Here is a 288358-nt window from a genome sequence, read left to right as displayed (position 1 = left end):
AAAATGAACTGTCTAAAGAAAATAAATTAGTCAGTATGCTGCTGGCTCTAAAGCATACAGACTTAATTTGAAAAGGAGTTTTTCATATCCGGGAATCTCTACATTAAAAAATGGCTAGAGTTACTAAACCGTACTGAAAATTGTAGTACCGAAGAAAATATTTAATTAACATAAATTTATTATAAGAGCTATATCCAGATGTGGTACACTTGGTGTTTTAACTGATGACAATTGAATGGAGTGTGCAGATTTTTTTTTTTAAATTGGTGCGTCAATCTTATTATATTATTTTATATTTTTAATAAACTTGTATTTGTAGGTAAATGACTGGTTTAATGTATTTAATGTCAGCACTCCAGTGTGTGACTTCCGGGCTAGCCAGTGACCAACAAAACAGAATTCTAAATGAAATGTCCCAAGTTATGAATAAATTAAAGGTCATTGTAGTACAGTATCCACAAAAACAAACATTAAGTTATCGATACAGAAAAAGTGGCGATGAAAAAAATTAAAATTCTGTTGAAAAAGTAATAAATAAATATTTGGAAAAGTGAGTTGAACATATTTTTAGTGTTACATCCCTCAAATACAAAAAATAATAAAATAAGTTTTATTATTTTATGTTTTAGAGACAATTGTACCAAGTGAAAGAATTTGTTTATTTTGTGACTAACGATAAGAGTAAGCAATATATCTATTATAAGTAATATTAAACACAATTGAGAAACAAATTAACCAGATGTGATAATTTTTGTTTAGTGAGTGAGAAAATATACCATATGTAGAAATTTACTACACTACTTAATTGTAGTGCTGGTTCCGCAAGTGTTCCGAAGAGAAGCGTTATTTAAGGAATGTCAGGGTAAATGTGAAGAAGTGTAAGTATAATGAAACTAAAGAAGCAATGAATAATTTAAATATACTCACTCTTACAACTGATTTTAGGACATCTTTTACCACAATTTTTTGGGAATTACTGCACATTTTCTAAACAACAATTTAGAAATTAAACATGCAGTATTAGGATGCGATCCTACTGATGAAGGACATACGGGTAAAGTGCACCAGTGCCCCAGTGCCAGGTGTACCATGGAAACCACGGATGTGCCACTCGCCATCCCCTACGAAATGGAGATAACAAATCTTGTGATCATCATAGAACTTCCGTACAAGCAAGTAAAGGAGTTCAGAACAAGAATACTGACCTTACAAAAAAAACTCACACATAAAGTAGCAGCTCACCTCAAACGAGGAAGAAAATATAAAAACTGATGGAACAACACCAGGGGCAAACCCAGAACCAAGAGATAATAATCCACAAACAGAAAGACAAAACCTTGAAGAAAAAGAAGAATAAATCCATAAAAGTCACAAGAGTAAGTAGTAGTAGTATAGTAACCATAAGAAATTTAAAAAAAAAAACAAAAATAACAGACAACAGAGCCACAATTAAATACGGGCAAAAAGAAACAATAATTGACACATAGAACCAGCAAGACAAGTTGAAAGTTCAAAAACAGGTAAAGAATCGGGACCTAGGATTCTACACATATGCAGGAAATGATGAAAAAACAAAAAAACTAAACTATGAAATCGCTTAGGAGTATTATTCTACAACAAAATTCACGAATTATGTAATGTAACTACGTATTAATATCTATACTATCAGTCGAATATAAAATCAACCATATTATCATCAATGTTAAAAGTCCAAGAAATTTGTCTTAAAATTCGTTAAAATTAAAGAAAAATTCAACTACTACTCTAATAAACCTACAGTCAAGTTAATTGAGTAATGACTGATTATTTATACATTATTGAAGTAAATATATAAATATAATCGAGACAATTTTAATAGTTTGGAAACAATAGCAGGTCTCAACATAACAATTATAGAGTAATAGTTATAATATTAATAGGCGGGATTGTTTTAGAAATGACAAAAATAATTTTAGGAGAAATTTAAATAATGAAAATAGAGACATATGCCTCTCTTTTAGTTAAGACAATGAACAAGAATATTTTCCAAATAAACAGGCTCCTCGACCTAAGTGACTGGAAATAGTTACATGTTTCAATCTAGTGTTTAAAAATACAGCACCGAGGATGTCGCAGTTCTGAAAATGATTTGGTCTTGAAATGATGGTCTTGAGAATGTACAACTAAGTTTATTATAATAAGATGATTTATGTTACAATACAAAAAGTTAATAAACAATCAATTTATACATATTTACAGAAATTTTTACATATATGATAAATTTAAGATATAAAAGGACGTGTTAATTTAAATAAAACATATTTAACTGAATGATAATAACATAAACGTAACAACATTTTATTCGTTAAACAGAAAGGAATAAAGTTGCGCATATCCTTGTTAAAATTATTTGGGACACATGGTAGCAGATAGATACACCATTATAATCTATTACTATTATTAAAATTTGACCAGTAAAATTAATTCATAAACCAATTATTAAATATTATATCTGCTACAATACACCCCAATGTATAAAAGAATACATAATCTAATTATCATTAGCATAACATAACACAAATCAATAAACAATAATCATACAATCAGATATTAAAAGTTTATAGTAGTAGTAGTAGTAGTAGTTGTATCATACTAGTTTGGATACTATTTTCGTTTTCTGATTTTGCCTTTTATTTATTTGTAGAACGAGAAGTGCTTCATAAAGATATGAAAGTTTTAATCCGATGATTGTGTCTCCTTCCTTCCGTCATTTGAAGAAAAACTGTATACCTAGGAACAAAATTTCGAGGTCCCTTCAAGCGAATCATTGGCTTCGATTTCAGTCATATTAAAGATCCTTAAAGGTTCTACTCAACGTCGTCAAATCTTTAGGCAACTAGGTATTTCTTCAACAACAGAAAAAGGAACTGGTACGGCGTGAATGTCTGTAGATGGCTAATTCTCCCTGCCAGTCGACTGATTTCACGGATGCCTTTTTTTAAGTGTGAAGTGGTGAACCAAGGTTTCATCTATAGCTGTGACTGGATGCAAAAATTTGGCTTTATTGTTGTGAAATTTAGGCAAACTTAGTCATTGATGGTCGCCAGAAGCGTAGTGTCCTCAAAATTGGAGCGTCGTATGCATCTTGGAGTACTCTTGTAGCAGCCTTGTACATTAAGGATTTTCATATTTTTAATAATGGATTCGATCTGCCTTAAGATAGTACACTAAAGTAATTGGATATTGGTTATGCCTTTCTGTGCATTCAGTTTTCACTTTTTTATTCCCAGAAGTCTTCTGATATATCCAACTATATTTCGCAATAGTAAACATGCCACTATTTCTTGTTTTAGTCTCAGTCGAAGTCCTTTAGCTTGATTAGATTTCCAATCACTTCCGTTTGTAGTCTAATCACTCTGGTGATTACATTTTCATGTTAGTTACTACTACTACTTTTACAGATGTACAATTTGTCAAGAATAATATAATGTTATAGGATATAAAATGGGAAACAGCAGAAAGTTTAACAAAATTTGTACTATTGTATTAGATTACATACATTAACGAGTTAAAACAAAAAAATTTAATATAAAATACAATAATACAATAAATATTAGATTCATTGTTACAAAACTTTGTATCCTATACATAAATGGAATAGGAAAATCTTCTTTAAGGGGGTTGATTTTGGATGGTACGTTTGGTTCGATAGTAAAAGGAAGTAGAAGAGATACATCGTCGACATCCAAAATCAACTTAGGTTTAAGATATTTTCTACAGTGTCCACAAAGACAAACATTGTGTTATCGATACAGAAAAAGTAGCGATGAAAAAAATTAAAATTCTGTTGAAAAAGTAATAAATGAATATTTGGAAAAGTGAGTTTAACATTAAAAAACGTATTTTTAGTGTTAAATCTCTCAAATTCAGAAAATAATAGAAAAGAGTTCCCCTTTTTGTTTATTTTGTGACTAATGATAAGAGTAAGCAATAAATATATTATAAGTAATATTAATTATAATTGAGAAACAAATATGCATCTTCTAATTAATTGATTCTTTATTATCTAATAAAGAGTCAATTAAAGTCTTTATAAATAAATCAGGGAATGCTTTAACAATGTAGTACCTAATCTTAATTAAGGCTTAACTAGCGAAGAGAAGCGTTTAACAGTGTCCATCTCTAGAACAATTGCAGAAATAGTGTATCCTCTGCGGCTGTCAGGAAAATTTTTTGGAACAAGTACGCAGTCAAATAAATCTGCGACAGAATATATTGAGAAGTTACTTAGAAACATAAAGAATCTAAAGGCGAGATTTCACGACATAAATAAAAAAAACTATTGTATTTAAGGAGTGTCAGATATCCATCAGTTCATATATTTTTAAAAATTGGAGAAACTGTAAAAAAAAAAAATAATTAACATTTTCGGTAGTAGAAGATCATGGATATCGAATGTTTACAGGTACTTAATGCATCATACCAACCTACTAGAAAAACAGGCTAAATGTGAAGAAGTGTATAATAAAGCTAAAGAAGCAATGAACAATTTAAACAAAAAAATGTTTTTTGAGAGTTACTGCACATTTTCTAACTAACTTACAAATTAAACACGCAGTGTTAGGATGCGAGTCTACTGATGAAAGACATGAGTGTCGGAGGATCACAAAAGCACCAGTGCCAGAAATAGACTAATGAACTGAGTTAGGTTTAAGGAGAGGACCCTCTTTGTCATCACAAACTCCAAACATCATGAGTAGAGCAGTATTAAAACAATGAAAAATCCAACAACACAGAACACAATAGCAGAAGGGAAACTTGAATAACAACAGTGGATGGACTCACAATATTCACAGAGTAGACAAACAACACCTCAACGATAAACAGAGAGTAGACATAACTATCGAGAAGACACGGTGACCGACATGGGATATCCTGAGATGCTAACGGAGTATATTGGGATCATTGGAGTCACCGAAAATGCAAAATTCTCTCACACATCAAACATTTGAAATTCTACAAAACTCGGCTACATCAATGCCTTCTACTTCGACTACAACATCTACAGGCAACGGAATAAGAAGACCCACTAAACATGGGATGAAATCCAATAAAGAGCTTGTTGAATCAGATATTAAGGACTTAAATCTTAGTTACAGTTATAAAAATGATTGTTTGGGATTATCAACCTCTTACAATCGTTGAAGATAGAGGATTTAGGGAGTTGGTAACAAAGCTCAATCCATTGTACTTTACTTACGAAAAAGTTTAACTTCTAAACTTATTCCAGATTTATATGAAAGTGAGGAGCATAAATTACAACTCAAATTATCGTGTGTAAATTATGTTGGTAGCATGCACTACATCACTGTAACAACTCATTTTATTGTGAATGCTGAGTTACACAGTCCTGAATAGCAAACGTCTGAAGTACACGATAATCAAACAGGTCCAAAAATAGCTTCTGAGCTAAGGCAGATTTTCTCAAAGTGGAACATTGACAGAAAGATCGTCACAGTAGTATTGGACAATGGTACGAACGTAAAATCAGCAATAAATGAATTTGAATTTGTACTAAAAAAGTACAGACGCATTGTAGGGCATTTTAAGCATAGTGCACAAGCAATGAAGGAACTAACACAGATATAACAACAAATAGGACCAGTATTAAAAATAAAGCAAGACGTCACAACTCGTTAAAGCTTCACCTACATTATGATTAATAGATTACTAGAAATTAAGGCTCCACTAACAGCAGTATTATCAAGTTTACCGAGGGCTCCTCAAATGCTTAGTGCGGAGGAGTGGTTAGCAATTGAAGATTGCGTTCCTTTATTGAAAACATTTGATTTGAGGTCAACAATGTCTGAGGAAAAATATAATCATCAATATTCTCTAAATAAAATTAATTGTGTTACAGAAATAGGTAACAAATTAAAAAATGACTTTTTCACAATTATTTGAAGACGACTGGGCAGTTATGAACGGGATAAACTGTCCGCTAAGACCACCTTCCTGGATTCCAGCTACAAAAAGCAGGCATTTGGGTCTCAAGACAATACAGAAAATGCTGAGAATTGGATAACAGAAGAACTGGGGAGTATGTTGGTTGAAGGTTCAACTAAAGATCTCATTCCTATTATCAAAGTTGAGGAGCTTAAAACTGCTGACACTGACGTGTTGTGGGAGTACTTCGATAATAAATTTCAAACTTCTCCAACAGAGTTAACTCATCACCCACAGTAAAGGCCATTTCCATGGTTAAAATATACCTTTCATTGCCAAATGTTCCGTGGTCCTCAAATCGTTTCCATTTTTGGGTGATTGATTGTGAGTGATTCAATAAAATAAAATTATATAGCCAAATAGTATCTAATTTTTTAAAATTATGCATTTTTATGATTAAGTTTCTATATATTCAGAAATTATTTCCCAATGAAAGCAAGTGGTGGGAGTTAAGTGAAGAGACGATTCAAACTCCCAACAATTATATTTAAGACTTTTGAAGATAATGTAAAGAATTGGATGACATTTTGGGCTCAGTTTGAGAAAATACACCGCGATGTCAGTATTGATTCCAATTGTAGGGCCCATGCCCCACGGAAATTCCTCGAATTATGTTTTGCTGGGTTCGTTAGCGTTTGTTAGATTTTATGATGTTTTGAACTTTGTATTCCGGGAAGCCTTGCCAGATGTGGAAAGTGCTGTCCTTTGAGGCACACATGTGTGACTTTAGAAAGTGCGTGTTCCACGAAGGCCACCAGATGTGGAAGTGCCTGGACACCCTTTAAATAGCCTTAGCGCCCTGACTCGCTCTCTCAGTCAATTCGCATGAGCGAACATCTCAAAGAACCAACGACAATCTGGTCATAATAAAATCATCCATTTTATACAATTAACCAGTACAAAACATCCATGAAAAAGTGAAGTGCAGTGAAATTAGTGCAACGTGGGCACACAGGCCGGACAAAATCCGAGCCCTAAAATGCCTAAAATAAAAAGCAAAGACATGAAGAAAGCAAAAGAAGAATTCCTAGCTAAAAACCAGGCCGAAAAAATGGACATCTTTATGGAAAACCCAGAAGTAACCTTAGAAACACTCCTCAACCAAATCGCCGAACTAAAAGAAGACCTAATCAACATGAGAAAAGCCAACGAAAAACAACAGAAAAAGGTTAGTGATTATGAAAATGAGAAAAGACTAACAACAGTAAATCTAGAAAAAGTCAAAAGGAAAGCCGAAAACGAAATTGAATTAAAAAACAAACAACAAAAAACAGTAACCACATTTAACCTCAACAATCGTTTCGAACCACTAAACACTTTAAATGACCAAAATCAACGGATCACAAACAATCAAGAAGAAATCGAAAACACCACAAAACAACATCAAAGCAAAAAACATACCAAACCCATAAAAGTAACAACAAAAATCACCAACCATAAAGACTTCCACAATAAAATAACAAACATCACAAATAATAGAGCCACGATAAAATACGGAGAGAAAGAAACCGTGATAAGCACTCCTAATTTAAAAGACAAAGAATCAGTTAAAAAACAACTCAAAAATCTAGAAATAGGTTTTTACACATACTCGGAAACAGAAGAAAAAATTAAAAAACTGGTCCTCAAGACAGCCCCATTCATGGATAGAGCAGATTTGGAAAAACTGGAAAATCCGAACATTACACAGGTAACTCTAATGCCATCTAAAAATAAGGATAAAATTTCCAAATCCTACCTGGTAATCGTAAAATCGACGGAAAATATAAATAACATAAAAACCATAAAACATATAAACAACGCACAAGTTAACTGGCAGAGGTACATAAAACCCCGAAAACACCCCATGTGCCACAGATGTCAGAACTTTGGTCACGGATCGAGCAATTGTAACAATCCACCACGATCCTGAGTCCGACACTTTACATATTTCGGCAAACAAAGCGAAAAGGAAAACCACACCGTAACGCCAAGATTGCATGGAGAACACATCCAGGAAAAAACGCAGGTCAAGTATCTCGGCGTCACACTAGAAAACCATCTGAAATTTGTAAGCCACATATCAGAAAAAATCCAATCCTTAAATACAGCAGCAAAGAACCTCTATCCACTCATTAACCGCAAAGCCAAATTAAACAAAAACAGTAAATTAGCAATTTACAAAGCTGCACTAAACCCTATCGCAATGTATGCAAGCGAGATCTGGGCAACTGCTTCGGAAACCCAAATCAAACGTATACAGAACATACAAAACAAACTGCTGAGACAAATACTAAACAAACCAAAACGTACCTACCTGGGAAGCGTTCACAAAGAGGCAAAAATAGACACAATCCAAAACCAAATAAAATTAAAAAACAAAAAATTCAGAGACAAAATACAAAACCACCCATTACTGAAAAACATCTTAAGAAACCACCCATTAGAGTGCTATTTTAGAGACTCTTACAAACTCCTAAAGGAGGCTTATAAGTAACAAATGTACTATTAGGTTAAGATAGGTTAAGATAGTTATAAGATAGTTTAAGTTAGATTAAGTGCATGAAAAACTGCAGAAAGTAAATAGTTTTATTATAATAAAATAGTATAAGTAAAACAACTGCAAAAAATCAATCAATTAAAAAACAACATCATGAAATTGTAAACAGACAAAAACATACTGAGTAGCATAAGTCCAAAAGGACAGGGGGCACTCTAAACCATCAGCAATGATTGTTATTACAATTATTCAGACATAGGCCTAACTAAAAAGACCTTGGTGATTGTAAATTGTATAACACATGTAAATTAAACCAATAAACAATTAATAATAAAAAAATAGTTTTATTATAATCCCCCCGTCGCTCTCTCAGTCTGTCATCCGCATTTCTGTAGTGTACCTTTCATTGCCAAATGTTCGGTGGTCCTCAAACCCTTTTCATTTTTGGGTGATTGCATAAAAATTTATTACCAGAATTATTCGAGTTATACATAATGGATATTTTCCAAAACAGGAAGGCTAACAAATTGCAGAAGGAACCGGCTTAGCCCCAAAAATTTAGACCAAATAATTTTTTTAAATAATAATTTGTAGAACAGGATAATTAATTTGTCTTATCAATAAATTTTGAACACGTAACAATTGGTGTCAGGTATGGGGTGTGAATAAATAAACTTGTAAATAAACAAAAGTGACAATGACAACGAAGAAAGTTCTCTTGAGTGATCTTAAAGTGTCCGACCTTAAAAAAGAACTATAAGAACGTGATCTGGAAGCTTCTGGAAAGAAAAGTGTGCTTCAACAAAGATTAAGCGACGACTTAATGGATAAAAGAGAGGATCCAAAAATGTTTCAGTTTGAAATTGCTGCTGATCTGGGAGCTGTTATTGAAAAAAGAAACTTCTTGAAATTCCCAAAAAGAAGCTTGAGGAAAATTTTAGAAACTTCTAGAACTACGAGAAAATTTTAGCAACTTGGAACAGAAAATCGAGGATTTAGTAAGGAAAACAGAACTAATTGAGATCAAAGTATTAGATAATGTTCTTAACAACAACAACAGGAAGCTTGGCATTAATGAAAAGAAAGATCAATCAATTGAGGCAAGAATGACCAACAAATAGTGAAATCGACAACAAAAATAATAAGTACTGAGGGCTGCCAATTGGTTGAAGAAACGATAACATGAGTCTTTGTTTAATGGATGCTAAGTTAGACATGGCTTTAAGAATGCCTAAAAGCGACCTTGAGGATCTCCACCGCATGGATGAACGACCTTGAGACTTGTAAACATCGTAAACTGCTAATTTTCTAAGTGATTGTAATCTCCAACAATAGATCTTAGTAGTATTGCCGACGGAAATTACCGCGAATTGGTACAGTGAACGCGAACCACCATAGGACATGTCGTCGTCGCAATCTAACCAGTCGGTGAATGCTGCAAGTACCACGCAAAGAAGCATTCATGCCAGAGAATCCACCGATCTGGTTCAACACGTTGGAACTGAGTTTTGACATTGGCGGTGTAGAAGCTGGTCACAAGTTTGCACACACAGTCACTCGAGGGCCCAGAAATTCATCAAGGATTAGAAATTCCCCAGAGTTCTGTTACATCAGTGCCTTCTACTTTGACGACAACGTCTACAGACAGCGGAATAAGAAGACCCACTAAACAATTACGTCTAATGGGATCTTTCAAATCCAGTAAAGAGCTTAGTGAATCAGATATTAAGGACCTAAATCTTGCAGTCATAAAAATGATTGTTTGGGATTATCAACCTCTTACAATCGTTGAAGATCCATTGTACACTTTCCCCTCACGCAAGAATTTAACTACTAAACTTATTCCAGACTTATATGAAAGTGAGGTGGAAAAATTACAACTTAAATTATCATGTGTAAATTATGTTGGTGTTACAACAGACCTCTGGACATCGGATAGTAACAAGCACTACATTACTGTAACAACACATATTATTGTGAATGCAGAGTTACACAGTATTGCATTGCAAACTTCTGAAGTACATGATAACCAAACAGGACCAAAAATAGCCTCTGAACTAAGGGAGATTTTCGCAAAGTGGAACATTGACAGGAAGATCATCACAGTAGTATCGGACAATGGTGCGAACGTAAAATCAGCAATAAATGATAATTTACGTAAGCATCATCATCCGTGCGTGGCCCACACTTTGAATTTATCAGTAAAGGATGGGCTGACTCAAAATGAAGAATTGTGCACTATATTAGACAAGTGTAGACGCATTGTGGGCCATTTTAAGCATCGTGCACAGGCAGTGGAGAAATTAACAAGGATGCAACTACAAATGGGTCTTCATGTTTTAAAAATAAAGCAAGACGTTGCAACTCGTTGGAGCTCCACCTATATTATGATTAAAAGATTAGTGGAAATTAAGGCTCCACTAACAGCAGTGTTATCAAGTTTACCGAAGGCTTCTCAAATGCTTAGTGCAGAGGAATGGCTAGCAATTGAAGATTGCGTTCCTTTGCTGAAGCCATTTGATTTGATGACAACAACATTATCTGGGGAAAAATATGTTACGTTGTCATCAATCATACCACTTTTGCGGGGACTCCAATATTCCCTTAATAAAATTAATTGTGTTACTGAAATAGGTAACAAATTAAAAAATGACTTTCACACCAATTATTTGGAGACGATTGGGCAGTTATGAACGGGATAAACTGTCCGCGAAGGCCACCTTCCTGGATCCCCGCTACAAAAAACATGCATTCGGGTCACAAGATAACGCAGAGAATGCTGAGAAATGGGTAACGGAAGAACTGGGAACTCTGTTCGCTGAAAGTTCAACGGAAGATCCGATTCCTATAGTCAAAGTTGAGGAGCCTAAAACTGCTGATACTGACATGTTGTCACCATTTCCATGGTGAAGCAATACCTTTCGTTGCCCAATGTTCCACGGTCCTCGAATCCTATTTTCTAAAAAGGGATGTTAACAAATTATAGAAGAAACCTGCTTAATCCCAAAAATTTAGATCGTATAATTTTTTTAAATAATAATTTGTAGATTTGTAGGATATTTACCATATCGACGATCGTTGGATGGAAAACAGTGGCCACAGACATATGGACATCGTTCAAATGTGCTCATTAACCAGAATTTTTACCTCTAATATAGTTTTTATTTTATTATTAATTATATTATGTTTCAGGAAATACTTATCACAAAAGGTCGTGTCTGGACAACTTCAAAAGGAAAACGAAGGACGGAGGCGTATCGATGGTTGAGACGGCTTAAACATCGAGCCCCATTCGAGAGGTGGTCGAGTTGTATTTCCTCCAGGATTACAACCCTCCCTATTAGTAAGTAGGCCATTGGTTTCCTTCAGAAACAAATGGACTGGGTGGAGGTAGGCAAATATTTTTGTAATTAAATATTTTGTATACTACCTTTTATTATTTCCCTTGAATAAACAATATATTTTTTATTACTGTCTTTCATTATATTGAATTTAATATCATCATATGTTCTCAGGTCGCCATATTTGTTTCTATATTCGGTCGTGTGTATGCAACAACGTCAACTTGGCAGGGTTGCTTTCGTGTTCAACAAAAATGCGCAGAAGCGTGATACAAATCATTCGTTCATCCGAAACATTTCATCACTCTGTATTTCGAAATATTTCGATTATCCTTTAAAATCATGCGCAGATTCTATAGACACCGCGAACATTAATAATCAATTAATAGCACAATTAAGAATTCGTTTGGAAAAACATTCGTGTATATTAGATGAATTTTCTGCCATTTGTACAGAAATAGACTACCTCGAAGATAATGAGGATAGTTCTGAATTGGCGGAGTTTGAAGATTCATTCTATGACGTTACAACAGAAATTACTAGATTAATCAACGATTATAGCATAAATAATCAGACACAATCGAATACGTCATCATCAGATACAGTCGCGAGCAATCCAATTACAGGAATAAAATTGCCTTCAATAAGTCTACCTTGTTTTAAGGTATGACGGTTGGCTAGAGTTTCGCGATGCATTTAAATCACTAATACATGCAAATCAATCTTTGACCGAGATTCAAAAACATTATTATTTGCGTTCATGTCTTCAAGGGGATGCTGCTCGTATAATTGACTCCATTGAGATTACCTCAAATAATTATGATATTACTTGGCAATTGTTGGAAGATAGGTTTGAAAACAAACCCCTAATAATTCACATTCATATTAAAGCCATTTTCGATCATCCAAATGTTACAAAAGAATCTCATATTCAATTGCGATATCTTTACGATTCTGTCACAAAAAACTTGCGTGCTTTAAAATCTTTGGGCGAATCTACAGATACGTGGGATACGCTTATAATCTATATAATCGCAACCAAAATGGACGATATTACCCGACGCGAATGGGAGATCGTCAACAAGGCACAAGTTCCAAACATGGCGGATATGTATACATTTCTAAAAGGGTGTTGTGAGCTTTTAGAAAAACTTGATCACGAAAGGTCTACAAAGCCAAAGAACAAACCATTCAAATCACACGCTTATACAACCACTATGTCTGCCAAGGTCAGTTGTTATTATTGTAAAAAGGATCATGCAATTTACAAATGTAACTATTTTAAGGGGCTTTCAATAAATGACCGTATTGCACAAACTAAAAGGCTCAAGCTGTGTCTAAACTGCTTAAGACAGGGACACAAAACAAAAACATGCCATTCACGTAGTTGTCGAAAATGTGGCAAAAGGCACAATACCTTGTTACATATTGAGACACATGTTGCCAATGAAACAGTCACTAGTACTGAAGTGTCAGTTACCATTTCTAATCATTCGGTGGCAAATGAACACAAGCAAGTCTACTTATGAACGGTTTTAATTCATGTAACTGATGTACAAGGCAATAATCAAGTTCTACGTGCAAAGTTCATTTGTCACTGAAAGGGCTGTTAAAATGTTAAACTTAGATAAACATAAAACCAATATTAAAATTTCTGGTGTTGGTCAAACTGTACCGGAGATTCAATATCAAACGATAGTCAACATTTCTTCTACTCACGGTTCATTCAAAACAGGCGTTTCATGTTTCATTATGAATCAAATCACAGAACACATACCTTCTACTACAATGGAAAGGTATAACTTCACAATTCCAAATCATATTACGTTGGCAGATCCTACATTCAATATATGCAATGATATCACATCCTATTGGGTGCCGACATATTTTGGAAAGTTCTACGGCCTGAGCGTATTTCACTGGGAAAACATAATCCTATGCTGCAAAACACGTCCTTTGGGTGGATCGTTATAGGAGGTTGTAGTAATGAGAACTAAAGGCATTCAGTTAATTGTTTAGTCGTAAACAAAACTGATAAAATCGTGAAGCGTTTCGGGGAAATAGATGAAGTAGGAGATTCGTATCAAAAATTTAATAAAAAGGAACAGTTCTGCAAAAATCATTTTAAAAATCATTATGAGCGCGATTCTTCTGACAGATTCATTGTAAGAATTCCGTTTAATGTCAAAAAAGATCAGCTAGACGATTCATAGCAAAGGGCGTTAAATAGATTTGAGTCGCTAGAAAGAAAGTTGGCGAAAGATATCAATTTACACCAATCTGCACGATCGCCTAAATTTGGAGGTATATGGGAAGCTGGTGTTAAAAGCTTTAAACATCACTTAAGGCGGATATTAGACAATGTTAAGTTTACATTTGAAGAGTTTTACACGATAATGTCATAGATTGAAGCATTTTTAAACTCGCATCCAATAAGTCCATTGTCAACAAATCCAGATGATTTGTCTCCGTTAACGCCGGGTCACTTTCTAATTGGCAAATGTTTAGCTTAAATTCCTGAACCTGTCCTTTCCCACATTCCTCTCAACCGACTCAATAATTACGAGCGATTGGATCAACTGAAACACCACCTTTGGCAACGCTGGCAAAAAGAGTACGTGTCCGAACTCCAAGCCAGGTTGAAACAAGCGGGTCAACACATCCTCAAACCAGGACATCTACTCATCATTAAGGACGATCAACTGTCCCCTCTACAGTGGCGTATGGGACGCATTCTTGAGTTGCATCCTGGTGAAGATGGAGAAGTGCGGGTAGTGAGTGTGAAAAGCACAACCGGTGTGCTAAAAAGGGCAATTTCGAAAGTGTGTGCGCTACCTTGTGATTGACTTTTCTATTATGATACCTATTATGATCAAACGTATTTCCAATGTATTAATTACACTTTGTTTGTCTATTGAAAATTGTATTTTCAAGGCGGGCGGCATGATAGAGCATTTCTCATCATTGGCAACGTCTAATGCGCAACCCCCTCCCTTTAGTTAGGGTGAATTAGCTTTTAAGACACTTACTTTTAAGTCAGCTCGAGAGCAACACACAACGCTCAGATGCTCCGAGCAAAATGATCAGAAAAATCACAAACTTGGCAGTTTTACTAGTCCAGCACATACAAAACATTGGTCCTTCGAGCAGAAACTATTATACACACAAAACAATCGGTATCCCGACGTGACACGTCCTGGTGGAGCCACTAAGATACGAAATTACGCGACGAGACATCACATCGTGACAACGCTAGGACCATCCGTCGCACAGAAACCAAGGCGACTCGCTCCAGACATGTTACGTGCAGCCATAAAGGAATTCGAGATGATGGTGGAACTAAGTGAAGTGGGAGCCACCTTCGAATGAGGTTAGTGTAGAATTGTCAGAGTTTGATTCGGATACAGAACGCTGATGCACAAGCTTGGATCACGACGGCAGATATGTGCATTTCGGACAAATCAATGAGTGGTGCTCCCATGATAATTTTGCCTACTAAAGCTTTAAGGGGTCAAGCATCATCTTGGCTATCAAAAATTACATATTCGGAGATGACATGGTTTGTGTTCAAAGACGTTTTTGTGTCAAAATACCATTGTCTCGAAACAACAACGGCTGTTCTTCTAAATTTCCAAAATAGTAAACCAAAGGATGATGAATGTCTTGACCGAAATGGCCTGAACGCACTGCGACATATATACGGTGATATACACTTGGAACACTTGCACAGAACTTCCAGAGGTTTATCGACAAGGTACTCCAAGCCTTAGTCTTTTGCTACGCCTATATCGATGATATATTAATTGCCTGAAGTACACGATAATCAAACAGGACCAAAAATAGCCTCTGAGCTAAGGGAGATTTTCTCCCTGGAACATTGACAGAAAGATCGTCACAGTGGTATTGGACAATGGTGCGAACGTAAAATCACACTTCGAATTTATCCGTAAAGGATGGGCTAACTTAAAATGAAGAATTATGCACTATACTAGAAAAATGCAGATGCATTGTAGGGCATTTTAAACATAGTACACAGGCAGTGGAGAAACTAACACGGATTTAACAATAAATGGGTCTTCCAGTATTAAAAATAAGGCAAGACGTCACAACTCGTTGAAGCTAGATCAAGCTTTTTAGTCTTAGAATAACCACTAAACAATTACGTTTTATGGGATCTTTGAAATCCAATAAAGAGCTTGGTGAGTCATATATTAAAGACTTAAATCTTGCAGTTATAAAAATAATTGTTTGGGATTATCAACCTCTTACAATCGTTGAAGATAGAGGATTTAGGGAGTTGGTAACAAAGTTCAATTCATTGCACTCTAAACCCTAACGAAAAAGTTTAACTTCTAAACTAATTCCAGATATATATGAAAGTGAGGTGGATAAATTACAACAGAGCTAGCAAGTACTGCGTTACTGTAATAACTCATTTTATTGTGAATGTTGAGTTACACAGTACTGCATTGCTAACGTTTGAAGTACACGATAATCAAATAGGACCAAAAATAGCCTCTGAGCTAAGGGCGATTTTCTCAAACTGGAACATTGATAGAAAGATCGTAACAGGTCTTCCAGTATTAAAAATAAAGTAAGACGTCACAACTCGATGGAGCTTCACCTACGTTATGATTAATAGATTAGTAGATATTAAGAATCCACTAACAGCAGTCTTATCAAGTTTACCGAGGACTCAAATGCTTAGTGTGGAGGAATGGCTAGCAATTGAAGATTGCGTTACTTTGCTGAAGACATTTGATTTGATGACAACAACATTATCTGGGGAAAAATATGTTACGTTGTCATCAATCATACCACTTGTTGTCATATACTTCAATATTCACTAAATAAAATTAATTGTATTACAGAAATAGGTAACAAATTAAAAAATGAATTTCTCATAATTATTTGATGACGACTGGGCAATTATGAACGGGATAAACTGTCCGCTAAGACCACCTTCCTGGATCCCAGCTACAAAAAGCTGGCATTTGGGTCTCAAGACAATGCAGAAAATGCTGAGAAATGGATAATAGAAGAACTGGGGAGTCTGTTGGCTGAAGGTTCGACTAAAGATCTAATTCCTATTATCAAAGTTGAGGAGCTTAAAACTACTGTCACTGACATGTTGTGGGGGTACTTCGATAATAAATTATCAAACTCCTCCAACAGAGTTAACTCATCACCCACAGTAAAGGCCATTTCCATGGTTAAAAAATACCTTTCATTGCCAAATGTTCCGTGGTACTCAAACCTTTTTCATTTTTGGGTGATTGCATCAAAATTTATTACCAGAATTATTCGAGTTACACCTAAAGGATATTTTCTCTTTTTTCAGTAATGCTAACAAATTACAGAAAGAACCGGCTTAGCCCCAAAAATTTAGACCAAATAATTTTTTTAAATAATAATTTGTAGAATAGGATAATTTGTCATATCAATAAATTTTGATATCCGTAACAATTGGTGTCAGGTGTGGGGGTGTGAATAAATAAACTTGTAAATAAATAATAATGTAAATAAATAATAATGTAAATAAATAATAATGTAAATAAATAATAATGTAAATAAATAATAATGTAAATAAATAATAATGTAAATAAATAATAATGTAAATAAATAATAATGTAAATAAATAATAATGTAAATAAATAATAATGTAACAGTTACAATGGCAACGAAGAAGTTTTCTTTGAGTGATGTATCCGAACTGTGCGAAATGTAACTAGAAGAACGTGATTTTATGACAAATGGATCGCACGATTATAATTCCAGCGAGAACGTCAGTAACGAGTGAGTTGTCCAAAATAAAATGACAACGAGGAAGCAGACCAAAGGGACGCGTGGGCGTACCGCCTGGAACACTTCGTCTGATCCAATTTTAGTAGCACACTAACCTCAGTATTCCTAATAATAATGTTAAAACTTTTGGTCATACAACTTAACTTTATATCCAGGGAAGTGAAAATACACGATAGTACCGGGAACAGATCCATGACGGACACAAAACACAAGCACTTGGTGGGCCATGAACCCGCCTAGAACAGACTGTCGACTGTCCCCGTTGATCGCCCTGCACCAAACTAAATAAATTCTATGTTTGAAAATACTGATATAATGTTTGTTTCCAATAATATTAGGTAGTACAAATTTATGCCTAGAAATTGTATAAGCCAAATTATTGACTACCTGGAATCACAAAATCCGAATTTGGGACTATCAAATATTTAGAATATGTTTTTGAATAATAATAAAACAATAAATCATATGAATTTTATGCTTTTATTTTTAATTGAGACCAACTTTGAACATCTTTGGAAGCATATTTGGTATCATTATCATGCATAAAAATCGATGTAACTATTAAATTGTCGTTGGTAAATAATTAACATATTTTGTGTAAACTTTTAGTGTTGTTAGAATGGGCTTTTTACTGAAATATATACTTATAGGTTTCATTTGACATCTACATCTTACAAAATGTTTAATTTTAAATTTTGTGCAATTTCTCTGGCCAACACTGTATATAGATATTATAAATAAGATATATTTTTTTTTTAAATTTTATCACTCCCCAAATTTAAGACGCTCGTAAAAGTTATTTGGGAATACCTATAATAACTGCTCCAGGTGTCCTAATAAACGATGTAAATCTGGAAATTCCGTCTTTTATTTTGTAAAGAAATGTAAAAAAGTATTTCGTCGATTCAATGCAAATTGCATCAACACAATGTTTATGTTATATACAGTAGGTTTCAAAAAACCTAACCTAAAAGTAAGAAATTTTATTTTATAAACATTTCTAGGGAAATGAGTCGTTAAGACACTATTCCAAAATTAAAAATTTAGTTTAGTTTTATTTTCTTGTTTTGTTGTCTGTCTATATTTGAATAAATAAAATAAATATGAACTGTGTGAATTGAATATTTAACTGAATAGTTCCAACTTGCAGCTTTTTTAAAAACAGAAAATTAAGAAATTATTAAGAAATTTTTATTTTTGATTCAATGTATTGACAAAATTATTTAATTAACCAGCAACACCACCTAGTGTGGGGTATACACATTCTAGTTGTAATGCATACAGTTCTCTTTTCGTGCTTTCTTCCATATGAAATCTGGCCTTTCCGGTTCTGTATTGAAAATCGGAATAAAATCAATAAAAATAATTAGGTGTAATAGGGATAAAATACATAATTTATTTCTAAAAAATATAGTCATCAATAATGAATTAATTACATTATTTATATTAGCATTTATTTTCATGAATATATAAATATACTATACCATATACCATAGAAAACCTATACATATACAGAGTGACAGAACAAACTACAATGCATAGAACCACCACAACCATAAATAAAAATAAAATAAATTTGATAGGTTGAATATTCTTTTGTCTAAAGTTAATAAAGAACCTGGTATATTAACTATTAAATTTTACTGTCCATGGGGCACTTAATTAACAACTGTTCCATTTTTAGAACAAATATATGTTGTACTAGATATTGTTATACACGAGTGGCAGGTTTCAAATAATGCATAAAAAACCTTAAAGACCCTATTTATTTGAAATATTTGGATCCTTTCTGCCATTTGAAAGCATAACATTTCTTCATCAATTTCATTATGGTTTAAAAATTATATATAAAAATTAATATTATTTATATATAAGTACTGTGATATCTTCATTTAACCTTCAAAATTTTGATTTTTTTAAAAATGTCTGACTTTTATATGTTTTCCAAAGATTTTTAATGATATTGAATAACAAAAATGAACAACAAAAAATATTTATTTTACAACGTTTATTTCATCAAAAACTTACCAAATAAAGTCGTTTCATTGTAGTTTTACATAAACAGAAAGTTTTAAATTCCGATTCACAAATCATAATCTCTGTTGTAAAAATATTACTCATTGGTATTTCAATTAAATATAATTATAGAATATCCTATTTCCTTATTTTAATTCTAAACGAATTGATGGATGCTAATCAACTGCACAATTGACTTATGTTTAATTACTTCTTATTCATTAAGATTCCAAGGAGTGTACTTTTTAATTAATAACTTTTATTATTTCTTAATATGTATTTACATATGTATGTATATTAGACTGTTTAAAAAAAATCTACATATTTTTTTTTCTTATTTATATCGAAAATCTTGTTGAAAATGGTAAAAAAATACAGTGAAAGTTACAGCTCTTAATATTACTATTAAGAGGTGCCGCATCGTAAATTTTAATTTACCGTTTAAATAATACGGGAACGGTGTTCTCTTGGATTTTGAAATTTTTTAACTCTCGTTAGAAATAATATTTCAAAATGATCAAAAGAGATTTTTATAGAATATTTAACGCTCTACAAAAAATGTCTCTTACGGTTTTTTGATATATTCATTTTTTCAAAAGTTATTTTACATTAAAGTCGAATTGACTTAAAATTTTGATATTTTTCTCATTTTCTGACGCAACCATTAACTTTATGGGAAAATTTTATATGGTATTTTTTGTAGAGAATTCAATTTCCTATAATTTATCTCCGTAAAAGTTTTTGATATTTTTTACAGATCATAAGTTACCTGCTGAAAAATTTTATTAAATAAATGTTATTTTACTGCTTAAAATTAAGCATTTTATTTAAATAAATAGATTTTTACTAAAAAAATTGATTGTTTATTATAATCAAAGTAGTATATATCGTTACACTGACATACTTTTATTATAGTTTGCTATTTTTTTTTGTATACACTTATAACTAACAATAAGTATTGTAATTGCTCATTTTTTGTGAAACAAAAAATACAAAAAAAAAATTGGCAAATCGTAGTAAAAGTCTGTTAGTGTAACGATATATACTACTTTGATTATAATAAACAATCATTTTTTTGGTAAAAATCTATTTATTTAAATAAAATGCTTAATTTTAAGCAGTAAAATATCATTTATTTAATAAAATTTTTAGTTTTCAACAGGTAACTTATGATCTGTAAAAAATATCAAAAACTTTTTCGGAGTTAAATTATAGGAAATTGAATTCTCTACAAAAAATGTTATACAAAATTTTCCCATAAAGTTGATGGTTGCGTCAGAAAATGAGAAAAATATCAAAATTTTAAATCAATCCAACTTTAATGTTAAATAACTTTAGAAAAAATGAATATATCAAAAAACTGTAAGAGACATTTTTTGTAGAGCGTTAAATATTCTATAAAAATCTCTTTTGATTATTTTGAAATATTATCTTTAACGAGAGTTAAAAAATTTCAAAATCCAAGAGAACACCGTTCCCGTGTTATTTGAACGGGAAATTAAAATTTACGATGCGGCACCTCTTAATATTAATATTAAGAGCTGTAACTTTCACAGTATTTTTTTAACCATTTCCAACAAGGTTTTCGATATAAATAAGAAAACAAAATTTGTTTTGAAACAGTCTAATGTATATAATAAAAATATCTATTAGTTGTCCTGAATTAATTATTATTTATTATTAAAATATTGTGACATTTTAATTAAGGTTTGAAATTGATATAAAAATGTCTTTACCTGTAACACTAATTTTTGAAATATGACTAAGGGGTGATCATTAAAATTCAGGTTTATAAATTAATGAGTATATTAATAATACTAATTATAAAATACCCAATTTTATCATAAAAGTACTTCAAAATCATTTGTGATATCTTTTATAATGTAATCCATTGCTGCTGGGTTATCAACGGGAACCTAAGGCATTCAGAAATTTAGAAAAAATCAAAATTTATAGCACATTATAGATGCTTACCATGTGCCCCGCTCTATTTATCCAGTAAAACGCCAAATTACCTTCCTTCTTGACATAACCTTCATATATACCATCCACAGAAAAGCTTCTACGTTCTGCAGTTTTCCATTTTTTAGAACCTGTCCAGTGCAAAGCATCAACCCATTTTATCGTTCCTAAGGGAAACAAAATTAATAGGTTGAATATTCTTTAGTCTAAAATTAATTATGAACCTGGTGTATTAACTATTAGATCTAACTGCCCATTAAAAACAGCCACTTTAATATCTGTCTTATTTAATAACTCTTCCACTAAAATTTAAAAATATATAAATATGTATATTATATTAGATATTGTCATACAATATTACCAACAGAGGTAGCGGGTTTCATAAAGTCTTCAAATAATTCAGAAAAAACATCGTTGCTCTGAAGACCCCATTCATTTGTTATATTTAGATCCTTGCTAACATTAGAAAGCATAAGTTGTTGTATTTTATCATCAATTTCAGATATTAATTTCGACTGGGGTTTAAAAATTATGCCTAAAAATCAATTTATTTTATTAAGTTAAGTTTTGTGATATCTTTACTAGAACCTTCAAAACTGTGATCTTTTAAAAAATGTGTGACTTTGGTGAGCACGTTATAAAAATCAATTCCTGAGGTGACTTCTGCAATAATCCTTTCTGTTTCACCCCATTTATGGGTGGCTTCAATGAAATTTTTAGTCTCAGCGGCAGTTTTTGTCTTATTTGCCATTATTTGAATGCGGTTGAAGCCAATTTGATCTATAGCTCCCTAGAAATACATATTGAAACAAATTACTTTGTTGTTTTCTTTTAGATTAACCAATACTTACAATTTGTAGCAAGTACGGAGCCCAGCTAGTAACAGAATCAGTGGGTGATATCCAAGGACTTCCCAATCCAATCCCTTTAAAGTTGCATTGAATATCGTTCTGAGTTATTGTCTGTATAAAAAAACGTTTCATCATTGGTTTAATGAAATAAATAATAAATACCTTGTGTAGGAGAAGTGCTATCTCTACAGTCATTTTACCTCCGTAGGATTCGCTAAAAATGTACAACGGTGTGGTGCTAAACTCGGGATTCTCTCCATAAAATGCTTTCAAAAACACAACGAAGTCTTCAGCAATTTGTCTGTTAGTCTTTGCAAAAGCATTTTTATTTTCAACGTAACTAAAACCTGTTCCAACTGGGTTATCAACGAAAAGCACATTCACATCCTTAACCCATGTTGTGTTTCTAGGGTTTAAATCAAAATCCAGAGGACCTAATAAAAAAACCGAAGTAAAATTAATTTGCAATTAATTTGTTTTATTGTACCTATTTCAGCAAAATTTCCAAAGCCTGAAGAAGAGGCCCCTGGACCACCTTGGAGCCAGATTATTAATGGTTTTTCACTGACTCTATTTACTTCTGCAGTTGTGTAATACAACCAATAAAATAGGTTGGCATGCTCTCTAACCTTTATGTGGCCCCATTTATGATTTTCATTTCCAAAGATTTTTAATCCTATATAAACAATAAAAATTATTATTACAAGGTTTATTTTAATTATTATCAAAAACTTACCGAATATAGTTGAAAATGTGACACAAACTATTAGAAGTCTCTTCATGGTTTTACATGAACAGAAGGTTTTAAACTCCAATTCACAAATTGAGAATCGCAGTCTTTTATAACTGTTGCAAAAATGTTTGCTCATTGGCGTATCAATTAAGTGTAATTATAGAATTTCATATTCTTTTATATTGATTCTTAACGAATTTATGGATCCCACACAACAGCACAATTGGCTGTTGTTTAATCACCCCTTTTTCATTAAGATCTCAAGAAATGTACTTTTTAATTAGTATTTTAATTAAGTAACATTTACCTATATACGTATGTAATAAAAATTACATACAAATATACTTTAGGTGACCTGAATTAATTATTTATTTTAAACTAAATTCACCTCTTTTTGTAAATTCCCTATTCAAGATTAAAGTAATTGGTTACGCACATGGACATGTAAATTTTTCTGTGATTCAACAAATTCCGTCGAGATAACAGTATTTTTTTGTAACAGGTACAATTTTTTAAATGTAATATATTCTTTGTATATAGGTACAGTAGTTTAATATTCGTTGCACGCCCAATTTTACATACATGATATATTTACAGTTACTTGTAATTTTGTGTATTGTTTACATTTATAACTTTGTTTTATATTATGTTATTTAATTTTAAATATTCTCTTTAACAGCTTTAATTTTTTAAAAGTAATTCTAATACTTGAATAAATTGTCAAACAAAATAAAATTTGTTGTAGTTGTTAAGCCAAAATAATTGTCTTAAATTTAAATGTTAATTGAACATGATAAGTGTATCTTCAGGAGTGTTTTAGTTAAACAAAAGTGGCAAATTTATCAAATATGAATATTTATTTTTGTTCTTAAAAAGTACTCTAGTTAAGATGTACGTTGAATAAGATGTTCTAAAATGTATTCCATGGCTGCAGGATTATCAGAGGGTACCATGTGGCCAGCTCTATTAACCCACCAGAATGTCAAGTTGTCAGCTTCCTTTACGAACCCTTCTATAATCCCATTCACAACAAACGGTTGACGAGTGACAGTTTTCCAATTTTCAGAACCGTTCCAACGTAGTTCATCAACCCACTTTACTGTTCCTAAATTTAAAAACAATCCTGTAATCTTTTTAAAGAACTATTGTTATCTAGTTATAGTTACCAGGGGTGTCTACAATAAGATCTAGTTGCCCATTATAAATAGCTACATTAATAGTCGTCTCATTTAAAAGTTTTTCAACTATAAATAAATAATTTTAATAATATGTATAGTTTTTTAATATTGATTACGAATTACCAACATCTGTGACTGGTTTCATAAAATCTTCTCGCAAAGCACTGAAGACCCAACTGCTCTGAGTTCCCCAAGCTCTGGAAATATTTAAAGCTTTTCTGACGTCCCCATTCATAATTTTGTTTACTTTGGCATCATCTTCATCACGCAGTATAGCAGTGGGAAGAAATAGTTCTGTGAACAAAGTTCGTATTTTTAAAAAAGGTAAAAATTTATATAAAGTACTTACTATTTCTCTTAGAAGAATTTTCAATTTTCTTTAAAACGTTATAAAAGTCAACACCAGAAGTCACTTCACTAACTCTCATTTCAGTAATGGTCCAGTACATGGTTGCTTCTGAATATTTTCCTTCATTTAATGAATTTTGAGTAGTAAGTGCCGCCTCCACTATTTTGTCATAGCCATTTTGATCAACAATCCCCTTAAATATTATTAATTAATTAACGTTTAATCTTAGAAAATTAGGGTATTACCAGTTGTAACAAATATGGTGCCCAACTAAGTACAGAGTCAATTGGGGAAATCCACGAGTCTCCAAGACCAACACCTTTAAATTTAATATTAATTTCCTGTGCTTTAATGGCCTAAATATTGAAACATTAGAAATGTAATTAGTTGTGTTTACTTAGTTGTATACCTGGTCAAGAATCAAAGCAATTTCAGCTGTCATTTTTCCTCCGTATGATTCACAGAAGATATACAGAGGAGTGTCAACAAATATTGGATTTTGTTTATAAAATCCTTTTAAAAATTCAACAAAATCAATCGCAATTTGTCTGTTGGTTGTGGCATAAGCATCATTTTCAACATAACTGAAACCTGTACCAACTGGGTTATCCACAAATAAGACATTATAATTTTTAACCCATGTGAAATTTCGCTCCTTCAAATCCACATCCAAAGGGCCTTAAAATGTATACTCCGGCAATTGAAACTCACTTTATTTATATGAATAATTACCAAGTTCAGCAAAATTTCCGTATCCTGTACTTGAAGCTCCAGGACCACCCTGAAGCCATATCACCAGTGGTTTCTCGGTAACATTGTTTACAGCTGCGGTTGTCAAATAAAGCCAATAAAAAATGTGTGCGTTGTCTCTTACTTCAACAAAACCCCATTCTTGTTCGCCAGGCCCAAATCCTGTACGAGCTGTAAATATAATATTATTAACACTATGTTTTTCAATTAAAGTAACTCACTTACCATACGTTAGACCCAATATAAGGATAAAAATAAACTTGGTTTTTATTATCATTATCACTGTGATAATTAATAACGTTAGATCAGGGATGAAAACAATGTAAATACTTACGAGATTGTTAGTAAACTGAATTGAAACAACCAAAAAGGAATATATTGTTATCTCCTGTTTTCGGATAATGGTACTTAAAATGTTCGTAGATAATGCATTTATCATTGTTTAGCGATATTACACACCGTAATTTGTCAAGCATATTTTAGATAAATCAACATGCCTATATAAAAATATTGAATACACTGCCTGACGTAAGTTTAAGTTTAATATTTTATCTTTTATTATTTAGAAAAAAAGAAGTTAGTCTATTAAATTTCATAAGGCTCAAAATTTATAAATCTCATTAATTTTTTCCCAAAACTACATTTATTCAATCAGTTTTGAACGAGAGTTTTCCTTGTTAAAATTTAGAATCAGTACCTATAACAAATCTTTTAATCTTAACATAAAATTTTTCTTACATCATGACAACAACCACGAAGAAAGTGCTTCAAATGGAAGTAAGCTGTTAAGCTCACAACAGAAAACTGACCATTTATATAAGAGTTGAATTAAAGGTACAATAATGATATTTGATAATACATTAAATAAACTAATTGTTTAATATGTAATTAGAGGAGCTTGAGACCATGAAAGCGGAGATCAATGGTGACAATGTATCTTTTATAGACTGTCGCACGACTAAAAATACCATTAAATGTATTATTTTTAAGATAAAAATTTTATAAAAATTGGAAAATGTTAATAAATTCTTTAAAGTTAATTATAGAATAAAGGTACAAGTGCATTTTAAACTCTTGTACTACAAAATCCGGAAAATACGATGACTAAGGTAAAACTTTCCATTTAAACTCGAAAAGTTTTTGTACTACTTCAGAATTAACTATGTGGTTTTTCTTGACTTCAAAATGAATAAATACATTTATCAGATTATTTGTCCTTATAACTATACCTTTTTTCATGGAAGTTGAATTTCATAATTGCAGATGTTGATATTTTTAGAGACAAATTTTGATTAAATTAAATTAAAAATCAGGTAGGGCAAAATCCGGAGAATACGATGATCAAGATAGAACTTTCCATTCAAACTCCAAAAGCTTTTGTTGCTTTTGTTTTTAATATGTTTCGCATGGTATTCTTCCACTTTTTAAAAGTTTAAATATCAGTGTGTAACACAAATTAGCTTGTTCATTAAGAATTTGGATTTTGTCAGTTTATGATTTCATATTTGGATTTTATATTTGGATATGTAGAATTTTAATTTTACTCTTTGAATGTGTATTTTGTTTCTTTGAATAATGTAATATACTTTATATATTTCGAATATTATTGTTGTTGTCATTACAATCATTGTACCATACTTTATTTACTATAATATATACGCTTTTTTGTTAATTTCTGCCTTTTCTTTCGAATTTTATTTTTTTTTCCATATTTATGAGATTTAGTATATTTTTCTATGTATTTTTTTAATTTGTTTATCTAGTGGTTGTGGTGTTGGTTCAAGTGGATTGGTCAATAAGAACAACTAGGTGGCTACGAAATTGGGCCCTCAAGACTTGGGTGGACCTTCAGTGACAAGTAGGAGACCAAGACCAGTGTTTGGACCATCATTATTTAGCATCATTCTTCTAACTATACGCCAAAAACGTTCCTTTTAGTGGTTCTATTGGCCAGCAGAAACAACTAGGAGACTACGAAATTGGGCCCTCAACCCATAGACTTGGGTGCACCTTCAGTGACAAGTAGAAGACCAAGACTAGTGTCTGGACCATCATTATTTAGCATCATTCTCCTAAATGTATGTCAAATACGTTTCTTTTGATGGTTTATTTGGCCAGCAGGAACAACTAGGAGGCACCGAAATTGGACCCTCAACTCATAGAATTGGGTGTACCTTCTGTGACAAATAGAAGACCAAGACTAGTGTCTAGACCATTATTACTTAGCATCATTCTTCTAACTGTACGCCAAAAACGTTTCTTTTGATGGTTTAATTGTTCAATCAGGAACAACTAGGAGGCTACAAAATTGGGCCTTCAACCCATAGACTTGGGTACACCTTCAGTGACAAGCAGAAGGCCAAGACTAGTATCTGGACCCATTATTTAGCATCATTCTTCTAACTGTACGCAAAAAACGTTCCTTTTGGTGGTTTGATTGGCCAGCAGGAACAACTAAGAGGTTGCGAAATTGGGCCCTCAACCCATAACACAGTCTCTATTTTCTTGTATGATTTGGATTATAATTTTTATTTATTTATTTACTTCTTTGTATTTGAATGGAGTGTTGTTAATTCTATGAACCATGCCATAGAAAGCATTTGAGTCCAGTATAATGAAAGGGGTTTTGTTAAATTATTATACTGTTGCTGATGTCTTATTTATGTCTGTATTCTGACTTGTTTCTGGATAGGTTTATATCCAATAAGTACTTTAACATTTTACCTATATCTAATAGTTTTAAAATTTGTTATATGTTCTTTGTTGTATATATAAAGTTGTTCTTTTGGTTCAGAGTTTAACTGTGTGTTTTAGTTAAAAATTTGTTGCTGTTAATGAGAAAGGTTCTATTTCTCGTATTGGATATACTTTTTTATGTAATTTCGTTGTCCATCTAATTGTAAAATTTGTGGATTATTCGCACTACTTTTTCGGTGTAGTTTTTAAATTCACTCATCGTTGTTTTTCAGCCCTAAAATTACTTTTGCGTTAATTGTTATAGTTTTCAATAGTATATTTTCTATTATTTTTCAAAACTATGTTCTTTTTATATTCTTCTTTATCCATTACAACCACCCCCGCATTCTTGTCTAATTTTGTTGTTATAATATCATATTTTTTCAATCATTTCTCATTACTTATGTTTCCGTATTATGCATGTTCATTATGTAATTCCTTTTGGTTTGATTTGATTATAAGATTGTAAGGGTTTAATCACACCTTCTTCAGTATTACGTATAGGCAGTTTCGAAAAAATTAAAATTCAGGGCAACTAACATCTAAAATCTTGGAGAAACTTTTATTAGACTGAAATTTATATGAAAAGAAGGAAACATTCTTTTTCCTGCTTAATTACCGTCATACCGAGGCTACTTCAAACTGTTTTCTTAATGCTCTTAATCTTGATTATTGGGAAAATAAATTCAATAACAAAGAACCCATCTTGTCAAATCTAAATAACAATTGGGTTGAAAAGTTCGTAGGGTAGCCTAGAAAAAATCTTTTTTTTATATTATTTGATTTTATTATTCAATATAGTTGCGTTCGTGGGCCATACAACTCTGATAGCGGTCATATAATTTTTCCATGCCATTTTTATAGTACGATTTGTTTTTAGTCTCAAAATAGGGTTCAGTCCACTCGGCTGACTGTCGGTTAAACTTCGGTATGAAATGATGGAGCCATGTTTCATCCATTATCACATATTGACGCAAAAATTTGGGTTTATTACGATTGAACTCCAAACACTGCTCAGAATCATCAATTCGTTGTTGTTTTTGGTCGATTTTGAGCTCGAGCGGCACCCACTTTGAACAGAGCTTTCGCATACCCAAATATTCATTCGCGATATGTCCAACAAGTTCCTTTGATATCTTTAGGGTTTCAGCTATCTCAATCAACTTCACTTTACGGTTATCCGAAATTATTTTGTGGACGTTTTTGATGTTCTCGTCGGTAACAGCCTCTTTGGGTTGTCCAATGCGTAATCGTCCTCGGTGCTCACTTCGCCTCGTTTAAACTTAGCAAACCACTTCTCAACGGTTGATTTTCCTGGTGTAAAATCTGAATAATGTTTATCAAGCCAAGTCTTTGCTTCAATAGTATTTAATTTTTCGTCGAAAAGCAATGCTTTATTAACTCAAGGAATTCCTTCAAACTTCACAAACGTACGACAGCTCTCAAATTTATACACGTGACTTTTGAAGGTTAGGGCTAACTGAAAATCATATAGATTAAATACTAGCAGCGCCATTTATGTGTCAGCCTACGAACTTTTCAGCCCACCAATTACAGTGATAACCAGACACCAGACATTATTTATTGATTTATTTATTATTTGACATGCATACCTCTAATTAAATGCAATAAAAATATTTTATACATTATTTAAAATAATTACTCTATAGTCTTTCCAGTTCATTTGTATCCAACTCCAACTAATTTTTACTTAAATTAACTTTTAAACAATATAAATACTATATTATACATAACTTAACATGATAAAAAATTGTATACTATACCATGCCAAGAAGACCATAACGTCCTCATCTGTGCTTCAAAGTATCTGTAGTGTATCTACGATCCAAACTTTTATTTGGAGGACATATTGTTTATCATCCAATCCAAAATACTCTTCGTCAAAATTCTGAAGTATAATAGTTCAAATATTCTTTTTTGATATAAATGATTTCTTTGCTGAAACAGAAGTCCACTAGTTTTTTAGATATTGTATGATTCAATTAATTCATTTTTTAATAGCCTAAAAGACAAGATTTTGTTTACTGATTTTTCCAAATTGTCTGTCTATAAAAGGAGTTGATTTTTATGAGCACGTTGGCTAATTAGACTATTTTATGAATTTAAAATAATATCTCCGCCATTTTAAAATTGTGTGTTAAAAAAAGCAAAAAAAAAGAATATTCAAACTGGCTGGACAAAATTTAAATTATATCTTTTTAAGAATGATTATTTAAAATGTTTAATTTTAAATATTATTCTATTTCTCTTACTCCCATTGTATATTTGTTATCAATAATAAAAAATGGACTAAAACACCATAAAAATATCGCTTTTACATTCTAATATTTACCTCCATATATTCCAATTTTCATATATATGACTTACCCATATTTCAAAATTGCCTCGCTTAGAAAAACCATTAACATTTTTTAATTCTAGATAAAATATTGCTAAAGTTTTAATTTAATCATAAAATTTTATTTATTTAAAGTTTTTAAAATATTTATACTTGAATCTATCTAACGTGTACGTTAGATAGATTCAAGTATAATTAATGAATTTTACAGTATCTACTTAATTTAGCAATGTTTACAGTTTCTACAATGAACTGAAAATCTAACTTGAAACAAAAATATAACGTGTACCATTTATATTTTTATTTAGATCTTCAATAAAATAATATTTCATTCAATTCATCAACTTTAGTTTTTATGCTTAATTGGGCTATATATTCCAATATTTAAATTACAATTAATATTTCTTTTGTAAAATATAGAAGAATTTAATATTAAATTTATTGACTTGGACCTAATTGAAGTTATCCATTCAAGTTTCTTATTTTTCACGTAATTTTTATTACTGATAGTGCCATTCTGATAATGAATCCATTTTTAAATAAAAAAATATTATTGATTATAAATAAATTTGTTTTAAAAAACAGAATATTTTACAAATAAATGTTAACAATGTGTAAGGTAATTTTCAGCTTCTGTCCATGGTAAGAAAACTAGAATTTCTATTTTTTAAGCAAATAAAAAATATTTTTCTTCAGTTGAACCAAATTGATGTTATAGATTCAATTTTTAACCTTAATTTAACTATTAAATTTCATAAAAGCTTATTTTTCACGTAATTTTTGTTACTAATATTTTTTCCATACTTGTGGATTCTGAAATATTCCTGATTGCCATTTTGGCAATACGATGACTCAATTTTTAAGTAAAAAATATTGATTATACACAAATTTTATTTAAAAACATCATTACAAATAAATGTAAATAGTATAATTATGTATGACCATTTTCAACTTCTCTCCATGATAAGAAACGATTAATATTGTCAACATACAAAAGATTTTGTTGAAAAGTTTTCATTTTTTAAATGAATAAAAAATATTTTACTTCTGATGATTCAAGTTCAAGGAATCGATTCAATTTTGAACATTGATTTACCTGATAATAAATAAATAAATGATAATTTTTCACATAAATTTTAGTAGTAATATTTTTTCTATAATTAATATGTTAATTGTTACCATTCTAACACACAAACACAGCGACTCCATTTTTATATAAAAACAATGTTACTGATTATGCACTAGTTTTATTCAAAAGCAGAATTTTTTACAAATAAATTTAGTTAAAAAAATTAATACAGAATGTTGCTGATTTGGTGTTGGTAGATGAAATGGCTTTTAATTAACATCTAAAAACTTCAAAAAAAAAAACCTAAAATGTTCAAACAAATATCAATATTAGCTGAGCATGAGAAACATTATGTTATGTTACATAATCTACAACTAAATTAAAATTAAATTAATCTTTATCAACTCATAATATTCAAGACAATTTAGACAAAACGTAGTTTGTTTATAATTTTTAAATTAAAATTTCAAAATGACGTTCTTAATCTTCTATTATATGGGATCTTATAAGATATATTAATTAAGATTTTAGTATTCCATATAAGTATGTATAATAAATGTAATTTAATTTGTAATATAAAAACTGTCAGAAATTCTCATTTAACAATGCATCAGCTTACGCCGCCATTAAAAATTATCAATACCTATAAAATCCATTACTACCTATACATTCTTCGCATCTGTCCCATGCAATTTCAACCCTCTTGCGAGTTATCTATAACTTTAATCAAAAAATTCTTCTAGTAACAGCCCCCTTTACCAATAAATTCAGCGCAGATAAAACTCCCCAAGAGTGACTCCGGTCGTAAAATTAATGAAAGTTATATCGAATGGAACTTGGCGAACCCAATATTCTCCCTCGGTATAAAACTTTTATGTTCATGTGCACACTGGTTGTAAAGTTTATGGGCGTAGAAGGGCAGCGATTGGTCGATTTCGACATGCCGGCATAAAAGATTAAATTGAGAAACGGAATGGCCGTAAGTCACCCCTATTAACTTTGCGCATTACATGCACCCTTACCATAATAAGTTTGCGGTGCCGTAGTAATGGCGGATGGTGGCATTTGTTAAAACTTTTTCTCATTCGTCGCAGGTAAAATGAGGTATAGAATAATAAGCGTGAGAACTTTTTGTTGTACCTTAAATTTAAATCATTTATATTTTTAATATTTATGAGCAACGGCATAAAACTAAAATAAATCATATACAGTGTGGACCATGATTAGTATAATATTCCAATATTGATAATTTGTGCTATTTTCGACAGTTTAGGTCATAGAATTAATGAAAAAAAAAATTTATAAAATTTTTAATTTTTTCACAAAATTATAAATGTCAAAGGGTGCTTAATTAGATTTACTGTAATTAGTTAGTATAATTTATTAAATTTTCGTGCCTAAAAATGTATCCAGTGGGTTTTGATTTTTGATAAAAAAAACATGATATTTGCTATATATTGAGCCTTTGAATAAATATAAATTCATAAAATTATTTAAATTTAAATTATTTATTAAGTAATACGATTACACAACAATACAGAAAAATAATTCAAATGTTATTCAGCCTATAAATTGGATAATAATTAAGATAATACATAATGAAAACGACGATAATGAAATTAATTAATTATGTTCCATTCATGTTATAATATATTGAAAAAATGAATTGTTTAAATTTATATTTAGAATAATTATTGACGTTTATAGAGAAATATTTAAAATTTTGTATATACCTGTTATATTATTATAAAATGAAAAATCTTATTTATTCTTCCAAATATATTTAATCCCTTCAAACTACTCCCCCATCCTTTGCAAGAGACTTACTCCAACGTTCTTTGAGTTCTCAAAGCACTCCAATCCAATGTTTTCTTGTACCAATCGAGATTTGACACGTCTGAGGCCCAAAACAACCTTAAAACTAGTATAGACTAATCCTTTTATTAAGCCAGCAATTCTTTGATTTGACTGACGTGTTGCTCTTAACTTAAGTATATATTTAAATTTTTCTTTTAATATTTTTAATAGGGAGTTACAATGAAACATGAGTTGAATGTTTACCAAAATATATTAGTTAAATTAAATAATAAAAAATAGTATTTACATAAGAAAAAACAAAATTTACAAATTTTATTGACCATCTAGTATATAAGACATTTTTTGTTTAGAGAAATTATTCCAGACACCTTTTGATACAGCAATAAAATAAAAAGCCTTCGAAAATAAAATTAATTTTGGTATCACAAATTCTCAATCAAATAGAAAAAATATAATTATATGAAAAATGATGATTAAAATTATTTTTTCTATTACATAGAAAGTGTTTCTTTGTAAAAATTCTTAACTTTTATTATGTTGGGAAATAAAATAACTAAATATTATTTTTAACAAGAGCAACAATAAATTACTTGTAAAATTTGTTGACTAAAAATATATTATTATATGGGATGGAAATAAAATTATGCAAGAGTAAGATTACTGTTTTATTTATAATTTATTTGTAGATCACTTCTGCTTTCTTCCTTTGTTTTTCTTCTTCATATTTTAGTAGTATGATCAAAATTTTTATTAGCATATTGAAGACCATGGTACAATTTTTATACCAGATATATATTTTAAAAGAGATAAAAGAATATGACCAAAGGGTTTTTATATTTTAAATTATAAATATCATAGAATAAACCAACTTGTAAATATAATAAGTTCTTTTAAAAATGTTAATAATTAAATACTAGTAGAAGTTGAATTGTATTTTATATATATAAAAGATGTTTCTAAAATGGATGATAAAATTTGACACCAGTTAGAACACGTCAACTAGTGAGGAAAATCTAAACATTTTTTTCTGAACACAATTTGACCAAAGATTACGCAAATATGAGGAAAAAAAAATTTGAAATATAAATTTAAGGGGCTTATTAAGATTTTCTTAATTACTGAATGTGTTCCAACTGCTCCAAAATTTTGTCCACCTATTTTAGAAACACACAAATATATAAAATTATATATATGTAAATTAATTTATATCTATTAATATCAATAATAATAATAAAAATGACACTTAAAGGGAAAAGTTTAATCAAAATAATAATTTTTTCGAAAAAATAAAATTTTCTATATTTCTCATTCTTAAAGTATCTGATTTTTTTTAGTTTGACTTTTTATTCAATAATTTTAATCCATAATCAAAAAATATGAACTTTTTTCAAATTGTAAAATATGATGTAATATATAAATTGTAGGTGTAATTTAATTAATTAACTAACTAATTAAAAGGTGCCTCATATTTATCATGAATAATTGTATATGTATATAATATTATTTATCTACTATTATTTTTTATTAGTTTTAATTTTATCTAAGACAAGAAAATATAATATTTATTTATTTTAATCTGTACAAAAAAATCTTTGCTGCTTTAATCAAGACATAATGTTTAATATATTTAATTTATAATATTAAACTATGAAGATAAGGTAATTAAAAGTGAATCTCATATTACCTTTAAGTGTTCGAAAATATAATTAATTTTGGTATTACAAATTCTTAATAAAATAGAAAAAATATAATTGTATGAAAAATTATGGTTAAAATAATATTTTCTATTAAATAGAAAGTAATTCTTTGTAAAAAATCTTAACTTTTAATTATGCTCTGAAATTAAAATAAATAAATATTATTTAACAACAACAACAATAAATTATGTAAAGTAAAATTATGCAAGAGTAAGATTACTCTTTTATTAATAATTTATTTGTAGATCACTTCTACTTTCTCTCTTTGTTTTCCTTCTTCATATTTTAGTAGTATGATCAAAATTTTTATTAGCATATCATAGTAAACTTTTCATATCAGATATAAATTTTAAAAGGAATATGGCAAAAGGGATTTTATATTTTAAATTATAAATATCATTAATATAAACTAAGTTGTAAATAGATTAAGTTTTTTTATAATTTATAAAAATGTATAACTATATACTAGTAGCTGTATCTGAATTTGTATTTTATATATACAAGATGTTTCTAAAATGGATTAAAAAATTTGAGAGCAGTTAGATTAATAGAGAAAATCCAACTAATTTTTTTCTAAACACGATTGGACCAAAGATTACGGAAATATGAGTAAAAACAATTTTTTGGAAACTTAAATTTAAGGTTCCAACTGCTTCCAAATTTTGACCACCTATTTTAGAATCACATTTGTAAATATGTAAAATAATAAAATTATATGTAAATTAATAAAATTATATAATGTTTAAGTCATACATAAGTTTCATCAAGATAATAATAGCAGATTATTACTGGAAAATTCATACGAAAAAGAGAAATTTTTTATATTCCTGAAATTACAATTTGCAATTCAATGAAATATATTGAAAGTTTATATCATTATAAAAGTGCCTCATTTTTTTAATTTGACTTTTTATTCAATCTAAGCCGATGAGATGACTAAAAAATATGATCTTTTTTCAAATTATAAAATATGATGTAATATATAAACTGTAACTATAATTTAATTAACTAACTACCTAATATGTACATATATAATAATATTTTTTACTATTATTTTTTATTACTTTTATTTTTATCTGAGGCAGTTAAGTATAATATTTATTTATTTTAAACTGTACAAATGAAAACTTTGCTGAAAAAGGTTAATTAAGACTCAATATTTAATATATGTAATTTTTAATATGTAACTATGAAGATAAGGTAATTAAAAATGAACCTTATATTTAGACAACATTATTTTATTATTCAATATATATGCATTCAGTTCATTTGGGATTAAACTTGAAAGCTTTCATACTCTTTCTAATTGTGTTATTTATTATGTTATATTTTTTAAATTGAATTTAAGACTTTTTTATTTAAAAATGGTTTAAAATTAGTGTTTTGAAATTTACAAAAGAAGAAATTAAGCACTATTTCATGCAAAATCATTCTAAAACATATTTGGAAATTATACTGAATTAACCATTAGAATGAAGGTTTACGAATTTCTTCAAAAAGCTGAACGAATGAATTGTAAGTAATAAATTAACTAAGGATAGCCATAATTATGTCATGGCATGCCACGCAAGTATAAAATATTAACCCGAGAAGATTTTTGATAACTGATGCAACTAATTCTCTACTTCTTATAAACTGATCAAGCTCATAAAAAACCTACTCAAATACGAATTTATTTAGTAAATGGAAAATCCAATTTATTCCTTCTTGACGGCATAAGGCCACTTCGCATTAGAAATTCAAAGAATGATTTGAAATTATTATTTTTCCATGTAATTGTGATTTAAACTGTTTAAGTCTGAAGAGGACGTCATAACAGATGTTGATATTTCCTTCAGTTTCAAAGAATCAAAAGTTTTTTTTACATGAATTTGCTTATAGAGATTTGGCAAAATTTGTTGATTGTAGTTATTTTAAAAATAAAAGTTAAAAACATAAATAAAATTTTCCTTATATACTATTATAAGATGACAAATAAAAATAAATCATGAATTGTTAAATTTAATACCTCCATTTTATATTTATATAAAGTAGGAAAAAACTGACAAAGCTCATACAAAGTCGTTTTGAAATACCCTTCCTTGTCTAACTGAATTTGGCAAAAGGGCGGAAAACCAGCATCTGCAGCCATAGCAAGTAGAGCCATTTTTTATGTGCCGTCTTTTTAACGACGCTTTTTTACGATTGTGGGCCTCCGCGATGCGACTTCCACAACCATAAATTATGGGAAGCTCTAACGTCACTCGTGTTATTCGACAGGCCCACTATCCTCGTTTTAAGCCTTTCACACCACTATATAAATCAGTTCTTTGAAAACAAACCAGAGGAAACTAATAAAAATCTCGATGCATCCACCAGACGATAAAACATGTTACCTAGAATTTTTCGAAGCATTGTGTGTGTTCGATGTTTTTTATGTTGTACGATTTTTGTCGTAAATTGTTGTGAGGCGGTAAGGTCACCTATGAATTGTTAGTCAATGGAACTTTGACATTAGCTTGAGTAATAATATCATACTAATTACAAAATTATAAAATAATTATAACAAAAAGATACTAGGAATGTTACATTTCTATATAATTTTTGGGTAATGACTAGCCCATACCATTTTTAGACCGGATACATTTTGAATTCCGGTTCCCAGTCACTATTTCTTTTTATGTATTACATTTTAAATAAAACAAATATTAATATTTAATATAGAAAAATATTTAATATTTTGGGATACTATCAATAATTATTGATAGTACCATATATTTTTGTTAAAGGATATACCAAAAATGAATTTTTTAAAATAACAAAGGATGATAATACAGAAATCTTGAAAAATTGAAATGTTGAAGACAAAAAGGGAGGATAAATCGAATCAAAAAATCAAAATGCAATGCGACGAATCGGAAATAGCAGAGTAAATAATACAATGTTATAAAATGAGTAGCAATCAAAACCTTCGGTTGTCAGCCCTTTTAGTTCACTATAAACCTCTAACGATTCACATAAATTTATACAACAAATATTTATGGTTTTTGTTGAAACAATTGTTATCATTTTTTAAATACATCGTGTTACCGATGATCTCAATTATGATTATGATTTTACTTGTAACTTAAAGTCAGTTTTCTGTTTACGAATGGATTAATAAATTAATAATTATTAAAATTAAATATATTTTATAAATTTTGAATAAAATATTATTCAAATTATTTTTTTTTTAAATAAATAATTAAACTTACATATTGATATATTTTAATTTTTAAAATATCAGCTCTCAGAGCCAAAATAAATTGATAACCTCCAAAATCTAATATACTTTAACATTATGGAAAAAGTTAAGTTAGTTAATTAATTTGTATACAAGTAGTATTTAAACACCAATGGACCAATTAATTAATACTTTCTTAGTAACCTTATTTTATTGAAAGCAACATTCTTGGTTATACATATCATTTTAAATTATTATTGATATATAATGTGAAATAGAAATTTAGTAACAACAAAAAAATGTTTTTGAGATTATTATTTTTTATAAAATATATTTATTTATACTTAAATTGGAATTAATTTAATTTTAATTAATTTTATTAATTTCTTAGCAATCTGATTTTATTGAAAGCAACATTTATTTTAAATTATTTTAGTTATATAATATGAAATAGAAATTTAGTAACAAAAAAAATGTTTTTGAGATTATTAATATTTATAAAATATATTTATTTATATTTAAATTGGAATTAATACTTTTCTTAGCAATCTGATTTTATTGAAAGCAACTTTTATTTTTTGTTATATTATATCATTTTAAATTATTTTAGTTATATAATATGAAATAGAAATTTAGTAACAACAAAGAAATATTTTTGAGATTATTATTTTTTATAAAGTATATTTATTTATACTTAAATTGGAATTAATACTTTTCTTAGCAATCTGATTTTATTGAAAGCAACATTTATTTTAAATTATTTTAGTTATATAATATGAAATAGAAATTTAGTAACAAAAAAAAATGTTTTTGAGATTATTAATATTTATAAAATATATTTATTTATACTCAAATTGGAATTAATACTTTTCTTAGCAATCTGATTTTATTGAAAGCAACATTTATTTTTTGTTATATTATATAATTTTAAATTATTTTAGTTATATAATATGAAATAGAAATTTAGTAACAACCAAAAAATGTTTTTTAGATTATTATTATTTATAAAATATATTCATTTATACTTAAATTGGAAATAATACTTTTCTTAGCAATCTGATTTTATTGAAAGCAACATTTATTTTTTGTTATATTTTATCATTTTAAATTATTTTAGTTATATAATATGAAATAGAAATTTAGTAACAACAAAGAAATATTTTTGAGATTATTATTTTTTATAAAATATATTTATTTATACTTAAATTAGAATTAATACTTTTCTTAGCAATATGATTTTATTGAAGGCAACATTTATTTTTTGTTATATACATATCATTTTAAATTATTTTAGTTATATAATATAAAATAGAAATTTAGTAATAACCAAAAAAAGTTTTTTAGATTATTATTATTTATAAAATATATTTATTTATACTTAAATTGAAATTAATACTTTTCTTAGCAATCTGATTTTATTGAAAGCAACATTTATTTTTTGTTATATATATATATATATATATATATATATATATATATATATATATATCATTTTAAATTATTTTAGTTATATAATATGAAATAGAAATTTAGTAACAACCAAAAAATGTTTTTCAAATTATTATTATTTATAAAATATATTTATTTATACTTAAATTGGAATTAATACTTTTCTTAGCAATCTGATTTTATTGAAAGCAACATTTATTTTTTGTTATATTATATCATTTTAAATTATTTTAGTTATATAATATGAAATAGAAATTTAGTAACAACAAAAAAAAGTTTTTGAGATTATTAATATTTATAAAATATATTTATTTATACTTAAATTGGAATTAATACTTTTCTTAGCAATCTGATTTTATTGAAAACAACATTTATTTTTTGTTATATATATATCATTTTAAATTATTTTAGTTATATAATATTAAATAGAAATTTAGTAACAACAAAAAAATGTTTTGAGATTATTAATATTTATAAAATATATTTATTTATACTTAAATTGGAATTAATACTTTTCTTAGCAGTCTGATTTTATTGAAAGCAACATTTATTTTTTGTTATATTCATATCATTTTAAATTATTTTAGTTATATAATATGAAATAGAAATTTAGTAACAACAAAGAAATATTTTTGAGATTATTATTTTTTATAAAATATATTTATTTATACTTAAATTGGAATTAATTTAATTTTAATTAATTTTATTAATTTCTTAGCAATCTGATTTTATTGAAAGCAACATTAATTTTTTGTTATATTATATCATTTTAAATTATTTTAGTTATATAATATGAAATAGAAATTTAGTAACAACAAAAAAAAGTTTTTGAGATTATTATTATTTATAAAATATATTTATTTATACTTAAATTAGAATTAATACTTTTCTTAGCAATCTGATTTTATTGAAAGCAACATTTATTTTTTGTTATATACATATCATTTTAAAATATTTTAGTTATATAATATGAAATAGAAATTTAGTAACAACAAAAAAAAAAGTTTTTGAGATTATTAATATTTATAAAATATATTTATTTATACTTAAATTGGAATTAATACTTTTCTTAGCAATATGATTTTATTGAAGGCAACATTTATTTTTTTTATATACATATCATTTTAAATTATTTTAGTTATATAATATAAAATAGAAATTTAGTAACAACAAAAAAATGTTTTTCAGATTATTATTATTTATAGAATATATATATGTATATTTATACTTAAATTGGAATTAATACTTTTCTTAGCAATCTGATTTTATTGAAAGCAACATTTATATTTTGTTATATATATATCATTTTAAATTATTTTAGAAATATAATATGAAATAGAAATTTAGTAAAAACAAAACATATTTTTGAGATTATTATTATTCATAAAATATATTTATTTATACTTTAAATGGAAATAATACTTTTATTAATAACTAAGTACTTGGTTGATTAAGATATATTTTATTTTAAATTAAAATTTAATTATATTAATTCAGTCTAGTTCGTTGGATTCTGTACAACTAAAAATTATTGTCGATTTTGTAGGGATATTCTAAAATAATTATAACAATAAAATGCTAATAATATTACCTATATAATTTCTGAACTCCGGGTACCCAGTCAGTGTTTTCTTGTATGTAATTCAAATAAGAAAATTATTTAAACATTTAAAATGGAAAAAAGATTAATATCAAAATCTCTTAATAACCTATTATTTTGTTAAAGGGTATCCACAGTATAACACAGAAATTTTAGTTCATTATCCATGTGTCCATTTATTGAAAACTTAAAATCTTACAACACAAAATGCAGTACTGATAAATCAGAATTGACAGAGTAAATAAAATGATCTTAAATTACAATAAAAATGTCTGGTTGATAGCATTTTTGGTTTTATATAACCTTCTACAAATCACATAAATTATAACTCAAATAATTTTCATGGTTATGTTCAAATAATTATCATTTTTTTAATGATTCTATTTTACTAGTAATCAGTCATGTTTTATTGAATCATTAACATCACTCAAATTTATATTTGTATTTTTATATAAAATCTATTTTATAAATTTAAAATAAAATATTATTTAATTTACTTTTTCCATTAACAAATATTTGAACTTAACCACCTTATATAATGTGTGATTTAAAAAAAAAAAACTTTATTAGAAACTCTAATTGAATTTTCCTCTTGAATTAAATGTACATATACAAAAAAATATATATATTCTGTTAAATAAATTAAATTAGAAATAAATGTATAAATAAATGTTGTAAATTTAGTATAAATTTGTTGTTCAAGCAAAACATAAACATGATGGTAGCTCATATCCGGGCTAACCCAACTCTGTCTAATGTAACCCTCAATTTTACCCCTATGTAGTTCCAACCATTGGTTCTTAAGAGGGCAGCCATTCTAAAGGGGGCGTGTTCAGCCATTTATCAGATCAATATTGCAATTCGCAAAATCTTAGGGAGGCACAGAAGGAATTACATTTTTGTCACCATTTTATAAATTGAATTTTTAAATAATAATTTTAATATACTATTTATATATTAAATTGTAATGTCAAGTTTAAGAACTATTAATATGTGTCTGGGAATCAGGAAATTTTTCAAAGATAATACAAATATCCTCTTTGTACAATCACGAAAAAATCAATATTTCTTTTTAATTTCGAAAAATATGTAGAGAAAAAAGAAAGAAATTTGTAACTAAATATTTATTTAAAATTTTTGTGGTAAATTTGTTAGAATGTTACGCACAAAACCACCGATTATTGTTGCATACTAAAATATCGGTGTAATTGTTGGATCTGTTTCTAAACTGAAATCTTTCGCACTATTCATTTCGGTAGAGAAACTTAAACTTTTATTAATGTTTATAAAATAGTTTCAGGAGAAGTACATCTTCAAATTTTGTAATAACTTTCATAGAGTCAAGTAAAGATAACTGTTTTTCCAAAAATTTACTGTTAATTACAAATTTAAAATGACTTTGAATTAAAGCCTAATAGAGTGTAAATTACATATTTTCTAAACTTTTTGTCCTTTTGTATATCTTGTAATTCAAATATTGAGTTGCTAAATTCTCCAAAAATTTCAGAATAGTACATGCTAATATGTAGCTCAAGTTTCCCATCTTGTGATAAAGATATATTATAATATTTTTTATTAATTTACACCATTTACAACAGTGAGTATGTGGTTAAAATTGTCATGACATAATTATTTATATAGAGTGTTTCACAACTTTTCCGAAAAACTTTAACCACATACTCACTATTACATAAGAAGTTCATTTAAAAAAATATGATAAATCAACTATTTATGCAACAGTGAGTATGTGGTTAAAATTGTCATGACATTATTATTTTCCGAAAAATTTTAACCACCTACTCACTGTTACATAAGAAGTTCATTTAAAAAATAATATGATAAATTAACTACTTATGCAACAGTGAGTATGTGGTTAAAATTGTTATGACATAATTATTTATATAGAGTGTTTCACAACTTTTCCGAAAAATTTTAACCACATACTCACTGTTACATAAGAAGTTCATTAAAAAAAATATGATAAATCAACTACTTATGCAACAGTGAGTATGTGGTTAAAATTGTCATGACATTATTATTTTCCGAAAAATTTTAACCACCTACTCACTGTTACATAAGAAGTTCATTTAAAAAATAATATGATAAATCAACTACTTATGCACCAGTGAGTATGTGGTTAAAATTGTCATGACATAATTATTTATATAGTGTTTCACAACTTTTCCGAAAAATTTTAACCACATACTCACTGTTACATAAGAAGTTCATTAAAAAAAATATGATAAATCAACTACTTATGCAACAGTGAGTATGTGGTTAAAATTGTCATGACATTATTATTTTCCGAAAAATTTTAACCACCTACTCACTGTTACATAAGAAGTTCATTTAAAAAAATAATATGATAAATTAACTACTTATGCAACAGTGAGTATGTGGTTAAAATTGTTATGACATAATTATTTATATAGAGTGTTTCACAACTTTTCCGAAAAATTTTAACCACATACTCACTGTTACATAAGAAGTTCATTAAAAAAAATATGATAAATCAACTACTTATGCAACAGTGAGTAAGTGGTTAAAATTGTCATGACATTATTATTTTCCGAAAAATTTTAACCACCTACTCACTGTTACATAAGAAGTTCATTTAAAAAATAATATGATAAATTAACTACTTATGCACCAGTGAGTATGTGGTTAAAATTGTCATGACATAATTATTTATATAGTGTTTCACAACTTTTTCGAAAAATTTTAACCACATACTCACTATTACATAAGAAGTTCATTTAAAAAAAATATGATAAATTAACTACTTATGCAACAGTGAGTATGTGGTTAAAATTGTCATGATATAATTAGTTGCGAAACACCCTGTAAAGAAGGTTAAAAGGAACTGTATGCTAAAATTAAATTCGGCGGCCCAAAGCTTGCATTCAAATCAATAAGAACACTTTCGAACAGCTTTTTTTTATAGATGGATAGAATTATATTTATCTCGTTTCCTGTTATTCTATTACAATTTTTTAATGGACTTCTTATGTGACAGTAAGTATTAAAATTTTTCGGATAATTGTGTCACACATCTTGTATAATTATTTATTTCTTACATATATGTTTCCTATTATTAATAATTACTTTAAATTATGACTAATTTTTTGCGGTAAAATTATTTTGTGTGTTTGTTAGAATATTTTTTATAACATGTACAAAACTACACCAGTTATTGGTGCATATTAAAGTATCGTTATGATTGCTGGACCTATTTTCAAACTAAAATCTCGATCACTATTGAAAACAAAAATGCAATGCTTACAAAATAAATCCTGAAATAATATTTGCCATAACCTCAATTTTTTTAATAACCTTTTTAATAACGGTATCTAATAAAGGTAGCTGGTGCTTTCCAAAAATTTAATATTAATTACAAATTTAAAATGACTTTTAATAAAAGCCAAATAATCTATTTTGTTCAAGATAATAATAGGAAAAGTTAGTACGATCCTTGACTAGTACGCGATCTCTTCATTTAAATGTCGAATTTTCTCTTTAATTTTGAATGTTTCATATCTTTGTTAATATAATGTGGCAAATTTGCACAATATGATTTCGTAAAACAGTGTTTCTCATCTGCTATTTTTACAAATTGATTTGTGATATTCTTAACATTTATTCTCTAATTTTATATTATTATGTGAGAATTGTAGTTCAGAATTATGTTGTTACTTATGTTGTTTTTTTTTGTATAATTATTGATGTATTTATTTACATACTTATTTATATTGTTCATGAGAAGTTGTGGAACTTCGAGAGGTTTGTTTATATATATATATATATATATATATATATATATATATATATATATATATTTATTTAACCGCCTATACAGACCCATTTCGACATATTGTATTAACGTTGTCAGACCAAATTTGACGTTAACAGACCCGGCTCCGGGTCTGACAACGTATCATTGTTTTTCTCAATGGTTTTCGTATGTACACCCTCTAAGGGGTGTCAGGGTGAATTTTCGATTGGGTCTGGAAAAGCGGTTGTATAACTACACATATACGAATTTAGTTCAACGACGAATAGGGCAGAGGGCGTAAAATTAGTATAAAATTTTATACGAGTACGCTATTAGACCCAGACTTTGGAATCAACGTTAACAGACCCTAAATTTGACAACTATGTATAGGTATGCCAAGCTACTAATTTTACAACATTCTGTTTAGACATCTCCTTTATTTAAAATACTATATTATATATTAATATTTTACAATATTTCTAACTTATAATTTTTTTTCGTTCTGATGATGATGATGATGATGACGACATGATATTATTATTATTATTGTTATTATATTCTTTATTATAAATTTAAATATTAAAATATGTAGTACACAATATGAAAAAGTATTATAAATTTAAAATGCTATATATCCCAAGTCATTTGAACAAAAATAATGTTTTAAATACTACGAGTTCTCTTTTAGTGAAGTGAATCTAACCATTCGAAACATGAAATCCGATTGTTTTTCTATCTACATGTTATTAGAGTATTTTTTAAATATTTTCAGATATGTTTAGTTTTAAGTTATCTGTTTAATAAAATAATTTGATTTTGACAAATGCGTGCTGGTCTCCAAGAAATTTGAAACAACTTTCTCTAGATGATTGTCAAATGTTAATTGGCACTATATAGAGACATATCCAGGCAGTAATAAGTCGCAAAGCAACTTGCTATAAATTGTATCAGCAACTTTTATGTTTGCCCCATGTATTTTATTTAATTTATATCAAATTAATTAATTAATAATATTAAGATTATTTTTTTTGAGTTAAATTCTTTGATATTTTCAAAATAAATAATGGAAGATTTGTGGAAATTAGGTAATTTCATATTTAGTAAATATTGCATAGAACACAAATTAATGGTAGTAGTACTTGATTTCAAGTCAAAATAAAACAGTATTTTTTAAATTGAAAAACCCTAGAATAAACGAGTAAGTGCAATGGTAAAAATTATAATATCTTTGAATCTCATTGAATCAGACATTTTATTTGTATTTTAAGTGCAACACAGTAAGTACAATATTTTTTCTACAAAAAATTTTATGTTTTTAAAATATATATTTTTTAGGTACAGTTAGTTCAGAACAAGGCCTAAAAATTAAATTAAAATATAATAGGTTAGATCAAAAAGCTCGTGAAAAAAATTTATTGAAAAACATCTCTTAAAATAAAACATACAAGTGTCATAAATATAATAGTCACTACTGTTGTAAAAAACAAAAATAAAATATTTAATTAAGTATAGCAATAAATTTTTTTCTTACTCTAAAATAATTCTCTTTTCTCGATATGTATAAATAAATATTTTAACTCTAACCCAGTCAACTACTTCAAATAAACTTTTATTCTGTGAAATTCTTATTAGAAAACGCTAGAGCCTTAGTCTTTTGATCGCATGTCCACCCCATACGACCTGATGACTGGGGAACTTTGTTTGCTAAAATTTCTTTATCAATACGTATTCTATATCTTTACCATTCATTATTTCAATTTCACTCTTCTTATTGTTTTGTTATTCATGTTCTTTGGAATGCTTTTCGATTCACCTTCAGCCAATTAACGATAAATAATTTAATCAAAGAAAAATAAAGATAATAAGTCTTCTTTGTATGTCATATAAATATTGGTATTTGCTCCATTTGCTGTAATTTCATGCCAATTGCAATATTGTTGCTATTTACTTTCTAAATCTGGTACTAGTCAAAAGTTCTGGATTTTTAGCTACAGATTTATGTGCCAACTTCCCAATAATTGCAGATCCGTTCATCCCTTTCTAATTTCAAGTAATAGATCAATATAGGATTGCATTGGTTTTGAGAATAAAATCGGCATGGATTTACTGCCATTTCCAAAGGCAACTGTTTAACATGTATGCTCATAGTTTTTTCAAATTCTTAAAGTGTACTTAAACGTTCTCTCTGGTTAATAATGATATTTTGTCTTTCATAAGTTAAAATATATAAAATTTTGGTTTTCCGTGTTTATTTGCAATATCATATCACCAATGATTAGCACTTGACAAATGTCAGTTATCAATTTTTCGTGATTTAAATATTGAAATAATATATTTTTGGTTAAAAGACAACTTACAACAGGCTTTGCTGCACTGTTAAATTCTTCGAAAGTGTCATAAGCATCATTTTTGATTGAAGTTTTTTATAAAAAATATAAATATAACAACTTTTACACAGGATGAAAATATATATTAATAATTAAAATTAAACCAAGAAATTAGGCAATTAAAATATTTAAAACATTCTTTATTGTTTAAATGCAAAATGTAGCGTTACTTTTTCCTGTTTTTTCGTGAGAGCGACGACGATGCCCTCGACGTTGATGTTTAAATTCACTATAATACATTTAAAAGTAAAAATTTTTATATGCAACCAATCCTGAAAAGAGGCAACGTTCTCGGGTTTGGTAGCGTCGGTAAAGTACCTAGGTTTTATACAACGGGCTTGAAAAGTATGTTTACTAGACTGGGTCTCCTAGCGATTATTTAATATAAAAAATTAGTATAAGAGTTTTTTTCTTTCCCCTCTTTTTGCCCCATAAAAGTTATTTTTATTTTATTAATTGTTTAAGTCTTTATACACAAAAATTTCCATTGGAAATGCTGGGTCTGAGGTTGTCTGTTAGATATGTCGGGTTCAACAACGCCTGTTGGATAAATATATATATATATATATATATATATATATATATATATATATATATATAATTGGAAAAATAAAAATCGACAATTTTTTTTTTCCTATTTATATCGAAAATTTTGTTGGAAATGGTAAAAAAAAATGTGAAAGTTACAGCTCTTAATATTAATATATTAATAAGAGGTGCCGCATCGTAAATTTTAATTTTCGTTTAAATAACACGGGAACGGTGTTCTCTTGGATTTTGAAATTTTTTAACTCTCGTTAGAGATAATATTTCAAAATGATCAAAACAGATTTTTATAGAAAATTTAACGCTCTACAAAAAAATGTCTCTTTTTTTGATATATTCATTTTTTCAACAGTTATTTAACATTAAAGTTGCATTGATTCAAAATTTTAGCATTTTTCTCATTTTCTGACGCAACCATCAACTTGGGAAAACTTTATATGACATTTTTTGTAGAGAATTCAATTTCCTATAATTTATCTCCGAAAAAGTTTTTGATATTTTTTACAGATCATAAGTTACCTGCTGAAAACTAAAAATTTTATTAAATAAATGTTATTTTACTACTTAAAATTAAGCATTTTATTTAAATAAATAGATTTTTACTAAAAAAATTGATTGTTTATTATAATCAAAGTAATATAATCGTTACACTAACAGACTTTAACTACAATTTGGCAATTTTTTTCTGTATTCACTTATAACTAGCAATAAGTATTGTAATTGCTTTTCATTTTTCGTGAAACACACATATATTTTATTTTAAAACAGATTTTTATAAACTTATTTTAACATATTTATGAAAGTCACCATTTCTTTTGTGAATTTGAATTTGAATCAAAATAAACTTATAATTTATGTTACTGTTATTCACTGTATTTGTAAAGAGTATGATATTAAGACTGGTTATTTGTCTTAATTTTTCTATCTATTACAGATCATTTTTGTTGGTCTCTCATGTGGGTACATTGAATTTACCTCGATAATTGAATGTAGCTACTACAAACGTGCAGTTTACATAAATGGATATCTTACTTTTGGAAGGAATACCCACACTTAAATACGAGATTCGACGCTCCATTGATGCAAGTCAAAATGATCACCAACACTCTCCATTACAATAAAAATATCACAATATTTCAAATAATCACTACATATTTTTTATTTTAAAATAAATTATTTTAATGGGACCTAACTTAGACTTAGTGTAATTCACACAAATTTTGGTTAAAATTAGTAAACCATTTATTTAAATTTATAAATAACTCTTAAAAGGAATCCTACCTCTTGTAAATAAAATAAATAGTTCAATCAATTACCTTTAATCTAAATAATAATATAAATAAATTCATAATTAAAAAAAGAAATTCTATTTTCAATTTTTGTAAATATTCAAATATATATATTATTTTTTCATTTTTCCGATTTTTTGGGTCGTTTTCTTCTTAAATTATTTTTATATATCTTTGAAAATGTCAATCACACGTGTTGGCGAAACGTCAGAAAATAAATTGATTCCAAACAGAATATTTCACATTTAAAAATTCTTTTTTTCATAAATCTCACAAAAATATTTTAAAACTGTAATGTAACATTTTAAAGTTTACTTACAGATACAAAAATCAAGACACAACAGCACAAAGTTGTTCCGGACGCTCTTCCAAAATCAAACTAACAATTTCACACATTTTAACCCTTTAGTTAAAAAAGAACAGATGGAGCGGGAACTCGGAAATATATAAAAAGTCACGTTAAAAGTTTACAAATGTCGTTTAAATGACATAAAACGAGGAACAGTAAAAAAGATCCTGTAGAAAAAAGAATGAAGGTCGCATTAGTCGTAAACTTATATAGTTGCCAGGGTCACTGCTAATATCAATGTTGGATTTAGGTAAAAACAACACTAAGCTTAAATATCTTACTATTTTCAATAAAGAAATTGTAAAAATCTATTTCAGATCTATTTATTACATAGTTCATTCTCAAATAACCATGGAAAGCTAAGAGTTAGATGGTGGTTACCAGTCCCAACCATAAAAACAGTATTTATTAAGACGATTTGGTCTGCTTTTATTAGTTATAGAAGTTGGATGAATATTTTAAAGCGTCAAACAACTTTGGTTATGAATACTTGTATTTATTTATCTTCTACATAATAGCAGTGTCATTTGTTTGAATAAAGAAACGTTGACTTTACTTACAAGAAATATAATTATTCACTAACAAATGTATATAAACACTGTAATTATTATAGGAAGACATTTTAATAAATGTTTTACTAATTTTTTCACCGTTATTTTGGAATTGGGTAGATCATTATGTGTTGGTTTTTCGGTCATATTGCCTTTTAATGCCCATCCAGAGATTTTCTATCGGGTTATGGTCGGATGATTGAGCGGGCCACTCTAATAAATTAATTTTCTAGTCATGAATATACTGTTTTGCTTTACAACTGGTAAGGTATTGCTATATCCTCCAAAATTTTTACTTTAACATGTTGATCCATCATGTCCTTGATCCAATGTATTGGGCCTCTGCCATAATATTTCCTAAATCATAATGTTGAGTCCACCACTGTTTTTAACTAATATATTTGTATGGTTAAAATCTGTTTATTGCTATAATTATATAAAATGGAGATATATTTATTTCTAAAATGACATGAGAAGTTAGACTTTTCTATTTTGATGAATTTGATGTAACTATTGTTTTTTCCGGTTATCCCTTTATACTGCAGTCATAGAGATAATCAATGATCTATTTTGCTAACTATGCTAACTACCTCCATCAGAGGTGAGCATCATTGTGTTTACTTATACAGGGTGTTTCATAACTTAACCTAAATTTTTTAACCAGATATGCATTTCTAAATAATAAGTCAATTTCTTAATAAAATTTGTATTAAAAGTCCAACAGAAAACGAGATAAAAATGTTAAAGTTTGCAACAAACCTTACTTTTGTACTTCTTTATGCAGTGTTTATTTCTTAATATTTTTAATTATTGTAACTCAAACATTTTTATCTCGTTTTTTTGTTGAATTTTTATTAGAATTTTTTTAGAAATCAACTTATTATTTATATTTATAAAATATATATTATTATTTTAATGCCCATCCAGAGATTTTCTATCGGGTTATGGTCGGATGATTGAGCGGGCCACTCTAATAAATTAATTTTCTAGTCATGAATATACTGTTTTGCTTTACAACTGGTAAGGTATTGCTATATCCTCCAAAATTTTTACTTTAACATGTTGATCCATCATGTCCTTGATCCAATGTATTGGGCCTCTGCCATAATATTTCCTAAATCATAATGTTGAGTCCACCACTGTTTTTAACTAATATATTTGTATGGTTAAAATCTGTTTATTGCTATAATTATATAAAATGGAGATATATTTATTTCTAAAATGACATGAGAAGTTAGACTTTTCTATTTTGATGAATTTGATGTAACTATTGTTTTTTCCGGTTATCCCTTTATACTGCAGTCATAGAGATAATCAATGATCTATTTTGCTAACTATGCTAACTACCTCCATCAGAGGTGAGCATCATTGTGTTTACTTATACAGGGTGTTTCATAACTTAACCTAAATTTTTTAACCAGATATGCATTTCTAAATAATAAGTCAATTTCTTAATAAAATTTGTATTAAAAGTCCAACAGAAAACGAGATAAAAATGTTAAAGTTTGCAACAAACCTTACTTTTGTACTTCTTTATGCAGTGTTTATTTCTTAATATTTTTAATTATTGTAACTCAAACATTTTTATCTCGTTTTTTTGTTGAATTTTTATTAGAATTTTTTTAGAAATCAACTTATTATTTATATTTATAAAATATATATTATTATTTTTAAATTAGAAAAAAAAATAAAATAAATGTTTACTAACATTAAGAAAATGTTTTTGAGATTATTATTCATAGAATATATTTTATTATACTTAATCTAGAAAAAATACTTTTTCTTATTAAATACATATTTCCAGATGTTAAAAAAATAAATTAATATTTAAAATGTAGTTTGTCCTACATTGGTTGAATTTGGCTGTTGGAGTATCAGACAGTAAAAAACTAACTGACTAGTACCTAATTTTATTGAAAGCAACAGTTATTCTAAGTTTTAAAATTTTAATTATTTTATTTAAATAATATGAAATAGAAGTTTACTAATAACAAAAAAAATTAAGCTATTATTACTTAAAAAATATATTTTATTATACTTAAATTGGAAAAAATTAAATATAAAATAAAAGTTTACCAATAACCAAAAATATTATTGAGATTACTAACATTTATAAAATATATTATTTTATTATAGTTGTATTGGAAAAAGTTCAATATAAAATAAAAGTTTACTAATAAAAAATTTTTTGGAGATTATTATTATTATTATTTATAAAATATGTATTTATATTTAAGTATAAAAAAATGAAAAAAAAAAGAAATAAAAAATAACTAATATCAAAAAAATGTTATTGAGTTAATTATTATTTATAAAATATATTATTATTTATACAATAATTTTATTATACTTAAACTGGAACAAATTAATATCAAAAAGTAGTTTTGATATTATTATTTATAAAATATATTAATATTTATAGAATATATATTATTATTTTTAAATTAAAAAAAAATAAAATAAAATAAATGTTTACTAATATCAAAAAAATATTTTTGAGATTATTATTTATAGAATATATTTTATTATACTGAATCTAGAAAAAATACTAAATTTTATTGAAAACAACAGTTATTCTTAGTTTTAAAATTTTAAATTATTTTATTTAAATAATATGAAATAGAAGTTTACTAATAACCAAAAAAAAATTAAGCTATTATTAATTAAAAAATATATTTTATTATACTTAAGTTGGAAAAAATTAAATATAAAATAAATGTATAAATAAATAACAAAAAATATTATTGAGATTACTAATATTTATAGAATATATTATTTTATTATACTTATATTGGAAAAAGTTCAATATAAAATAAATGGTCACTAATAACAAAAAAATTTTTGGAGATTATTATTATTATTTATAAAATATATATTTAGATTTAAGTATAAAAAATAGGAATAAAAAATAAAATAAAAATTTACTAATATTAAATAAATGTTATTGAGTTAATTATTATTTATAAAATATATTATTTCTTATAGAATATATTATTATTTATAGAATAATTTTATTATAATTAAATTGGAAAAAATACTTTTCTTAAAAAATATATAACTTCCAGATGTTAAAAAAGTGAATTAATGTTTAAAATTTAAAAAACTGACTGGTATTCTTAGCTATATCATTTTAAATTATTTCATTTATACAGGATGTTTCATAATTTATTCGTTTACTTCTTAATATGTTCAATTATTGTAACCCAAACAATTTTTATCTGGTTTTTTGTTGTTTCAACCGAAGTATACCGTACGTAAGTACAAAATATGGATGAATTACGTGAACGAATCACAACGGTTGCCTATAATATGTGTCTCTTGGAACACAAGCAAGGAGGAACGTTGGAACTAGCGCGACAAATATTTTTTTTTGTTTAACATTTTTATCTCGTTTTCTGTGGGGACTTTTATTAAAACATTTTTGAGAAATCGACTTATTATTTATAAGTGCATATCTGGTTAAACAATTTCGAATAAGTGATGAAACACCCTGTATGTAATAAGTAGATTAACTAGATTGCTGTTTATTACCATTATCACGTAATACAAAAATTGGCCCATTTATTGTTTAACTGTTACTTGATTGCAATTACAACATGTTGAGTCTACTTACAATAAATTGGTGAAAAAAAGCAATAACAAATTGTTATTAATTTGGGCAATAAATGACCTAGATATATATATATATATATATATATATATATATATATAAAGAGAGTCTAGGGAGCACCTAGATATTTTTAAATTATTGTAGTAAAACGAAAATAATGATGTGAAAATATAATGAATTATTAAAAACAATTAAAAAAAAATATATTGTAAAATGAGGTTACAACCCTTTTAAAAATGAAAAGAATAACACCCACCAAATACTCAAATATTTATTATTATGTTATATATAATAATTATGTCATATTTATTTTTTATTAAAAACTATATACGATAACTAATATTTGGCATATTCAATATTAGCTTATCGAGTACGTTTTTGTCCAGACTTCACCACACCTCCTGTACCACCAAAATCAGTTGGTGGTGGTCTCCATAATGGTTTGGACGATTCAAGTATCTTCTTTTCGTAGCATCCCATACTTTTTATATTGGATTAAAGTCTAAAGAGTTTGCTGGCCAAGTTTAAACACTTCGAACGTTCATCGCAGTATGTGGCCTGGAGCTATCCTGCTGAAAAATGGTTAAATATTGGTTGAATAGAGTGACTATGTTGTCGTGATATCGAGCTGGTTTCCATTAAAAAGAACTCAGTTCTTCCGCCAATATTAATTTCTCTCCAAAACTGACTTGAACCTCCTCCAAAATTGACTTGAATTCCAGGTTTTCCCCAGGTACGTATCTTTCCATAATCTAGTTGGTAGCAAAATCTTGACTCATCAGAAGAAGGAATATGACTCCAATCATCAAAATCTCAATTAAGATATTCTTGTGCCCAAGCTAAACGAGAAGCTCGATTACCAGTTTGAACTGACACATCGAGGGTGCTAAAAAGCTCTTACCTTAGCTCATGAGCTAAGCTGGTACCAAGGTAGTTATCCTTGAGTTGTCATTATACTCATTGCAACGTCTCTACAATCTGTTTATAACACGATGATTCATCCTCTATTATCCCAATTACGCTTAATTTTTGTTTATCACTCCATAATAATAATATTTGAGTTTTCATATATGTCTGCTATGATCTTCGGATCGGTACCCGGAGAGGGGTTTTTAGTCGTTGTGAATCCGTCACTGCCTCCTAATTCCATCAGGGGTGCGTCTTTTTAAAATTTACCCCCGTTTGTTCCAAAAAATTTGCAGTAAAAAATGTATTATAGAGTTAGAGTATTTTTTAATTTATTTTAATTCGATTTTTCTGAGTGTTCCCTAAACATTTTGACTTTGTATATTGTACACAGACAAATGAAAGTATTTTCTTTTCCAAATTCATAAGATGTGTTTCCGATTAAGAATATAATTTTATCTCCAATCATTTTCAAGTTAATAATAATTAGGAGTTTCCCTTTCCGGATCTTCAGCAATCTCAGTACTTAAATTATTGTACCCAGGTGAATTTAACCCATGTACAGTGTCTTTAAGAATTTTCTCTTGTACATTTAACAAAATGTTTAATTGATAATTGCCAAATTTCCACATTCAGATGATACCCAATATATGAATGCTTTAAGTTTCAAAGAGTGAATACCATTTTTAAGTTGTACGTTCCAACAATTCGTCTTATACCATAGTTTTAATCTTTAATATAAGGGATTATTATTATTAAGATTTTCGAAAAAGTTGTTCTTTTGTATGTCTTCTTACGATTACCATAATAAGATAGTAAGGTTAAGTTCATATTTGAAGATGAAATATGATTTCAATGACATATTTAACTGATATTTCCTTTTGTCTCAATGGAACATTGCTTTTATGCAAAGTTCTGCATATTCACTGTGTTCTTCAAAGTTACAATTTAAATTCATAAAGAAGAATATATTAGGAGAACCAGAAAGTAATGTTACTTTTTTACATTAAATTCAAATTAATAAATTTTAGTTTTAATAATTAATAATATAATATAATAATTTTTTGCCCCTAAAAATATTTAAGGAATGGAATAAATGGAAATATTGGGTGAATCTGATGGGTACCTCTTACCTGGATTCTTTAATATATTCCAATGTTGGTCTTGTATTGTCGTGTTGCAGAATGACACCTTTTCTGGATACTTTTCGACTAAACGTTGGTTCATTCGATCCAATTGTTCACAAAAAAGGTCTGCATTACCAATTTACTGCGAATACTCCACCAAATACACAGAAACGCCTACTTGTGATATCAACCCGGCTTCGCAGTACTTCGTTGTAATCCATTTGGAGAGTGCCACTCCTTTTACGTTTTGGATTGTCATATAGGACCTATTTTTCGTCTCCAATAATCTAAAAACGATTCTGAAGTACGCCGATGACGCAATACGTTGTAGCTGATGGATCAGTTAGCTTTGTTGTCTTCAGACAGATTATAAAGGTCCCAAACACCTGTTTTACTTATTTTTTCCAATCTAATGTAAATCTTTTTGAGATATTGATCAAGGTTGGTTAAGGGTGTTTGGCAGTTCGAAATTACTCCAAATTACAAAAAAAAGTTTAATGTTGAATTATTTAAAAGTGAACCAGTCATAATAAATTTAATAGGTCTTTAGCACCAAAGGTGAAATAATAGACTGAAAGCTGCAACAAAAAAGCACCCACTCATCACGTTAATTAATAAAAATAACCTGACTATACCATATTTGTTCTATTTATTGTCACATTTATTAAAGTAAAGATCAACAACAGGAAAGTGAAACATGAAAGGGGCGGTACGCAGTATACTAACCAAAACAAATTAACATTTGGTATACATAATGTTTTACAAAGATGTTTTGTGGTCGAATAGGTTATTATGTAATGTGTGTATAATGTAATTATATTTAAAGAAATAAAGAGATGGCGACGACACAACCCGATCCTGGTTAATTATGCATGTTCTGCATACTTTGAACGTATGGAAATCTTAATGTTCAGTTTCGTGAAAAATGTTGAATTTGTTTTCAAAAGGACAACTAGTGCAGTGAATCTCCACTAGATTAGTGGATACAGTCTTCCTAGTCCAGTAGTTAGCTACATGAACGGGATATTATGTTAAATAAAATACTTAAATAAGAAGCAGCAAGATATCAATTGAACTCAGGTGTTACATTATAGATAAGAGTCGAAATTTACTCTTTCCCCAAAGATTTTCACGGACCTTCAACGTAAACCAAAGGTATCATGGAATAAAATACCTCAAGAATAAATTGTCTTCCCTTTAGATTAATACCAAGGTTTGTCAGTGAATATCTGGATCATCATGTAGTACTCCAGAAGTACTACTCCCTATTACTCCAGACCATATATATTAAATCAACATACACTATTCCAAATATAACAAAAAAAAAGGATAGTTTAACACCTCCTTATACCATTGCAACAAATTACTTTTTATATAGTATTTTGGTAGCTAAGTTTGAACATTCAACACGATTTTTTCACCTTTTTATATAAGAGTTTCTCTATACTTGCTTCAACAAAGGAATTCATATTAGGAAGCTTTAAGAAGGAAGATTTAGAAACAGCTTGAATTTGTTGTTGTGTGACCTCATAAGATAATAAATTGCTTTGTTTACTAAATCCTTTCGGATGTAAATTTGATGTCGTGATCAACAAGTTATCAATTGAACACAGGTGTTACATCATAGACAAGAGGCGAAGTTTACTCTTCCCCCAAATATTTTGACGGACCTTCAACGTAAACCAAAGGTATCATGTAATAAAATACCTCAGGACTAAATTGTCTTCTCTTTAGATTAATACTAAGGTGTGTCAGTGAATATCTGGATCATCATGTAGTACTTCAGAAGTACTACTCTCTATTACTCCAGACCATGTATATTAAATCAACATACACTATTCAAAATATAACAAAAAGAGGATAGTGTAATGCCTCCTTCTACATGGCAACAAATTACTTTTTATATAGTATTTTGGTAGTTAAGTTTGAACATTCAACACGATTTTTTCTCCTTTTTATATAAGAATTTCTCTATACTTGCTTCAACAAAGGAATTCATATTAGGAAGCTTTAAGAAGGAAGATTTAGAAGCAGCTTGAATTTGTTGTTGTGTGACCTCATAAGATAATAAATTGCTTTGTTTACTAAATCCTTTCGGATGTAAATTTGATGTCGTGATCAACAAGTTATCAATTGAACACAGGTGTTACATCATAGACAAGAGGCGAAGTTTACTCTTCCCCCAAATATTTTGACGGACCTTCAACGTAAACCAAAGGTATCATGTAATAAAATACCTCAGGACTAAATTGTCTTCTCTTTAGATTAATACTAAGGTGTGTCAGTGAATATCTGGATCATCATGTAGTACTTCAGAAGTACTACTCTCTATTACTCCAGACCATGTATATTAAATCAACATACACTATTCAAAATATAGCAAAGAGAGGATAGTTTAATGCCCCCTTCTACATGGCAACAAATTACTTTTTATATAGTATTTTGGTAGTTAAGTTTGAACATTCAACACGATTTTTTCTCCTTTTTATATAAGAATTTCTCTATACTTGCTTCAACAAAGGAATTCATATTAGGAAGCTTTAAGAAGGAAGATTTAGAAGCAGCTTGAATTTGTTGTTGTGTGACCTCATAAGATAATAAATTGCTTTGTTTACTAAATCCTTTCGGATGTAAATTTGATGTCGTGATCAACAAGTTATCAATTGAACACAGGTGTTACATCATAGACAAGAGGCGAAGTTTACTCTTCCCCCAAATATTTTGACGGACCTTTAACGTAAACCAAAGGTATCATGTAATAAAATACCTCAGGACTAAATTGTCTTCTCTTTAGATTAATACTAAGGTGTGTCAGTGAATATCTGGATCATCATGTAGTACCCCAGAAGTACTACTCTCTATTACTCCAGACCATGTATATTAAATCAACATACACTATTCAAAATATAGCAAAAAGAGCATAGTTTAACGCCTCCTTCTACCATTGCAACAAATTACTTTTTATATAGTATTTTGGTAGCTAAGTTTGAACATTCAACACGATTTTTTCACCTTTTTATATAAGAGTTTCTCTATACTTGCTTCAACAAAGGAATTCATATTAGGAAGCTTTAAGAAGGAAGATTTAGAAACAGCTTGAATTTGTTGTTGTGTGACCTCATAAGATAATAAATTGCTTTGTTTACTAAATCCTTTCGGATGTAAATTTGATGTCGTGATCAACAAGTTATCAATTGAACACAGGTGTTACATCATAGACAAGAGGCGAAGTTTACTCTTCCCCCAAATATTTTGACGGACCTTCAACGTAAACCAAAGGTATCATGTAATAAAATACCTCAGGACTAAATTGTCTTTTCTTTAGATTAATACTAAGGTGTGTCAGTGAATATCTGGATCATCATGTAGTACTTCAGAAGTACTACTTTCTATTACTCCAGACCATGTATATTAAATCAACATACACTATTCAAAATATAGCAAAAAGAGGATAGTTTAATGCCTCCTTCTACATGGCAACAAATTACTTTTTATATAGTATTTTGGTAGTTAAGTTTGAACATTCAACACGATTTTTTCTCCTTTTTATATAAGAATTTCTCTATACTTGCTTCAACAAAGGAATTCATATTAGGAAGCTTTAAGAAGGAAGATTTAGAAGCAGCTTGAATTTGTTGTTGTGTGACCTCATAAGATAATAAATTGCTTTGTTTACTAAATCCTTTCGGATGTAAATTTGATGTCGTGATCAACAAGTTATCAATTGAACACAGGTGTTACATCATAGACAAGAGGCGAAGTTTACTCTTCCCCCAAATATTTTGACGGACCTTTAACGTAAACCAAAGGTATCATGTAATAAAATACCTCAGGACTAAATTGTCTTCTCTTTAGATTAATACTAAGGTGTGTCAGTGAATATCTGGATCATCATGTAGTACTTCAGAAGTACTACTCTCAATTACTCCAGACCATGTATATTAAATCAACATACACTATTCAAAATATAGCAAAAAGAGGATAGTTTAATGCCTCCTTCTACATGACAACAAATTACTTTTTATATAGTATTTTGGTAGTTAAGTTTGAACATTCAACACGATTTTTTCTCTTTTTTATATAAGAATTTCTCTATACTTGCTTCAACAAAGGAATTCATATTAGGAAGCTTTAAGAAGGAAGATTTAGAAGCAGCTTGAATTTGTTGTTGTGTGACCTCATAAGATAATAAATTGCTTTGTTTACTAAATCCTTTCAGATGTAAATTTGATGTCGTGATCAACAAGTTATCAATTGAACACAGGTATTACATCATAAACAAGAGTCGAAATTTACTCTTCCCCCAAATATTTTGACGGACCTTCAACGTAAACCAAAGTTATCATGGAATAAAATACCTCAGGACTAAATTGTCTTCCCTTTAGATTAATACCAAGGTGTGTCAGTGAATATCTGTATCATCATGTAGATTCGACTTATTAGTATAATCATAAATATATTCATATATCATTAGTATTCCGGGAGTACTACCCCCTATTACTCCAGACCATGTATATTAAATCAACATACACTATTCAAAATATAGCAAAAAGAGGATAGTTTAATGCCTCCTTCTACATGGCAACAAATTACTTTTTATATAGTATTTTGGTAGTTAAGTTTGAACATTCAACACGATTTTTTCTCCTTTTTATATAAGAATTTCTCTATACTTGCTTTAACAAAGGAATTCATATTAGGAAGCTTTAAGAAGGAAGATTTAGAAGCAGCTTGAATTTGTTGTTGTGTGACCTCATAAGATAATAAATTGCTTTGTTTACTAAATCCTTTCGGATGTAAATTTGATGTCGTGATCAACAAGTTATCAATTGAACACAGGTATTACATCATAAACAAGAGTCGAAATTTACTCTTCCCCCAAATATTTTGACGGACCTTCAACGTAAACCAAAGTTATCATGGAATAAAATACCTCAGGACTAAATTGTCTTCCCTTTAGATTAATACCAAGGTGTGTCAGTGAATATCTGTATCATCATGTAGATTCGACTTATTAGTATAATCATAAATATATTCATATATCATTAGTATTCCGGGAGTACTACCCCCTATTACTCCAGACCATGTATATTAAATCAACATACACTATTCAAAATATAGCAAAAAGAGGATAGTTTAATGCCTCCTTCTACATGGCAACAAATTACTTTTTATATAGTATTTTGGTAGTTAAGTTTGAACATTCAACACGATTTTTTCTCCTTTTTATATAAGAATTTCTCTATACTTGCTTTAACAAAGGAATTCATATTAGGAAGCTTTAAGAAGGAAGATTTAGAAGCAGCTTGAATTTGTTGTTGTGTGACCTCATAAGATAATAAATTGCTTTGTTTACTAAATCCTTTCGGATGTAAATTTGATGTCGTGATCAACAAGTTATCAATTGAACACAGGTGTTACATCATAAACAAGAGTCGAAATTTACTCTTCCCCCAAATATTTTGACGGACCTTCAACGTAAACCAAAGTTATCATGGAATAAAATACCTCAGGACTAAATTGTCTTCCCTTTAGATTAATACCAAGGTGTGTCAGTGAATATCTGTATCATCATGTAGATTCGACTTATTAGTATAATCATAAATATATTTATATATCATTAGTATTCCGGGAGTACTACCCCCTATTACTCCAGACCATGTATATTAAATCAACATACACTATTCAAAATACAACATAATAGGATAGTTTAACACCTCCTTATACCATTGCAACAAATTACTTTTTATATAGTATTTTGGTAACTAAGTCTGAACATTCAACACGATCTATCTAATGTATCTCAATATGTTTTTAATACGTATAGAAATATTATAACATTTTTTTTCTCTATTTTATATAAGAGATTGCTTATACTTGCTTCAACAAAGGAATTCATGTTAGGAAGCTTTAAGAAGGAAGATTTACAACAGTTGAGGATGATAAAAACGATATTTATATTTTTAATGGTAATAATATTTATCATTTATTTGAATGACAATGTTCATAGACAAAACTGTTGATCTAGTCAACATCTTGTGCATGTTGTTGTACTATCGCGTCATAAGTGGTCTGTCACTTCAATGACGTCAGGCCGTAAACGATCACATTCTGTATCTGCCGTCTCGGCAGTGCCGACTCCCCACCACATCGAGTCGGCAGTGCACGGTAATACTGAATGTGACCGTTTACGGCCTGACGTCATTGAAGTGGCAGACCACTTATGAACGCGACAGTACATTACAAATGAATATACGAAACATATTATCATATTATTATTAGAATAACACAAATCTTTGAGTAATAATCTGGATTTCACTAAATGTGACTGCAAATAAAGTTACTGTCACCTTCATCTGAAAATAGTCTCTCTTCCACCTTCTATATGGTAGCTGAAAGAACAAAATACAAATACAAATATAAATTATATAATATAAATTTGAAACGTTAAGAATTCTTCACACATTGGTATCCAGAACATCTGACAATTCAGATCTAGTGAATTTGCAATTTCCCACCCACAGCTAGATGCATTTGTGTACAGGTTATTGGATATTCCCAGTTTTCTTCAATGACCTCTTTGGTTATTGGCCTCAGCCATTTTCCAGTGCCTTCATCATCAACAACACACCTCTATTTCCACAAAAACTTCTGGAATGCTTCTTTTCTGGAACAACTTTTCTTCTTTAACTTGTGCTTTTTTATCTATTTATATATATATATATATATATTTATATATATATATATATATATATGTATATATATATATATATATATATATATATATATATATATATATATATATATATATATATTTGTGTCCTGATTAATGGATATTCCCTGTTTCTTTAATGACCTCTTTGGTTACTGGTTTCATGCGTTTTCTTGAGAGCATCATTATCAACATACCTCTGTTTCCACAAAAACTTCTGTTATGCTTTCCGCGACAATTTTTCCTCTTTAAATAGAGCACCACTTCGTGCCCTTTTTGTCTGTTAATTCCATGTCCATTATGACTTCTGATATTCTTCCGCCCTTGATACCCTATTTCTTTTTCAATTACAGGTCTTCTTTGAGCTCTTTTCATTTACTTCTTCTTTTCACTATTACTTTTGGCATCGCCCTCTTTCGGTGCCATACTATCGTCCATTTTGGTTTAAACGAACATAAAAAAATTGTAAAATAAATGTTCCTTCTTAATTCGTCTAACAATCTCCTCATTGTTGAACTTAAAAAAGGTTAGTTCTTATTAATGTGCCAAAAATATATAGAGACACTATACACTACAGGACAAACTGGGGACCTTTACTGTCTCTGTCTCGTACATAATGTCTCTCCAGAAATTCAGGCGGATCAAACGCTTTTCGTACTGTATAGTTGTTACTTACCAGTACTTTAAACTTACTTCATTTAGATTAAATATAAAAAATGAAAACTTCTTTTCATTTATATGCTTTCTAAACATATGAAAAATGTATTTATTGCTTTTACATAATTTATCTGAATAATGAAAATATAGAGTAAAAAAAGTTTAGTCATTTATTTATTATATCAAACCTAAATGTGAATAAAATACATATTTATTATGTAATACTCGATTTTTGTATTTTTCGACCAACCTATAAATCACCAAATAAATGGGACTTAAGAGCCCGTTTTAATAAAGTGTCATTGGACAAATTTGGAGAATTTACTGAATTCTATAAAGTAAATTAAGTAGTTCCTCACTCGTTTAATAGATGTCTCTATCGTCATATTTAAATTTGACATGATGTATATATTAATATATTAATATTTCTAAAAATACATCGTATAATAATAAATTATTATATAAATCATTAAATATATAATTATAAATAAATGTAACTCAAAATTTTTAATCTAAACATAAAATTATTACAGTGAATCTGTAGAGAAGGAAACTGTAACATCTGACAGTTTTATGTAGTAGTTTAATTCTACTGGTATAGATGTCAGGCAAACCGACATCGATTGTGGGTTTTTTTATATTTGTTTAATATTTCAATAACTTTACTATTAAGAATTTTTAGTGCAGTTTTTATTTGAATAATTGATAACACAATTTTTTTATCTCTACTGTCAATTTTGTGAACAATTTTCGAAAACTAAAGGATATAAAGTATTCAATAAATTGATTGTTTTATATGCAAATATTATTTTCAAAGGGTCATCATTTAAGTAAAAATGTAAACTGTTGATATATATCAAAATCAATTGTACTTTTTACTCATATTGGACGGAAATTAAATGTCTCTATACATTACAATGAAATTAATAATAAATTTGATTTTGGTTACAAAATAATTCAATTTTTGATAGTAACTTCCATTAAAAAATAAAATGTTGTTGAAGTTTGATGCAGTAGAGACCACCTAGTTAATCAACCTATTTAATAAAGACATTGGATTAAATCGTAAAGAACTAGATACGCATTTAGCATTAAAGAGCTAATAGTAAAGGAAATTGTACTTCGTCTAGTGGGTAATAAAAGATTTAGAAATGACTATCGACCATCAACATTTTTATGGCAATCGGACAACCCTCTGCGAAGTTTATTACATGTTTTCGAGACAGCAGATTATTTATCCTTGAAAAACACCCACACAAAAGGTTTCCCTTCTGTAGATTTTTGATTTAATGCAAAAAACAAATATTTTATGGTGTGATAGTGCAAATATTCCAAAATTATGTGTTTAAAATTATTTTAAAAGCAAGTGGTATTTTTAATATATTGTTTATGGCGTATTCTATCTGAAACTGTGCAAAGATACATAAAATTAGCATGAGAATACATAATTCCGGGGGTAGGCTAGCCATATTTATAACTATTTTATATCAGAGTTACGATTACGAGCTAGTCGGTTCGTATATTGCCCATGAATACGATATCATCCAACCACTATACATGGTTTTCCACTTTTTACCGTTATATTTCACACCTCATTTCATTAATCTATTTTTCGCGAATTAGGCTAAATGTGCGCTCTTTAAATATATACTGCACGAAATACATCTATTTTGCACTTACTTCCTTCATAAAGTTTTATGCTCTTTTTACTTCCAGGTACGTCATATAGGTGGCACTAGCTACCAAAATACTTAATCGGGGAATTTAACTCTTATTTAATTAATATTATTTTTATTGTTACTATTATTATTATTATTGTTATTTTAGCCTAACAAGTGTATAAAGATCACATCGAATTTGGGGTGGTCTATTTATTATTTACAAAAATAGAACGAACTAATACACTAATTGTATATTGTGTATTGAACATCTATTTTAAATTTGATATAAGATGTAAAATTTAATAACCCTATGTTTATGGTTATTGCCGAGGATTATGGATGTCGCTAATTGATGAGCACTATAAACCAAATTATACAATGTATTAACTTTTAACACAGCAGGGATATAAGTTAATTTAAATGACTAATGTGACGTAACGTACATTCACTTAATTTTAATACTTAATTAATTCATCGTAACTTTTATGATTATAGTTTTGTGTAAAAATTAATTGCCATTGTTTAGTGTTTAGGAAACATTTAAATTACCATTAATTATTTTTAAAATGTGTCGTGGGATTCACACAAGATTGACTGTATTAATAAAAAGAAGATTGGGAGCAAACTTAAGGAAATAAATAAAGGTATCACCTAAATTCATGCTAATTTTTTTTCCTAGATCAAATTATATAACGTAAAAAAACATAGTACTTTATGGTTTAAGTTTTTTATAAACAAAAATAAATTACTACAATAAGTATTGTTTAAAATGTTGTTATTAAAATCGAAAAACTGAAAAAGAATGTGTGACAAACATATTCTGATGATATGATTCTGAATTTTTGTTTTAAATTAAAAATTTTGATTTTTATTACTTATTTCAAAATTCTTAATTTTTAATTTATTCTTTTTAAATTTAATTTTAATTTATCATACATAAATTTTTTTATTTTAAATTTAGGAAATTTAGAACCAATATAGAGAATATTTTCCAGAATCTACCCAGAAATTTTTGAGTATAGAATGTGACCACATTATGTTTGTAAATTCTATAATAGAATGAAAATACAAAAAACGTTTGAAAGTATGTTGTTTTAGAATTTAAATTTTGATCTGAATATCTGAATATAAAATTTTAGTTTAAATTTTAAGTTTAAATTGAAAATTTTGATTATTTGTTACTTATTTCAATATTCATAATTATAAATTTATTTATTTTAAATTTAATATTAAATATACAAACGTTCTAATTTATTATACATAATTTTTTTTATTTTACATTTTAGGGGAATTTTATATCCATTTTATAAAATATTTTATCAATTTAGAAATTTTTAAATAGTAAACTAATTTGAATATATTATTTTTGTAAATTCTATAATATAATGAAAAAAAAAGTTTGGAAATATATTCTTTTAGAATCGTGATTTTAAAAATTTCATATTTCTAAATTTTGATTCTGAATATAAAATTTTTAGATCACATTTTAAGTTTTGTATTGAAAATTTTGTTTTTTGTTACTTATTTCAATATTCATACTTTTTAATTTATTCATTTTAAATTTAATATTAAATAAACAAACGTTTTAATTTATTATACATAATATGTTTTTATATAACATTTAAGTGGAATTTTAAACAGAATGTTTTGTCAATCTAGAAATTTTTAATTGTGTAATAGAATGAAAACAAATATATGCTTTTGAATTGTGATTTTAAAAATTTCATATTTTTAAAAGTTTGATTCTGAATATAAAATTTTTAAATCAAATTTTTGTTTTAAATTAAAAATTTTGATTTTTTATTACTTATTTCAAGATTCATAATTTTAAATTTACTCATTTTAAATTTAATTTTAAATAAATGAACGTTTTAATTTATCATACATAATTTTTTTAATTTTTGAGTAGTAAACTAATTTGAACATATTGTTTCAGTAAATTCTAAAATAGAATGAAAATAAAAAAAAGTATGAAAGTATGTTGTTTTAGAATTTAAATTTTAATTCTGAATATAAAATTTTTATATCAAATTTTGAATAATCCACATTTTGTATACAATCTTCTTTTGTTATGACAGTAAATACATATAGTTAAATAGTTACTTGAACTGCAATATACATAAGAAAGCTTTAATTGATAATTAGTTACAATAAAACTTATTCTTTACTGTACCGAAGTAAACTTCCTTTAGGATAGCTTCCTCCCTCGCCCTTCTCCTTTAAATTGTATTCTGCTTCTCCAGCCAGCGGGAATGGCTGATGGACAATAAAAAGTAACAGTCTCTATTGATTTTCAGATCCCCCCATCTCTGTCGACTTGGCATCCATCCTATCCACCCACAACCCCCAGAAGGAAAATAGGAAAAGGAAAAAGGCGCAATTACAAAAAAGGGACGGCTGTTCTCCGATAGTAAAAGGAATTGAAAGAAGTTATCTACGGTCCGTTTCCGTCTGGTGTATTTTAAGATGGGGCTCATAACAATTACTTGCCTTACAAACAATAAAAGTAAAATATATTTACAATATGTTCAAAGGTCTCTAGTTTAGTATACTTTGATGAAAATGTATTTAAAATGAAAATCGATCATATCTCATATTTAAATAAGTGACAGCTTTAAATAATTGCTTTGGCTAACCAAAAATATGTTATTAAATAAAATATACTTAGCATTTTGTTTACACCATCAATCTGCTGGTCCATTTTTATCCTTTTTAAATATAAAATAATAATCTATCAACCCAAAAGACTATAAAATGTGTTTTAATTAAACTTCGTTGAGGGGTGTCTATCTAAAGACTTTTTATGAAGTCTTATTAGATGAAGTTTTATTAACAGAAGTTTCAAAACAAAGCTGAATATAAATGCAAATCGCAAGTTTATCTTGGTTTATGTGACCATTTAAAGTTTTAACAGCATATAAGTTTTATGGGGCAATAACTGACTTTTATTCTCACTAATATCATTCCGAAATTTTTCTTGTTTTCGATTTTAATTTGAGCATTTACCAAAATTAAAATTTTAAAATTAAACATAAAAATTTTAGAATTTTGTGAGGTTTAAAAAATTTAATATTGTATACTTTAGTCATACGGGGGTTCTCTTTGTAGACTTTAAGTATTGAAATTCTTGCATATATTTTCAAACGTATTTTCTCTTTTTATCTTCATTCTATTAGAGACAAAAATAATTTAATCACAATATTTCTAAAATGTAAAATAAACATATATAATGTATAATAAATTAAAACGTTGATTTATTTAATATTGAAATAAGTAACAAAAATTCAAAATTTTCAATTTAAAACTTAAAATTTGATTTAAAAATTTTATATTCGGAATCAAAATTTATATTTTAAAACAACATATTTTCAAACGTTTTTTTTTTTATTTTCATTCTATTATAAAATTTACAAAAATGATATGTTCAAATTAGTTTTCTACTCAAAAATTTCTGGATAGATAAAATATTCTGTATATTGGTTCTACATTTCCCCTTTAAAATATAAAAAATTATGTATGATAAATTAAAACGTTCATATTTAAAATTAAATTTAAAATAAGTAAATTAAAAATTATGAATCTTGAAATAAGTAATAAAAAATCAAAATTATTAATTTAAAACAAAAATTTGAGTTAAAAATTTTATATTCAGAATCAAAATTTTAAAAATATGAAATTTTTAAAATCACAATTTAAAAACATATATTTTAAAACGTATTTCTTTTTTGTTTTCATTCTATTATATAATTAAAAATTTCTAAATTCACAAAACATTCTGTCTAAAATTTCACTAAAATGCAATATAAAAACATATTATGTAAAATAAATTAAAACATTTGCTTATTTAATATTAAATTTAAAATGAATAAATTAAGAATTATGAATATTGATTTAAGTAACAAAGTATCAAAATTTTCAATACAAAACTTAAAATTTTATATTCAGAATCAAATGGATGTAAAATTCGCCTAAAATGTAAAATAAAATAATGTTTATTTAATATTAAATTTAAAATAAATAAATTTATAATTATGAATATTGAAATAAGCGACCAAAATCAAAATTTTCAATTTAAAACTTAAAATTTGATCTAAAAATTTTATATTCAGAATTAAAATTTAAAAATATGAAATTTTTAAAATCACAATTCTAAAAGAATATATTTTCAAAAGTATTTCTCTTTTTATATTCATTATATTACAGAATTTACAAAAATAATTTAGTCAATTGTGTAAAATTCCTCTATAATATAAAATAGAAAAATATTATATGCAAAACTTTAGTTTAATTTATAATAAAATATACAAAGTAAAACAATTAAAAATTATGAACATTGAAATAATGAACAAAAATCAAACTTAATATTTAATTTCTAAAATCACAATTCTAAAAATCTATAATAATACATATATAAAGAAGAAAATTAAAATTATAAATAAAATTTAGAAAACAATTAATATATAACAAATAATGGAATATAATCAAGTATTTTAAATATTTGAATTTAAAATTATCCAACAAAATATTATATATTTTTACAAACAATATTCAAGTACCTTCATATAATAAAATGCTTATTTTTATGTAATTCACGTAATATAAAAGCTCACTAAAGAATAATCTTTTCAAATGTCCAATAAAAATGAAATGAGTCTAGTTTCTGAACAATCCCCCAGACTTAAACGAAAAAGTGCAGAGTGGCAGAGATTTTTATGTACGAATGAAATTGTGAGGATTTATAGGAACTGAACTGTACTAGAGGAAGATCGTCATTTTATTGTGATTCGTATTTTTTTTTACTTTTTTAGAGAATAAGCCGAGAATGCTGACATTTGTTTTATAGTTGATATATAAATTTAGATTATATAGAGTAAAGCATAAATTTACTAATTTGATTTAAACAATAACTAAGGCGCATTCGCCATTATTAAACTAATTATCGGGTAAGTTAATTTTGTTGGTTATTAATAAATAATTTGTTTTTCAAAAACAAACACTTCACAGAAATAAACTAAATAAATAATACACAGGGTGTTTAATGGAGCACTACAGGCAGACAGTCCATTTAGAAAAAATTATGCATTTTAAATTTTACGTTTCCTTAAGAGCCCCATAACTTAAAAATAGGTTACGAGTGCAATACAATGTGAACAAAATTATATGCACTTTTGCGGTAGGTATGAGTAAAATTATTTTACGTCCTTTTAATGCCTCACTCTTGAATTTTACAGTACCTTCTTTTGTTTTTATTAGGTATTGTCGTTGGTCGGGTTATGAGGAGTATTTTATTATTACGATGATGTTACAGTCTTGACTTATTGCTTGTTAATTTGACGATAAAAAATAGATTTATTTATTAGCTTATATGTTCCATGGCTCTTTAAAACACACAAAATGGATTCACTGTTTACAACACTTGCCATCAAATTCGAACAATTTTAAACTACATGTTTTTAAAATTGATTTACCTAAAAGAACTCCAATTCAACCGCAAATAATTTATTTAAAATCTCTCTAGTCCATTTGAGTTATTTAATATTTTCATAAAATTTTCACATTATTAAACATTATTAACAGGGTGTTTATTATATCCGTTTATTTTTCTCATTTAAATGTCAATAAACTTAATTTATATAGGTTTCTTAACAACTTTTTCAACTTTTTGTAGGATTGAGAAAAAATATTTAGTCGCATCTTTGTTAATATTCGTTTCAAATATGGTATGTTAAACATATCAGTAGAAAAAAATCGAATAGTGTGAACATTTAATGGTCATTCCATTTGAAATAAGAAAATTATAGGTATTTTATGTTGTAAAAAAGTAAACGAAAATACTAAACAACTTTTACATCTCTGTGAATATTAATTTTAGCTATAGGGTATCCTAACTTTATAAAAGAATCTTCCAAATATTTTTATTTTTGCAGTTTTTATGACAAAAATAAGCATTTTACAAATAGATTTAACAATTTAATGCGTACTATAAAATTAAAAATACATTTTTTGGTGAGAGATACCATTAATTATATAATCCTTTTACATAAATTTACTTGACAGTATACCTTTTCAAACTAAAAATTTACATGAATTTTAAAACCGATATGTGCCCATATGCAAATGCGTACATATTTTACGAGACAGTTAGTTGTTCTCAGAGCGGGACGTCAAGATATAAAACTATCACCTGAAATAACTGCCTGTCCGGAACGCCTTCGTGCCATACAAACTTGATTCTAGGTAAGATTTTACGAGGCACGACCAGTTCCTTTGATGAAGGTACATCACAATAATAAATTATACCGTGACTAAAATAAAATGGTCAATGGATAAAAATATTCAAAATGGTACCCCTATTATTTTATTATTCCCTTTAAGTAACGTAATAATCTTTTTTAATTTAATAATTGTAATTATTATTAAATTGTTCCTGTTTCATTGTTTTATGTTACTAAATTAATTTGAAAACAATTAATTTGATTAAAAAGTTTAGGTATCAAGTAACGTGTATTAAACAGCCTGCACAATTTAATTCCAATACCAACCAGAACATAAATTAAATCCCACTTGGAATTGAAACGAATCCTAACCGACTCATAAAATTTATGTGTTTTTGATTTTTTTACTTTTAATAAACACATATTTTACCATCATTATTATGTTATCTGATCATCACATATAGCTTGACATTTACTGGTCTGTTTTAGATCTATTTTATGTCCAATTCGGTTCTGGAAATTCTTTGAAACCGGATTGGTCGTCCAATGGATCTACCTGCTTTTATCAAAAGCAGCAGTTATTCTTGGTTATACCATTTTAATTTATTTTATTTATATAATATAAAACAAAACTTTACTAATATCAAAAACTATTTTGACATTATTATTATTTATAAAATATATTTTATATTACATAAATTGGAATAAATCAAATTTAAAAAAAAAATTTATTAATATCAAAAAATACCTCTGATATTAATATTATTTATAAAATGAATTATTATATTTTATTATATTTAAATTGGAAAACAAATAAAATAAAAGAGTACTAATATCAAAAAATTGTTTTTGACATTATTGTTTATAAAATATATTATTATTTAAATTTATTTAAATTATTTTATTTATATTGTATGAAATAGAAGTTTGCTAATAACAAAAAAGTTATAAGCTATTATTACTTAAAAAATATATTTTATTATACTTAAATTGAAAAAAAAGCAATTATATAACCAATAACAAAAAATATTTTTGTCATTATTAATATTTATAAAATATATAATTATTTATAGAATATACTCAAATTGAAAAAATTCAAAATGAAATAAAAGTTTACTAATTAATAATAATAGTAATTATTAATATTATTTATAAAATATATTTTATAATTAAGTTTAAACTTAAATTGAAAAAAAAAATAAAAATTACCCAATATCAAAAAAAAAAAAAATGTTTTTGAGATGATTATTATTTATAAAATATATTATCATTTATTAAATGTATTTTCTTAATAATTACATATTTTCAGATGTTAAAAAAATAAATTTTAAAAATATTCAAAAAGGAAGTTTGTTCCACATTGGTTGAATTTGGCTGTTACGTCCCAAATAGTAAACAAACAACTGACTGTCTGTACCTAATTTTATTGAAAGCAACAGTTACTCTTAGTTATACCATTTTAAATTATTTTATTTATATAATATGAAATAGAAGTTTACTAATAACAAAAAACTGTTTTTTAAGCTATTATTATGTTTTATTATACTTATGTTAAATTGGAAAAAATTAAATATAAAATAAAAATTTACCAATAATAAAAAATATTTTTGAGATTATTAATATTTATAAAATATATTATTATTTTACTTACCAGATGGTAAAAATTATTATTATTTAAAAAATATATTTTATTATACTTAAATTGGTAAAAATTAAATATAAAAAAAATAACAAAAAATATTTTTGAAATGACTAATACTTATAAAATATTTATAGAATATACTTTATTATACCTAAATTGTAAAAAAAATAATATAAAATAAAAGTTTACTTATAACAAAAACTGTTTTAGAGATATTATTATTTATAAAATATTAAATTGGAATTAAATATAAAATAAAAGCTTTAATAACAAGAAATGTTTTTGAGATTATAAATATTTTGTAAAACATATTATTATTATTTATATATTATATTTCATTACACTTTAATTGGAAAAATATGTCTTATTAACCTTACTTTATTTAGCAACAAATTATTCTTCTTCATTTTAAATTATTTTAGGTATGTAATATGAAATAGAAATTTAGTAACAACAAAAAAGTGTTTTCGAGATTATTATTATTTATAAAATATATTTATTTATACCGAAATTGAAATTAATACTTTTCTTAGTTACCTTATTTTATTGAAAGCTACATTTATTCTTTGTTATATACATCATTTTAAATTATTTTAGGTATACAATATGAATTAGAAATTTAGTAACAACAAAAAAATGTTTTTGGGATTATTATTATTTATAAAATATATTTATTTATACTTAAATTGGAATTAATACTTTTCTTAGTAACCTTATTTTATTGAAAGCAACAGTTATTGTTGGTTATACATATCATTTTAAATTATTTTAGGTATATAATATGAAATAGAAATTTAGTAACAACAAAAAATGTTTTTGAGATTATTAATATTTATAAAATATATTTATTTATACCGAAATTGAAATTAATACTTTTCTTAATTACCTTATTTTATTGAAAGCTACATTTATTCTTTGTTACATACATCATTTTAAATTATTTTAGGTATACAATATGAAATAGAAATTTAGTAACAACAAAAAAATGTTTTTGGGATTATTATTATTTATAAAATATATTTATTTATACTTAAATTGGAATTAATACTTTTCTTAGTAACCTTATTTTATTGAAAGCAACAGTTATTGTTGGTTATACATATCATTTTAAATTATTTTAGGTATATAATATGAAATAGAAATTTAGTAACAACAAAAAATGTTTTTGAGATTATTAATATTTATAAAATATATTTATTTATACCGAAATTGAAATTAATACTTTTCTTAATTACCTTATTTTATTGAAAGCTACATTTATTCTTTGTTACATACATCATTTTAAATTATTTTAGGTATACAATATGAAATAGAAATTTAGTAACAACAAAAAAATGTTTTTGGGATTATTATTATTTATAAAATATATTTATTTATACTTAAATTGGAATTAATACTTTTCTTAGTAACCTTATTTTATTGAAAGCAACAGTTATTCTTGGTTATATATATCATTATTTTAGGTATTAATATGAAATAGAAACTTAGTAACAACAAAAAAATGTTTTTTAGATTATTATTATTATTTATAAAATATACTTATTTATACTTAAATTGAAAATAATACTTTTATTAATAACTAAGTACTTAGTACAGTACATACAGGTATTACAGAGATAAACATGATTTTTAAACTGTGTGGCTCACATTGGTTGATTAAGATAGTAAAAAACTGATTTAAGTGTTCAGAGCTCAATTTTTTAAAATGTTGATAGATAACTTTGAACGTTTCGGAAATATCAATAAAAACTGACATTTGAATAATTTTGACTAATTTTTTTTGACTAATTAAAATCAGGATGATATTTTATTTCAAATAGAAACCATAGTTGAGTTTGCCTTTAATATGTTGGATAAAAAATCAATCAATGCAAAAATATATAATTTGTTATATATTAAATCATTTTTACAAAACTGGAAAATTCTGAGATAATTTATATTGTTGTCTACGAAATGTAGATGGCGATATATATAAAACGATATAACATAATTACTAATTCGCAGTTAAAATAATAATACATATACCATAGGCAGCATTAAAATAGACGAGAATATTAAATATATTGAAATTTGATAAAAATATATGATTAAATGAATATTTAATATTCACAAATAATATATTCAGAACCTTGATTTTTTTCTGCGTTTTTAAAGGTAAATTTAACTATGGTTACTATTTAAACTAAAAAGAAAAAATTGAAGAAATTTTAAGGAGAAACAACAACAACGGGTATCTTATATTATGTAAAAAATTACTCACAAAAAGTTTTTACAGTTTGTCAGAAAAATTAAGATCAACAAGCTTATTACACTTTTTTGAAACCTGAAATAAATGTCAATTTTTGTAGACATTTCTTCTGAAATTCAGGCATTTAAAAATGGTAATTAATAATTTATCTCTAGATAAGTATCAAATAAAGATATGTGTGTTCATTAAGTTACTTGTACATAATACATGAAATAAAAATCATTTGCAATAATTAAAAATATAATATAATTTTAATTAAAAAAGGTGTTAAAAATACATTCAGTTCGTACAAGTAAGTACTTGTACACGTTTGATTGGTCACATTGTAACTATTCAAGAAGTTTGCCGCTTTTGCATTCTTTCCTTGAGCTCGTTGTCGCGGATTTAATTTATGGTTGAAAGTTATTGCTTTTTGTACAGGTTTATGAGGGTTTAAGCACCTTTTTGCACGTTCCATCATACGCACGAATGAAAAAAAGGGGGAATTGCCTAATTAGATTTGAATAAGTAACGGTTTGATAATCAACAACGGCTGTAAAGAAATGGTAATTGAATAACTGAGTGTGGATGTGAACTTATTTACAACACGCCTGAATCCACTGTAAGGGTTCGTTTAAAAATTCTTTTTACATGAAAATTGGGCAGACTAATTGCTTAAAAGAATTAAATAAAGGAACATTTTGAATTTACAAAAGTTATTTTATTTATTTACTAATTAAATACTATTTTATATTTTGCTTAGTCGAATATTCTTCAGTAACATCTTAAGTTTTTAAAGATGTCAACTGTATTTAGACCTTCATGTTTCATATTAATTACTATTTTTCTCTTTTCCTCTCTGGTACATTGTTTCTTTATTCTCTTTACTTAATAATATTATTCAAAGGAGAATTATTTACTTTTTTCAAAAAATAAAAACGAAATTTCTACCAATATTTGGAAAATCATTTTACTTTCTTTTAATTGATCGTAATTTATAAGGACTCTTAGTTAATTAAAGAGTAAATTTTAGCCTGCAAAATCCCAAATTAGGGCACCTGTCCCTTGCGACTGGGTTAAGGAACACCCAAGACACCTTTAAACAATCCATTTTCGGCACCGCCACTGGCGACGGCCATTATCCGATGGAATGTCTGCCTGTCGAGGAGCCCAGCTTTTATTCGGGCCCCCAGCTAATCACCCCGCTGTTCTGGGATGTAACCCGGCCATCCGGGAGGGGACGGGATTGAAATATGTGACAGCTGTTAAAAACGGGTCTGGGTCCCTTTTGAAAAAAATTCTTTGTGCCCCAGAGCAGCCATTCCTCGACTTCCTCCGTACGGTGGAGCGTCTCTCATGTGTTACTTAATATTTTAGCACATCATTAAGTGACAGATTCGTGAATAAATCACTTTAAATGCTCTCACTATTATGTTTCGGGATTACAGTTGTTAGTATTCATATTTGTTCGGTCACAATGTTGCGAATTGCTATCGTAAAAATGTCCCATATCTAAATGGCTTAATTATAATATCTTTGGTTGACTGATATTACTTGTAATAAAAAGTACCTCTCTTATTTTAAATTTCAATACCATTCAAATACACATATAGATTTTTATTAACAAAAAAATATATTTAAATAAAATATCAATACTTATTACAATATATTATATATATATTTCTATTTAATAAAAATATTGAGACCAATTTTAAATTTCTGTATACTCCGGTATCATATTTCATTTTGTACATATTTGTAAAATAATAAATTAAAATGTCAATTAATATATTTTATCATTTAACTCAACATGTTTTAGAGAACTTAAATTATATTTCTAATTTTAGAACGTTTGTTTTAAAGTTAGTAATATTACATTTAACTTATCACACTTTAAAATGTATTTAAAAATATTTATGTTGGTGTATTACATAACTATGAAAGTATATAAGGAAATCAAAACTAAAAATTAGCCCTAAAATTTAAATTTGAAATGTTTTTTTCTCGTTGTTCTATAATCTTTGTTCTATAAATTTGGTATCTAATGTCTTAAAATATACGCCCACTATTTAATAAACTTTATCCATAATGCTCCACTGGATATTTGTAAAAATTATTAAGCTTTTTTATATTGTATGTATAATTTAGAAGATAAAAGGTATCTTCAATTAATGTTGATTGTCATAGCAGTTTTTAAGCTAATTCAGTTTTAATGTATGAAGATAATTAAAGTGACCATTAACACTAAAATATCTCAAAAACGGCGGTAATAATAAAAATTGATCAAGACACCTTTTTTCTTCCAAATTATGCAAAGAATATGAAAATCTGAATAGTTTTAAAATAATTCTGTGGCGTAGAAAATAAAATGAGAATGGGGAACCCTGGGGGGTTCTGTAACATATTTATTAAATTGAATTATAGGCATGAAATTTAAATTTAAACACGATTGGTCCAAAAGTTACCAAAATTACAATTTTTTAAATTTAAATTTGAGGAAATTTATATTTTTCATTATTGAACGAACTCTGATTGATCCTAAATGTTGACCATCCATTTTGGAAACACCTTGTATAGCAAACTGACCAAAATTTGACACCACTATTCGAATGTTCAAATCAAGTGCAGATTTAATTATAATTTTATATTATTTTATATACAATAATTCAAAAATTAAGGAGTCCGTTTTATTTTAAAAGTATCTATCAAATTTATGAAATCCGGGTTGAAGTCTTAATTGAAAAAATACAAATTGGTGCAATAGTTGTTCATAAATAAAGAGTATTGATACGAAAGTTGATTATGTAGAAAATGCAATGGTTAATTTAGCAAATTTTTGATGAAAAAACAAATTGTGGTCTAAACTTCCTTTAGACTGGAAACTGAAAGGTCATCAAGCTCTTTCATAATAAATGAATAAATGAATGATTTTTATTTTAAATGTGTTATTTTATAGATTTTATATTACATACATTAGTGGAAAAAATATTGAACATTTTTAGTTTTGTGATTTATTCTAATATAGACTTGTAATATTTTACTTTATATGTGTTATCTTATAGACTTTATTTATAAATATGTTTCCGAGTTTGGTGCTCCTTTTTATATATTCATAATAAATGAAGAAATAGAATAATAACTAAAAGAACTCGGAGGGTTACATACATTAGTGGAAAAAATATTGAACATTTTAAGTTTTGTGATTTATTCTAATCTAGACTTGTAATATATTACTTTATATGTGTTATGTTATAGACTTTATTTAGAAATATGTTTCTGAGTTTGATGCACTTTTATATATATTCATAATAAATGAAGAAATAGAATAATAACTAAAAGAACTCGAAGGGTTACATACATTAGTGGAAAAAATATTGAACATTTTTAGTTTTGTGATTTATTCTAATATAGACTTGTAATATATTACTTTATATGTGTTATGTTATAGATTTTATATAAAAATATGTTTCTGAGTTTGATGCACTTTTATACATATTCATAATAAATGAAGAAATAGAATAATAACTAAAAGAACTCGGAGGGTTACATACATTAGTGGAAAAAATATTGAATATTTTAAGTTTTGTGATTTATTCTAATCTAGACTTGTAATATATTACTTTATATGTGTTATGTTATAGACTTTATTTAGAAATATGTTTCCGAGTTTGGTGCTCTTTTATATATATTCCTAATAAATGAAGAAATAGAATAATAACCAAAAGAACTCGAAGGGTTACATACATTAGTGGAAAAAATATTGAACATATTTAGTTTTGTGATTTATTCTAATCTAGACTTGTAATATATTACTTTATATGTGTTATGTTATAGACTTTATTTAGAAATATGTTTCCGAGATTGGTGCTCTTTTATATATATTCATAATAAATGAAGAAATAGAATAATAACCAAAAGAACTCGAAGGGTTACGTACATTAGTGGAAAAAATATTGAACATATTTAGTTTTGTGATTTATTCTAATATAGACAGGTAATATTTTCCTTTAGATGTGTTATTTTATAGATTTTATTTAAAAATATGTTTCTGAGTTTGGTGTTCTTTTATATATATATGCATAATAAATGAAGAAATAGAATAATAACTAAAAGAACTCGAAGGGTTACATACATTAGTGGAAAAAATATTGAACATTTTTAGTTTTGTGATTTATTCTAATATAGACAGATAATATTTTCCTTTAGATGTGTTATTTTATAGATTTTATTTAAAAATATGTTTCTGAGTTTGGTGTTCTTTTATATATATTCATAATAAATGAAGAAATAGAATAATAACTAAAAGAACTCGAAGGGTTATGTACATTAGTGGAAAAAATATTAAAAATTTTTAGTTTTGTGATTTATTCTAATATAGACTTGTAATATTTTACTTTAAATATGTTGTTTATAGATTTTATTTAAAAATATGTTTCTGAGTTTGGAGAAATGTATAAAAAATTGATTTATTTTTTGAAAAATATAAATAAAATTAAATTTACTGTCTGTCCATTGTTTATGTTAAAATTTATAACACACTATTCTCTAGGCGTCTATTTTTTAAGAATATAAAATAATACTTTGACATGTAAATTGACAAATAAATGTATATACATAATTGTAACTTGTGAAAAGTTAATAATTGAAATTCCCAATAATATTAATTATAGCTAAAATACAAATTATTTGAAATTATCATACTTTTTTCTCTCATTGTATATATTTTACAATGTACACAAAGATCAAATTCGATAAAAATAATTAAATTAAAAGTGAACTGCAAGATACATTTTTGTTGTTTATTTATAGTTATCTAAAAAAAATTTTATTTTTAAAATAACTTAATCCAACTATAATTTGTTATCCTACTTTAAATAACATTACTTTGGGTATATGAGTATTTCTTCAAATTTCAGTATACCAGAACTTTACCCATGATTGGTAAAGTTTCAAGACTATTAAACTAAAAGATTTCTCCAATCTATTTATAATATAATTTCAAGATTTAAAGTACAATTATTTGGGGAATACTGTACCAAATTATTTTAGAATGATTTTAAATAACTCAACACTATCAATAATATTATATTAAGCTCCTCATAGATATGACACATTCGTCAGATAATTAATACTCCATCCCTTAAGGCAAATATTAATTAAATTACAGCTTGTGCAAAGTCATGACTGTGTACTCGCTCCACCATCATCCACGTCGAAGGGCCCCACTTTCTGCTCGCAATCAACCGATAACTCCACTAATGCAATATTTAATCAAGGACCCTTTTCAAAGCCCACGCCATAACTTCCGCGATCCGGTCGGATTTAATTGAATTCCGTCCTCCTTTATTTACTTTGCTCCAGGAGCTAATATCCATAAAGAATGGGGGGAATTTCGCGTCGAAAAACAGAGCGACGCGTTTCCAGCACCAGTAATGGCCGGAATTACCATTTAGAATGGAGTTCGGCAGTTTTCCCAGTTTTATGTTGTTTACTTATGACAAAGTTGCTGACGGAGACGTAACTTTTTCATAATAAAAAATTTACATAGGTGCAAACATTGCTCCCTGAATTCATTGATATCAATAGTTAAACAGAAACATTATGCTGAAATATATTAAAAATACTAAATATATTTTTTTAAGGTTCGAATAAAAATTTAGGTTTTTTACTTAGGTATTATAAATAAAGTCTAAATTTTATGAAAGTAAGTTATTTTTCTCGATCAACAAATTTGTAAATGTTATATTAAATAATTTATGTTTCTGTTTCTCAAATTTTTCTATAACTTGAATTTTACTTTATGACCCTTGTAGATTACAATTTTTATGTTCCAAGAAACAATAAAAAGATGAAATTTTTTAATGATTAAAATGATAATTAGTAATTTAATTTTTTAGTTTAGTACGTTATTTTTTGATTAATGACTATATAATACTGTATTTTTTTTCAGATCTTATTTATTTTATTGAAAAATTAGTCTCACAAATGAAAAAACAAGTAAACGTATCTATGCATCTAAAACAATTGTAGTACCCAGTATAGTTTATTATAGTGTAGTGAAATATAGAATAGTCGGATATAAGAAAACATTTTTAAAAAACTTCATTTTTAAAATTTTGATCCAATTTGTTGGAATTTTTATATAAAAATAAATAAATTTACACTTTCATGTAATAAATATTGAATACAATTAATTTATTTCCATTTTGTTTTATTTATTATAAAACAAAAAAAAATAAAAGTAAAGTACAAAATATGTATTTTGCTGTCAAAACAGTGTGAAAATAATTTGAGAAGATTACTTCAATGAATAAATGGCATATAATATAATGTAGTACAGTTTAATGTAGTGCAGTATCATGATATAAGAAAAGACTTTTAAAAACCAGCATTTTCAAAGTATTAGATCAAAATTATTTTAATTTTAAATTATTACAAAAATAAACAAATGTACACATATTGATTTTAATTAATTTATTTTCATTTTGTTTTACATATTATTAATTTAAATATAAAAAATTTAAAGTAATCTCCAAAACAATTATTCTGCTGAAAAAACAGTATGAAAATAATTTGAAAGAATTACTTTAAGGAATAAAAAGCTATAATATAATGTAGTACAGTGTAATGTAGTGTAGTGTAGTTTAGTATCTCTCATATAAGAAAATACTTTTAGAAATCAACATTTTCAAAAAGTTAAATCAAAATTATTGGAATCTTAAATTATTATAAACAAATGTATAATTTTACGTAATACATATTGATTTCAATCAATTATTTTCATTTTGTTTTACATATTATTAATATAGATTTAAAAAATTTAAAGTAATCTCCAAAGCAATTATTCTTCTGACAAAACAGTATGAAAATAATTTGAATTACTTTAAGGAATAAATGACATATAGTACAATGTAGTACAGTATAATGTAGTGTAGTATCATGACATAAGAAAAGACTTAAAAACCAGCATTTTCAAAGCGTCAGATCAAAATCTCTGATATAAGAAAATACTTTTAAAAATCAACATTTTCAAAGAATTAAATCAAAATTATTGGAATCTTAAATTATTATAAACAAATGTATAATTTTACGTAATACATATTGATTTCAATCAATTATTTTCATTTTGTTTTACATATTATTAATATAGATTTAAAAAATTTAAAGTAATTTCCAAAACAATTATGTTGCTGACAAAACTGTAAAAATAATTTGAAAGAATTACTTTGAGAAATAAATGTAATATAAGTATGTATAATGTAGTACGGTACAATGTAGTGTAATATAACATAGTATCTCTGATCAACAACTTTGATATATGTCCTAAATTATTATAAAAAAAAATAAATTTACGTTTTCTTGTAATTTATATTGATTTCAATTAATTTATTTCTATTTTGTTAAAAGTGTGTGAAAATTATAATTACTTTAGGAAATAAATGCCACATAGCATAATGTTGCATAGTGTATGTAGTAAATAAATTTACACTTTTATGTAATACATATTGATTCCAATTAATTTACTTCTATTTTGTTTTATATATTATAAAAATTTTGAAATTATGGTGTTGACAAAGTATAGTACTATATTATATACAAAACTATTAAAATAGTTACTGTCTTTGATATATAAAAAAAAAACTTTTTAAAAAACTGTATTTTAGTGTTGTATTTTTTAGTTTTTGTAAATTAATATAAAAATTACATAAATGTCCACTCACATAATAAATATTGATTCCAATTAAATAGTATAGTATAGTGTAGTATAGCAAATACAATAATATAATATGTTAACTTTAATTAAATTTTTTGCGGGATTATAAAAATGTATATTAATATTTTCCTTTAAATCAGATTTCCCACTCCCCCTTCTAATATGTAGTAAAACAATTCAACAATTAATTAGTTTAACTTAGGCTGAAGTTTACGACACTGAAGCCGTTTATGTGTTAATTTTGTATTGTTGTAGAAAATTCAGGAGTGCTGATGTTAACACGTCGTTTTATTGGTTATCAGTTTTATGCGTCCATAAACCGACCTTCAATTTTCTAGACAGCAATTCGATTTTGATGAGAACCATATCACGAAAAAAAGATTGATATCCACTTGAACGTAAAAGGTAAGAATTAAAATTAGATCAAGCCAACATTTTTTTATATCTAGATCGTCGGATTCTTGGGACAATGTTGTAAATTACGTATTTGTGTGAACTGTGGCAATTTTAAAACCCCAACGGTCATAAATCTACTTGAAGTCCAAATTAAGTTCGGATAAAACTGGTAGTCTGTGATGCGGTAAGCAAATTGGTCGTAGCAAAAAAAAAAATGGAACGTTCACTTTCCGTCGTAAATATGTAGGTAAAGCCGAAATGATCGACGCCGCACAATGGACCCAGCAAATCGGGAACAAAGAAAAGCGAAACCATGCAAAATTCCCCAACCATAACAGAGCGACGGTTCGGATGTAAATTGGGATAGAAAAAATGCTGACACAGAATTCGACGGTTGTAAATAGAGAAATTGAAAGTTTTTACATGTTTGGCCGAGATATAAAGGGTTGTATATGTTGACTGCATGGATGGTTGTTATAAAAATAAATGGCATAAAGGATCGTAAATGGCAAACTGCCGCAAAAGGGTTTTTGCTACTGGTTTACTTCCCAGAACTATATGGTATGTTATTGTTTTATTGTCTCGCTTTCCGTTTGTTTTATACATATATTTGGAAAAATACGGTTTTGGGTGAACAAATAAACTATTGGAACAGTTGGAACTGATTTTTGTATTAAAATTTTATTACTGTTTTAGCTTAAATATATATTTTCTTACGGTATAAATTTTGTTCGTAAGAAAGATATTAAACAATTGAATTATTTAAGTTCATTTTCTTATAAAATTGGATACGTATTTCATAAATCAAGTTTACACATTCAAGAAAATAATTTAATTTAGAAAAAAAGTTGTCAATTTTTTTATAATAAATAATTCTTATTACTTCTTTTATTAAAAATGATAAACTTAATAAAAGGACGTCAAAAAATATTTTTACTAATATATTTACGTAATATCTATATTTTATAGTCTCTAATATTAACATAGAAATGTTCAAATAGTAATCCAGAAATATAGATATTGCTCAAAAAACTCGATGGTTTTTATCATTATTACCATTATTTTGATTATTATCATTATTATAATTATAATTATTATCATTATTGTCATTATTGTCATTATTATCATTATTGTCATTATTATCATTATTGTCATTTTTATCATTATTGTCATTATTATCATTATTGTCATTATTATCATAATTGTCATTATTGTCATTATTATCATTATTGTCATTATTATCATTATTGTCATTTTTATCATTATTGTCATTATTATCATTATTGTCATTATTATCATAATTGTCATTATTATCATAATTGTCATTATTATCATTATTATCATTATTGTCATTATTATCATTCTTGTCATTATTATCATTATTGTCATTATTATCATTATTGTCATTATTGTCATTATTATCATTATTGTCATTATTATCATTATTGTCATTATTATCATTATTGTCATTATTATCATTATTGTCATTATTATCATTATTGTCATTATTATCATTGTTGTCATTATTATCATTATTGTCATTATTATCATTATTGTCATTATTATCATTATTATCATTATTATCATTATTGTCATTATTGTCATTATTGTCATTATTGTCATTATTGTCATTATTGTCATTATTGTCATTATTGTCATTATTGTCATTATTGTCATTATTATCTTTATTGTCATTATTATCATTATTGTCATTATTATCATTATTGTCATTATTGGTATTATTATCATTATTATCATTATTGTCATTATTATCATTGTTGTCATTATTATCATTATTGTCATTATTATCATTATTATCATTATTATCATTATTAACATTATTATCATTATTATCATTATTATCATTATTATCATTATTATCATTATTATCATTATTATCATTATTATCATTATTATCATTATTATCATTATTATCATTATTATCATTATTATCATTATTATCATTATTATCATTATTATCATTATTATCATTATTATCATTATTATCATTATTATCATTATTATCATTATTATCATTATTATCATTATTATCATTATTATCATTATTATCATTATTATCATTATTATCATTATTATCACATAAATTAATTATATTAAAAAAATTAAAAATACAATTTATACACGTAAGTGATAATAAAGATTAAAAACATATTTTAATTAAAAGAAATAGTGATCTCACATCTTAAAAATGTCCATGAAGTATGGATGCTTTTTAAGTTGGTTGGTTACATATTGGTGTGTAAAATAGAAATTTTATTTAATTTTTATATAAAAATTATAAATGAACATTCAATCTTTACAACTAAAATTCATTCACAACATGATGGTAAAAAGGGTCATTTTACAAAATTAAGAGAAAATTAAGTGTACAGAAAATGTATTTTTCAAAACAAATTATTTAGTCTTTTATTTCTAAATAAACCATAAATATCATCCCTAAATAAATACCAAAATCATTTTCTGTATAAATCTTTAAATCACTTTATGGATTTGAAGGTCTTACTTGCTTCAATAAAATTTGAAAATGGCTGAAATATGTACATTCATGAACATACTCTGATATTGCTCAATGAGATCATTACAAAGACCTTACAAAGACTTTACGCATATTATCAAAAATTAAAAAAGCTAATAAAATTTTTTTCACATCTTAATAATGGAAAAAATATTTTCAGTTCCTAAATTAAGAGAAAAGTAATCGAAACTTGTGTAAAAGAAATACATTTTTAAGAACATACTGACAAAATTTCCATCGAGTAATTAGATTTTAATGATAAATTATCACTTGTAATAATCAGGAAATGAACTGACAATCTACATATATTCTTAAATTTTATACGTATACATTTTTATATATAACTTTAGTAAAAGATCTCCAAATGTTTTACCGAGACTCAACGTGTGAATTATTTTACAGCCTCTCTTCCCACCAATACATCACTTCTTTTAATTACTTGTATTCTATAAAAATCTAATCTGTTGCATAACTGAGAAATCTCAATGTCATTATATAAATATAAATTATTTTCATCTAGATATCATTAAGAACCGCCCCCATTAAACTGGCCAACAAGGGTGTAAACCCACTAATGAGAAAAACAATTATTTTCCTAAAGCAATAAACGTTATTAAGTTCCGCATTAAATTTCCAGTCAGATATTTCTATTAGTTTAAATCAAACCGATGCGGGTTGGACGTTCCAGACGGGCATTCTCCCGCTATTTTCGATTAAAGCACAGATAATAAACCAGAAAACCGTATTAAGCCGCCAATCGTAAAAGTTTTTCCCTAATGGCGGCACCCTGTTTTATTGGAAAAAATAATTTGATAGAAATCTCTCTTCGCAATTTGGAGGCGTGAAAGAAGTTGTTTCCAATTAAGTTTTTTAAAAAAGTGTTTGGGTACATTCCAACATTTCATACGTTATGATTTAAAATTATCAATTTTTCGTAAATAAAAATGGAAAAAAGAAGCTGTGTCAATATTAGACACGGATAGAAGAGATTGAAACTTCAACAACAATAAATATTTATTGAATTCTTTCCTTATTTAAGAAAGTATTTTATTTTATACAATAATATTTTATGACTTTAAAAGACACCCAAAAATATTAAACACCTCAGATAAACATAATGAAAATCATTAAGAAATAATGTGTGAATGTGTCACTCTCATAATCTGACAATCAACCTTAACTAGTGATTATAAACCTCGATTGTCATGATAAATTTAGTATTCGTCATTTTCACTTTTATTTTCAATCGATTGAATTCAATAATCTCAAAATCTAAATTATAAATATTTATTGAATACTTTCCTTATTTAGGAAAGTGTTTTATTTTATACAATAATATTTTATGACATTAAAAAACACCCAAAAATATTAATCACCTCAGATAAACATAATGAAAATCACTGAGAAATAATGTGTGAGTGTGTCACTCTCATAATTCTGACAATCAACCTTAACTAGTGATTATACACCTCGATTGTCATGATAAATTTAGTATTCGTCATTTTCATTTATTCATCACTTCTATTTTCATCGACAGAATTCAAAAATTCCAAAATTAAAATTATAAATATTTATTGAATACATTCCTTATTTAAGAAAGTGTTTTATTTTATACAATAATATTTTGTGACATTAAAAATCACCCAAAAATATTAATCACCTCAGATAAACATAATGAAAATCACTGAGAAATAATGTGTGAGAGTGTCACTCTCATATTTCTGACAATCAACTTTAACTAGTAATTATAAACCTCGATTGTCATGATAAATTTAGTATTCGTCATTTTCATTTATTCATCACTTCTATTTTCATCTACTGAATTCAAAAATTCCAAAATTAAAATTATAAATATTTATTGAATACTTTCCTTATTTAAGAAAGTGTTTTATTTAATACAATAATATTTAATACAATAATATACAATATTAATGACATTAAAAAACAACCAAAAATGTCAATCACCTCAGATAAACATAATGAAATTCATTAAGAAATTATGTGTGAGAGTGTCACTCTCATAATTCTGACAATCAACCTTAACTAGTGATTATAAATCTCGATTGTCATGATAAATTTAGTATTTGTCATTTTCATTTAATCATCACTTTTATTTTCATCGCGTGAGTTCAAAAAACCCAGAATTAAAATTATAAATATTTATTGAATACTTTCCTTATTTAAGAAAGCATATTATTTTATACAATAATATTTTTTGACATTAAAAAACACTCAAAAATGTTAATCACCTCGGATAAATATAATGAAAATCACTGAGATATAATGTGTGAGTGTGTAACTCTCATAATTCTGACAATCAACCTTAACTAGTGATTATAAACCTCGATTGTCATGATAAATTTAGTATTCGTCATTTTCATTTATTCATCACTTTTATATTCATCGACTGAATTCAAAAATTCCAAAATTAAAATTATAAATATTTATTGAATACTTTCCTTATTTAAGAAAATGTTTTATATTATACAATAATATTTTATGACATTAAAAAACACCAAAAAATTTTAATCACCTCAGATAAACATAATGAAAATCACTGAGAAATAATGTGTGAGAGTGTCACTCTCATAATTCTGACAATCAACCTTAACTAGTGATTATACACCTCGATTGTCATGATAAATTTAGTATTCATCATTTTCATTTATTCATCACTTCTATTTTCCTTGACTGAATTCAAAAATTCCAAAATTAAAATTATAAATATTTATTGAATACTTTCCTTATTTAAGAAAGTGTTTTATTTTATACAATATTATTTTATGACATTAAAAAACACCCAAAAATGTTAATCACCTCGGATAAACATAATAAAAATCACAGAGAAATAATGAGTGAGTGTGTCACTCTCATAATTCTGATAATCAACCTTAACTAGTGATTATAAACTTCGATTGTCACGATAAATTTGGTATTCGTCATTTTCATTTATTCATCAGTTTTATTTTCATCGACTGAATTCAAAAATACCAAAATTAAAATTATGAATATTTATTGAATTCTTTCTTTATTTAAGGAAGTATTTTATTTTAGACAATAATATTTTATGACATTAAAAAAAACCAAAAATATTAACCACATCAGATAAACAATGAAAATCATTGAGAAATAATGTGTGAGAGTGTGACTCTAATAATTCTGATAATCAACCTTAACTAGTGATTATAAACCTCATCGTCATGATAAATAATTTAGTATTAAAAGTATACGTCATATAAATCGACCGTATTTTATGATTAAATAATTGGTTGCACTAAAAGCCTTTGTTGGTCACAGGTTTATTTATGTTGCAATTATTCTCGAGACACATTCGAAGACTAATTTATAGACTGCTTCGGGTTATTTTTCGAAATTAAATCTTGATATTTAATTTTTATTTTAAGAATACGTTAGGTCAGATTTTGAATAGTATAATTATAGTCAGAATTATTTAGATTAGGTAAAGATTGTATCCTTACTATTACCATTATTTTATTAATTAAAATGTGATATCAAAATTAAAAAATTAACAAGATGTAGCACTAACACAAATACAAATGAAAATAATGAAGGACAACAAAATTAACTGCTGTTCAAAAAGTTCTAAGTTGACTTCTAATCAGATTTTCATATCCCATTATTCGAGCCTTGGTAACTTAAGGCGGTCTTTCCATTTCGGCATGAACCTGCATCTATAAATCTGAAAACCGTATTAAATTGCCGAATCGTAAAAGTCACATACGAAAAGGCCCCACCTCCCTTTATGCTTTCCCGAAATGTTAAGTGAAACGTCATCCGGTCCTGAAATATAACTGAGGACTTTTCATGGAGCTTTATGCTGATGAAGGAATAAAAATATGTATTTTTGTATGCGAATGACAAGGGAATATGGGATCTTCTACGACATAAAGTCTAAATAAACACATAAAGAATGAATTACAGTTTCCAATTTATGCTTGGCTGAATTGGAAAATAAATTTACATCTTAACATCTCCCAGTGTAAGTTTTTATAATATTTATCAAGGTTTTTTGGTAATATATGTGTTAAATATGTCAAATAATACTAATTATAGATTTTAAGGTATTATTTCCATAATACAGATTTACAATTGCCCCTCATTTTTTGAAATATCTTCAAATACAAATTCTAGTATGATGTTACATATTGGTCTGTAAAAGAGAAATTTTATTTAATCTTTATATAAAAAAATATAGATGAATATTCAATCTGCACAAATAAAATTCTTTCACAATATGAAGGTAAAAAGGGTAATTTACCTAAATTAAGAGAAAATTAAACTAGATAAGTGTACATAAAATATATATTGCAGAACATATTGACACCTAATATAGTAGTTTTAAAAGTAATAAATATCAGCCTTAAATGGATACCAAAATCGTATGTAATTTTCTGTATAAATCCTTCTACATCAATTGTCAATTGACGGATTTGGCTGAAATATGTACATTCATGAACACACTCTGATCTTGCTCAGTGAGATCATTACAAAGATCTTTAAGGTATTTTTTATATAATTACTAACTCTCTTATTTCCAATGAAACCATGAATTTTCAGTCGTCGTATCTCATGTTCATTTATTCATCATCTTTCTACATCAGTTTACAAAACTTGAAAATCTTATTTACTTTAATAAGAACTAAAAATGACATCTACACATGTTAATTTTGAACAATTTGATCTTCCTCATTGAGATTAATTCAATGTCTTTTCAAGCGTATTATTAAAAATTAAAAAAGGTAATAAAATTTTTTCACAATTTAATAGTAAAAAGAGATATTTTATGAATATTTTTCTCAGTTACTAAATTAAGAGAAATATAATCTAAATAAGTGTACAGAAAATATATTTTTAAGAACATAGTGACACCTATAACATAATAGTTTTAAAAGTAGTAAATTTTTAATCATTTTTTATATAACTATTGACTCTCTTATTTCCAAAGAAACCGTGAATATTCACAGTCTTAATGGTGAAAAGATACATTTTATGAATATTTTTCTCAGTTCCTAAATTAAGAGAAATATAATCTAAATAAGTGTACAGGAAATATATTTTTAAAAACATACTTATACCTATAATATAATAGTTTTAAAAGTAGTAAATTTTTAACCATTTTTTATATAATTATTGACTCTCTTATTTCCAAAGAAACTATGAATATTCCCAGTCTTAATGGCTTCCAAAATCGTATCTTATTTTCATTTATTTATCATCTTTCTACATCAGTTTACAAAACTTTAATAAGAACTGAAATTGACTGAAATATCTACATTCATAATACATATGTTAATTTTAAGCAATTTCACCTTCCTCATTGAGATCAATTCAATGACTTTTCAAACGTATTCTCAAAAATTAAAAAAGCTAATAAATTTTTTTCACAATTTAATAGTAAAAAGAGACATTTTATGAATATTTTTTTCAGATCCTAAATTAAGAGAAATATAATCTAAATAAGTGTACAGGAAATATATTTTTAAGAACATACTTACACCTATAATATAATAGTTTTAAAAGTAGTAAATTTTTAACCATTTTTTATATAATTATTGACTCCCTTACTTTCAAAAAAACACCAATATTCACAGTCTTAATGGCTTCCAAAATCGTATCTCATTTTCATTTATTTATCATCTTTCTACATCAGTTTACAAAACTTGAAGATCTTATTTACTTTAATAAGAACTGAAAATGACTGAAATATCTACATTCATAATACATACATTAATTTTGAACAATTTCATCTTCCTCATTGAGATCAATTCAATAACTTTTTAAGCGTATTCTCAAAAATTAATAAAGCTAATAAAATTTTTTTCATAACATAAAGGTAAAAAGATACATTTTATGAATATTTTCCTTAGTTCCTAAATTAAGAGAAATATAATCTAAATAAGTGTACAGGAAATATATTTTTAAGAACATACTGACACCTATAACTTAATAGTTTCAAAATTAATAAATTTTTAACCATTTTTTATATAATTATTGGCTCTCTTGTTTCCAAAGAAACCGTGAATATTCACAGTCTTAATGGCTTCCAAAATCGTATCTCATTTTCATTTATTTATCATCATTCTACATCAGTTTACAAATTTGAGGATCTTACTTACTTCAATAAGAGCTGTAAATGACTGAAATATAAAAACTTTTTCATAACTTAATTGTAAAGAGAGACATTTTATGAATATTTTCCTCAGTTCCTAAATTAAAATAAAAATAATCTATATAAGAACACAGGAAATATATTTTTAAGAATTTTCTTGTTCATTGTGATCATTTCAGTGACAAAGAATGAAGAAAAAATTGGTAAATCTACTTTACGAACCAAAAGAAGAAATTGACATAAACAGTTTTTAAATGATTCAGTTACAACAAAAAATAGCAATAAGAGTCGTCCATATGATCAAGAAAAATCTGATTTCGTTTTAATTCCTATGGTTCTTAGAACTGGGAAGTTAGAAAATGTGAAAAAGAAGATGAAGAAATTCCTTTTTTTTTGTTTTGATTTTACTTATAAATAAAGTTATCATAATTTTGAAATAATGGTAAATTAAGTATACCGTTTGATCACACCAAGTGATATTTAAAAAAATATAAGTTCTACGTAAAATTTTGCTATAGAAAAATTCACGTTAGCGTATTTTCGTTTAAACTGTTGTAATCAAACATTTTATATTGATCTTAAAAAACTGTGATGTTTAACTAACACGTAGCCGTTTAATGTAAACCAATTTGTAACATCACACCTGTCTAGAAAATATTTGAATTGACAAAAGCGATGTTTGCAGAGCGTGTTTGTTGGAAAAAGTTTTTTTCACGTTGACCTTTCCAAAAGGCACACTGGTCCGTGACACAACGGAACTGCGAGGCGTCCAACCTAAACAAAGCCGTTTGTACCGAAAGGATTGAAACGTTGACTGTGTCAATTAACACTTCCATACGAAATTCCAGACCATCTGCTTCAAAGCATCGCCCGTAAAACCGAGAGCAGTGAATGTTAAAATGACCAAAGAGACGTCGCAGTCCTCATTCATTCAATTTCGGATGCCGTATCTCACTGACAATTGATAAGGCTGAAACAAAAAACGTGTCCTTGTTGCCCTGAGCTGGTGCCCCTTATCGGCCCGTCTGTGTGATGTGTCTGAGTGTTTATCGTAACGTTATTGGCAGTTTACGAAATAAATGGAACGCAATTAACAAAATGGAGTGCGTGAGCGGGTGAACCACATGTGTGGCATGCAGTGACTCAAAAAAAAAAAACATGTCTCTAACGGATCGTAAAAACTACTTCCATCAATAGATACACACAAAATGGTACGTTCTTAAGTCAAATTTTAAGTGCTTCTGTCTCATCTATATTAAAATAAAGAAATGTTTTGAAAATTCTCCTTTTATAAATTAGATTCAGTATTTGTTTGTCTAACAATAACAATGCAACTTATTCCACTATTTTTTACAAGCAAACTACAATAAAAATTGTTGATTTCATAGAAAAAGGTTACTTTTAACAATATGCAAACGATAATCAAATTAAAGTAAATTTGATTAAGTTTTACAATGGGAAAATAAATTAATTCAAGTGAGTCAAGAATTCCTGAAAGATTCTGTATTCTTCCTTGGATTTCATTCTCAAATTCTAATTTTAAATAAAACTACATTAGCTAAACATGAAATATCATTTTTAAATTATAAAACGAATAATAATATGAAAATAAATTTTAGTTCTATAATTATTGTAAAAATACCTAATGATTAAAATCTGTACTTGTTTGTCTATTTTAGTAATTATTTAAATTGGCATTTACAATTCTAAACAATGCAACTTATTCTACCATTTTTACAAGGAAACTACAACAAAAATTGTTGATTTTATAGAAAAAGGTTACTTTTAACAATATGCAAACGATAATCAGAATAAAGTAAATTTGATAAAGTTTTACAATGGATCAATAAATTAATTCAACTGAGTCAAGAAAGATTCTATATTCTTCCTTAGATTTCATTCCCAAATTCTAATTTTAAATAAAACTACATGAGCTAAGCATGAAGTATCATTTTTAAATTAATTTTTCAAAATATACTACATGCAATTTTGAATTAAAAATATTTTGCCAAACAATAATTTTGTTGTCGATTATTAGTATAACTTTCAAAACTGTGAAGATGTCAAATTTTGAAATAATCTTGATTTCTATGTATTTTTTTTAAAAATTATTAATAATATGGAAATAAATTTTAGTTCTATAATTACTGTAAAAATACTTAATGTTTAAAATCTGTACTTGTTTGTCTATTTTAACAATTGTTTAAATTGGCATTTACAATTCTAAACAATTCAACTTGTTCTACCATTTTTACAAGGAAACTCCAACAAAAATTGTTGATTTTATAGAAAAAGGTTACTTTTAACAATGTGCAAACGATAATCAGAATAACGTAAATTTGATAAAGTTTTACAATGGATAAATAAATTAATTCAACTGAGTCAAGAAAGATTCTACATTCTTCCTTAGATTTCATTCCCAAATTCTAATTTTAAATAAAACTACATGAGCTAAACATGAAGTATCATTTTTAAATTAATTTTTCAAAATATACTACATGCAATTTTGAATTAAAAATATTTTGCCAAACAATAATTTTGTTGTCGATTATTAGTATAACTTTCAAAACTGTGAAGATGTCAAATTTTGAAATAATCTTGATTTCTATGTATTTTTTTTAAAAATTATTAATAATATGGAAATAAATTTTAGTTCTATAATTACTGTAAAAATACTTAATGTTTAAAATCTGTACTTGTTTGTTTATTTTAACAATTGTTTAAATTGGCATTTACAATTCTAAACAATTCAACTTGTTCTACCATTTTTACAAGGAAACTCCAACAAAAATTGTTGATTTTATAGAAAAAGGTTACTTTTAACAATGTGCAAACGATAATCAGAATAAAGTAAATTTGATAAAGTTTTACAATGGATAAATAAATTAATTCAACTGAGTCAAGAAAGATTCTATATTCTTCCTTAGATTTCATTCCCAAATTCTAATTTTAAATAAAACTACATGAGCTAAACATGAAGTATCATTTTTAAATTAATTTTTCAAAATATACTACATGCAATTTTGAATTAAAAATATTTTGCCAAACAATAATTTTGTTGTCGATTATTAGTATAACTTTCAAAACTGTGAAGATGTCAAATTTTGAAATAATCTTGATTTCTATATATTTTTTTAAAAATTATTAATAATATGGAAATAAATTTTAGTTCTATAATTACTGTAAAAATACTTAATGTTTAAAATCTGTACTTGTTTGTCTATTTTAACAGTTGTTTAAATTGGCATTTACAATTCTAAACAATTCAACTTGTTCTACCATTTTTACAAGGAAACTCCAACAAAAATTGTTGATTTTATAGAAAAAGGTTACTTTTAACAATGTGCAAACGATAATCAGATTAAAGTAAATTTGATAAAGTTTTACAATGGGAAAATAAATTAATTCAACTGAGTCAAGAAAGATTCTATATTCTTCCTTAGATTTCATTCCCAAATTCTAATTTTAAATAAAACTACAAGAGCTAAACATGAAGTATCATTTTTAAATTAATTTTTCAAAATATACTACATGCAATTTTGAATTAAAAATATTTTGCCAAACAATAATTTTGTTGTCGATTATTAGTATAACTTTCAAAACTGTGAAGATGTCAAATTTTGAAATAATCTTGATTTCTATGTATTTTTTTAAAAATTATTAATAATATGGAAATAAATTTTAGTTCTATAATTACTGTAAAAATACTTAATGTTTAAAATCTGTTCTTGTTTGTCTATTTTAACAATTGTTTAAATTGGCATTTACAATTCTAAACAATGCAACTTGTTCTACCATTTTTGCAAGGAAACTGCAACAAAAATTATTGATTTTATAGAAAAAGGTTACTTTTAACAATGTGCAAACGATAATCAGATTAAAGTAAATTTGATAAAGTTTTACAATGGGAAAATAAATTAATTCAACTGAGTCAAGAAAGATTCTATATTCTTCCTTAGATTTCATTCCCAAATTCTAATTTTAAATAAAACTACAAGAGCTAAACATGAAGTATCATTTTTAAATTAATTTTTCAAAATATACTACATGCAATTTTGAATTAAAAATATTTTGCCAAACAATAATTTTGTTGTCGATTATTTGTATAACTTTCAAAACTGTGAAGATGTCAAATTTTGAAATAATCTTGATTTCTATGTATTTTTTTAAAAATTATTAATAATATGGAAATAAATTTTAGTTCTATAATTACTGTAAAAATACTTAATGTTTAAAATCTGTTCTTGTTTGTCTATTTTAACAATTGTTTAAATTGGCATTTACAATTCTAAACAATGCAACTTGTTCTACCATTTTTGCAAGGAAACTGCAACAAAAATTATTGATTTTATAGAAAAAGGTTACTTTTAACAATGTGCAAACGATAATCAGATTAAAGTAAATTTGATAAAGTTTTACAATGGGAAAATAAATTAATTCAACTGAGTCAAGAAAGATTCTATATTCTTCCTTAGATTTCATTCCCAAATTCTAATTTTAAATAAAACTACATGAGCTGAACATGAAGTATCATTTTTAAATTAATTTTTTAAAATATATTACATGCAATTTTGAATTAAAAATATTTTGCCAAACAATAATTTTGTTGTCGATTATTAGTATAACTTTCAAAAGTGTGAAAATGTCTAATTTTGAAATAATTTTGATTTCTATATAATTTTTTAAAAATGAATAATAATACGAAAATAAATTTTAGTTCTATAATTATTCTAAATATACTTAACAATTTAAATCTGTACTTGTTTGTCTATTTTAACAATTGTTTAAATTGGCATTTACAATTCTAAACATTGCAACTTGTTCTACCATTTTTGAAAGGAAACTACAACAAGAATTGTTGATTTTATAGAAACAGGTTACTTTTAACAATATGTAAACGATAATCAGATTAAAGTAAATTTGATAAAGTTTTACAATGGGAAAATAAATTAATTCAACTGAGTCAAGAAAGATTCTATATTCTTCGTTAGATTTCATTCCCAAATTCTAATTTTAAATAAAACTACAAGAGCTAAACATGAAGTATCATTTTTAAATTAATTTTTTAAAATATACTAGATACAATTTTGAATTAAAAATATTTTGCCAAACAATAATTTTCTTGATGATTATTAGTATAATAATAATAAATAATATAATAAAGTAAATTTGATAAAGTTTTACAGTGGGAAAATAAATTAATTCAAGTGAGTCACGAATTCCTGAAAGTTTCTGTAATTTTTCTTATAATATATTCTTATATATCAGTTCAAAAATATTTACTATAAAAATTAATTTAATTATAAAAATTTGGTAACATGTTTTATAATTTTAATGAATATTACTTTTATTGAATATAAATAATATATTTCCAAAATAATTCAACTTTTGTTAATTAAATTTTAAACAATTTTAATTTTATTATAATTTAACAAATGTTGGTCATGATTCTAATTTTGATGTTGATGAGTTTTGGCATTGATTTTAGGATATTTTTTAGAAAATTAAATTAAAAAAAATCAAATTTGCTAATTTAGCAATAGAAGTACAAAGTAGCAATTTCCAGAAAATAATTACAAATTTCCAAGTTTTTGTTTTATCCGATTTCTAAATAAAATTTCAGATTCGGATTTAATTGAATATGGATTATCAAAACATTTTGATTATAAAAATTTTAAGCACACACATAAAACTTTTATGAGAGAATTAAACTTAGCAATCTTCCTACCGTCACTTACTACTAGTTAAGTCATACGAGCATGGTGTATTAAACTTTTAGAATATGTCCTAATGTTACTAAAAAAAGTTGACAATTTATCTTACTTTTTAAATAATTTTGTAATAAAATATTAGATTTAGAATTAACTATTATAATATTATAAAAATGTTAAGAACGTATTTTTTTGAATTAAAATTTTACTAAATAAGTATTTTTATTATCGTATAAGATTTAAGTTTTTTATTACATTTTACACATAAAGATTTTACAGTAATTATAAAATGAATCTAAAATTTCACCGTCTAAGTGCTATATTAAAAAAATGAATTTGATTACTAAAATGAGGATGTAGAATTAATTAATAAAATTTTTAAATTAATTATATATCAAAGCATTAGTAATTAATACTAATAAATCTATAATAGGAAGCTTGTTTTTTAATTGTCTTTGTCAGTTTTAATTATATTAATATATATGTTTAAAAATTTTTAGTTTATTAGATTATATTTTTACAAAATAAGTTAAAAATACAGATAAACATCTTTTAATACCACCATTTTGAATATTTTCCAACTTTTTGTTCCACAGTGTTTGAAGTAAAATAAATTATTCCACCGATTTGGCAATTACCACGAATAAACATTCAAAAGACTTTGTTTAGATAACAAATTACAACATATGTATATTGGTGTTGACAACTAGTGTTTTAGGTCTATTAGACCGTTCGAATGTAGTTATAGTACATAAATATTTATATGTTTGAAAAGATCTGTAGTTTTACCGACGGGACTGACTTGATGATAAACAGAGGAGTTAGTCAATGTGTTGTTCAGTTAAAATACAATAGATATGTATGTATCAATTAAAAACAGTCAATTGACTTAAATCTGACTACTACATAGATACTTATTTTTTTTTATTGAATAATTATGCATAACTGTAATATTTCATATGCATTTATTAATTAGTAATTAATAGAATAACTTCTCTAAAATTATTAATTAACTAAAATCCATAATTTATATTTGTTGTTGTTATATTTTTATATTAGTAATTATTTATTATAATAAAACATTTTTAATAGAAAAAAATAAAATTATGTGTTGGCCATGCTCAATTTTATGTCCCATAAATCATTCAATTATAATATTTGTAAAATTAATTATATAGCTTTTCAATTGTAAAGTTTTTAATTTAATTGTTTTCTTTAGTGTATTAGAATAATAATAAAATATTAACAAACATGTACGCTATGAAATTTTTACACTTCATTGATTCGATACGTCTCTTTTATGCACGACACAATGTTATGTTATAATAATAAACATTATAGTATTTATTATAATATAAGAAAATTATATTTGCAGTTTAAATTATTCAATTTTGTGTATATTTATATTTATACTTCATATGTAATAATTATATATAAATTTATTAAAAATAGTTTATTTTTCTTCAATCCAAAAGTTGAAAAATCCAAAATCAAATCTATCACCTTAGTAGTAAATTATCTCCATAACTCCATAATTATAATAATAAGTTTATTTCTTATAACTGGTTAAATTTTATTAATTATGGGTTGAGATTCGGCACTGTAAAATCTATTGTTTAACAAATTTCATGAAAATGTGTGCTTACAAAAAATATTTAAAAAAATTTGTTTAAAACATAATATTTTAGTAGTAAAAATATATAACTATGAATTTTTGAATTGAAATATCTATTTTATATTTGTATATTTTGTTAAATAATAAATGATTTTAGAAATATATTTGAAATCTTTAAGTATAATAAATAGAATGAAAATAATATTCTAAATAAATGTGTAAGTCTAATTAATTTAAAATCATTTTTCCGTTTAAATTACCGTAAAATATAAGTAATTAGTTTCGGTCAGGGAGTTTACGTTTCTTGACAGTCTGTATATTTATAATTAAAACATAATTATATAAAGTAATTTAAAAATAGGAGTGTGTACGGTTATTAATTAACTATATTAATTTTAGTAGAAAAATATATTTATACTTACCTTATTAAAAATTTCCAATAACTAAAGAATCATTATCGATTAATTAAAGTTCGAACTCAAAACAATTTTAACATTTAAAATAATAATTATGGGAAGATATTATCAATTAAAATAATGTCCTTTCACTAAATTTTACAGTTTCTTTATTTAATAATGTTATTCTAAATAACAATACAAAAGTAATTTAATAATAAGGATATATTGTATTTTGAAGTTAAATTTGAAAAGAAAATATATTCATACTTACCTTAATTCCTCTCTAATAACAATAAAAAATATATAATTGCATATCCTAAAAAAATGTAGTAATAATTTTATTCATATTTTTATAAATGTGGTCACTTAAATGCAAATATTTATTATTACTTATATTCAAAATATATTTTAAAAATTGTAAAAATTTTATTATTTTCTTTTAATTTTTAATATTAATTATAATAACAATATAAAAACTTATTATTTAAATTATATCAAACTAAGTATATTATTATATTAATGTTATTTTTAACAGAAATAAAAAACTTTAAAAATTAATGTTTAACTTCTCTAATTATAATTGTTAGACCAAATATATATTTATTTACACAATTTTAAAGTTTCCTTATAATCTTTAGTTTTATTCTCAATAAAAATTGAAAATCTTGTATAATATATAGTAGAAAATCACAAATAAAACGTTTATAACAGAAATTTTACATCTTTTATTACCAATTAAATACATTAAGTACATTATATTTGTGATTTAAAATACAAATTATAATTCCTATATTATTATAAATGCCAGTTATGTGATTATGGTACAAAATATATTTCAAAAATTGTAGATTAAAATCATTATTATGAGAATAATATTTGTGTACCATTTTTTACTACATTTTCTTTTTATTTTGTAATGTAAAGTAGAAAAACTTATCCTGTTTATATGTACCAATAATTTATAAAAGTAAGTACACAAAAAATAAAACCGGATAATATAAAAACTAATTATTTATAAATTAATCTGGCTAAAAAGATAAATTCTTTTTAATTTCTCTTGATTCTCTGTAGATTAAAATCATGATTATAGGAATAATATTCATGTACTATTTTTACTGCATTTTGTTTTTACTTTTTAATATTATTCTCAATAAGAATAGAGAATCGTATCTTTTAAAAAATAATATATGGTTGTATCACAAAATAACGACAATAAATACATTAAATTTTTTATATAAAATACAAATTTTAATCCTTATTGTTATTATAAATGCCAGTTATGTGATTCTGACACAAACTATATTTCAAAATTGTATTATAGATTAAAATCATGTTATTCTCAATAAGAATAGAAAAAAATATCCTTTAAAAAATAATATGTTGTTGTAAATCACAAATAAAACGATTATAATAATAATTTTACATCTTTTATTATCAATCAAATACACTAAATACATAATTTATATGATGATTAATAATCTCCGTATACTATTTTAATTACATTTTATTTTTATTTTGTAATGTTATTCTCAATAAGAATGGAAAAGCTTATTCTTTAAAAAAATATATTAAACGATTATAATAATAATTTTACATATTTTATTATCAATCAAATGCATTAAATACATTATATCAAATCATGATTAAGGGAATAATATTCGTGTATTATTTTTTGCTGCATTTTGTTTTTATTTTTTAACGTTTTCTCAATAAGAATAGAAAATCGATTATGATAATAATTTTACATCTTTTATTATCAATTAAATAAATTAAATACATTATATTTATGATTATAATACAAATTTTAAATTCTATATTATTATAACTACCATTTATGTGATTATGGTACAAAATATATTTAAAAAATTGTAACGATTATAATAATGAACATCTTTTACATCTTTTATTATCAATCAAATACATTAAATCATTATATTTATGATTATAATACAAATTTTAAATTCTATATTATTATAAATACCATTATGGTACAAAATATACTTAAAAAATTGTGGATTAAAATCATGATTATGGGAGTAATCTTCGTGTACTATTTTTTATTATATTTTCTTTTTATTTTGTAATTTTATTCTCAATAAGAATGGAAAAGCTTGTCCTTTAAAAAATAATATATAGTTATAAATCACAAATAAAACGATTATAATAATAATTTTACATCTTTTATTACCAATCAAATACATTAAATACATTATATTTATGATTATAATACAAATTTTAAATTGTATTACATTTTCTTTTTATTTTGTAATGTTATTCTCAATAAGAATGGAAAGGCTTATCTTTTAAAAAATAATATGTAGTTAAAAATTACAAATAAAACGATTATTATAATAATTTTACATATATTATGACCAATCAAATACATTAAATACATTCATTATGTTTGTGATTTAAAATATAAACTCTAATGCCTATATTATTATAAATGCCAGTTATGTAATTATTTTACAAAAATATTTCCAAATTGTAAATTAAAATCATGATTATGGGAATAATATTCGTGTACTATTTTTATTGGATTTTCTTTTTATTTTGTAATGTTCTCAATAAGAATAGAAAGACTTATTCTTTAAAAAATAATATGTAGTTATAAAGCACAAAAGAAAACGATCATAATAATAATTTTACTTCTTTTATTACCAATCAACTACATTAAATACATTATATTTGTGATTTAAAGTACATATTTTAAACTCTATATTATTTTAATTGACAGTTATATCTTTATGGTACAAAATAAATATAAACAAATGTTAAAATCATGATTATATGAATAATATTCGTGTATTATTGCATTTTCTTTTTACTTTGTAATGTTATTCACAATAAGAGTAGAAAAAATTATTTTTTAAAAAATAATATGTAGTTATAAATCACAAAAGAAAACGATCATAATAATAATTTTACTTCTTTTATTACCAATCAACTATATTAAATACATTATATTTGTGATTTAAAGTACATATTTTAAAGTCTACATTATTATAAATGACAGTTATATCTTTATGGTACAAAATAAATATAAAAAAAAATGTTAAAATCATGATTATATGAATAATATTCGTGTATTATTGCATTTTCTTTTTACTTTGTAATATTATTCACAATAAGAGTAGAAAAAATTATTATTTAGAAAATAATATGTAGTTATAAATCACAAAAAAACGATCATAATAATAATTTTACTTCTTTTATTACCAATCAACTGCATTAAATACATTATATTTGTGATTTAAAGTACATTTATTTACATAAAGATATAAATGTCATTACAGTTATATCTTTATCATTATTACAAATCAATATTATCATAAATATTATGTGATTTTGGTACAAATTTTACTACAAAAATTGTAGATTAAAATCATAATTATAATAATTCATGTAAAGAAAAAATTTTTTAAAAAATAATATGTAGATACAAATCATACATAAAATAATTATAGCATTAATTTTGTATATTTTATGTTTTCAATTAAATACCTTAAATTTATTATCTAAAACAAAAATTGTTTATATGTACTAATTTATAAAAGTTAGTACACAAAAAATAAAACTTAACAATGATAATATATAAACTAATTTTGTATAAATTAATCAGGCTAAAAAATAAATTCTTTTTTATTTTCTCTTATGCAACTAATTATTTATTAAAATAATAAATGTAAACGTTATATAATTATATGTTATTTATTTGTTATTAATGTATGAAAAACATAAAATGCAAGTATCAATGAATAAGATTAATAGTAAATACACATTCCATTCTTCCCCTCATAAAACACATCCACCCTAAATTCAGAACGGAACCAGCATCCCTCCCGAAACGGCGTAGCCGGCAACTTTCCACGGTTTACGGACCGTCGGCCCCCCGTATTTCCCGGCTGCACCGAAACCGAAGCGGGCAAGATTACCGGTTGCCTTGGTGATGGTTGTGCCTGGTTGCTTGATGTGCTCCGCAGATCGGGTCGATAAGCACGCCAACGCTCATTGGTCCATTGTTCGGAGCCCTGTCACGGCGTGCCTTGATCTACGACCGACGCCAAGTGCTGAGATGCAAGTGTTTCGGCGCAGCGGATTCGGCTGTTCTCCTTTTTTTTTCCTCTCATCGACGTACAGGAAATCCTTTCTCTGGAAGATAGACGGAACGATGTGTTATTGAATGAGGGGAATGGCTGATGTGGTTGTGGTGCTTGCTGAGTTAGTGAGAGGAGAAGAGCTAACAGATATTCCTTCGATTCTACTGCAGATGCTGTCTAGCAAGCTTAGTTCTGTTGTTGGTAAAACATTTTGCAGAAAGAAATTCACAAAATCATTATTTATTAGGGCATGATCAAGATATGTAGGCATTTTAAATCAAAATAACAACTAAATTAAATGATTAGTTTCTTAAATGTAAAAATAATAATAGAAACAAATTTACAAATCTATTGAAGTTTTGTTAATTATAAGATTAAAACGAGAAGAGCAACAATAAATTCTCTCGATACCTAAAATAAGAAAATTAATAAATCGTCTTTATTCATTAAATAATTTCATATAAAAATTAAAAATAATTTAGAAAAATTGTGTTTTTACATTAATATCTCAAAATATAAATGGCTAACCTAAAAAATTAACAAATAGTTACATAAATAAATTTGCTTATATTAGATCAAATTTAATATTTGAGATTTGTTAATTTTAAAATTAAGACAAGACCACACTTTAAATAAATTTTGTCGATGCTTACAAATGTAAATTAAAAATTATAAATAAAATATTTCTAATTTATTCACAAACATATCAGAAAAATTGCTTATTAATTTTGAATTATTATCTTAAAGAATAAATTGTCAGTCTAGAAAATTAACAAGTAGTTACATAAACACATTTGCTAAATTGTTTAAAGTAAGACACACTTCAAATAAATTCTGTCGATGCTTAGTATAAATTTTTTAATAAATCTTCATTAAGTAAATAAATCCATAAAAATTTAAAATGAGATGTGCACAAATATAAATTAAAAATTCTAAATAAATAAAATATTTCTAAATAAAATAATATATTTCTAATAATATTCATAAATAAATTAAAGAAATTGCTTATTATTTTTGTAGTGATATGTCAAAGAATTAATTGGCAGACTAAAAAATTAACAAATAGTTACTTAAACTGTTTAAAGTAATTTAGAAGAAGAGAAAATTCACTATTTGAAATGTGTTCATTTTAAAATTAAGACGACAAGACCACACTTCAAATATATTCTGTATTTGCTTAAGATAAAAATTTTAATAAATCTTTATTCATTAAATAAATCCACAAAAATCCACAAATATAAATTAAAATTCCAAATAAATAAAAAATTTCTAAATAAAATAATATATTTCTAATTATATTCGTAAATAAATTAAAGAAATTGCTTATTATTTTTGTACTGATATGTCAAAGAATAAATTGGTAGCCTAAAAAATTAACAAGTAGTTACATAAACTGTTTAAAATAATTTAGAAGAGAAAATTCACTAATCCGCAAAAATTTAAAATGAGATGTCCACAAGTATAAATTAAAAAGTCTAAATAAATAGAAAATTTCTAAATAAAATAACACATTTCTAATTATATTCGTAAATAAATTAAAGAAATTGCTTATTATTTTTGTACTGATATGTCAAAGAATAAATTGGCAGCCTAAAAAATTAACAGGTAGTTACATAAACTGTTTACAGTAATTTAGAAGAAGAGAAAATTTACTGTTTGAGATGTGTTCATTTTAAAATTAAGACGACAAGACCACACTTCAAATAAATTCTGTCATTGCTTAACATAAAAGTTTTAATAAATCTTTATTCATTAAATAAATCCACAAAAATTTAAAATGAGATGCCCACAAATATAAATTAAAAATTCTAAATAAATAAAAAATTTCTAAATAAAATAATATATTTCTAATTATATTCGTAAATAAATTAAAGAATTTGCTTATTATTTTTGTACTGATATGTCAAAGAATAAATTGCAGCCCAAAAAATTAACAAGTAGTTACATAAACTGTTTAAAGTAATTTAGAAGAAGAGAAAATTCACTATTTGAGATGTATTCATTTTAAAATTAAGACGACAAGACCACCCTTCAAATAAATTCTGTCATTGCTTAACATAAAAGTTTTAATAAATCTTTATTCATTAAATAAATCCACAAAAATTTAAAATGAGATGTCCACAAGTATAAATTAAAAAGTCTAAATAAATAAAAAATTTCTAAATAAAATAACACATTTCTAATTATATTCGTAAATAAATTAAAGAAATTGCTTATTATTTTTGTACTGATATGTCAAAGAATAAATTGGCAGCCTAAAAAATTAACAGGTAGTTACATAAACTGTTTACAGTAATTTAGAAGAAGAGAAAATTTACTGTTTGAGATGTGTTCATTTTAAAATTAAGACGACAAGACCACACTTCAAATAAATTCTGTCATTGCTTAACATAAAAGTTTTAATAAATCTTTATTCATTAAATAAATCCACAAAAATTTAAAATGAGATGCCCACAAATATAAATTAAAAATTCTAAATAAATAAAAAATTTCTAAATAAAATAATATATTTCTAATTATATTCGTAAATAAATTAAAGAATTTGCTTATTATTTTTGTACTGATATGTCAAAGAATAAATTGCAGCCCAAAAAATTAACAAGTAGTTACATAAACTGTTTAAAGTAATTTAGAAGAAGAGAAAATTCACTATTTGAGATGTATTCATTTTAAAATTAAGACGACAAGACCACCCTTCAAATAAATTCTGTCATTGCTTAACATAAAAGTTTTAATAAATCTTTATTCATTAAATAAATCCACAAAAATTTAAAATGAGATGTCCACAAGTATAAATTAAAAATTCTAAATAAATAAAAAATTTCTAAATAAAATAACATATTTCTAATTATATTCGTAAATAAATTAAAGAAATTGCTTATTATTTTTGTAGTGATATGTCAAAGAATAAATTGGCAGCCTAAAAATTAACAAGTAGTTACATAAACTGTTTAAAGTAATTCAGAAGAAGAGAAAATTCACTGTTTGAGATGTGTTCGTTTTAAAATTAAGACTACAAGACCACACTTCAAATAAATTCTGTCACTGCTTAACATAAAAGTTTTAATAAATCTTTACTCATTAAATAAATCCACAAAAATTTAAAATGCGATGTCCACAAATATAAATTAAAAATTCTAAATAAATAAAAAATTTCTAAATAAAATAATATATTTCTAATTATATTCGTAAATAAATTAAAGAATTTGCTTATTATTTTTGTACTGATATGTCAAAGAATAAATTGGCAGCCCAAAAAATTAACAAGTAGTTACATAAACTGTTTAAAGTAATTTAGAAGAAGAGAAAATTCACTATTTGAGATGTATTCATTTTAAAATTAAGACGACAAGACCACACTTCAAATAAATTCTGTCATTGCTTAACATAAAAGTTTTAATAAATCTTTATTCATTAAATAAATCCACAAAAATTTAAAATGAGATGTCCACAAGTATAAATTAAAAATTCTAAATAAATAAAAAATTTCTAAATAAAATAATATATTTCTAATTATATTCGTAAATAAATTAAAGAAATTGCTTATTATTTTTGGACTGATATGTCAAAGAATAAATTGGCAGCCTAAAAATTAACAAGTAGTTACATAAACACATTTGCTAAATTGATTAAAGTAATTTAAAAGAAGGCAAAATTCACTATTTGAGATGTGTTCACTTTAAAATTAAATAAATTTTGCTTAATGCTTAACTTAAAAATCTTAATAAATCATTCAAAAATTAAAAATAGATGTCCTCAAATATAAATTAAAAATTCTAAATAAAAAAAAAATATCTAAATAACATGACTTATAAATTAACACATTTCCATAAGTGTAAAACTATAAATTATATTTTAACAGTATTATTAAATTTTGGATGAGGATATAAAAAGAAAAACCCCAGAAGCAATAATAAACGATTCATAAATTAATACTTTATTTTATTTTTAGAGGTTTTCAAGATAATGAATTTTGAATAAAGAAAATCGTTAATTTCTTTGCAGTATTGTTAATTTTAAAGTTAAAACAATCATCATAAACAATTATGAGTGTCTTCTAAATTAATAGCACTGTATTTTTTATTCTTAAATATTACTTAAAGGGTAAAAAAATTAATTAAACCTTTATTTTCAACCATAAATAAAAAATAGACACAAGGATTTTCAGAAAGTATTATGTAATGTTATTTTTTTAACTAGTTAACTAGAATTCATAATTCTTATAATAAATACTTTAGTATTTAGTTATTTATGACTAATATATGTTACATTTTCTCTTTTATAAAGCAGAATTCATAACCTCGTATTATGTCTACATACTGTACATATGAAAGAATTGAAAATGTTTACATAAATTGAAGTTACAAATTATTTGTAGTAATTTTAAATTAATTAACACAAAATATTTTTTTATTTTTACTTTCATAAATGTATAAAACTAAGGAATCAATAATTTTAAACTGTATAAAAATTGTAAAATATTTGATATTAAATATAAGCTATTTCAATATTTTTTTTTGTAGCTAAATTAAAATGTATCATTATAATTGTAAACGATTTCTAAGTTTAATTTTAGATCTTACTAAAAAAAGGAAAAATATTAAATAATAAAAAATAGGTATAAACATAGTTAAATAAATTATTTGTAATATTTTAAATTAAAATAAACAAAAAATAACTTTATACGATTCCATAAATATAATATTTTTAAATTATGACTTTTTGAAAGGTAATAAATTACATAAAATAATTTTTATTTATAGACTACGTTTAATAACTACTAAGTTAACAGCAGTAATAGTTTTCAACTACAAATAAAAATAATAATTATGTTAAATATATGTAAAAAATTAATATTTTGAAAGACAATTTTTGGCAAGTTTTAGAAATATTTTTATAAACTTCCTCAAACATTTTAGCATCCGTAATATATATTTCATCTAAACAGTTAGACATAACAAAAGACCATTAAGAAAATGACCAGTTTTACGATTATTCTCCCCTTGTTTCTATTACCCTTAATAGTTAATATAGTTAAGAATTATATTAGTGAAACATAGAGCGTACTCTAATGGATAAGATTAGACACATAAAACTAACAGTTATTTACACTTATCTAACTTGTTTATTTCATGACACATTTATTTTTTAAAATACACTTAAATGAACCTTCAATTTCAAAATGGAAATCATTCATATATAAAATAATAAATTAACCGCTTCCATTAAACCCAAACAGGATACGTTCCATTTGAATTTTTTTCCGTCGGGCTTCTTCGAAACGAAACTGGATCTTTATCGGATCGGTTGGGTTGGGTATCTGAGAATGAGGAATTTTGTGTGCCATCATGGCGGACACTGACCATAAATTGAACCAATCGCCTAAATTACCTGTAAAAAGGACCTTGACTGAAAAAGATATAAATCGTTCACTGTCAGTTTACATCAAGCCATTGTCCGTTTTAAGAAAATGAACACCATCGAGGGTTCCAACAGAAATGTGCCTCTTTGTTTAGTGGTGATATATAAATATGTTATACTTGGGTGTTTCCTCCTATTTTTTATTAAAAAAAAAGTATTTCAAAGTGTTATGTGTAACACTCCTGGTCTTGGTCAACCATGTGAATAATTATTTTGTAAAATCTATAATTTAAAACATATTGTTCATATTTTACGACTAACCAACCACAGAACAGCAAGTAATTTTACAACCTTTACGCTATAAAGGAGATAACACATCATTGTGGGACTTTATTTAAATACTGGACTGACCCTGCATTGTATTCTTATCGGGTAATAATTTTTAAGTTACATTGTAACAACATATTATTTAACCAATAAATAACTAAGGGGTTTCGATGCGAATTCTTTTGTTGCCGGATTTAATTACCGTTTTAAATTCCCGTTATGAAATCTTTTCAGAATAACATACTCAACCACGTGTATAGTATATTCATTGGGTACACACATACGTAACCGTGACTGTAACTTAAAGTGTAATGTCAAATCTTAAAATTATATCAGAATTTTTAAACACAATTGAAATTGGTTTGCAATGGCGTCAATTTTAAATTGATAACTCAACCTCCAATGACTCAAGTTGTTCGTATTTGTTAACATCGTCGAAATTATGAATTTTGGGGGAATCCCTAAATTAAAATTTATCAAAATCTGTTAAATATGACGACAGGAGTGTACCCACTTGGCCACACAAAATGTAAATTACCCTAATCAAGGGAATATTCTGAAAAATTCTTTCAGAAGACTTGAAAAAGTTTCACATCACATTAACGGACTGTGTTGGTACGATAACAAACGACCGTTTATGGAATTATTAAAAAATGTTGGTCAACTTTTGAAAGGGAAGAAGAGTATGACATTCCTCTGATTTCCATAAACGAACGTTTGAAGGAAAAAAGTGAAGGCGTTTAAATTTAGCTTTAAAGAGCAGTTTGGAAAATTCACCATAATATAAAATTTGTTTCCTTTAATGATTTTTGTCTGCTGGATAACAATATCACTCTATACATTTCGTTTTTTGCATTGTTCTGTATATAAAATTAAAATAAAATATTTAATTTAAAATTAAAAATACAATAAATGATATTAAAAAAATAATATTTAATTTAAACTTTAAGAAATAATAAAATATTTAATCTAAATTACGTAAAATTGGAAAAACAATAAATAAAATACTTATTTCATTTAAATTAAAAGTATTAAAAATATAAAATATATAATGTAAAATAGAAAAATAAATTTAATTTAAATTGAAACAACAAAATTAATATAAATAAAATATTTAATTTATATTAATTTAAATTAAGAGAAATTAAAGTAATTTAAAATTAAAATAAATACAATAAAATATTTAATTTAATTTAAGAAATGAAGGATTTAATTTAAATTAAAATTAATTAACTAATTCAAATTGAACTCGGTTTAATTCAAAATAGAAAAACAATAAAATATTTAATCAAAATTTAAAAATATTATAAAATTTAAAATAAAATATAATACACATAAACAATAAAATATTTAATTTAAATTAATTTAAATTAAAAAATATATATAAAAACAGTAAATATATAAATATTTTATAAACAAAATTAAATATTCAATTTAAAATTATATAAAAACAATAAAATATTTAATTTAATTTTAAAAAAATAATAATATATAATTAAAATTAAAATAATAATAAAATATTTAATTTATATTAAATTAAAATTAAAAGAAATTAAAATTTTTAATTTAAAATTAAAAAATAAACAATACAATATTTAAAATAAAGAATTTGAATTATTTAAAATTATAAAAACAATAAAATATTTAATTTAAGATTAAAAAAGAACATCAAATGTCTAATTTTAATTTAAAATTAATAAATTAATTCAAATTTAATTTAGTTTAATTTAAAATAGAAAAATAATAATTTTAATAATTAAAATTTAAAAATACTAAAAAATATTTAATTTAAAATAAAAAACAACACACATAAACAATAAAATATTTAATTTAAATTAATTTAAATCTAAAAATATATATATAAACTTACTTAAAATTATAAAAACAGTAAATATATAAATAAATAAAAAAATATAAAATATTTCATTTAAATTAAACATATTAATATTTAATTATTATTAAAAAATATAAAATACATAATATACATACTTTTAATATATTTTATTGTAATTTTAATTTTAATTGTAATAATTTTTTCAATTAAAATTAAAATTACAATAAAATAAATTAAAAGAAATTAAAATATTCATTTTAAAAATACAAAAATAAACAAATACAATATTTAATTTGACTTAAAAAATGAAGAATTTGATTTAAAATTTTAAAAACAATAAAACATTTAATTTAAAGTTAAAAATAAATAAAATGTTTAAATTAAAATTAATCAACCAATTCAAATTTAATTTAATTTAATCTAAAATAGAACAACAATAACATATTTATTTCAATTAAAATTAAAATAACAATGACATATTTAATTTTATTGATTTAAATTAAAAGAAATTAAAATATTTAATTTAAAATAAACAATACGATATTTAATTTAACCTAAAAAATGAAGTATTTAATTTCAAAATCTATAAAATATTTAATTCAAAATAAACAATCAAATATATATAAATATTTAAAAAATGAATATTAAAATATTAAATTAAAAAAATCTATAAATTTGTATATTTTAAAATTAAAATCACAATTAATTGAATTTAATTAATTTTTATAAGTTAATATATTTAATTTAAAATTAAAGAAACTAAAATATTTAATATTTTATAATTTATTTAGTAACTTTAATATTGATGAGTAAAAATATTTTAATTAACAAATTACTTAGACAAACATGACAAATTAACAACAATGATTTTTATACACGTGTCTTATTAAATCTTTTCATGCAACTGTCGTTAAATAATTAAAATATATTTTGTAATGGGTTTGGGGTTACGTGATTTGCTTTAAACTAATTAAGCAAATAAATAAACTTTGTCAATTAATTATTTAAATAGTCATAAATTCGTGTCGTTATGAATGAACTGCTTAGTAGTCGTAACGATTAACTTAATTATGGTTATTGTTGGCTGTTAAATTTACATCCTATTCTGATATCATCAGTATAAAGTCGTTAGTAGGTATTAATTTTCAATAAAACTTGAAAAAAATAAGTTTTTATAATGTCGTAATAAAATAAAGACATAATATACTTTGAACATTGCAGACTTCTTGGAGTTACTTCAATATTTGTCTTGAAAATTAGTCATATTAAATTAATACAACCTTGTGAAGGTGTAAATGAAGGATGCTTCAAGGTTACACAGGAAATACTTCGATAATCTCTCAATTCATGTAAAAAAACGCAAACACCGTCATCATTTAACAAAAACATCGATTGTTTATTTTATAACTTACGATACTTAAAACAGTTCCACAAAATCAGTGATTAACAAGAAAAAAAATATGTGTCATTATATGTTGTGTAAGACGCATCCAACTCGTAATGTTTAGAAAGCCCTCTTCGGGTTTTATTTTTAGAGCAGCTCCTACTGTGCCCAAGCGACCTTTGTCGGGTCATTTCCATACTAAAAATCCAAACAGTCGACGGTCGTCGGTGTTTGTTTACAGAAACACATCCACTTCATATGGTTCGAAAATTTTATGGCGTCACAGCAACTGTACAGCATTGTCACTAAACTGCACCGCATTTTAAATAGATCCGTGTGCACGAAGAAGGACGTTCTGGCCTTTAAAACTTACCTGCCCGATGTGGATGGACATTTTCTAATTTACACATTTTTGTCTTTTACTATATTATTTGTTATTTTTATTGTAAAAATATTAATCACTTCATTAGCACATGTGTATACAATAAAAGTTAATTTATTATATGACATTAAATTAAACATTTATGATTTATTGTAACATTAATAAAGACACCTATTTACATTACAAACTAATTAATTATAAGGCTATAAACTTTAAAACAACTTAATTTATTTGTTTACAGATGCAGATTTTTGTACATTGTTTGGTTATTATTTTTAATATCAGACATAAACTGCATATGGATTTTTTTCTTAATTAGCAACAAAATAAGCCATAAATATAAATCAACCAAAAGTTACTGAACTGTCGATTTTATAATTAATTAAAATGGAAAAGTTTTTTTTACATTTGTTACAATTATATTTTTGTTAATTATTTTTATAGTATATATTAAATAAACTTTTTATTTATATTTGAACATTCTTATTTCTTAAATGAGGAAAATAAACAATCTATTATATTAAATCATGTTTTATTATACATATATTATACAAGGTGTTTTTAAAATGGGTGGTCTAAATTTAACACAGCAAGAAATCTAAATAAACTCCTTTTCAAAAATTTCTCCTGAAAGAAAAAATGCGACATCTAAAATCTATTTTTTTTATTTCTAACTTTTTCAATATTGTTACAGCAACATATATTTTGGGGGTGCACCTACTCTTTTTGAATATTAAATCTGAAATGTCTCGAAAACGTCCATGAGAATTAATTAATATTTCTTAAAAATTATGCAAAGAATATAAAAATCTTAATAGTTTAAATAACATCATATATGCAAATTTTGACTACCCACTTTGGGAAAATTTTATATATTATTATAAATAATGATAGCCTATAGAACTAGAAATTTAATTTTAAAATTAACCAGATGAATATATTAAAAAATTAATTAAAATAAATTAATAAATATTTTTTATGATTTTAAAAATTAAAATGGATTTTTAAAACTTTTATTCTAAAAAAAAAATTTAGAAATTTGTTGTTGATAATAAATATTTATATTATTTATTTGATGGAGTATAATTTATAATCATCATTATTTAGATAACCATAATTTATCTAAAAAGTTTTTTTCTAATATTTGAAACGTAGTATTAATAATAACCTCTATTGTAGGTATTTAGAATTTTTTTTATTCATATTCATTTTATAAAATTCAAATAATAAACTAAACCGTAAGAAAGATTGAAGATTTGACGAATATAAATATTTTTTATGGGATATTATGAGTTAAAAAAGAAATAAATAATTGCAGCTATTCAATACTTTTATAATTTTGTAGTTATTGTTAGAATTGCAATAAATAATTTATCTGAAAGAATTTTTAAGGTATTTAATAAATTTACTTTTTAAATACATAATAAATTTAAAAAAAAATTGATTGGTGGTAAATAGAATTTCAATTTTTATTCATATTTATTTTATAGAATACAAATTATGAACCTATAATTAATATAATTTGAATGGATATTTATGAAATAAATTTATAATTTTGTAATTATTGACAGGGTGGTTATAAATAATTTATCTGAAAGATTTTTTAATGTATTTAAGGGGTAGAATTAATAATAATTTTTTTTTAATACATAATAAATTTGAAAAAAAAAATCTCGATTGTAGGTACTTAGAATTTGAATCTTTATACATATTTATTTTAAAAAATACAAATTATTAACTTATAACAATTATTAAGGAAGTCTTAAGAAAGATTTTTGAATATTTAAATGTTGGGTATTGTGTGTTAAAAGAAATAAATAATTGTATTTATTCAACAATATTTATTTCATGGAATAAATTTTATATTTTTGTAATTATTCCAGGATTCCCATAAATAATTTATCTAAAAGATTTTTAAGGTATTTAAAGGATAATATTAATAAAAATTCTTTTTAAATATATGATAAATTAAAAAAAAAACTTGATTGTAAGTATTTTGAATTTCAATTTTTATTCATATTTATTTTATAGAATACAAATTGTAAACCTATAATTAATTTAAGGTAGAAAGGTAAAAAGATTTTTGAATATTTGAAGGTTATAAGTAATTTTTAACGACATAAAAAAATAATTGTAATTATTGAACAATATTTTTTTATTGAATAAACCTTATAATTATTGTTAAGGTTGCCATAAATAATTTATGTGAAAGATTTTTTAAGATATTTAAAAGGTAGTATTAATAAAAAGTATTTTCTTAGATACATAATGAATTAAATAAAAAGTCTTGTATTTAGAACTTCAATCTCATATTTTACATATTTTATCTGAAAGATCTTTTATGATATTTAAAAGGTAGTATTAATAAAAAGTATTTTCTTAAATACATAATGAATTAAAGAAAAATTCTTGTATTTAGAACTTCAATATCATATTTTACATAATTTATTCGAAAGATTTTTTATGATATTTAAAAGGTAGTATTAATAAAAAGTATTTTTTTAACTACATAATGAATTAAATAAGAATTCTTGTATTTAGAACTTCAATTTCACATTTTACATAATTTATCTGAAAGATTTTTTATGATATTTAAAAGGTAGTATTAATAAAAAGTATTTTTTTAACTACATAATGAATTAAATAAGAATTCTTGTATTTAAAACTTCAACCTCATATTTTGCATAATTTATCTGAAAGATTTCTTATGATATTTAAAAGGTAGTATTAATAAAAAGTATTTTCTTAAATACAGAATGAATTAAAGAAGAATCATTGTATTTAGAACTTCAATTTCATATTTTACATAATTTATCTGAAAGATTTTTTATGATATTTGAAAGGTAGTATTAATAAAAAGTATTTTCTTAGATACATAATGAATTAAATAAAAATTCTTGTATTTAGAACTTCAATCTCATATTTTACATATTTTATCTGAAAGATTTTTTTATGATATTTAAAAGGTAGTATTAGTAAAAAGTATTTTCTTAAATACATAATGAATTAAAGAAGAATTCTTGTATTTAGAACTTCAATCTCATATTTTACATAATTTATCTGAAAGATTTCTTATGATATTTAAAAGGTAGTATTAATAAAAAGTATTTTCTTAAATACATAATGAATTAAAGAAGAATCATTGTATTTAGAACTTCAATTTCATATTTTACATAATTTATCTGAAAGATTTTTTATGATATTTGAAAGGTAGTATTAATAAAAAGTATTTTTTTAAATACATAATGAATTAAAAAAGAATTCTCATATTTAGAACAATTTTTATTCATATTTATTTTATAAAATACAAATTATAAACCTATAATTATTATTAAGATTGTCGTAAAGAAGAGAAGTAATTTTTTTTTGGACATTATGAGTTAAAAATAAATCGCTTGCGGCTATTGAACAATATTTATTTTATGGATTATAATTTATAATATTATAATAACTGTTAATGATGTTATAAATATTTTTTTTCTAATTTTCTCTATCTCTCTCAAATATTAATGATAATTATTGGAATGTATTTAAAATTTCAATCATTATTATTTATTTATAGTATAGAGAACATAATTTAGAATCCCATTATTATGGTTTTGAAAGAATTACATATAAAAGCTTTTATTATAATTAAAGAATTGTAAATTAGATATTGATGTCTTAAAAAGTCACTTACAAAAATTTAGTTTAACACCCTAAATAATAATAATAATATCATCAAAATTAAAAATTAAACATTTGTCTAGAAGAAATGATAAACATTAAATTATTGTATATAGCATAAAAAATGTATAAATTTAGTTATTGATTAGATAAAGTGAGTTAAATTATTTTTTATAATAATTTTAGCTTAATTATAGAATAAAGCAATCTTCTTTTTTGTGTAAACAATAAAAACTTGTTTTATTTAATTATTAATATTATTATTATTATTATTTAGGAAATAAAATATTTTTTATTATTGATGTTTTAATTTAATTTATTTTATATAACTATAATTTCAAGTGATAAATATTACATTTAAATACAGTTAGTTACAGTAAGTGATAATAATAAATAAAATGCGTATTTTAAACGAGCTATTAACAATAATCAAATACGAATAATAATGACCCAACACATCTACCATCACCGTGAATTTTACTATTTGTTTACATACTTCACGTAGAATTATTCTTCCCACCATAAACTCTTATTGTGAAAAATTAACTACTATGTACTCTTTTCAACGATTTTATACACAATAAACGAGCCGCAGCGAACGCGTCCACCGAAATGACATCGCATTTAAAAACAGGTGTTGTGTCTGAGTGCAATAAATTAAAAATAACTAATGATCACTAAAATACATATATCAATCCGAATTCCGGGCCTGAAAACCCATGAAAACGTTCGTCCGTAATGGCCACTCGGTCTACGGACGCGTGAACGGAGACGGACGATGCGTCGCACCATACGATGCGAGCGAGATGGCAGGTGGGCGGTGCGCGTGCGCGCATAGTTGCGTTGCATTTGTTCGGCCGTGCAACTTGATTACGGTACGACGTAGATGGGCGCAAGCGCTTTTCGCGCTTAGTTCGTGAGCATCTTGGCGGGTGTAACCATTCTCATTTTGCGGATTCTGAAATACTGAAACGGCAAAACCGAAAATCGAGGCCGGTTACGCGCGCTGCACACACACATACACTCAGATTAGTCAGTTGTTCGGTTGGTGAAAGTGTCAAACTGAATTATTATTATTATTATTATTATTATTATTGAGGCGTTTCGGTTCAAGGATTCCGCTCCTGTTCAAGTGAGACTGTTTAAAAATATATTCAGTGGGTCAACGCACAATCGTTTCTTGTAAGTGTCATTCTATTTTATTGCTTTACTGCTTTTTTAAATTGTAGCTATTAATTTTTAATGTCGTCTATTTAAATCGGTGCCAGTTTATTGCGTTGAAATTGAATTAGATTGAGGCACGTACCATTATTACGTTTATCGTTATTTGCCTTGTTTGGTTCTGATTGGAAAACAAAAGCGATTAGATTAGAATTATTTCTAAATTTATTGTTTCACACCTATTTTAAGTCATTTGAAATTAGTTTATTATAAAATATATATAATTCTTTATATTTAATGGATTTAATTAAAATTAATTCAAATATAGCAAAAGCTCAAAGGATAATCATAACTTCAGTAAAATATTTTTATATAATTTAGAATTAATCCATTTATTTAGAGATATATTATTTATTGAACCTATTTTATAATATTTTTTTATTTATGTGATAATATTTAATTAACTAACTGTAATGTAATTTTATGTATATTAAAAATCAATTTAAATATAGAAAGCTCAAAGAAAAATCATAACTTTAGTAAAATATTTTTATACAATTTAGAATTAATCCATTTAATTTAGTGATATATTATTTATGGAACCTATTTTATAGTATGTTTTTAATTTATATAATATATTTAATTTACTGACTTTAAAAAAGCTCAAAGAAAAATCATAACATTAGTAAAATATTTTTATTTAATTTAGAATTAATCCATTTAATTTAGTTACATATTGTTGATGGAACCTATTTTATAGTAAGATTTTTATTTATATCATTATATTTATTTAACTATTATTTAATTTAATGGATAATATAAATCAATTCAAATATACAAAAAGTTCAAAGAAATATCATAACTTTGGTAACATAATTTTATGTAATTTACAATTAATTCATTTAATTTTGTGACATATTATTTATGGAACCTATTTTATAGTTTTTTATTTATATGATAATATTTAATTAACTAACTGTAATGTAATTTTATGTATATTAAAAATCAATGCAAATAAAGAAAGTTCAAAGAAAAATCATAACTTTAGTAATATACAATTTAGAATTAATCCATTTAATTTAGTGATATATTATTTATGGAACCTATTTTATAGTATGCTTTTTATTTATATGATATATTTAATTAACTAACGTTGAAAAAGGTCAAAGAAAAATCATAACATTAGTAAAATATTTTTATTTAATTTAGAATTAATCCATTTAATTTAGTTACATATTGTTGATGGAACCTATTTTATAGTAAAATTTTTATTTATATCATTATATTAATTTAACTAACTATTATTTAATTTAATGGATATTATAAATCAATTCAAATATACAAAAAGTTCAAAGAAATATCATAACTTTGGTAACATATTTTTATGTAATTTACAATTAATCTATTTAATTTAGTGACATATTGTTGATGGAACCCATTTTATAGTAAGCTTTTTATTTATATGATATATTTAATTAACTAACTTATATATTTAATTAACTAACTTTAAAATCAATTCAAATACAGAAAAACTCAAAGAAAAATTATAACTTTAGTAAAATATTTTTATGTAATTTAGAATTAATCCATTTAATTTAGTGACATATTGTTTATGGAACATATTTTATAGTAAGCTTTTTATTTATATGATTATATTTATTTAACTAACTATTATTTTATTTAATGGATATTATAAATCAATTCAAATATACAAAAAGTTCAAAGAAATATTATAATTTTGGTAACATATTTTTATGTAATTTACAATTAATTCATTTAATTTTGTGACATATTATTTATGAAACCTATTTTATAGTATATTTTTTATTCATATGATTATATTTAATTAACTGACTTCTTTTAATTAGATATTGAAATTTTATATACTATCAATCGATAAGTATTATAAATAATACTGTATTAAATAAATAAATATTAAAATCTTAATAAATAATTGAGATATTCTCTAATTTATATTTTATATTTTAAAAATACTATGTTGAGTCTAGATTTAAATAAATAAGACTTGAAATAAAAATATATTATATAAATTTAATAATTTTCAAAAAATTTATTTTAAAAATTAAACAATTTTAGGCGGAAACATTTATTATTTAATTATAAATTTATTTTACAATAATTAATGTTATTTTCCTAACAAATATTGAAATTTAAAATACCTTTAATCGTCCATGATTTGGGGGGTAATTTTTGTTTAAAATTAATAAAGTCTTAAAAGACATTTATATATTTTAAAAATATTAAATTGAATGTTTATATATCTGTAATTAAATAAATAATACTTTAAATATAAATTTATTATATAAAAATTTACAATAGTTAATGTTATTTTTATAACATTTTTTTTAATCGTCCTTTACTTAGAGGGTAAAATTAATAATGTCTTATGAGACCCTTATTTTTTAAAAATACTACATTGATAGTTTAAATAATCACAATTAAATAAATAGTACTTGAAATAATAATTTATCGAATAAAAATTAATAATTAATTGATTTTAAAAATAAGGCAATTTTGGGCGGTAACATTTCTTATTCAATATTTAACAAATATTTAAATTTAATCATCCATTATTTGGGAGGTAATTTTTATTTAAAATTGATAATGTTTTAAAATACCTTAAATTAATACAATATATATTATAAAAAATTAAGAAAATTTTTTTATAAAATTGATTTTAAAAAATAGGTAATTTTGACAGTAAAATTTCTTATTCATTTATAAATTTATTGTACAATAATTAGTATTATTTTCATCGTCCATTATTTGAGGGATAATTTTTTGTTAATAATGTCTTAAAAGACCTTACTATATATAAAAATATTATAATTAAATAAATAAAAGTATATTGTATAAAAACCATTTTCTAAAATTGAGTTTAAAAATTAAACAATTTTGACGGTAACATTTCTTATTCAATTATAAATTAATTTGGAATAATTAATGTTATTTTCATATCAAATATTGAAATTTAAAGTATCTTTGATCGTCCATTTCTTTTTGTTTAAAATTAGTAATGTTTTAAAAGATCTATTTTAAAAATATTATATTAAAAGTTTAAATTACTATAATTAAATAAATAATACTTGAAATAAGAATATATTATTATGTGTATATATGTTGTCAAAAAATATTCATAAAATGCTAAAATATATTTGTAGAATGTTAAATAATATTTATATTTTATAAATATTTGAAAAAAATTGAAAGGAACAATTATTTTATTAAAAAAAGGATATCTTAAAAATTCTCCCATAACAATTATTCATTTTTAGGATTAAATAAGTATAATAGACTTGAGAATATGTTTTCAACATCTAATACATTTTCTTAATTCATAATGATTTCTTTTCATATAATTATGGAATGTTAAATTAAATTTTAATTATGTAAAATGTATATATGAAAATAATGTCTAAAAGTTACTAACAACTTATAATATTTTAGGCTGCAACATTCCTTTTTTAATTAATTACATTTAAGTTTACAAAAAATAATATTCTTGTGTTAGAGGAAGTTATTTAATAATGTGCTTTTTATTTATATGGCATTATTTAATTAATTAATTACTTTTAATTACAACGATCATGGTTTTGATTAAACATACAAATTTGAAATTACTTAATTTTCAATTAGCAAATACATATATGTATACTTAAAAAATTGCCAACGTCGTTTATAAACTCACTTTGCGACGGAATAAACGGAACGGAATGTTCACGTTTACAGTTATTCATGTTGTAAATGCAGTATCGATAAATTACTATTTAGTGTACAAATAAAGTTAATTTTTAACTGTGTAATAAAACTGTGATTTACCTACTTACTAATTCCTTTTCAAATATAATAAATAATTTTATTTGTTTGTTATCAAACAAAATTGTTTTCCTTCACAATTATGCTTGTGTAGCCGCAGTGTTCACATATCTATTAAATAATATATAACAAACAAATAAACTATTATAACATCTTAATAATATTATAATACTAGTGTAACATATATATTTTAAAATATACAGTATAAAACATTTTTTTTTGTTTAAAATATTTGTAACAATTTAACAAATAGCAGCTTTTCAAAAACATTTTTATTGAGACTTTTTTTAACTTTAACCAAATGTGATATCAAAAATAATTGAGAATTGTGTACTAATTTAACTATTACATTATACTTTCGGCATGACATAACCTCGAAAAAAGGATGTGAGTAAGTTTGAAGATATATAACATTGTTTTTCATTTGCAGGATTAGCAGTAAACTGTTCTATTATCATTTTTTATTTAACTAATTTTATGTAGTGAAATATTATTTTTATCTCTTCACAATTAGTATAAATATTGAGTGAATTACATTTAAATTTATAAAATCTAGAAAAATCATTCATTAAAATAATGAGAGCATCTCTATTACAAATTGATCAAAAGTACACAAAACTTCACCTAAATTATTTTTTGACTTGACATAATCTCGAAAAAATGAATGATTTTGAAGATACGCAACGTTGTATTATTTTTGTAAGAATTTTGGGGTCAAACTAGCATAAATAAACTCTTCCATTACCACTTTTTATTTACTGTTGCATTTAACTAATTTTATGTAGTAAAATATTATTTTTACTTCTTTATAATTAGCATAAATATTAAAAACAGTAGTTATATTAAAAATTATAAATTCTAAAGTGATAATTAATCAATATTTCCATCATTAAACTACGATATGTAAATAGGGTTTACTGAAAAATAATAGACTCTGTCACAGTGGCTTCGACAACTTCCTTCTAAGGTGAATTAATTTCCTGCTGGACTAAAAAGCTGTTCCTTAGATTTTGACTTCTAGTTAAAAAAGCTTTTTTGTTTATATAATAAATTGAAGTTGGGAAAATCCCATATCACAACAATGATTGAACATACGACCCATGTTTATAGGAACTTTTCATCATAAAATTAAACGATGAATCACCTACATAAATATTCCAGATTACTTTGGAAACAACGTGTCTGTTGCAAAATTTACCAGCATTTTAAACGAAATCAGTATGATTTTATTGATACATTTGCTTCGGTCAATCATTTTTGGTCACATCGTATACACTGACATTACCATTATCGGATAGTCCATGGACATTACCAATTAAAACATTAATGTTTTCTATTTTTCTAAATAAAATCAACATTGACGAAATATTTGTCACAAGAGTAAATGATAGACCACATCGCCATCCCAATTTATTACCATTTAATAATATTTTATTGTTTATATTTTTATTATTTAAATGGATTATTTTATTGAACGTAAAAATGACCAAATAAATGATGAATCTGATGCACAAATTTTCAATTTGTTCAGTTCAGTAATTTTTTGACATTTTTTAATTATTCACATAAATAATAAAATTTTATTAACACATTATTTTGTAATTGTATAGTACTATTCAAAAGAAGATTAAAAAATTGTTTTCATTAGTAACATATTTGGATAAGCTTAAAATTTACCAACATAACCTCATTTTACATTTTATAGAAAATTTAACTACACCACTGGATTAAGCATTAAGTTTGGTATATACCAATTTTCATAAAAAAATATACATATTCAGATTAAAAATCATATTCTTATATATTTATATTATTAATTAAGTAAATTAAAAATAACATATATTATTTTATTTTTCAACAATACTGGAATATTATACTAATAATACTGTATTAATTATACTATACTTAAATTAATAGTAAAAATATGATAATTAGTGTAATTTTTGATAGTTTATTCCGTAGACAACTTGACTAAAAATATGACTTCATAAGAATATGGTTTTTCTTACCACAAAATTCTGAATATGCATAATTTTTCTATGAAACTTGGTATATACCTTTTCAATGAGTGCTTAGTCCAGTGGTGTAGTTAGATTTTATATTAAAAGAAATTTGTACTCAAAACTCAGGTAAAAGTGTTGTTTAAAATAAAAATTTATAAATATTCAGTGTGGTTGTAAATTCTGATATTTTTTTAAAATTTATTCACAAAATGTAACGATAAATTGCAAATACAGACCAGCTACGTGTACGACACAAAACCAATATATGATTTACGATTCAAATTTATAGGTTAAAATAATTCAACTGTTACGGTACTTTTGATTTGTTCCGTGATGAATTCGATTTATTCTCAGGAATCTCCGTGATTCACAGAGTCAGGAATTTAGTTGTTTATTTTTAGATTATATTGGTAAAAAATTACACGGTTAAATATTTTGTGTACATAAAAAAATGTCCTACAATTTGCTATTATTATTTTATAGTTCCTTGCACAACAAACGTACAATTGTAGAATGTGCCAAGTGACGCTTTGACCCAAATTTATTTATAGAATTAGCCTCAACGGCACTGGCCGTTTTGTATTTGCAAAAATGTGCGAAGGTACTACTTATGTAACGACAAAGAGTACCCGAATTGCAAAAATGTCATAAGCAAACATACTTTTAAGTAAATATTGATTTATTAGTAACGCAAAATACATTTTGATGAACTTATTCAATTCATTTGCAACATTATTCTCTTTAATTATTATTCTTCCATTTTATTTATTTTTTAATTATTTGTTGTATTGTATTTTGAAGGTCACTATAATAAAATTTATGAATAAATTTATATTATTTTAAAAAAATATTTACATATAGATTAATTTATAAATTACTTATTTATTCTAAAGAATGTTTTTAAAAACCTTATTATTTTTTGTTCAGTTTTTATTTATTAGTTAATTACAATAATTTGCATGTAATTTAATATAATTAAATTAGAAGATTCTATTTTTAATGAAGTAATTAAAATGACATATTAAATTTCATAATGTTATTTAAGATAATTATTATTTATTTTTATTGTTTCATTAATTTTTAATTGATTTATTTAATTATATTTATTAATTCAAATAATATTAATGTTAATAATATTCTTATTCTTTTTAATTTACTATTTAATCAAATATTATCAATGGATATTTAAACAAAAACTGTATATTCGTTTTATTCCTTACATACTTACTTAACATAATTGAATTAAGATAAATTTAAAATAACACGTTAAAATTAGTAATTTTCCTTAATGGCGTTTTTTAAATTTTCCAAAGGATTAATGTTTATTTTGGTGTTGACTATAAATAAATTAATTTCGTATTATAATTTTTATTGATTCATAAATTTTTAATGGATTTATATACTTCAGATACTATTAATTAAAACACTAATAACATATAAAATGACTTTTAATTTAATTATAAGTTATCAAATATTTTTTCAAAATTTATTTTAAAAACTTATTTTCTTTGCACATTCCTTTCTTAGGTATTGCAACTTAATATAATTAAATTAAAAAAAAAAATAAATAAATAAATCATGAAAATTTGGAAATTTAGTTATTTTTAATATCCATTGATTTAATTTTTATATTGATTTTAATTGTAAATGAATTATTAATCTATTACTTGTTTTTTAATTTATTTATATAATTCAGTGATTATTAAATTTCAATATTAAAATATATAAAATAATTTTTAATTTAACATGGTAATGAATTTAAATATTATTCCAAAAATTATTTTAAAAAATATTTATATTTATTGTTCAACTTTAATTTTCCTTACAGATTTCTATTACAACTTAAATATAATTAGAAAAAATTAAAATAAAACATAAAAATTAGAAAATTTGATTAATGTTACTTTTAAGAATTTCCTATATTAAATAATTGGTTTTTGCTATAAATTAACTTCATTAATATTTTTTAAAGTTTTAATTTTAATGGTATATATAATTTTTAATATAACATTGTAATTAACTTAAATATTATTAAATTAGAAAAAAAGACATCAAAATTAAAAATTTTTGGAATTTTAAAAATTTTCACTGCTTTAATTTTTATTTTGTAACTTTAATTAAGTTCTTATATTAATTTTTTATTGTTTCACAAATTTTTAATTGAGTTGTGTCATCCAAAGACCATTAAATGGTAATATTAATTATATATAGTAGTAATTAATAGAATTATAATTATAAAAAATATGTTGTTCATCTTTTGTTTTATTATTGTAATTTATTACATTTAACTTAATATAATTAAATTAAATTTAATTAAAAAAATATATATTAAAATTATTAATTTTTTTTTAATTTAATTTGGATCTTAGTAATAATTACAGGTTTATTAAAAAATTTAAAATTTTATGTTCTGCTTTATTTGTATTTTATAGAAAAATTTAATTTCAATTTGTTTATTTAACATTAATAAAAATTTTCTGTTAAATAAGTTTTAACATCGAATAATTGGATGTTAAATACAAATCTACTTTTTAAAAAATATACACATAAATTTTTGGGAATCTAATGCCTTTATTAACTCATAACATAAAATACAAATCAAATTTTCATTTTCAATATGTGTTAATATATTAAGATATTTATACAGGAGATAATAGGAAAAAATCTTGCTGTGTATATTTTAAAATTTTATATTTAGACAGTTTACAATTCTAATATTAGATAGAGTAAATTTTAATTCTAGAACCATATGGTCGCTACTAAAAACACTAAAAATCAAAGATAGGTACTTGTTTATAAATATACAATATTGTTATGATTCAAGAAATTTTCAACGTGGGTGCATCCCAAAAACGATTTTAAAATTTTCTCTTTCATTAAACAGACATTTGTCAAAAAAATAACTTTTTTGATTTAAGGGAGACTTTTATTATTAAATGCTTATCTCAAAAATATATTTACATAGTTTACAAAAAAAAATATAATTATATATATTATATTATATAAATATTAAATTATCTTTAGCTAAGATAAAATGATATTTCTAAGCTATTACATGTCAAATATTGTGGCTTGTGGAACATAGAGGGCGGAACTGGTATTTTATTTTATAATTAAATATTTGGAAATTTATAAACAATTTGGTTGCAAGACATCTTTTTTAATTTTTTTGTGTCAATTTCACAATTTTTTGTTCGCCTAACGGAATGTGAAAACTAATAACAATTGAAATTTATAACCCGTTTAATACTTCTAACATAAGTTGATTTGAGTATGGTCAGTTAAAAATTGACGAAACTTATTTGTGGGAATGTAATTGAGTGAAATGTAGTCGTAAATAAATAAAAAGTCGAAATGAGTCTCATAAAAATCCTAGCCGGTCAGTTAGATGTCCAACTAAACATGAAAGTCGGTTACAGTAGTCTAGCACGAGACAGGTAAGGTATAATTAGCGTTTTGTGAGTTGTTAATTATTATACCTGTCATAAAACAATGATACGTTCGTTTTATTGCATGTTTATATTTGATGATACAGTATTCAAATACGCCATTTCCTCTTTAAGACCCGCCAATTATTATAATAAATTCCGTCGTAAAACGCACGCCATTCAATATCGGAAAATTAGTGTCTAAATCACACTTTTATTGAATCCTCAGATTTAATAAAAAAAATAATTTGTTTCTGTTTGATCACTATTTATAAAACCTAACTTAACATAACCTAAAAATTAAAACTAACCTAAAAATTAAACTACTAATTGTTATATATGACCCATAAAATGCCATGTGATGATCAACAACAAATTCCAGAAATTGAAACAATTGGTCGTAAAAAAAATAAGCCCAAAAATAGAATCAAGTAAGTTGTTATTTTTGATGTAAAAGTCAATAGAGTGAGTGAAATAAATTACAATAGATTAACAAAGGAGATATAAAAGTAATTTTTAATGAGTAATATTTATTACAATTTTTTTCTGCAACCCAAGATTGCGTTAGATTTTTATTTTTTATTGGAAAATAATAAATTTTTGTAATAATTGTTACCACACAACAGTATTATTCCAGCTATGTTGTCACAATATGTAAAAATTGTTTCTCCTTGCTTTCTAAACGATAATAGTGGATATTCATAATTAAAAAATTCTATAAATGGATAAGAGAGTTGATAAACAAAATTTATACACTTATTTACAATTAGAAATTATAATAGGCCATTCAATTCCTAAACCTCACATATTCCTTTTATATCAACGCCGTTTCATTAAAGACATTACAGCTATAATAAAATGCATTGTTTTAACGACTCCACACTTATTTCAAAGAAATAATGGATTTGAACATTATACCCATATTTATACAACCAACCATTATGCATTAGTCCCAGTCAATATTCGATATTTTAAAACAAATATTTTTTCTCTCGAAATAAAACCACAAATTAAAAAAGTTCGGAGTAAGATTTTTTCTTATTTCTTTGGTAATTAATTAAACGATTAAATTATTTTTTTTGCATTAATTTATCAAATTAATTTTTTATAATTTTATGTTAAAAAAACTTTTCTTTCATATGACTATTTATTAATATTTGTTATATTTCAGTGATTTGTTCAGTTTTAGTATTGCTTAGAAAAAAATTATTTTTATAAAATTGTGTTGGTGGTTTCTAATTCCTTTCGAAGTTGTTAAAAAGAGAAAATAATTTAATTCTTCACCATTAAATAAATAATAATAAAAATTAAGAAGATGAAAGAGAAAATACAATTCTACTTTTATCATTACAATTCACATTTTACCAACAGATAATTAAAAAAAAAAGTAGTTTATGTTTAAATTAATTTATTAACAATCTTTTTTCATTAAAAAAACTTTAAAGTTTAAATCGGAATTGAAAAAAAGGTCAGAAGAAAAAAAGCTTAGGAAAATATTACCAACCTAAAATTTCATACTATAAGTTGGAAAAATATTACCAACCTAACATTTCATATTTATGGTGTTGTAGTTGTCTGTTAACACCAGTAGTCAAGTACCCTGTAATTTTAAATTGTACCTGGATTAAGTACATAATAATAACATAATAATATAGTAATAATCAAATGTCAAAAATATATTTTATTTAAAATATCAAATATATAATAACATCAAAATCAAGGGTGAGGGTCTGATTCTGAAACTATATTCACAACGTCATTATTTTCAGTTTCTGTTCTGTAGATAGAGAAAACTTTGTGTCAATGTATTAATCTTCCAACTGTGAGGGAAGTACTTAAATACTTCAAGTTCTTCAATTTTGAACAATAATTTTCTAAATTAACCATTAAATTTTTATTGTTAGCAGGGTTTGAGCTCTGTTTGGAGCTTCAGTTTAAATCAGAATTGAAATTATCATATTTATGATGATTGAGCAGTCTATTAACCTCAGTGGACGAGTACCCTGTACATTGAAATTTATATTGTATCTGGATTAGATCATGTAATTAACTAAATTAATAATTAAACACTAAAATGATAATAAATAAATGTTAAAAATACATTTTATTTAAAATATAATAATCAAGGATGAAGATATGTATATCATCAGTACATCCACAATCTTATTATCTTCAATTGACAGATAATTATGTATCCTTCAAGTTTTTTGTTATTAATATGTGTCTTCATTTATGATTAGTAAATTGAAAATGCTTTCAGTTTCTGCAAATTAATCTAAAACACTGTATGGCAACTTTGGTCTTGAGATGGTACCATACATCTTCTCCAACAAGACACAGTAGATGTAGGGTGGATTCAATTCCCAAAAGTTTTCAGACCATAATTTCCCTTTTAACAATAGTTAAGTATCTAAAATAACTATAACATTTTCCAGAGAATTAACTTCATTGCATTCATTTGTTGTTCCTCAACTGGATTTGATCTCTTATATTATTTAGTAGAGTAATTGAGGAGTGTTTTCTTAGTGTACATAACCTCAACTTTATCTGTAAATGACAGATAGGTATATACTCAAATTTCTTTCTAATATTCCCTTGAATATTTACCTAGTGTCCACCACTGATTGAACCTAATTACTTAATTAAGTTAACGCTGGAATAAAATAACAAAAGTTGTCAACACGATGCAATCCCATAGGTAAACAATGGTTATTTACAATGTTTAATTTAAATTAAACGAGCCTTAAATGCGTGTGAATAAATAAGCAAACAGAGTCAATATTTTACTCTGTTTAAAAGTAGCCACTAACAAGAACCACAAACACTGTTTATGACATAATTTAGACATCTATAACTCATTGGCGCCATTAACCAACATGAAGGGGCCGAGATTTGTTCCGATGCAATGTAAACAAAATGTAATTTAAAGGTAGATTTGCTCGCGAAACGGAACATTTACTGGCCGAGATCTAAAACACCAAAATCATATTTACGATTGAACACCCAAAAGGATTTTCGACCGCTTTTTTTCCTTTGCGGCTTTAATTGGCCCGTTAAAAATTTTAATTCGCACGAATCCCAACTAATTTCGCCGTACATTAAACTCGACAATACCCAATAATTCACTTTCCGTGGAATGGAGCATAAATTACGTTCCATTAACTCGGATAAAAACTTACAACCTTAGCGAAATCCTCCCCGCCGGCAAAAACGAAATCCGTGCGGGGCGTGGCCGCAACAGGCTCCGGTCGTTTCGCGATGGCCGCGCTGACGTCACGCGGGCTACGCCAATGGAGCGGGGACGCGCGCCGTTCGGCCCGCCCAGTTTGCGGCGTTGCCGTTGGCGACGGGACCCCGTTTCGGATTTCGGGTACTGTCGTAAATTACGGAGCTGTCGTGTCGTGGAGCGTCGGCGGATGAGTTTCTGGGATTCCTGGAACGGAGATGGCCGGGCTTAAGAGAAATGCGGGCCCATGATCAGTAAATTTCTGATTTATCTGTGGGATTTCGTTGGAGATACCGGTTTTATTGTTGGGGACTAATGGTTTTCACTAATTAGTTAAGAATCTTATTTTTATTATTAAATTAAAACTATCAAAACTGACGACAAAAAAGCAAATTTAATTAATTAATAATTCTAATTATTTTCGAATTATTATCAATATAATTATATTTAAATTTATATATTTTTAAACCTAAAACTGGTTATTTTTCTGTGCATTCACCATTTTTTTAATATTGCTTCATTTTTTTCTGTTAAAAATGTTCTAAATGCATGCATATACTTATGTGGGTAGTGTAAATAGTAGTAATAAAGATACTATAAACACGGTATACTTTATATTAATAAATATTCACATAAAAGTAAATTTTGTGGACAATAACAAATTTTATGATCGGAAATGTGAATAAAATGACATTATACTTGAATAAATATAATAATAGATAAATTGTCATTATTTAATGTATTTAAATATTTTATATAAATATATTTATCAGTATTTCTATTAAAAATTCTGGTAAAAAAATCAATTAAAAATAATTAACTAAATGAATTTTTACATTATTTACTTTCATTTATCTATATTCTTTATTTATACAAAATATTAAATTAATTTATTAAATATTTTATATGAATATTTTCAGTCAACAACATACTTTTTAAAAATTTAAAAATATATATATTAAAATTAATTAATTTATTAAATATTTTATGTGAATATTTCCAAATTCAGTTAATAATTAAATAATAATAATAATAGAGTAATAAATTCTTATATTATTTATAAATATTTTCATTCATTATTATTTATTTATTAAAAGATTTATAAAAAAATATTAAGTAGCAATTAATTTATTACTACTATTTCATGTTCATGTTTATAAATATTTTATTTGAATATTTTCATTTTATTAATATTTATTATGTTAAACTTTATGTTAAAAACATTTAAACAGCATATAAATAAATTTATATAGTAATTTTTAATTGGCTAACAATTCTAATTTTACATATTTTTTAAAATAAATTAACAAAAATAGTAATTTATTAAATTCTCATCTTTTATATACATTTAAAACAACTTTTTATTTAATTTTACACACTTATTATTGTTATTTGCTTTAAATATCACAACAAATTTGCATTAGATTAAAATTATTCAACTTAATTGAATACTATACTATAATCTTTTATTATTTGTTAATTTTTATGTTTAATTTTAATTTTTTGTTAAATTAATATTAAATAATTCAGTCTATCAAGGATAAATTAATAGTAACTATTAATAAAGAACAATTTTATTACGTAATTAACATGCTATAATTAATTTTATTTCTTATATTAAATTCAATTTATGTAAATTGAAAATATAATTCATTATTTCTAGTTGATTCATTAATAATTATAATTTATTAACTGAAAAAAGCACGAAATAAAAGTAAACTGTAATAAAACTTCAAGGGAATAGCAGCACACTTTAAAAACATATCCGCATTTCGCAGCCAGAAGAGATTCCTTCCCGTCTCACTTTACGACACCCCATAAAACATTTTTACCCCATAAACAGATCTGCAATTAAATTGTCCGAGTGCACCTTCCCATTCATAGATGTCGCGCGAATTGCACCCAGAAGTACCCTGTGTGTAAACACACCGCCCTCCCTCGCGTATGTTTACGACGGCACGTGTAGATGGCGCGGCAATCAAACACTCATAAATGCGTCGATAAAAAATTAACGCAACAATTATATGTGAATTTTTTTACGTTTTGCGTTATTGCAGGAAAGGTTTTGAAGTGGTGGAAACTTATGTAAATATTAAGGCGATTAGTTTAGGTCAATTTGTTTGATTCTGTTTTAGATCTTTTCAATTTATCGGCAATTAATGAATGATAAAAAACTTATAATTTTGTTTAATGTGTATAAAATTGTATTTTTATTGCCGATTGTTTGTGATTTATGACTTGGGTATTAAAAAATGATTTCTCATTCAATATTTAAAAATAATGATTAATAGTTTATTAATATCGTGTTTAAATCTTAGAATTATTGGTAAATGTGTAAATCAAAAAAGAATCCTAGATACTTAATGTTAATTTTACAGTCTGCGTCATTAACAATAAACTGTTATTGTCGTTGTATATTTTAGAAGAATCAATAAAAATAAATAATGTAATATTTAACCCCTTTTTACAGCTTAAACTTTAGCTTTAAGAAGAAATATAAAATATTTTCTTTGTAATTATACGTTATACCAATTAAATAAAACGGTACTGTCTCGCTCCTCAATTTATTGAATCCCACATGCTATTTATAAATGTGATGTTTTTCAATTATAGAAACGATTGTGCGACAGTCGTAACATTACCGAATCAAACTTGCAATTTAGCTGCAACATTGTATTGTATGGACACGTTGTAATTTATGTGCTAGTAGTAAGACATCACTTTCTCATTAAAATAATTATTGTTTATCGATGTTTTAACGTAAAACAAAAAATAATGTTTTTAGAAATAAAAAAAAAACAGTAATTACTCCATCTATGTAATTATATACATGTGTACACATTTTTAAATATTATTAGACTGAAAATATTCAAATTTCTATTCCTATTTCTAAGATTAAATGTGAGGTAAATTAAAGAATACAATAAAATATTTATTATTTTCATTTTTTTTCTTAAATTTATGATATGTACTTCAGTACTGAACTCCATATTTTACAATCTTTTCTAAGTACTTGACAAAATATAATTTATTAAATAATTTTGAATATAATTTCGATCCTTGTATTATGTAGTGTCCTTGAACATTGAATATTAAATGTGAGGCAAATTAAAGAATACAATAAAATATTTATTATTTTCATTAGTTACTGAGTACTTGACTAATTATAATTTTTTAAATCATTTTTAATTTATTTTCTATTTCTGTATCGCTGTAAATCAAAAATATACAATAAATTATTTATTATTTCCATTTTCTTCTTAAATTTATGCGATGATATTTTGGTACTGAAGTCCATATTTTACATTCTTTTCTGAGTACTTGACAAATTATAATTTATTAAATAATTTTGAATTTAATTTCCATCCTTGTATTATGTAATGTCCTTGAACATTGAAGATTAAATATGAGGTAAATTAAAGAATATAATAAAGTATTTATTATTTTTATTTTCTTCTTAAATTTATGCAATGTACTTCAGTACTGAACTTTATATTTTACATTAGTTTCTGAGTACTTGACTAATTATAAATTTTTAAATCATTTTTAATTTATTTTCTATCCAGGTATCGCTGTAAATCAAAGAATACAATAAATTATTGATTATTTCCATTTTATTCTTAAATTTGTTCAATGGTATTCTAATACTGAACTCCATATTTTAAATTAGTTTATGACTACTTGACTAATTATAATTTTTTAAATCATTCTTAATTTGTTTTCTGTATTGCTGTAAATCAAAAGAATACAATAAATTATTTATTATTTCTATTTTCTTCTTAAATTTGTATAATGGTATTCTAATACTGAACTCCATATATTACATTACTTTCTGAGTACTTGACAAATTATAATTTATTAGATCATTCTGAATATATATTCTATTACTGTAGTATGGAATGTATTTAAACATTGAAAATAGATTAAATGTGAGGAAAATCAAAGAATGCAATAAAATATTTTTTCTTTTTTCTTCTTAAATTTATGCAATCGTATTCTCCATATTTTACATTATTTTCTCAGTACTTGACAAATTATAATTTATTAAATGATTTTGATTTTAATTTACATCTTTGTATGAACATTGAAGATTAAATGTGAAGTAAATCATAAATTACAATAAAGCATTTATTACTTCCAAATTATTCTCAAATTTATGTAATATACTTTAGCACTTATTAAAGATTGATTAAATGATAAATTTCTTCCATTTTCTTCTTAAATTTGTTTAATGGTGTTCTGGTACTGGAACTCCATATTTTACATTCTTTTCTGAGTAAATCTTAAATTTATGTAATGTACTTTAGTACTAAACTCCATATTTTGAGGATTAAATGAGAGGTAAATCAAAGAATATAAGAAATTATTATTTCCATTTTCTTCTTAAATTTATGTAATGTATTCTAATATTGAACTCCATATTTTACATTTATTTCTGAGTATTTGACAAATTATAATTTATTAAATGATTTTGATTTTAATTTCCATCTTTGTATGTATATCCTTGAACATTGAAGATTAAATGTGAAGTAAATCATAGATTACAATAAAGTATTTATTGCTTTCATTTTTTTCCTCAAATTTATGAAATGTAATTTAGGACTGAACTCCATATTTTACATTCGTTTTTGAATACTTGACAAATTATAATTCATTAAATCATTCTGAGTTACTTATTGAAGATTGAATAATTGATTGATTTGTTCAATGTTGTTCTGGTACTGAATTCCATATTTTACGTTCTTTTCTGAGTGAGTCTTAAATTTATATAATGTACTTTAGTACTGAACTCCGTCCTTTAAGGATTAAATGTAAGGTAGAACAAAGAATATAAGAAATTACTATTTTCCATTTTCTTCTGAAATTTGTGTAATGTACTCTAATATTGTACACCAAATTTTACATTCATTTCTGAGTATTTGACAAATTACATTTTATTAAATGATTTTGATTTTAATTTCCATCTTTGTATATACGTCCTTGAACATTGAAGATTAAATGTGAAGTAAATCATAGATTACAATAAAGTATTTATTCCTCCCATTTTTTTCCTCAAATTTATGAAATGTAATTTAGGACTGAACTCCATATTTTACATTCGTTTTTGAATACTTGACAAATTATAATTCATTAAATCATTCTGAGTTACTTATTGAAGATTGAATAATTGATTGATTTGTTCAATGTTGTTCTGGTACTGAATTCCATATTTTACGTTCTTTTCTGAGTGAGTCTTAAATTTATATAATGTACTTTAGTACTGAACTCCGTCCTTTAAGGATTAAATGTAAGGTAGAACAAAGAATATAAGAAATTACTATTTTCCATTTTCTTCTGAAATTTGTGTAATGTACTCTAATATTGTACACCAAATTTTACATTCATTTCTGAGTATTTGACAAATTACATTTTATTAAATGATTTTGATTTTAATTTCCATCTTTGTATATACGTCCTTGAACATTGAAGATTAAATGTGAAGTAAATCATAGATTACAATAAAGTATTTATTACTCCCATTTTTTTCCTCAAATTTATGAAATGTAATTTAGGACTGAACTCCATATTTTACATTCGTTTTTGAATACTTGACAAATAACAATTCATTAAATCATTATGAGTTACTTATTGAAGATTGATTAATTGATTAATTTGTTCAATGTTGTTCTGGTACTGAATTCCATATTTTACGTTCTTTTTTGAGTAAATCTTAAATTACTGTACTTTAGTACTGAACTCCATTTTTTGAGGAGTAATTGTGAGGTAAATCAAAGAATATAAGAAATTATTATTTCTATTTTGTTCTTAAATTTATGTAATGCACTCTAATATTGAGCTCCATATTTTACATTCATTTCTGAGAATTTGATTAATTATAATTTATAAAATAATTTGGAATTTAATTTGTTGAAAATATTACTTAACATCCATATGAAGTCAACTAGTTTAACAATGGAAATAGTGGTTCATCATGTACATCTTTGTCGGCAGTTTTTGTGAACAAAGTTGTCAAACTTTCACCCGATATTTACTAAATATTTACACAGCAATGTAATATAACTATTATGCAAACACTACCTGATTTTATTACCCTTTTACTTGTGTCAGATGCAAGAGTCACAAATTCAATCTTGAAGAGAAATTGGGTCATTTTTTCTTGCCTTAGTCTAATCGTGAAATTGAAAATTTGTTCTACGTTGTAAACTTGAACCTTGAAAATTTGTTTTACATAAGTCTGCGTCGTACAACCGTTGTAGACACGCAATATTATACAATTTCAATTTTCTTAAAAAAATAATTTGATTTAATTTTAATATTTTTGGTTATTCTTGTTTCACAAGTAGTGCATAATAATATTATTGGGCTATATCCACAAAATGCCATTAGCCTTTGTTTGTGTTTGTGTCGTTGATTTTATGTGCCTATCCATAAATTCACCGCATGGTTTCGCTTTTACTATTTAGAACGCTAAAAACACAAAAATTATTTCATAAAAAATTTATGTTGGCCCCAGCAGCCCATTAATTTAATGGATAACTGAATGGGGGATTAATGTAGTTAATGCTTTATGCATTTTGAATATGCTTGGCAAACATTAAACATCGTGCGACTTGAAATTTTGCGAATCCGTCCTGCCGTAATCAAATTAGAAATCGCAGATAGCAATAAATTTCAAAACCCGCCCGTCCAAATTAAAAGTACGTCCCGAGTTATCGGCGCACGGAATGGAGTTATAAATCGCGATGTAAACTGAAACCGTTGCACGGAATAAATCAAGCCGACTGCTGAAACAAATGCGAGCGGTCAGTCGTAAAAATTATCAGAGCACTCCCTTCGGTTTAATAACTGAAATTAGGAAGAGGCGCGTATGGTAATGAAAGGGGGGGTTGACTTGGCTGTTATGCAAAATGACCGGGGCCCTTGTGTACAGACCGCGGGTAAAAAAATTGTTAAATTAAATCGGTAAGTGTCCTTAAAAATTTCCAAGTCGTTGACCGTTATAATTTACATATTCACGCATGTCATTTTGATTCAACTTATAATAAATCTGGCTTAAATATTATTTATTGGGGATTTCAATAAAAAAAAAAGTTAAGTAGTTACAAGGAACTGTCATTTATAATACTTTGAATTTTAGATTTTATTTAGATTAGATCTTATTTGTGAATGTCATTTAAAGTAATAAATTAATTTCTACTAAGTAGTACTCCACACATATTTTTATTTTTTATAGACTATTCATTTCTTATTATTATCATAAATTTTTATAAATACAAATCATTTCTTTAAATTAATTTATGTATTAATTTCTAATTTTTGTATTAAATTATGTACAAAATTAATTTGTTTTAATTCTTTCAATAAACTGTCATTCATAATCTTCAGAATTTTATGTTTTATATAGATTAGATTTTATTTGAAAATGTAATAACAGTAATAAATTAATTCCTATTAAATAGAACTCTGTTATAACTATTTTTTTTTAGCAGATATTATTCATTTATTATTATCATAAATTTTTATAATTACAAATCACTTGTAATTTATGTAGTTGTTATTTGTTAAATATTATATTTTTTGATGAATTCTATTCTCTTCTATTGTAATAAAATTGTTTATTGGAGAAAAAGATTTTAGCAATTTATTTTTATTTATTAAAATTATTTATTTGGGATTGCAATGAAAAACAAAATATATAATATATTAAGTTGGAAAATGTTATAGGGATGGATAGAATACAATAAAAATACATTTATTTTGTATTATATTTTATTTAAACTAATAATTTAATTTAGTTTACTACCATTACTTAGTATGAATTAGTATATTAAGTTTTGTTTTAAAATAAAATTAAGTAATCAGTTTTTTTCAATTTATTTTTATTTATTAAAATTGTGTACTTTATACATGTTATTTTAAATGTCATTTAAACTAATGATTCATTTACTTATATACTACCATACTACGATTACTTTTACTGTATGAGTAACTTATGAGTAGAATAAGTAAAATCTTTATGATTCATGTTTATGAATTAATTTTGATATTAAAACTGGATTGTAATTTTAAAAATTTCAATTACAATGCAAATTGAATTTTAATACTAAAAATATGTAATGTAATTTTAATTAAAAATTAATTAATTTATTCTAAATTTAATATTTGATTAAATTTATTAAAATATTTAAAAATATTTAAAAATTAAAAATTAAATTTAATACTTATAAAATAAAATTAATTTGTGTTAATATTTTCAAATAAATTCATTAAAAAATTAGATAAAAACTTTTAAGTTTTTTTTAATTTATTTCTATTTATTAAAATGGTTTATTTTCTTTTAAATTACATGGTATTTTTAAATGTCATTTAAACTAATGATTTCGTTTACTTATATAGTACACACTACGATTATATTTACTGTATGAGTAACTATAAGTAGAATAAGTAGAATATTTATGAATTAATTTTGATATTAAAACTGAATTGTAATTTTAAAAATTATTACAAAGCAAATTGAATTTTAACACTAAAAATAAATAAATAAAAAAAGAAACTTTTATAATTAAAAATTAATTAATCCACTTTAAATTTAATATTTAGTTAAATTAAATAAAAAATTTAATACTTTATTTTTTATTGAAAAGATTTTATTAAAAACAGAAAATACATTTTGTTTCCATTGTTTATAATAAATTTATAATAAAAATAACTTATTGGAAAATATTTAATTATGGCAAATTCTTGTTTAATTTTAAATTTAATAACAAGTTTCAAACAAATTTGTTCCCATTGTTATAAAAAAAAATTGGAAAATGATTGTCACAAATGCAAATAGAAACATTTTTGTCAATTTATTTTTGTTTATTACATAATATACAAAGACATTTATTTCTATTCAATATTTATTTAGAGGATATTGTTTTTCTCAGTCAAAATATAATAAGAAAAAGAAAAGTATTTACATTCATTATACACATAATATTCATCAAAATTAATTTGTATTTCAATAATAATTAAAAATAACTAAGGGTAAAAAAAATAATTATAATAAATTCAATAAAATATGATCTTAGTTGTTTTATTTTATTTTATTTTTTTTTGAAAATGTAATTGATATAAATATAAATAATTAAGGAAGATTTTTTTCATTGATATGTAATATTTTTAAACTGATTGTCAGTTAAATTCATTAAAAGGTTATCGAATGTTTTTGTTTTGATCAATGTTATAAAAATTAAGTAAATAAAACAATATTAAATGTTTAAATAAAGATTCACACATATAAATGTGTAAAAAGAATAAAATCGAGGAAGTGTTTATTTTTATTATGCAGATACAATAAACATAAAGGAAAATTGTGTATAATTGAATAATTCTAAGTCCAATTAAAAACAATATAATAATATATACATATTAATTTGTATTTTATTATGTATTTTAAATTTATTACAAAGTTTTTACTATAAATATACAAATTAGTTTCTTTGACAAATTATTTTGCAATATATTATTTTAATTATTAAAATTGTAGCTAAGTTTTTTTTTTTTATTATCTGTCATTTTTTATTATTAATAATGATAATTAAAAATAATAATTATTCATTTTAATTAAATTTATTAACATTACTATTTCATAATTAATTATTGAGATCATTACAATTTTTTATGGAATGTTTTTTTATACAAATACATTAAAATTTATCAAATAAATTAATTTATTTTTATTTTAATTGTTCAAATTGTAGCTAAGATTTCGTCCATTTTTTTATAATGTGACATTTTTTATTATTAATAATGATAAATAACAATAATATTATTGAGTGAGATATTTAATTTTGAGAAATGTTATGGACGTTAATATATACAATATTGACAAAAAGTAGAGCAACTTTTTTAAAATTCAAATTCCCTTTATAAATTTAACAATTACATAATTAAACAATTTAAATAAATAAAAAGTTTAATTTTACTGGTGATTATTTTTTTTGGGTTGGCAAAAAGTAGAACCAACTTAAGCTATTTAAAGTTTTATTATTACAAATAATTTGTAATTAGGAACCGTCCAGTTTTATTTTTTCCTTCCACATTACCAAATCTTCAAAAACGATACTGATTTTTCTCTCATCGGAATCAATAAACGATACAATCCGTGATTTTAATTAGGAAATTAATTTCTTTTCACGAGGTAACTATATTAATTGTAAATTTTGTAGAAATTAGTGACATTTAGTAAAAAGTTGCTTTACTTTTTCCCAACAGAATATTTAGTATTATGATGTGCGTTCATAATTGGTATAAATTATATTAGATTTGCATATGCGATGGCAATTTATATATTTATAAAGTTGCTCCACTTTTTGCCAATACTATACATTCAAAGTTTATTAAAATTAGTTCAAAAATTAATTTATTTTATATCAATTGTTATATAAATAATATCGGCCAAAATGTTATTGTAAACACCATTAAAATATTAACAAAAAGCTTTCAAAGATTGTTTTGATTAATAATAATTTATAAAAATAAAATAATTTTTCAACCTTGTACATCATTTTATTATCCATAAAATTTACAATTATTAATAGAAGAAATTAATTTCTGATTACTTTATTTTTTTTTAAAAGAATTGTTTGTTCATTTCGGCCGTATTAAACCGAAGGCATCATTAAGATCTTATCATTATTTCTATGAAATTGGTTCGTTTCGATATCCAATTAAGCCCCCCGTCCATTTTGATCTCATAATCCGTAAACTTATTACTCCATCTCTCATAAATCCATCGAACTGGTCCGGCACGGAGGACCTCCGGCCAACCCCACCTCGCCCCCTCACTGGCCGAGAACACAGAACGATGCAAGGGAGAATCACATCGAGATTAAATTCAGGTTTTAATTGCTTTCGAAATCAGTCCGCGTTCCTCGTGGCAGTCGGTTTTAATGGCCGCCGCTCACCGTCGGCAAAGCAACGATCTACAGCTCCCAAGCGACGGTTGAATTTACACTGATCCCCCGGCTTCGGGCTGCCGACCATTCCACGCCCGTAATTTATCTACGGAACCCCTTCTAGCTAGCCGTGTACCGGGGAGGAGGTGCGTCATTGTGTTTCTACATAATATTTTAAACTTTTGTTTTATATTACAACGGACAATGGATTAGAGACGCTCGTAAATTTCGTATATTATGATGTTTAACTTTATTTGAAATTAGAAGGTTACCAATCTCATGACTCCCGGATTTAATTGTTCAGGAAGCTTAAAATTATTCTTATAATTTATTTTAACCACATTCATCGTTATTTTCATAAAACTATTAATAAAATTGTCTGATTTTGAAAAATTAATAAAATTATTAAAGGTTTAAATATGATATGACCAGAAATTTATTGGTGATAATTTAATTTTGTATTCCATTTTTCAAAAATTAATTACGATAGATCTTAGATTATCATATTTAAAGATATTACACTTGCCATAAACTTTTTGTTGATAACATAAAAGAATACTGTAATATAAAATAAAAACCAAAACTAAATTTATTTTTAAAATGTTGAAAAAAAGATTCCACCTTTTACAAATTAACCATGAGTGTTGTAAGATGTTAAATTATTAAATTCAAAGATATAACGGTTTCCAGAAACTTTTTGGCGATAATATAAAAGAATATAATTAATATAAAAACCATAACTGAATTTATTTTTAAAATGATGGAAAAAAGATTCCATCTTTTAAAAATAAACCATGAGTGTTGTAAGAAGTTAAATTATCAAATTTAAAGAGGTTACCATAAACTTTTTGATAATAATATAAAAGAATACTCTAATTTAAAATTAAAACCAAAACTGAACTTATTATTAAAATGTTGGAAAAAGATTCCATCTTTTTAAAAATTAACCATGAATGTTGTAAGATGTTAAATTATCAAATTTAAGGATATAACGGTTTGTAGAAACTTTTTGGTGATAATATAAAAGAATGCTCTAATTTAAAATTAAAACCAAAACTGAACTTATTATTAAAATGTTGGAAAAAGATTCCATCTTTTTAAAAATTAACCATAAATGTTGTAAGATGTTAAATTATCACATTTAAAGATATAATGGTTTCCAGAAACTTTTTGGTGATAATATAAAACTGAATTTATTTTTAAAATGTTGGAAAAAGATTCCATCTTTTAAAAATTAACCATAAATGTTGTAAGATGTTAAATTATCACATTTAAAGATATAATGGTTTCCAGAAACTTTTTGGTGATAATATAAAAGAATACTCTAATTTAAAATTAAAGCCAAAACTGAGCTTATTATTAAAATGTTGGAAAAAGATTCCATCTTTTTAAAAATTAACCATGAATGTTGTAAGATGTTAAATTATCAAATTTAAGGATATAACGGTTTTTTGAAACTTTTTGGTGATAATATAAAAGAATGCTCTAATTTAAAATTAAAATCAAAACTGAATTTATTGTTAAAATGTTGGAAAAAGATTCCATCTTTTTAAAAATTAATCATGAATGTTGTAAGATGTTAAATTATCAAATTTAAGGATATAACGGTTTCTAGAAACTTTTTGGTGATAATATAAAAGAATGCTCTAATTTAAAATTAAAATCAAAACTGAATTTATTTTTAAAATGTTGGAAAAAAGATTCCGTCTTTTAAAAATTAACCATGAGTGTTGTAAGATGTTAAATTATCAAATTTAACGATATAATGGTTTCCAGAAACTTTTTGGTGATAATATAAAAGAATAGTCTAATTTAAAATAAAAACCAAAACTGAATTTATTTTTAATATGTTGGAAGAAAGATTTCGTCTTTTAAAAATTAACCATGAATGTTGTAAGATGTTAAATTATCAAATTTAAGGATATAACGGTTTCTAGAAACTTTTTGGTGATAATATAAAAGAATACTTTAATTTAAAATTGAAACCAAAACTGAACTTATTATTAAAATGTTGGAAAAAGATTCCATCTTTTTAAAAATTAACCATGAATGTTGTAAGATGTTAAATTATCAAATATAAGGATATAACGGTTTGTAGAAACTTTTTGGTGATAATATAAAAGAATGCTCTAATTTAAAATAAAAACCAAAACTGAACTTATTATTAAAATGTTGGAAAAAGATTCCATCTTTTTAAAAATTAACCATAAATGTTGTAAGATGTTAAATTATCACATTTAAAGATATAATGGTTTCCAGAAACTTTTTGGTGATAATATAAAAGAATACTCTAATTTAAAATAAAAACCAAAACTAAATTTATTTTTAAAATGTTGGAAAAAGATTACATCTTTTTAAAAATTAACCATGAATGTTGTAAGATGTTAAATTATCAAATTTAAGGATATAACGGTTTCTAGAAACTTTTTGGTGATAATATAAAATAATGCTCTAATTTAAAATTAAAATCAAAACTGAATTTATTTTTAAAATGTTGGAAAAAGATTCCATCTTTTAAAAATTAACCATAAATGTTGTAAGATGTTAAATTATCACATTTAAAGATATAATGGTTTCCAGAAACTTTTTGGTGATAATATAAAAGAATACTCTAATTTAAAATTAAAGCCAAAACTGAGCTTATTATTAAAATGTTGGAAAAAGATTCCATCTTTTTAAAAATTAACCATGAATGTTGTAAGATGTTAAATTATCAAATTTAAGGATATAACGGTTTTTTGAAACTTTTTGGTGATAATATAAAAGAATGCTCTAATTTAAAATTAAAATCAAAACTGAATTTATTGTTAAAATGTTGGAAAAAAGAATCCATCTTTTTAAAAATTAATCATGAATGTTGTAAGATGTTAAATTATCAAATTTAAGGATATAACGGTTTCTAGAAACTTTTTGGTGATAATATAAAAGAATGCTCTAATTTAAAATTAAAATCAAAACTGAATTTATTTTTAAAATGTTGGAAAAAAGATTCCGTCTTTTAAAAATTAACCATGAGTGTTGTAAGATGTTAAATTATCAAATTTAACGATATAATGGTTTCCAGAAACTTTTTGGTGATAATATAAAAGAATAGTCTAATTTAAAATAAAAACCAAAACTGAATTTATTTTTAATATGTTGGAAGAAAGATTTCGTCTTTTAAAAATTAACCATGAGTGTTGTAAGATGTTAAATTTTAAAATTTAAAGATATAACGGTTTCCAGAAACTTTTTGGTGATAATATAAAAGAATACTCTAATTTAAAATAAAAACCAAAACTAAATTTATTTTTAAAATGTTGGAAAAAAGATTCCATCTTTTAAAAATTATCCATGAGTGTTGTAAGATGTTAAATTATCAAATTTAAAAATATAACGGTTTCCAAAAGCTTTTTTATGGTAATATAAAAGAATATTCTTGTTTAAAATAAAAACCAAATCTGAATTTAATTTTATTAAAATATTAGAAAAAAGTTTCTATTTTTTAAAAATTAATGATGAGATTATAAGATGTTAAATTATCAAATTTAAAGATACAACAGTTACCACAAACTTTTATTTAAGTTAAAAACCGAAACTGAATTTATTTTTAAAATGTTGGAAACAAGATTCCACCATTCAAAAATTAATGGTGAAGTTGCAGTTGCGTTAAAATATCAATATTTGCCCCTCTTGGTGATATAAAGAGCTATTGTCTTCTACATCAAAAGTTACTCTCTCAATTTTGAGGGCTGTTATAATATCATCAAAATCATTAAAATTAATCCAATTAGTAAAGGTTAAAAATTATTCTTTCATTTTTGGCATCAATAATAACATACTTTTTTAAATAATATTTTTGTTTATTGTTGGAAAACAAGTTCCACACACAACTTTATCTATCTGGGAAACATACAGGATGATAAAGCTAAATATACAAGTACTTCCAAAATTAAAAATTTATATATTTATTATTTAACTAAAATAATGATTTAAAAGCATTTATAAAATATACTTATTCTTTTTAATTTTATCTGAATATTTATAATTTACTACATATAAATTAAATCACATTTAAAATTTAAATAAAACTTTAAAAATGCAGTTTCTGTATTTTCTTAATTTTATTGGTAAATTTTTATTTGCTTTGATTTTTATTTAGTTCTTACGACAACAAAACAATTGCTTAGGAATGTTATATTAATAAATATTAAAAGTAATTAAATTTCTTGGAATTTAACCAATTAATCTTGAAATTAATCTGGTATTTGGCAACATATATTAAATTGAATTTATTTATTACTTTTCTATAAAAATTATTCAAAAGCATTTAGAGACCTACCTATTTGTTATTATAATTTAATAATTAATAAGTGCAAGTCAAATTTAATATATAATTGAAACTCCAAAAATGCAGTTTCTGCAGTTTTCTAATTTTATTGGTAAAATTTTCATTTGTTTTGATATTTATTTTAGCTTTTACGATAATAAAACAATTTGCTTAGGAATGTTATATTAATAAATATTAAAAGTAATTAAATTTCTTGGAATTTAACCAATTAATGTTTAAATGAAATTGGTATTTGACAATTTATATCAAATTGAATCTATTTATTATTTTCCATAAAATTATTCAAAAGCATTTAGACAAATATACTTGATCCTTAAGTTTTTTTGTATTTATTGTTGTAAATTTATTACACATAACTTAATATGGATAAATCACATTTAAAATTTAAATAAAACTTTAAAAATGTTGTTTCCTAATTTGATTGGTAGAATTTTCGTTTGCTTTGATTTTTATTTTAGTTCTTAAAATAATAAAACAATTTGTTTAGGAATGTTAAATTGTTAATTAAATTTCTGAGGAATTTTGCCAATTAATGTTTAAAAGAAACTTGTTTGACAATTTATATAAAATTTATTAATTTTCCATAAAAATTACATAAACATTTAGAAAAATATGTTTGATCTTTTTAATTTTATTTGATAATTTATTACAGAAAATGAAAATATATTTTTCCTAATCTTATTGATAGAATGTTCTACTAAAATATAATTTTGTCAAATAAATACTGAATAATTAAATCACAGTTTAAAAAATGTTTTCAATCAATATTGCATCAGTATATTAATAAAAATTACTGTTGGGTACAACAAAAAATATATAGAAAACTAATCTAGATATAAAATTATACATGGTGGCTATAAAATATTATCATCGAGGAACCCCTTTAAAATTGTTCCAAATTCTAAGCCATTGTTCGTCACCATCATCCACAGTACTTTCACTCCACGATCTCCAGTTCCCACCCTGATCACCATTCAATTCCGTAATTGTACACTCACGCTGCGACATGCCCTTATCACGGCACCAGATCTAACACCACGACGCCATGGAAACAACGTCGGAAACATAAAAGGGTTGAAACGCGGAATGCTGCATCAATGAGGGCTCTGTGTCATCCAATTAAACACAAGCTATTCCGTATAAATGATGGTCTGTAGCCGGATTGTATTTAAATTGAATATTAAACACCGTAAAATTGAATTACTCGGAACGACGGGTTGTTCAGGATTATCTTTTGTAGTTGTTTATGGTAAAAAAATGAACTGGTTTTGCCATTATGGGATATAACTTAATTACCGGGGCTTAATGAGGTGATTTAATTAAAACTGGAGGAGATTATTCAAGGGGCAGGCACACGGTTTATCTATTAAGAGGTATATCTTCGTTGGATATCTTGAATATATTACAACTATTATGTAATAATTACTACGAGACATTTTAGTAAGAAGTTAAAATTCAAAGAAGTGCTGGCTGGTTCTGCTTCATGTAAATGGTAAAGAATTAACTTAGAAGCAAGAAAATATAATGAAATATGATCGACTGAATTTTGAGAGAGATATCATGCACGACAGAGACAGTAAAAATCTGCAAATTTGCTTTGTAGTGGGAATCTTTTACTGTCTCTGTCATGTATGATATCTTTTTCAAAATTCAGTAGGATGAAAGGCTTTCCAATCGGTTCAAAAACGTTAACCAATAATACAATAACATAAAATAAAAATGTGTGACACTGACGTTCTCAAACGATTAAACCAGTCACCAATAGTTAACCTAACAAATAAGATATTGTCCTATTTATTTTATAGTTGTTTAACCTTTAAAACTACTTATATACTTATTAATTTATATTTTATAGTGATTACAATAATCTGGAGACAATAGCCATTATTAATCCCTTGTTAATTAATACAATAAAGTATTTTTTTATGATGTACTGATTACTTTTATTTGTAATAATAAAATGATAAGCTTCCCCAAACAAATTCTATTTTTTAAACCCCTCTCTGAAAACAATCATTTGTTTTCTAATTAAGGATGAAGCCCAAGGCATCTAAATGCATTTGTCCATTACCATATGCGAAACAAATAAATAATTATAAAATAAACATATTTATAATTGCTTCTATAAATGGCATACAAGTTATGAATCCTGGTAACAGTACTGTAAATTTTCGATTGACATTCCACTCCAAGTTTGATATCATTTCATTACTTTACACACAGCAATATAAATTGGATTGGATTACCATTTTAGAAAAGCTATTTAAAACTCATCTATGATCCCGTATAACTGTTGTCATGAAATTAAATGAACCCTCAGCCCTAAATTATGTGATTTATATTATAAGTTTATGGTGAATTATATTCCTCACATTCAAATTATAATTTGTAATGACAATGTAAATCCAATCAATTCTTAAGATAATTACGAAGAAAATGGTCATTTTAAATTTTAATTTTATTAGAAAAGTGTGGTAATGAAGGTTATGAGCATATTATTGTTGTGTCCTAACCTTTAAACTAACACAATAATTGGTCATGGCATAAAATTTTTATAGTAAGTTTATGGTCCAATATAAACAATTATTTTCTATTATCATTAAAATATTATCAATTACCAAGTTGTGTACGAGAAAAAATATCATATTTAGCAAATCGATTAATTAATGCTGCTCAACTCACAACAATAATGAAACGGTCTTAAACAAAAGCCCCCCCAGAGACGCTTCCATCAATCGCAATTAAATTCCTGAGCCAGCGTCATCGACATGTCCTGCTGCCACCCGGATCCATCGTAATCCGGCAGGAGCTCCCGATTCCGAAAGGGTTGAGCGACGAATTAATGTAATGGCACCATAACCATTATCTTCCTAAGGGGTGTGCGTTTAATTGCTCCCCGCTTAAAACAACGCCCCCGATACGCATTTATAAACTGACAGTTTGACACTGCGAGGGGGTGAGCTCATTTAAGGAAACGGAATATTTCATTTTGGAGGCGCAGATAAGAGCGGGATTAGATGCGAGATGGCCGGAAGGATTCACGGTCCGTTGGGCGTTATCAAAAACTTCGTTTATGAGGAAAATAAATTATGGAAGGGTCCAGGGTTTTATCACTGCTTAATGCATCTAAGTGATGATATTAGTCATGTGTGATATACGGCTAAAGTTAAAGAGATAATTACTTGCATTTATGTTATGAGTCTCGTAAATTGCAAATAGCGTGTCAAATACTGGACCAGTGAAAAAAACGTTTTCAAGTCAATAGTAATTTAATAAAAAATCTTCATTAAGGACCATCAGGTTCAATTTGTGCGATGGTGCCCGGCACGAACTGGATTTTCCCAAATTAAATTTCTCTCTCGGTGTACGTGTTTTTGTGTTTCTTTATGTGTGTAGCTCCTCCATTCCCCAACAATGCACGGAGACGGTCTGGTTTATGTCTTACACTAAATTAAGTTAGTTATGTTTATGGGGATGTTTGGAACTTTAGAGTTATGTCTACTGATATACAGTTACTATCAAACTTTTGTCCATGTCACATTATTTTTATCGTTAAACTTGGAAACTAGAAGACCAGATTATTTAAATAGATAAGATAAATTGTAAAAGAGATGGGAGTTCTACATCGGAAACGATCTGGAACTGATTTATGACACATTCATTTTGTTATTCTCCTGTTCTATGTAAAAATATACGTATTTGTCTGTCCATCCATTTCATCACAAACAATTTCGTTTCTACTTTATGGTACTGATGAAATGTTATTTTTTACGTAGTTTATTTTTGTTCCATAGTATATTATATTCATCGTAATTTCCGTTAACTCATTATTCGTTTATTATCTTTCGAGGCTTTTTTAACGTCTTTCAGAGTTTAATATGTTTTCTGAACGTTATAATTTTTTGACGTAACAATAAAACCCAACAAAAACATCAATTTGTGCAAGTTAAACATCTTATTTAAATATTCTATTGAACTTCGGTTAACGTGGACCATTTTAAACGATCCCAACACCAAAAAAGCAACCATTTTTTTCCCGTGCACCTATGCCGAATAATCTTCTCAAAGATACGCTGACACTTTTTGATAGTTTATGACGTCTTCTTCTCACAATGCGCCCAACAAAACGAGACAAATTTTCGAGGCGTTCCCTCGTCTCAGGTGCCGTAAATTATGGTTGTTTTTAATGCCGACTGACGTTTCGAAAAAAGTCTCTATTTATTCGGACCCCTCGACGTCTCGGATTCCGGGGAGGACACACATTTTATCAGATTATCGGGGCCAGCATCGCTGTTCACAAACTTGTCAAGGGATTTACATACGGAACAGATAAATTTAACCGGGACTTAGTTTTATCCGTTGGATCAGGTTTTGTTTTTAGTTTTGTAACAGAAAAATGGTGAAACGAAGAAATTGAATAAGTACGAACACACAAAATGAAGTTATTGGCACCATTAGTTAAGCATAACACGAACACTCTCAAGAAAAATAAAGCGGGTTTTATGTTGTATTTAATGGGATTTAAAGTTGTCAACAAAGGACGAATCGACACTTAATGGGCATAAATTTAATGCACCTTAGTGCAAGCACGGCTTCAACTTCTGACACTTCATCATTGATGATGTGTCCGTTCTGAACGAATGGCCAGGAATAAAAACGAACTAAAATGGCCGTAATTAAGTTTTATGGACGATTTTTAGAAAATATAAGGAACTGCCGGCTCGTTTAACTAGCGCTATCCGCGGAGAATGCGTAAACAGTACAAACTACGTGACGGTTAAAATCCTTTCAAATATTTTATTGCCACAGGTCATTCGGTAAGAAATAACATTGCAAAAAGTGTAATTCAGTTTATTTAATTCGACTTGCATAATAATAATATTGTCTGTATCTATTTTTAAAGTCTCTCTATTGATCTGCTTCAAAGTTTCCATTTGTATTTATATTTATTTCCTCATAGTTTCTATTATACAATCAAAACTACTAATAAACAATTTTTCTTATTCTATTGTCTAAATATACTCACATAAATAGTAGTTAGTTATCTTTATAAACTAAATATTATAAATCTTTTCGTCATAATATTAAAATCCGAAATTATTCTGATGAATATCTGTATTCTCAGCTTTTTGAGTTATTCAAAAGTTCCATTGATAGTTTTCAAATTTGCATAATTTAAATAATATTTAGTCACCTTTACAAACTAAATTGTTATAAATTCTTTCGTCATAACTTCTATAACTCAAAATAACATTATTATTAATAAATTTCCATTTTATTATTTCTTAGAGCTTTTAAAGAGTTCCAATTATAGTTTTCAAATATACTCACATAAATAGTAATTGATTATCTTTATAAACTAAATATTATAAATCTTTTCGTCATAATATTAAAATCCGAAATTATTCTGATGAATATCTATATTCTCAGCTTTTTGAGTTATTCAAAAGTTCCATTGATAGTTTTCAAATTTTCATGGTATAAATAATATTTAGTTGTCTTTACAAACTAAGATGTTATAAATCCTTTCGTCATAACTCCTATAATTCAAAATTACATTAATATTTATAGATTTCCATTTTCCTTAATTCTTAGAGCTTTTAAAGAGTTCTAATTACAGTTTTCAAATATACTCACATAAATAGTAATTAGTTATGTTTATAAACTAAGTATTATAAATCTTTTCGTCATAATTTTAAAATCCGAAATTATACTAATGAATCTCTATTTCCTCAGCCCTTTAAGTTATTCAAAAGTTCCATTTATAGTTTTCAGATTTTCATCATATAAATAATATTTAGTTATCTTTACAAACTAAGATGTTATAAATCCTTTGATCATAACTTTTATAACTTAATATTACATTAATATTAATAAATTTCTAATTTCTTAATTCTTAAAGCTTTTAAACAATGTCAATTACAGTTTTCAAATATACTCACATAAATAGTAATTAGTTATGTTTATAAACTAAGTATTATAAATCTTTTCGTCATAATTTTAAAATCCGAAATTATACTAATGAATCTCTATTTCCTCAGCCCTTTAAGTTATTCAAAAGTTCCATTTATAGTTTTCAGATTTTCATCATATAAATAATATTTAGTTATCTTTACAAACTAAGATGTTATAAATCCTTTGATCATAACTTTTATAACTTAATATTACATTAATATTAATAAATTTCTAATTTCTTAATTCTTAAAGCTTTTAAACAATGTCAATTACAGTTTTCAAATATACTCACATAAATAGTAATTAGTTATGTTTATAAACTAAGTATTATAAATCTTTTCGTCATAATTTTAAAATCCGAAATTATACTAATGAATCTCTATATCCTCAGCTCTTTAAGTTATTCAAAAGTTCCATTTATAGTTTTCAAATTTGCATCATTTAAATTATATTTAGTTATCTTTACAAACTAAGTTGTTATAAATTCTCTGGTCATAACTTCTATAACTCAAAATTACACTAATATAAATATTATTAATTCTTAAAGCTTTTAAAGAGTTCCAATTACAGTTTTCAAATATACTCACATAGATAGTAATTAGCTTTCTTTATAAACTAAATATTATGAATCTTTTCGTCATAATTTTAAAATCCGAAATTATATTAATAAGTCTCTATATTCTCAACTCTTTGAGTTATTCAAAAGTTCCATTGATAGTTTTCAAATTTTCATCATATAAATAATATTTAGTTGATTTTTCAAACTAAGATGTTATAAATCCTTTTATCATAACTTCTATAACTTAATATTACATTAATATTAATAAATTTCATTTTTCTTAATTCTAAGAGCTTTTAAAGAGTTCCAATTACAGTTTTCAAATATACTCACATAGATAGTAATTAGTTATCTTTATAAACTAAGTATTATAAATCTTTTCGTCATAATTTTAAAATCCGAAATTATACTAATGAATCTCTATATCCTCAGCTCTTTAAGTTATTCAAAAGTTTCATTTATAGTTTTCAGATTTTTGATCATATAAATAATATTTAGTTATCTTTACAAACTATGGTGTTATAAATCCTTTGATCATAACTTCTATAACTTAATATTTCATTAATATTAATAAATTTCTATTTTCTTAATTCTTAAAGCTTTTAAAGAGTGTCAGTTACAGTTTTCAAATATACTCACATAGATAGTAATTAGTTAACTTTATAAACTAAGTATTATAAATCTTTTCGTCATAATTTTAAAATCCGAAATTATACTAATGAGTCTATATTCTCAGCTCTTTGATTTATTCAAAAGTTCCATTGATAGTTTTCAAATTTTCATCGTATAAATAATATTTAGTTATCTTTACAAACTATGATGTTATAAATCCTTTCGTCATAACTTCTATATCTTAAAATTACAATAATATTAATAAATTTCCATTTTCTTATTTCTTAGAGCTTTTAAAAAGCTCTTAGAATTTATTCAGAAGTTCCAATTATAGTTATAATGTATATATATATATATATATAATATAAAATAGTTATAGTTATAAAGAGTTTTAAATTATCTTTATACACAAAATGTATAATAATAAATGTTTTCGTTATAGTTACTGCAACGCAAAATAATAATATTTATAATTTAATATAAAATATTAAAATATATAATGTTGTAATTTTCAAATTTGTACCTATATATGTAAATATTATTGTTTAATTTTACAAACTGGATATAATAAATATATGTCATAGCTTCTAGGACTGAAAAAAATTATAATAATAAATCATATAGATCCAAACAAATTAGTTGTCAACTTAATAATAAATAAACACACATTTACACGTTTATTGGCCAATAAAAATGCAGTGCCATTTTCCCATAGTACTCTCATGGCGTAACGTTGACATGTTTATCAACAATAGTTTCTCATATAACGCAATATTCTAAACCCTTCAATTACTTATACGATGATATCCTTTATGCCTCCCCTAAGTCCTTGCATAAGGGTCCATTTTGTGTTAATGACAAAAAGTCGACTTTGTTGCTTACCTTTTCTGGTAAAACAGATGCAAGCCAACCTACCATCTGCCGGGCAGTTTTGAACAGGTCAAAAAGATATAATAATAATAATACATTGGCAAAGAATGATCATAATCAGAGAATATTGATCGTATGACTCAACCAACAAGGTTCCCCAATGACAACCACATTTCGCGTTATTTTATGTGTCTGGTCGTGCTACATTGTAATTATTTATTTAAAATATTGCCGTTTAGTCGAAAAATATCAAAGAGCCTGCACATTCCGCCATAAAATATGAGTCAAAGTAAAGCACAAAAGCTGGTATCAACACATAAGCTAACGAAGCGTACTGCGGGCAAAAAGAGACGAGCACCTCGATTCACGTTCCAGACATAACTCAAACGATGTGCGCCCGACAAGATTTATTTGGCTTTACGTGGAACGTGGAGGTCTTTCTTCTGGCGGTGATCGAATGCGGATGCAGCGAGGAACGGAGAGGGAGGATTTATGGGATGGATTGGCTGCTGGCCGTTTGATATCAGGGGCGTATCGTTGTAGCACCGAACTTTCTTGGAAGCTCTTCAATAATACTTGACCCAACTTCCATTTTTCTTTCGACTTCTTAAAGGTCAAGGAAGAAACATAATTGAACTATAGGTAAATGTGTGTTAAAGATGATGATGATGAGAGTTACACTAAGTTTTAATGGGGTCTAATAATTTAAATAAATAAGTTTGTACAATTATATTTTGTAAAACAAAAAAATAATCATTAAAAAAATTAATAGTCAACCAGGTAAGCTTTTATAAAGCACTGAAAAGCTTTTAATTTTCTAACTGCTTATTTATAATTAAGTATTAAGTAGGAATGTTTTTCAAATCATTAATTACTACAGAAAAATAATCTGTTTCAGTGATAAAATATATATTTTTCTAAGCATAGAGACATGAAAATTTCCTTATATATTTCATACTACCACACTGGTTTGGAAAAAGAAAAACCCAAGAGCTATCGCGGCGGCAGGATCGTAAAACCGGGAAAAGAATGAGAACAAAACACGGTTATGCTGCAGAAATAGATCGGGTCTCAGCAAAATGTTTTTTTTTCAAGCAGGAGACCTTAGATATATGTTGTTTCAGATGTTATTTATGAAAAACATGAAAAGAATATGAATGCGAAAAGCGGACCGGGCTTATTTGATGGTAATCTCATTCCGTGGCAATAAAATGTCATAACAAAAATGAATATTTGAAAGCAGACTTTTGCAGACTATAATATAAATTTTATTTAAAAACATTCTTATGTTAGTTTAGGCGGCTGACGTCTAGTTTTTTGTAATACACTAATACTAGTTTTCAGCTAGTAATAGCATTCTTTACTAATGGGATTTATTAATAAAGATTTATATAATAATATTATATAATATTTAATAATATTATATAAAATTTAACCGATTTGTATTTGTCATATTTATATTTTTTTTAAATAGACTGTGTATTAAAATGATATATGAAATGTAGAAATTTACTGATTTAATTTTCAGCAAGTACTGATAAAATTAAATAAAAAATACTACATATTCTGGTAGATTATTAATATTAAATATTAAATAATTAAATTCCTTGTAATTTTAATAAATGTAGATAATACGTTCATGGTTTATCAAGACTTATTATTACTTAACCAGTGTGCCAATATAAACTTTACATTGACATTTTATTGACAAATATAAAAAAATAAAAAATTACTGCAGTTTTCTTGTAAATAATTAATAATAAAAATTAAACTATTACTTGACTTTATTCCTTGGAATTCTAATAAATATATCTTATACATAACACGTTCATGATTTATTAAGATTTTTAAATATTTTTTAAAAATTTACCACATATTAAGTAGAAAAATTTAGTAATTTTATTTTTAGTGAATAATGTCATTTATTAGTGACGGGATTTAATAATGATGACAGTTTAATCGATTGTTACTTAACCAGTGTGCCAGTATAAACATTACATGGACATTTTATTGACATTTGCATACATTGAAAATATAAAAAATAAAAAATTACTACAGTTTTCTTGTAAATAATTAATAATAAAAATTAAACTATTACTTGACTTTATTCCTTGGAATTCTAATAAATATATCTTATACATAACACGTTCATGATTTATTAAGATTTTTAAATATTTTTTAAAAATTTACCACATATTAAGTAGAAAAATTTAGTAATTTTATTTTTAGTGAATAATGTCATTTATTAGTGACGGGATTTAATAATGATGACAGTTTAATCGATTGTTACTTAACCAGTGTGCCAGTATAAACATTACATTGACATTTTATTGACATTTGCATACATTGAAAACATAAAAAATAAAAAATTACTGCAGTTTTCTCGTAAATAATTAATAATAAATATTAAACTATTACTTGACTTTATTCCTTGGAATTCTAATAAATATATCATATACACAACATGTTCATGATTTATTAAGATTTTTAAATATTTTTTAAAAATTTACTACATATTAAGTAGAAAAATTTAGTAATTTTATTTTTAGTGAATAATGTCATTTATTAGTGACGGGATTTAATAATGATGACAGTTTAATCGATTGTTACTTAACCAGTGCGCCAGTATAAACATTACATTGACATTTTATTGACATTTGCATACATTGAAAATATAAAAAATAAAAAATTACTGCAGTTTTCTCGTAAATAATTAATAATAAATATTAAACTATTACTTGACTTTATTCCTTGGAATTCTAATAAATATATCATATACACAACATGTTCATGATTTATTAAGATTTTTAAATATTTTTTAAAAATTTACTACATATTAAGTAGAAAAATTTAGTAATTTTATTTTTAGTGAATAATGTCATTTATTAGTGACGGGATTTAATAATGATGACAGTTTAATCGATTGTTACTTAAGCAGTGTGCCAGTATAAACATTACATTGACATTTTATTGACATTTGCATACATTGAAAATATAAAAAATAAAAAATTACTACAGTTTTCTTGTAAATAATTAATAATAAAAATTAAACTATTACTTGACTTTATTCCTTGGAATTCTAATAAATATATCATATACACAACATGTTCATGATTTATTAAGATTTTTAAATATTTTTTAAAAATTTACTACATATTAAGTAGAAAAATTTAGTAATTTTATTTTTAGTGAATAATGTCATTTATTAGTGACGGGATTTAATAATGATGACAGTTTAATCGATTGTTACTTAACCAGTGTGCCAGTATAAACATTACATTGACATTTTATTGACATTTGCATACATTGAAAATATAAAAAATAAAAAATTACTGCAGTTTTCTCGTAAATAATTAATAATAAATATTAAACTATTACTTGACTTTATTCCTTGGAATTCTAATAAATATATCATATACACAACATGTTCATGATTTATTAAGATTTTTAAATATTTTTTAAAAATTTACTACATATTAAGTAGAAAAATTTAGTAATTTTATTTTTAGTGAATAATGTCATTTATTAGTGACGGGATTTAATAATGATGACAGTTTAATCGATTGTTACTTAACCAGTGTGCCAGTATAAACATTACATTGACATTTTATTGACATTTGCATACATTGAAAATATAAAAAATAAAAAATTACTGCAGTTTTCTCGTAAATAATTAATAATAAATATTAAACTATTACTTGACTTTATTCCTTGGAATTCTAATAAATATATCATATACACAACATGTTCATGAATTATTAAGATTTTTAAATATTTTTTAAAAATTTACTACATATTAAGTAGAAAAATTTAGTAATTTTATTTTTAGTGAATAATGTCATTTATTAGTGACGGGATTTAATAATGATGACAGTTTAATCGATTGTTACTTAACCAGTGTGCCAGTATAAACATTACATTGACATTTTATTGACATTTGCATACATTGAAAATATAAATAATAAAAAATTACTGCAGTTTTCTCGTAAATAATTAATAATAAATATTAAACTATTACTTGACTTTATTCCTTGAAATTCTAATAAATATATCTTATACATAACACGTTCATGATTTATTAAGATTTTTAATATTTTTTAAAAATGTACTACATATTAAGTAGAAAAATTTAGTAATTTTATTTTTAGTGAATAATGTCATTTATTAGTGACGGGATTTAATAATGATGACAGTTTAATCGATTGTTACTTAACCAGTGTGTCAATATAAACTTTACATTGACATTTTATTGACATTTGCATACATTCAAAATATAAAAGAATAAAAAATTACTGCAGTTTTCTCGTAAATAATTAATAATAAATATTAAACTATTACTTGACTTTATTCCTTGGAATTCTAATAAATATATCATATACACAACATGTTCATGATTTATTAAGATTTTTAAATATTTTTTAAAAATTTACTACATATTAAGTAGAAAAATTTAGTAATTTTATTTTTAGTGAATAATGTCATTTATTAGTGACGGGATTTAATAATGATGACAGTTTAATTGATTATTACTTAACCAGTGTGCCAATATAAACATTACATTGACATTTTATTGACATTTGGATACATTCAAAATATAAAAAAATAAAAAATTACTGCAGTTTTCTTGTAAATAATTAATAATAAATATTAAACTATTACTTGACTTTATTCCTTGGAATTCTAATAAATATATCTTATACATAACACGTTCATTATTTATTAAGATTTTTAAATATTTTTTAAAAATTTACTACACATTAAGTAGAGAAATTTAGTAATTTTATTTTTAGTGAATAATGTCATTTATTAGTGACGGGATTTAATAATGATGACAGTTTAATTCATTATTACTTAACCAGTGTGCCAATATAAACTTTACATTGACATTTTATTGACATTTGTATACATTCAAAATATAAAAAATACTTCAGTTTTCTCGTAAATAATTAATAATAATTCCTTGTAGTTCTAATAAATGTATCTTATACATAATACGCTCATATTTTAATTAGATTTTTAAATATTTTTTAAAAGTAGGGAAATTTAGTAATTTTATTTTTAGCTAGTTAGTTTATTGATGGGATTTGATAATAATGAATTTAATAAATAATTAAAAATTATTTAACCACCATGTTAGGAGAAACTTTACATTAACATTTTATTGATTTTTGCACACATTCGTGATATAAAAAATCAGAAAAATTATTATATTATTCTCCTAAATAATTAATAATAAATATTCAGCTATAACTTGACTTTATTCCTTGTAGTTTTAATAAAATATTCATAATATTTTCATGTTTTATTATAAATTTTAAATATTTTTTTAAAAAACTAACTATATTAAATAGGTAAATTTACTAATTTTATTTTTAGCTAGTAATGTCATTCATTGTTGATAGGATTTAATAAAAATAAAAGTTTAATTGAATAGTACTTAACCAATTGACTTGACAATTTAGTGACTTTTGCATACAATCAAATAGAAAACAATATAGAAAAAAAACATATTCTCCAAAATAATAGTAAATATTAAACTATTACTTAAATTTGTTCCTTGTTATTTTAATAAATGTATATTGAATAAAATATTTTCATTTTTTATTGAGATATTTTAAATATTTTTTAAAAATTGATTATATATTAATTAAATAAATTTACTAAATTTATTTTTAGTTAGTAATGTTATTAATTATTGATGAGACAGTATAAACTTTACATTGACATTTTATTAATTTTTACATACATTCAAAATATAAATATTATAATAACTATTACTTGATTTTCTGTACGAAATGTTTTATTATCTTATATATTTTTTAAAAATTGACTATATAATTAAACAGGCAAATTTACTAAATTTATTTTTAGTTAGTATTATCATTGATGATGATACTGTTTGATTGATTATTTCTTAATAACTGTGTCAGTAAATCTAGTTTACTTTTCCTAAATATAGTCGAACTTCGATAACTCGAACCATGATTTGACAGAAGAAGAAAAAATGGAGTTATCACAATATTCACCCTGGAATGAACAAATTTACTTCGAGTTATCAAAAGTTCCACTGTATTTAATAATTAACTCTGTTACATTTTTAAGCTTATATACATGAAATATATAATTTTTTACTAATGAATATTTTTAACATAAAATTGACAATTTGGTGTAGTGATATTCCTTCTAAATTTCACTCAGTTATATTAAACAAGCTATTCTAATCCTAAATAACTTGCTCCAAATTTCTTGAAATATTCAAGTCTCAATTTGGACCAGTGCACTGCAACAATACGACGCAGTACAGGCACAATTTAATGAATATTAATTTAATTATACATTGTTGCTTTCATAAGTACTATCCAATTTGCATAATAGTTGGAATCCATGTTATTGTTAGTGCGCGAATGGGACGTCTGTTTATATTTTATCACCCTTCAAAAACATTGTGCGTAACACTTACGGCTTAATTGTTTGTTTGCTGTTTGTACGTTTTAATGTGATATATTTTATCTTTCATACAGTGCTCGTTAACCCACAACATAAATCTCCTTGTTGTTATCTAGTTTCAAATTCAGGCTTTTTAAATAAATAATAAATGGTGGAACATTTTTCAAAACTAATTTTCTTGATTGTCATTTATAAAGCTATCTAAATTGATTAAAAAGTTTAATTAAATGAACAAAGAAATGAGTTTCATACTTTCATATCTTCTGAGATTTAGAATTTTATGGCCCTTTCGGTGGGCGTCTAACGAAACTAATTTCGCAAATATAAGTTTAATAATGGGGAGAGAATAAAGCCTAGCAAATGAAATATGCAGTCAATTTTATTATGTATTCAGAATTTAATAAGTACCAGCATAATATTTCACTATTATTAAATAAATATTATATTACACATTTGTGTTTTTCATTAAGTCATTCTTCATGACTACTTACTTGTTACTACAATGGTGAACAAAACTATATATTCATTTTATTTTTATATGCATAATTTATTTTTCTATGATTTATTTACTAATTGTAATAATTTACATGCATTTTGTCCTGGCTATGAAAACTATTTGTTTCTAACGATTAATGTACCTTGAATTACAAAACAAGTAATAAATGTTTCAAAACTATTTTCTTGCATATTAAGAAAATTAAACAGGAAAACTATTATAGAAACTAACAACTAATTGATTTAGTTTATTTCTTATGGATTATTACAACTTTCAAAAACACAAAACACAGGCAGAATCCATTTTCTCTTTTGTTGAGCTATCAATAATTCTAACAAAAATATTATTGATCATTTGCTTTCATATTAATACAATAATTTCACCCCAAAAATCACAGACGTGATTGATAAGTTCTTTATAAAATTTTTGACATTCTTGATAATAAAAAGGCTATATATAATTGAAAAATGGTTTCAAATCAGATTTTTAGAGTGGCCCAACATAACCCTTTTGTAATTAATTGAAGTAAAAAATAGTTATTGTATCAACGAATTCACAGGTGAGGAAAAATATTAAAACTTATGAACAATATTCCACCATAAATTGAATTAATAATCAGCTCAGACTTGCCAGAAACTTTGCCCATTTTCCTCGAGAGCACTTTAAAGAGAACATTTACTAGCAGGGGTACTAAAGTGGAAAAGTTTATCAAATTAAATTATAAATTAAACAAGATTTCTCCTGCTGCAATATTTTCTAGAAATGTTATGATCGTATCCATAATAATTGATTAAATTTTATGAAATTCATCGTAATTTTTTTTATTTATTGGCATTTGGAAAGCACTTGACGTTCTTGAATTATACTCGAGTGTTTTTAATTCGATGAAATGTGTGGAAAATTTGAAATCTATTTTGTAGGTAATAACTTCTTTTTTATGTCTCTCTTAAGAAATATTTAATTAAACTAATATTGTGTTTGTATTTTTAGAGGTGACTCATACAGTTATTAAAGAAAATCTATCTGTTACAGTAATATGCATACAGTAATTGTATTTTAATTTGAGGATAAATTAATAAAAATATAAATAGATAATTGTCAGATGCGACAATTCTGAATAAAACTAAGACAACAAGGAAAAGCTGCGTTTTACTGTTGGCATTTTAAAAGCATTAATAACTTGTTTTATTAAGGACATTAAACGCCCCGTTTTCCGATTTTGTATCATTGTTTTGTGTTTAGGTAATAGGATTGGTTGGCGCTCGCCTTTGTTCCACTTTAAATTGGCGGCTTTCCGACCATTAAACAGTACTTGCAGCAATTAAACGTACTTATGCAATAATTTTCGATTTATGGAGAGCCAGCTTCAATTAACCGATTACCAAACCGTCCAACTGTGGTAAACTTATTACTCAACAATGCTTTTTCCAACCCTTTCACTTAGATGCAGAATTCATTCATCAGCATTTACTTATATTGATGAATAATTAATTATGAATAAGAGTTCATACTATAGATAATAGTATTTTATGTATATTTTGTATTTATATATTTTTGTATTTTTTCAGATTTCCTTACAGAACGCAGAGTACACAGTAAGTTCTTATATATTAATATATTTTTTAAAAATTTACATAAAATTCATGTTATAAAATAGGACATTATTAAAATTGCTTGTAATAACCAACATTATGTAGTTATTAAATAATATACTATTATCCACGAGTAATATAAAATAGTAAATCTACGTTTCTTATTATTATATATTTTTTTAGAAATTAAGACTTAAACGTAAAAATGAAAAAAAAAGAAATTTGTTCAGTGTCAGTAACTTTAATTTGTAAGGTATAATCTAATATTAATATATTTTTAAAAAATTCACGTATCTATAAAATGATTTGCCCCGAGTTTAAATAAAATTAAAAAGGTCATCATTTTAAATTCATGTTATATAATATGACATTATTAAATTCGTTTGTAATAACCAACATTATGAAGTTATTGAATAATATACTATTATCCACGAGTACACTACATTTCTTATTATTGTGTATTTTTCGGAAATAAAGATCTAAACATAAAATTGAAAATAAAATAAAATTTGTTCAGGTTCAGTAACCTTAATTTGTAGGGTATAATCTAATATTAATATATTTTTAAAAATTTCACGTGTCTTTGAAATGAAAAGTATCTTTTTATTTGCCCTGATTTTAAATCAAATTAGATGGTCATCATTTTAAATTCATGTTATATAATATGACATTATTAAACTCGTTTGTAATAACTAACATTATTAAGTTATTGAATAATATACTATTATCCACGAGTACACTACATTTCTTATTACTGTGTATTTTTTGAAAATGAAAATCTAAACATAAAATTGAAAATAAAATTAAATTTGTTCAGGCTCAGTTACCTTAATTTGTAAGGTATAATCTAATATTAATATATTTTTATAAAATTCACGTATCTTTGAAATGAAAAGTATCTCTTTATTTACCCTGAGTTTAAATCAAATTAAAAATGTCATCATTTTAAATTCATGCTATATAATATGACATTATTAAACTGGTTTGTAATAACCAACATTATGAAGTTATTGAATAATATACTATTATCCACGAGTACACTACATTTCTTATTACTGTGTATTTTTTGGAAATGAAGATCTAAACATAAAAGTGAAAATAAAATTTAATTTGTTCAGGTTTAGTAACCTTAATTGGTAAGGTATAATCTAATATTAATATATTTTTAAAAAATTCAGGTATCTTTGAAATGAAAAGTATCTTTTTATTTACCCTGATTTTAAATCAAATTAAAATGGTCATCATTTTAAATTCATGTTATATAATATGACATTATTAAACTCGTTTGTAATAACTAACATTATTAAATTATTGAATAATATACTATTATCCACGAGTACACTACATTTCTTATTACTGTGTATTTTTTGGAAATGAAGATCTAAACATAAAATTGAAAATAAAATGAAATTTGTTCAGGTTCAGTAACCCTAATTTGAAAGGTATAATATAATATTAATATATTTTTTAAAAATTCACGTATCTTTAAAATGAAAAGTAACTCTTTATTTGCTCTGAGTTTAAATCATATTAAAGAGGTTATCATTTTAAATTCATGCTATATAATATGACATTATTAAACTGATTTGTAATAACTAACATTATGAAGTTATTGAATAATATACTATTATCCACGAGTACACTACATTTCTTATTATTGTGTATTTTTTGGAAATAAAGATCTAAAATCATAAAACTGAAAATAAAATGTAATTTTACAGGTTCAGTAACGTTAATTTGTAAGATAGAATCTAATATTAATATATTTTAAAAAAAATCACGTATCTTTAAAATGAAAAATATTTTTTTATCTGCCCTGAGTTTAATTTAAATGAAAAAGACCATTTTAAATTCATGTTACAAAATATGACATTATTAAACTCGTTGGTAATAACTAACATTATTAAATTATTGAATAATATACCATTATTCATGAGTCTAAAATAAAGAGTCTATTATACCACATTTCTTATTATTGTGTATTTTTTAGAAATAAAGACCTAAACCTAAAAATGTAACCTTAACTGCTAAGGTTTAATCTAATATTAATATATTTTTCAAAAAATTACATATCTTGAAATGAAAAATATCTTTTTATCTGCCCCGACTTTAAAAATTAATCTAAAAAGATCATTATTTTAAATTGGATATAAAATATAACTGTAATAACCAACATTATGCAGTTATTAAATAATATACCATTATCTACGAGTGTGAAATAATAAATCTATTACGCTAATTCTTTTTTATAGTGTATTTATTTAGAAACAAAGTCTTAAACATAAAAAAGAAAGTAATATTAAATTTGTGTATGCTCAGGAATGTTAACTTGTAAGATATAACCCAGTAACAATTTTGTGTAAAGAAATTGTAGATATACTTAACTCATTTTATTACTAAATATTACATTAGTATGAAATGATGAGTTAAAAATTTTGTTAGAATGAAAAAATAATTAGTGTTGAATGAAAGATCGTTTTGTCTTTGCACCATCAGCATCACCCCGATGCAACGGGAGAAAATAGGTCCCAGCACGCCACACTCCATCAGCGTAAACCATCCACGCGGTGCGTACGCCCGAGTAACGTAAATAATCATCCACCCACACACACACCAGGTCCGGATGTGACCCGGGTGACGTTACCCCTCGCACACCCGAAAAAGGGAAGCGAAAGGAGTTTGTTTATGGCGTCACGCAACGAGTTGATTGCTTTCCCTCCTGAAAACCGCTCCGAAAGTGATCTCTCCTTGACTCTGGAGCCCTTTCAGTCATTATTTGCCGGAGAACTCATCAGCCTGAACTGCCTTCTTATCACCGGCTCGTATCGTCGACCCCCTTGCTGAATTACTGGGCCACTCACCCCTCTGTATCGGGTTTATTTACCGTCTTTCTATATTCATTTCAGTTATGGAGGACGTGTCAATATCTATACTTTCGTTAAGCCTTATAGATACAATTTTGTTGGCTTGGCCATTTGCGAAATTGGCCCGAGTTGGAGATTAACAATTTTATTTGCTTTCATTTCAGGAAATTCACATTATACTCTTACAAACTGTTCCAATATTTACATTGATAAAGGTTAAATTATTCTATTATTTAAGAAACTTTGTAAGGTATAATTAATAACAATTTTATAGTAATAAAATTCTCTAATCAGATATGCACTTACAAACTTTAACAATTTTTATCTCGTTTTCTGTTGGATTTTTATTAGACTTTTTTTTAGATATCGACTTATTATTTAGAAGTGCATATCTGGTTAAATTAATTTCGGATAAGTAATGAAACATCCTGTATATGCATTTGGTTACTTTAATGGATAACACATATAAAAGCATATTGTTGTAAAAGTGCTATTATTATGTAATTAAAAATTAAAATCGTGCTAATGGAATAATTAAATAATAAATTAAAAATTGGTATATAAAGAGGAAAATATCAATACCAGTTTTAAAGACCATTTAAATTTTATAATATTTATTTTATTATTGAAACTGTATTATAAAAAGTTTGTTTTAAAAGCATTCTAATATCAAATAAATTTGATATAAAATATTTGATTTTTTGAATGTAAATTGAATCTAAAAATTATGTTTTTATATTTAAATGGAAAAAATATTATTTTTAAACTAATATACACATTTTTTATTAGTGATAATGGTAATAGTAGTTTCAATAAAATATAAATTTTAACTAATTATAAAAAATCTTAAGAAATATATTTATATACTTACACATTTTAAAAATACAAATCTATTGAAATTTGAGACTAAAAATTCAAAATTATATCTTGATTTTTAATAAAATAATGAAAAATTTAAAGCAAAATATAATAAACCAATTTAAAAAATCTTTTCTTTTTAGAAATTATAAATTTATTTTTATTAAATTTAGTTTTGAGATTAATATATTACTTATATATAGAAAATAAATAAATATTAACATGAAATTTTGTTTAGCCAGTTTAAAATCAATTTGCTTCTATTTGTTACTGAAATATTTTATTTAAAACTTATTTTATTGTCCCTTTTTTCTTGTTTTTCTATTTTCTACTGAATTATTCTGTTTAAAAGCTTAATTAAAAAAATTAATTTAATTTAAATTTAAATAGTAGACAATAATTCGATAAGAATTTTTGAATATTTTTAAAGAATACTTCAATTTTACATAATTAATAATTGTATTTTATATTAATACACGATTTTTTATTTATGGCTTATTTTAATGATTTCGAAAGTTAAATAAATGCACCAAAGGACCAAATTGCTGCATAAAATGATAATCAAGTTATTAAAGAGTAGTAACTGAATAAACATTTATGAAATTTATTAAAGAATAATTCATGCACTTATATTATTATTAGTACTTAGATTTCATAAAGTAAATAATGATGAATATGTAAATATTCATATGAGTAACATTAAACATTTTTGTCTTTTTATACTATTAAATAATTAATTTAGTATTTAAAAGTTCAAATGTGTGGTAAAATTTTAATTATGAATTAATTTTAAAGGGTAAAAAATTACTTTTTATTTAATTTCGATTTTACGAAATCATTAAACTTAGATCTTAATATATGAATTTCATTTATGTATATTAAAATAAAAAAGTAATATTAGGTAAATCATAGATTTCGAATGCCTTTTTTTCTTTTCTTTTTTTCTAGTTATTACCACTAAAATAATTATTTAAAAATGTTTATGTCTAATTTGTCTATTTCATTTAAAATATTTCAAAGTAATTTTTGTTGTAAAAGAATTATTTACATGTTAAATGCATTGTATGTATTAAACTAATTAATTTTTAACTATTTAATTTTTTTGGTCCTGTTAATAACTATTAATAATTTTATTTTTAAAGACAATTTTGATTTACTTCTTTTAATTTGAACAATTTATTTAAATAAATGTATCAAATCCATTAACATTCCAGTATAAAAGTAATAATTTAATAAATTTATTATTATTATTTAAAAGCAGTAATTTAATAAATAATAAGACATTCTTTATTTATTTATTTAAATTTTACAAAATATATAATAATGAAGTGCTCTTTAAATATAATTATTTATAAATATAACAAACTAATATTTGGTAAATCAAAGGTCATTTAATTTTTATTTTTTTTATTTTCACTACTTTAAAAATTTGTGACCCAACTTTCCATTATTATAAATATTATATTAGATACTATCAAAACGTATAAAACTAAATTTTAACTCAGTTTTTATTTTTTCTGGTTCATTAAATAGTTATAAATATGAATATAATATTATTAAAATATAAAATATGAATATCTATAAATTATTGAGAAAAAAATATATACTAAAAAATTAAAAAAATTCTCATTATTATCACCAATAAATTAATTATTAATAACAAAAAGCAGTAATTTAATAATTAATTCATTCTTTATTTATTATTTAGACTGCACAAATGATGGAGTTTTTTTTTTTAAAATTTAATTATACATAAGTATAAAAATCAAACATTATTTTAATTTTAATTTTTTACTCAGATAAACTTAACTTTAGAATAATTTAATACATTTATTAGTCTCATCTAAAAGCACTAATTTAAGTTATTCTTTACTTATTTATTATTTAAATTTTACAAAATTTATAATGATGAAGTAATATTAAATACTTTAATATAATAATAATATAGTCCTAATAAATAAATAAAGTATAAATAACTACTATATTACCTTATATTTTTTATAAATAGTAGATACTCTCAAAATTTATTTAAAATTAACTTTTAAGATGCTTTTTAATAATTATATAATTTTTCTGGTTTATTAAATAGTTATAAATGTGTTATTTTGTATTTACAGCTGTGTTCAATTTATTCGACAACAATACGATAAATTCTCAACATAATTATAAAAAGAGTAATTAAATAAATCAGAATTTCTTTCAAAATATGAAATATTCCTTTGCTCAGCTTGTTGAAATAAAATTACATTCAAAAATCATTATCATTTTCATCAACAGGTAATAATTTAATAAATTTATTATTATCATGAAAAATCCAAAGTAAAATCATTTTTACTTATTTATTATTTAAATTTTACAAAAATTATAATGATGAAGTGCTCTTAAATACTTTTATAATATAATATTAATAAATAAATAAAATTTGTAAATTTGTATGCCAACTTATTATACTTATTATCTAATATTTTTATAAATATTAGATACTCTCAAAATTTATTTAAAATTAACTTTTATCTCAGATGCTTTTTAATAATTATATAATTTTTCTTGTTCATTAAATGACTATAAATGTGATTTTTGTATTTATAGGTGGTTTTAATTTATTCGAAAACAATACGGTAAATTCTCATCATATGTATAAAAAAAATAATTAAATAAATCAGAAATGTGAAATATTCCTTTGTATAGCTTGTTGACAAAAAAGTACATTCAAAAACAAATAAAAAGTCCTTATCATTTTCATCATCAAGTAATAATTTAATCAATTTATTATTGTCATCAGAAAGCCATTCTAAAATCATTCTTTACTTATTTATTATTTAAATTTTATAAAAAATTATAATGATGTTAAATATTTTTAACTAATACTGATTCAAAATTATTTTATTTTAAAAATTTTTTCCTTGTTTTTTATTTTTACTACTTTACAAATTTGAAAGGCAACTTATTTTTTTATCTTATACTTTTATAAATATTATATACAATAAAAATGAATAAAATTCACTTTAAATTCATATATATTTTTTTAATAAATAGAGATAAATATTATATTTATAGCTTGTTTTAATAAATTCATATCACTATTGCAAAAAGAATAATTAATAATAATAGTATAAAATATTCTTTTAGATATACCAATTTAATGTTGGAAAAAAATTCCATTATAAAAGAGATAAAAATCCTCATCATCATCATCATCATGATCATAAATACATGAATGCAACAATTTGTCAAATAAATATAGCACCTAATTTATGTGTCATCCTAACGAAAATTTATTGTCTTCATAAAATCAATGACGTTGCAAACACACACGGAAGGTCACAAATGTATTATTGTCGGCAAGAGCTCAACGTTGTCGTGCTCGTAATGACGGAAGACTTATTTTACCTAAGTCACAGACGACGGTGCAACCGACACACTCTCGCCGTATGAAAAGTCCTCAGACAGAGCTGTTGTGGCACAGTAAGTGGACACAATCTTAAAGCCATTTGTCATATAAATGTAATAGCGGTTGATTGGTGCGTGAGCTGAACAACCGAAGCCGCCTAGCTCTTCGTATCGTGCATGTGTGTGTGTACGTTCCCCCTGATCAAGTGGCAAGTTGGCGGTCAACGTTTCCGCCGATAAAACCTCAGGTTGTTCAAACAGTTTCGTGCGAATTCCTCGACCGGCCGGTCAACGCAAAAAAAATCGACCGAAGATCGGACACGAGCGATAAAACCGTCCCCCGGGTCCCGGTGCCCAATTAACGTGTCGGCCCGACTTGTGCGGCGAGGAACTCGAGGAATTTCCCAATTAGAATTTTCGATTTTCTCGAAACGAGTTCCCCGAGAGCGCACCGAGACAAAACCAGTTCTGGTCGCCGGTCGGCCGGGATATTTTCGTTTCGACGCCATTTTCGACCACCGCCGCGAACGATAATCGAATCAATATGGTGGCGATGTCTTAATAATTTCGCTCAGTGACATCGGGGTAGGTGCGTTTTTGTGATGTGCGCGCATCCACTGCTTACAGGAAGTGTTCGTCTGTTGTCGCACGTAGCCACGCTTAAGTTTTGTTTACATGTAAGCCATTTTTATTAATAAACAGATATTATGTTATCTGTCAGCAATTGTATAATGATTTAAATTTCATAATATAAAATATTTATCAATTAGTGACAAAGTAAAATTACTTATAATTCCTTTTTAAAGTATCAAGTCCAATTAAAGAGGGTCCAACTAACTTGATTAACGGATACTAATTTACAAGATTATATATTTATATTAACAACATGAACAAATTTATTAGTGTATATTTACAAAAAGAGTTATCCAATGAAATTAACTATACCAGTAACTTAATATATGCATATTTCTTGTATAAATTTGATATACAATTTTTTGATAAATAGAATAAAATTATAAATATTATTAAGTTAATGTTAATCCATAAATTCGAATTATTGCTAATTATATATATATATATATATATATATATATATATATATATATATATATATATATTAAATATAATTAGTAATGGATAACTTCCTGGTAAAATATGTATTACGATATAATACTATATTAACTAATTAAGTTGATTCTATACAATACATTTTAGAAAATATAAAATTTAAAAAACATACTATAATATTTATAATGCTTTACTCTGATAACTGCGCAGTGCATTGAGTTTGTGGTTTCGTGCTGCGCAGACCTTTAAAGCGTGTTGTATCTTAATAAATTCTATAAATAATAAGATTTATATTAACCTATACAGTTTAATATAAATCTTATATAAAAAATAATGATACAACGTAAAAATCTCAAAAACACTGCTATAAAATTTAAATTTTTATTATTTTCCTTTATTAAATAAAGCATATTCATAAACTAGTAAATAATTAATAATCGCAAAAAACAATTTTCTTCATAATAGTGACATATAATTTCTTTCACTATTTTCAACCTAACATCTTAAATTAAAAAAAAAAAGAAGTATTGATTATGAATGTTTTATTTAGTAAATATTTTAAACATTTATTTATAAAATATTTTGACATAAAATTAACCTTGTTAGTAACTTGATGTAATATATATGCATATTTCTTTTACAAATTTGATATATAACTATCTTGAAAGATACAATCAAATTACAAATTTACTCTAATAGCTGCGCAATGCATTAAGATATTGGTTCCGTGCTGCGCAGACCTTTAAAACGTGTTGTATCTTAATAAATTTTATAAATAATAATATTTATATAAAACTGTATTAAAAAATAATAGTACAACGTAAAAATCACAAAAACATTACTATAAAATTTAAATTTTTATTATTTTCCTTTATTTAATTAAGCATATTCATAAATTAGTAAATAATTAATAATCACAAAAAGCAATATTCTTCATAATAATGACATATAATTTCTTTCACTATTTTTAACCTAACAAATTAAATTAAAAAAAAGATGAAGTATTGATTATGAATATTTTATTTAGTAAATATATTAAACATTTATTTATAAAATATTTATTTAATATTTTGATATAAAATTAACCTTGTCAGTAACTTGATGTAATATATATGCATATTTCTTTTAAAATTTGATATACAACTATCTTGAAAAGTACAATAAAATTAAAAATATTATTAAAATAATGTTAATGGACATATTCGAATGATTGTTAACTAAATAAAACATAATGACTTAATATATGCATATTTCCTTTATAAATTTGATATACAATTATTTTGAAAGATCAATAAAATTACAAATATTATTAAGTTAATATTAATCCATAAATTCGAATTATTGCTAATTATATAAAACATAATATCTAGAAATATATTAAATAAAATTAGCAATGGATAACTTCCTGGTAAAATATGTATTACGATATAATACAATATTAACAATGCAATTGAATTTCAAGTTGATTCTATACAATACATTTTAAAAAATATAAAATTTAAAAAGCATAAAAAATATATACTATAATAATTATAATGCTTTACTCTAATAGCTGCGCAGTGCATTAAGTTTGTGGTTCCGTGCTGCGCAGATTTTTAAAGGGTTCGATTTACTCTAAAAGCTGCGTAGTGTATTCCAATTGTGTCCCCGTTCTGCGCAAATGTTTAAAGTGCTTGTATATTAATAAATTTTTGTGAGTAAAAATAGTTTTTGCCTATAACAGAAACACTGCTGCAGAATTTGAATATCTATCATTTCTCTTTACTTACTAAAACATTTTTTTAAACTTTATTTAGTAATCAATAATTAGAAAACATTTAGATTTTGTAACATATTAACTGTTTCATCATAACTTCATAAAATTAATTATTGGCTATAAATATTTTTTTTAGTAAATATTTTAAACAATTAAATAAAATATTTATTTTATATTTTGACATAAAAAAATTTTAAAAACTGTTGATATACCATAGTTGGTATTCAAGTAATCTGATAATACTACTAAATTTTAATAGAATTTATATACCATCCCAGTAATGCTTTACTCTAATAGCTGCGCAGTGCATTCCATTTGTGGTTATGCACTGCGCAGACCTTTAAAGCCTTTGTATCTTAATAAATTTTACAATAAAAAATGTAACACAATTTTTTACTTTTATATTAGAAAAATTGTGTAAAAAATGATAATACAACGTACAATACTGCTGTAAATTTTGAATTTTTGTTATTTTCCTTTATTTAATAAAGCATAATTATGAAATTTAGTAAGTAATTAATAATAACAAAAAAGCTTGTACTTGAAGCAATTTTACTCATAATAATGATATATAATTTTGTTCACTATTTTATATGTAATATAATAAAGTAACAAAAAATGATTATTAATATTTTACGTTGTAAATATTATAAAATATTTATTTAATATTTTGCCATAACAAATTTTTTAAAATTATTGATATTCCATGTTAGTTATTCAAGTAATCTAGCAAGACTACAAATTGTTAAAATAATTTTAATACCATTCTGGTAATATTTTAGTCTAATATTTGCGCAGTGCATTCTATTTATGGTTCCGTACTGCGCAGTTCTTTAAAGCGTTTGTATTTTAATAAATTTTACAATAAAAAAATGTAAATTTTTTTACTTTTTTATATTATAAAAACTGTATTAAAAAATACAAGATACAACGTAAAACACCGCTGCAAAATTTGAAATTTTATTATTATCTATTATTCAATAATAAAAATTAATAAATAATTAATAATTGGAAAACAACTTGAGTTTGAAACAATTTTCCTCATAATAATGTTATATATTTTTTATATTATTATTATTATTATATTGACCGTAACATCATAAATTTAGAAAAAAAAATAAGTATTGATTATGAATATCTTATTTTGTAAATATTTTAAATATTTACTTATGAAATATTTATTTAGTATTTTGTCATAACAAATTTTTAAAAATTATTAATATTCCATAGTAGTTATTCAAGTTATCTAACAAGGCTATAAATTTTAACAATAATTTGCATTCCATTTGTGGATCCGTACTGCGCAGTCCTTTAAAGAGTTTGAATCCTGATAATTTTTCAAGTGTTAAAAAACTGTTGTAAAAGTCTTATGAGAACATTTTAATATAAAAATTAATAGTTAATCAATAATTTCAGAAATGGTTTTGGAGCATTTTTGATCATTATAATATTACATTTTTTTTCTTTTTTTTTAAATTAACACTAATATTATAACTTTAAAAATATTTAATTGAGTATGTACATTTTATTAACTAAAAATATTAAATATTTATTTATAAAATATTAATTTAATATGTTGACAAAAAAAAATTTCATAAATTTTAAGATTTATTGGTACACCACAGCAGTTATTCAAGTTATCTTTCTTTTTCTACTTACAAAATGGATAAATTATAAAAAAGTATATTTAATTACCGTTAATTAACTATAATACTTATTTAGAAACTTATTGTTTACATTTAGTTCCACTCATTATGTCAATTATTGAAATTGATATTCAAGGTTTTTAAATAACACTGTAGACTGTATTAAAATCCTTTAGATTAGTTCTATACAATGTACTTTGTGTTTTTGTACTGCACAGATCTTTAAAGGGTATGTCAAGTATTTGTATCTTAAACAATGAAACTATGTCAAGAAAAGTTTTTTCATGGCTTTTATAAAACATATTTATAAAATTTGGAGCAATTATTTTCTTTATACAGAATATAAAATATTCATTCAATATTTTATCATGAAAATGTTTAATAAACTAATAAGTAAATCATGAGTTTTTTAAATTATAAAAAAAATATAGATAAATACAGAAATAAATTAAAAAAAAAAATTAAAAATAAATAATTAATAACTGAAGACTTTATATAGTACATGTTTTAAATTTTATTAAAATCTTTCCAAGAAAGAAGAATAAAAAACTATTAAAGAGAACAAATATGTCATTTAATTGGACCAGTTCAGTATTACAAAAACATAAATTTAATTGAACAATTAAAGAATAATAGTTAATTTTAAAAATAATTCGACATTATGGACATGATTAGAAAAAATGTTAAATAAAATTACTTTTACATAAAAATATGTGTTGCAATTTGATGGAAAAATTAATATTTAAAAAGACATTCTTTTACTTACCCACACCTTTTCATGCAGATGTTGTTATATCCCATCCTAATGACTAAATTAAGGAAGATAAACGTCATCTACCTAAGACAAAAATTCCTAACTTGACTTATCTCGAACCTAGTCAATTAGAAACATTCTTTCTACCGGCCGCCATTTCAGCCAATTTTTCAGTTGCACCACGGTTCCACCGCGACGAACGGAAGCGAACAACTAATCAAAAATCTTGTGGTCAGACTGAAAAACCGCAAAATACATTACGTAACTTACCTGAAAAGTGAAATCGCTCCAGTTTTTTTTTTCATCCGTCTTCCGCACACCCCGAACCCCATCCGTCCAGATTTTATTGTACCATCATAAAAATCGAGAGTGCCTTACGAAATTTGTTTAGCCTTTGTCATTCACTATGCAAATCACCGTGTATAATGTGGAGTTATTTATGGCTGAAAACATTTTTTGCATGCGTAGGAACGAAATCGAGAGGGATTTTAGGATTTTATGATTTTATTGGTGTCTTCATTCAGACCCTCGTTCAATTATACCAATCCGCTTTTTTTTTTCAGGACTCCGTGCCGGTTTAATATTCTGGAATTAATGGGGTTTTATACAGAAGAGTTTTGAAATAATTCAATTTTGCGGGACGCAGTAAAATATGAATCCAATTTATATTAGGTCTTATTTTATTACAATTTTTTGAACGGGACGTCCCCAAAAGTCATTGTGGGTGGGTGTTCAAAATTTTATTAGTTAACATAAAATACATTTTCATTGTATTTTATGTTAATTCTTCTTTTGTTTCTGTTACAGCTTGTTTATTTTTAAGTGTGAACCAAGATGCAGCTGATAAACTTAATTTAACTTCAGTGGGGAGGGTTTCTCCCTTTCACGTGTGGATGTTAGTAGGAACTATTTCGGGAAATGATGCCAAGACAAACTCTTAAAATAGATTTTGACTAACAAGGGCGTTAACATAAGAACACCATATATTTATTTTGATCAAAGACGTTTTAAAATTAAAATTATATTTAAAAAAATAATTTAAAATGATTTCTTTGGTATTTTAGACTGTTTTAAATTTTATATATGTATAATTAAATATATCTAATACTAATCAATTTATGCTCCTCTTAATCCAATTAAATAATTGGTGTCCCAATTTTGATTTGATTTCTGAAATGTCTAAGAAAAATGACCTTCAGTCAATTTTGAATTGAAACAATAAAACAAAAATTAACTTAACTTTTAAGGCAACTTTTTTCGCAATATAAAAAAATTAATTCAAAACATAAGCTATTTAAAATTTCGAGGTAAATTAATAAAAAGGAAATACAATTTATTATATCACAGATTATATATTTTTGGAAAAATTTTCTAAGATATAAAATATGGAGAATCTGAAAATACTTTTAATAATTAAAATCAACTATTAAATATCAGGATTTACCAAATTTAGCAAAATGGAATTATTTTGATTGTGGCACAATTTTAACTAATTTTCATCATTATAAAATTCATATAATTTAATGAAATCATTAATTTTACTTTTCAGTTATAATTTTTTTTATTATTATGTATATTATTTATATTTTTGTAGAACAGTTTTAAATTATATTATATAAAATTTAAATATTCAGTTCATAATTTAGATAAAAGTAAAATCTTTTTTAATTTAATATAAAATATATAAATATTGACATTTTTAGACAAGAATATAACTTTAAAACATAACTTAATTAGTGTAAACCATTTACTATTATAAATTTATAGTTATTAAAGTAACTGTGTTCATTCATAAAATACTTTTTTTATCGAAATATTAAATTTTGTAAGTAAAATTTTTATAATATGAAATTACAAATTATAATTCAACAATTGTCATAAAATTTAGTCATTTAAATAACACATTTTGTCTTTCTTGTGCAGTTGAAATGTTTATTTTTCTGGCTGACAGATTTATTCCCTCCGATAGATAAAAGATTCCGAAATTCCCTCGCACAAAAATCCCATGCCCAGCCCCCTATCGAGGTATCTTTGCTTCTGAAAACGTGGGTACGTATCCGACGGGGGACCCCGAAACAACCAAATACGTCTACCCTCACGGACAGTCTTACCATTTTACAGTCCCATGTTCTGGTTGGTCGGCCAGATCTGATTTGAAATCGGCCCTTCTCCCCATCGTTAATGTCGGCACACATTTTTAGCACAATAAGTTTACGTGCTCTGTCAAGGACACTGGACTCGTAAAGGGTTGATATTGTTTTTTTTTTGTTGTTGGTTATTTGGTTGAACGTTTCCGAAAGTGTTGTGTGAAGTTGTTGTTGATTGTGTATTGTTCGAATTTTGTGTTATTTTTGTGCTGATGAATTTTTTAGGATTTTTCGAAGCTTGTAAGTTTTAAGTTTTGGTTTCTCAACTGAGCATTAATATCTAAAATATTTTTAATGTGATTTACTGTCTTAAATAATTATAACTATAAAATCAGGACAATAAATTATTAAATTATAAAATAATAAGAACTAAACATATTATTCTCTTTTAGAATTTTTAAATAAAATAGGAGTGTCTCTGTTAAACTGTTACTTAAAATAATTTTAACTGAAGACGTATCTTCAAACATAAACTCTTATATTTTATAATTACAAAAGCTAAACATATTAATCCTTTTTAGAATTTTTAAATAATGTATAAGTGTCTCTATTAACCTATTATCTAAAATAATTATAACTATAGCCAAATCATCAAAAAAATTCTTAAATTTTATATTACAAGAACTAAACATATTATTTCTTTTCAAAAGTTTTAAATAAAATAGGAGTGTCTCTATTAATCTACTATTTAAAATAATTATAACTACAGACATATCATCTTCAAACAAAAATTCTTATATTTTACAATTAATAAACTAAATATTTTATTCCATTTTAGAATTTTTAAATAAAGTAAAAGTCATCAAAAAAATTCTTAAATTTAATAATTCCAAGAACTGAACATATTTTTCTGAATTTAGTACTTAAAAATATTAATAATAAAAGAATGAGTGCACAAGAAACAAATCATGAGAGTTCAATAATTTAGTACCAAAGCTTCTCAAGTTTAATGGTGTGTTTATTGTCAATTAATAATGAATTTAATACACATTTCACTAAGCTTAATTTGAATTAACTCACTAATTAGTAGTTGTTAATAGTTCTCAGTTTTTTCTTAAATTTTATGAATTAAGGAATAATTAATTTAATTTAGGAGATAAAATCTTAAGAAAAAGCTTTGCAGGGAGAAAATTATAATTTTAACAATCTGAAATCAACAAAAATATAATATATGAAAATATATTATATAAATATAATAAATAAATATTAAAGATTCTTTTATCCTGTAAAGCCTTTTCTTAATAAGATTTTCCTATTTTTGTGGTAAATATAAAATAATTATAATTAAACCTTACTTAATAATTATTATCCTTATTTTTTATAATATGTAAGTTTTATTTTAATGTTACGTATTTTTTTAGATTTAAAGTAACCTAAGTATAAATTGGTAAAACACATTCATAATTCATAAATGCACAATATATTTTTGAAATTTTTACGTCATTCCAACAAATACAATCGCACATAAATTGCGAGGCTTTGATAAACATTTAACACAAATCCAATTTATGTTGATCTGCAAATTCAATTTGTAGACAATTCTGCCGTGGGAAAATTTTCTATTGTCAGAAAAATGTAAACACCCGATAACATAAATTAAGTACGTTACTGTTGTTGGTAATCTAAAAACGACAGTTGTAATTTGACTTGCTTCTCTTTACTTGTTCCAATTTACCAAGTTGTATAACAAAATTTATGTTTCCATAATTTTATAACGCTGTTAAATACTAATAAATTTAAGAACCTTTAACCAAAGCGTGGTTTACCATAATTACCGATTATAAATATAAACGACAGAAAATTGACTTAAATATAACTTAATAAGTCATTATTAACCTCCTGTTTGTCCTTCGAGGAAGTAACGAATTTTTGACGTGCTGTTTTATTCATTTTTTCGACACTTCAGACGCAAAAATGCGTCGTAAATATTTTAAATATTGGAAGAGAACACGCCACGTATCCGTAAATATTCACAAGTAGCACTAAAACAGGGAAAACCTTAAAGGAAATTTACACTAGTTTTATGCGATCGACACGTGTTACAAACATTACGAAGTGAAATATTGTCTGGCTGGGAAATTCTGAAGCAGACAGAACGGAATTTAAGTGTTTAACTAAATAAGACTTAAACAAAGGACCAACCTGTGTCCTTATATATTATTTACAAAACTAGTTAGTTAATGAAGCCTACAATCTATCTATAATTTATTCGTGTAATCTGAGTGCCTTAATTTCTTTAATTTTTATTTTGCCTTATAATTAAACTAGATAAAATTAATGGAGGAACTGATTTGATTTTTTTTCTCTGTTTCAGCTGTTGTGGGAACTTTGGTACTTGCTTTCCTGTAAACATATCATAGGTAAGTGCCCATATTTGAGTATTTGATTATCCTTGACTTTGGAAATAAAATCACGATAGGCAAATCTTTAATAATATTTAATGGCATTTTTATGGGTCATAAAACTTCAATTAATACACACTTTATTTTCTAATTTATAGAGAAAAAAATATACAAATTAATCATTAATAAAATAATAGTTCTTTTGTTAAAACAAAAATTAAACAATTTCATTACACAAAGAAAATTAAAAGTTTATATAATATAATTTTAGTATAGGTGTAAAAACTTATTTTAGTAATTAAATATTATAACTGTAACTGTCATAATGTTAAAACACTTTTCTTGTAATGTACCTACATTTATCAAGTTCATAAAAGAAAACCTTTATGTATTTTATTATTTAAGAAAGTAATTTGAAATTAAGGTGCATCTTTACTGGCATTGTAAATTAAAATTTATTTAAAGTTAATATCCTAAAGTCAGGATAAAGAAACTCATACATATTTACAAACCTTATTAGAAGCGAATCTCAGGGAAAAGTCATAAACCCTGTTTATATTTCACGAAATGATTTACTTATCTACATCGAGACCCCGACTAATATGTGGCCTCCCCAAAGAATTTTTCTGACGTTTCATAATTTACATTTTAATATAAAAAAAAAAAACGAAGAAAGAGGCGGAACTTTTTATTTCCATGCGGAATTAGATTTTTCGTTTTAGTGTTTTGGTGTGGCTGCGTGGAAGCTTTCTCCTGGGCGAGCTTTATTTTACTCAACTTTCCGACTTTTACGGTCTTTCGTTTATTTTCCTTTTGGTCCCGTGCAAGAGACCAGAAACAAGGACGAGGCGTTTCCAGCTTGGCAATGCAAAGAATACTCGGTTTCGCTGATGCGGGGCAATTTATTGATGATATTGGGCTTTTTGGTTGAAAAATTATTTCACTGTCAATTGCACATAATTATCTATCATTATATAAATGTGGACAGATATTAAAAAATTTAACTATGGTTTATATATAATAGTATGACTGATATTTCTTAATTATCTACGGTTGACAGGTTTCTAAAGTGTAATTACTTTTTTATTTAATTTTTTATAGTTCAAAAAACTTTACAGACATTTTTTTTCGTAATAGAAAATACTTATCTAAAAAAATTTACTCCTTAAAATTTTAATATATGTACAACTCTTTTATTTCGCATGAAAATCACAATTGATTTGCCTTCAAAAGGCATAAAAAAGCTTTACAGAAATACATAATATCAAAGATTTTTTATTTTATCCATGATATTTCCAATAAATTTTAAAATAATTAACACTGTCGATGAAACTTATGTAATATAATTCAAATGAAAAAAAATGATTTTTCCTTTAAAATGACAAAAAAATATCAAGATTCTTTACGTAATAAAGAATACTTATCACAAAAAAATTTTGATATATGTGCAACTTTTTTATTTCTCATGGAAATCACAGTAGATTTGCTCTTAAAATTTCAGAAAAAAAGCTTTACAGAAATTTATAATACCAAATCTTGTAAAACAATATTTCCCATAAATTTTAAAATAATTGACATTGTCTAAGATATGATTAAAATGAAAAAAATAATGATTTTGCCTTTAAAATACCAAAAAAATATAATTGATGATAAATTACATCCTTAAATTTTTTAAAAAAGATTTTACAGAAATACATAACATATGTACAATATTATTATATATATATATATATATATATATATATATATATATATATATATATATATATATATATATATTAAAAAAAAGTTTAATTTAATTAACATCCAATATTTTAATATTATCTATATATAAATGACATTTCTAGTAAAATTCTGGATATTTAAAATTATCAGTGAAATTTACGTAATGTGTTTCAGATAAAAAAAAATGATGATGTTGCCTTTAAAATGTGAAAAAAATGAAAATTTGCCTTTAAAATGTCAGAAAAAAGTTTAATTTAGTTAACATCCAATATTTTAATATTATCTATATAAATGACATTTCTAGTAAAATTCTAGATATTTAAAATTATCAGTAAAATTTACGTAATGTGTTTTAGATAAAAAAATGATGATGTTGCCTTTAAAATGTGAAAAAAATGAAAATTTGCCTTTAAAATGTCAGAAAAAAGTTTAATTTAATTCACATCTAATATTTTTATTTTATCTATATGTAAATGATATTTTTATTAAAATTCAAGATATTTAAAATTATCAGTGAAATTTGCGTAATATGTTTCAGATAAAAAAATGATGAGTTTGCCTTTAAAATGTGAAAAATTGGAAGATTTTTCTTAAAAATGTGAGAAAACAATGTTTTATTTAATTAACATCCAATATTTTTTTTATCTATGTATAAACGTTACTTCTAGTAAAATTCAAGATATTTAAAATTATCAATGAAATTTACTTAATCTGTTTCAGATAAAAAAAATGATGTTGCCTTTAAAATGTCAGAAAAAAAAGTTTAATTTAATTAAAAACCAATATTTTTATTTTATCTATATATAAAAAATATTTCTAGTAAAATTCAAAATATTTAAAATTATCAGTGAAATTTACGTAACGTGTTTCAGATAAAAAAATGATGACTTTGCCTTCAAAATGTCAGAAAAAAATGTTTAATTTAATTAACGTCCAATATTTTTATTTTATCTATATATAAACTATAATTTTAGTAAAATTCTAGATATTTAAAATTATCATTGAAATTTACGTAATGTGTTTCAGATAAAAATGATGATTTTGCCGTTAAAATGTGAAAAAAATGAAGATTTGTCTTTAAAATATCAGAAAAAAATGTTTAATTTAATTAACATCCAATATTTTTATTTTCTATATATATAAAGGATATTTAAAATTATGAGTAAAATTTACGTAATGCGTTTTAGATAAAAAAATGATAATTTTGCCTTTAAAATGTAAAAAAAAACTACACTAAAAAAATATATAATTGGTGATATATTAATAACCTATTCTTCAGACTTTTAACTTTTTTATTTCACAGTTGATTTGCTTTTAAAATATCAGAAAAAAGCTTTACAAAAATGAATAATATGCAATATTTTATTTATATTTAAGGATATTTCTAGAAAATTTAGAAATTTTTATATATTTTATTTCAAATAAAAAATAATAAATATGTCATTAAAATATAAAACTTTCAAAAAATAACCTTAAAACATCTATTAAATAAATAGATAAATATTAATTTTCAGTAGGTATATTTAAAATAATGTTGAAAGAAATTATCAAAGGTATAAATCATCACCATTATTTTATCTAATAAAATTTCTATTAAATTTTGAGATATCTTTATCATATTATAGGCAAATTTTATAATAATAACTATGATTTTCATTTGGAATAAAAAATTACAATAGAAATTTATAGGAAACATATTTTGCCATCTTATTTTACTTACTTGACAAACAAAAATAGATTAATACACTTATTTCGAAATCTGCAAAATATAATAAATATATGCTCATAATAGGCAAGACCAACTAATTACACCCTATTTGATTAAGTTTCTTTCTTTATTAAATGAAAGGCTCGGCTTTTGGTCTACTAGAATATTTTCTGGTGTCCTGAGGAAAATCCAATATCCATTTACTGAAAATATGTATTTATTGAGCCGGAACAGTGGCGCCTCCCACCAGGAACAGGGCGGCCAATGGAAACACCGTCGCCCATAAAAATGTGTGTAGTTGCAAGTGCAATTTTTTCCAAGATTATCTTGGCTGAAATATTATTTAGATATATCAGGACCGAAGTGACAGGCCTATAAATATTGTAGAATATAATTTACGACCAGGTCTACCTGCATGTATAAAACGCCTCGACCTACTCGCCTTGTTGCGGAGCCAAGGCGCAATTTACAACACACGTACGCCATTCACCCCTCTATCCGTTCCTTTTTTCAGCGAAGGCTGAAAGGCCGCGACAACGTGCTGCCGTCCATTGTGCAACTATGTAACCCACACAATACAACGTTTAACCGACTTAAATAATGCCGAATAATTAATTAAATCACAAGCGTCCAATTAAGGCGCCTGACCGCAGCGTAATTCAAAGATGCCAAAATTAATTAGCGTTAATTAAAGGCCGACATGCACTGCATATGCATGTGTTTCCTGGAAGCGGCGCAGCCGACATCGTAAACGGGGCATTGTTGTGTTCATTCACCCAATGGGTTTTATTTTTTTCGTCTAGCCGTATAAAATGTATATTGTATTATCTGCAGGCGCGAAAAAATGTAAACCTTTTAATGGGACACTGGCATTTAACTGGATTATCTTTATGGCCGCACGGAAAGGTTCCTCCTGATGTCTGGTTTACCAGAAAATTAGATAGTGCATTTTATATGCATGGCCGTGTAGAAAAATTAAACTCGCCAGACAAAGGATTCATTATGGTACTACGACGTTCAAAACAAATCACAACGAGCCTTGTAACAATTTTATATTATTAATAGTGTCTAAAGTGGGATGTAAAAATTGCGATTATTGAAACTGTGTCAATTGAAACAAGTAGCCAATAATGGCCATAAAATTTAACACTTAATTTGTATAGATTTTACCCCAAAGCACGACCATATCCATATAATGGGTCCTCATAAAAACATTACCTATATATCTTGCCATTAACTTCGATATTATTGCTCCTTGGTTTACTAGGTATATGGACAGTTAAGTGCCTTTACTGATTTATGATGGAGTCATATCAATAAACGAATGAAAATTTCAGTAGCTGCTCTCCATATAATTGTTGCGTTTATTGTTAATAATGATAATTGGTTGTGTGTCAACAAATATTTGTTTTCGTACTATGGACACAACTTAAGAGTTTGCATTAAGCACATAAACATAATTTATTGTTTTATTATTACGTGCAAAGTAGTTTACCTATTTTACAAGTAGCTGTTTGTGTTTGTCAAACACTCGTCGTTTTATTTATGATTTACTACTAACTAATATATTGTAATTACTTATTGTAAAAGTATGATGTTACAAAAAAGTTGTTTGTTCTGCTAAAATTTTATTGCACGGAATAGATTTTAGTTTCAACAATAAATTCCGCTGTTTTCGTAAAAAGCAATGGCTCGGAAGATAGTGTCTATCCACGAGTAGAATGCCATCCCCCGGAATATTCACAGATCATCAATTTTATCCGTGGAATTGGTGGCTCAAATTATATTCCCACGTCGCCGAAGTTTCTCAAAACAATTCAAAAATTGCGAATTTGTATCGGGACACCGGGACGGGGATGCTGCGAAAAGGTAACTCCATCATTAAAAATTTTATTGTCAAGTTAGTGTAGCAGTTTGCACGTAAAGAAATGGCCCATAATGATATTGTTACATCAATAAACTTATCTGGCACATCTAAACATTTGATACAGCTTTTATATCCCCATAAAAATTTAATTTCGAATATTATTGACGGACCTGTTAGATCTTTAGTTAAATGTTTTTTACGCTTACCATGAATAGACAAGTACCCGATTCATTTGGGAAGTTTATGATTTTATTCGAAGTTACTCGTATTTAATTGGTACACGAGTTTCATAGTTGAATTGGAAAACTTAATTATCGACTAATTAACTAACAGTTATTTTAATTTTTCTCATTGGTCACAGGTAAATTGATATAGTCATGGAAAACAACATTTAAACCATATGGCAATTTAACTTTCTAACTATATAAGGAAAACACCTAATCAGGTCAATAATATTGCATGCAACCATGTCCAATTGTAATTTACTGTCCTTATTATTGAAACGTCAAAGTTTAAACCACAACAACAGAGACAAATACATATTTCTTTAATTAGTCGTTTCTAACTTCATAATGTAACCTTTCTAAATACAAATCATGTGTGGTCCCTTCATCTTGAAGCAGCCTTGAAAGTGATACCTTGACATGAAATATGTATCCCCTCAACATTCTTTTGGACTTTGTAATTTATTACTCAAAACCACCACACAATAATTATAACAAGCTTCTTTAAATTTTCAAAATTTACCAATACTTTTTGTTGTGTTAGTAATTGGTGTTGCTTTAATCTAATTGCTGTCGTATGTTGCAATTTTCCTGTTAGTAGTAAATTATATATTTTTTTTTTAATTATATACGTCAGATAACAGTAATTACATAGTTGTCGTAAAGTCAATAATTAAAGGAACACAAGTGGGACAAAATATTTTGCATATCTTAGTTTAATCAAATAAGGAAGGAATAAACAAAGATTATTACAATTTTTCTAATTATAATAAAGCTTATTTAAATATATCATAACAATAATTGTGTAATAAGGCAATTTAATAAAATTACAAATATAATTTGATGAATAAATTGGTCTATCAATTTTAATGTAAGTCACTATCATTATATAATATTATTCAAGCAATATGTCATATTTTATTGTACTCAATAACTCTCAATAATAAAGTTATATTTGATACAACATAAAATAAACCATACTTTTTAATATACAAAATATTGTGTGTATTTGTTCCTCTTTGAAATTTTAAGAGAAGCTTTGTCCATTGAACTTCTTAAGTTGTATAATATTGATAGCATACATAATTATATTATATATTTATATATTTATAAACAGAAAATATGTATTTGTATTATCCACTAAGTTTAGTTATACAATATAAAATAAACTAAAAACTTTTAAAGTTTATTTGTATATTTTTATAATATAAAATATAAAAAAGTACCCGTGTACAATGTCCATTACCCACTCAATCAACCCAGACGATAATAAATTGTACATATGGTCCTGACTTAATAGTTGCTGTTTCTCCTTGAACATTTAAAAGAAGCTTTGCCTATTAAGCTTCTTAAGTTGTATAATATTCATAGCATACATAAATCTAGCCATGTTTATAAACAGAAAATATGTATTTGTTTTATACACTAAGTTTAGTTATACAAAATAAAATAAACCAAAAACTTTCAAAGTTTATTTGTATATTTTTATAATATAAAACTTAAAAAAGTACCCGTGTCCAATGTCCATTACCCACTCAGTCAACCCAGTCGATAATAAATTGTATGTGTGGCCCTGACTTAATAGTTGTCGTTCCTCCTTCAAAATTTAAAAGAGGTTTTGCCTATTGAGCTTCTTAAGTTGTATAATGTAGATAGCATACATAAATTTAGCCATATTTACAAACAGAAAATATGTATTTGTTTTATCAATTAAATTTAGTTATACAACATAAAATAAACCAAAAACTTTTAAAGTTTATTTGTGTATTTTATAATATAGTACATAAAAAAGTCCCGTGTACAATGTCCATTACCCACTCAGTCAACCCAAACGATAATAAATTGTATGTATGGCCCTGACTTAATAGTTACCGTTCTTCCTTGAAATTGACAAAGAGCTTTGACTATTGAACTTCTTAAGTATATAAGATTGATTACATAAATCTGGCCATATTTACAAACAGAAAGTATGTATTTGTTTTACCCACTAAAGTATATTTATTACGTCTAGACGCACATAACGTTGGTTTAACATGGATTTTAATTGTTATCATCGATTATCTATGAACATAAAATCCGTGTTTGAAAGTTTATCGACTTCCAAGCAAATTCAGAACACCCGTAATAATTAGTTTGCTGCCGGCTCAATTTCGTTTCATTTTTTTTTACGACGAATTGATGTTATCAAGTGAAAATTTTTGTCATTCTTGACTGCGTATAAAATATTCGGTACACGTTATTTGCAGTTCGAAAATAATTATTTAATGAGGAATGCGGTGATTTATAGTGACGGTTGGAATTTGGGCCCTTAATGAGTTTTATCAGGATATTTATTTATATCAAGGTGGATAAAATTCCTTAGTTTTATGGCTGCTGACTTCCCTTTCGTCGCTTTTGTACCGCTCATTTATAATTACAAGTTGGCCTCGGACATTTCATATAATCCATTTTAAAATTTACAATAATCCAATAATTTTGTTTTATATAAACGGAAAATTAAAATTAATTAAAAGAAGGAAATACATTAATAATGTTTTAAATAATAAGAAAAATAATTGTTTCAAACAAATTGTGAATTAGTTAGAACTTAGAAATTCTATGTATTCAAATATTCATTAAAAATTATAAGCAAATATTCCAATATTCATTTATATATTTAAAACGAATAATTGAAAATTCAGTTATTTTATCAAATTAAAGTTTGTATTAAGTAATATTTTTTGAAAGTAATAAAGTTTCTACTGAAATATTCAAATATAAATAAATTTAGAATTAATTAATTTTTTTCCATTAAATTAAAATTCAATACATATTTGCATAATTAATAAAATGTATAAATATTATATAATTTAATATTATTAACTTAGATTTTAATGGAATTGATTCCAAAAGTTTTTATTTTGTACATTTAATTTTAATTTTTATTCTAATAAAAAAAGTATTTTTGTTTTAATAATTCTGAAACCGATTGTTTAATGTGTTAATTTTTGGAATAAAATTTAGAATTAATTAATTTTTTTCCATTAAATTAAAATTCAATACATATTTGTATAATTAATAAAATGTATAAATATTATGTAATATAATATTATTAACTTTAGATTCTAATGAAATCGATATCAAAAGTTTTTATTTTGTACATTTAATTTTAATTTTTATTCTAATACAAAAAGTGTTTTTGTTTTAATAATTATGAAACCGATTGTTTAATGTATTAACTTTTGGAATTAAATTTAGAATTAATTAATTTTTTTCCATTAAATTAAAATTCTATACATATTTGAATAATTAATAAAATGTATAAATATTATGTAATATAATATTATTATTTTTTTAAGATTTTAATGGAATCGATATGAAAAATTTTTATTTTGTACAATTTTAATTTTTATTCTAATACAAAAAGTATTTTTGTTTTAATAATTTTAAATAAATTTTATTAACCTCTAACCTAACCTAAAAATATACCTTTAATAGTATTTTTATAAATAATTTATTCATTAATTTTTTAAGCAAAATATCTCCTGTTATGTATACATATTTTTTTAAATTTTTTTATATTTAATTGAATCGGAAACACTTAAAAGTATTTTTAAATTCTAAAACAAAAAGTATTTTTTTTTTAATAATTCTGAAATTGATTATTTAACGTGTTAATTTTTAGAATTAATAAAACTAGTGTAATATATATATATATATATATATATATATATATATATATATATATATATATATATATATATTATACAAAAAATTTATTATTGAAAACATCAAATTAGTCCTTTACTTTGGACAATACTTATATTTAAAATCTAAATAAATCTTGCTAACCTCTAACCTAACCTAAAAATAAACCTTCAATAGTTTTTTTATAAATAATTTATTCATTAATTTTTTAAACAAAATATTTTCTATTATTTATATATTTTTTTCAGATTTTTCTATATTTAATTGAATCAGAAACAGTGTTTTTAAATGCGTCTTCCAAAATTCAGTTTTCTTGAGATAAACGAATGTATAATTAAATATTATATAATAAATTATAATAATAGGCATATTAGATATTTAAATCTATAAATTTACATAAATGTGGAAGAAAATTAACAAATAATCTTTCAGTTTCAGTTCCGTCGGAAGTTGAATATTTTCTGTCTGTTTATATTAGGTTGCTTTTAGAGGTATTAAGTCACAATTTTTATATTAAATAAAGATGTTTTAAATTTTATTGCAATTTAAATCATTTTTAATTATTCAATTAATTATTGTCAAAAAAAGAAATAAAAAATTGACTTTATTAGCTGATTTATAAGAAATTAAAAACTAATTTATACTTTATTTCATATTTCACCATATTTTTAAAATTTCAAAATAATTTGTGTAAAATTTTTCAAAACATTTTTAAAGGGTGCGAATATTTGTAATATTACAAATTATCTTTAGTTAAGATATAACGATAATTCTGTTAAATTTTGAGATAATAAATATTGTTGATTCTGAACTAAAGTATTAAATTTTTGAGTATTTTATACTACACAAATATGCTTGTAAAAATATTTACAAGGAATAAATTAAACAAAACAGCTTTTTACAGATTTTTATAATCACTTTTCTTAGAATTTTAGAAATAAACAGAGAAATCAAAATGCTAATTATGAAAACGTATTTCAGTAAACATAATACATCATTTTTTCTGTCCGTTACTATAACAAAGCCAAATTGAAGTCACTAAAAATCATTATATTCTTATTTATTAGTATTATTTTCTATTGCATAAAAGTTTAATACAACAATATAAATTTTTCAGAAGGTTAAATTAAGGAAATTTTCTTTTCTAAAATGTCAATATTTATGAATCAATTACCCGATTGTATTGAAATTATATTCTATAAAAAATATCATGCTAGAATAGTATAAAAATTGAAGTTTTTGTTTAAAAAATTGGGATTTTACAGATTTATCTCTTGAGTACAGAAGAATGAATCAAATAAAGTAAAACATTTGATTATAAAGTTTCATCCACAGTTGGCATAAAATATAAATTAGCAGTTGTATCGGCGTACATAAAATGATTGTACAGAAATCTTGTCCTGTGCTTAGCAGGAACAAATCCAATTAAATCAGACGACTAACGAAACAACAAGACCAAGAAAAATATTCCGCCGTATCCAGCCGGGCTTAATCCCGTGTCGGCGTGGCGTCCGCATGCGCCGTCGCTCAGTCGGGCTGTATCGAGCCGCGGCGACCGTGCCCAGGACGATATTGATCCCAACGTTGCCAAGATGGCCACCGTCTACGGTTCCCGAGAGCTCATATTGGTGCAACGTTCCCGGCCCCCCCCGTCGTTCACGCTAGACTTGCACGGCATGCCGCCCCGCCACACCGGGCCCCCCCACCCAGCCGAGCGTTTCGCCCGACTTGATCTACGATCCGACCGAAGGATACGGGCGCCACGCGCCAATCGCCGCCCTATGCTTAGAGGTGCTACGGGCGGGAGTCGCGTGCGCCCTTAACTACGTGCTTAGAGTCTGAAATGGATTCCGGGAATAAAATAAATTGCAAGACATGCCCTGCTATCTCAGGAGTTTTTACAAAAACTGCTTGCTATATCTGAAACTGCAAAGGGTTTTCCATTCTATTGCACTAGTCGCTTTTCTTTCTTATGTATAAATGCATTTTACTGCTACACGAGCCACTTTTTTTTCTTTTATTTCGATTTTGAATAGAACGGTTTTAACTTTATTTCGCTATATCGGGCTTGCCTTGGAATTAATTTATACTCTAGTTGGTAAGCACGTAAACCAGCTGCAATCAATTACTTTAAACTCCTTGTGTTTGCAAATTTAAATATCCATTATCCTTATTAATGAAAAATTTCACACGTTTTATAGTAATTTTATAGTCCAATGGTAAATTTCATTCTGTGATTTTAATAAATAATTTTACTTCCATGTCATTCACTAAAATTAGAAAGATAGAAAGATGAAAACTTTCAAATAGCAAAGTTATTTGTTTCCCCTCTTTCTTACTTACCAAAATTAGAAACATGAAATCTAAAAACACATAAATCTAATTAAATAAAACTAAAATTAAAAAGATAGGAAGATGAAAACTTTCAACTTCAGAGTAATTTTATACTTCAATGAAAAGTTCCATAAGTTATTTTTTCCTCCATTTTCTTCCTTAGCATTGTCTAAAATTAGAAAGATGAAATCTAAAGCAAGAAAAAAATGAAGAAGTTGATAATCTTATTTGTGATAACATATCTGTATTTCACATTCCAGTTTTACTGTAATTTTTATTCTTAAATCTAAAATAAAAACGGCTCAAAACAATTTGTTTACTGCCACAATTCTGCTTAACCACTTACACATAAATCTAATTAAATAAAACTAAAATTAGAAAGATAGGAAGATGAAAACTTTCAACTTCAGAGTAATTTTATACTTCAATGAAAAGTTCCATAAGTTATTTTTTCCTCCATTTTCTTGCTCAGCATTGTCTAAAATTAGAAAGATGAAATCTAAAGCAAGAAAAAAATGAAGAAGTTGATAATCTTATTTGTGATAACATATCTGTATTTCACATTCCAGTTTTACTGTAATTTTTCTTCTTATATCTAAAATAAAAACGGCTCAAAACAATTTGTTTACTGCCACAATTCTGCTAAACCACTTACACATAAATCTAATTAAATAAAACTAAAATTAGAAAGATAGGAAGATGAAAACTTTCAACTTCAGAGTAATTTTATACTTCAATGAAAAGTTCCATAAGTTATTTTTTCCTCCATTTTCTTGCTCAGCATTGTCTAAAATTAGAAAGATGAAATCTAAAGCAAAAAAAAAATAATGAAGTTGATAATCTTATTTGTGATAACATATCTGTATTTCACATTTCAGTTTACTGGAATTTTTCTTCTTAAATCTAAAATCAAAACGGCTCAAAACAATTTGTTAACTTCCCTAATTCTGCCTAACCATTACATATAAATCTAATTAAATAAAACTAAAATTAGAAAGATAGGAAGATGAAAACTTCCCACTTCAGAGTAATTTTATACTTCAATGAAAAATTCCATAAGTTATATCTTCCTCCACTTTCTTCCTCACTATTATCTAAAATTGGAAAGATGAAATCGAAAGCAAGAAAAAAATTAAGAAGTTGATAATCTTATTTGTGATGACATATCTGTATTTCACATTCCAGTTTTACTGTAATTTTTATTCTTAAATCTAAAATAAAAACGGCTCAAAACAATTTGTTAACTGCCACAATTCTGCTTAACCACTTACACATAAATATAATTAAATAAAACTAAAATTAGAAAGATAGGAAGATGAAAACTTCCAATTTCAGAGTAATTTTATACTTCAATGAAAAATTCCATAAGTTATATCTTCCTCCACTTTCTTCCCCACCATTATCTAAAATTGGAAAGATGAAATCTAAAGAAAGAAAAAAATTAAGAAGTTGATAATCTTATTTGTGATAACATATCTGTATTTCACATTCCAGTTTTACTGTAATTTTTATTCTTAAATCTAAAATAAAAACGGCTCAAAACAATTTGTTAACTGCCACAATTCTGCCTAACAATTACATATAAATCTAATTAAATAAAACTAAAATTAGAAAGATAGGAAGATGAAAACTTTCAACTTCAGAATAATTTTATACTTCAATGAAAAGTTCCATAAGTGATATCTTCCTCCACTTTCTTCCCCACCATTATCTAAAATTGGAAAGATGAAATCTAAAGAAAGAAAAAAATGAAGAAGTTGATAATCTTATTTGTGATAACATATCTGTATTTCACATTCCAGTTTTACTGTAATTTTTATTCTTAAATCTAAAATAAAAACGGCTCAAAACAATTTGTTTACTGCCACAATTCTGCTTAACCACTTACACATAAATCTAATTAAATAAAACTAAAATTAGAAAGATAGGAAGATGAAAACTTTCAACTTCAGAGTAATTTTATACTTCAATGAAAAGTTCCATAAGTTATTCTGTCCTCCACTTTCTTCCTCACCATTGTCTAAAATTAAAAAGATGAAATCTAACGCAAGAAAAAAAATGAAGAAGTTATTTGTGAAAATATCTGTATTTCACATTTTCAGTTCATTGCAATTTTTCTTCTTAAATCTAAAATAAAAACGGCGGCTCAAAACAATTTGTTAACTGCCACAGTTCTGCATAACCACTTACACGTAAATCTAATTATTATTATACTTATATGTTAAAGTCGTGACCTTTAAATATAAGCAAAAAAGTTAAGACACAATAAATTAATATGGAAAACAAATTAAAAAGAACTATGTCCATAACCTCTGTAGAGGTATAAAATATCGTATTCCCGACGGCAACTAGAAGGTCTTCCATTCACAATAGTTAGTTTCCATATTAACTTTGGTATTAATTTAAAATTAAAATTGTGAATATCGGTATGTATTTGATTCTTTCTTATTATTTTGTTCTGTCCTACATCCTCTTCCCAAACTTTGATTGATTGATAATTTTAAGAATTCAAAAATAAGTATGTTTAAGTGATTTTATTATTGGGTATCCTTAAATTTGTATACATTTTGTTATTCTAACAGGATACAAACTTGTTCATATTTCAATTGTCACATTCATTTCAATTACAAAAGGACATCACTGAAAGCTCTTGACTAAAGCACCTTCTTTTATTATCCTTTAATATTAAATCTACTCTGTGTCGGTGTATTTTTTGTGGCTTGCCATAAACATATTTTTATTGCCCTAATATATTTTAGTGTTGATAGATTTATAAAAGTGAATGTTATTGCCGTTTGATTTGGTGTTGTAATTAATTTTCATACAATTTGTTTAATTGGTACTGTACGCGTAAATTGTTACACTAACCGGATTCGTTTCTCTAAACGTTTTATTGCCCAATAACTAAATTGTAAATGTTTGCTATAAAACCGTGTAAAACATTCCTTAACATTCAAGGTTTGGCCATATTCCTATCTAGGAAGTGTGCAAATTCATTTTCGTACACAATGTCTCAAAGTTTCAGCCTCAATAACGTCCAGATTTATTTTATTCGTGTTATAACATAAAAAGTAGAACAGACTAGCTCCTTAAGGCCTTAAATATTAACAAGTTCATCTTGAACTATAACCATAAAGAAGATAAAACCTTCATGATACACTCATAACAATTTTTTGCTTTAACATTTTTATTGTTTTTCTATAAAGTGCCATAAATTGATGATGTTGGTTAAAATAAAACTATGCTACATCAATAATACACATGTTAAAACTATCTGTCTAAGATATTAAATATTGACGAAGAAGTTTTGGCAATCAATTTTTAATAAGGATCTTGTATAAAGTTTTCTTCTTGAACTATAACTTGAAAGATATACTAAATATCTAACTTTTTTAATAACGTCAAAGTTTACGGGGAGATAAATAAAATATATATATTAACAAACGTCTCTTCTCTTGTCTTTACTTCTCTTATCTTCTTTTCTCATCTCTCTTCTTTTCTACACACCTCTTCCTTTCTCTCTAAACTAAAGATGTAATTAACACTGAAATGACACACATTCTAATATATTTATTTTATAAATTCAAAGAATTATGACAAAAATGAAAGCCATTAAAATATTTAACATAAAGATTCTCTTATTAACCTCGATCAAAACCACATGGTTTTCCTTATTTTAATATACATCTGACATATTGCAATAACTTAGTGGTTTTATTATCGTCTCAGTATTTTATATGGATTTTTAAATTAAATCCATTGGTTTATCAGTAGGAAATAATGAATGTTTCATATTTCATATGAAATGCGTGTTTTTTTTTATTATTTATGGTCTATTTGTGGTGCACACATGAAGGTCCCCACATTTTAACTCCCTCAGCAGGATCGCGACGTTGTCCCGTATACATTTACCATTCTAATGTATGTGTAATTAACTTCAGGTTTTATGAGGATTTAACACACAAGAAAGTGTTAAAAAATCTCTACATGTTAGCAGTCATGGCCCGTAAATTAAAATGTTAATCAGCCGTGTTTTGAACAATATTTTATATTTAGGTATTGTTTAATGCGTGGTAAATGAACCGATTTATTTTGTCTAGATCATTTTTATTCTGGTTAAATTTAAATAAATCCATATATCAGTGATCAACACAAATAAATGCTGCATATGTTACTATCTGTATCGCCTCACTAAAAATATCTTTGGCGTATGGCAATGTGCCGTTGACAGGAATACATTGAAAGGAATTTTACGACTGTTTTTGTTAATGAAACTTCTTGTTTTTCCCTCCAACGCATGCCGCATTTTAAAATGGAACGAAAATAAACCTATAAAACTGTTGAGGCAAAGCGATTTGTCAGATATTTGTAGTGGATTTGCTCAAATAAAAGAGACTACAAGTCACTTTGTTACGTGCCTTACCTACGCATTCATTTTGTACGTTAAAAATAAAAATTAACAAAGTTAACTGAAGTCTTGTGCCAATAAACCTAATATTAACTTGAACGTTTTTTCTTAGCCAAAAAATTACTTCCGTCACAGATGTCTTCCTAAATTTAATGTTGTCACTTAATACTTACTTCAGTGCTTTTTCTTCTTTCGTAATTTGACAATTTAGAAAAAAGTGTTAACCTAATACAAAATAATTTAAAAATCTAGTTAACTTAACTCGTACTTCTTCTTTAACTTTTTTGGAATCAATTTACAATCTCAACTTAATATTTTTTGTTATTTTTCTAAGCTAAATGTAAAAAATACTTCCATCACAGTTGTCTTCCTAAATTTAATGTTGCCAGAAAGACTTAATGCTTACTTCAAGGCTTTTTCTTCTTTCTTAGCTTGACAATTTAGAAAAGAGTGTTAACCTAATACAAAATAATTTAAAAATCTAGTTAACTTAACTCATACTTATTCTTTAACTTTTTTGGAATCAATTTATAATCACAGCTTAATATTTATGTCATTTTTCTAAGGTAAATCGAAAAAATACTTCCATCACAGTTGTCTTCCTAAATTTAATGTTGGCAGAAAGACTTGATGCTTACTTCAAGGCTTTTTCTTCTTCCTTAGCTTGACAATTTAGAAAAGAGTGTTAACCTAATACAAAATAATTTAAAAATCTAGTTAATTTAACTCGTACTTCTTCTTTAACTTTTTTGGAATCAAATTACAATCTCAGATTAATATTTTTTGTTATTTTTCTAAGGTAAATGTAAAAAATACTTTTATCACAGTTGTCTTCCTAAATTTAATGTTGCCAGAAAGACTTAATGCTTACTTCAAGGCTTTTTCTTCTTTCTTAGCTTGACAATTTAGAAAAGAGTGTTAACCTAATACAAAATAATTTAAAAATCTAGTTAACTTAACTCATACTTCTTCTTTAACTTTTTTGGAATCATTTTACAATATCAGCTTAATATTTTTTGTTATTTTTCTAAGGTAAATGTAAAAAAATACTTCCATCACAGTTGTATTCCAAAATTTAATGTTTCCAGAAAGACTTCATACTTACTTCAAGGCTTTTTCTTCTTTCTTAGCTTGACAATTTAGAAAAGAGTGTTAACCTAATACAAAATAATTTAAAAATCTAGTTAATTTAACTCGTACTTCTTCTTTAACTTTTTTGGAATCAAATTACAATCTCAGCTTAATATTTTTTGTTATTTTCCTAAGGTAAATGTAAAAAATACTTCCATCACAGTTGTCTTCCTAAATTTAATGTTGCCAGAATGACTTAATACTTACTTCAAGTCTTTTTCTTCTTTCTTAGCTTGACAATTTAGAAAAAAGTGTTAACCTAATACAAAATAATTTAAAAATCTAGTTAACTTAACTCGTACTTCTTCTTTCACTTTTTTGGAATCAATTTACAATCACAGCTTAATATTTTTTGTCATTTTTCTAAGGTAAATGTAAAAAAATACTTCCATCACAGTTGTCTTCGTAAATTTAATGTTGCCAGAAAGACTTCATACTTACTTCAAGGCTTTTTCTTCTTTCTTAGCTCGACAATTTAGAAAAAAGTGTTAACCTAATACAAAATAATTTAAAAATCTAGTTAACTTAACTTGTACTTCTTCTTTAACTTTTTTGGAATCAAATTACAATCTTAGCTTAATATTTTTTGTTATTTTTCTAAGGTAATTGTAAAAAAATACTTCCATCACAGTTGTATTCCTAAATTTAATGTTGCCAAAAAGACTTCATACTTACTTCAAGGCTTTTTCTTCTTTCTTAGCTTGACAATTTAGAAAAAAGTGTTAACCTAATATAAAATAATTTAAAGGTCTAGTTACTTAACTTAATACTTCTTCTGTAACTTCTTAGAGGTTTTATAATCTCAGCTTAACTGTTTTTTATTTTCAGGTAAGCAATAATTTTATTCTGAAAAATACTTCCATCGTCTCAATCTTGATAATTAATTTCACGAGCCTTATATCTTGCATACAGTGTAACGTTTGACCTTCCCATCAATAAAAGTGGAAAAATTACGAGTTGGTGTCCAACATTAAAAAAACGACATTTTTAATGAATAACACATTGAAGTCGATTATGCGACGGCATAAAATTTCGTTTTATCGCATCATTGCAATGTTGCACGCGTTAAATTTTCAATCCAATAAGTTGAATTTACAATTCGCCGGTGCTGTATATCAAGACTGTCACTGTATTTTTTCAAGTTCCAATATGGCCGACCTCTCTCGGTCGGCACACAACAGATGGTTAATAAATTATTTGCTGGCACCAACGTAACGCTTATTAACTAACAGTGGAATCTCATAAGAATTTTAAAAAAGTTAATTGCCCTTCCTCCAAACGCTCGTATATCAAACCTGCAGCTTATTAATATGCTAATAATAATGGATGCATTGTTGGCCTGTATTGATCCGTATTACCTATCCGGAGTAATTTTTATGGTTCCTTAAATCGAAATTGAATGAAGGCATCAATTCTTGCCAAATCACGTCGTGAGACTCATATTTCCCAACCTCATTTAACTTGGTCATTTGGAGATTGGTAGCACTTGTTAGAAGCTATAAAAACGAATTCGATATACTAACGTAAAGTTTTTTACATTGCAGTCCTTTTGTTCGTTGACGAACCAAAGAGGAGCCGACAACATGGAGTAAGGGATAGCTCCACCGGACCGCCACCCATCTGCTATTGTATCAGCCGTTTAAGGTAAGTGCATTTTTCTAATCAATTGATGGTATTTCTTAATTGGACAGTTTTTGTGCTAATGCTGATTACCAACAATCTAAAGTTGCTCATTTACATAATGACAAAATGACAATGGGGTCTTCATTTCGTTTATCTTTTGGTCTTCAGTCTTCAAGTCATATAAGTTCACCATTTAAAGCAAATTCTCATACGTTGCTAATTGAAACGTCCATCCAATAAAGTTTTGAGGCCACCAGGAAGATTTGTATCTTAGACGGTAGCACCGAACACTTTTCAAGTGACATGTCTATTAAAAAGGCCGAGATCGGGATCAACAAAGACCACAGGAAAAATCGAATGCCAAACGGAGTGAGCGAGTGTTGTGAGAACATCTGCCGTGCGGCCATCTTGGGTACGGTCCGTCGGCCCAGACATTTTGTTCGGTTTTTCAGGGCCGATGCTCCCCGGGTAATTGGAAAGGCGAGGCTCCGCTCGTTGACATATTTATCTGATACAGGCCCCAGACTTTTTATCGCGACCGGCCGGTTCTGCTTTCCGTTCGAAAACTCGTTTGCGTCAGCCAGTGTCATTAACTACACTATCTTATGAAACCGGCGGAACGGTTTTATTCCTTTTTCGTTCTTTTTCTTGCACTGTCGTCTTTTTGTGGCGACCTCCGGTTGATCGCAGTGGCGGAGGTCTTCAACATCCTTTTTGGATCCAACTTCAATGATTCCATTGGCATGTACGAAGACATTTCTTGTCCCTCCTTGATGGAAAACATCATTTTGTTAAACCTTTTTCACTTTGTCATTGAAATATTCTCAAATTAAACTTTATAATAATAGACATACAGTATGTTAACCTCTTAAAATATCCGGAATTGAATATAAAATGGGGTAAAAAAATACAAAAAAAATATAATTCAAATGTTTCTGTAACTAAGTCTTAGAGCTAGGACGCCACTGCAGTCCATCCGAGCTTTTATTTTATTTTTAAGATGAGCTAGAATGAAGATTTATGTTTTAATTAACGTAGAGGATGAGGAATCTAAGATTAATTATATTTAATGACTTGATTAACATAGATATCATTTCAATTAAATGTTATCAGAGTTAATGTTTAAAATTCTTCTCCTAATGAGTTTTCAAAATATATTAGATTTTTCCTTCTAGTAATGTTTCTCACGACTACTTTTAAAATAAATTCAACCATTAATAATATTTACAATTAAATTTTATAGCAAAAGTGAACTATTGCAATGCATTAAAATTCTTAACTTTATATAAAAATGCCATTTCTCAATTTATGTGGCTTTTTAATTTTAAATAAGTATAAATAAATTAGATGATTATAAATTAATAATGAAAAAGTAAATTTTAAACACAAGTTTTATAATTTTTTCTAAATTATTTGGGTTATTTATTAATTATATATTAACATTATCAGACAAAAAAAGCTTTTATATAAATCATTTCTAAATGAATTTAAGAACAAATCTAAAGTTCTTCTTAAAACATTTTTAGTTAGCTTAAAATTGGTGTAATTTTAATGGTTTAATTATTATAAATAATTTAAGTAATTGTATATTAAAATTATCGAAGAGAAAATGCTTTTATATAAATAATTTTTAATTGAATTTAAAAACTAACATAAAGTTCTTCTTAAATCATTTTTAGTTAGCTTAAAATTGGTGTAATTTTAATGGTTTAATTATAATAAATAATTTCAGTAATTGTATATTAAAATTATCAAACAGAAAAAGCTTTTATATAAATAATTTTTAATTGAATTTAAAAACTAACATAAAGTTCTTCTTAAAATATTTTTAGTTAGCTAAATATTGGTGTAATTTTAATGGTTTAACTATAATAAATAATTTAAGTAATTGTATATTAAAATTATCAAACAGAAAGTTTTTATATAAATAATTTTTAAACGAATTTAAAAACTAACATAAAGTTCTTCTTAAAACATTTTTAGTTAGCTTAAAATTGGTGTAATTTTAATGGTTTAATTATAATAAAAAAGTTAATTAATTGTATATTAAAAATTATCACAGAAAAAGCTTTTATATAAAGAAATTTTTAATGAACTCATTATTTAACTTAAAAAAACACACCATTAAAATTAAATTATTTCTACTTAAAATTTTGGTTAGATATTTTAAAAATTGGTGTAATTTTTAATGTTTTTATTATAAATAATAATTTAAGTAACTATATATTTAGATAATCAAACAGGAAAAGCTTTTAATTAACTCATAAACCAACCAAAAAGAGAATAATTAGAATTTTTAAATTATTTCTCCTTAAAATTTTCATTAGGTAGCTTAAAAATCGTTGTAATTTTTAATATTTTAATAATAATAAATAATTTACTTAATTGTATATTAAAATTATCAAATAGGAAAAGTTTTTATATAAACAATTTTTTAAATGAACTTATGAACCAACCTAAAAAAGCAGAATTCTATTTTTAAATTAAAATTTTCTTTAGATAAATTAAAAATTGGTGTAATCTTTAATGTTTTAATTATAATAAATAATTTAAGTAACTACATATTAAAATTATCAAACAGGAAAAACTTTAATATAAACAATTTTTTAATGAACTTGTGAATTAAAATTTATCTCTTGAATTCATTTTTTATGTTAAATAATTTTGATACTATTAAATTAATATTGTAAAAACTTACAAAAGTGCCTGTAACAGAAAATTAGAGTTGTTTCTTAATTAGAAAACAATAAAAAATAGAAATACCAGAACAACCTGACACTTCTGAATATTAACGTACTGAAACAGAATCTTACCACTTAAAATTTAGTGTGTATTTTACTTCGCTGTTATTTATCTTACGTCCAAGTACCAATTCCGAAACCACCTACGTGGAGATCCATGATAAGACCCATCTTGGTTTCAAGTGGATAAACGTAGCGTGTCTGTCTTACATTACACGTTTAATAATTCACAAGGTCCACGCCCTCGAAAATGCTGATACTAAATTCGAAATACAAGATACTTGTACGGCCTGTGTTTCCATTTACGGTTGTGGTGGTCCTTGAGACGGTAAATTGAACCAAGAATCAAATTTGCTTGCATGTCGACGAATGCGTGTGGGAAATCTATTTACGTTGGTTCTCCGCACTATTTATAAATAAAATCTTAAAAATATTAGTCACCACCAACAATAATTAGGTAACGTTACATACAAAATGTTGATTACTTCTACTTTTACATTGTCGTAAATATTTTTTGATGAAGTTAATAAGTACATAAAATTATTAGATTAAATTACGTTATATTTTGCTATAAAATTACAAAAACCGACGTTTGGTTTGCATAATATGTCCAAATGGTGTTAAACTTATGACGAATATATAAAAACAAATTGGACTATAATTTATAGTAACGACCATGTTAACAAGTAATTAAAATCGGTTTTATACCGCCATAATTTAGACATTTGAATACATAGTAATTAATTTAATTTAGTAAATACAGCAATCAAGAGAAATATAATAAAATAGTAAAAATTTAAATGGCCAGGAAACTATAAATTTGAGTTAGTGTCTATAAAAATGAGTGTTGGAATCGCATTATAATGATTGTAAATTTGTAATGCATGCAGAAAACACTAACCTGACATAATAGTGTGTGAACTTAAGTGTTCTTGTTTTTTATAGTCGTCAAGTTATTCCGAAAATGTGCCAGAATTTTACTTTCATCTCCCCAACCAACCGATTTGTTTGCGCCAAGGGCGTGTGGAATCATTGTTGGTGCAGCACATTTATCTCAATGCCATTTTCTTATGTTGTATCGAGGAAATTTGGTCCCAGTCCCTTCTTGCATAATCTTGGAATATTCAAAGGACGCTATCAGAGATATAACCTTCGGAAATGAAAAAGGGCATGTCGTAAAATAAGGGTGAAACGTTGACATGTTCAGCATAACAATGGTCCGAGTTTAGGTACGCTTTTGCTTTTCGCAAATTCCCATTTACATTTACAAGGCCTTTGGAGTTTTTGTTACGTTTTTTTTGGCAATTTAGCTGGAAGCTCCGTCCCAACATTTCTTGTGAACCCCTTATTTAAATTAGTCGAGATGTTACAAGTGAAAGTGTTTAAATGGAAATACTTTAAAGGGGTACATTTTTTACATAGTAAGATGTAAATGAATTCACAACAACATAAAAAGGACTATTAGTTAGTAATATGTGATTCTCTTCACTTGATAAGGTTTACTAAGATAAGGTGAATCAATTTGACGCCGCTCAACAATAATATTTTTACTACATCCCCACAATAAACCCATAGTTATTTACAATTACAACATTCTGACCTGCCTTTTAAACAATTTGGTTCGCCGTTCAGCTTTCAAAGTTCCACTCGTGGTTTTATGAGTGGCACACATGATTGACGGGACTTTAAATGTGTTAAAGTGTGATGGCACTTTTTGTGGCACAATAAAAACTAAATATTGCCATAAAATTTAATTTTACAGTGAAGCTGTATTTTAATACTTGTTTAGATTTAATAACTGGTAGTAGTAGTAGTAGTAGTAGTAGTGGAAGACGAAAATTTTATTGTTCATAACAAGGCCATTATTATTACGATTTTACGTCTTAATTTACTAGGACATTATGTCGATTTGAGTAAGCGCTTCGAAAATATACAACATAAATTAATTTTTATACTGTTTTGTTTGTGGCGGTGTGTATTCCTGAGTTTATTTTAATACTTTCTTTAATTGGCACTTACTATTTTACTATAGAAAGGTTAAGTTTTTTCTCTTCACCATTAACAAATGCATTTTACAGTTTTCATGTTTCCGTTTAGGTCTCAATTGCTTGTAGTTCGGGCTTGGCCACGAAGATGGCAGCAGTGCATGGCGAATTTTAAATATGTTTTAACCTGTCACAATTTTACTCAACTCTTATTTATTGATAATTCATATTAATAATTATATACAGTAAGTTCATTATTATATTTATATTACAACCAGCCAAGTTAATTAATTTAAATACTCAACTTTTGAACACTTTCTATTTAACAATATTATTCTAGTAAATAAACTATTTTATTAAATATATTAGTAATGTTTTAAATATAAATATTTCATATTCCTTGGAAAATTTATTTAAATTATGTAAATATTATTTACATCCTAATCTATGAAATTTTGATATTGAGTATTAGTTTTAGTATTCTGTATTTACAACATTAAAACAGATATTTTGTATAAAAAGGAAGATAAAAATAACAGAATATTCTTATAAATATTTTATTTAATAGTCAAATTAAATTAAACTCTCTACAAATATCTAATTTCATGAGTGAAATGTTTTTATTTAAACTATTCTATTTATTCTGACTATTATATAACTGAAAATAAATTAATATCAATTCTAATTTTAATTCTAATTGTTTTTTAGTGTAAATAAGTAAAGAGCATGAAGATAAAAACATCAATATTTAAATTAACTATAAATTTTTTAACAATGGAAGTAGAAACAAACAAAATGTTATTTTAAATATTTTATTTCAAGGTTAGATTGAAATATTTTTTTATAACTATATAATTATTTTTAACCTTTATTAAATTAACTATAAATTTTTTAACAATATTCTTTCTACCATTCTGATTTGAAGAACAAAAATTTATATATTTATATTTACTTCTTTGGCTTTAAAATAATTAATTGCTTTTCTTTGATACTCCGACTATCAGTACATGTAGTAATTAATAAACAAACAAAGTTTTAATTAAAAATATTTCTAAAATATTCCATATTTCTTGGAAAATTTATTTAAATCATGTAAATATTATTTACATCCTTATTTATGAAATTTTGATATTTAGTTTTAGTTTTAGTATTATAAACTCTGCATTCTGTATTTACAACATTAAAACGAATATTTTGTATAAAAAGGAAGATAAAAATAACACAATATTATTATAAATATTGTATTTAATAGTGAGATTAAATTAAATTCTCTACAAATACATAATTTCCTGAGTGAAATGTTTTTACTCAAACTATTCTATTTATTCAGACTATTATATAAATGAAAATAAATTAATTTCAATTCATATTTTAATTCTAATTGTTTTTTAATGTAAATAAGTAAAGAGCATGAAGATGAAAACAGGAATCAGACAATATCAATATTTAAATTAACTATAAATTTTTTAACAATTGAAGTAGAAATAAACAAAATGTTATTTTAAATATTTTATTTCATAGATTGAAATATTTTTTTACAAATATATAATTTCCTGGGAAATATATTTTTAACCTTTATTAAATTAACTATAAATTTTTTAACAATATATATAAAAAAATCTTTATTATTGAATTTATTTACATATTTTTATTTAGTTAATTTTAGGGATTTGGAAATGTAGTTTCAAATAAACACAGATTCCTCAAAATATAGAAGAAGATTTATTGACTAATGATTACAATTACAATTAAAACAATAAGTACAAGTAATAAATAATTAATCTACTATTTTCAATAGATACAGTATTCTTATCGCCCAAAAATATTAAATTAGTTATATAATCTTAATTAAATTAACTAATAATATTTCTTAATATACACATACAATACATAATATATGCATTTATTATTATTTTTATTTTTGCTTAATGTTCATTTAAGTTCCTAAGTCTATATAATTTTTTTTTCTATTATATTACATTAAACAAGAAGCATTTTAAATAGATTTTTAATAATTTAATAATTTATGAATCGACTTTTCATTAACAATCTTTTAATTTATTTTAAATTAATATGTTAATAAAATCTTTATTATTGAATATATTTACATGTTTTTATTTCTTTATATTGTTTTTGATATAAGTAAAAAATTAATAACAATTCATAATTAGTTAATTATTTGTGTTTCAAATAAACACAGATTCCTTAAAATATAGAAGAAGGTTTATTGACTAATGGTTACCATTACAATTAAAACAATTAAATTACAAGTAATAAATAATTAAACTACCATTTTCAATAGATACAGCATTCTTATCACCCAAAAATATTAAATTATATAACCTTAATTAAATTAATTAATAAAACAGTTACATTTCTTAATATACACATACAATACATAATATATGTATTTATTATTATTATTATTATTGCCTAATGTAGAATGGAAGTAAAGTAATGATTTCAATTTCAACAAATACAATATTCTTAACGACCAAAAAAAAAATATTTTATGTATTTTAATATGTTCTTCTAAATAATTCATATTGACTCTTTCATATAAAATAATAAATTATTAAAAATATTATAACAGGAGTAATAACAATTATTTTCTTAGTACTGATTATATTAAAAATATTCATCATTCAAAATATTCAAAAAATACGTAAAGGTTTTAATTAACTTTATAATGAAAATAGAAACGTGAGTTTATGTGCTTTTTAAATTAGGTACAATTTACATTAATTACCATTTCTTTTATGTATACAGAACACTTTCATAGGAATAAAAACAACAAAACATTTAGTCGCTGGCTGCAAACAGTGGCGCAGATTTATCTAATTAACTAAATAATTAAATAATTTTATAATTAAAGTAACCACTTCACACACAAAAAGCTTTTAATATTATATAATTTTTGTCTTGTATTGATTTAATGTATAGAATATCATATAGAATGGGTATTTGGACTGAATTTCGGAATTTCAAATCAAATTTTCTGTTTTAGTATAACTCAAATTGGATTCTAGTACGACACTGGCATCATCAATGACTGATTAACATTCCCGTCCTTCACATTTCGCGACAAATTTTCATAAACGCCTTCCAGTTACGCTCTCCCAAGTTCCTCCGTCTTCCATCTTGTAAATGCAAAACAACGCTCCTCTTCTTAATTAAATCGCCCGGCTCGGGGCATTCTCCAACTTAATTTCCTTTTCGTGAATGGCGGCATCCAAGCTCCAGGTGAAATGGGACAACTAAAATGCAAATAACATGTTTTGTTAATATTCTTGTTTGTTTTTATCGTTTTTAGTACTTTTGTACTGTTGCTGTAATACATTTTATGTAATAAAAAATACGGCAACAGACAAGTAAATAAACAAATACAGTCAAACTTCAACCATGACGAGTTGTATGTACAGTTATTTTAATATTACAACAAAATCCTTTGTCTGGTAAATAATTAAGTTCCATTTTAAATTAAGTTTCACGCCAGTTATAGAAATCAAAGGAATTTCATCTTATTCCTCCCTCACATCTTAATGAAAGTCAACTTTTTTAAAACACTTGGAACTGATTTTAGTTCTAAGTTAGATATTTTAGACTCTGGTTATCTCATCCATTAATGTCAGACTAATTTTTAGGTTTTCTTGAAGTCTTTTGAAAGATTTTTTATATTATATTTGGTGGAAAAACAAGTTTGATAAATTTTAATTCGTAGATTCGTCCCCAAAATTCTTCTTATCAAAGTTGTTGCCCAATATTTTGTCCAAAAATTCGAGTTATCAATGTTCTACTTATCAAGAAAAAATTAACTAAACCTAAAACAAAAAACATCTTTACTTTGTGATTATTATATATTTTTATTACAATAATTATAAAAAGGCAAAAAGACTGAAACTGAAATGGAGAACAGAACAAGGAGAGGATCCTTGGTCCTTTTTTCGCTGTAATTCGGGGTAGTAACTCACCGAAACTTCCCGAATTAATTCGGTATTTAGAGTAAACCCTGACATTTAAAACATTGTTGCTTAAATATTCTTACTGCTGTTTAACGTATTCGACTTTAATTACTCGTGGCAGTTTTGCCGGGAATACGGTGTATTTAGCGGGAACACGAGGCTCACTACCCTCCCGCACCGAAAGGTGTAATGTGTTACATTCATTAAGTTTAAATGGTCCTGGATGTCTAACTTTTCGGCTCGGGGCTTATTCCGGCTACACGCATGAGAGACACAATTCGGGATGGCTGCAAAGGAAAAGGATAAGCATCCCGAAAGTGGGGGATAAACTTGAATATATGGCGAAATGGAAATTGAACCGTTCCAACATTTATGTAGTTTTCGTTCTTTTATTTGTTCTGCATAAATAAGTAATTTTGTTGGATGGAAAATCGTTTTTCCTGAAGGAATGAATTGATCAAATTTTTTATAATATATTTGAAAATAAAAAATATTATGATGTTTTAAGAGTAATTCAGAATCAGCTTCAGATTTTCATGTAGTGTTTCAAAGTGTGGTTCTGAAAGTATATCCATCGCCACAACATCAGTATTTTCAGTTTATTGTGGTTCACCTTGAAAGAGAAAATTGTGTGGATTTGATTGATCCCCAAATTAATGTAATTGTTGTTAACTATTTCTTCTTCCATTATGAACATATGAAGTGCTAAATGATCTTTCAATTTTTGATGATGAAACTATTGCATGAATTTATTTTTCTTGAATAAGATTAGGGCCCAGATTACCCATCAGAAAGATTTTCTGAAAGAGTTACTTCAACATTTCACACAAACTGTGAATATTATTTATCTGTTTCTGTTAAGCTTTCTACAAATCAACTTAATTGTTAATCTATTTCTTCTTCTATTATGAATAAGTGTTAAATGACCTCTCAGTTTTTAATGCCAAAACTGAAGCAGTTGAAATTCCTATTACAATTTCAAATAGTGAGGTTTTATCATACTATCCTCTCCTTCAAGAAACTGGAGAATTTGTCGAATAAGCCATCACACTTTCCAGAGAATAAACCTTCAAATCCTCCAGTACTGAATACCCATCGATAACTGTTTGATCCTGCTGAATTTTGAGAGAGACATCATGCATGACAGAGACAGTAAAGTCTGCAAATTTACTTCGTAGTGGGAACCTTTTACTGTCTCTGTCATGAATGATGTCTCTCTCAAAATTCAGTAGGATCAAAGGCTTTCTAATTGGTATATGAACCTCACTGTATGAATTTGTTATTTTACTCATCAGATTGATTTTCTGAAAGAATTACTTCAGCATTTGATGACTTTAAGAATAGTTTTCTTCAGTTTTTGACTAAGTATTCTATCAATTTTAGGTATACATAAGCAATTTCAGCAGTTGTAGTAAATAAATGAGTTGTTTAACTGTGGTACGCATAACAAAAGTATGTTAATATTAGGTGCATCCTGACGTAACTGAAAAGAGCGATTTTGTCAATGCAGAATGCATGACTGGCGGTAATGTATTCCGCAACAATGTTGCAGCAGGAATTGCATTCATAATTACGCGTAGGTATGGTTTCTGACGTGTGACGTAATCTAACCATGCAATCAGTATTGTGGATCCAGCGGAGGTGCGGAGAAATTATTAATGGATGCCATTTAAAGCGGCATGCTATTTTAATATGATTACACGGTGGCTGCAGGAAAAGTGCATTCGATTTAGAATTAACTTTTAATTTTGCTGTGAAATTAAATTTAATTAAGGTTGTGGAAGTAAATGTCAAGAAATGGTTTACAGTTATGTTTCATCATGGTCAATTCCTTATTGTTTTCTGCTACAATAAATTGTTTTTCTAAAAAGATACGGGATTGCAAAATGGTGTTTTTGCTGTAAATATATTAAATGGACCTTTGCATCACAAAAACGTGTGTCTAAATTATAATATATTGGGTACTGTCTTCAAATAATTAGTACTGGCAACACAGCTAACAACAAAATGAATAGAATTCAAGTAATACAGTTATTCTGCGGTTTTTGCCCGTTTGTTTTATCAAATATTTATTATGTATCAGTTACTGAAATTCCTTAACACAGAAAATTTTCCTCATTTACGTATAAATTGAAATTGTTCTCAAAAAAAACTTGTTAATTACGTATTGTTAAGGTTTGTTTTGTCAATCAGTCATTTAGAAAACGAAGGATAAATTCTATAAAAAATTTAAAATAAATGCAAATTCAAAGTAATTTATTTAAATATAAACAATGTTTATTAAACATGTTTTTGTTAAATATGTGTTTGAGACGCGGGAGTATAAAACAAAAAATAATGTTTTCTCAAATAATGACAATGAATAAGAAAGAAATTTTAGAAATTCTTAAAAACGCTTCAATAAAATGAAAAACACGAAACTGAAACTTTTGTAAATTAATAAAAATAATAATGAATTAACTCTCTAAATAATTGGAATTTTTAAATATATTTATTTGGATGATATTTAACGATTAAAACCAATATTACTATTTTAAAAATAATAAGTATATCCTTTCTTAAAAATATTTATGCAACAATTTTATTTATAAACTTATTCAGCTACTTTTAATTAATCTTTTAATTTAAAATTTAATAAAACATTGGGCATACAAACAAAAGAAATCATAACAAATAAATCTTTTCTAGAATAATACAACAATAAAAGTAAAATTTAAAATAATTTGTAATAATTTCTTGCTTTTTTTTTAAATCTAATACACAATATATCTATTATATTAATGTAATACAAATTAATATCAATTAAAAGAATTTCATTTAATTTAATTTATTTAATTATTCTTTTTAGTTGACATTTAACGACTAAAGCCATAATAAAATAACATTTTAGAAGTAATAAATAAAACTTTGAACATAAATAACAAAGAAATTCTTGAAAAATTTGTTTGACGTAATAAAAAATTATTAATAAAAATTGTTTAATAAATAATAATCATTTTTATAAAATAATTTAATTTATAAACAGTCCCATTTTTATTTAGAACTTAAAGAGATTAATATTCTGATGATGAAAGAAGAAAACAGTGCACATAAATGATGAAATACAAAAATTAAAATAATATTAAAAGGTAATAAATATTTTATTTAATTTGTAATGGAAGACAAACATGTCTATTTTAGAAGTAGGAAACCATTGAACATAAAAAAAATAAAAACAAAAATAAATATTTTATAGAATAATAATAAATAAAATTTAAATGTAATAAATAAAAGTAAATAATTTGTATGTTATATTTTTTTTAGATCGTGTTAAAACTATAATATTCCGATTTTATTAGTAATAAAATTTAACACATAAATAAAAAAGAAAAAATGCAAAAATAAAACTTTTCTGTAATAATAAAATTAACTACAAATAAAAATTATTATTATTTTTTATATATTTTATATTCGAATTGTTTGTTATATACTTTTAAATAATGGGCAATATTTAATCAGAATTCAAGGTTCTAGTTCTAGAAATGCCTTTTAATCTGAGGAATAAAAGAAAAGTAATTAAAAATAAATTTGTTTCAATAATAAAATAGTAATGAATAAAAATGAAAATTTGTATAATAATTTTATTTAATTATTATTTTAATTCTTCTAAATATTAATTTTTTTTGTTTTCATTTGAGTCTTGAACTTATATGTTTAGTATTGGTGCTAGTTTTGTTAAATTTTAGACTTAAAAGGTAAAATACAAAATATATAAATAATCATTTAAATAACAATTTAGCAACACTTCAGTTCAAGGTATAAATACATAAATGAGGAATGAAAGAAAAGCAATTGATAAAACATTTAAAATAAATTTGGTTAATTGTTTATTATTTCAAAATAATGAAACTAAGGATGAATAAAATGACAATTATTAATATTTTTATAATAATTTTATTTAAATATTGTTTTGTTTCTTGAAAATATTAACTTTTTTATAATTTATTTATTATTTGGATCTTGAACTTATTTAGTACTGGTGCTAGTCTTGTTAGACTACAGAGTTTAAAATTAAAAGGTAAAATAAAAAAAATAGAAATAATTATTTAAATAACAATTTAGCAATACTTCAGTTCAAGATATAAATACATAATTATTTTAGTTTTAGAAATACCATTAAATATGGGGAATGAAAGAAAAGCAATTGATAAAACATTTAAAATTTTAGTTATTTTTTTATTATTTCAAAATAATAAAACTAAGGATGAATAAAATGACAATTATTAATAATATTTTTATAATAATTACATTTAAATATTGTTTTGTTTCTTAAAAATATTAATTTTTTATGATTTATTTATTATTTGGATCTTGAACTTACATATTTAGTATTGGTGCTAGTCTTGTTAGACTTCAGACTTTAAAATTAAAAGGTAAAATACAAAATATAGAAATAATTATTTAAATAACAATTTAGCAACACTTCAGTTCCATTTTAGTTCTAGAAATACCATGAAATATGAGAAATGGAAGAAAAGTAACTGACAAAACATTTGAAATAAATTTAGTTCATTTTTTATTATTTCAAAGCAATGAAACTAAAGATGAATAAAATGAAAATTTGTATTAATATTTTTATATTAATTTTATTTAAATATTATTTTATTTCTTGAAAACATTAACTTTTTTATGATTTATTTATTATTTGAGTCTTAAACTTACATATTTAGTATTGGTGCTAATCTTGTTAGATTTCAGACTTTAAAATTAAAAAGTAAAATGCAAATTATAGGAATAATTATTTAAATAACAATTTAGCAACAATTCAGTTAAAGGTATATTTAAATAACTATTTTAGTTTTAGAAATGCATTAAATGCGAGGAATGAAAGAAAAGCAATTGACTAAAAATTTAAAATAAATTTCGATAGTTTCTGTTTCAAAATAATAAAATTAAGGATTGATAAAAATGAAAATTTTTAATAATACATTTATAATAATTTTATTTAAATATTATTGTTTTAATATTAACTTTTTTATGATTTATTTATTATTTGGCTGGATTGAGGATTTTAAATTTAAAAAGGTAAAATGTAATAATTATTTAAATAATAATTTAATCGAAAAAAATATAAATAGAAGTCAACCATAGAAAATAAATATAAACAAATAAATATAATTACTTTCAATTACATTCTAAAATTATCATTTTAGAAATATAATAAACTGAAGGATAAAATAAAAACTGAGATTTTGAGTATTAGTGGCAATAATCAGTAATAATGGAGAATTTAAAAAAAAATGAAAATTTTAATTACATATTGATTTTATTTATCTAAAAATATATTTTATCTTTAGTAAGTTGTCTTTGAAAAATATTAATTGGATTATTGAAAATAAAGCTTTTTTAAATAGATAATATACTACTACAAAAAATGTGTGTCACATGTTGTTATAAGTACAGTTTTAAACAAAGTCTTTACCAACCACACATGTACGCCTCTGTTAAAACAATTTAATTAAGCGTCCCAAAGCTGTGCAATTTCCCCTGCGTTAACCGGTGCCCCGAGATGCCTCTTCTCGCGACTCAATCGCCGAAATATCGCCGCCTCCTCGTGGACGATGCCCGCTCGACATCCGACCGTTCGGCCGCGACGGGGCCGGACCACCCAAGACGGTGGCGGTGTGACGTCAGGCCAGTGTGTGCGCCCATCTCCGGCCTAATTACGTTCCGCGACCGGGAGCCAATTTGCTCGGTGCCTAAAAATTTATTGCGAATTAATTTATGGGGACTCGAGGCGGGGCCTTGGAAACATCCCACGGACGGGGGAGATAAATGCGAAAGGAAATTGCGATCTTAAGTGGAGAGGATATTTCCCTACGTTGTATTGAAAAAAATTCATTATTTAAATATACGTTAAATTTGCGGTGATAAGCATTTTTAAAATACAGTACTACAAAACATTAGTGCAATAGTTTTAAAATTGTTATGACGTAAACATAAACATTTTTAATGATGTTATTTCAACTACAATTATATTATTTTAATGCATCTAAACATGCAGTTTTAAAATAGATAAATATACATAGAATTGCGTAGTTTCCAGAAAATTACCTTGGATGTAACAATTTTAATTATGTTTTGTTGAAATATTCAATAACCTACCTTCACTATTACCTTATAAATAAAAAGTAATATGCATATGCATTCTAATATTTTAATGTTAATACCCTGTGCTTATAAAAATTTAAATTACTCCCTTTATAGAAATAATTATTGTTTTTATTTTTTCAAATAAACTAAAACCTTTTTCTGTTTTCTATTGTATAATAACTCAGTTTATGTTTGAAGACTGAAATCATAATATTTGGATTCCAAAAGTAATAAAACCTTGCACATAATAACTTAAGAAAAACCAATAATTAAGCTTTTTTAGAATCATTAAGTTCAATAAGTAAAAAAGTAATTTAAAAAAAATTATATTGAGGACAATAATTTTATATAAATTATAACAATATGTACTGCTCTGTAGATTAATTTTAGATAAACCATCATCGACCTGATTTTATGGAAAAAAATAATTTGTTTTGAACATACAAATACTTTAGAAAAACATCTTCTTAAAGTAGAAAAGTTTTATTTTATAATAATTAAATCTTTTTAGTTAATAAATCTTATAACCTGGAGAAATATACTTAAAATAACTTCTAATTAATATTGTATAATACAATATGGATAATAATTTAATTTATTTAAAAAATTGTGTTAAATATTAAAATGATTAAATCTTTATTTTAGAAGTATTAAAACTTAACATAATAAAGTTATATTTTAGAATAATTAAAACTTTTTAGGTTATCAATCTTTACACACAACAACTTTAGAAAAAAAATGTAAATAACTAAAGTTAATAAAAGCTCATTGTGTGAAGTAACTTAAATAAATTTAGAAAATTGTTTTGAATATTAAAATTATTAAATTTTTATTTTAGAAGTATTAAAACTTCTTAAATAAATCAATTTTTTAAATTAACTTTTAACTTTTTAGGTAGTAAATCTACGACTGCAGAAAAAAATTAATTAATTTAACATAAATTATTAAAACTTTATTTTAGAAAGGTTAAAACTTCTTAAAGTTATATTTTGGAATAATTAAAACTTTTTACAAAACAACTATAAATAACAAGAACAAAATCAACAATCATACTTTTTTATAATTAAGTTAAGAAATAAGTAACTTCTAAAAAATACATTATGGGTAATAATTATTTAAATCAACAAAATAGTTTCCTTTGAAGAAAAAAATCTTTGTCCTTATTTCAGAAGAATTAAAACTTCTTAAAGTTATATTTTAGAATAATTAAAACTTTATAAGAAAGTTAACAAATAAGTAACTTTTTAGAAGAGTTAAAACTTTTTAGGTTAGGTTAGGTTAGAATATGTAAAACTTTCTAAGAAACACAACTTTTTACAAAACAACTATAAATAACAAGAAAAAAATCAACAATCATACTTTTTTATAATTAAGTTAAGAAATAAGTAACTTCTAAAAAAATACATTATGGGTAATAATTATTTAAATCAACAAAATAGTTTGTTTTGAAGAAAAAAATCTTTGTCCTTATTTCAGAAGAATTAAAACTTTATAAGAAATAAAACTTTTTTCAAAATAACTGTAAATAATAAGAAAAAAATCAACAATCATACTCTTTTATAATTAAGTTAACAAATAAGTAACTTCTATAAAAACACATTGTAGGTAATAATTTATTTAAATCAACCAAATAGTTTGCTTTGAAGATAAAAATCGTTGTCCTTGTTTCAGAAGAATTAAAACTTTTTAAAGCACATAACTGAGGAAGAAACAATTAATCTTTATAAAATAGTTAAGTTAACACTGAGCAAAAAAGTTTTAGAAGTAATAAAACTTTTAACAAAAAGTGTGAAGAAAAATCAAAATTATCATTTTTATAATTAATTTAACAAATAAATAAAAAATTTGAGCAATATTCTTATTTTAGAAGAATTAAAACTTTTTAATGCACATATTAAAGTAAAGAAAATGACAACAAATCTTTTTTAGAATAATTAATTAAATAATTTTCCATATAAAATTAATAAATCCTCAATTTGGAAACATTAAAACTTAGTATAATAATAAAATTTGCACAAGAACTGAAGAAACAAACAACAATTAACTTTTTTTTTAATAATTAACTTAACAATATGTAAAAAATATCTTCTCAATTTTTTAATATTATTATAATTATTAAATTCTTGTGTTAGAAATATTAAATAAAATAACAATAAATAAACATAAAATAATATAGTATTTTTTTGAGAGTTTATTGTTTGTTCAGAAACATTAAAACAAGTTTTTCTAAAACAGTTACATATATTAACAATAAATAAAGAACAAGATTTTTATTAATTTTACTTATTATCTTAGTTTTCAAATAAAATTTCTACTTGAAAAGTAATATAAATGATAAAAACTGTTTAAATAAACAATTTTCTTATTTTGGTTGGATTTAGTTTGTAATTAATTATCTTATAGGCACAAAAAACTGAACAGGAAATAACAGCGATTAAATTAAATGGATTTTAAAACAAATGAAGCAATATATTAATTTTGTTGTGCCATTTATTGCTTCGGCTTAATTTACGAGTCACAATTTTGTGGTTATAAGTATATTTTAATACTTGATATATGCATAAAATGTAGCAATTGTCAAGTAGGTAATTATAGATTTTATCGTGAATATCGTAAATTTATAAAGTAATTAAACATTAGCCTATTAAATTAAATATTTTAACATAAATAATGGGTAATATTTTATGTGGATATAATTAGCGTGTTTCTTGAACTAATCTAATCCATAAAAATTGTTATTTTATATTAATTTTGTTGTTTCAGGTGAGTCCGTCTGAAATATTGAATAAATAAATTCGATGAGGTACGTTGTCATTAATATTTATAGCCATATTAACATCAATGTTATGTTAATATGCGTGGAATACTAATATCTACACACAACATACAATATTAAGTCACAAAACGCACAATAATATTGATTATAATGAAGTTTTGCCATATAAGTTTATGTACAATAGTAATGTTTGGGATTAAAAATAAGTTTATTCAAATGTTGCTCGAAAAAATGTGCCACCAATTCCCAACCACTTGTAGCTTACACACCTGGTTTGCTCATAAAACATTAAAGTTACGACTTTATGATCGATTTGGCAGTAAAAGTAGTAGAGGTGTTTATATTCTTAACAAATTACAGCTACTACATAAAATATCTTTTTCTGTTTGTTATCCATTAGAAAAGGCAAGAAATTATGTTGATTATAAAATCAGGAAATGATATTCGTTCGTGGATAATACGGTTTATAAACAAACAATTTGAAGTTTAGAATATGGCAACATAGGTATTTAATGCTAAGTTGGCTTATGAAAATGCTTTTAGGTTTATGCATTTGCTTTTTGCTCTAACTTTTAGTAAACACATCCACTTAAATAAAAGCAATAAAGATAAAATTTATACTTATGAATAAAAAAAACCTCCAAGAACGGCCAATCAAATAAAATACAGAAAACATGGACGATTTATCTCAATTACCTCGGATATTTAATGTGGGGAACTTGAAATTTAGTATCTTGAAAGCAGTTTGTAATTAACGTTACATGTAAATTCTCCTGGTTATTTCTTGCCCACAGACATTTTAACTTTGTTAAGACGGCAATTAAATTCGCTTTAATTAAGATCCATAGAAAAAATCCCCGATTGCACGACGCATACGTTATCCGTTAATTATGCACCACATATTCAAATCTTTGGACGACATAAAGTCGCCCAACAATGTTGTAATGCAATTTTCAGTCTATGCGGGGAATTTTCAGTTTTGCTGCAGTGCAGCTGATCCAATTAAATGAAAGTTTTATTTAATCAAACGTCACACCTTTAAAGGAATTAATTCTGACTTGGTTCATTTTATGAAGTTCTTACAGTTCTTACAGGACCATAGTTTAACCCCCCACGTGATCGACCAGACCATAAACAATTGCGTGAAAGTGTGACGCGTCCGGTCGTACGCATAGTACTAATTTTATAAATACTCGTGTTTGTTTACTCACCCCGTTCCTTTGTTTATTTCGTTTCACACGAAAATCGGCTGAAGGTTGATCGGACATGGCGTCGTTTCACTATGGTGTGCAGAGAGAAGGCGGTCTCGGCTCGCATTCCAAAATAAACATGGGGACGTTGTTCCGAAGGCAGATGTTAGTCACACACGTACACACAACATTGGGACGATGGTGGTTCTGAAACGTGTTGGAGGGAAATTTAAAAATAGTTCAGACTGTAACAGTTCATTGATCAGCCAGGCCAGGCTGGTTCAAACGTTGGAAGGAAACTGGTATTAAATTATGGTAAAATTAGAACGTTATTAATATCTGTGCAATACATGAGCTACCTTTCACACTAGATAATTGTGTATGTACATACATACAAACAGATGTTACTATTATTTAATGAAGATAAATTCCTAAACGAAAATTTTAAGATAATAAGCTATATCCTGAACAAATAAAACTACAGTAATTCTTCAAAATATATCTAGTTTATAGATTATTTTAACAATTAAGAATCGTAGACTAAAATTTTAAGACCTTCATTTTGATTTTTCTAATATTATTCACATATTTCAGATTAATATAACAGACAAAATTGAAACTAATAAAGGTCAGAAATTGAGCCAGTTAGTTTTTCTCATTTGATTTATTTTTAGTTTATGAAAATATGAACATAAATCATTCATAAGTAAATTCCTGACTAAACTTCATTCTATTTTTCATGAATTCTTCTCCCTATGGATTAAAATTTATTTTATTTTTAACGTTAATAAATAAAAAACGGAACAAGAATATACGCAACAAGAATATACGGAACATAAGAATTTTGACAAATAAACGTCAGAAAATAGAATGAGATAACTTTTCGTATTTGTTGATAGTTTCTTCAGTGGAATTTTTGAAAGTATGATTTTTTTGTTAACTGAAAAGCTTCTATTTCTTTGCCTTCTTGATGAATGGAATAAATTTATATTTTTTGTTATTAGTCGATTTTCAAATGAACAAAATTATATTGAATATAAAAATGTTGACAAATAAACATCAGAAAATAGAGACAAATTTTTATACTTCTTGAAAGTTCCTTCAGTGAAATATGAGAAGGAATTCTCTATGGTTAAATATAAATTTATATTTTTTGTTATTAGTCGATTTTAAAATGAAGAAGAATATATAGAATATAAGAATATTGACAAATAAGCGTCAGAAAATAAATAAAGACAAATTTTTGTATTTCTTAAAAGATTCTTCAGTGGATTTTTTGAAAGTGTGATTTTTTTGTTAACTGAAAGTATTTCTAGTTAAAAGTTTCTATTTTTTTACCTTCTTTATTGATAAATATAAATTAATATTTTTTGTCATTAGTCAATTTTAAAATGAACAAGAATATACAGATTATAAGAATATTGACAAATAAACGTCAGAAAATAAATAGAGACGAGTGTTTGTATTTCTTGAAAGATTCTTCAGTGGATTTTTTAAAAGTGATTTTTTTGTTAACTGAAAGTATTTCTAGTTGAAAGCTTCTATATTTTACCTTCTTTATGGATAAATATAAATTAATATTTTTTGTCATTAGTCGATTTTAAAATGAACAAGAATATACAGATTATAAGAATGTTGACAAATAAACATCAGAAAATAGAGACCAATTTTTGTATTTCTTGAAAGTTTCTTCAGTGGAATATAAGAAGGAATTCTCTCTCTATGGTTAAATATAAATTTATATTTTTTGTTATTAGTCGATTTTAAAATGAACAAGAATATATAGAATATAAGAATATTGACAAATAAGTGTTAGAAAATAAATAAAGATGAATTTTTGTATTTCTTGAAAGATTCTTCAGTGGATTTTTTGAAACTGTGATTTTTTTTATTAACTGGAAGTATTTCTAGTTGAAAGCTTCTATTTTTTTACCTTCTTTATTGATAAATTTATATTTTTTGTTATTAGTCGATTTTAAAATGAACAAGAATATATAGAATATAAGAATATTGACAAATAAGCGTCAGAAAATAAATAAAGACGAATTTTTGTATTTCTTGAAAGATTCTTCAGTGGATTTTTTGAAAGTATGATTGTTTTGTTAACTGAAAGTATTTCTAGTTGTAAGTTTCTATTTTTTACCTTCTTTATGGATAAATATAAATCAATATTTTTTGTCATTAGTCGATTTTAAAATGAACAAGAATCTATAGAATATAAGAATATTGACAAATAAACATCAGAAAATAAACAGAGACGAAGTTTTATGTTTCTTGAAAGTTTCTTCAAGTGTGATTTTTTTGTTAACTGAAAATAGAAGCTTTCAACTTCTATTTTTTATTTTCTTTATGCATAAATATAAATTTATATTTTTTGTTATTAGACAATTTTAAAATGAACAAGAATATACAGAAAATAAGAATTTTACCAAATAAAAGTCAGAAAATGAATAAAAACGAATTTTTGTATTTCTGAATAGTTTCTTCAGTGATTTATTTGAAAGTGTGATATTTTTTTTGATAATTAAAAGTATTTCCAGTTACAACTTTCTATTTTTTACTGGAATGTATAGAATATAATAAAATTTTTGACAAAAAATTGTCAGAAACTAAATATATTGTAAAATATAAAAAAAAAATTATAATTATTTATTAGCTTGGACTCTTATTTAAAATTAAACAGAACTTATTTAATATGTTTTCTTTTTCACCTAAATTTTATGAAGGTGAATTAAAATTTACTAACTGAAATAAGACTAATCACAATGTCCCTTCCTTATAACATTTTTTGATATAATTAACTTAGTTGGCCATTAAGATTTGTACGAGTTGACCACCATAAATCCAAATATTTTCGCCCCATTCCGAAATTATTTCGGTTGATTCCTGTCGGCCATTTATATCCGCCAAGAATGCGGGGAATGTGCCGTTTTGTGACGTGGGGTCCGATCACGTGATCCGACGTTGTTTATCATAATGTCACGGATCTGGATGGGGGCTGCACCACTTGCAGCCACCGCACAAACACATCGTTATAACGATACAAGAGGGCCAACGACAGATACAACCAGCCCAGATATTTGGTTATCGTCACCGGTTGAACGGTGAAAAAATGTTTGTTAAGTAGGCACTTGTTCTTAGTCAAACCAGCCATTTATCTTAGGACGTCAGATAACATTGTCGAGAGTTCAGGCACATCTTAATTTATTTATTTGTTTTCTGCGAGTCCCCGAATCAAACTCCGAATTCCCCCGCGTCTATTAGTGGTTGTAAGAAATTGTCCACCATCGAAGTCGACAAGTCGATCCATAAAATGGTCGTAAAGTCTAATTTTACGATCGGGGATTATATTCTTAAATTCAACCGAAAATATGAACTCTTAATCTTTTATCCCTAACACTATTTGCATTTACACGTGTCGATGTTATGATTTATAACTGGCGACGGATTTTTTAACGACGACAGGTCACTTACAACAATGTTGTAGCTGTGGGAAATTGAATTTTCAAAGACGTCGACTCGAAACATAAATCATTCGATTATTGGTATTTACACGAATTAAGTTACTATGTTTATTTGAGCAAAACTCCACCGCCTCGGGATGGAACAATTTCAGTTTTTTCCTTAGGGATTTATTATTTATTATTCCAAGCAGCCGCCGCCAATGGTTCGATGCAGGAATGAATGTTGGCCGTCTCATTTGTATCGCAGATATTTAAAACAGGCTCTCGGGTTGGAAAAGCTGCCGGCGGTCGGGGCAGGGAGACATTGCCGTAATATTCGTGGGCTTATTTTGACACAAATAGCATCAAGTTAGTTTGACGCTAATGCTAATTTACAACGATTGCATTGGGTTCGTTCCGAGGCAACGGGAATGGCCGCCAACTTTTATTATTATGTATACGGAACGGAGAAAATGCCGGGTTTTAAATTAAAATTTAAATAAAATGTCCGTCGTTTTGTTGCTTTGCTTGTTTAGCCGGGTTTCGACGTTCTTTGCTGCGGTCGACTCGTAAACTGGATTCGCAGATAAAAAGGGCAAAAACACACCCCGGCCTATCGGTTTAGTAATTAGGGAAAGTGTAATTTGTTGAGTAAACAGATAAAAATTATTTACTGAATTTTATAACAATTTAATTTTTTAACAGAAACATATTGAACCTGAAAAAACTTAAGTGTAAGATTACAATTTGGTTCTTGAATCACAAATTTGGAGGTCTTACTTGTTTGTACAATTTGAAAATTGAATTGAATTAAGTATTAAGTAAGAATATTAAAATTTTACTTATTTTTATTATAAACGAAGAAAACTGTCAATATTATCTTGGAGCTGGTATATTACAGCTGAAAAATATGTGACTGAAAAAAGCTTGAACAATAACAAGATAAATAAGTGAAGAATGTAAGGTTACATTTTGGTTCTTGAGTCACAGATTTGAAGGTCTTACTTGTTTGTATAATTTAAGAAGTCAAAAATAGAATTGAATTAAGTCCATTTATCTTAAAATCAGAAAATAAATATTAAAATTTTACTTATTTTTATTATAAACGAAGAAAACTGTCAATATTATCTTGGAGCTGGTTAATTACAGCTGAAAAATATGTAACTGAAAAAAGCTTGAACAATAACAAGATAAATAAGTGTAAGGTTGTAAGGTTACAATTTGGTTCTTGGATCACATATTTGAAGGTCTTACTTGTTTGTATAATTTGAGAAGTCCAAAATAGAATTGAATTAAGTCCATTTATCATAAAATCAGAAAATAAATATTAAAATTTTACTTATTTTTTTTATAAACAAAGAAAACTGTCAATATTATCTTGGAGCTGGTTAATTACAGCTGAAAAATATGTGACTGAAAAAAGCTTAAACAATATCAAGATAAATAAGTGAAGAATGTAAGGTTACAATTTTATTCTTGGATCACAGATTTGAAGGTCTTACTTGTTTCTATAATTTGAGAAGTTCAAAATAGAATTCGATTAAGTCCATTTATCTTAAAATCAGGAAATAAATATTAAAATTTTGGTTATTTTTAATATAAACGAAGAAAACTGTCAATATCATCTTGGAGCTGGTTTATTACAGCTGAAAAATATGTGACTGAAAAAAGCTTGAACAATATCAAGATAAATAAGTGTAAGGTTGTAAGGTTACAATTTGGTTCTTGGATCACAGATTTGAAGATCTTACTTGTATGTATAATTGGAGAAGTCCAAAATAGAATTGAATTAAGTCCATTTATTTTAAAATCAAGAAATAAATATTAAAATTTTATTTATTTTTATTGTAAACGAAAAAAACTGTCAATATTATCTTGGAGCTGGTTTATTACAGCTGAAAAATATGTGACTGAAGAAAGCTTCAACAATAACAAGATAAATAAGTGAAGAATGTAAGGTAACAATTTGGTTCTTGGATCACAGATTTGAAGGTCTTACTTGTTTGTATAATTTAAGAAGTACAAAATAGAATTGAATTAAGTTCACTTATCATAAAATCAGGAAGTAAATATTAAAATTTTACTTATTTTTATTGTAAACGAAGAAAACTGTCAATATTATATTGGAGACGGTTTATTACAGCTGAAAAATATGTGACTGAAAAAAGCTTGATAAGATACATAAGATCTAATTAGAAAAGTTCATTTACCACAAAATTTGGGAATAAAAGTTAAAATTTTACGTATTTTAATTGTAATTGAAGAAAAATGTGTGACTGATAGAAGTACCAAGATAGATGACAATTTATTTTTTAAATGTAAATTTAAATTTTACTTGTGAAAACTGTTAATCTAGACTTGAGCCTGATATATTACAGTACTGAAAAACATGTAATTGAAGCAAGTTAAGTAAGTGTATAATTAAACTTTTTGGATTGCCTGGAGCCCTTGATTATGTAGGTGCAAAAGTATTTACAAGAATAGACATTTTAATAGTACAGTTAAATATTCAGTTTTATGCTTTCAGATAAATTCTAAAATTCGAGTAATTTTCACTACCGTTCCATCTCCAAATGCTCCCGGATAAGATTAGACGCAGAGCAACAAAAACCCGAAGCAAGAACATAATTCCCTGTATAACAGGCATACGAAATGGGATTCACAAGATTATATATCAGGATTAAATTTAAATTTTAAGACTCATCCAATCTATTTTAAACAGATCATGAAATTATAATTTTATTTGAAAACTTACTTAAAGAAACTTTCTCTGGGCAATTCGGGATCACGTCATTATAAATTTTCCAATAAAACTAACTGGTGTATATAGATAACATCAACAAATTTTCGAATAGATGTAAATCTTCCCAAACACAATAAACTGACGAACTGGGCGATTATATTTCAGGATTAAATTTACATCGGAAAACTTAAACATTCTATTTTTATAAACGTAAACGATTCTTATTCGATGCTCCTCACTCACACGTCCGAGCATGTAAACAAACAAGAGCGTGATTTATTTTATTTTGGGTTCTGTTTTAATATATGGAGTCCACATCCCCCTAATTTTGTAAGTTAATCGGTGCCACTTGACAAATTTTATCTCTGAGATAAAGCGCTGCCTTAAATCAAGGATGAAAAGTTATTTATCGCCGCTTGATGTGCCAAGAACTTATTTTTGAATCGAGAAAGAGTATCAAAAAAACTTACATAAAAAATGATCCCGGACAATTTCGGCCCCGTGTTAAATCCGTAAGAGACAACTCGTATTTTATTCGCAAACTTTTTGATTGCACAGAGGTACATAACACTAAGAAAATAAGCGGACGACTGAAAAGATATTTCCCCTGAAGGCACTTTCGTGTGCATAAAACCGCCGGAGGAAACTTTCTAATTTTTTTTTTTCGGGGCATCAAAAATGAAATCTTTCCAGGGAACTGTAAAATATTTCCAATGCATTTAAATGATTCACTTTGGCTTATTGGCGCAAAAAAATTTGAATAACAGTCCTCTCGCATTGTTGGTCCGTTAAAAGGGTTGCCCGCAGAACAAAAAAAAATTGGGGTCTTGTACAGAGGATTGGGTCGAATTGCACAGCAGGTATTTTGGTTTTATGGGTGTTAAGGATATTTAACTTTATTGTCGCCGACTCGAACTGTACTTTTACGCAATTTTAATATGGGATATAAATATACGTAACGGGGTAAATGTACCGACAGTAAAACCACAAGAGAGCTTTCATTCTATGTTGTACGAGTTCAATCACTTACCAATCAAATTTATGTTTTTCTAATTTTATATCTGCTTGTTTAGTTTTTTGTGTAGTTTGATTGGTTTAAAGTACTTAAATTTAAGAAATGTTGGATGAATGTTAATCTTTTACTTATTTTTATATTAATTAAGGATAATTGTCAATAGTATTTTGGAGCTGGTTTATTACAGCTAAAAAATATGTGACTGAAAAAAGCTTGAACAATAACAAAATAAATAAGTGAGGTTACAATTTGGTTCTTGGATCACAAATTTAAAGGTCTTACTTGTTTGTATAATTCGAGAAGTCCAAAAGAGAATTGAATTAAGTCCATTTATCATAAAATCAGGAAATAAATATTAAAAATTTACTTATTTTTATTATAAACGAAGAAAACTGTCAATAGTATCTTGGAGCTGGTTTATTTCAGGTGAAAAATGTGTGACTGAAAAAAGCTTGAACAATAACAAGATAAATAAGTGAAGAATGTAAGGTTACAATTTGGTTCTTGGATCACAAATTTGAAGGTCTTACTTGTTTGTATAATTTGAGAAATCCAAAATAGAATTGAATTAAGTCCATTTATCATAAAATCGGAAATAAATATTAAAATTTTATTTATTTTTATTATCAACGAAGAAAACTGTCAATATTACCTTGAAGCTGGTTTATTACAGCTGAAAAATATGTGACTGAAAACAGCTTGATCAATAACTAGATAAATAAGTGTAAGGTTGTAAGGTTACAATTTGGTTCTTAGATCACATATTTGAAGGTCTTACTTGTTTGTATAATTTGAGAAGTCCAAAATAGAATTAATTGAATGAAGTCTATTTATCTTAAAATCAGAAAATAAATATTAAAATTTTACTTATTTTTATTATAAACGGAGAAAACTGTTAATATTATCTTGGAGCTGGTTTATTACAACTAAAAAATATGTGACTGAAAAAAGCTTGAACAATAACAAGATAAATAAGTGAAGAATGTAAAGTTACAATTTGGTTCTTGGATCACAAATTTGAAGGACTTACTTGTTTGTATAATTTAAGAAGTCCAAAATAGAATTGAATGAAGTCCATTTATCATAAAATCAGGAAATAAATATTAAATTTTACTTATTTTTATTATAAACGAAGAAAACTCAATATTATCGTGGAGCTGGTTTATTACAGCTGAAAAATATGTGACTGAAAAAAGCTTGAACAATAACAAGATAAATAAGTGTAAGGTTGTAAGATTACAATTTGGTTCTTGGATCACTGATTTGAAGGTCTTACTTGTTTGTATAATTTGAGAAGTCCAAAATAGAATTGAATTAAGTCCTTTTATCTTAAAATCAGGAAATAAATATTAAAATTTTACTTATTTTTATTATAAACGAAGAAAACTGTTAATATTATCTTGGAGCTGGTTTATTTCAGCTGAAAAATATGTGATTGAAAAAAGCTTGAACAATAACAAGATAAATAAGTGTATGGTTGTCAGGTTACAATTTGATTCTTGGTCCACTGATTCGAAGGTCTTACTTATTTGTATAATTTGAGAAGTCCAAAATAGAATTGAATTAAGCCCATTTATCATAAAATCAGGAAATAAATATTAAAATTTTACTTATTTTTATTATAAACGAAGAAAACTGTCAATATTATCGTGGAGCTGGTTTATTACAGCTGAAAAATATGTGTCTGAAAAAAGCTTGAACAATAACAAGATAAATAAGTGAAGAATGTATGGTTACAATTTGGTTCTTGGATCACAATTTGAAGGTCTTACTTGTTTGTATAATTTGAGAAGTGCAAAATAGAATTAAGTCCATTTATCTTAAAATCAGGAAATAAATATTAAAATTTTACTTATTTTTATTATAAACGAAGAAAACTGTTAATATTATCTTGGAGCTGGTTTATTACAACTGAAAAATATGTGACTAAAAAAAGCTTGAACAATAACAAGATAAATAATTGTAAGGTTGTAAGATTACAATTTGGTTCTTGGATCACTGATTTGAAGGTCTTACTTGTTTGTATAATTTGAGAAGTCCAAAATAGAATTGAATCAAGCCCATTTATCTAAAAATCAGAAAATAAATATTAAAATTTTACTTATTTTTAATATAAATGAAGAAAACTGTGAATATTATCTTGGAAATGTTTAATTACATATAAAAAATATGTAGCTGAAAAAAGCTTGAACAGTAACAAAATAGATAAGGTTACAATTTTTCTAATTACAGTACTGAAAAATATGTGACTGAAACAAGTAGCGATAAGTAAGTGCAAAATTATAATTTTGGAGTGATGGCTTACAAAAAAAAGTAACTTAAGCCGAAGCAGTCCGCATAAAGACATTTTTTTAACAGAGACCTTATCCACGTTAATAACTTCTCGTGCATCGTAATGCATTTAATATATAAAAAATGATCGCACAAACAAGCCAGTCGCACGAACGTGTTATTAAAGAAAATACTTTATAGGCCTTATTAACATACAAGTTGAACTAATTACCATAAAAACGAAATAAAACCGGAGCCGGTGGAATTTCGCAAAAGCTACCAGTCGTCGCATTATCGCCGAAGTTACCAATCAGGTTTGTCGGTAATTTGCAGTTGCATCACGCATCGGTTTCTGCATCGAAAAGGGTCACTGAAAGCCAAGGTTGCCAAATTTAATTAAAATTGCTACACATAAATAATTAACAAAATCTAATATTAAATTGTCTATTGAATAATTAAGGAGAACGAGAAAAGACAGGATTTGATCAATACATAGAAGGCATTAATTAGGTGGTACAAAAGCAAATTTTATGTGGATGTATCAATTCTATAGAATTGACAACTATAATTATTAATGAACAATAAATTTATGTGTTCAACAATGCAAACAATAATATTTTTTATTAACATGAGAAATTTATTAAAAAATAAGTTATTTTATTTAAATTTCCATTACATATAAAATTTTGGTTAGTTTACAATTCATTCTGAAAAAGCTGTTTTCATGAAAAGCTTATTATTAATTTATTTTCTTGTTGGAGGATTTTTTAATGTGTGTCTTGCTAAGCCAAATTTTGTAGTTTCATCCTTTATTGTATGTGATTTATGTTCTTTAATTCTGACTTTTTGTGAATTGAGAGTGTTCTAAAGAATTAATGAATTTTGTAGAAAGTACATTAGACAATATGTGATGGATAATGTAGACACTGAAAGTTGTAAAAAAGTTTAAAACAAATAATTATGTCCTGTATTATTTATTCTTTTCAATTCGGAGCACTTTGATTATTGAGAAATACATTTTATCCCAAGGACAGAGTCCATGTAGGTACATTAGTGTAATTAAACAACAATACATGTAATTTCATTTTTCTAATAATAAAAAATACCATGTAATTTATGGAAAAGAGAACCTTCGTTATCGCTTAAAGGGCATCAAGTGTTTAAAACAACTAGTTAATTAAAAATAAACATTAAATTCTTTATGTGTAAATGTTATTTGAAATATTTCTTCAATATGTTAAATCACGCATATTAATAACAATATTATAAACAATTTTTAAGAACGTTTGTGCATAATATTTTAATACATTTTGAAAATATTCTTCATATACATTATTTTCTTATTTATAATAATAATAATAATAATAATACACTAATAAAAATGTAGATAATATAATGAATTATAAATAAACGTTATAAAAATTATTGTTTATATTAATGTATGTGTATAATAAATAAAATCAACAAGATTTATTGAAAATAAACACTAATTTATTTATGAATAATAATCATTCATTTGAAGTAAATGTTCATAGTTATTCCCGCATCAATTTTCATTTAATTTTGTATAAAAAATATTGATTATTGTTTTAACAATAAAAAGTAAAACCATATCTTATTGTATAAGTAACATATTTTATAAAAGTCCTAAATAATGTTAAATTGACACGCATATAAATAATTAAATAATGGTAATGAAATTATATTTTTGTAATAATGGAAAAAACCTTTATTACTTAAAGTACATCATATGTTTAAAACCACTTAGTTGATTGAAAATAAACATAATCTTTACGATTACTTCATTTAAAATATCTTTATTTAACAATTTTTAAATAAAGTGTAGGTCGTTTTTATAAAAATAAATGTTAGATAATTTTTATGAAGATAATTGCCAAAGAAAATCAACTCATTAATAACCATTTGATTATTAACAAGAATATAAAAATGTTTCTAAAAGTAGAAATAAGGTTTTTCGAATAATAAATTATTTTTCTTCTGTGAAAATATGTATCCATTAATAATTATAATTAATATAAATAAAATTAAAGAATAAGATTAAATCTAATAATTGGTTTATTTTAAATTAAAAATTAATAACAATTTATTGAACTAATATTTATTGAATATCCTAATAATAATAAATAATTGAAAAATAAATAAAGAAGTGTACATTTTTCTAATAATAGAAAATAATTGATTAAAGTATTTTGTTATTAATAAGAATATAAAAATATTTGATGAAATATAAAAAATAGAAATAAGATTTTTTAAATAATAAATTATGTTTTTTGTGAAAATGTATCCATTAATAATCATAATTAATATAAATAAAATTAAAGAATAAGATTAAATTTAATAAAATATAATAAATAAAATTATAATAATTATTTTATTATAAACTAAAAATGTATGGGTTGAAATGGTTTATTATAAATTAGAAATTAATAACCATCTATTGAAATAATATTTATTGAATATTTTAATAATAATAATAATAAATAATTGAAAAATAAATAAATAACTGTACATTTTCCTAATAACAGAAAATAATTGATTGAAGTATTTTGTTATTAACAACAATATAAAAATATTTGACGAAATATATCCATTAGTAATCATAATTAATATAAATAAAATTAAAGAATAAGATTAAATTTAATAAAATATAATAAATAAAATTATAATAATTATTTTATTATAAACAAAAAATGTATGGGTTGAGTTGGTTTATTTTAAATTAAAAATTAATAACAATATATTATTAATAAATATTACATTTATTGAATATAATATAATAATATAATAAATAATTGAAAAATAATAATTAATAACCGTACATTTTGCTAATAAAATTTATAAAAAAATGTTTAAAGAGTTCATATGTTTTCATAAACTTAGTTAACTGAAAAGAAATATGAATGTTTACGAGGACATAAAGTTATTTGAAATATTCCTTCAGTACGTGTAATCATAGACATTTATTTATTTAATATATCCTCAGGATATTATTGGAATTAAATTTATTTCCAACGATTTCAATAACATTGACACACAAATGAAATACGAACATTTTATTATTAATAAGTATTCTGTGTACTTTTTGAATTGTAGATGTAAAACCAGCACATTTTCAAATCCAATTCGTCGGGTACTAAAAGTAGAATTTATAAGTCAATGTGACCTTTACATGTGAAAACGTGACCATAATCACACACACGTGATAAATTGCAATTATGCAAATATTTTTTGCTTAACCATTAAATTACTTGTTAAATTATTTTTTCTGGTTAAAAACAAATGAGCACATTCGCAAGCAACAACTGGAAACCTCCTCGCATCTTCGTCGCAAATTTTTGCAAACTTTTTGTCGTTTTTTTCGTACCAACAACGACCGATAGTCATGTAGTCACCGATGCACCCATGTCACATGGCAACAATGCCCAACTGCACACATGTCCCCAAGTGCCATAACTACATATGGTTAAACAAAGCCTCGGGTCGCTCCTGTTCTCCTGGTTCGGAGTATGTAGGAATAGATCATACTCTGGCTTCAGCGGCTTCATGCAACGAGACTTCGACAATTACCCCGGCTAGGTTCCGTCCTAGATGAATGGTTCGAGTTAGAATTAATGCACCAGTTACTCAGCTAGTGGATTTAAGAAATTATGAATGTCTTTCTTTGTTTAGAGGATTGAAATTTAATTGAAATTCATGACCATGACCAAAAATTTAGTCGCTTTTATTTAATTATTATTAATTAGTTTTACTGAAGTTTTTGTTGGAAATTAACTTAAGATTAGTTTATTAATAAAATAGCAATATAAAATTAGAAAAAACGTGGAGAGTTCGCCAGTTTGGCACTTGTTTTAGGCCTTGCCAAAATTTCCGCAATCCACTGCAATGCGTGCGTGGCCAGTCGGAGGCTCTAAAGTAAACGGACGCGTCGCTTCCGCGCCAACATTTTGTTTTTATTGTATTATTTAAACTAATATACTTGCAGTGTGAATATATTTCGAATCAGGGCGGCATGCAGGCCGGGAGGTGAGCCGTTTGCTTGGTCTAGGCTAGATACGGTCCGTGGGCAGTGCACCAATGACGATGCAGTCGACCATGCGCTGCAACTGCAGCCGGAACGACCAATGTTTCTGGTGGGCCGCCTGGGCATCGTGCTCACCTTGCCTTTTATTTGTCGTTAATTGTTTTGTTTACTACACGCGCCGGTTTTCCATTGGGAATTGCGAAAAAGTCCGCGGCGGTTAGTGGGGACGGTGTTTTTTTCGTAATTGACAGGCGATTTACTTTGTCTATTGCCTATGATTTACAATTAACGATTGGATAAGGTTTGCTCACGTAACGCGGCCGTAGGTGCTAATGGAAAGTTAATGGGACAACTTGGATTAGATGTAAATTGCTATTGCACTGATACACAAATTTTAATCTTATATTGTGTATGTTTTACAATATGTGATTTTAATGAAATAAGGGTCCAGAGATAAGTTGGAAAACTGATGCTTCCATTGATAATTAATAGACTTTGATTAGATGATAAATATTTGAAATGCAGCTTTAATTCCATACAATATTTGACGAGTTTTAGCCATTTTCGTCATTAAACCGAATATTTAAAATCATGTTATGAACGAAGACCAAATAAAAATTGAAAAGACATATAATATATAATTATATTCAATAATGTTTGGATTTGGATCTAGTAAATAAGGCTTTAACATAAGTATCAATATCACTTACTTACTCGTTTCTGAATCTTTGATATCTTCCTCCTATCTTTGTCATGGCTTGAACATTTACATTTTTGTCCTTCGGATAATTCCGTATAAGGAACCAGCAATAGTCTGGCATCATTTACTTGTTTTTGAAGCTTTGATGTCTTCCTCCTATCTTAGTCATGACTTGGTGCAATCCTTTACCTTGTTCATCTGTTCCAGCTTCTACACATGTATACTTTCTGACAAGACAACCAAATATATATCTTAATTGTTGTATTTAAATCTAGATATTAAAACGTTTTACCTATTTCGACTAACTAAATAAAAGACTTGTACATTTACATTTTTGTCCACCGGATATTCTCGTATAAGGAACAAGCAACATTCTGCCATCATTTACTTGTTTTTGAAGTTTTGATGTCTTCTTCCTATCTTAGTCAGAACTTGGTGCAATCTTCCATCTTGTTCATCTCCTCCAGTATTTACACATATAAATTTTCTGGGGAAACAACCAAATAAATAAAGGGTAGATATAGTGTAATTGTCATATTTAAACCTAGAAATTAAAACGTTTTACCCATTTGAAATAACTAAATAGAAGAGTAGTACATTTGCATTTTTGTTAGTTGGATATTCTCGTATAAGGAACAAGCAATAGTCGGCCATCAATTACTTGTTTTTGAAGCTTCGATGTCATCTTCCTATCTTAGTCATGAGTTGGTGGAATCTTCCATCTTGTTCATCTCCATCACCATCTGCAAATTTAGATTTGCTGGCAAGACAGTTAAATAAATAAAGATTAAGATATATTTTAATTGTTATATTTATATAAAAACATATTTAAATTTAGAAATTAAAACGTTTTACCTATCTGAAATAACTAAATAGAAGACTGGAACATTTACATTTTTGTTAGTTGAATATTCTCGTATAAGGAACAAGTAATAGTCGGCCATCATTTACTTGTTTCTGAAGCTTGGATGTCTTCTTCCTATCTTAGTCATGAGTTGGTGCAATCTTCCACCTTGTTCATCTCCACAGCATCTACTCATTTAGATTTACTGGCAAGACAACCAAATAAATAAAGAGTAGGTATATTTTAATTGTCATATTTAAATCTAGAAATTAAAACGTTTTACCCATTTGAAATAACTAAATAGAAGACTGGAACATTTACATTTTTGGTAGTTGGATATTCTCGTATAAGGAACAAACAATAGTCGGCCATTATTTACTTGTTTATGAAGCTTCGATGTCTTCTTCCTGTCTTAGTCATGAGTTGGTGCAATCTTCCATCTTGTTCATCTCCACCAGCATCTACACATTTAGATTTGCTGGCAAGACAACCAAATAAATAAAGAGTAGATATATTTTAATTGTCATATTTAAATCTAGAAATTAAAACGTTTTACCAATTTGAAATAACTAAATAGAAGACTGGAACATTTACATTTTTGTTAGTTGAATATTCTCGTATAAGGAACAAGTAATAGTCAGGCATCATTTACTTGTTTCTGAAGCTTCGATGTCTTCTTCCTATCTTAGTCATGAGTTGGTGCAATCTTCCACCTTGTTCATCTCCACAGCATCTACTCATTTAGATTTTCTGGCAAGACAACCAAATAAATAAAGATTAAGATATATTTTAATTGTCATATTTAAATTTAGAAATTAAAACGATTTACCTATCTGAAATAACTAAATAGAAGACTGGAACATTTACATTTTTGTTAGTTGAATATTCTCGTATAAGGAACAAGTAATAGTCGGCCATCATTTACTTGTTTCTGAAGCTTCGATGTCTTCTTCCTATCTTAGTCATGAGTTGGTGCAATCTTTCATCTTGTTCATCTCCACCAGCATCTACACATTTAGATTTGCTGGCAAGACAACTAAATAAATAAAGAGTAGATATATTTTAATTGTCATATTTAAATCTAGAAATTAAAACGTTTTACCAATTTGAAATAACTAAATAGAAGACTGGAACATTTACATTTTTGTCAGTTGGATATTCTCGTATAAGGAACAAGTAATAGTCGGCCATCATTTACTTGTTTCTGAAGCTTCGATGTCTTCTTCCTATCTTAGTCATGAGTTGGTGCAATCTTCCATCTTACTCATCTCCACCACCATCCACACATTTAGATTTGCTGGCAAGACAACCAAATAAATAAAGAGTAGATATATTTTAATTATCATATTTAAATCTAGAAATTAAAACGTTTTACCTATTTGAAATAACTAAATAGAAGAGTGGTACATTGACATTTTTGTTAGTTGGATATTCTCGTATAAGGAACAATCAATAGTCGGCCATCATTTACTTGTTTCTGAAGCTTCCATGTCTTCTTCCTATCTTAGTCATGAGTTGGTGCAATCTTCCATCTTGTTCATCTCCACCAGTATCTTCACATTTATATTTTCTGGCAAAACAACCACATAAATGAAAAGTAAATATATCTCAATTGTTGTATTTAAATCTAGAAATTAAAACGTTTCACCCATTTGAAATGACTAAATAGAAGACTGGAACATTTACATTTTTGTTAGTTGGATATTCTCGTATAAGGAACAAGCAATAGTCAGCCATCATTTACTTGTTTCTGAAGCTTCAATGACTTCTTCCTATCTTAGTCATGAGTTGGTGCAATCTTCCACCTTGTTCATCTCCACAGCATCTACTCATTTAGATTTTCTGGCAAGACAACCAAATAAATAAAGAGTAGATATATTTTAATTATCATATTTAAATCTAGAAATTAAAACGTTTTACCTATTTGAAATAACTAAATAGAAGAGTGGTACATTGACATTTTTGTTAGTTGGATATTCTCGTATAAGGAACAAGCAATAGTCGGCCATCATTTACTTGTTTCTGAAGCTTCCATGTCTTCTTCCTATCTTAGTCATGAGTTGGTGCAATCTTCCGTCTTGTTCATCTCCACCAGTATCTTCACATTTATATTTTCTGGCAAAACAACCAAATAAATGAAAAGTAAATATATCTCAATTGTTGTATTTAAATCTAGAAATTAAAACGTTTCACCCATTTGAAATGACTAAATAGAAGACTGGAACATTTACATTTTTGTTAGTTGGATATTCTCGTATAAGGAACAAGCAATAGTCGGCCATCATTTACTTGTTTCTGAAGCTTCAATGACTTCTTCCTATCTTAGTCATGACTTGGTCCATCTTGTTCATCTGCACCAGCATCTACAAATTTAGATTTTCTGACAAAGCAACCAAAAAAATGTAAAGGAGATATTAATTGTTATATTTAAAGCTACAAATTAAAATTGAATATTCATTAGTTCTCGTTAGAAATAAAATTTGAAACTTTGTGGGTATGTTTTTCGAATTGAACACGGACAAGTCATGACAAAAGATGTAAAATAAAATTTTAAAATTTTTATTATAAAGTGGTGTTATCCAAATGACAGTTTAACAAGACCGTTAAACGATGATGCCTTCCTCCCTACGGTCCTTTGTGCGCCCCGGGACAATATCTGCTCGCGCACTGTATATTAAACAGACAAATCATAAAAAGTCCAATTTCGTGCTTCATCAATTTCACACGGTCGGGCGCTCATTCGAAACAACGACGTGAAGGCGACGGCCGCAGAGGAACGGCTATGGTGTCGGGTCCCGACATAATTGAGAGCCGGCAATGTCCGATCTTAATTTATCTGTCCGGTTATCACGTGATGGTGGCATATTAAGTTTGTTGCCCTCCGCGTCAACCCTTGCCGTCGTCGCACCCATAAAACACCCGGGATCTTTACATTGTTCCCCCGGAGGATGGGATTCTTCGTTCAATCCTTTCTATCGTAAAGTGCACGCGTCGTCGACAAGCGCTTTACATTTCATTAAACCGGGTTCGAGGAAACGCCCTTTCCTCGTATTATTCTTGGGGCATTATCTATGCATTGGGTTGCCAAAGATGATTCACAATTTTTTACATAATTTCAGCCACATAACACCTAACCGTGATTCTGGTCTTAGGTTCAAAGAAGCTAATTAGATACACACAAGACTTTACTACCAATTAACTGCCTGACTGCCATTTATGAGGCACTTTTACATCTACATCCAAAGCGACAAATCTATGCCCCGACGAAATTATCATACTTTAAAAGACCTTCTGAAACTGGAAAAGGGTTCGGGCATTGGGTTAAAAACGGGCCGTAACATAAATAACCCGGGCCCACGTTTTTCACATATGCTTTTAATTATTCCAAACTACGAACCAGTCAAGTAACGACACAAAGGCGGTTTTGTCTAAACAAGGATGTTGACAAATTTATTGCCATTTCGGCCGATAATTATTAGGATTGTACGGCCCCTGATACCTGAGACAACCAACGAGTTTATTATATGAGCACACAAAAAGAAACATGTCGGTGGTTGGAATCGGCGTGTTTCAGCTGTTGTGCTTTCAAAACTTCATGGATAAAGTCAAAGATTTTATGACAGTAGAAACGGTGATTCGAGGCAAAATGTGAGGAATGTTAAAATGCATTTTCTTGATTAGATTTACTATTTGTTTATTACATTTACATTGAGACAAACAAGGTTTTGTGTTCATTCAGTTATTTATCATTAAGCCACAAGCTACACGCAGTTAATTAAACGCTGTATCAATAAGACTTAATAAGTCTTTTTCATCATATTAACAACTGTAAAAATCCATTTAATTAAAAGTCTATAACATTTTTTTTTTTGGACGCACTTTTCCAAGGTCTCTATTAAATTATAATTTATAGCACATAAAATTTTAAATAAACCAGAAAATACTCGATTTGTATGTTCGAAAGGGCGCGTAATAAAAAAGACGAGAGAGACTATAGAACAAAAGGGCCTTGTTTGTATAAATATCGGCCTGCGGGAAAGAAACACTTCCGAACTGGCTGCACCACCCCCAAACTATGGCTCCCTCTACCCTAAAAGAATAATAAAATAAGATGTAAATTTTTAAGTATTTTTAGATGCCCCCTCAGCCTTTCACGTTTAGTTTCCTCGCTCACGTATAAATTACTCTCCATCATGTTATCATTAAATCGTCCCTTCCGGGGGGAATCTTTTTTAATGGAAGGAAGATTCATTTTGTGAATTATAATTAGAGTGACATCCGATTGTTTAATTTCAAGAAATATCTTTTTGTTTAATATTCCGATCGTCGAGTAGGCACTTTATTTTAAATCGGATGTTGAAAATTACAAAATTAACATAGATGTGATTTTTAAGTTAATTTTTTAATTATAAATTCTTGAAGGGGTATTAAAATTAAATTCCTGAATGGAAAAGTGTATAATCAAAGTACACAATGTTAAAAATAGGCTTATTAAAATTGTGAAATAATGCTGAACCCTGAAAATTATGTTTTTAAGTTAATGTCATAATTATATCTAACAAAGAATTTTTGTGGTAATAAAGTTAAATTACTAAATGGAAAAGTGTAAAATTAAAGAACATAATATTAAAAACGTACTCATTAAAATTATAATATAATTCTAAACCCTGAAAACTATTGAAAATTATGATTTTTAATTTAATATCATAATTATTCCTGACAAGGAATTCTTAAATATGTAATAAAATTAAATTTCTCAATGTAAAACAACATAATATAAAACATGCTAATCAAAAATGTAAAATAATGTTAAACCCTCAAAATTGTCGCTAATTATGATTTTCAAGTTAATGTGTGTGTTATTCCTAAAAAGGCATTTTTGAAGAGGTAATAAAATTAAATTTCTCAATGTAAAAGTGTAAAATCAAATTATTATTATTAAAAACATGCTCATTAAAATTGTAAAATATTCCTGAGCCTTGACAATTATTGAAAAATATTATTTTTAAGTTAATGTCATAGTTTATTCCTAATAAGGGATTCTTGAAGAGGTGATAAATTTCTCTATGTAAAAGTGTAAAATTAAAGAACGTAATATAAAAAACATGCTAATTAAAAACGTAAAATACTCCTGAAGCCTGAAAATTGTTAAAAATTATGTTTTTTAAGTTATTATCAGTAATATAAATTTAAATTTCTAAATGGAAAAGTATGAAATCAAAGAACAAAATATTAAAAGAAAAATAGAAAACTATTCAAAATTATGATTTTTTAAGTTAATATAATAATTATTTCTAACAAGAAACTCCTGAAGAGGTAATAAAATTTAATTTCTGAATGTAAAAGTGTAAAATCAATTATGAGTTCTGAAAATTGTTGTTAATTATGATATTTTTAAATTAATATGGTAATTATATCTAACGAAGAATTCTTGAAGTGCTAATAAAGTTAATTTTCTAACTAGAGAAGTGTAAAATCAAAGAACATAATATTAAAAAAATAATTCTGAAAACTATTGAAAATTATGATTTTTTAAGTTAACATCATAATTATTCCTAACAAGGAATTCCTGAAGAGGTAATAAAATTTAATTTCTAAATGTAAAAGTGTAAAATCAATTACGAATCCTGAAAATTGTTGCTATTTAAATTAATATCATAATTATATGTAACAAAGAATTCTTGAAGTGCTAATAAAGTTAATTTTCTAAATAGAGAAGTGTAAAATCAAAGAACATAATATTAAAAAAAATATTCTGAAACCTATTGAAAATTATGATTTTTTAAGTTAATGTTATAATTATTCCTAACAAGGAATTCCTGAAGAGGCAATAAAATTTAATTTCTGAATGTAACAGTGTAAAATCAATTATGAATCCTGAAAATTGTTGGTAATTATGATATATTTAAATTAATATTATAATTATATCTAACAAAGAATTCTTAAATTGCCAATAAAGTTAAATTTCTAAATACAGAAGTGTAAAATCAAAGAACATAATATTAAAAACATGCTCATTAAAATTGTAAAATAATCCTGAATCTAGCAAATTATTGAAAATTATTATTTTTAAGTTAATGTCATAGTTATTCCTAACAAGGAATTCTTGAAGAGGTAATAAAATTAAATTTCTCAATAAAATCAAAGAACCTATTATTAAATATATACTTATTAAATTTGTAAAATAACCCTGAAACCTGAAAAATTATTAAACGTTGTTATTAATATTATTTTTTAATTAAATTATAATTATTCATAACAAATAATTCTAGTAGAGATAATGTAAAAATGTAAAATCAAAGAACTTAATATTAAAAACGTACTAAATAAAAACGTAGAATAATCCTGAAGCCTGAAAATTGTTAAAAATTATGTTTTTAATATATATAATAATTAAGTTAAGTCAAGGGTTCTTGAAGTTAATTTTCTAATGTGTGAAATCAATGGATTTAAATAATTCTGGATTCTGAAAATGGTTGAAAATTATCATTACCTCATTAATATCATGTTAAAAGTCACCAAATAGACATATAAATATGCATTATATTAAAATAAATTATGTTGAAACTATAAGAAAAAAAATTTAAAGTAAAAACATTCCTAGAAAAGTTTATTTGCGTCTAAAAATTAATTAATTTTTCTCTTGAGTCGTCGATACTTATAAATATTCATGTACTATAATTATTATAATAGTCTACTGCCTACATTTACAACCACAAAATTCTTTGTATAGATACAAAAGATTATATTGTGAACAAAAATAATCACCAGAAATATTTATTACTTTGTTATTAAGGTATGACAAATATATATTTATTTTAACAACCAGAAAATTATTCCATTGACGCATTCATTGGAATTTTTCCTGTTGGTGTTTATTTTCCTAAATGGTAAAAATGTGCTAAAAAACACTTTTGGAATTATTTTAAAACATACAAAGACAACAAATGATGGTTATTTCAAATATGAGCAGCCCCAACATTTGCAATGGATGTTCCACTGCATTAAACTCGACCGTCGAGAGTTCCAGAGTAATCTCATTAGCAATAATGCCGAATAACTTTTAAACCGAATTATAATTAAACTCTTGTAAAAGTGCTCGGTGGCAATCTTAAAAGCAGACTTCGGAGATTTGGCCAGAAAACTTTAAGACGATCCAATTTAAATTCTTATCTGAGAAACGGTTTCGCTTGTTTCCCCCGAGCGTGGAGTAAATATCTGGAGAGATTGGGGGGCGGAACACCTGCGCCTTAAAAGTTTCGAGGGTGGAGAATTAGGTCGGCACACACACGGTCTTTATCTTCGGGGGTTAAATTAAATGTAGATCGATGTGCAATTTGAGCTGAACTTGTGATTAAATCGCCGTGCGGTTTTGTCCGGTCAATAACAGAAACGTTTTGAGTGTTAAGGGGGAAAAAGGTGAAAAAGGATCCCATGCCCAGGATCGCGACGCTCTATTTCCTGCCTTGGAAGTTTATCGCCTGCGCAGGAAGTCACCTTCCATAAACTGGAAACGCTGCTATCCTACAAAATCCTCGGGGCGCTTTACCAAATCCTCGAGTTTGCATTCAGCTAACGTCTACATCGTTGCTTGCTACGGACCAGTCTTTGACTGGCGTATCTTGGTCCTTAATGTCTTCCACGGAGCTTTAACGCTCCGACAATTCTCCGATGCTTGTGCACGTTCCTCACTGGCGTTGCATTTAATCGGGTGATAATGACCTATTCGCCTTTCGTCAACACGACTCCATTATTTGACGTTTATGCGACGTTCGCCGGAGGCGCATTATTTAGATATACGACGCCCTGTACCGTTGCCAAATACCTCCCGCCACTGATTGACGATTTTAATTCATCCCGCTACTTGCCAAATGAAGGTCTAATTTTAAATGTTGCTAATGCTAAAGATTCCTGCAGCCATAGCCACATAAAAAATGATATATATGACGTCTACATACATAATTTAATTTGCGGATAGTGCCCCACAATCTGACTGATGGAAAACAAGCGGGTCGGATAAATGTAAAAGGGGTCTAGCCGAATTTCGTCTACATACGGGATAGTTTTTATTGCCCAGCGCCATAATTCCTGATGAGCGGAAGCAGTAAATCTAATACTTGAAGACGCAAGCCGATTGTCTGAAAGTTTTTTTTTCCGTCGCAGTAAAAAATCAATTTTCCCAATGAGGGAATTTCCATACGCAATCCGGGGTGGAGTGGAAAAACAACCATTTTCAATAAACGAATATCGCCGGCCGTAAAAGGCCCCCGCCATTTTAATCCTGCATATAAATGACAATATGTAGAAGCATTCGATGTATCATGTCTGTAGTGATTTGTTTATTCGGATTTGAAGCCATCTGTTACTTATGGACCATTTTATATTAAAAATCTCCGATATGATACACTCCCTTGTGTTGAATAAACTGAAGATTATTAAAGTTGACTCACGGCAAAACTCAGATTATTGGTAAAATTCAATCTCAATTTACATATTTCATTTTGGTTTCTTAATTATATAAATATCCCGTTGCAAAAATAAACAAGAAATGCAAATGCACCTGCTTGAAGCAGGTGCCTATCAGAAACATGTTTCCATTTCTTTTCTTATTGGCCGATGGAGCAGCTATAATCATCAATAAAAAAAGCTATGGCGTCCTAAATCTGATGCAATTTAAAACAGAAGCTGGCATTATTTTAATTATTTCAATGAAACCCCCCCTAAGAAGAAAAGGAACAATTAAAAGTCCCAACAAAGAAAACGGTCTGCACTTCGAATTTAAATATTCCAGGGGGCTTAATCGTGGAAATTAAGGGAGGGATATATATTTAAAAAAATAATAATAATAAAAAGCTGAGAGTGCAACTGATATACATTTTCTCGACCATTGTTTTTTTCTTTTATTAACCTCGTCTTTATGCTGATCGCAGATTAAGCCCATAAATTTAACTATAATTTCTTTGCTGCAATTTTTCCAACAATGTCCGATGTAAATGAGACCATTGTAAAAAGCAAAGAGCATATTTCACACATTAATCTGATTTGAAAGCTCGGAATCCATCTTTAACCGTAACAATTTAAATATTAATGGTGGTGAGAAATGTTCATTACAGAAATAATTAATAGACCTCACACGAGGAAAATAAACAATTTCGATTACATTTTAAAGAACTATCATTGAAAGTTATTATAAGTTATAGTAAATTTAATTAAATGTAGTTAAATGATTACGTTTCTGGAAATAAAATAACGGAAAGGCTTCGTTTAATTAACACATCACGCATTCTAATCTAAAAATGTCGGTACCTGCGATGGATTTGTGAACCTCTCAGAACATTTTAAATTTAAAATTCGCATTATATATAATTTGAATTATAATGAATATTTATATTTTTAATTTTTTAACTTTATTTTCACTAATACAAAATATTATAAATTTTAATAATAAATATAAAATAGGAAAGAACTAATTTTTAATTTTTTGAAATATTTAATAACTGAACAAAAAACTGTGTAAAATGTTTTTTTATTTATTTTTTATTATATTATTTCCCATTTTTAATAATATATTGTGACACCCAATAAGTAAACTGAGAAATTAAAAATGAAAAATTTTATTAGTTGAAAATTAATTAATTTGGGGGTTTGAACTTCCTAGAACAAAATTTTAAACTTAAAATTAACATTAAATATTGAGTTAAAATAAAAATAAGTTAAGGTTAAAAATAATAAAAAAATCATTTAATTTAATTATAATAGAATAAATGAATATTTTTTTATATTTTTAATATCTTTATTTTCACTAATTTATTATAATAAATATTATATATTTTAATAATAAGTGTAAAATAGAAAAAGAATAATGTTTCATTTTTTTAGAATGCACATATAAATATTAAAATGTAATATGAAGAAATAAAAATCTTAAAAATATATAAATAGAAAAATTCAAATTTTTATGCTTTTATTTTATTCAAACAACTAAAATGAAATAAATTTATTAAAAGAAGTGATAAACATTGAAATATTTAGTAAGAAAAAAATCTTTTGAAAAAAATTAGATATAAAAAAGAAAAAAATTATTTATTATAATAGAATAAATGAATGTTTTTTTTACATTTTTATTAACTTTATATTCACTAATTTACTATAATAGTTATTATAATTTTAATAATAAGTATAAAATAGAACTCACATATAAAAATTAAAATGTAATATGAAGAAATAAAAATCTTGAAAATATATAAATAGAAGAAATCAAATTTTTATGTTTTTATTTTATTCAAACATTGTATAATGAAATAAATTCATTAACAAAAGTGACGAAAATTGAAATGTTTAGTAAGAAAAAATCTTATGGGAAAAATTAGATATAAAAAAGAAAAATATAAAATAAAATTTTTACTGTTTTCTAGTTATTCAAATTTTTGTACTGCCTTGATAAAATAAATTCTTAAATAAAAATTATAAACATATGATTTTATAATTATTTTTTAATATTTTTATTTTTTAAAATTATTTTGATGCAATAAATAATTTTATTAGTTTTAAAGTAAAACACTAAAAAATATCTTATGAGAACACATAAATATGTAAAAAACAAAAAGTTGAATTAATATTTTTGAACTACCATAATATGAAAATATAATTTTATTATATTTTTGTAATTTTTAGTAATTATTTTGTCATACAATATTAAAAATCAATAATTTTATTGAATAATTTTATTAATTTAAAAGAAGTTCAAAACTATTGCAGTATTTAATAGTAATAAAAAAATTATTTTGACACTATTAATTAATAAAAAATTTAAACATTCAAAAATGTCTTTATGGGAAAATATAAATTAATAAAAGAGAAAAAATGGAATTAATTTTCCATTAATAATAATACCATAATATAAAAATATAATTTTATTATTTTTTTGTAATTTTTAGTAATTATTTTGCCATACAATATTAAAAATCAATAATTTTATTGATTTTACATTTAAAATTGAATAATGTTATTAATTTAAAAGAAGTTCAAAATAATTGCAGTATTTAATAGTAATAAAAAATTATTTTGACACTATTAATTAATTAAAAATTTAAACATTCAAAAGTATCTTTATGGGAAAATATCAATTAATAAAAGAGAAAAAATGGAATTAATTTTTGTACTACTATAATATAAAAAATATGATTTTGTGATCATTTTTTGTAATTTTTGGTAATTATTTTGACATAACATTCAAAATCAATAATTTTACTGATTTTAAATTTAAAATTTAATAATTTAATAACTGAACAAAAACTGTTTAAAATATTATATAAAACTATGATTTTATTTATTTATTTTTATTACAATTTTTTGATAATATATTATGATACACCCAATAATTAAAATGAGAAATTAGAAATGCACAATTTTATTAGATGAAAATAAAACTAATTATTGTAATTAATTATATCGATTTTAATGAACGGTTTTGATTTTTATTTTAAAATAAAAATACATTTAAAAAAATATTTGCCATAAAACTACTTAAATTATTAATATAGAATATAGTTAAGTAACACAACAAAAATATTAATAAGTTATTTGAAGTTGTTCATGGTGTTAATTATTAAAATTTAATTACTATAAGCTTATTTGTAAAGCTCCCCATTATAATTTGTTTGTGTAAATAACAATAAGGATCAACTATTTTTTATTTTTTAAATTATATCGTACAAAAAAATATATAAGCGAATTTTTTTAAACAATTCTAGACTATTAAAAATGTTTCAGTAAGCTGAAATAACTGATGTTATTTTTATAAAGCCAATATATACGATTGAAAGCCAGTTAAATGCTTATAAATTACATTATTATTTAAGAGACGCATTTCCCCGTTGTTGTAACTTCAGTAGTGCATGTAAAGACATCCAGAAACTGAAACGGAACGAACGCTCAGGAGATTTTATTCAGCAAAGTGTCTTGGCGGGGCAATTTACGTCCGTCATAAATGTATTATATATTCAAATGAAGACGAAATAAAATCGTGGTAGGGATTTTTCTTTTTTCTCCACGGCAGAAAAATAAAACCGAAGGCGTAGCGAGAAACGGTAGTTACTCCTGAAACTACAACGGCGGAAAAGAAGCTAATGGAATATCTATAAATTGTCGTGAAAGCGTGTTTGCACTTTATCAGGAGTGGATGAATTGAGGAATTTAATATTCCCAGAAGCACTCGGGTTTGTTATGCCATGTCTGGTCCGGAATGAGATTTAATCGTAAAATGGTGGCTGTTGTGCCTTACGCGCTAAGTGCCTTTCTTTGAGCTCCATCGACTTTTAGATAGATGTAGCCTAGGCTAGTGGACTCCGAGTAAGGAATTCATAGTCGCCTCAGACGATCAAAAATTGATTTTGCAACGAGTGCACAATAATAATTAAGATCCATTAAGGCCACGATTTGGGGACGTGCTCCTTTGTATTCAAGAGGTGGCGATATAAATAACACCCAGATCTGTCAGACTAGCTAGGTTTTATTGTTATACACAAGTCGCGCTAACACGGGAAAGCTTTCGACCGCTGGGGAGCCTCCAGAAAACGGAAATTGAACACTCCCCGCCACCAAGCCGTCTTCTCAATTTCACTATGAATTTACCCGGGTGATACTATGTTGTAAGCGAAATTGGATAATAGTGTTTAATGGACGAAAGGGACGGTACCCCCGGAATGGCTGGCGCAGGGGAGGCATTGTGGAATTTTAATAAAAGGATTAACATTCATTAAGGTTTGCTGCGGTTTCATTTGACACCAAGACTCTTCTTTGTAGCCATAAACTTGTTTAGATTGTTCGATTAAAAAGCAATAAATATTGAAATGGTTCATGCACCCTTTTATTTTTAAGTAAATTTGGACAGAAAACTCATTACTTCCAGACCGCGTACACCCATAGAAAAATAATGGACGCCATGCGGCGTTATAAAAGGGCCGTCCCTTGTGCGTAGGTATTATCAGGGTTGGCTTATAATTGATATTTGTGGCAAAAGACCCCGGACGAAATGAAATAGTTTATCTGCTCCAAGATGTCTCCATAAACTCTGATTACTGACAGAAAGAACGTCATCCCAGGGAACAATAACGGCACAACTTTTTCCCCTTTTTTTTTTCCTCGGGGGCGACTTATCATTAGTTAAAAAATGCCTTGTCACGTGGAAGGACCATTTCCAACTTTTGTTGTCGGCCAGCATTTAATTTGTCACGGGCCGTTTGTGATGGCATTAAAGTAAACAGTTCAGCCGGAGACAAAGGATATTGCGAAAACAAAGATTTTATTTAATGCAAGGCTTAAGGATATTAAAAGTAATCCAGAACAGTGTGCAAGTAAAGATAATACCATAATTACGGCCGGACAGACTTTGTAGCCCTAATATTCCAAATATAATTAACAAATAACAAATTCTTCCCTCCCAATATATGTGACAATAAAAGACAAAGATAAATAAATGGTTGGTTGTTTTCACAAACATGGTTTATTCTGACATTTATGACGAAGAAGGAAATAGGAATCGGTTATGGCTGTGTCATAATTCGTTGTTCATGATGCAAGGGTAATTACTTAATATCCGTGTACAACTTTATTGTCTCGTTCGTCGATTGTCATTATACATTACCTATACAAATTAACCTTTAAACAAACCCATTTACCTTTATCAATATTTTATTTTGTGTTTCAGGCTTGTTTTCACCTTGTCCCTGTTAAATTCAATGCGTCAAGCTGTTCGGCGACGTGGAACGAGTTCTTCATCCCTTCGAGTTGTCTAGTAGGTGAGTCCAAACCAAAGTCGTGCCGTTTTCGTAAACAATACAGGAAACATGTAATCCCCGTCGACCGAAAAGACACGCCCCAAGATTTATTTCAAACGTGCCAGTTTAGCTGCAACAAAGATTATACACGTACGTTCCAGTTCCACCCTCCATTAACGCAAAATGTCGTAATTCTAAGTTTATGTCGGCTGTGCGTGTGTATTTTTGCCAAAACATGCTAATCCCGACGCGACCGGATCTGCCTGAAATAAGATAATTTTTGAGACAATTCCGCCATCACTGTTGTCGCCCCCAAAATAAATGAGCACGATAATCTCAGTAATATACTATTCTTCCAGCAGGTTGGCGCATCACTTCATTACGTTTTACCAGAACGGGAATGGTTAGACGAAAGAATTCTAGGTAAGTGCCCGAAAAGGAAACAAAAAAGGACATGTTTTAGAATCGTGCTTGCTCATTCTCACTCCCCCCCCCCCCATGTTTCTCAAAAGTTATCTTATTTCAAATATTTACCAAAAACTGACACGGACCGTTAATTTATTTGTGTCTATACATTTACAATTTTTTACAGACTCTCGAGAGTGTTCCCTGGGACTAGTCTGGCAAGTTTTCATCAAGGTAAAGTATCTTATCTGCACATTTTTTCTTGAAATACTTAACTTTATGTTATCAGACTCCAACAGTTTCCAGTTGCCACTTCAGTTGATGCTCGTATTGTTTATACATTCATCTAAAATGTTAATTATTATTATTTTATATGCACAGACAGGTTTTTTACCGTATCGCGTGGGTTATAGAATATGTTTTAAAAGGTTTTACAAGTGAATTAAACTCACATAAAAAGTTAATAGATCGATGGGTATCGATTTTCAGTTCATTTTCGATGTAATTTAAACGGTCCACGGAACAAGGAGCATGATTAGACGATCAAATTGATTTAGATTTAAAACTGATCAAATTTGCATGATTAAATTAATTCGGAATATTTGCTAATGTTTTTGACCTTAAGGCTTATTTATTATCTTGATGTGGCGTTTCTTAATTAATCTGTTGCAGCTTGATGGTTTAATTAAGATTTTTTTTTGAATTATCTATTAAAATAGATTTAAAAGGTTATAGTTCTGAAATGGCAAAAAATTTAATAATTTTATTAATTAAATTTAAATTAAAAGTAATATCTAGTACAAATAATTTTTATTTAAAATTTTATTAATAAACAAAAAATAAGTAATGGAAAACTAAAAATTAGAAAAAAATATAATATTTCATTAAAAATAATTTTCAAAATTCCATTAATCCAATTGTTACTTAATTTTAAACTAAAGGAGAGAATATATTTATATAAAAATATATGTATATTCATTTTTATTTTGGGTCCAAGATTTTGAAATTCGGCGCTTTTAAGAATATATAGAAATTAATGAACATTATATTTTATTATGTAGAAGATGATGATAAATTTAAGAAAAAATAATATGTTTACAAGTTTTATTATTATTTACAATTAATTAATAAAAATTAGGGCTTTTTATGTAATTTACATTTTTAAGAATATTTATATTTTGATAAACATAATTTAATTCTAATGATTTAATCAAAAAAGATGGAGTTATAAAAAGTCAATAAATAATATTGTATTCTTTATGAAAAGATAATAATTTTATAATTAAAATGTATAAAAAATACCTAATATATCTAAAATTTTAACAATTATGTGAATAATAATGATCTTAATTGGTAAGGAAGAATAATATGGTTAAAAATGCAAATTCTAATACATAATTTACATTTAATATAAATAATATATTATATTTTACAAAGAGGCATAGAAATAAGTACATAAGGAAATTATGTAAAAAATATCTAAATTATATACAATTAAAAAAAATTTTGGGGTAATAAATAATAACTTTAATTAATAAGATAAAATAAAATGGTTAGAATAAATTAACTCGTTTCTACCATTTATTTAAAAATAGGTCTATTTTGAATTTAAACTTAAAAAAGTAAGATAAAATTTATTAAATTCATAACTAAAAATAATATAAAAAAAATATTATTATTAATATTATTAATACAAAGTGGTTAAAATAAAAAATTAATTAATTTTTACAATTTTTTTTAATAATAAATTAAGATTTTTTTTAATAAAAATTAACTCGTTTCTATCATTTATTTAAAAATAGGTCTATTTTGAATTTAAACTTAAAAAAATAAGATAAAATTTATTAAATTCACAGAAATAACTAGAAATAATATAAATAAAAAATATTATTACTAATATTATTAATACAAAGTGATTAAAGTACAAAATTAATTAATTTTTACAATTTTTTAATAAAAAATTAAGATTTTTTTAAAATAAAAATTATCATTTATTTAAAAATAAGTATATTTTGAATTTAATCTTAAAAATAAAATAAGCTAAAATTTATTAAATTCACAGAAATAACTAGAAATAATATTAAAAAAATATTACTATTAATATTATTAGTAAAAAGTGATACAAAATTAATTAATTTTTACAATTTTTTAATAAAAAATTAAAATTTTTTTAAAATAAAAATTTACTCGTTTATTTAAAAGTATTTTGAATTAAATCTTAAAAAAAATAGGTAAAATTTATTAAATTCATAGAAATAACTAGAAATAATATCAAAAAAGTGTTATTTTTAATATTATTAATACAAAGTGGTTAAATACATATTTAATCAATTTTCACAATTTTTTAATAAACAATTAAATTAAATATAATAAGAATTTTACCATATATATTTAAGAGATACTTAATATATTTGATTAACAACAACAAAATTAGATATATAGTTATATAATTTCTTTAATTTTTATTATTTATTAATAAAAATTTAAGATTTTTAAATTATTATTATTAATTGTAAATTTTAATAAAAAAAATAAAATAAAATTTTAATATAAAGTACTTTCACACAAAATAATACACAAAAATATTCACAATATAACAAAATAAATAATAATTAAACATATGTTGTATTAAAAATCTGAGTTACATCTTATTTTTTATATATTTATAAATATATTTTACATTTATTCATTTTATACATTACATTTTTACATTTATTTTTATATATAATTCATTTTCTTCATTTTTTACTTATTTAAACTTAATGACAATATTAATTTACACATAAATAATTTGTATTAAAAATCTGTCTTTAATTTATTTTACATCAATTCATTTTAAAAATTTTTTACACTTTTTTTATATAATTCCTTTTCTTTATTTTTAGCTTACTTAAATTTAATGATAATAAATTTTATTAAATATATATAGGTATAACCTTATTTTTTTATATATATATAATTCATTTTCTTAATTTTTTATTTATTTAAACTTAATGACAATATTAATTTAAACATGTGTATCAAAATATAGGTTTAATATTATTTTTTATATATTATTAATTTATTTAATTTTATGTTATTATTTTCACAAATATTTTTGTATATAATTCATTTTCTTCATTTTTACTCACTTAAATTTAATGATAATATTATTAAAAATTGGGTTAAATTTAATTTTTTTTATATATTATCTATATATTTTAGATATTACATTTTTACATTTATTTTTATATATATATATATATATATATTATAATTATAAATTGTATTAAATATAATAATAAAATAAAAATAAATGAACGAAGTGAATAAATGTAAAATAAATAAATAATATATAAAAAATAAGATTTAATCCGACATTTACAGAAAAATTTGTTAATTTATATGTAATTAAGAATTTTTAAGCTCTAACAAATTGAGAAAAATACTGATAATTTCAAAAAGAGGTTGAGCACATCATTATTTATGATTCCTTGATACTTTTTATCTAATTTTTTTTTATAAAACGTTTCAATTTGGTTCAATTGATGTTGACACATGTCAGAAAGAGCCGGAGACAAGCAATAGATCAAACTGAACAGCATTTAGACCCTTTGCTTAATCCCCATAGTGTAGTGTAGATAACACAGCCCACACAAACACGACTGTCACACCCTACTGTAACCTTATACCCTATAGATGGATATCTTAATTATATCTAGTAATTTCACCTAACTATCGTTAATAATCCGATTGGCTTTGGTACGGGAATGACAGTGCGAAGTTTTCGAAAGCAATTAAGGCCCGACCCCGGAGGTAAAACGCGGACGCGGCAAACCCGCCAGCCTCGGTTCATTGTGCCCGATACGTACGGAACGTAAGAAGACAACGGGCCGGAGAGTTTCATTATGGAAAACGGTTCTCGCAGTGCACGGAGGAAATCCCCCGGCGGGACGCTATGGCCATATCGGCCGAAAGTTACGGCGCTACGGCGGCCGGGCACGTCGGGCGGCGAATGGAAGCCGCTCTACGGCCGTCCAATATGTAGTTAGTGACGGGCGATGAGTCCCAACGTTTCCATTCCGTGTGCCCCCGTCGGCCACCCCCGCTACGCCGCTCTGGGCGGAGATTGGATCGCCATCTCCGGCGGGGGGATGATTGAAAGGATACAAGACGGGCGCACGGCCCACGTTCCCGCTACGTTTTAGTTACGTTCCACACGGCAATTTACATATTCATGGCAGTATTTTCGCTTTTAATCGGGAAATTCGAATTTTCGTTCGGGATGCGGATGCTTAAATACCCGACGGCGTTGCGATTTATGCGAAAACAAGATTGAGTTTGTAGCTACGTTTTTGAATTGCTTCGCAGTCGTTTAATTTAACTGGGTCTTCCAGGCAATTTCATGTAAAACAATATAATTCAACTATAAATTAAATAAATAATAATTTAAATCACAACTTTTTGCCACTAGCGAATAATAAAAATAAATAGCTATGAATAGCATTGAATATTAAATTAAAAAAAGTCTAATTATAAATTAATACTGTGAGTACATTTTATACCTACAGCATAAAACACTTTTATTAAAAATATATAAATAAGTCTAAATTCCTAATCCATTAATCATACATTGAAATATAATATTATAAATTATAAAATCATTTAAATGCAAATAAGGAATGATTATTTTGATTTTTTAAATGTCAGTGGTTTTAAAATTTTTATTTGGATCATTATTGGAAAAGAAATTTTATTTTACTATTGTTATTTCAATTTATTAAATAACTGTTTTTTCATAATGTGTATTTTATAAAATTAAATTATAGTTATTTAAGTATATATACTTTGATATAAAAAATAAAAAAATAAGAGAGATATAATTTTAAAATTGAATACATAATAATTCAAAAGGGTATTTTATTAATAAATTAATAAAATTACATAAATATTTTATTCTTACATATTAAACTGAAAGAATAAATAAATTATGTAGTATACAAATGAGTTACACATTTAAAAATAAATGAATATTGATTGATTGATTTTTTATATAATATCAATTTGTATTCTTCATTTTTAACTTACTTAAATTTAATAATAAAATTAATTAAACCACAAATTGTATTAAAAATCGGGGTTAAATCTAATTTTTTGTATATTATCCATTTATTTTACATTTATTTATTTTATACATTACCTTTTTTACTTTTATTTTTATATATAATTCATCTTCTTAATTTTTAACTTACTTAAAGTTAATGATAATATTAATTAAGACGTAAATTGTATTATAAATATGGGTATAAACTTATTCTTTATATATTATCAATTTATTTAACATTTATTCATTTTACACATTTCTTTTTTTACAATTATTTTTATAAAAAATTAATTTTCTTCATTTTTTTCTTACTTAAATTTAATGATTATATAATTAAATCATAATTTATATTAAAATTAGGGGTAAAAATCTTATTTCTTATATATATATAATCAATTTATTTTACATTTATTCATTTTATACATTTCTTTTTTTACAATTATTTTTATAAAAAATTTAATTTTCTGCATTTTCTTCTTACTTAAATTTAATGATTATATAATTAAATCACAAATTATATTAAAAATAGGGGTTCAATCATATATTTTTGTATATTATCAATTCATTTTACATTTATTCATTTTATACATTACATCTTTTACAATTATTCTTATAAAAAAATTAATTTTCTCCATTTTTTTCTTAATTAAATTTAATGATTATATAATTAAATAACAAATTGTATAAAAGATCGGGGTTAAATCTTAACTTGTTATATATTATCAATTTATTTTACATTTATTCATTGTATACATTATATTTTTTACAATTATTTTTATAAAAAATTCAATTTTCTCCATATTTTTCTCAATTAAATTTAATGATTATATAATTAAATCACTAATTGTATTAAAAGTCGGGGTTAAATCTTAATTTTTTATGTATTATCAATTTATTTTACATTTATTGATTTTATAAATTACATTTTTTACAATTATTTTTATAAAAAAAATAATTTTCTCCATTTTTTTCTTAATTAAATTTAATAATTATATAATTAAATCATAAATTGTATAAAAAATGGGGGTTAAATTTTAATTTGTTATATATTTTCAACTTATTTACATTTATTCATTTTATACATTACATTTTTTACAATTATTTTTATAAAAAATTTAATTTACTCCATTGTTTTCTTAATTAAATTTAATGATTATATAATTAAATTACTAATTGTATTAAAAATCGGGGTTGAATCTTAAATTTTTATATATAATCAATTTATTTGACATTTATTTATATTATAAATTACATTTTTTACAATTATTAAAAAAAAAAAATATTTTCTCCACTTTTTTCTTAATTAAATTTAATGATTATATAATTAAATTACAAATTGTATAAAAAATCGTGGTTAAATCTTAATTTGTTATATATTATCAATTTATTCAGTTTATACATTACATTTTTTCATATTTTTATATATATGACTCATTTTCTTCATTTGTTACACAAATTAATTATTTGACTTTAATGGTAATGTTGATTAAATCACAAATTGTGTTAAAAATCTGAGTTTTACTTTATTTTTTATATATTATCAATTTATTTTACATTTATTCATTTTATACATTACATTTTTTTCATTTTTTTATATATATAATTCATTTTCTTCATTTGTTACTTACATAAATTAATTATTATATTTATTTATATATAAATTGTATTAAAAATTTGAACTTAAGCATATTTTTTCCTATATTATCTATTTATTTTACATTTATTCATTTTATACAGTACATTTTTTACATTTATTTTTGTTTATAATTCATTTTCTTAGTTTTTTGCTTACTTAAAGTTAATATAAATATCAATTTAGTCATAAATTGTATTAAAAATGTGGGTTTAACCTTATTTTTTCAATAATTTTAACAATTTATTTTATATTTGTTTATTTTTTTCATTTACTTTTATTCACATCATTTCTACTTTAATTAATTTCAAATGTGTATTTCACTTTATTGTATTACTGCATATATTATCACAATTTATTTATCCGTTCTCATTTACGTAAGGGTGAACAATCCAGAAACTTTATGGGACCATTTTCGATTGAACCACCATTCCACACCCAAAGTGGAAACGTTTCCCGGCCGCGTTCGGATTCACGGTTGGATATGCAACGCAATCTCGTCCCGTGTATTTGTGCAAATAGCTCTTACTGAAATTGGATTGTGTAAAGCACAGAATTTAATTAACGATAAAGGGGTGCACGAACGGATCCGCCAGGAATATATGCATCGACCATTGTTAAATCACGAAAGGTCACACGAAATTCGCACCACGGCATTACTTAATCAAATCAACCCGAAAAAATGGCAGCGACGCCAATGCACGTCCGGGCAAAGTTTCGTTGTTGGGGTCCTCACCCACGACTGGCCCTCTGCCAATATCAGATCGAGAGCTTGCCGTTCGTTCACCTGCACAAAAGCGCCGCACCTCCAACGTCGAGATAAGACCCCCAATGAGTTTTTGATGGGGGCTAGGGTGGACCGTCGAAGGAATTCGCCGATAAAATTTGCCCGGTTCACGGAATTTTTTACAGTTTCGAGTGGGGAAATGATAAGGAATGTTTTATTTTATTTTGGTTGTGTGTAAGAATCGTGTCGCAAAATTGTTTTTACACCCTGGGGGCATAAAACTCAGTAAATATTATAAATACACATAAACACACTGTTAAAAATCGATTTCCGTCGCTGGTTGAATCGGTACGACTCAGAAAAACGTTTATTATCCCAATTAAAAGCTAATTAGTTAAATTTATGATCAATATAAAATATAATTAGCACGCGATTATAATAAAATGTAAACAATAAGCGCAATAAAATGTGTGATAAACTTTTAAATATAGTATTAGTACAATTTACATATTGAAATGTGTGAATTATAGTCAAAAGAAATTATCTCGCATATTTAATAATTATCTTGATGATTTATTCGGTCATAAAATAAATGTCGTTTTGTATTTAAGCTAAGCATGTGCTAATTATATACTTTTTTTTTCACGATAAAGCTACAACAAAGTATGTAAATGCATTTGAATTAAAAAAATGTATAATAATAAAAAGTAAGGAATGTGCTTTAATTAATTCATAATTAGCATACTTTTATTACTATTATCGATTGTACTTTAACCTGCATCTCATCTTTAATATTTTTAGTTGTGACTCAACTGCAATTATCTTACCAAGAGTTTATTAACGTACAAATAGAATACTCAGTAAATTACAGCAAAACTCTCGTGACATAATCATTATAAATGCATGGCGTTTGCTGACAATAAATCATTGAAATTTATTGGCAACATCAATTTATCCCATGATTTATTTTGGATGAAGTGGCCCACCAACCCACAAAATTGACATCATAAACAACAACTAAATATACAATTTAAAGTTGTGCACGATGCGTGTCGATGCGTGACAACTGAAAACTTGGCTGAAACATCAATCGGCCCCGAAAGTCGGAATAAAATTCAGAGAAAAAGGGAAGACGGGCATAAAAATACTTTTCCATCCCGAGCCACCTGCAATTCTTTCAGTCTACGGGCATCTTATTTGAATATTAAGCGTCAGTCACTTCTGATGAATAAAACAAGAGATGTTGATATTAAACCACGTATAAATTAAATTACCATTAAACAGTAGCAATGGTCGTGTCCGCTTTAAACAATGGGTTTCGTTGAGATTAATGTAGAATCCAGAATGAAACAATTCGAATGGAGGCAAAAGGCAGATTTATTATTTATTTATATTGCACGCATGTGGAAAAAACGGAAGGAACCAGAAAAAATCGTGGGTACGTAATCCAGTAGCGGGTGATTTTATCTGCGGAAGAACCTGACAGGACGATGTAAAGTTACCTGTTTTTATGGCCCTTGTTCGTGACCAATTATAGTCGGAGATGTATTAATTGTTGATGGAAAGCTTCACCAATCATAATGAGAAAGTGAAGTGAACGAATTCATTCTGTTAACCTTTACATAAATTGGCCTTTTATTTAACATTTTATTAAAAATATTAAATTTACAGTGTTTTTATTTATATACTGAAAGTAAGTTATAAATATCAAATAGTTTAATTAAAAATTAGTGACAATAATAATTTATAAAGGCTTAAAGCAGCTAACACTTTTTTTTAATCAAAATATATTATCTTAATATAATGATTATTAATAAAACTCATTGAAAAGTTTATAATGAATATAATTTTATCACTCAGTCAGTAATTTCAAACTGTTAAACTTTTTGGTCATACTCCTGTGTGTTTTTTGATTATCAAAACTTTACTGAAATAATAGTACTAAAACATAAAAGTATCATCTAGTAAAATAAATAAATTTTATTTTATATATTTATTAGAAATTTTTCTATCATATGAAAATGAATCTATTTAAAAAATTATATAGAATTAAAATTTTACTAATCTAATTATGTAATTTAGAAATAGTAACAATATAAAATATTTGTTGCTGAAGTAAAAATACTTAACTGAACCAAAATAATTAAATTTGATAAAAAAGTATTTGATTATTTTTATAGAATAAACTGTCTTCCTCATATTTAACTTTTTTTACTTATCTTAGTTTTTAAAATTTACTGTTGTACCATTGAAATAAACTTTGTTAAAACTATTCCTGAAATAAGAATACTTAATTGAGCCATAAAAGTTTAATCTGATAGAAGTATTTTAAGTATTTTTATAAAATAAACTGTCTTCTTTTCATTTAACGATAAATTTTTTACTTAACTGTATAATTTTTAATATTTAGTCTTAATGATACTGAAAACTAGTAAAAATTTGACTATTTTTTATTTTACAAATTTTCTTCCTTAACTTAATAACTAATCATACAAATAAATTTTCTTCCTAATATTCACATTTAAACTCCCTTGTGTCTTTTTTTTGTTAATTGTCAGGATTATCACAGAAATAAGAATACTTAACCAAAATATACAAGTTTAATATGGTTAAAATTGGAGTACTTTTATCAAATTTTTATATTTTATGTTAATTTATAGTCAAAAATTAATTTTCTTTCCGTTTAAACTTCAAAACTTTTTAATTATACTCTATTGTGACATTTATTTATTGATTGTGAGAACTGTTGCTGAATTAAGAATATTTAGGTGAAACATACAAGTTCAGTGAGAAAAAAATATGAATATTTTTACTTAAATCCCCTTATTAATTATTTTTTACCCGAATATATACGTTAGAACCTTTAAATCACACATCTTTTGTGTGTTTTATTTGTTGATTGCTGAAATAAGAATACTGATTTGAACCATACAGATTCAATCTGGTAAAAATTTGAATATTTTTACTTAAATTTCCTTATTTTACACTAATTAATAGTCATTTTTTTTCCTACTATTTACATTTAAACTTTAGTTCTTTTTAATCATACTTCTTTTGTGTGTTTTATTTTTTGTTTATCAGGACTATTGCTGAAATAAGAATATTTAGCTGAAACAAACAAGTTCAGTTAGACAAAAATTTGAATATTTTTATTTAAATTCCTTTATTTTACACTAATTTATAGTAAAACATTATTTTTTTCCGGAATATATTTGTTAGAATCCTTTAATCACTCAACTTTTGTGTGTTTTATTTGTTAATTGTTGAAATAAGAATACTTATTTGAACCATATAGGTTAAATTTGGTAAAAATTTGAATATTTTTACTTAAATTTCCTTATTTTACACTAATTAATAGTCAAAAATTAGTTTTTTTATAATATTTACATTTAAACTTAAGGTTTTTTTAATCATACTTCTTTTATGTGTTTTATTTGTTAATTGTCACGACTATTGCTGAAATAAGAATACTTAACCGAAATATACAAGTTTAATTTGGTTAAATTTTGAGTATATTTATTAAATTTTCTTATTTTGTATTAATTTATAATCAAAATTTAATATTTTTCCCAATATATACATTTAAACTTCAAAACTTTTTTATCATATACCTTTTCTGTGATTTATTTGTTGATGGACTAAGAATATTTAACCGAAACATACAAGTTCAATGTGACAAAAATTAGTTTTTTTCCTAATATTTACATTTAAACTTTAGGTTTTTTTAATCATACTTCTTTTGTGTGTTTTATTTGTTACTTGTCAGGACTATTGCTGAAATAAGAATACTTCACCGAAATATACAAGTTTAATTTAGTTACAATTTGAGTATTTTTATTAAATTTTCTTATTTTATATTAATTTATAGTCAAAAATTAATTTTATTCTTAAAATTATTGTTGAAATAAGAATAATTAAATGAAACATAGAAGTTCAATATGGTAAAAATTTGAGTATTTTTATTAAATTTACATATTTTTTATTAATTTAAAGTCATTTTGTGTATTAATAATTTTTGATTGTCAGAAATATTGCTAAATTAGAAATGTTTAATTAAAATATAAAGGTATCATCTGGTAAAAATTTTCTTTTACTTTTATGAAATTTTCTGATTGTACATTAACTTTTATTTAATATAAAGTTTCTCACCTATATTTATCATTAAATTTTTATTAAGTTAATTAATATGGAAAGTAACAGTCACATTACTACGTAAAATAAAAAATAAATATTTTTAGTATTGCTGAAAATTTTATCTTTATTCCAAAGTGACACATTTTTTTTAAATAAATTTGGGCATTAATTTTCTAATAATTACAATTTTGACCAACGCGTCAATGGTTTTAAATAAACAATGCGTCGCAAAACGTACAATTACAAAAGCCCAGCAAGTAATCGCCGGTACGTGACAGGAATAAATTTGCAAAACCGACTAAAACCTAATTTCATTAAAACAGCCAAACGTAAAAACGTAGCCGTGACTTATGGCGAGTAAAATTTTGCATATAAACTCCTTCACCGAAAGCAGAAATAGTTCCGTACGAAAATGCAGTCTAATAAGAGCGGAGCGCGGAGCGTGTGCGACTCAATCCGCGATTCCGGACGCCGATTTCGGCTGATTTTGGCCGTGGACTTGTCGCCGCCGACGTGCGTCGCTGCTAGCGTCGCACCGGCGCTGCCGTCAGCTTGCACGCGGTGCCGGTAGATCGCACGCGCGTCGCCACATCGGCCGGACGGACCGAAGTAAACGCGAGTTTCTCACACGACTTCAGTGTGTGTCCGCAACCTGTACGTCGCTGTTTAGTCCGCACGTACTTATTGCTCATGTCACATCGCGTACTCGCGCGGCATTCGAAGAATATTATTTTTTTTTTCGCGGCCGCCTTGCGTGCCAGACCCAGCTCCAGCTACCAGCGGGTTGTAAAACGATTTGTTCTTGTGCTTGGGGGCAGGTAGAAACTGTCGTCGGCACCAGGGTAGTTAAATAAAAAATAAATTGGTTCCTAGATACGCATCTTGTGAGTGCTACGAAACTTGTAATGAACGTGTTAATTTTATTGGAGACCGATTGTTGAACTTTTGGTAAATAAATCGGCGTGCAAATCCGGGATAGAAAGAGTCGGATCGCGTTGACTGAAAAGTGTTTGAGGAAGACCGAGTAAAAGTTACGAGCGCCAATAAATTAATTTACGGCCCATAAACCTTGTTTTTGTATACATACTGTGCATAGTTTTGATTTATGTGCACATTTAACACCTGAAGTGTGGCATATAATTGTGGAGGTGATTCAGTAAACATTTTGGCCGACTCGAATTGTTTGGGAGACTGTTGGACGTATTTGATAAATGTGTTGGATCAGATGGTTAGATAGGAGGATCTTGCTGATTGTGGTGCTGTTCTCTTCTTTTTCATAATCACCCTCTCCGTGGACGAACGTCTGTTTTGCCGAAAACCTGTTTTGGCGTGTGCTACCCGTTGACCCGTCGACCGCACCATCACCATCTGCAATCGCACCTTCCGATGCTGTGATCACCTGGCGCGACCATCATCCTCACCATCGCGGACCCCGTGGCGTGCGCCGCACCCACCCTGTACGACCATGTGCATCCCCCCGGATCCTCCCCAGCCACCGGAGCGGGGTCTTCCACCGGGGTGACTTGGTGGTCGATGATGAACGGCAGCCTGTACGAGGAGAGCCCGCCGCCGGCGCCGCAGAGCGCCGCGACGCCCATCAGCAACAGCGGGATGACCAGTCCGGCGACGGTGCCGCCTCCGGCCGCCACCACGTCGGCCACGTCCAGCTCGTCGCCGGCGAGCGTCACCAGCAACAGCGGCTCCGCCGGACCCCTGCACATTCCCGCCAAAAGGTTGACCACCGGCGGTTACGGGGAGTGTGCCGAGCCCAGCGTCATCCGGCACTCGCACCACGGACAGCCGTGGAACTATTCACCATCGGACAACCACCATGCCGGCGCCACCGCCTTCGAGCCCACGGTCGGCCTGAACCAGCACTACAACGGCCCCACGTACTATAACCTGGCGGCCGACCCCACGGGGACGCGCGACAGCCGGAAGGCGTCCGCGTTGTCGTTCTGGTCGCCGGCGGCCACGGCGGCGACGGGCACTCCCGAGTACAAACCGGAGTACAAGTACAGCAGCGTGTCGGCCGGACCCAGCGCCGATCCGGCCGTCTCGTCCTGCCACCAGAGCTTCTCCGGCAGCTCCTGGTGCAACTATTCGCCGTACTCGTCGGCGTCCAGGCACCAGCTGGACGCGCACCAGCCCGTTCCGTACCTAACGCCGGCCGATGACCGAGGACGCGTCGCCGCCGCCGCCGCCATGGTCGAATCGGCGTCCTTCGCCCATGCCTACGACGGAGGCCACGGACTAAGAAACTACGGACCAGAACCAGTTCCATCCACACCTTACCCTCCTCCAGGTGAGTGTCTCATTATTATCTTATTAAGACCCGATGTTTCGGATCCCTCTCGCACTTTCACCCGAAAACCAGTTCCAGTTCCACGAATTCCTCCCACAAAGATTTGACTTTCCATACTCGAAAAGTGTGCATGTGTGACGTTCGAAAGAATTCCGGCACGTGTAATGACTCATCTGGTTCACGTCGCCGTCGATAGATGGCAGAGGCATTCAAAACAGTAATAGCCGGCCTAGATGGGAAGGCCGGAGTCGCCGGCTAACCCTCTTATCTGGGGGGTGCTTTAAATGTTTTTCCCATTACGGGCCGTGTGTGCATAGCACTGTCAAGATAACGGGGCTCAAAATCGATACATTCCATCCCCATGACTTTACCCTGCACGTTTCCTTGTATATTTTCTTTTCGGGGCAAAACATAACATGCTGCTTAAAATATGCCTTATTTAATGGTAATTTATTGTATTACATGTTAAAAGTAGTCAATCTCAGTATTCAAAATTCAAATGTTTATTCTAATAATTATTTTATAACATTTGTTTTAGTTAAAATTCATATTTATATCGTTGACTTTTGTTTATATACTTTTCTACACAATATTTAATCATATTACTTTTTTGAAATATATGATATTGATGAGAAATTAAGGTTTTACTAATTTTATAACAATTTTGTAATTAATTTTATTTAATTATTTTACTAAATTAAATTAGTTAATTAAAAATATATGTCAACATTCAAGACAATATTTATTAAATTTACTTAAATATATATACATCGAAATAATAAAGTAAAAACTTAAAAATTCTAACATTTGTTAACGTGAAATTATTTAACAAAACACGTTTTTTATATAAATTAAATCACTGATATTAAAAAAAAAAAGAAATATATAAATAAGATTTTTAATAAAATTAAATTGACATCAAAATATTGTCATGAAAATAGTTTCTGGTTACTTACAGACAAAATTAAAATATTATTAATATTATGTATTTGAATATTTTTTAAATATGAATTAAATAAAAAAATACAAAATAATAAAATAAAAACTAAAAAATTCTTATATAAAAGATTATAAAAAATTGAGTGTTTACATGAGACTATTTCTTAAAAACGTTTTTGAAATAAATTAAATCACTGTAATTAGAAAAAAATTATAAGTTAGATTTTTAATATCTATAAAAATTAAATTATGAGATTTTAACAAAATTCACATCAAAATATGCACACGAAAATAATTTATAGTAACTTACAAGATAAAATTAAAATATTATTAAAATTATGCATTTGAATATTTTTTTTAAATATTAATTAATTAAAGAAATACAAAATAATAAAATAAAAACTAAAAATTTTTATATAAAAGATTATAAAAAATTGGGTGTTTACATGAGATTATTTTTTAAAAACATTTTTGGAATAAATTAAATCACTGTAATTATCTATAAAAATAAATTTATTATGAGATTCAACAAAATTCACATCAAAATATGTATATGAACATAATTTTTAGTAACTTACAGGACAAAATTAAAATATTATTAATATTATGAATTTGAATATTTTTTAAATATTAATTAATTAAAAAAAATACAAACTAATAAAATAAAAAATTAAAAAAATCTTATATAAGAAAATTGATTGTTAACATGATTTTAAAAAAAAATTTTAGGAACTTACAGACAAAATTAAAATACTATTAATATTATGTATTTGGCTATTTTTTGAACATTAATTAGAGAAAAAATACAAAATAATATAGTAAAAACTTAAAAATTCGTATATAAAACATTATTGAAAATTGAGTGTTTGCATGATAATATTTTTAAAAAACGGTTTTGATATAAATTAAGTCACTGTAATTAAAAAAATATATAAATTAGATTTTTAGTATCTATAAAAACTGAATTATTATGATATTTTAACAAAATTCACATTAAAATATGTACATAAAAATAATTTTAGTAACTTAAGTTAAAATATTATTAATATATACATTTATTTATCTTTAAATATTAATTAAAAAATACGAATGAAAAAAGTAAATACTTAAAAATTGTTAGGTAAAAAAATAATAATAATTGTTGTTAACATGAGATTATTTTTTAAAAAGGATTTTGAAATTAATTAAATCACAGGAATTAGAAAAAATTAACAATTAGATTTTTAGTAACTAAAAAAATTGCATTATTGAAGATTTACTTTTATTTTTTCATAATTTTAACTAATTTCACTACAAAAAATTTTCATATTATTTTTATAACAATTCTGTTATAATTTTATAATCTAAAAAAGATAATAATAATTTTTTATTTAAGATTTTTTTTTATTTGCTACTTATTTTTTTCTAAATTAATTAAATCAATAATATTTGTTTTAATTTTTTTATTTAAATTATCATAAAACTGATTTTGAATATGAAAAAAAAGTAATGATTAAATTTAATATCTATATGTATATATTTGAAAATCTTTTACAATCTGCTAATTGTACAATCATAACACAAACTTAACGATAACAATTCATAAATGGGCAATAATAATTAAATTCCGTTCATTGAGGATTTTTAAACGATTTTATGGCTTAGGTCAGTTTTATTACCATACTAAAAGTGCTTTAACTACGTAATAGTACTACTACACACTACGAACACATTTATTTCTACACAAGTTTCTTTGTTTACATAGTTTATTACCAAATTTGCAAATTCACATAGTTGTCCGACAGTTTTTCGACATTTTTATTTCGTCGTTAATTTATCGACACAAACCCAACGTTCAGTTCGCTCCTCGTTCCTGAGCCAGCATTGACCTTCGGCAGGAAATAGAAACGGTCAATTAAAATTCTTATTTTATCGTTTTTATCGAAAAAGTGTTGCGCAGTCGACGTCGACCGTTTTCGAGTGTCCCGTGCAAAATTTAAATGCTAATGCGACGACGAGCCTCTCTCGGTCCCGTTGACATTTGATGAGGTCTTTTCGAAACGTCGCCTCAGCTCCTGACACACCGGCTAACGACCGCACTTTACTATGTAATGACGTCACCCGGTCACGTGACCGCACAGCTGACTATCACTTGTCACGCACGCCTCGGCACTCGGCATCGGTGGGCCCGATTACGATTTTTAATCCTCGACCGACTTCGGGGATCAATCGCGGCCGAAATTTTTCATGTTTTATTGCTTTTTAAATTGATCGGAAAGTTACAGCTTTTAGCGGACTGAATTCGTTGATTTATTAACAAGGTAAACCATCGAATTTTTATTTTGGGGTTGGTACATGACCTGGAGAAGATTAGAAAATAGTTAAAAAATAATATTTTTAATATTATAGCCAATTATTTACTAATAAAATATTCAGTTGAATTCCGACAAAGTAATATGACATTTTATCTATATTTCTTGAATTTTAAAACAGTAGAAATTTAAACAAATACTGTATTAAAACATTTGAATCATAAAAAACTTACCATATTCACTGAAAACAGTCAGTTGTACTCCAAATTTTGTTGTTACTTAAGTCAGTAATAAGAAGAAATCTTTTTAAAATTCGTCATAAGTTGTATAGTAACGATTTTTGTTGACAGATGGCGTGAATTGAATGATTGGAAGTATTTGAGAAAATATATATTTCTTTAATTTGTTTATGGCTTACAATTGTTAAATTATTTGTATAAATAAAAAATTGTTTTTCGACTAAGTAGTCAAAATTATATTAAACTTCACCTCAGTTAATGATTGTTTTCGGTTTTTAATTTACCTTAATTAATTTAAAAAGTAATTTGTTTAAATATCTTTATATTAATATATTTTTTTATATTATTATCACAAACAAGGGAGGGGAAATAAGAAACACTTGTTAAAATAAAGTTAATTTGATTGAATAATTTCAATGCTAAATAAATTAAAAAAAAATCAAGTTTAAAAAGTTATGTTATTTGCATAAGTAAATAAAATAGTTGTTGGACTTATTGGTCAAAGTTATATTAAACTTCATGTCAATGAATGTTTATTTTCAATTTTTTATCTGACCCTAATTAATTTTAAAATTAATTTGTTTGAATATTTTTATATTATTATATAAGTTTTATATTATTATCATAAAAAAGGGAGTGGAAACGCAATTACATTCAATTCCAACAGTCAAAATATCACAGAAAAGAAACATGAATTTGTACTACTATTTTTGAAAATATTTTTTCTGATCAATTATTGATCACAGTATTGACAAGTCTAATTATAAATTTAATTTTATATTAAAATCTTAATATTTTTAATTCTTTTTGAAAATGAAAAAACCAAATTGGACCCCGTTAATATTCAAATTAACTCCTAAAGATAATGTAACCTTAATGTCCGACTTGTTTACAATAATACAAATTTCAAAGAAAGTTATCTTTCACGTCATTTGTTTATTGACAAAGCTGATAAATACGGTAATAATTGAGACGACAGAATACATCTAATTAGGTTTTTAAGTTTCACAAAAGTGGTTCCTTCTGAGGTTAACCAACTGAAACAAAAAATTATATAATGTATTTGAAAAAGGTTTAATTCTTAATTTATTTAAAAATTTTATTATTTTATTCATATAATTACGAATAAAATTAAAATTCTAAACATCTTTTCCTTTGTTTGTGTTATATTTAGAATAGTTTTATATAATTTAAATATTAATTATTATAATAATAGAATATCACTCATAAATTAGCAACTGATTAAAATAAAACTTTTTTATAGTGGCCTTAGAAATTAACTTAAACAAAAATTATTTGAAAATATTTGAAGCTAATATTGGGGTGCTTTAATTTAAATATTTTCTTATTAGAATTAACATTTTAAAAGTATTTTAGTTATTTTCCTTTTAATTCTCACAGTAATTACATATAATTTAATTATAAGTTAAAAAATATTAAAAAAATTAACATAAACAGATAAACAAAGTTCAGGATATTAAATAAAAAAAGTAGTTAAGTTGTCAGTAGGACTAACTAACAGTATCGTTATAACTGTGTTTAGTAACGTATTCACTTTAAATCTTTGAAATATACAATAAGGAAGTTTAAAGATAAGTTAAAAGATCTAATAGTGTCATAAGGTTATAATTAATTCCTTAGTCAAAACATATTACCATATATGCATATAATTAATTTAAGTCTATGTACATGTATTGCTTCTTCATTTTAATGACAGGTTATAACTTATAAGTAGCAATAATATTATACGAAATAAAATATTAATTTATGAAGATGTGAAACTTCAGGGGTGGGAAAATCGGTAGTCAAATAAAAAATTATATAAACATGTCTAGATTTACATATAATTTACATTAATAAGCACTTTTTAATGCTATTAATTGGAACTTGTATCAAGATTTTTTTATTCTAATGCACTGAATAGAAATAAATTAAGAAAACAGGTAACATGACACATTATAATATAACCTTAAGAGACATATAGTGTGATCAAAAATGATTAACCATGTATTTTTTTTAATTTAAATGCAACATGACTATAATATGTCTTTAGTAGACCTACAGTGTGATCAAAAATGATTAATCGTGTAAAATAATTCTATTAATTGTAAGAAATAATTTTGTTTTATCAACATTTTTTATTCAAATGCACTGAATGGAATTAAATAAGGGAAACATTTAACAGGACAGACATATAGTGTGATCAAAAATGATTGACCATGTACATCTTCACAAAGTTGTGCTAGTAATTAGAAGAAACAATTTTGTTTCACCAAGATTTTCTTATTCAAACCAGTGAATGAAGATAAATAAAATAAATAGGCATATAGTAGGATCAAAAATAATTGACAGTGTATTTGTCATTTCGACAGAAAAAGAGGAAAAAATGTTTATTAATCGAAAGTCGAATAAAAAGTAATATAACATGTCTAGATTTACATTTAATTTACATTAATTAAAATAATGAGACAACACTTTTTTTTAAAGCGATTAATTGGAAATTGTTTTTTTAGTTTTTTTATTGTAATGCATTAAATGAAAATAAATTAGGAAAAATAAGTAACAAGATACATTATAATATACCCTTAGTAGTCATACACTGTGATTAAAAATGATAAACCGTTAATTTTTCGAAAAATTATCCTATTAATTCGAAGAAATAATTTTTTTGTCCAGAATTTTTTATTTAAATTCACTGAATGGAAATAAATAAGGGGAACATATAACAGGACAGACATATAGTGTGATCATAAGTGATTGACCGTGTACTTCTTTAAATCTTATTCACACTTATAGTGTGATCAGAAATGACTAACCTCGTACATCTTTGAAAAATGGTGCCATTAATCGGAAGAAATATTTTTTAAATCAATTTCTTTTAATTTAATCAGACTATAATATACTCTTAGTAGACATACAGTGTGATCAAAAATGATTAACCGTGTACTTTTTCAAAAAATCATGATATTAATTGAAAAAAATAATTTTGTTTTATCAAGATTTTTTTATTGAAAAGCACTAAATGGAATTAAATAAAGGAAATATATAACAGGACAGACATACAGTGTGATCAAAAATGATTGACCATATACTTTTCCAAAAAAGTTATGCTAGTAATGGGAAGAAACAATTTTGTTTTATCAAGATTCAAGATAAATAAAATAAATAGGCATAGAGTGTGATCAAAAATGATTGACAGTGTAATTAAAAATGATTAACCGTGTACTTTTTCAAAAAATCATGCTATTAATTAAAAAAAATAATTTTGTTTTATCAAGATTTTTTTATTCAAAAGCATTGAATGGAATTAAATAAAGGAAATATATAACAGGACAGACATATAATGTGATCAAAAATGATTGACCAAAAAGTTATGCTAGTAACAATTTTGTTCTATCAAGATTTTCTTATTCAAACCAATAAATGAAAATAAATAAAATAAATAGGCATATAGTGTGATCAAAAATGATTAACAGAGGACTTTTTTAACTTCAAACAAGGTTGTAATTTTTGCAATTTCGGCAGAAATAACGAAAAAGTATTTATTTATTAACATGAAGTACATCTATAAAATATTTTTTACAATTAATTATTTTCAATATAACGGTATTTAGATTTTATATTCATAATTATAAATCATTATTCAATTTTTTTAATATCTTTATGGTATATTCTTTTAGAAGTATCTAATAAAGTAAGTCTAATGGGTTCTAGCTTTCAAATGTATTTTTATTTTAGCTTGTTTTATAATGTTCGTAGCTAATAAATAGTTTTCTTATTTAACACTTATTTAATCTTAACTTTGGTTTATATTTCCATTATATTAATAAATAATGATATTTATCTCATATAGATTTCCCACGTTTTCTCAATTAACACGTTGTAAATCTGATCAAACATGATCAAACATTACTATTTCTTCTAAAACTAATAACAGTAAGGCGTTTATGGAAAGTCAAATCTGGCCCCACATTTTGTTTTGTTTTAATCTTTAGTTTTTGTTCGAAAATACTTAATTGTTCACAGGTATGTGGGGTACATCCCCATCTCTGTTTGCTTCAGGTTCGCTAGGTTCGATGGGAGTGAGCGTGCCGTGCGGGACCAGCACCAATCCGCTGGAGTGGACTGGTCAGGTGACGGTGCGCAAGAAACGCAAACCCTACTCGAAATTCCAGACGCTGGAACTGGAGAAGGAGTTCCTGTTCAACGCGTACGTGTCGAAACAGAAGCGGTGGGAGCTGGCGCGGAACCTGAACCTGACCGAGCGACAGGTGAAGATCTGGTTCCAGAACAGACGGATGAAGAACAAGAAGAACAGCCAGAGGCAGCAGGCGCAGACGCAGAACAACAACAATTCGGTGACGAATAATCAGAATCATCACCATCACGCGAGCCATCACGTGCACTCCCAGCACCACGTGGTGAACCATCACGTTTCCGCCAATGGGACTTTAAAGCACCATCAGTGACCCATGGCATTTTCGGGGGTCGTTTTGGGCCACCATCACGGGCTCGCCACCTAAGCCGGCTAGTTTATTAGTTCATTAAGTGTCAAACGTTCTGTTCTGTATACTTTAGAGACTTTTGTTCGGGCGCAGTACCACGGACCCGCATCTACGGACGTTTTTCTTTGCAGTGCCAAAGAGGATAACATTTTAGGATTTGTTAGGTGAATTTTACTGGACTGATCGAGAACTGTTTCTGTTTATTATTGCATTCATTTTGAAATTAGGGCTTGTGCAAATTATTGTATATTTGGTGCAAAGCACGAGGTTTCAAGTCCGCACCTTTTAGGTGCTCACGACTTAATTGTATCTAAAAAAAATATTATTGTACGTGATGATACATAATACTGCAGCATGTAAGACTTTTTGTACATACGTCGACTGTCATTTTGTCTAGATTGTAATTCGTTGGTATGTTAAACTGTAATCAGTGTCGCCTGTAGTTTAAATGTATAGTAAATTATTGCAGGTATAGAAAAGCTACACACTATCTGCCATATTTTTCCTGTGTTAGTTTTAGTTAAGTTTTTATCTTTCCAAAACTTGATGTATATAATAAATACTTTTAGGTACCTGTAAATCTGTGGCTTCATGCAACTTTCCGAATTTGTTTTCAACTATACTTTTAGTTTCCCGTTAAAATTGCCGCTTGGTGTTTGCCACTAAACTATTGTAATATACTTGAAAAAAAAAACTTCTCTAGAAATCCGAATTTTATTATAATAATAATTATAAACATGTACTAACCAAACCTATAAGTACTTAGGTTGAATGTCATGTATCTGTATCAGTATAGGAGACAAAAGTTTCCCCTTAGCTAAACGATAAAAAAACTGTATATATCTTTCAATTTGAACATGTTAATTCTGATAGAAAAATAATATGTATTTTATTTTATCTACCACATGAAATTCTTTTTTCAAAGTCGTTTAGGATAAGTAAATGCAATGTTTTCCGGATGTTATTTCTTTAAATGTTTCTTATTATTATTTTTTTATTTTTGGTCAGCAAGTTGCAATTTTATGAAATTATGATCTCGCGCTGACCAACGAACATGTTACTTAAGTAATTATTTTTTATTATTGCTTTTAAAAATGAGTTTTAATATTTATTTATTGACTATTGATGATTTTTGTGGTTTAGCACTAGAAAATTTATGTAATTTTTTTTGAAAATCATTTTGTACCTACATATTTTATTATACCTTTGTATTTTTACTTGTTGTGTTCAAAATACATATTGTTGTGTTTATGTATGTATATGTATACACATAAATATTATTAAGTATCCCATACATGTCTTTATGATTTACTTATTTTAATCGACCGGTACAACATTAATCCGTACATGAGAGCAATTAAAGGTAAGTATGAACAATATTTTAATACAACTATTGTATAATTACTTGATGAAAATAAAATAATAATGCGTGAATAACAAAGATTTTTAGCCGTTGTAATTATGGGATAATTAACGTGTTGAACTAATGACTTTAGCAATTCAAGGTCGTGTTAATACGAAAAATATATTGGTAATTGTTCATTACATAAAAAAAAATAATTTTTAATAATCCCAGTATAGAAAATATCAAAAGTACTTTTAATAATTGAATCATAATCAGCTGAAATTATAATATAAACAAAATATTCAGGTTTCATATATAAAAAATACTAATATTAATTTAAATTATATATATATATATTTAAAATTATTAATTATACAAATTTTACACAAAAGGTATACAAATATCAGAATTAAAATACAAATTTGAGTAGATAAGAAATATTTTTTTAAAATAAATTAAAGTTACTTAAATAATAAGTGAATTACTTTAATTAAAACTATATGTAATTACTCGTAAGTATTGTTTTGTATACTTTTGATACAATATAATGACAATTATATTTATAGGTAACATTATAATTAAAATATGGATTTGATTAGGTAAAAAACAATTCCCAAAGTAAAGGTAAAAGTAACCAATGAATCATTTATTTTTATGGAAATTGTATGTAAATTAGTTAATTAATTAATATCTTAACCACTTTAAGTGTCAAAAAATTGCTTATGCTTTCGTTACAATATAAAATACAACACATCAGTTATTATTTGGCTGAAAAAAGACTCATCAATGAACATCTATCCATTTAATTAAGATTCAGAATATAGATAGCGTATTATTTTTAATAAAAAAATGTATGGCGACCTTCTTAGTCGTATCGAGTTTTAATCGAAACATGAATCGTTTAAAAACATCTTATCTAAAGGACGGTAATAAATTTTTAAAGAGATGGATTTAATTTATTTCTTAATTAGTTTAAGTTTTTATTTCGTTTTGGTGTTTTAAATGTTCATTTTACGTTGATAGTTTTTCTTAGTACAATCCTTAGTACTTAGTAGATTTTTAAAAGTTGATTTTGAAAATATTTTTTGAAAAAAAATTGAGTCGCATCCACCATTTTCTCATAAAAAAATGTAATGTTTAACTTTCCTAAAATTTTAATGTAATTCTAACAATTAAATACAATACTATAAAAAATAAATGAAGGAAAAAACTTTTTTTCATACATTTTGTGTATTATATATTTCTTTGATCTTTGATAATAAAACATAAGGAACTGTTTGATGGATTTTGATGAGTGTAATTAATCACAACAAGTGACAACAGAGGATAACTTAAGTCTTTTGAAAAAATCCTTTTATATTTATTTTATAAGATTTAAAATATAGAAAGTCTTTTATGACTGTTGTGATTTAACCAAACCTAACCTAACCTAACCTAACCTAACCTAACCTAACCTAACTTAACCTTCAAAATAAATGAAGAATAAATCTATTTTTTTAATTTTTCTTTCATATATTTTGAGTTTTAAATGATTTTATCCAGAATAAAATATTATAAAACGTCCTATTGTATTTAAATTTTCTATATATTTATTAAATATTCATTCATTTGTTAAAACCTCTTTGAAATAAAATAAGTTGTTGTAACTAGATGATTATAATGAATATATATTAAAATAATTGCCATAAATGTATTTTATTATTATTTAGTCAAAACAAAAAATTCACACAGAAAATAAAAATAAATAAAAAATAGTATTTATTATCATTATTACATAACAATTTTAATAGTATTGTGATGTAAATAAGAAAAATTAAATTTCCAATAACAATGCAAACATTTAAACAATATTTTACTTAAATTTAATTTTAAATTTAGTAAAATTCAGTTCTATTTGAATGCCCAGAAATGTTAAAATAGTGAAATACCAGAGACGATGATATTTAAATTTGGTTATAAATCTATTGAGTAATGGCCCCATTATACAACTAATGTGGGTGATAAATACCAATTTTAAAACAAAACTATCTGAGCACATTATTCATAATGTAATAGTTGCAGACTAAAACACTCATTTAAAAGTAATAATTTGTGGTTAATGGTTAATTTATTAAAAATATTCATTTTAACTTATCTTTTTTTATTTAGTTAGGATTTTAAAATAATAATCTATTCTATTTTTGGTAAGATTTATAAGTAGAAACTTACTTAGTTAATTAAAGTGTTTGAAAATACTAAAACTTAATAAAACATTTACTTATATTTAAATTAAACGTATTGATTTAATAAAATATTTGACTTAAATAAATTAATTACAATGTTTTTTGAGATATACATAATAATATATTGAAACCTGTTTTTTACACATATTTATATTTTGTTAAAAATATTTATTACTGCATATACCAAAGTATAAATAATTATTTTTAAATATGTAAGGTATTTTTTTAATGAGATATGAATATGTAACAATGGCAATAGGAAAAAACTGTTTCTCACAATGATTACAAGTATAATTTTAATAAATTTGACATAGTTGGCTTTCCCTGTTAACGCCTCCAATGAGTAAACTACGTCGTGTCCACTAAAACACAAGGAAACCAAAGGACGCTACTTTATTATAGAGGTTAATTTCGTTATTGGTCGCGATCATGTACTTCATTATCGTTTTATTGCCTTTGCCCGTTAATCGTGTAAATATGTCTAATGCAAGATATTCCCTCTGTTTGATGTCAAATATTGGACTGGCGAACTGGGACGGAATATTATTATTAGAGGCGTCAAATCACTGGACATAATTTTAAACGTACATTCAAAATTAAAAAAATAGTGATAATTTGGATTTATGTGGTGAAAATTGATTCGAGATATTTTTTATATTTCCAGAAAACAGACTTAAATATAGAAATATATTTATAATATATAATCTAAATACACAAACTGGGGTGTTCCAAATTGGTTGATATTGAAATTTTTAATTCATTTAATGTTAATAAAATTTAAAGACAGACACTTTTTTGCCTAATAAATGTTCACCTCTAAAAATATTTCTAATCAAATGAATATTTGATTGATAAAAGTTTTTGAATATAAAATATAATTTTTAAAAAGTATGAAAAATATATTTACGAGGAATTTTAATATACATTTACTAAAGATAATTTAATATATAACAAATTAAATGTTTTTAAATAACTTGATATTTTCACAATCATTCACCATTTTAAAATTATAATAACATTTTATTTCCAAATTTTATAGATATCTTATACTACATACACAAGTATCTGTAGGACATTTTATTATAAGATTGAATAAATATAAAAACAATATTTATCTAATGAATTATTTTATTTCTATGGCGTAGAACCTTAAGATTAATACAAATTGTCTGACATAAAATTACAGATTTATTTAAGTTTTATAATAAAATAAATCATACTTAAATTTTCTTAATTCTCCAAAAATTAAATTATTGAAATATATTGTATTACATATATAAATTTATATAATTTTTACAAATTTATTTAAAAACAACATTAATTATGATTTATTTCATTATAAAATTTAAATAAATAATGTCGTGCTTTTAAACCAAGTTCCTTAGAACTATATAATTCTTAAAATAAAAAAATTGATTAATGTTTTAAATATTAATAAAAATAGAATTATTATTTGTTATTAACGATTTAAAATAATGAATTAATATAGAAAATTCACATAAGACTCTTAATAAAATAAAATAAAATATTTTTGTTTATAAATATTAATTACTTAATTGTATATATATTATTTTATATAATATTTTATATACAACTATTTTATTTTATTATTGTTATTACATTTTGACGAGTTTAAAAAATATATATTCTTAAGATAAGATAAGTGTGGTTTATTTTATTACAAATATTAAATAAAAAATTCGCAATTTTAATTAAAAGATAATTTATGTAAACCTTAAGACTCACTATTTTTTTATTATTTTATTTTATTAAAATTTTATTAAAATTATATACATAATTACACATATAGGAACTCTAAATTTTGGATATTACTATTGTTTTCAAGTAAATAAATAAAACTTAAATGTTTAGAAAAATAATTTTTATTTAATGGAACAAGTATGCAAAAATAATTTGTAATAATAATTTATAATTTTTATAATATAATTAATTTAATTTATAATTTATAATTTATAATTTATAATTTATAATTTATAATTTATAATTTATAATTTATAATTTATAATTTATAATTTATAATTTATAATTTATAATTTATAATTTATAATTTATAATTTATAATTTATAATTTATAATTTATAATTTATAATTTATAATTTATAATTTATAATTTATAATTTATAATTTATAATTTATAATTTATAATTTATAATTTATAATTTATAATTTATAATTTATAATTTATAATTTATAATTTATAATTTATAATTTATAATTTATAATTTATAATTTATAATTTATAATTTATAATTTATAATTTATAATTTATAATTTATAATTTATAATTTATAATTTATAATTTATATTTTATAATTTATAATTTATAATTTATAATTTATAATTTATAATTTATAATTTATAATTTATAATTTATAATTTATAATTTATAATTTATAATTTATAATTTATAATTTATAATTTATAATTTATAATTTATAATTTATAATTTATAATTTATAATTTATAATTTATAATTTATAATTTATAATTTATAATTTATAATTTATAATTTATAATTTATAATTTATAATTTATAATTTATAATTTATAATTTATAATTTATAATTTATAATTTATAATTTATAATTTATAATTTATAATTTATAATTTATAATTTATAATTTATAATTTATAATTTATAATTTATAATTTATAATTTATAATTTATAATTTATAATTTATAATTTATAATTTATAATTTATAATTTATAATTTATAATTTATAATTTATAATATTTATAATTTATAATTTATAATTTATAATTTATAATTTATAATTAATTTATAATTTATAATTTATAATTTATAATTTATAATTTATAATTTATAATTTATAATTTATAATTTATAATTTATAATTTATAATTTATAATTTATAATTTATAATTTATAATTTATAATTTATAATTTATAATTTATAATTTATAATTTATAATTTATAATTTATAATTTATAATTTATAATTTATAATTTATAATTTATAATTTATAATTTATAATTTATAATTTATAATTTATAATTTATAATTTATAATTTATAATTTATAATTTATAATTTATAATTTATAATTTATAATTTATAATTTATAATTTATAATTTATAATTTATAATTTATAATTTATAATTTATAATTTATAATTTATAATTTATAATTTATAATTTATAATTTATAATTTATAATTTATAATTTATAATTTATAATTTATAATTTATAATTTATAATTTATAATTTATAATTTATAATTTATAATTTATAATTTATAATTTATAATTTATAATTTATAATTTATAATTTATAATTTATAATTTATAATTTATAATTTATAATTTATAATTTATAATTTATAATTTATAATTTATAATTTATAATTTATAATTTATAATTTATAATTTATAATTTATAATTTATAATTTATAATTTATAATTTATAATTTATAATTTATAATTTATAATTTATAATTTATAATTTATAATTTATAATTTATAATTTATAATAATTTATAATTTATAATTTATAATTTATAATTTATAATTTATAATTTATAATTTATAATTTATAATTTATAATTTATAATTTATAATTTATAATTTATAATTTATAATTTATAATTTATAATTTATAATTTATAATTTATAATTTATAATTTATAATTTATAATTTATAATTTATAATTTATAATTTATAATTTATAATTTATAATTTATAATTTATAATTTATAATTTATAATTTATAATTTATAATTTATAATTTATAATTTATAATTTATAATAATTTATAATTTATAATTTATAATTTATAATTTATAATTTATAATTTATAATTTATAATTTATAATTTATAATTTATAATTTATAATTTATAATTTATAATTTATAATAATTTATAATTTATAATTTATAATTTATAATTTATAATTTATAATTTATAATTTATAATTTATAATTTATAATTTATAATTTATAATTTATAATTTATAATTTATAATTTATAATTTATAATTTATAATTTATAATTTATAATTTATAATTTATAATTTATAATTTATAATTTATAATTTATAATTTATAATTTATAATTTATAATTTATAATTTATAATTTATAATTTATAATTTATAATTTATAATTTATAATTTATAATTTATAATTTATAATTTATAATTTATAATTTATAATTTATAATTTATAATAATTTATAATTTATAATTTATAATTTATAATTTATAATTTATAATTTATAATTTATAATTTATAATTTATAATTTATAATTTATAATTTATAATTTATAATTTATAATTTATAATTTATAATTTATAATTTATAATTTATAATTTATAATTTATAATTTATAATTTATAATTTATAATTTATAATTTATAATTTATAATTTATAATTTATAATTTATAATTTATAATTTATAATTTATAATTTATAATTTATAATTTATAATTTATAATTTATAATTTATAATTTATAATTTATAATTTATAATTTATAATTTATAATTTATAATTTATAATTTATAATTTATAATTTATAATTTATAATAATTTATAATTTATAATTTATAATTTATAATTTATAATTTATAATTTATAATTTATAATTTATAATTTATAATTTATAATTTATAATTTATAATTTATAATTTATAATTTATAATTTATAATTTATAATTTATAATTTATAATTTATAATTTATAATTTATAATTTATAATTTATAATTTATAATTTATAATTTATAATTTATAATTTATAATTTATAATTTATAATTTATAATTTATAATTTATAATTTATAATTTATAATAATTTATAATTTATAATTTATAATTTATAATTTATAATTTATAATTTATAATTTATAATTTATAATTTATAATTTATAATAATTTATAATTTATAATTTATAATTTATAATTTATAATTTATAATTTATAATTTATAATTTATAATTTATAATTTATAATTTATAATTTATAATTTATAATTTATAATTTATAATTTATAATTTATAATTTATAATTTATAATTTATAATTTATAATTTATAATTTATAATTTATAATTTATAATTTATAATTTATAATTTATAATTTATAATTTATAATTTATAATTTATAATTTATAATTTATAATTTATAATTTATAATTTATAATTTATAATTTATAATTTATAATTTATAATTTATAATTTATAATTTATAATTTATAATTTATAATTTATAATTTATAATTTATAATTTATAATTTATAATTTATAATTTATAATTTATATTTTATAATTTATAATTTATAATTTAAATTTTAAACTTCAATCAGTATTCACACTAGAAATATTATATCGTAAAATATAATAACTAAATTTTAAATCGATTTTTTCCAGATCAAAATTTATATTTTTTTACAATTTCCTTAAGCAGTGTTTTATTAAAAAGAGCACGGCATAGTCTATAAACTAAACAAACTATTAGCATAATTTCTGGCTAATTTAATAATAACATTTGGTATGAGGTAATGTCAAAAGAGACAAATATAACACAAAAATTCTGTTGAAAAAGACAACTTAATTGTGATAATTGAGTTAGCCATGGAATTAAAAGTTAATAGACAAATTATTGAGGATTACAAGAATTGTATTATTATGTTTTTCAACTTCAATGAAAAATAGTAATAGTTAACCATCCAGTTTGTACGTTAATCGTAACAAAACATGTTAAATTTAACATATTCTATTAAAAAGAGTTATATATAAATGCAATTTCTTACTATCTAAAAATTTTATTTTTCAATTGGGTTATATATACATATATCGTAAATTATTCATGCCCACATGTGACAGAACTGCTTATTAAATTCCCCAAAGGAAAGAGAAAAGCCGTACATTTTTGCCAAACGTTATTATCGCATCGCGTCTCGGGTTGGATACAGTTTCTTAAAAAAATACAACATAATTTCGTGCAGTGATGCACCTGTGCCCGGCCTCACTTTTGAATTTATGGCCGTGCTTGTTTCGTCGACAGGTTTCTCGCCATTTTTGTACTTTATCGTCATGCAGGGGCATAATAAAAGAATTGTAGTGCGGGTATAAGTGTCTGTTAGTGACAGTTTTAAGGCAACACCCCCGAAAAGCACACCTTCTTAATGCTTTTGTGTCGAATTTGCCTACTAACACTTTGAAATTCGCTCGTAAAAGATTATTTGTCAGGAATTTTAAAGCCGACTAGTCTGGAAAGTAATTTCGCTAAGCTGAACTAATGACAACCCCGTTCTTTTTTTTTTTCTTTTTTCTTCTTAACTGTGGAACGCGGCTTTTTCTTTTTTCTGATGTACAGTAAATAAGCAGATTAATATACAATGTTGTTTCAGTTAGATATAAATTCTCCCCATTTCCATATCAATTTAAAACCATTTATGATTTGGCACAAGTAATTATTTAATTTTCATAATATTTTTACTGGAATATTATAAGAATTAAGTATTGAATGAACACCTGAATAGTTTATTCACAAATTAAAAACTGAAAACTAAAATTTTTAGTACTTACGTATACATTATTAAATTAAATTGAAATCTAATTAGATTCAATTAGTTAGAAGGTGTGTTATTTTTATGGAAGTTTAATAAACCTAAGTTATTAACAAAAATTCCATGAAAATTATGTATTCATTTAAAAATTTAAGTACTTTAATATCCAATAACGCATCCATAACACCTAACCTAACAACCCTCAGTAATTTATTGGAATTTTCGTACATTTGATTTAGTAACTTTTGAGTTACTATTTTATGGATGAAACTCACTGTAAATTATTTCTCATAAGAATTAAGTATTGAATGTACACCTGAGTAGTTTGTTCACAAATTAAAAACTGAAAACTAAAATTTTTAGTACTTACGTATACATTATTAAATTAAATTGAAATCTAATTAGATTCAATTAATTAGAAGATGTGTTATTTTTATGGAAGCTTAATAAACCTAAATTATTAACAAAAATTCCATGAAAATTATGTATTCGTTAAAAACATTTAAGTACTTTAACATCCAATAACACAGCCATAACACCTAACCTAACAACCCTCTGTAATTTATTGGAATTTTCGTACATTTGATTTAGTAACTTTTGAGTTACTATTGTATGTATAAAACTCACTGTAAATTATTTCTCAAAAGAATTAAATATTGAATGAACACCTGAGTAATTTGTTCACAAATTACAAACTGAAAACTAAAATTTTTAGTACTGACGTGTACATTATTAAATTAAATTGAAATCTAATTAGATTCAATTAGTTAGAAGATGTGTTATTTTTATGGAAGCTTAATAAACCTAAATTATTAACAAAAGTTCTATGAAAATTATGTATTCATTAAAAACATTTAAGTACTTTAACATCCAATAAAGCATCCATAACACTTAACCTAACAACCCTCTGTAATTTATTGGAATTTTCGTACATTTGATTTAGTAACTTTTGAGTTACTATTGTATGGAAAAAACTCACTGTAAATTATTTCTCATAAGAATTAAGTACTGAATGGACACCTGAGTAGTTTGTTCACAAATTAAAAACTGAAAACTAAAATTGTTAGTACTTACATATACATTATTAAATTAAATTGAAATCTAATTAGATTCAATTAATTAGAAGATGTGTTATTTTTATGGAAGTTTAATAAACCTAAATTATTGACAAAAATTCCAAGAAAATTATGTATTCGTTAAAAACATTTAAGTACTTTAACATCCAATATCGCATCCATAACATCTAAACCTAAATAAAAATAATATTAAAATACTAATAATAAATAGATTTATAAATTATCAAAGATTCTAAAAAGAGGAATATCATCTAAAATTTTTGTGTGCAAAAATTTATTACTTATTTATATTATTTTATATTTTATTATTGTTATTATTTATGACGATATAATATCGAATATATATAATATAATATAATATTATAATAAATTAAATAAAACGATAATGTACTGAATAAATAATGATGAACAAAACAAAATGTATTGATAGATTCAAAACTAAATTAATATAAATAAACATGGCGAATCTTGTTTCCATTCCTCATAAATAAAACAAACGTTCCCATAAACCCGCCGATTTTGTTAGTCGAGGCAGACCGTAAACATAATTGAACAAACAAAACTCCGACATGATTATTGCGATGAAAATGGCACTAATAACATCCATAATGCATCGTGTGTCGCACTCGTTCCCAGAAACTTTCGGACTCCGTCCGGATTTCTTAGTCATCGTGACTTATTATCATCCTATTTTCACCGCGATGCCAATAAACTTTTCGGGGGGGATCTGGGATCAGACTGTTTTTATGGGGAACGGAAAGATTTCGTAAATTGGTCGGGCAGAAATATTAATTTAATGCGGATGGCCGAAATGGGTGACGCCTATTTAGCACTTTCTTAATAAACTTATTAATATATCTTTTTAGATGGATACTGTTGTTTAACAGAATTGCAATAAAGGTTTTTTTGTCAGTTGGATGATAACGACAATTCTACTATAATAAATAATTAAACATGATTATAAACAACAAAATATTTTGATATATTCAATGATAACCATTACTTCTTCTGTATTATTATTTAAGGAATTTAATTTAAATACAATACTTCAGTATTTAAGAAGTTTAAATTAACATAAATCTGCACAAGATGTATTAAAAGATATTTGACTATATAACTGACATAAACAAACAAGGTGAAAGATAATACTTACTATGAAATATTAGACTTGATATTTATCTAACTAAAAGTAGAATTTGAAAAATAAGGTCTAATTTAGCAAATTATTGTTTTAAAACAAAAAACTATGGTCCAAAAATATTCTTTGTGGTAGAATCTAATTTACATCTCCAGTTTCCTGGTAAAAAATTGTGTGGCATCTCATCGTCTGAGTTGCCAAATGATTTTTAACTCCTTCAATTTCTTTGACTGAAGCTAGAATGTCCATTATCACTTTGTTTTTGAATAAAATATCTTAAGATGGCATCCATCCAAAATTTTTGCCATTAAGAAAATGTTGTAGGGGTCGGAATAAAAGAAAATCCGAGGGTGCAATATGGTGGGTGGATCAGTATCTCCCACCCACCTTATTTTATCAGATAAATTCACTTTCATTGAGAAGAAAGAAACACTCCAGAGAAAAGAGAAATATCAATTAATATGAAACATCAGCGATGAATCCAGGTTCAATAGAACTGGATCAATGGTGGAAAAAAGGTCATGGTTTGGGGTTCCTTTCCTTGGCAAGGTGAAGGACCATTACAGAAAATTATTGGTAAAAAGGACCGAGATGTAATACTTTGATGATAATTCATTTTCCTCATCTTCTTGGTTGGTTTTTTGTTGATAAATCAAGGATTAAACAAAAACCAATAAAAACAATAATTTTGCCATTTTGTAGTTTAGAGGTGGGTATTCCATTATCGGCCCGAAGTGTATGTGAACTACTCAAAGTCATAAATTACGTACTTAGTAGATTTAAGCACGCAACCAATCAAGACAGACCACAATTTAATGATGTATTTGTAACATTATTATTACTTAAATCTAATGTAATTAGTTTCATTGCCATTTTACCTGCACATAAAACTAATTGTTATGCCTTTTTAATTAGCGATGCAGAAGGTAAGTACCAAAATAATTGTTGCGAATATTACCGGAGTACTGCTGAAAAACAATAAACGGTTTATGGTACCTTTTATTATAGTTATTTGTAGCTTAAATGGGATGTCGAAAATTTGCGATCATTAACTCATTTTATGCCAAATAAATTGTTTTGGCGTACCGCTTTGTTGTGCTGAAAGTACTGAATTATCCGTTTTTATTTTAGTATAATTTTTTAATTTATTTTATGAATTAGAATTCGAAAACTCATCAAATTTTAATGTTTTCAATAACAATGAATGTTAATTATAATATTAAATTTTCAAAATACCATTTATTTTAAAAAAATATTATAATAGCACAATAGTGAATACATAAACAATGTTTACGATCATCACTAAGACAATCGACTGTTATTTATCGCTTTTGTATGCTTATTTTTACATTGAAAGCAAATGTCATTAACTATTAGGAAAAATAATATGTATTAAATAATTAATTACTTAACGAATATTTTAAATTTCATTATAAATTAAATGTTAAACCAATTATTACAACAAATCCATTATAAATGTTGACATTTCATTTTTAGTCCATTTAATATTTTAAAATGTTTAATGTACATTTTTATATATGTTATCTCAATTTCACATTTGAATAGATAAGTATTTTTAGTTAAAATTAAAGAATTTTCCATTGTCATTTAATATTAGAATAATAATAAACATTATTTTATTTGTTTAATGTTATTAATATCCAAAAAATAATTATTAAAAATAATGGGATTACTTAAGATCTCTAATAATGACATAATACATTTTCTATATATATGTGTGTCTATATATTTTTAATTAATTATTAATTTTTTAATGATAAACAAAATATTTAACAGCAGTTATTAACAAAAAAGAAATTCCAAACAAGAAATTTAAAATTTTTGGGACATTTGTTATCGATATTAAGACTTTTTTGATATTTATAATGTATTTGTTATTAGTAAGTTGGTTTTCTCAATGTTAAAAAAATATTTAAATAGAAATTATTTATATACATAAACAAGATTTTTTTATTCATTTTATAATTTAAAAAACAATTATTTTTTAAATTATAAATTTTATTAATTATTATTTTACAAATTATTTGTTGCTAATTTAGTTTTCTCAACATTATACAAATGTTTAAGTAGAAACTGTTTATATAGATATAAGAGATATATTAAGTTTAAATTTTACAAATTATGGTAAATAAAATATTTATATAATCCTAGTTACATAATTTTCCTATTTGGAATGAGAGAAATTTTTAATTTTTCAGTTTGTAATTAATTATATAATTACAATAAAAATTGTGTAACTTGTTTTCGATATTAAAACTATAATTTATTTTAATCTTTACAATGTATTTGTTACTAATAAGTTAGTTTTATTAAACAAATATTTAAATAGAAATTGAATTTATACTTATTTTTTAATTTATTTTGTTTTAAAATATATTTATATATATATTTTAATATTTACTCAAAGTTAAATAAATATTTATATAATTAAAAATATATTTATTTATTTATTTAAAAAGTTCATTTTTTAATATTTTAAAAATTCAAAGTTTGTCATTTATACTAAACAATATATTCACAAAATAATATTATTGAAATCTATAATATTCTTTGGAATTTTTAGTATTGAATATTAATTTTTAATTTAACAATATTTTGTATTCGATATTAATTTTTATAAATTTTCAGTTTTTACAATTGATTTTATATAAAAATAAATTTTATACGAAGTAAATATTTATGAAATTTGTTGAGTTAATGATAAATAAACTTAACTACACATAATATTAACCATTCTATCAATCAATCAATTCTAAATCAAAAAATATGCACTTTTTTATAATTTCATATTATTCTTTCAACATTATATACTTAACATTCAAAAACAATTGAATGAATTTTAAGATTATTTATTTGATATTTGTTTAGCATGCGACAATAATTTATAATTGGGCATTTTTAATTCATATACAATACCTAAATGAGAAAAGTAATGAATAATTTATATAGATAAAATATGATTTGGGGTTTTGCAATCGTATAAATTTTCTAATCTACGAAGAACCGTTTGATCCGACCCAAAAGGAAGGGTGGATATAATCATGTCGTTAGGGATAAACACAAAATTTACAAGGGAGACAGTATGGTTCTATTTTAAGTGAGAGTAAAGAGGGGATGAATAGATACAACTTTTCCTAATTATTTGTACTACACGTTCATTTCCAAATTAAACTCATTTGTCTCAGTAAATTTACTCTTTATTTAGGAATGAATTTAATCCATCAGATTATATACAAAAAAAAAAAGAACAAATTTGATAATATTTTGCCTCAAACTACACTAAAGGAAGATTTATTTACGCAGTGATAAACTTTGCCATAGAAAGCTCAAGTAATTTTACCAAGAATACGTTATCTAAACTGCAGTGGTTCGTGTTTGAATTTAAGTTCCCGCTGTCTTTGACGTTATCTTTTTCAATTCGATATATTTAAATATGTATTATTATATTAAGTATATGATTGTTATTGTTGTTTAGGGATTCAAGTTAATTAATGTAATATTATTTTTGATTGTCAGTGTTTTAACCATTTTTGTTCAAGAATGTAATAAGTTCGTAAAAAGTTTAGACTAGTGGAAGTATTCGCTCTCTTCCGTCCGACTGTTCAAGTAGAAAGGACGTGCGACTACTTAATCAAAATCTAGGTAGGAATTTTTACATATTTCTTCTTAATAATGCCTCATTTTGTACTAATATCTGCGTTTGTTCTTGTTTGTTTATATGTAAGGTATATTTCCTTAGTTTAAATCTTTCGAATGATTGTCGGTGTTGTGCAATCATTTTATTGTTATTCTTGTTTATTTAGAAACAATATGATCACATAAAATAGTTTTTCTCATGTATAGATTTCTGATCTAGGTGAGAGCATTTAATATCTTGTTAATTTTTTAGGATATCGTTGCATAATTTGGTTTTACTATTGTGTGAGATCAGCTGTTCAGAAATATGTTTTCCTTATGTTTTTAACGTACGTTGAACGTTGATGCTTTTTTATCGAAGTATACTTTTTTGACATAACATAACTTCCTGAGGGATTGTTATTTTATTTATGTTCATTATGTGTGTGGTGGTCGATAACTGATAAATAGACTTTCCTTTTGATAATCTTCCAAGATGGGAACCAGGAGGAAATTAGCTTCAGTATTTGATAGAGTGTCTACCTGACGATGAACAATAATTAAATTTATTTAATTTGGTTAGTTACTTATACAAATAATGATTACGCATTCAGAATGGGGTTACTACATTTTGTAATTATATTTTATCACACATGACAAGGATTCCTATTCATTATAGTCAATCACGTGGCCATTTTTAACCTAACAAGTAACTTTTGAGTTACTGTTGTATGGAGAAAACTCACTGTAAATTATTTCTCATAAGAATTAAGTATTGAATGAACACCTGAGTAGTTTGTCCACAAATTAAAAACTGAAAACTAAAATTTTTGGTACTTACGTATACATTATTGAATTAAATTGAAATCTAATTAGATTCAATTAATTAGAAGATGTGTAATTTTTATGGAAACTTAATAAACCTAAATTATTAACAAAAATTCCATGAAAATTTTATATTTGTTAAAAACGTTTAAGTACTTTAATATCCAATAACACAGCCATAACACCTAACCTAACAACCCTCTGTAATTTATTGGTATTTGCGTACATTTGATTTAGTAACTTTTGAGTTACTATTGTATGGATAAAACTCACTGTAAATTATTTCTCATAAGAATTAAGTATTGAAAGAATACTTGAGTAGTTTATTCACAAATTAAAAACTGAAAACTAAAATTTTTAGTACTTACGTATACATTATTAAATTAAATTGAAATATTATTAGATTGAATTAATTAGAAGATGTGTTATTTTTATGGAAGCTTAATAAACCTAAATTATTAACAAAAAATGCATTAAAATTATGTATTAATTATAAATATTTAAGTACTTTAACATCCAATAACGCATCCATAACACCTAACTTAACAACCCTCTGTTATTTATTGCAATTTGCATACATTTTATTTAGTAACTTTTGAGTTACTATTTTATGGATAAAACTCACTGTAAATTATTTTTCATAAGAATTAAGTATTGAATGAACACCTAAGTAGTTTATTCACAAATTAAAAACTGTAAACTAAAACTTTTAGTACACATTATTAAATTAAATTGAAATCTAATTATATTAAATTTGTTAGAAGATGTGTTATTTTTATGGAAGCTTAATAAACCTAAATTATTAACAAAAATTCCATGAAAATTATGTATTCGTTAAAAACATTTAAGTACTTTAACATCCAATAACACAGTCAAAACACCTAACATAACAACCCTCTGTAATTTATTGGAATTTTAGTACATTTGATTTAGTAACTTTTGAGTTACTATTGTATGGATAAAACTCACTGTAAATTATTTCTCATAAGAATTAAATATTGAATGAACACTTGAGTAGTTTATTCACAAATTAAAAACTGAATACTAAAATTTTTAGTACTTTACGTGTACATTATTAAATTAAATTGAAATCTAATTACCCTCTGTAATTTATTGGAATTTTCGTACATTTCATTAGTAACTTTTGAGTTACTATTATATGGATAAAACTCGATAGTTATACAAATAATGATTACAAGATATATTACATTGATATATATATATATATATATATATATATATATATATATATATATATATATATATATATGTCAATAAATCTTATTTGTAAATTTATTTGAGATAATTATTTGTGGACCTTCTTGATTATTCAGTTGTCAGAATGGGATTATTTCATTTTGTAATTATATTTTATCACACATGATAAGGGTTCTCATTCATTCTAGTAGATAACGTAGCCATTTCTTCTTTTGTGAATTCAAATGATAAACGGGTGGTACCATTACAAAACACATGTCACATTTCATGTAATTGAAAACGCTGAGGTTTTGTAAGAAATTGTCAATTTAGTATATTTTAGTACCAATAAAATTGAAATATAGTAAGTAAACTTTTTTTGTTTCAAGATTGAATTTGAATGTAGTTTTTTATAATTGGTTTATTTAGTATAAATAAATGTTGTTGGCGGATTATTTATAAAAATTAGTTTGCCCGAAACAATGTAGTTCCCGTGCAAAAAATCAGTGTTTAAAGACGTCAAAAGTTAGATAGTATCGAACGAAAACTGTTTGTGTATAAAAAGCTTAATTCGATCCGGATAATAAAGCCCCGTACCGTGAATGGTGACATGTTAATTTGGCGAAAAACGGTCCGTCAGCAACATTTTAATAGAACGCAACCGACGTCGGGCGCCGCAGCGAGAGAGAAAAATGCAAACTGCACCCGCCCCCAGAATCGACGGGCATCATCGGAAAAGATGTGCGGCCGTTCCGTTCGCCTAGTCCCACGTCTGGGCCTGTCGTCGCAATTTGCGAATTCGGCCCTCGCGGAACGGTGTGCCGGTAATTGGCGTTTTCGGTAAAAATGTAAATACGTCGCGGACAAAAGGGGGAGGCCGGCTCGGGTCGAGGGTTGCGGAGCCGAGGGGTGGATGTTTACGATTTACGGGCGAAACGGCGGACGAACGAGTGGAAAAGAGACGGGACGACATCCATCCGGATATTAGAAGAGAGTTCGGATCCGACGTCTGCCGAGGGGGGGTTCGCAAAGTGTCCTAAAAGTTTTACAATCGCTAGCTGGCTGTGCGGTATACGGCATGCTTGATGGCCTATCTTCCAATGTGAGTAGCGGCCATAACACTAAGATGTATACGGCTGCGCTGGGGCCCCTCCTATATGCTATATGCAATCCGCATGCCACATACCTAAAGGTATAACCCGATCCGAGTGCAGGGTGTTGTGACAGTCATTAGTCGTGTTCGACATGCCGCGGGCTACTATAAGGTGAGCAACCTAACCTACTTATTGCTAATTATACCCTGCTTGTGATTTCCCGCCGTCCAACTGGCCATACTGGCCGACGATGGCAGCTTGTTGCGTCCAAACCGTTGCCCTCTCTTCCGACCGCCGATACCGCTAATCCCCTATTACAATGTCGCGTGCATGATCATCACCAACGTCCGTCTCCACAACCATACAGCCGTACCAACACCAAACGACTGCTAACCATCCCAAAAAAAACGTAGCAACGTCCGAACTGCGACCTCGTCACGCCGGTACCGTCAACAATCTCGACGAACCGTCGACGATAACTTAGCCGGCTTTCCATAGCGTTCGCGGCCGAAGTGAGGTTAGGAAGCCACGGTAAACATAATCGCCATATGTCAACATGCCATGAGTCCGGGTATGTCCTATGAGCACGCGGCGCCCAGGACGTTCCTACTTACACCCATGTTAATTAGAGTTGTTGTTTTAATCCCACACGTTCCGTGCCGTGCACGTTCTAATTAGTCACGAATTCCCACCGCCAATTGTTGGTTAATTGCTTCGATATGATCTGCGGTACCACGTTTTAAATTTAATTCCACACTAATTCGTGGTGGGAACGAAGTAAATGTAATTGATGTTTAAGGTGATTTTAATCGAAATCGCTTTGATTAGCAACGGTATAAAGTTACTGGAATGAACCAAAGGTAGTACTTATTAAATTAAGTTAGAATCTAATTAGTTAGAAGGTGTGTTCTTTTTATGCAAGCTTAATAAACCTAAATTATTAACAACAAACATTCCATGAAAATTCTGTATTAATTAAAAACATTTAAGTACCAATAATGCAGCCATGACACCTAACCTAAACAACCCTCTCCTAATTTATTTATGTAATTTTCGTACGTTTGATTTAGTAACTTCTGAATTATTATTGCCTAAAACTTACTGTAAATTAGTAAACCTGAGCAGTTTATTCACAAATTAAAAACTGAAAACTAAAATTTTTAGTACACATTATTAAATTAAATTGAAATATAATTATATTCAATTAGTTAGAAGATGTGTTATTTTTATGGAAGCTTAATAAACCTAAATTATTAAAAAAAAATCCGTGAAAATTATGTATTTATTAAAAACATTTAAGTACTTTAACATCCAATAACACAGCCATGACATCTAAGCTAACAACCCTCTGTAATTTATTGGAATTTTCGTACATTTGATTTAGTAACTTTTGAGTTACTATTTTATGGATAAAACTCACTGTAAATTATTTCTCATAAGAATTAAGTATTGAATGAACAACTGAGTAGTTTATTCACAAATTAAAGATTGAAAACTAAAATTTTTAGTACTTAAGTATACATTATTAAATTATGTTGAAATCTAATTAAATGCAATTAGTTAGAAGATGTGTTATTTTTATGGAAGCTTAATAAACCTAAATTATTAACAAAAATTCCATGAAAATTATGTATTCGTTAAAAACATTTAAGTACTTTAACATCCAATAACGCATCCATAAGACCCAACCTAACAATTCTCTGTAATTTATTGGAATTTTCGTGCATTTGATTTAGTAACTTTTGAGTTACTATTGTATGGATAAAACTCACTGTGAATTATTTCTCATATGAATTAAATATTGAATGAATACCTG

General features: G+C 25.3%; 4 protein-coding genes and 2 long non-coding RNA genes across 12 annotated transcripts in view; 3 read left to right on the top strand and 3 right to left on the bottom strand.

Moving 5' to 3' along the window:
• LOC126265061 (uncharacterized) overlaps positions 1-4363 on the top strand; it is a 6064-nt gene extending 1701 nt beyond the window's left edge. Inside the window, exons 2-5 of the long non-coding RNA XR_007547616.1 lie at positions 320-550; positions 630-878; positions 946-1376; positions 2684-4363. This is a non-coding gene — a long non-coding RNA (uncharacterized LOC126265061). The remainder of the gene's footprint in view (positions 1-319; positions 551-629; positions 879-945; positions 1377-2683) is intronic.
• A 5502-nt stretch (positions 4364-9865) lies between these two features.
• Positions 9866-11456, top strand: LOC126265104 (E3 SUMO-protein ligase ZBED1-like). Its single transcript, XM_049965749.1, has 2 exons — positions 9866-9958; positions 10018-11456. Exons 1-2 carry the CDS (start codon positions 9866-9868, stop codon positions 11155-11157), a joined length of 1233 nt encoding a protein of 410 aa, XP_049821706.1. The 3' UTR covers positions 11158-11456.
• A 10011-nt stretch (positions 11457-21467) lies between these two features.
• LOC109605813 (retinoid-inducible serine carboxypeptidase) lies at positions 21468-23221 on the bottom strand. The gene is made up of 9 exons (XM_049965748.1): positions 23176-23221; positions 22927-23115; positions 22602-22873; positions 22440-22550; positions 22177-22378; positions 21950-22123; positions 21813-21890; positions 21601-21755; positions 21468-21542 (listed from the first exon to the last, which is right to left on the bottom strand). The coding sequence occupies exons 1-9, from the start codon at positions 23219-23221 to the stop codon at positions 21468-21470; spliced, it is 1302 nt and encodes a 433-aa protein (XP_049821705.1).
• Positions 23222-24010: 789 nt separating this feature from the next.
• LOC109605814 (retinoid-inducible serine carboxypeptidase) lies at positions 24011-25891 on the bottom strand. Of its 2 annotated transcripts, XM_049965477.1 has the most exons (9): positions 25784-25891; positions 25675-25731; positions 25432-25620; positions 25109-25377; positions 24945-25055; positions 24700-24892; positions 24474-24644; positions 24339-24416; positions 24011-24277 (listed from the first exon to the last, which is right to left on the bottom strand). In XM_049965477.1, exons 2-9 carry the CDS (start codon positions 25724-25726, stop codon positions 24057-24059), a joined length of 1284 nt encoding a protein of 427 aa, XP_049821434.1. In that variant the 5' UTR covers positions 25727-25731; positions 25784-25891; the 3' UTR covers positions 24011-24056. The 2 variants fall into 2 exon arrangements, with proteins under 2 accessions (XP_049821434.1, XP_019877969.2); XM_020022410.2 differs by having other exon boundaries at positions 25675-25803.
• A 66846-nt stretch (positions 25892-92737) lies between these two features.
• LOC109602115 (homeobox protein abdominal-B) lies at positions 92738-268752 on the top strand. 5 transcript variants are annotated; one of them, XM_049965479.1, is made up of 8 exons: positions 92738-93017; positions 162020-162046; positions 178841-178886; positions 197497-197596; positions 245128-245218; positions 245790-245836; positions 258672-259484; positions 266980-268752. In XM_049965479.1, the coding sequence occupies exons 7-8, from the start codon at positions 258713-258715 to the stop codon at positions 267420-267422; spliced, it is 1215 nt and encodes a 404-aa protein (XP_049821436.1). In that variant the 5' UTR covers positions 92738-93017; positions 162020-162046; positions 178841-178886; positions 197497-197596; positions 245128-245218; positions 245790-245836; positions 258672-258712; the 3' UTR covers positions 267423-268752. The 5 variants fall into 5 exon arrangements, with proteins under 5 accessions (XP_049821436.1, XP_049821435.1, XP_049821439.1 ...); XM_049965478.1 differs by lacking the exon at positions 92738-93017 and adding an exon at positions 117543-117766; XM_049965483.1 differs by lacking the exon at positions 92738-93017 and adding an exon at positions 117544-117766 and having other exon boundaries at positions 267016-268752.
• Positions 204946-226164, bottom strand: LOC109602117 (uncharacterized). Of its 2 annotated transcripts, none has more exons than XR_007547617.1 (3): positions 226066-226164; positions 216383-216568; positions 204946-205558 (listed from the first exon to the last, which is right to left on the bottom strand). It is a non-coding gene; the product is annotated as an uncharacterized LOC109602117 (long non-coding RNA). The 2 variants fall into 2 exon arrangements; XR_002191712.1 differs by lacking the exon at positions 204946-205558 and adding an exon at positions 211761-212001.
• Positions 268753-288358: the final 19606 nt, after the last annotated feature.

The sequence above is a fragment of the Aethina tumida genome, chromosome 3 (assembly GCF_024364675.1).
Source record: "Aethina tumida isolate Nest 87 chromosome 3, icAetTumi1.1, whole genome shotgun sequence".
Classification (NCBI taxonomy): Eukaryota; Metazoa; Arthropoda; class Insecta; order Coleoptera; family Nitidulidae; genus Aethina; species Aethina tumida.
The sequence above is the reverse complement of the archived record's forward strand: the minus strand, read 5'-3'. Positions and strand labels throughout refer to the sequence as shown.

Coding starts and splice junctions, on each gene's coding strand:
- LOC126265104 (XM_049965749.1), top strand. CDS start 9,866: ATGTCGTCGTCGCAATCTAACCAGTCGGTGAATGCTGCAAGTACCACG. Junction 9,959..10,017: donor CCACCGATCTGGTTCAACAC/GTTGGAACTGAG, acceptor TTGCACACACAG/TCACTCGAGGGCCCAGAAAT.
- LOC109605813 (XM_049965748.1), bottom strand. CDS start 23,221: ATGAAGAGACTTCTAATAGTTTGTGTCACATTTTCAACTATATTCG. Junction 23,116..23,175: donor CACATTTTCAACTATATTCG/GTAAGTTTTTGA, acceptor TTGTTTATATAG/GATTAAAAATCTTTGGAAAT. Junction 21,543..21,600: donor TAAATAGAGCGGGGCACATG/GTAAGCATCTAT, acceptor TGAATGCCTTAG/GTTCCCGTTGATAACCCAGC.
- LOC109605814 (XM_049965477.1), bottom strand. CDS start 25,726: ATGATAATAAAAACCAAGTTTATTTTTATCCTTATATTGGGTCTAACG. Junction 25,378..25,431: donor CGGAAATTTTGCTGAACTTG/GTAATTATTCAT, acceptor ATACATTTTAAG/GCCCTTTGGATGTGGATTTG. Junction 25,056..25,108: donor TTGCTTTGATTCTTGACCAG/GTATACAACTAA, acceptor TTCAATATTTAG/GCCATTAAAGCACAGGAAAT.
- LOC109602115 (XM_049965479.1), top strand. CDS start 258,713: ATGATGAACGGCAGCCTGTACGAGGAGAGCCCGCCGCCGGCGCCGCAG. Junction 259,485..266,979: donor CACACCTTACCCTCCTCCAG/GTGAGTGTCTCA, acceptor AATTGTTCACAG/GTATGTGGGGTACATCCCCA.